The 281227-nt window shown below is 48.5% G+C and overlaps 13 protein-coding genes and 4 long non-coding RNA genes across 43 annotated transcripts in view; 7 read left to right on the forward strand and 10 right to left on the reverse strand.

The window, feature by feature from the left end:
- Nucleotides 1–1429, reverse strand: part of LOC130534232 (uncharacterized) — a 6399-nt gene extending 4970 nt beyond the window's left edge. For both annotated transcript variants that reach the window (XR_008952841.1, XR_008952840.1), the window contains exons 1-2: nucleotides 717–1429; nucleotides 368–535 (exon numbers count right to left, since the gene is read on the reverse strand). This is a non-coding gene — a long non-coding RNA (uncharacterized LOC130534232). The remainder of the gene's footprint in view (nucleotides 1–367; nucleotides 536–716) is intronic.
- A 7055-nt stretch (nucleotides 1430–8484) lies between these two features.
- Nucleotides 8485–19676, reverse strand: LOC130534167 (uncharacterized). Of its 2 annotated transcripts, XR_008952823.1 has the most exons (4): nucleotides 18152–19676; nucleotides 14853–14956; nucleotides 8891–14760; nucleotides 8485–8798 (listed from the first exon to the last, which is right to left on the reverse strand). It is a non-coding gene; the product is annotated as an uncharacterized LOC130534167 (long non-coding RNA). The 2 variants fall into 2 exon arrangements; XR_008952822.1 differs by lacking the exon at nucleotides 18152–19676 and having other exon boundaries at nucleotides 14853–16927.
- Nucleotides 19677–33454: 13778 nt separating this feature from the next.
- On the reverse strand, nucleotides 33455–45073 carry eif2ak2 (eukaryotic translation initiation factor 2-alpha kinase 2). Its single transcript, XM_057048314.1, is given in 31 exon segments — nucleotides 33455–34173; nucleotides 34462–34524; nucleotides 34616–34714; nucleotides 34809–34937; nucleotides 35095–35235; nucleotides 35361–35565; nucleotides 35640–35768; nucleotides 35830–35956; nucleotides 35959–36046; nucleotides 36762–36798; nucleotides 37012–37034; nucleotides 37320–37437; nucleotides 37521–37675; nucleotides 37737–37869; nucleotides 38237–38399; nucleotides 41055–41085; nucleotides 41178–41282; nucleotides 41430–41492; nucleotides 41587–41685; nucleotides 41788–41928; nucleotides 42005–42203; nucleotides 42584–42694; nucleotides 42841–42960; nucleotides 43049–43101; nucleotides 43187–43229; nucleotides 43312–43368; nucleotides 43457–43518; nucleotides 43738–43855; nucleotides 43939–44093; nucleotides 44155–44287; nucleotides 44919–45073. Coding segments are annotated over 31 exon segments (3324 nt in total). The 5' UTR covers nucleotides 45020–45073; the 3' UTR covers nucleotides 33455–34050.
- A 39-nt stretch (nucleotides 45074–45112) lies between these two features.
- Nucleotides 45113–47239, reverse strand: gpatch11 (G patch domain containing 11). The gene is made up of 8 exons (XM_057048159.1): nucleotides 47065–47239; nucleotides 46641–46867; nucleotides 46511–46552; nucleotides 46292–46412; nucleotides 46116–46206; nucleotides 45861–45971; nucleotides 45646–45727; nucleotides 45113–45567 (listed from the first exon to the last, which is right to left on the reverse strand). Exons 1-8 carry the CDS (start codon nucleotides 47112–47114, stop codon nucleotides 45512–45514), a joined length of 780 nt encoding a protein of 259 aa, XP_056904139.1. The 5' UTR covers nucleotides 47115–47239; the 3' UTR covers nucleotides 45113–45511.
- A 238-nt stretch (nucleotides 47240–47477) lies between these two features.
- On the forward strand, nucleotides 47478–61121 carry heatr5b (HEAT repeat containing 5B). The gene is given in 36 exon segments (XM_057048139.1): nucleotides 47478–48000; nucleotides 48084–48295; nucleotides 48775–48883; nucleotides 48989–49138; nucleotides 49527–49698; nucleotides 49780–49937; nucleotides 50009–50258; nucleotides 51244–51399; nucleotides 51545–51795; nucleotides 51916–52027; nucleotides 52101–52253; nucleotides 52389–52488; nucleotides 52619–52728; nucleotides 52814–52977; nucleotides 53099–53274; nucleotides 53356–53461; nucleotides 53563–53753; nucleotides 54244–54403; nucleotides 54536–54725; nucleotides 54898–55067; nucleotides 55158–55302; nucleotides 55395–55574; nucleotides 55735–55986; nucleotides 56512–56693; nucleotides 56810–56878; nucleotides 57077–57256; nucleotides 57327–57567; nucleotides 57655–57759; nucleotides 57762–57869; nucleotides 58029–58156; nucleotides 58387–58531; nucleotides 58633–58887; nucleotides 59016–59240; nucleotides 59324–59475; nucleotides 59553–59766; nucleotides 60162–61121. Coding segments are annotated over 36 exon segments (6105 nt in total). The 5' UTR covers nucleotides 47478–47874; the 3' UTR covers nucleotides 60470–61121.
- A 154-nt stretch (nucleotides 61122–61275) lies between these two features.
- LOC130534171 (striatin-like) lies at nucleotides 61276–75137 on the forward strand. Of its 2 annotated transcripts, XM_057048156.1 has the most exons (17): nucleotides 61276–61617; nucleotides 66331–66434; nucleotides 67316–67389; nucleotides 68829–68907; nucleotides 69259–69429; nucleotides 69549–69684; nucleotides 69752–69914; nucleotides 70708–70818; nucleotides 71654–71797; nucleotides 71870–72006; nucleotides 72253–72428; nucleotides 72494–72541; nucleotides 72610–72731; nucleotides 72812–72979; nucleotides 73060–73200; nucleotides 73416–73604; nucleotides 73688–75137. In XM_057048156.1, the coding sequence occupies exons 1-17, from the start codon at nucleotides 61405–61407 to the stop codon at nucleotides 73855–73857; spliced, it is 2346 nt and encodes a 781-aa protein (XP_056904136.1). In that variant the 5' UTR covers nucleotides 61276–61404; the 3' UTR covers nucleotides 73858–75137. The 2 variants fall into 2 exon arrangements, with proteins under 2 accessions (XP_056904136.1, XP_056904137.1); XM_057048157.1 differs by lacking the exon at nucleotides 70708–70818.
- Nucleotides 75138–75423: 286 nt separating this feature from the next.
- Nucleotides 75424–88938, reverse strand: vit (vitrin). 15 transcript variants are annotated; one of them, XM_057048140.1, is made up of 22 exons: nucleotides 88639–88938; nucleotides 85125–85202; nucleotides 84983–85048; nucleotides 84621–84777; nucleotides 84412–84545; nucleotides 84258–84335; nucleotides 83951–84160; nucleotides 83363–83407; nucleotides 83192–83230; nucleotides 83069–83119; nucleotides 82744–82806; nucleotides 80230–80304; nucleotides 79807–79872; nucleotides 79381–79443; nucleotides 78748–78810; nucleotides 78623–78670; nucleotides 78332–78397; nucleotides 78033–78180; nucleotides 77858–77961; nucleotides 77136–77362; nucleotides 76424–76937; nucleotides 75424–76024 (listed from the first exon to the last, which is right to left on the reverse strand). In XM_057048140.1, exons 2-22 carry the CDS (start codon nucleotides 85156–85158, stop codon nucleotides 75846–75848), a joined length of 2430 nt encoding a protein of 809 aa, XP_056904120.1. In that variant the 5' UTR covers nucleotides 85159–85202; nucleotides 88639–88938; the 3' UTR covers nucleotides 75424–75845. The 15 variants fall into 15 exon arrangements, with proteins under 15 accessions (XP_056904120.1, XP_056904121.1, XP_056904123.1 ...); XM_057048141.1 differs by lacking the exon at nucleotides 83069–83119 and having other exon boundaries at nucleotides 88639–88936; XM_057048143.1 differs by lacking the exon at nucleotides 80230–80304 and having other exon boundaries at nucleotides 88639–88936.
- Nucleotides 85123–90138, forward strand: LOC130534174 (uncharacterized). Of its 2 annotated transcripts, none has more exons than XR_008952827.1 (5): nucleotides 85123–85269; nucleotides 85599–85824; nucleotides 86364–86471; nucleotides 89061–89228; nucleotides 90002–90138. It is a non-coding gene; the product is annotated as an uncharacterized LOC130534174 (long non-coding RNA). The 2 variants fall into 2 exon arrangements; XR_008952826.1 differs by having other exon boundaries at nucleotides 85142–85410.
- LOC130534172 (opsin-5-like) lies at nucleotides 89496–94022 on the reverse strand. Its single transcript, XM_057048158.1, has 6 exons — nucleotides 93564–94022; nucleotides 93186–93391; nucleotides 91541–91640; nucleotides 90697–90801; nucleotides 90406–90623; nucleotides 89496–90300 (listed from the first exon to the last, which is right to left on the reverse strand). The coding sequence occupies exons 1-6, from the start codon at nucleotides 93700–93702 to the stop codon at nucleotides 89842–89844; spliced, it is 1227 nt and encodes a 408-aa protein (XP_056904138.1). The 5' UTR covers nucleotides 93703–94022; the 3' UTR covers nucleotides 89496–89841.
- A 7270-nt stretch (nucleotides 94023–101292) lies between these two features.
- On the reverse strand, nucleotides 101293–105202 carry spast (spastin). Of its 3 annotated transcripts, none has more exons than XM_057046666.1 (17): nucleotides 104807–105202; nucleotides 104518–104679; nucleotides 104365–104448; nucleotides 104206–104289; nucleotides 103968–104131; nucleotides 103752–103882; nucleotides 103563–103656; nucleotides 103410–103484; nucleotides 103259–103330; nucleotides 103102–103177; nucleotides 102924–103015; nucleotides 102606–102685; nucleotides 102485–102527; nucleotides 102318–102397; nucleotides 102159–102229; nucleotides 102035–102075; nucleotides 101293–101950 (listed from the first exon to the last, which is right to left on the reverse strand). In XM_057046666.1, exons 2-17 carry the CDS (start codon nucleotides 104621–104623, stop codon nucleotides 101825–101827), a joined length of 1419 nt encoding a protein of 472 aa, XP_056902646.1. In that variant the 5' UTR covers nucleotides 104624–104679; nucleotides 104807–105202; the 3' UTR covers nucleotides 101293–101824. The 3 variants fall into 3 exon arrangements, with proteins under 3 accessions (XP_056902646.1, XP_056902647.1, XP_056902648.1); XM_057046667.1 differs by having other exon boundaries at nucleotides 104518–104716; XM_057046668.1 differs by having other exon boundaries at nucleotides 103752–103870; nucleotides 104518–105202.
- Nucleotides 105203–105414: 212 nt separating this feature from the next.
- On the forward strand, nucleotides 105415–111485 carry memo1 (mediator of cell motility 1). The gene is made up of 9 exons (XM_057046675.1): nucleotides 105415–105817; nucleotides 106815–106896; nucleotides 106966–107034; nucleotides 107131–107243; nucleotides 107368–107479; nucleotides 108613–108755; nucleotides 108832–108908; nucleotides 108999–109103; nucleotides 109518–111485. The coding sequence occupies exons 1-9, from the start codon at nucleotides 105757–105759 to the stop codon at nucleotides 109647–109649; spliced, it is 894 nt and encodes a 297-aa protein (XP_056902655.1). The 5' UTR covers nucleotides 105415–105756; the 3' UTR covers nucleotides 109650–111485.
- On the reverse strand, nucleotides 111184–114643 carry mkks (MKKS centrosomal shuttling protein). The gene is made up of 4 exons (XM_057046665.1): nucleotides 113524–114643; nucleotides 113081–113262; nucleotides 112894–113004; nucleotides 111184–112819 (listed from the first exon to the last, which is right to left on the reverse strand). The coding sequence occupies exons 1-4, from the start codon at nucleotides 114503–114505 to the stop codon at nucleotides 112391–112393; spliced, it is 1704 nt and encodes a 567-aa protein (XP_056902645.1). The 5' UTR covers nucleotides 114506–114643; the 3' UTR covers nucleotides 111184–112390.
- On the forward strand, nucleotides 114197–141034 carry slx4ip (SLX4 interacting protein). 5 transcript variants are annotated; one of them, XM_057046673.1, is made up of 9 exons: nucleotides 115688–115938; nucleotides 116381–116432; nucleotides 122535–122624; nucleotides 122844–122970; nucleotides 131705–131782; nucleotides 132868–132956; nucleotides 138923–139029; nucleotides 139119–139287; nucleotides 139330–141034. In XM_057046673.1, the coding sequence occupies exons 2-9, from the start codon at nucleotides 116406–116408 to the stop codon at nucleotides 139801–139803; spliced, it is 1161 nt and encodes a 386-aa protein (XP_056902653.1). In that variant the 5' UTR covers nucleotides 115688–115938; nucleotides 116381–116405; the 3' UTR covers nucleotides 139804–141034. The 5 variants fall into 5 exon arrangements, with proteins under 5 accessions (XP_056902651.1, XP_056902653.1, XP_056902650.1 ...); XM_057046671.1 differs by lacking the exon at nucleotides 115688–115938 and adding an exon at nucleotides 114197–114335 and having other exon boundaries at nucleotides 139119–141034; XM_057046670.1 differs by having other exon boundaries at nucleotides 115690–115996; nucleotides 139119–141034.
- A 123-nt stretch (nucleotides 141035–141157) lies between these two features.
- On the reverse strand, nucleotides 141158–164805 carry jag1b (jagged canonical Notch ligand 1b). The gene is made up of 26 exons (XM_057046664.1): nucleotides 164453–164805; nucleotides 163934–164239; nucleotides 158351–158402; nucleotides 156313–156570; nucleotides 155755–155815; nucleotides 153722–153852; nucleotides 153511–153630; nucleotides 151829–151942; nucleotides 151642–151755; nucleotides 151450–151563; nucleotides 150974–151020; nucleotides 150411–150584; nucleotides 149882–150032; nucleotides 149023–149187; nucleotides 148833–148946; nucleotides 148621–148734; nucleotides 148109–148222; nucleotides 147325–147441; nucleotides 146257–146284; nucleotides 145818–145903; nucleotides 145128–145241; nucleotides 144937–145046; nucleotides 144181–144414; nucleotides 143669–143800; nucleotides 143457–143598; nucleotides 141158–142747 (listed from the first exon to the last, which is right to left on the reverse strand). The coding sequence occupies exons 1-26, from the start codon at nucleotides 164507–164509 to the stop codon at nucleotides 142272–142274; spliced, it is 3645 nt and encodes a 1214-aa protein (XP_056902644.1). The 5' UTR covers nucleotides 164510–164805; the 3' UTR covers nucleotides 141158–142271.
- A 3255-nt stretch (nucleotides 164806–168060) lies between these two features.
- LOC130533368 (uncharacterized) lies at nucleotides 168061–172741 on the reverse strand. The gene is made up of 4 exons (XR_008952558.1): nucleotides 172409–172741; nucleotides 171973–172067; nucleotides 168651–168813; nucleotides 168061–168582 (listed from the first exon to the last, which is right to left on the reverse strand). It is a non-coding gene; the product is annotated as an uncharacterized LOC130533368 (long non-coding RNA).
- A 41275-nt stretch (nucleotides 172742–214016) lies between these two features.
- LOC130534073 (uncharacterized) lies at nucleotides 214017–236808 on the forward strand. 3 transcript variants are annotated; one of them, XM_057047946.1, is made up of 15 exons: nucleotides 214017–214365; nucleotides 228204–228304; nucleotides 229110–229236; nucleotides 229330–229379; nucleotides 230182–230287; nucleotides 230547–230705; nucleotides 230783–230900; nucleotides 230977–231038; nucleotides 231472–231597; nucleotides 231670–231758; nucleotides 231842–231979; nucleotides 232066–232253; nucleotides 232581–232710; nucleotides 235781–235974; nucleotides 236555–236808. In XM_057047946.1, exons 2-15 carry the CDS (start codon nucleotides 228281–228283, stop codon nucleotides 236760–236762), a joined length of 1719 nt encoding a protein of 572 aa, XP_056903926.1. In that variant the 5' UTR covers nucleotides 214017–214365; nucleotides 228204–228280; the 3' UTR covers nucleotides 236763–236808. The 3 variants fall into 3 exon arrangements, with proteins under 3 accessions (XP_056903926.1, XP_056903925.1, XP_056903927.1); XM_057047945.1 differs by lacking the exon at nucleotides 214017–214365 and adding an exon at nucleotides 225099–226088; XM_057047947.1 differs by lacking the exon at nucleotides 214017–214365 and adding an exon at nucleotides 227091–227239.
- Nucleotides 236809–257657: 20849 nt separating this feature from the next.
- On the forward strand, nucleotides 257658–263525 carry btbd3b (BTB (POZ) domain containing 3b). Its single transcript, XM_057047948.1, has 4 exons — nucleotides 257658–258591; nucleotides 259335–259425; nucleotides 260879–260997; nucleotides 261381–263525. The coding sequence occupies exons 1-4, from the start codon at nucleotides 258281–258283 to the stop codon at nucleotides 262411–262413; spliced, it is 1554 nt and encodes a 517-aa protein (XP_056903928.1). The 5' UTR covers nucleotides 257658–258280; the 3' UTR covers nucleotides 262414–263525.
- The last annotated feature ends 17702 nt before the right edge of the window (nucleotides 263526–281227 follow it).

Genomic DNA, 281227 nt, shown 5'->3' on the forward strand with positions numbered 1-281227 from the left:
GAGCCGTTCCGCCCTGTTCCGTCATGAAAGGAGACGCGGTTGCATCATGTTGCTGCTCATCGCTCCGGCCCACAGACACACCCAGAGAGCTGCTGAACAGGCTTTAACCCGTCGCTGGCCCTTCAAAGAGCCTTTGTTATCTGCTGGGATGCTTCTGCGGCGTCGCTAACAGGAATGGCCACATTTTCTGTGCTAATCAGAATAGTCGTCCCGCCTCCAACACACAGAAACACACACACCAGCACAAAAGGCATGTCAGGGCTCTGAACACACACGGAACACAACATCACTTCCTGTTCTGAGACGGACATTGAAGCACGTGTGGGAGGAGAGGGGAGAGCGAGGATTCGCTTTTAAAGTTTCTCACCTCCGAGGGGCTGAAGGAACGAGTTGTTTTGGTTTCGTGACGACGCGTTAACGGCGGCGTGTTTGGCCTCTCTTCACTCGGAGTCTGCTGTTATCTCGCGGTTGGTTGGTGATGTCATTGTGGGTTATTAATGAGGGACGTCATCACTGATCAAACACTGGTGCTGACCTAATGAGAAGGTTGTTGGGTTAGCAAGATGCTAACAGCACAAATCCTCCCTGAAGGGCTAAAGTGATATTTAAAGCGACACGTTCAGTAGAATCGCACTCCTCAAAGTGGGACTGAAGGGATAAATTAAAGACATTTACCAACATGTTCGAGAAAGAAAATAACCGAAATCAGACTTTACCTCAACCACGTCTTAACCCAAATGCCCCGTCCTCTTAAAAATGGCCTCATCTTGCTAGTGGGCTTATGGGTAGTTGTTGTTTTGTATTTTGGGTGCCCATTGTGAGGCACACACACACACACACACACCACACACACACACACACACACACACACACACACACATCCATTTCGCCTGGCTGCCTGCCTGCTTCCTGCTGTCTACGCCTGTGTTGCGCCACACTACTTCTTTTGAAATAATAAATTACGGAACACAATTTCACCATCCGACTGCCTCCAGGCTACGAGAATGAGGTTTGGAGAGCGAGACCAATTTCAAAAAGCAAACAAAAGAGAAAAAAAAAAACCACACAGCAACTGCTGCTCGCTAACGAGGCCTCCACAATCAACGCGTCCAGCAGCAGGAGACGGTGTGTGTGACCAGTGTGACCAGTGTGCAGAGGAATCTGGGAATGGGATGAGTGCTGGTGTTGTTATGGTGCCTCCAACACTTACATCATGAAGTCGGTGGGTGTGACGGAGAAAAGACGCGCTGTACCAGAAACGGGAACGCTGCCTGTTCGCAGCTGAAAGTGGGACAGTCTCAGTAACGCGTCCAGTATCACTCAGTGTCTGTGTCACATCCAGGAAGTTCAGCAGTTTTGGTTCCCGTTCGCTGGGCTGCACAGAAGCCTGCGATGTCATTTTCTCAGCGGAGGCGCAGGCTTGAATTTCTGAGAGTGTTTTTTGTGTTGGTTTAAAGGAAAATCCATTCTGGAGCATGCTCCGCCGGCCAAGTGTCCAATTAGCGGTATAAAAAAACCCTCATGGAGGCAGATTTGGAATTACATTCTGTGAATTCTGGAGCTGTCCTTGCCAAGGTCTGACACGGGGGAATCGATGACTTCACTAAAATATCAAACTGTGTCATAAATTATAGTGTTTTTCTGGCTACAACCTCGGTCCAGGGGAGTTCTGTGGCGGAGACGAGCTGCAGCTCCTGCGGATATTCAAATGATCGCCCTCGTTTCCAGTGGTGAGAGAGACTGAATTTGAATAATGTATTGCATTATGGGGGGGGGGGGGGGCACAAGGCCTCTGAGGTCATATGTTCTGCTGCTGCTCCATCAGCCCGGCCCACGGGAACGGGGCACACGGGGTTGTTTATAAAATGTCCTTGGAAAAAGGAGCCTAATCCGCAGCCAAAACCGTAAGCCAGCGGGAGCGCATTAGATAACCCACAGAGTAATGAGAGTAACGAGGGCGACGCAGACGCAGGCCGGGACAGAGCGGGGGCCGCGTGCTGTAATGGCCCCGGCCCTTGGAGACTAACTGGAGCCGCACGCCCAGCCACGGTCCAGTTCATCCCACCGGGTCGGCGGGTCGGCGGCGGGTCGGCGGCGGCGGCCTCGCGGACGCTACCTGCTAGCAGACAAACGTCTGCAGACAAAAGTACCATAAAGACGAGATCTCAGATGTCGCCAGTACAGTTTAAACAGGCATCAGTCGTTATGGAGGTTAGCTTAGCAACGGTGTGGAGTGGAAAGTAAGTTTATAATGGAGCAGCTCAGCATTAGAAACACACACAGCAAATTTACAGACTAAATGGAGCAGAAACATCTGTGAACTGTGGCTCCTCGTCATCCTGCCACACCCTTTTAAACGAGCACCTTCAAGGGAGGAATTCTGCTGCCATAAATCCTCCGACCGATGAGTCAAAGTGGGTCAAGCCAGACGGCAACAAACGGGAGCATCAGCGAAGCTTTCAGACCCAACAGAAGGTCTGGGTCTGAGCTTCTGGGTCGACCTTCTGGGTCTGAAAGCTTCTGGGTCGGAGCTTCTGGGTCGGAGCTTCTGGGTCGGAGCTTCTAGGTTTGGGTTTCTGAAATGGAAAGGAGCAGTTTTCTGGATGTGCAGCCATGGAGTCCAGGAAGGACAGGAAAGCCAACAAAGGATCTTATTCACACCCACACGTGCACGGCCGGCTGGGTTGGAAGATCTGGGTGTGCAGAGCCAGGCCAGATTTCCCAACTCTCCTCAGTAGCCACTGAAGGCGACTACCGCATAAGAAAAAGGGTGTGTGTGTGTGTGTGTGTGTGTGTGTGTGTGTGTGTGTGTGTGTGTGTGTGTGCGGTTTTTGCAGGGTGTTTGTTCTACAGGGTCTGTCTACAGTGAGCAGATGAGGTGTGGGGGTGGTTGTCTGTGGAGCTGTTTCCTCCAGGAGGATTACTGTAAATGAGGGCTGCCCCCCCCCCCCCCCAGCCTGCTTCTGGCAGCCCATCCCATAATGCCTGGGTGACGGAGCAGGTAATAAAAGCACTGAAAGCCATGACTCAGCACTTTAGCCTCCATTTAATTTCATCTAAATGCAGCGCTTACCGCCCCCTCCCCCCCCCTCCCTGCCCCCACTCCTGCTCCTCCTGTCTCCTCATACCACCACTCCCCCCCCCTCTGCAGCAGACTTAACCCCTTCCTTCCTTCCATTTTTCCTCTCCGCACCATCACCACTCAGAAAACACCAGTAAATCACCCCCATGTGCTCGGGATGCTTCCGGCCTTTGTTGTCTTTGATGCGTGGCCTCTTCAGTGAGTGTTGGGGGGGGGGGGGGTGTAGGCCACACATTCCTCTGAGCACAAACACGGCTGCACAATCAGACCAGGATTTCCGTTATTCCACAGCGGGGCCGGGACTCGGCCGGTCCCCTCTCACATCCTGGGCTCAGCTCCCAGTCGTGCCCCCAGAACCAAAACCATGATTTTAGCTTCGGCCTCTTTATTCACGCTTCATGTTCCATTTGTGTGTTCTCCATCCTCGAGTCGTCACCCCCAACACCCCCGGGGACACTCCTTCCTCCATTTTGACTGGGTTTTGCCACCCGATGCCTAATTATGCCCCCCCCCCCCCCAGTTCCACTGGGCTCTCTCATTTTTCCTGATTGTTAGTGCTGTTTCCTGAGAACGAGGGATGACATTGTCCAGACCTCTTTCAGACGGCCTCCTTTTTTGTCCTCCTCCTCTCCTGCTCTCTGGCTTTGTGTCTCATGCAGCTGCAGTACAATAACAGTATTTGAGTGCAACAGTCCAGACAGGACTTTGGTTTAAATAAGCCCCCCTGGGGCCACGTAACAGCCCAGCACCCCCCTATCCATGTCTCCCAGTCAGTCCCTTAGAGCTGGGGCCAGCTCCACAACACATTCCTCCTGTGTGCTCCCTGCCAGCTGCTCAGCCAGCCAAACCACCATCGGAAAAATACAGAGCAGGGAGCTGTGATTCAGCCCTGATTTAGAAGACCTCCCCCTCCTCCTCCTCCCCCTCCTCCTCCTCCTCCTCCTCCTCCTCCTCCTCCTCCTCCTCCCCTCTCCCCAGCCCAACAGCTGGTTTCCTGGAAGCAGACTTGTGTGCGGGGAGGGAAGGCGGTGGAACCGGGGAGGTTAAGGCTCCTTCAAAGGGCCCCTCTGTTCACATCTGCAGCTCCCCACCGGAATGTTGCGACATCTCTGCTCGGCCTCGTGTGAGGGTCGAAACGCGCAGAAAAACAGCGTTTGACGTAATGCCAGATAAGTGCTTCTGACATCAGCTAAGGTCTCGCTTTTCCCATACTCAGAGTCCTTCCATGTCTGGAGGTGAGGAGGTGAAGCGGAGGTGGGAGGGGTCCTGTCAGAGACAGATGATGTCCCTCAGAGAGACGCACGCTCCGGGCCCCTGGCGATCCCGGAATCGTGAGCACGTTGTTATATAATAAATGTTCAGCTGTCAGATGGATCGTAAGCTTCTGCTGCTCTGGTGAATGTTTACATTCGTCTGGATGCCCCAATTTATCCGACTTCCTGGGGTTGATTTGGGATGTTGAAATGCGACACGGATTGGATGGAAGAACGTGAACTGCTCGCTATTTCCAGCCTCGCGTCCGCTCCAAACGTGCACCTCTCCAAAGGATTGTGGGAGCTCTTTGTTGGAGAACCGCAGGACTATTTCCTGCCTCTGGAGTTTGGATGGCAACAGTGTTCCTTTAGGGCAGATTTGGGATCAGGCTGGAGGGTCGAACACTGATCTGATAATTGGCATAAAGCAGATTTAAAAGTGTTGAGTTCACACTGTTTTCTTACAATTTGAGGAACAGAGACTTGGGCAGGAAAATCCCCTCAGTCTTGCGCAACTTTAATAGATGTGCAGGTCTGTCTATTGTTACAGTCTGGGGCGCTAGAGTCAACAACATTTCACCCAGAGGGAGGTGGGTGTGTTTATGGGATGCTGATGATAGGCTCTGACGAGGAACTGACCTCCGTCCTTATTTTAGATTCTTCTACAGCCAGAGAGAACCTAAAGAAACACTTGAGCTCCGCTTGCTCTCCAAACCTTCTGTGGGTTTGATCCTAGCACGCTGATGAATGTGGAACCCTCATTTTTAACTTCAGCTTATTTTAAATGTCCTTTGTCATCATAAAATGAGAGGGCGAGCCATCGAGAGCTGCTTGGTCTCTACTCTGCTGCTTCTGAGTGCAAATAACACAACCCGTTTCCCACTTTTCCTGTAAATATGGGAAGTCCACAAGTCCCATGTCTGTTTCTGTGGCACTTTTATTTTACAAATGCAAGTAGAACACCCTTAACCTACTTTCCAGAGCATGCCAAGTCATAAGTCTGTGCAGCCTCTCCTGCCACACAATGACCTTGGAGTAGAGGAGAAGAATAGGAGCAGGGCTCACTTCCCTCCTGTGCACCAGCGGCCTAATTTAGGAAAGCGTGTCAGCATGAACCTTTGTCACACTGCCGGGCTCAGAATACCCATTGTTCCCATGATAGAGCCGTTCCACTCCAGGAGAGCAGCGAATATCCTGCATCCTGTGACCCAGACACATCTGCATCTACATGTGCCACGGCGGAGGCACACATGCACGTATAGGGACGATATAGCTATAGGGAAGTAGGCTAGCAAGAGCCCAGACATTCTCTGGTTCATCATCAATACAGGCGGCCTGGACAGCATCACATGTGTACGGATGCTGCCAGGACAGCGCGAGGCTTATTATGGGGTGGTTCTTCTATATGTTGTGGATGTTAGAAATGATGATCGCCAAAGATTCGGAACAGAATAGAAGCCAACGCCGAGTTAGCTCGTTACATTTGACACTGCGACTGAATAGATTTTCAAGGTCACCCCAAAATTCCAAAATATAGGAAATAAAGTTGATATCTTTGGGAAGCAGATCCAAACATCAGAAGAATCTTTGTGCTGTGTGTGTTGGTGTGTGCTGGTGTGTTGGTGTGTGCCCCTGCAGCACGACCTGTCTGCATGTGCATGAATATGCACAGACACAAAGCCCCTGTGCTTATTTGCAGTTGCCAGCAGTCGCCTCGCCTCCGTGTCTCTGGCTCTGAAGGTCTCGGGGATTAACTTTCCACTTCTCTGATCCACTTTTCCACAGAGCCAATGGCAGCACAGCTCTGGAAAAGTGTTGTGGAAAAAAGGGCCAACTCCAAAATAATTCATTTCTCCTGCTGCAAGGTTACACTTCTTCTCTCCATCCTGTTCACGTGGGTGACATCACCGCCGTTGTGAATCAGGGTGTAAACAAGGACAGCCAGAGGACGGCGGCGCTACGACGGCGCGATGCTAACAGGCATGTTGGCATTTTTCACCATTAGGGCGCATCCTCTTCATTACATCAGCTTTTCCCCCATAGAGCTGAAAAGAGCTAATAACTGCTTCCTCCTTTCGCCGTTTTGAGTCTGGGGACACGAATGACTGCGGATTTGATGGCTGATCCAAAATTAGCATGTGTAAAAACAGGGCGGCACAACGGAAGCCCGGTCCTGCAGCTCTTAACGCAGCCTCGTTTATTGGTGCAGCGCGTCTCTGATGTCAGGGAGCGCCGTCAGAGATCGCAGCGTCCCTCAAACCGCAGGGCAGTGATATAAAACCAGCGGGTCCTTTAGGAGACGGGAATGAAAGACTCCATCAAGGCAGCCGGGAGAGGGCGGAGGGAGCAGAGGTATTCCTTTGAAGTGTGTGGCTCAGATATTAAATAATTGAGTTGCAGGAGATTAAAGTTTGAGAAGCTAATTTGGCCCCCTCCGCGGCGTGTCACTCTGGAGCTCCCAGTCTGCAACCTGCAGATGACTGGTGGAGATGTGTGACTCACTTCCTGCTTGTGGCTGGGCTGGAGAAACCTTATATCTGAAACAGGAAGTTCATCCAGGTCATGCAGTGCGGCTCTGACTCAGAGCGAGAGTGACGCCATCTTTGCTGTCTGAGTTTCAGGAATCTAACAGTTAAGCAAGCTAAAGGCGGGGGGGGGGGAGAGAACGCTGAGCTTTTACTTCCCCTCAGATTTTCCCCTCTTAAGAATATTCCTCCTGGTTGCCCACAGCCAAACTCTTATGTGGAAAGATTTTTGTTTGCTGATGCAAGAGGAACTGGAGCTTGTGTAAGCCTGGATTCTGCTGTTATTTAGACGCGAGGTTTCGCTTTAGCCGCGCGGGCCGTCGGTGCTGAACGCCCCCCAGGTGAACGCCCATTATTTTAGTCTGGAATGTGCCTCTCAGCTGACATTGAAAGCTAATTTCCAAGCACCTTGAGGATGACGCTGCCCAAGTCGTAAAGTAATTGATATGTATGAGGGCGCACAACACAAACACATTGTCTTTGAGGACAAACAACAGCTGAAGGAGACGTAAGGACGCTCCGGCGCCACGTTCGCTGCTCCCTCGGTGTGACGGACACGCCAGCGCGGCACAAGATGAAGGTTTGAAGATTTTTAACCTTGAAAAAGACTGAGAAGATGTGTCAGCTGACACGTGAAGGCAGCCGCCTTTCTGGGCCTGCTGGATATTCTGTGTGCTGCCTCCTCTTTGGAGCTCAGTGGGCAGCATTTAAGGCTGCAGAACGCTGCTCCAGCAGCTCGACCATCAGGACCGTGGCTGCTGCTCCAGCACCATCAGGACCGTGGCAGCTGCTCCAGCACCATCAGGACCGTGGCTGCTGCTCCAGCACCATCAGGACCGTGGCTGCTGCTCCAGCACCATCAGGACCGTGGCTGCAGAACGCTGCTCCAGCACCATCAGGACCGTGGCTGCAGAACGATGCTCCAGCACCATCAGGACCGTGGCTGCTGCTCCAGCACCATCAGGACCGTGGCTCTGGAGCTCGTGTTAGTCAGTGGGAAGCTTCTGCCACCTGAGCCAATAATGTGTTTTGACTGTCAAGGGTCAGAGTTAGCTCAGGGCGCTGTTGCTATGCTGCGGTGGAAAACAAGTCTCCTGTTGTCATGCAGGCCAGAGGGTTGCTGGGACGAGGAGCCAACAGCCCTGCGGTTAGATCAGTTTATGGAGGAGGACCACGTCTAAGAACCGGCCCCTCTGGGCTGTTTACTCCGTGCTGAGACAGCATTACTCAATTAGCTGGAGGAAAAACAAATAAAGCTGAAACTGAAACTGAAAAAACACCTCTGTCCTACTACATTATTGTTGCCCCACACACACACCACACCACACACCACACACACACCACACCACACACACCACACACACCACACACACCACACACACACCACACACACCACACACCACACACACTCTCAAGTGTGAGCTGCCTTGGCTGCTTTAGGTTTGTTTAAGGTCCATATTGGCAACGTGACTATTTTCACGACTATTATTTTGACATTTATATATTTTATTGTAATTGTTTTGCTTTCTTCCTCCTCCTTCTAATTAGCATCTAATTAATAATTAATCATTAATATCCTTAATATCATAATTAATATCATATCACACAAATGGAAGCACAAGAGTGGAAATATTGAAGCCATTTACTTTCATCTTTGCTCAAGGGTTTACAGCAGGAATCCCAAGACGATCACCAAAAGAACATCATCATCATCTCCAGATAAAGACAGAGAATTACAAATAAAATGCCGACCCCCACCACGAGCACGGGGGTGGCCTTCAGCCGAGGGCCGCCGCCTTTCACCTGGATCCGCCGTCTGCTCATGCTAGCCCAGCCTGAGACCCGGAGAAGGAACCGCCGATGCGCTTTGCTTTGTTTCCTTCTGCGGCTTTACCTCTCCACGGAGATGATGCCTCCACTGCCTCCAGGGATACGAGCCTGCAGGTGAAAGATGGCAGTGTGGCGACAGGTGAGAACCAAGAGAAGAGCAAACAGGAGCTGGCAGAGAAGCTGCTCAACAAAAGGGCCACCGTGCAGGTGTAGATCCTCCCTCCTTTGGTGTGGCGTGGAGGCATGTTAGAGCCGCGTGTCCCCCTGTGATCCTGCCCAGAGCAGCTCCAACCCAGCTACCATCTGGAGACGGGAGGGATGCAGCAGGGTGTGTCCAGGGAGGCAGGTAGGCAGCGTGGAGGGGGGTGAAATCGCCCAGAGACGACCTTTGTCTTAGCTCTAAAAGCCGCAGAGCTCCAGTAGAAGCAGATGAGCTGCCACATTCTCCTTCACTTTCACCTCTATTTTCAGTTACTACTATCACAATTATGCAGCGTTAATTCTGCCGCCTCCACGTTGGCAGGACTGATCCCACGACCAAGGCTGCCGGTGGTGGACGGCAGAAACCAGACAACTGGTCCACCCTGGTTCCCAGCCCGAGGGTTGTGGGTCCAGCCAGACAACTGGTCCACCCTGGTTCCCAGCCTGAGGGTTGTCGGTCCAGCCAACAGAGGGGCGTCTCATAGCTTTGATCATTTCATATATTCACGCCCGTGTTTTTCAGGAAGAGTTCATTCTGAAGGAACTGAGAATCTAATTATTGTTCCATTTGTCCCAGATATCAGATGTTTAATGTAGGCCAGCTGTACAGCAGAGGAGCTGAGGGGAAACCAGGACGCCTTCCAAACTGGCCCGTGTCACTCTTCACTGCAGCTCCTCAACCATCATGCGTTTAGGTGATAAAGGAAATGGAGATTTTAGCTCCAGACAAAGGCCTGTCACCAAGGTTCTCACTCCCTGATGCGAAGCAGCTTCATTTCTAGATGTTCCAAGTATTTATTTACATTCTTCTGCGTTTGCCAGGCTGACAAAAATGAAGACGAGTTCAGGCTAAACAAAGCCGTCACAAGCCATCAAATCGTAATAAGGCATAACCCGGTCCTGGGTGGGCGAGGGAAGCCACTGTGTTTCTGCCATTTCCATTTATAGACCTCACCAGGAGCCCCCCGGGAGGCTGCTCGCCATGACTCATGTCTCCAGCGCTGCAGGCCCAGACTGCATGCTGCTCCTTCATCACCCCTATGGCTCCGCAGCCTATCGCTGCCCTCGCTGCTCCCTGCCTTCATCCCACCTTCCTTATTTTCATCAGGCTTCCCATTCATGCCCGATAAACCCTCAGCACAGAGCGTGACTACAGCCAAGAGAGGCCGAGATAGGAGGGCTGGGGGGAGGGGGGAGCATGAGGGTCAGGACAGCCAGTACGGCTGATGATGGAAGCCATAATTGGCTGAAGCAGGTTCGTGTAAATAGCCGCCACGGTGCAGATGGCGGCCATTTCCCAGAACTGTTGTGGTGAGACGGCAGCGTCAATATGGGGGGACGTCTCTGTCTGCCTTTCCCAGCACCGCAGCCTGCAGGCTTTTCACTGTCACGTGGTCCTGAGCCGGTCCACCGCACACCCTCCCTCATTGGTGATATTCCAGTCACGGCACCCTTCTCTTCCTCCACCCCCGCCAGCCCCGCCCCTCGCCGCTCTGTCAGGTCACCCGTCTTGTTTGTTCAGATGGAACAGAAGAGGAAATGAAAGCCAGAGTCCAGTGTTAACCCATTCCTGGGACTTTGCTCCCATTGTGCACACTCCTGTTGTGCTCATGCTTTTGATGCAGCTCTCTGCACCAGAGGGGGGAGGGGGGGGGCACGTTTTCACCACGGAGGGACAGAAAGAGAGTCAAAGATAAAAACAACCTAGCGAACAACCCACACTCAGCCCAGAGTGCAGCCGTATCTCGGCCGCTCCAGGAAAAGCCGACGTGGATAATCGCTGTGGTCTCGTTAATGTGCAGCTTCACGAGAGTCTGGCTGGAAAATGTCAAACAAAACCCAAATTCATGGTATATGAGAAGATATGCGCTTGGGCAGACGTGCCCTTCCTGCTAATCATGTGAGTCCATGCGCAGTTCTGCCAAAATTAGCCTCCAATCTGCCACGTTCATGCTTCTGGTTACTATGCAACCGGGTCAGAATAACATGGACGCCGCAGTAGCTCCAATGGCCATTTTGGGTAAAAGCTCTCTGCAATAATAAACAGCTTCTGGCACAGAGAAGTTGTTTTCCAGCTGGAGATCCGTGCCAGAATACAGAATTAACTGCAATACCATTTACTGCTTTGGAAAAACATTAGCCGTCCAAGCCGACATTCCTCCAGAGGCTTTGAGCAGCGTGTAATCCCTCAGCAGCAAGATGGCTCCCAGGAACACGGCAGGCTCGTCCGCCGCCAACATCTAGAAGTTTGCCGTTAAAGTGCTCCAGCAGAAATGAAATAGTCTGAGAGGATGAGGACAGACAAGAGTTCCATCGTGCTGAAGGTCTCTCCAGCTTGTCTCTGCTGTGTGGTGACATGGGGAAGATCAGGCTTGGAAACACCAAACAGCTGCCTGGGATTGTTACGGTGTCGGCGCACGAATTCTTCCTGCTTATTTTGACGTGCCGCCAAAGATATTTCGAGCGATTTTTGAGGAGAGATCAGCCGAACTTTACCCTCTCTCAGAGGAGGAGAAGGACACTGGAGCCTGCCAGAATCCAGCAGGGCTGATTTAGAGCCAGACAAAACCAGGTTAGCGTGGCGAGCGTTAGCATCCTGAGGGCAACGCTTTAGCCTCTGGAATCATTGGAAGCACGTGTGAGTACAGCTTGTGCAGCCTGTCAAGGCTACAAAGAGCCTTGCTGCGATAGCCGACGTCATCTTCACGGCCTTCGTGACCACGCGTTGCGTTTCCTGGAACTGCTGGGAACACGATTATTCCCCTGGCAGCCGGCCACCTCAAACACTGCGTGTTTTGTAATTGAATCAAATAAACAGGATCAGCTGGTGGCGGGCCGAGCGTTGCAGCTCAGCCAGCTCAGGTGTTCTGCAGCCTTCTCTGAGAGGCTGCCACCATGCTGCTGCTGCACACATGCACGACTGTGCACGTGCATCCGGTGTATTCAGGCAAACGGCAGAAATATTTAACTAAACTGGAGTTAGCTGGACTGAGAGTTATTGTAGCCATAAACGCTGTGTCTCGTCCAACCTCTGTCCTCTGTAATTAGGAAGCTTTTATTATCAGGTATTAAGGTATTAAGGTAACTGTCTGTGAGGACTGGAGCTTTATTATCCAGTTACCATCATAGTGGATTTTTTGTCCTCCGTCTAAGAACTCTGTGACCTTAGCGGGCAGAACGGGGGAGGTCAGAGGTCACGATCTCGCCTGAGGACACAGAGAAGGCCACTTTTGTGATTTGTGGATAAATACATGATGCCATTGTGCCCAGGGCTGTATCCAGGCGGAACTTGAGTCTGCAGCTGCCCCCCCCCCCCCCCCCCCCCTGTGATCAGTGGCTGGAGCTGTTGTGACTGGGCCAGTCTGACAGATAGACCATGATGAGAGTGGAGGCTGAAAGCCAGCCTCTGTGACTGCAGGGCCGGGCCAGGTCCGAGATGACGCAGGCTCGGGGAAAACAGAGAGCACTGTGGACAGCCCTGGCCTCACCCCCACCCCCACCCCCACCCCCACCCCACCCTGAGCCTCCCAGCACTTCCTGCCTCTGTCATTCTACCAGCAAATCCGATCCCTGATCAAAGGCCAAGGAGAAAAAAAGGGAAGAGGGGGCAGAGGAGTGAAAAGGGTGAGCGAGATTGACGCGTATGTGGCAGCGAGGGTGGAGAGAGAGAGCAACAAGCCGTCCTTTATGTGTCGGGGGAGGCAGCTGCTCGGGCTGGGGCACCTGTGTGCCTGCCGCCTCTCAGGGCGCCGCCAAGCTCCGCCTCAGTGACTGCTAGTGCCAGACCCATGAAAGGTTGCCATGGCAACACCCCTCGGCCAAGGTCTGAAATAAACAACCTTTCAGCCTCATCCGAGCAGGGTAACCTTTAGATGATCTGCAGGGCCGGGCTGGAGCCGAGCTCACATCAGATCTGGCGTGCGTGTAAATAACCACCGGTGGAAACCGAGAAGGAGAAACGGAGAGGGCCGTCCTGTTCCTTTAAAGGCCAGCGAGGGTTCGGGTTCGTCCTGCAGGACCGAGGCAGCATCGTTGTTCCCCAGCGATCACTGTCACGGGGCAGATCCCCCCCCCCTCAGTGCTGGCCTTTATCTCAACAGGCAACTCAGGACTGGTGAAATACACCTCTGAAGATTGGACACGTCCTCTCTGCTTAGAGCCCCCCCGACACACACACACGGCCCTTTGGTGGGGAGGGCGAGCCTTGTGGCTCTAAGCACAAGTGACATCCCATTCATTTAAGCTGGTCAGGGTCTGATGTCCCCATCTTATCTTACAAGGCTTAGCGCAGTGAAATGACATTGGAGCGTCTCCAGCAGGCCAGTGTGGTGGCTAGCCACGCTAAACCCACCCTCCTCCACACACACACACACACACACACACAAGCAAACACACACAAACACACACACACACGCCCACGAGCAGCACTCGGCGGTCTGACGGTAGCTTAATACGGCGATATGGTTAAATGCCACCATTCAGGATCATTTCACAGCTGTTAGCCTTCTGAAGCGGTCAGGCTAAAAATACCAACGTTGAGAGCTTGGAAATCGCTGTCAAGTGTGATGTGGAACCGGCCGATTGTTGCACAGAGGAAACCGTTCTTTAGACGCTAACTTCTGGAACTCTGCGGCATAAATACCAACACAGGAGCGTTTCTGTGTGTGCGTTTGCTGTCCCGAGTGACCAGGAGAAGGAGCGAGGAGGATGCTAGCTTTGCTGCTGACCTCCCGTGCACGGCCGTGCGCATGAACAACTGTCTTATCTGTAACGTATTTAGCGGTGTTCCTCCTGTTGGCCGCGGTGACGGGGCAGGACGAGCGCCGGTTGCTCTCCAGCGCCACCCGTCCTCCCCAGACGTGCGCCCCCGTCAGCGGCGTGTTTGCTCTCCGCCTCGGCGGCGTCGTTCGTCCAGCTTGTCCCTGTCTGCTCTTTTGAAGGTTTCACTCTCTCATCCCTGCTCGTTTCATCTCGCTCATGACAGCACGGCTTCTGTCCCCACGTTTCCATGCAGCGTCGCTTCCCAGGGACCAATGGGGAGTGAGTGGGAGGGTGATTGATGCCGGCGCCGCCGCCGGCTCTGGTACAGAGCGGCGCGGGAGGAACGCGGTGCCGCGAGACAATGGAGGTGGCGTAAGCTAACGGAATAGGTGATGAAATGAGGCCCTCTGAAGGGCAGCTATTTTTGTTCCTGCCTCATTATGGAGTTTCATCTTTTTAACTGCGGCTAATCAGACATTCAAATGCCAGAATTCCTGATTTATTCCTTCTCAAAAGACGAAGCTAAAAACACAGCTTGTATTCCTTCACAGTCAGTGTTGCTGGGCCACTTCCTCTGTGTGCTGCTGCTCTGCCCTGCGTAGCCCATTAATATTCCAATCATCTGTGGTATCAGATAAAAGAGGAGAGACAGACTCCTCTTCATCTCTCAAAAACACCAGCTGTGCTTCCATCCACGCACCAGCGCAGAGCGGCAGAGTGCTGCAGATGCACCAGGACAACTTATATAATGGAGGCTTCTGCAGGCAGGGCCATCCATTTTGCATGAATTCATCCTGCATGATTCACGACGTTCCCTCAGAAGCACTGGAGAGCAGAGACATTGTTAGGAGAAGGCGTGGGCAGGACCTGAGTGGACGGATCACCTGCTGCTCAGGTGGCTGTTGGGAAGCTGCTGGCTCTCCCCACGGAAGAACTGCCCGACTGCCCCGTCTGAAGGGCGGGGGGCCGCCAGCTCCCTGTGGGGGGTTTCAGCAGCAGGCCGTGGCATTTCCACCGCTCGTTCTGGCTCCCTCGGCCGGCCCAACGCCAACGCTCGCGTGTTACGGCTGCGATGATTCAGCCAGCAGTTCTCGGCGCGCTCGTGTCGCTGCACATAAAGCATCAGATTAGGTTCACGGCCGAGGCTTCGCACTTGCTGAACTGCGTCACGATGAGTATCCGTGGCGAGGCGGCACCCACCCAGAGGAGCACACAGGGGAGCTGATGCAGCTGCAGGTGACACAGGTGACATGGCTCCTGTCTGAAGATCGGCTTCTCCTTTCATCGTTTCCCCCCATTACTGCCTAAAACAGGATGAAACCATTTCCTTTGGGGAGGTTTGAATATGTTGACTCTTCAGAATTTCCACTTTCTCCACTGCGTTGCATCATTTAGCCACATTAACGAACAGCCAAACGAGTCTCAAGCACATCTGCAGCAGGGCTCATGTTAGCGCACAGGCTACGTTGGTCAGGTTGCTGAGTAATATAGTGGGCTAGCTTGTTTCCCTGGAAACAACCAAATCCAATTAAAGGAGCCCATGAACCGTAGCAACATGTGGTAAACACAGCACGGCTCTGCCACCAGGTTCTTACTCAATCACCAGAAGTAAAACAAACAATTACTGCAGAATGACCTTAATGCATTAACAAATGGGAATTTATGCACGAGGAGGCGTGGGACGGGAAGGGATCCATCCCTCGTACGCGTCGGCAAGAGGCTGCTTGAGCTTCTTCACACGAATAATGATGAGACAAGCGTTAAGGGGACTTTATTATTTGATTGCATAAATGTCTTTCATGTTCAGGACAAAGCCTTTCCAGTGGTTTGCATTTCAAAGAGAACGGCAGCGCTGTTGTTACAACTGATGGAGATACGTTAGCAAAAGCTAATTAACTGATGCTAATTGTGCGGCTGAATAAATTAGAATGAGAGCGGCGGCTTCAGAGAGCTGATTCATTTTTCATTCTGCCTCGTCTCCTTCTGCTCACCTCTGTTTTGGCTGCTAAATGCTGGACGCTTGCTAACAACTGGGGTCCAAGCCCCGCCCACGCGAGGATGGACGGTGGCCCCGCCCACGCGAGGATGGACGGTGGCCCCGCCCACGCGAGGACGGACGTGGCCCCGCCCACGCGTGGACGGACGGTGGCCCCGCCCACGCGTGGACGGACGGTGGCCCCGCCCACGCGTGGACGGACGGTGGCCCCGCCGTGACGGCTGGAAAACAAACGCCTGGATAATTATCTGATAACAATTCTGGCACCCCTGCCTCCAATATTCCAGCCCCGGTATAGATGGCGTGTGCGGACGGATGCGTATTCTTGTCACACTCCGGCGGCGCCCAGAAAGCCCCGTGAATACGATTCATTGTAATTTTATGGGCAAACCTCATTTGAAAGCTGGCTCCCTGGCTCAGTTGCCATGGCAACAGTCTAACAGAGCCGAGGCGAGATGAATGGATGGGTGGATGTAGGGGAACATTGATCTGTGCTGCAGAGGCTGTTCCACTTTATCTAATCTAGCTTATTCCAGCTGTGCAAGGAGACACATTGGGGAGTCACTCATGTCTGAGGCATCGATTATTGATTAGTGATTGATTAGGTAGTGATTATTTATCTGGCATATTTATCAGCTCATCTTATTGTGGCGCTGGCATTCATCCTTGAATACGTCGTTTATGCTCCGTTCAATGTTATTACGCAGTTGTAATAACGGCACCACGTAAAGCGGCCCTGAGCAGCACGGCGACGTGCGTCCACCTCTCACTGAATATCTGCCGCCACGGTCGTTCCTGGCGATAGCGGAAGCGGCTGCTCGCAACCTTTGAGCGTCCGCCAGATATTTTCTGCGTCGCTTTTAGCAAAACGGCCGTGAGCTGATTAAATCTGGTGTTGCAGAGAAAGAGGCTGCCTGAGCTGCGTGATTGAGTCGTCCTTGGAATAGAAACACCCCTCCCACCCACCTCGCCTTCAGACTGGTTGCAGCCAGTAACCATGGAAACAGCTCATCTTGTTACCTGCTAGACGAGGAAGGGGGGGGTGGGGCCGGTGACTTCGTAGCTCGGGTTACTGAGAGGAGGTCGAATAGAGGGAAGCGGGGGCTGTGCACAAAGGCCGACTGTTTTCTGCACATTCACTCGCTGCTGCAGCATCAACGTGAACCAGATCAATGACGAAGCCCCGACGGGGAACTCGATATTTCCACACATGCTTTTTAAGAATGAGCTGGACCTGCTCCCATCTATGTCCGTGAGTTCTGGGAATTAGCAGGACGTATATTTATCTTCATCCTTCTCCAGAGGTGCGTCAGATTTGACGGCGCCCTCGCCGACATCCCAGATTTCTGCTCTTTCATGGCGGCAGCGAGACACTGAAACTGTATATTTGGTTAAAGCCCAGCAGCTGCACAAACGGCCCCAGTTTTCCCCGCAGAAGCAGGCCAGCGAATTCCAGAGACACATGAATGGGGTTTGTTGTTATGATGGAGCGAGGCTGCCAGTGGCCAGATTTGGAAACACTGTTGCCATGGAGACCACTGGAGGGGATGAAGGCAGCTATAGGCAGTCAGCTGACGGCCTCTGGGTAAATCCTTTCAAACACGAGTTGCCTTTGTCTTTTTTTAAAAATTATTATTTATTTCTCTCTCAGCAGAGAGCCCCCACCAGCCCGTGGAGTTACACCGCTTTATATTCAGCATCGACTAACAGGCTTTAAATAAGATATTAGGAGCAAAAAGTGCCTGTTTCAACAATCTGTAGACAGTGACGCACATGAAAATAACCCTTTTCACTGTTATTTTCTCTGAACCCATTAGCGACGGTGGAGTTCTGGGAACCAGAACCCTCCCTCCCCGTTCCCTCCCGTTCCCTCCCCGTTCCCTCCACGCTAATGTATTCAGCATGACTTCATGTGAGTCACATGCTACCCGTGCGAGCATCGCCGGGCCGGTCTGAACAGATAGTGTGGCCCCGGCCTGTCAAAGAGGACAACGTGATCTTTCCTGGTCCGGAAGAGCGTGTGTGTAACACAATCTGCAGCCTAAATGGAGCGAGACGTAGAGTCAGGGGACGGTCACGTATCGGCGCCGCCACTGTTCTGCCGGAGACAACAGTGGGTGTGCGTCGCCGCTCCGTTTCCACTCGCTGCTTTGTGCAAGTCATGTACGATATGTGATCCTGTGATCACGGGGTTGGAAGGGTTGGTGTCAGAAAAGGGACTGTCTGGGCTGGACTTGAGTAATCCTCATTTGCTCACAGCTGCTTGAACACAGATCACACACACACACACACACACACACACACACACACACACACACACCTGGGCCACCGTGGCTGTTTACCGTGCAAACAGCCGGCGGCCCAGGTGTGTCTGAGTGCAACCAGTTTAAAGTTCACTTCTGTCTCTCAATATAAAGAAAACCGCAGGAAGCAGTGTTGATCTGGCGGCAGGAGCTTTGTGATGGTGGCGTTTGTTGTGCTCAGCTCACCTGGCTCGTCTTACCTCACTCTCCTGGGAAAGAATGCTGCTCCCCTCGTCTTTGTGCCAGAGGTGTGGCGCCGTCATTATGCGGAGCCTCTTCTCATGGCGCGTCATGCCTCCTGGGTGTCACCTTTCATGATGATTGTGTTGATACTGTAATGGGGAAGGACTCCGAGCAAACCGGTGCAGGAGTGACCTCATTCCCTGGAGGAGGCTCGCAGCATTCCACCACGGCTGCCTTCAGCGTTCATCAGCGTGCTCTGAAAAGATGAGTCAAGAGCTGGGCCAGCTTCCCTCCAGAGCTGAACTATTACCAAAAACCCTGCCACAAATTGGATCCATTTGTTTACTGTGTTGCCATTCCATTGAGCTCGTTGAGGCTCATTAAAGGTCACAGTTCCAATTTCCTTCCCCCCCAGCGTATTATGGCGAAGGTGCTTGAGGAGCCATCTTGTTGGGACCAGCCTGCCCCTGATAGGCTCCCCCTAAGACAGATTAGTTTAAGACAGACGTGTTCCAGTGTGGTCAGCACCAGCATCTCAGTGGGAACACGATCAGAAAGTAGATCCCAGGTCAGACGAAGGGAAAGGGGTTCTTAGGCGAGTCCCTTGTTGCTAAGCCCTCACCCACAGTGTCCAAATAGGCTTAACGGGCCTAAAACAGAGCCTCAGTAAGCCTGGGCCCGTGGATCAGGTGGGAGGAAGCCTGTGAAGCAGATGAAGATGAAACAAAAGCTCCAGGACATGTAAAAATAGTTTTGTGTGGCGTTAGTGAACAGTACATATATGATTTACAGTCTCCTGACTCCTGATCTGTACGGCATTTCATTTCCTGCCTAAAGTGTTTTTGCTTTAATATTTGCATTCCTGAGACCTGGGAGAGCACGTGAAGGCCCCGAACAAAGCCTGGTTCTGGTTCCTCCTTTACAGCCTGGCCGTGTTGCTAGTTCGACCGCGCTGTATAAAATCCCTGATTTCAGTCCAGTTGGGATCATGTCAACACTCCTCTGTTACGTTTCTAAACATGCCAGCAGACGATGAATTGGGCACATTTAAAATGTTCCACATCAGCGCCAAAGCAGCCCGAGAGCTGCACGCGGGGCCAAGCCTTCTTGGGCTGCACCACATTTGCTCCTATTTAAAGCGATATTTTCCAGCTGTCAGCAGCTGCTCTCCAGCTAGTGGCGTTTTGCTCGTCTACTTCCCCTCCCGCCCTCCTCCTCCTCCTCCGCCGGCTTTTTATTCTTCACATCAACCTTGGCAGGCAAGTTTACATTCTGGGTTTCAAAGCCGCCCTGTTCTCCATCAAATGTTGCGTGGCAACATCAAACGGTCTGCCGGACAGAGCCTTCCTGGGATTCCAGCGTGCTTGGGCGGATAATTGGAGGCAGGCCTCAGCGGATCTGGCAGATGTGTGATGAGTTTTTCCTGAATGTTGTTTTTTTCCTCCTTTCTCTGAGTTGTGTGTGTGTGTGTGTGTGTGTGTGTGTTTGGGTGTATTAGAGGGGAAAACACAAGCGCTTCCTTTGTTGTGCGCCACTGCCCCCCCCCCTAAAGCCGGCCACAGGGGCGATTGGTTGGCCCAGCGTCCGGGTCGGGCCGGACTGTGGCAGTAAACATTACATCCAGACACGGTATCTAAAGCCAGCATGTGGAATTTGATGTCTTAGGTCCGACTCAAAGCTTTTGAGCCTCCAAACATGTTTTTCTCCCCTTTTTTGGTGCTTTTTGTGGAAAGCGTTTGTTCCCCTGCGTCTCTCGCTATAGAACCCCCCCCGGGAAACCACCGGGCACCCAGGGCTGACCGCAGGTTTGGATCAAGGTCACAGCATTTTCTGTCAAACATATAGTGATTACAAGGAGGCTGAGGAATTCCTCCTCCACCCTCTCACCCCACTGTAAGAGGAGGAATGCTCGACTGGGATTCTTAGTTTTCCTGCCCATCCATCACTGAGAGTAAAACGGAGATGCCGGGGAGCTCCACCCCTCCGAGGCCAGGGTGGGCGTCCACCCAAGGTGCAAGAGGCCAGGACGTGTTGGAGGGAAGGGATGGGGCAGTTGTTGGGCTTGGGAAATTGTTAGCCAGAAAGGGAAATGGGGAGGGGAAAAAGCCCTGCAGACAGAGTTCTAAAAACAAAAGAATGAAAGGCAGCCCTCCCGTGTTTGTGCTGGGTCTCTGGGGCGGACGCAGACAGTATTGAGGCTTTTTCTCTGTGCACAGGAAGGCAGTGCAGATGTTTCTGAGAGCAGGCCTGCGGTTCCCCTGTTTTCCTCCCGCTCGGCTGTTCCTGCTTCTCCTGCGTTGCCAAGGTGCTCCCTCACACGGCGCTGGCGTTTTTGTTTTTCCTGAGAGTGGGGCTCCAGCAGGAGGGTCATCGCTAGGCCAGCTCCAAATGAGAAATAGTTGGCCGGCTGCCCTGGCGGCCGCTCAAATCCGCCCTTTTGAAAAGATTACTGTGCTGCTGCCGCCGCCGCCGCCGCCTCCTGTGGGGCATGCCAGATCTGCTGAGGGGAGAAGAATGTGAAGGAGGGCTGGAGGAGACGGGGGGGAGGGGACACCAGGGGGCCACATTTCATTCCACCTCTTTCAGAAAGTTTTTCTCATTACTTTTCTTCTCCCTCTCCTGCTCAGATGTTTCAATTTGGAGCTGCACGGAACAGGACACGCACTGTACCCAAATAAAGCCTGACAGGGTTTTTCCACCCCCCGACAGCTGTGGGACGCGGCCCAGCGCAGCCCCCTCCCTCCCCTGCACGTCCTTTTGGCTGCCTGTGTTTATTTCTTGGGGACGGGCGATGAATGATCGATAGCGCTGCGGCCTGCCGTGGGACTGCCGCAGGCTATCTGTGCTAAGCTGCTTTGCTTGATCGCCATCTGCGGAGACTCCGAAGGTGAAGCCGTAAAAGTTGATTTGCAGGGGCATCGTGAGAAGCCCCAGACACTTAGCAGAGGTGTGCATGTCTCCTCCAGCCCGTCACAATCAATACCGCCCCCCCACAACCACTGGGCCTCTCTGTCTCCAACGTGTTTACTCTTAAATAATGCATCACATTCTTCCCCGGATGCCTTCCCTTCACATATCCCCTTCAGGGACAGAGCCCATTTGCTGTTTCAGTGTGGTCCAACAGAACACGGCAGCGGCACCCGCCAGACGGAGCAGCGTCCTTGTGTGTGTCTGAGAAACATCACAATACTTCTCAACAACCTCATCGTCCAACTCCAATTTGTAATTACTGTCAACATTGAATATAAAAATGGGACTCTGTTCCCAAAAAAGCTCTTTCAGAACAACGTGCATCTTGTCCAAGGACACTTTCACATGTGGCTAAGGATGCTAACACTTAGCGTCAGTCCCTAATGTCTCCTGCAGCTGCAAATGGGAGTATGTAGCCATCAAAAAAGGCTTTATGGTGCTCAGATCTGCTTCACGTCCCAAAAGAACCTCCCCGAGGTTGTTTGTGACGGGCCGAGATCACCTCTGCAACAGGGACTCGGTCCATTTATGTCTCACACGCAAGTGTGTGACAGACTGGTGTGAACCCAGATGACTGAAGCTGGTGCGGCTGCGCTCTTGTTGTCTGTTTGTTGTTGCGATGATGTTGCTCAGGGCTTTGACGAATGCTGAGTAATTACATCCTTCTAGCACCATATGACGGCTGGTCCTCCCGAGGATCATTAACGACTGACAGATTTGGAGCGATGAGGCCTCGTGGGTGGTCTTTATCTGAGCATCGGGAAACGGGTCCAGACACATAAACACACTGCTCGCCACAGAGGAAGCCCCCATGTAGGAGACCACACCCCAAGCTGCTGTAAACCGCAATGTGCCCGTAATATAGGAAAACTCGAGGTCTTTCCCAATCCGTGATTTTCCCAGCATGTATGGGAGGACAAGCATCAGCCCAGCTTGGGTTAATTTGAACCCGCGGCCTGTTCCAGTAAGTGTGAGTGCCTGCTATCACCATCGCTATCAGCGCGTCTGCAGCGCTGACGCTGAGGAATAGCTGTGACCACGTCTGTGTACGTTCCCCAGTCACATCATCTGCTTAGCAACAGGAACGTTGGGGAGAGCGGGACTGAGCCATGTGATTGGGGGAGACCAGGACCCTCAGGACACGGAGCGCTAATTGCAAAGCTGTTTTTCTCCTCCATTTTTAACAGATGCAACCACAGAAACGTGGTTGCATAACAGGATATTACAGCCAAAGCCCCGCCCCCTCTTCCTCTGTGGCTCTCCCTCCATTTTGATCCTTTAAAGCACCCCCACATCACTCCATCTTTCCATCCTCCCATCCTCTCATAACCACTGGAACAAGGCCAAGTATTTTCACTCTAAAGATAGAGAGCTGGAGGAAAGAGTAATGTTTATGGGAAGTATATAAAAACACAGGCAGTTTGTGTGTGTTTGAGGTGGGAAAACTGGATTTAATTGAAGGCAGTGCTGCTGACCTGGCAGGGCTCTCTGGCAGTTGTGACAAAGAGCTTATTGTGGTCATCCTTTGTGCTGCAGAGCTGGAAGAGCCGCTTCCATATTGGGACAATATGTGCTTCAACCTCTGACCCGCTTTGAGGCGGCGGCTGCTCGGGAACGCACACATGTAGAAGGTGTACACATGCACACCAACTGTTACTTTTTCACTTGTCAAATCCTCAACGCCAAGAATTACACATGCATGTGTGTGGCGGGGGCAGGGCAGGCTCGGCTGGCGGGGGAGAGTATGTGCAACACGTACGCACAAAGGCTGATGAGCTCACTGTGTGAGGGAAGGAGAACGTGAAGTGTTTGTTGCCACAGGGCTAAAAGGGTGGGCGTGTGTGTGTGTGTGTGTGTGCAGATTGTTGTGCCTCGTGGGGGTTAGGAGTGGGAATTAGACGTAGCCGCTTTATGACTTTGTGTTTAGTTTCCAGTGAAAACAAAGAGGAATTACGTAATGTAAATGTTATTCAACTCCGAGTACAAGCTTTCACCAGGAAGAGTCTGGTAGTGTGCACAAGGCTGTGTGTGTGTGTGTGTGTGCGTGCGCACTAAGAATATGTATTAATGCAGCACAACACACAAATCTATTTAATTGATTTGTTGCTGTCTAAGATAGTGACTCTGCTGTTTTGTTTGTCCACTTTGCACATGCACGATGATGCACGGTGATGCGCGATGATGCGCGATGCATGAAAGCACATCAGAAGAACACACTCGTGCACTCTGTGCATGGTCGGCTGAATACATCAGCCATTCACAATAATGCTTGGAGAGATGTCCAATGTGCTGAATGTTTTCTGTGCGTGTGTGCGTGTGCGTGTGCATGTGAGGGTGAGGGGAGGATAGTCCAGAAATAGAAATCTTTCATGAAAACATCAGACTGCAGAACCCTTTCTGTAGCGCCGCTCTCGTAACCGCCCCAGAGCAACGGAGGCTTGTCGGCTCCGTTTGAGCTCCTCTTTTTTGCCCTAATTTGCTTCTGCAACTGGGTTGTATTTAACCCAACGTCAGCTCCGACTAGCCGGGCTTCTTATCTCAGCCTTTACTCCTGTCAGGTCATGTTTGTTGGAAGGGCTTGAGGTGTGTGTGTGCGCGTGTGCGTGTGTTATATTACAGCAGGTGAGGCAGGAGTAATCCCACAGAATTCTGCTCAGGAGACGGGAGCGTGATTAAATAAGGTGCGGCTCCATTGAGACGGCTTTCACAGGAAATGTCGTTCCCTCACCAAACATTCTTTCAGCCAGTCTGTTTTCCCAGGATTCTCCCAGCAGCCTTGTCTACTCCACCTTCTGCTGAAACCATTAACCCTCTAGCATAGCATCAAGTAGCTATTGCACTTTTCCTCCGAGCATTAGCAGGCTGTGCTAAACATAGCTGGCCTCAATGAGCTAAAGACTAATGCGAGGTGTCCTATCAATAAACACAATTACAGCACTGAGAGCTAGCTTTGCAAACGTCACACAGTCAGTCAGAGACGGTCTGCAGCCCAATCTAATCTGGTCTCTCTGAACCAAGCGTGTTAGCATTTAGGATTTTAGCTCTTCTTTAATTTATTGAGCACTGTAAAACAGATGGAAGAATAGTCACATACAGTCAGTACTGTAACATATTTTGTCTTGATAGGTTCTCTGTGTGCTGAGTCATCCTGTAAATGGACTACGGAAAATGCTGTTCAAATATATGAATATAATACCAACACTGTGTCTTCACCTCCCAAGCCTGCTAATAATGTAGATAAGCTAATCCTGCCTCTGGTCTGTCTCATACAATAGCCAATTTAAAGGCAAAGGAAGGTTTGGATTGTCATCTCGGACCAGACGTCCCTCAGCATTTATTCATAAGTCCTGCTAACCAAGACCGGCTGCAGCCTGAACACTGGATCAATGCGTGTTCTGATCAATAGGCTTGTTGGAGCTGCAGTTGAGTGTTGGATAGAGCAGATTAGCTGAGTCCTCCACCACTACAGCCGCTCAGGTTGAGGAGGTCGTCAGTCACAAGGTCACAGAACCGCTGGATGAGAACACTTGAGATTAATGGAACCGGACTCTTGAAAACATTGGTCAGCGCCATGTGCCTTGCTTTGGCCCCCCCCAGGAAGAATCTCCTCGCTCAAAGGAAACACCTCACACAACAGCTTTGTGGGTTCAGCACCAACGACCTGCTGTTGATGTGTTCAAAGATCAGCGAGGGAAGGAAGTCCACAGGTCGGTCATAGAAGGTGATGTTCTCGGGCCAAAGAACGAGGCCAGAGTGCACGCAGACGACGCTCGAGACCTTGTAGCTCTGCCCCCCCCCAGGGAATGAAAGGCAGATACGGCTATCTCCAGGGTGGCTTAATGATCAGCAGAACCGGGCTTCCTGGGGACCTACAGGCGGTTTGGAAACACACTTTATCTCGTGTTCTGTTAGATAGGAAACAGATGTGAGGAAAAGCTAAAAAAGCTGCGCATGTCCTGAGAAGACGTCCTCATCGTGGACCCAGGAAGGTCTGTGAAGGTGCCGGGTGGTGGTCTGAAGGTTGTCACTGAGACTTTCCTCTGACCCTCATAGTGGGGGGGGGCCACTGGCTTCCTGCTGCCCTGATGTCCCCTCCCCCACTCTAAAGTAATGATCTGGAGGTGGGGGCAGACTGAGGCCAGGGCAACGGCTGATGATAAGAGGCTGCAGCGTGAGTGATGAATGGATGCGCATCATCGCGGGCCGGCCTTCGCCCCACATGATGGCGGCGGCGCCTCCACGCCACACTCACGTCACGGAGCGTGCAGCAGCCAGACGTGCACTGTAGCGTATGGCTCGGCGCCCTCCGTGGAGGAGAACTGTCGTGTCTGGGTAGTTTTCCAAGCCCACGAGGATCCGCCTGCACTCTGTGGAGATGGATCCAGGACCTGGTGTTTTGGGTGCTGGTTCCGGGTCTATTTGCGGCTGCTCTTACTGGAAGAGGATCCGTTGAGCGATCTGGATTCGGCTGATCCAATTAAACGCTGTGAATAATTGATCTGACGGTGAAACCGAGCCCGGTCACATGGGAGCGGTGACATCATCGTTTGCCGGCTGAAACCGTACTCCTGTGCAGCTGGACCGCCCCGGGTCGTTTGTTCCACAATCAGCCGCTGTATCTGATTACGGCCTGTGAAGGACACAAAGCAGCCCGTGAGGGCGGGGGCGGAGCTTCCACTGGCGTTATCACGCTCAGCGAGTGTAGAAAGACAACAGACTCATTGATCGCTGGGATCTGGAGAAGCCTGTGACTGTCACATGGTGTACTTTAACCTGAATCAAAGGAAAACATCAAAGTTCCAGTTTCAGTGCTTTACAAATGAAATGGAGGAGATTAAGCTGGCCTCTTTTCTCACAGTCCTCCTCCACGGCCGCCCTGCGTGGCGTGCCACACCGGCCGCGTCGACCTCCACGTGAACCAGATGACTCCTCCTGCGTCAATTATCTTCCTGGCCATGAAATAAGGTGTAAATAGGAGCCATCTTTGACCCTGGACTCGCAGGAGTCGGAGCTGGCGGTATCTGATGAAACCTACCTCTCATCACCTTTTCATCTGCGTTTGCTCCACAAATGAAAGGGGGGAGGGCGGCGAACATCCGACATCTTTACTGAATTAGAGCCCAGACAAGGGGGGGTCTGTTCCCCTCGCAGCCCTTCAGCTCCTCGCGGCCGTGGGCCCCCGCGTGGTGCCGACTGTTTGGTCGGGTGAGCAACCCGGATCTGGTGAAATCATCCGCCCCGTGGTCACTTACTCATCACGCTGTAATGTGCAGGCTCGTAAAGTGGGATTATGTCTGGAGACGATCAGATTCAGACTCGTTGTCATGGCTGCACCTTTAGTTACTGTTGGATCGGCGTTAACGGTCCGTACCATCATCAACCTGTGGAGAAGGAAACGTTTAAATGGCAGGTTTTTGTGCAGCAGGAAACCAGCCAGTCTGGTCGCACGCAGCCACACAGGGGCCACGCACGCTCCACGTTGGGAATTCTTCTGGTTTAATGCGTGTACATAAAGCTAGCGGAGGCAGCTTGTCCTGTAGGAATGCATTCAGCATGCGTCCAGGCAGCGTGAGCTCCGTTCCGCTCTGCCTCACTGCTACAGGGACGGAGCTGTAAAAACATCAGGCTGCCTGGTGCTAACGCCAAGGAAGCTTATTTGGTTTATTACCCTGTATACATTATTCATTTCACCCTTATTTGCAACCATGTCCACACGTTCCGTGGATCCCTTCAGATGGAGTCGTTGGACCTTTGTGCGGGTACTGAGGGGAGCCTGTCAGTTAATTAAAGGGTGGCGACAGCTCCATCCATCACCTCACATTTCCTTTCTCTCTGAAACGGGTCCAGTTGGAACGTTTCCCTCATCTGTCAAACTGGAGGAACATTTCCAACTGCAGAGACCACCGGTGGGTGCGGAGCTGGTATGAAATCTCCCGAACAACACGCTGACATGAGCTCAACCTTCCCGGAAAGGTCATGTGGTGTTACCACGGCAACAGAGAACACCACCAGTATGTTAAAAAGGTAGCTGGGGGAGGCGGCGGTATCCAGACTGAATCCTGGGCTGTGGAATTTCACTGTGAAGGTGTTGATGCACGTTGAATATTAAAATATGCTCCGCGCTCCTGTTCATTACAGCACAGCCATTAATATGTGCTCAGGTCCAGACCCATCACAACACACCCCGCTCTCTGGACAGGGTGGTATTTTTAGACACGTGCTCATTAGTGCAGAGAGATCATTTGTAATGAAGGGTGGGGGGGCAATATCGCAGTGAAAGATGGGATCCATATTCAAACACCCGCAGAGCGGCTTTCACTGATGGCGAAAAGAGTCGGAGCGAGATGTGAGGTGCCGTCCAATCACAGAGCCCAGAGCAGGATAATCTGGACAAGGTCAAGGAAATTATACAGCAGATTGGGCATTATCTGATACTGACTTCTGAAAAGCCTCGTAACCTCTAAGTAATTGCACACGCTGATACACTGGAACTGGGAGCAGATCTATTGTTCTCACAGGATCTAAAATTCCTGCAGTAAATCGCTGAGAATTTCCAGGTATCCTGTTCTGATGCCCCCTCAAGCGGGGCTCTTCTGTTCCACGATGGTGAAATATTGTACGTCCCAGTGTCAACATGTGCCATATTTCCTGTTTTGGTCACACAATGGTGGCGTTGATTCACGGGGCGGTACCTGCGCTGCTATCATGGGAATCAGCTTTAATTTGCTGCAGGTGGATAAGTGCCAGCCGATCCGTCTCTGTTGCCAGGTGGGGGATAGATTGGATAAGAATATGGTGCTATTGTCCTAAAAAGTGATAACATAAAGTGCATAAGGTGGCGAGAGCGTGATGGCGCTCTCCTTCCTCCTTCACGGTTACCAGATGTAGCCTGATCCAACAGTGCCCCCTAGAGGACAGATAGGCAACGCAGCGCCTGGAGCGTTGCTGGGGGCAACTGATGGCACGTCAGATGATTTGACTATCAAAAATGATCAGTTTAATATATGACAGTGTTGTAATAACAACGATACAATTGATTTGATAGTTCTACTATTATTAGAGGTTGATATTTGTATTGAATACATTAAAAATATATTAAAACAGGCCCTGATGATGCTCTCCTGGCACTGAAACACAGTGAAGAAATGGAAGGACTCACACAATTAGCAGCGGAGCAGTGGGAGCTCAAACAGCCCAGGACCACTCTGCAGGGGAGGCAGCTCGGTCCGAGGCTCGAAAGGGAACCTGCCAATTTGGCTGCTGACGTTGCGGCGAGCGAGCAGGAGCAGCCATTGTCCTCCCAGACAGCCGGCAGATGGGAGTGAAGCGCCGCCAGGTGCTGGGGGGGGGGGGCAATGGCTGATGTAGTGATAATATATCAATATCAGAGTGCATGTTTATTCATGTTCATCGGATGAAACCCGCCTCTAATGCTGGGTCCTCACAGCTGCTTTAGCAACTTTAGCATCTCGGCTGAGGTCTTCAGATCAACTCAGGGTGTATTTTATAAGTTTGTAATTCATGAAACAAATGGCTGAAGTATAAAGGCTTGTGTTTTTACAACACAACTGTGGAAAGATAACCGTGTTGCCTCTGGACAGAGAGCAGCCTGTAAATGGTGCCGTGAAATAAACGTGAGACTCCTGAAGAGTTCCAGCCTATTTAACGAACATCTGTATAAAGGATGGCTCCAGAAACGTTCCTCAGCATTGCGCAATAGCTGCAAGTCTTGTGTATCAGAATGTTTTCTGCATGATGCACGTATGGGGGGGGGGGGGGGGGGGGGCTAACCTGTCGGGTCCACCAGCCCTGGATGAACCACAGAAAGAAAGGACGCTAACGACATGATGGCGAGGGCGACTCGGACCGCAGGGTGTTGATTTGTGGGAAAGTGCCTCTGGAGGTATGAAGACAGATGGCCGCACGGTGCCCCGACCCCCCCGTGAGGCTTCGCTCACAACAAGAGACCATCGAGGAGACGGCGCTCTGCACACGTGGGTGTGGTGAAGATCACATGAGCCGCAGCAGCCAGGAGGCTGAAGGGGTTCAGCTCCACAACAGCCACTTCTAAAAACAAGGCGGCTTAAATTAAGAAGAGCTGTGACAGTATCATCAACAATTATATATCATACATCCATGTTTAACACCGAACCGGAGCTGAGGGTTAATGCAGCATCAGCAAATAACAAAGCTCTTAAATGAATGGAAAGTCAACCCCATTATCCCCATTATCACACAACAATCCCAGTTTCAATCACCTTTTCATGGTAAGGAAACATTTTTAGACTTTATCCATATGAAACGTTGGAACGTTTCCTGACCTCAGGAACCTTCCGCTGAAGCACAAAGCGCCTGTAAGGAGCTGAAGGAGCTGAAGGAGCTGGAGGAGCTGGAGGAGCTGAAGGAGCTGGAGGAGCTGAAGGAGCTGAAGGAGCTGAAGGAGCTGGAGGAGCTGAAGGAGCTGGAGGAGCTGGAGGAGCTGAGGAGCTGGAGGAGCTGGAGGAGCTGAAGGAGCTGGAGGAGCTGAAGGAGCTGAAGGAGCTGGAGGAGCTGGAGGAGCTGGAGGAGCTGAAGGAGCTGGAGGAGCTGGAGGAGCTGAAGGAGCTGGAGGAGCTGAAGGAGCTCCAACATCCCCTCGCTCTGGGCAGGTGTTGGACAGGTGGGCTGATTGCACCACGGAGGCACGGCGGCTGGGACGGCTGGGGGGGCGGGCAGATGAAACACATCCTAAAGGGCTCCTGGCAGCTGGATCAACTGGGCCAGGAGGCTGTCTGTCACGGCCGGGCTGGGAGCGTTGGCCTGGTTCTGTTCTGCTCGTGCCTTTGGTGTCCCGGTTTCATCATCGGCGCTTTCATCTCCCTCCCCGACGCTCTCGGGGGGGCCGGTGTAAATACTACGGACAGGAAGAGGAAGAGGCAGCCGTGAACACACAGCAGTCAGTCAGTGTTCCGCTCACCTACCTGGTGGTCTGAGTCCACACGAGCTGAACACCTCCACCTGCCCAGTGACCCCCCCCTCCTCACTGTGGGGTTGTGACCCTGTGACCACCGAGGGAGCTTCCACACGCCGCTGTTGTTTAAATCTCACCACGAGTGATGCAGAGTGTGTGCCTACGAGGAGGCCTACGAGGAGGCCTACGAGGAGGCCTACGAGGAGGCCTACGAGGAGGCCAACGAGGAGGCCAAAGAGGAGGCCTACGAGGAGGCCTACGAGGAGGCCAACGAGGAGGCCAACGAAGAGGCCTACGAGGAGGCCAACGAGGAGGCTACGAGGAGGCCAACGAGGAGGCCAACGAAGAGGCCTACGAGGAGGCCTACGAGGAGGCCTACGAGGAGGCCTACGAGGAGGCTACGAGGAGGCCTACGAGGAGGCCAATGAAGAGGCCTACGAGGAGGCCAACGAAGAGGCCTACGAGGAGGCCTACAAGGAGGTCTACGAGGAGGCCTACGAGGAGGCTACGAGGAGGCCAATGAAGAGGCCTACGAGGAGGCCTACGAGGAGGCCTACGAGGAGGCCAATGAAGAGGCCACGAGGAGGCCTACGAGGAGGCCTACGAGGAGGCCAATGAAGAGGCCTACGAGGAGGCTACGAGGAGGCCAAAGAGAGGTCTACGAGGAGGCCAAGGAAGAGGCCTACGAGGAGGCCTATGAGGAGGCCTACGAGGAGGCCAACGAGGAGGCCTACGAGGAGGCCAACGAGGAGGCCTACGAGGAGGCCTACGAGGAGGCCAACGAGGAGGCCTACGAGGAGGCCAACGAGGAGGCCTACGGGGAGGCCAACGAGGAGGCCTACGAGGAGGCCAACGAGGAGGCCTACGAGGAGGCCTACGAGGGTACAGTGCTGCTGGTGCTGGGACAGGCAGACCACAACCTTTAAATACAGGGATCAGCTGGTGCTGTTGGGCTCAGACGTGACCTCAGGGAGGTGAAAGAACACTCCAGGAGAAAGCTGGAGCAGAAGCTGCCAGCACCAGCATGAAGGAGCAGCAGGATGGGGGGAGCAGCATGTTTCCTTTTGGGAGGCAATGTTGATATATTTGGATGACTTATCTACTTTATGACTAAAATCGTTGCTTTTATCGTGCAAGTTAGTCGAGAGTACGAGAGGCAGATTCTCTTTCCTGTTCAGATTCTGAAATTTCACTTTTCAAGTTGAATTATTGATCATCTGATCTGATGGCTACCACTCCTGCTGCTACATCCCTGAAGGACGGACGCTCCCCTGCGGGAGGATCCTCCACCTGTGAACGTGGCGCCCAAACCACACGGTCACCTGCTTCCTTTCTTCTGTCCTTCCTCTGAGGAGCGAGATGGCATCACATGACATCACCTCACACACATGTCTCCTGTGGTCCTGAGAGCATCACCACAGCCGGGCCATGAAGGCCTGGCAGCAGAGGCTGCCCCGACACCAGCTCGGATCCTCAGAGGCGTGCAGATGTGAGCGTGCAGATGTGAGCGTGCAGATGTGAGCGTGCAGATGTGAGCGCCGTGCTGTGAAGGCCAGCCACACATCTGGACCAGGCCTGACTGGGAGAACTTCCTGGAGTCAGTTTGAACACCTTTACCTCCAGCGAGCATGTAGCTCCTGGCCTGGCTGGCGGGGCTCCCTCCCTCATCAGGCCGCCCCCACTTCAGCGCTCATCAATAGCAGCATGAGAACCTGCTGCTCCTCTCGTTCTTCATCCCTGGCGCCGACTCTTTGAATCTTTGATGAGTCCAGTTATAGAAGCAGGAACTTAGTTCTGCTGTCAAGAGCAACCGATGCCTCTAAAATGAAGATCGGATTGTTTTCCTGCATTTTTCTGTAATTTTCTAATGTACAAAGAAGCTTTGTTCTATATGCCACCATGAGGCCGTCCACTCCATCTGCTCCTGGATCTCATGAATCCTCCTCAAACACCATGTGACCAACACACAGTGTGTGTTTCTCTGCGTGCGCTGCAGCTCATGACCTCAGCTCAACCCAGGATGAGCTGTCCCGTGGTTCCAGACCTCAGGGTTGTGTGTCCCAGTCAGGGCCGCCGACGGACGGGGGTCCTGATGCTGCAGCATCTACAGCGGAACCATCGCTGGTCCATGAAACCCAACGAGTGTTCAGACTCTGGAAGCAGAACCAGAAAGATCCATCCAGCAAAACGCTGCTCAGCAGCTGCTGAGAAGTTTCCATGAGAAATTCCTGGGAAGTTGCCATGATTTAAAAACAGAAACTTAGTAAAGCCTAAATGTAGGTGATGCTAGCGGAGACGCCACCGTGGATCCTCACTCCTTCTGGACAAGAATTTCATATATTGTTAGAATACAATCGCTGCTCCAGAACCCCCGGGACGTTAGGGAGACGCTCCGGCACCGTGATCCCGGCTGGTGGGTCTATTTCAGAGACACGGTCCAGGCTCTCAGAGGAAGTGACCTCAATACATCCAATAAACCTGCTCGCACAAGCGCGACGGTGCTGGTGGATTGGACACTCGCTGCCTTTGTTATCTGGAACAGACCCGCCACTAGAGCGGCTGTTGTGGCGGAGGAAATGTCAGGGGGGCAGCGTCTTCACACGCAGGTCACATCCCAGCCAAACGCACGATGAGAAAACACAGGTGGGAACTTTCCAGAGTCCAGGAGGAAACCGATGAAGGAGAAACAACAGCCGTCACTGGGAATTGGAGCATTCCTGCTTTTTCCAGTAGCTGTTGTTGCTGCTCACTGGATCAAAGACTAGCGAAGCAGCTTTGATGCAGTAAAGCTGCTGCTCAGAAACACTCGTTACTCGCTGTCACTCAGCTTTGCTCAGATTTGTTCGCTAAGTTTGGTGAGTCTGCCCGTGCCGGGGGTTCTGCTCCACAGAATCAACCCGTTCAGGCCGGCTGGCGATTATCAGCACGCTCAGCTGTAGCAGATGATTGGTGCTGATTACCAGGAGGCCCTCTCAGGGCGTGCACCACGGCCAGGTGATCGGGGACCCTGGCTGGGCTCGTGGTGGTGTTGTTCTCCACAGAGATGCTAATCATCAAGCATGTGCCGCAGGCATGATTAAATGTCACACAGCTCCCTCACTTTTGGCTCTGACTGTGAACAAACCTTCCCAACCCACCAGCTGAGCAACTGTAACCAAAGCATAGGCTGAACTACATGGGGCCACAGCGACCCCTACAGGAAAGGCGAGGAAAGGACACAATCGGGTCTGGATGCAGAGACCAAAGATTCCCTTAGTTGACTCTTCATTTGTGTTATTATAATAAAGAGTAGCAACATCTTAAAAATTTAAAAAAAAAATCAGACATCACATCATTTAAAAAAGAATTTGTTGTGTGAAACACGACGATATTTCTCCAATAAAGCGCCCAAAGACCCAGATTCAACAGTACCAAGGAACTTTATTCAAGATACACAATTCATGAGTTCTGAGCAGATACGATAAAATAAGCAGAAAAATGAAGTGTAAAGAGAAAAATTCAGCTTTGCTCGACAAACAGAACCATGAAATCTGTTGCACAGCTTTGAGTTCCTGCTAATTTGTTGAATTTAAACGGCGTTCCAGAGCTTTGAACCAGCGACCTGCAGGTCAACGGAGCGTTGAGCTGTAACCTGGTGCATCACATGAGCTTCACAGTTTCAAGGTTTCAAAGCTCTGTCGGGTTAAAATACGTCCCATGATGCAAACAACAATTCAGGAATTTCAGTTACAAATAAATAATACAAATTTGTGCACGTGGGCGTGTTGTTAATGTTCATGATTGCATCAAAACAACAGTGGTAATAATCATGATAGTAATAACAGTCAACAGTAATAACACCATCCTGCCTCCGCGTGAAATGGAAGGAATAAAGTGCTCAAGAAGAAAGAAAAGAAAAATCGGGACACAAAACAATAGAATGAATGACCGGGAATGACCAGGAATGACCGGGAATGACCGGGAATGACCGGGAATGACCAGGACTTCCACGTCCCCCTACACAGAGTGAGTCTGGGGCCCCTGCTGCCCTCTGATCATGTGGGTCAACCGGTCTTCCACTTGTGCTGCTTCCGGGCGGAGCGCTGGTGTTTTACACAACATGATCCGGATCAGCCGCATCTGCGAAAGAGGCAGAGAACAAAGAAATAATCTCATTTTCATCCAGTCAGACGTCTGTTTCCGGGTGGTTCTGTGGTGGGTGACCCGGTCCGTTTGATCAGGTGCTGCTGCGACCTCTCTGAAAGTTTAGCAATTCCAGCTAAACCTGGTGCAACCATCTCCTGACGTCCTGCGAATGATTCCGGTGCTCGCGCACCGTCCCGCGATCCATCAGGGACATCAAAGGAAAGTTCAATGACACGTTTTCTTCCCTAAAGGTTTCACCTTTTTTGGCAAATAGAACTTTACCTCTTCAAAGAAACGTTGTTGAAACTCCTTGGGGAACCTCTGACTTTTGGCCTCCTCGAAAAGCTGTCATCCAGGAGGAAAACCCGGAAAGAAGGAAAAACAAAGGTTAAATGCTCATGAAAGCAGGCTGCAGGTCCTCATCTCCACAGCTGACCTTTGCCCTCTCGCTGCCAGTAGAGACTCTCCACCAGAGCTCCAGGAAGATCAGCCCCAGGGAAAATATGTCCACCTTTCCGTCATAATCGTCCATTTTCTACGATGACAAGAGCTTCATCTCAAATCCCGTCTCACACATTTGTCATTTTATTTGTGGTAATTCTGTAGTTTGGATTCTCGCGGGGCCTCACTTGTTCAGGAGCCATGTAAGACCTGGTCCCGACGTCCACGGTTCTGTTGTCATCAGCATTTTCTGTGGTGACCAGACCAAAGTCCCCAATCTTCACTTGTCCATCCAGGCCGAAAAGGATGTTGTCAGGCTTGAGATAGAAAAATAAGGAATAAACAGTAAAACCAGAACCAAACTACTGACATTCCCATTGGAGTGGAGCCATGTTCAGATCTGGGTTTTGGTTCTGGGAGGTCTTTTCTTAATAAAGGGGAAGTTTGACGCTTCTCAGGGAGCCTCGAGCATCAACTGAAGGTCCAGACTGAAGGTCTCGTGGTACTGGTCCAGGAGGGGGAGCGGCAGCACTCTCTCACTCCAAGTTCATGAACCCTAGACCCAAACATGGCTCCATCATCTGAAAGCCTGGCTCCTGGCCTCACCCATCTGAGCTGGAGGGCAGAAAAGCCACTGTTGGATATCGGCCCCCTGCTGGGCCACATTCAGGGTTCCTGTCTGGGTTCTCTGACCTTTCGGATTATTCCTGCATGAACTATTGCTGAAGAGCCTGTCTCACCTTCAGGTCTCTGTGGATGAAGCCCCTGGAGTGAATGTACGCCAGTCCACGTGTTATTTGGAGCGCGATCTCGGCACTCTCCTGTCTCCTCTTGGAAGATTTTGGGGATTCGGAATTCTTATCACAAATCCACTTAGTCAGTGTTTTATTGGCACACAGCTCCATTTGAATATACAGGTAGCAGGATGCTGAACTTTCTGCCGACCTGGTTCAAAAGAGTAACAAGAGGAAGAGCGGTGAGAGGTCTGGAAGCGGAACGTTGAGAAGCTGAGGACTTACAGGGAGGAGCTGAGAGAAGAGCCTGTTGAGCTGTTCTCAAATCCTGTTTCTTCCTCCCAACAGGAGTAATAACGGATGATATTAGGGTGTAACAACTCAGCCAGGACCTCCACCTCTCGGAGAGACTTCCTAAACAGAACGAAGATCAGTCACTTCCCAATCACATCCCAAACGACGGTAACACCCTCACCTTCTACGCTGGACGATCTTTACAGCGTAAACCTTCTGGAGGACTTTATCTCTCGCTTTGAGAACGTCACCAAACCCACCGCGACCCAGAAACCCCATGAACTCAAACTCCTCGGTGAACCTGGAGAAATGGAGCAGTTAGAGGGAGCGGCGTGGAGGAGGAAGCAGCTGACGCACCTGGAATATCTGGTCCCTGTGTCCCTGTCTGGGTCAGAATCCTGAAACATTCCAAAGACACAACTGTCACATTCTGCTCCGGTCTCCCAGCTCCTGACCTGCCTGTCTCACCTTCTTTCCTGTCTCACCTTCTTTCCTGTCTCACCTTCTTCCTGTCTCACCATGTTTCCTGTCTCACCTTCTTTCCTGTCTCACCTTCTTTCCTGTCTCACCTTCTTTCCTGTCTCACCATGTTTCCTGTCTCACCTTCTTTCCTGTCTCACCATGTTTCCTGTCTCACCTTCTTGCCTGTCTCACCTTCTTCCTGTCTCACCATGCTTCCTGTCTCACCTTCTTGCCTGTCTCACCTTCTTTCCTGTCTCACCATGCTTCCTGTCTCACCTTCTTTCCTGTCTCACCATGTTTCCTGTCTCACCTTCTTTCCTGTCTCACCATGTTTCCTGTCTCACCATGTTGCCTGTCTCACCTTCTTTCTTGTCTCACCTTCTTGCCTGTCTCACCTTCTTGCCTGTCTCACCATGTTTCCTGTCTCACCTTCTTGCCTGTCTCACCATGTTTCCTGTCTCACCTTCTTTCCTGTCTCACCTTGCCCCCCCCCCGCCCCGGATGTCCCATCTGAAGACGTCCCAGAGGGTTCGCCTTGTGTTCATTCCCTCTATTCCAACGTAGACCTGCTCTTCTTTATAAATAGCACATTACAAACTCTGTGTCTCCCCAGTCACCAGCTGTTGTTTATCATAAGAGGTTTTTACAGACCTGGTTGGAAGCTGATGTTTCGCTGTCAACGCCGGAGCTTTATGACAATGAGAGAAGGGAAAACAGACAAGTGGTTGATAGGTGCGCTGGGTGCGAGTCTTTACACGTAGATCTATATTTCATCATATTTATGGCTGTTTCCTTGCTGCTGTTTTTGTCTTTCATTCATTTAATGTGCAGATCTATAAAAATGTCTCCTCGCTGCACACGTGACTTTAAGCTCTTTACAATCTGGAAATCTTTTTCCTACCTGGTTTCTTGAGTCGAGGAAGTCTGCAACAACAAAGAATAACACAATTTTTACATCTTCCAATGAATTGCAAAATCATGCACATGTTCTTTCATGCCGGCCCCCCTCCTGCCCCCGGGGGGGGGGCGGGGCATTGGTTTTCCTTCCATCTTGCTGATAATCTATTGTAATAAACTCTACTTAAATGAACATCTGACTCCATCACTAATGTGGAAGAAGCCGATAGACATTTTCTAAAAGAAATGGTAGCTGTGATTGATAAAAATGTATCTTTGATAGCTTGGAAGCAGCCGCTAAAGCCAACCTACCTCCTCAGCGCCACAGATCTCATTATATACCAGTCTAGCAGCTTCCTCCTTGGCTTCTCTCTTGGTTTTCCCCACAGCATCGGGATACTCTTGATCACCAACCACAAACCTACAGCACCTAACGACGCACAAACGATGCAACAGCATTTAGAGCGTCGGTGACGGAGCCAGAAGGACTGAAGATGCAGTGCAGATGCTTACAGCTCAGCTCCGTGAAGCCCCGGTCTTGTTGACTGCACTAATTTTACGCTCACTCGGTTTTTCTGACCATACTCATTAAGCCAGGCCACATAGTTAGTCCGAGTGATCGGGGCCTGACTGGGCGTCGATGGACGTTGTCCTGCATTTTCGGTCTGCTGAAATATGTTGAAGTGCATCAATATTCACACAGGCTGTCTGAAGTCTCACTGTTCTTACTGTTTCAGAGTCACGGCGCTCCTGCATCAAGGCTCTCCAGGCGATTTCAGCTGCTTTCTTTCTGGCTTCTTTCTTGTTTTTGCCAAGGCCTTCAGGATAGGCCTGACCATTTATGACTGCTCTTACACTAAACCTGAAGAGAGTTTATAAAAGGCTAGCATCATACATTAACATCCCAAAAATGATGCACGTGCATGCAGAATCATCTCACGGGGAATATGATGGCATAATTATGGAACTGGTATTGGTTGAGTTAAAGATGTAAATAGCTCTTCTTATTCAGTGAAAGCAGATACAGTCACCACACACATGCACAGGAATCCTGCAATCTATAATAATAAAGGTCTAAATCGGAGAATCACTTCGGCTCTTTATTTTAAAAACAAAAAACAATCCAGAATAGACACCAATTAGAGCCCGATTCCACTGAAACATTTCATGTCATACAGGTTCTAACAGCTCCTCTCAGGTCTGCTCACACGTCACCTGCTAAAACTCACACTTTGTTGTGATCCGGACCGTCACATCCAACATCTTCAAACTGCAGCTTCCACCGCATTTTCTGCGTGTGCTCGTTTAAGATAATCAGGTAGTTTTCCATGGTGAAGTGAGGAGAGCTGAAGTGCTTCGTATCTTTCGGGCTTCTGTCCTGAGTTTCGTTTCCTTGTCCGATGACGTCACCGTTTCCAGATATCGACGCGTTAACAAAATAATTTGACAAGAAATGAAACAAAAACATTATTTTATTTATTATATTATTTTAAAACATTATTTGTGATTAATCAACATTCTTCTTCTTCTTGTTAACACCCATTAAGAGTTTTACTGTAGTGCTGTAAAAGCTGAAGCTAAAGTCTCGACCGCACGTGTTGGCTACATTTGCGGGAACTCTGCCACCTCTTGACACTTTTAGAACTCTGCACATTGGTTTTATCACTGGTTAATCATTAAAACCAGACGCTATTTTCTAAAACGAACAAACAAAACCCCTAACCCTTCGGAAATGGTCATTACCAACGGCTGTGGGAATTTGAGGACTGTGGTAGGGTTAGGGTAACCCTAACCCAGGGTTACCCTAACCTGAACTGCTGTATTCCACACCAAGGTGTGAAGGGACAAATGCTGATGAGTCCGACACCCTCGCCAGAACAGGGGGTGCGGGCGGACATTTATTGGGGAGAACTTGAGCCTGAGACCTCACCTGGTGTCGGGGTTTTGGCATTGTTTCAGAGCTGGAGGCCCTGGTTGTGGATGCTGGGTCCCTTTGCCCCTCCAGTTGATCCCTATCATGTCACCCTATTTTACGACCGTAAGAATAATGAGGTGTATCAGAGAAAAGTTATAGGGAAGTTTCTGGATGATTACATCACCGTGTTTGTGTGTTGGGCCTGAAGGTGTGGCTGCGCAGGTCGACTTTGCTGAACAGAATGAGTGGTATGAGAGACTGTAAAGGAAATGTTGTCGTTTCTGGGTCTTGCGGGCTATAGTAGACATTTTATTCCTGCATATTCAGAAAAGACTACGCCCCTACGTACAATGGTGAATGAACAGGGAATGCGTGATTTGACAGCCCGGCTAACATGGACAACTGAGGGAGAGAAAGCGTTCATTGCTCTTAAACAGGCACTCACGACATCTGCATGTTTTGGCAGTTCCGGAATATAAAGATACTGTACTTTCTTTTTGGATGTTTCTGAAGGAGAACATACAGTAAATGGTGTTCTCTTTCAGAAAAAAGGGGGTAACAGGAAAGTATTAATGTATGCAAGTATAATGCTGGACCCCATTGAAAACAGGCAGCCACCGTGTGTAAGGCAGGTAGCAGGGGTAGCAAAACTTTTACAAGAAACAGCACATTTAGTGATGGGTCATGCTCTGACAGTTCTTACAACACATAGTGTGGTATCACTGGTCAGCTCAGCAGCATTCACCATGACCTCACTTAGACAGACCAGGATGGACAAGATTTTAACTGCACCACATATAACATACACACATGAAGGGATAAATATGGCAGATGGCATGGGAGAGGGTGAACCACACAGATGTGAGGAGAAAGTGAAGAAAGGTGAAAGAATCAGAGTAGATCTTAAGACGGAGCCGTTGAAGGATCCAGATGAAATACTAATCATAGATGGCTGTTGTTTCAGAAACCCATAGGAGGGGCTGAAAGCTGCCTATGCTATAGTTAGACAGTCAGAAGAGGACTTTCAGGAAGTGGAAACAGGAAAGATTCTAGGTAAAGAACCAGCACAACTTGCATAATTGAAGGCCGTTATTACAGCATTAGAAATATCAAAGGGAAAGAGAGTGACCATCTATACAGATTCAGCATATGTAGTGGGAGCTATCCAGGTAGAACGTTGTCAATGGTTGTGGGCAGGTTTTAACACAGCATCAGGATCTCCTATAAAACATGAAGCAGAGATGAGGCAACTGGCACAGGCACTCATGGAACCAGCGGAGGTCACAGTCGTAAAGTGCAAAGGTCACAGCAAGGAGAACTCTTTAGAGGGAAAAGGTAATGAGGCGGCAGATCAGGCAGCAACGAAGGCAGCAGGTTATAAACTAAGTTACAATTTGTTGTTGGCAGAGAAAACAGTTCATGAAATTCTTCCAAGATACGACAGGGAAAGACTTAGTTGTGATCAAGAAGAAGCTTCTCCACATGAAAAAACAGTTTGGAAGGAAAAGGGGGGCAGTGAAAGTTGAAGGAATTTGGCGGGGCCCAGACGGCAGACCTGTTCTCCCGCCTGGTCTGGTAGATGCCGCTCTGGAAGAGGCCCACGGCCTGACACACTGCGGGAAACCACGAATGATGCAGAGAATGTTCAATATGCACACGATTTAATGTAAAATCAACAATTCAACCACACGAGGGCAAGTTTCCAGTTGCCCCCATGACAGAGCAAGAAAATTATAGATTTCACCGACATGATAGACCGAGTCAATGGGTTCCGATACCTCTTGGTGGCAGTGGATGCATACCAGCCCAGAGGCGGTTCCCGTAAAAGCGGAAGATGCAAAAAGTGTTATTAAATTTTTGATTAATCCGACACATGATTTCCCCAAACAAATTAGGTCTGATAATAGAACTCATTTCAAGAATAAAGATTTACAAGAAGTAGAGAAGGCGTTAGGCGAAGGTAGAAAGAATGAATCAAACACTGAAGAGCAAAATTGGCAACATATGTGCTCACAGTGGAATGAAATGGACACAGGCGCTTCCAATAGCCTGGATGTCAGTAAGAAGCTCTGTTGGCTCCCAAACACGGTTCACCCCCTTTGAGCTCGAGAGGGGTGTTCCCTTTCCAGGACCAGGAGCAGAAAATCCATAGGCCACCCAGCACTAAAATGAAATATAAATCTTATTTTGTTCAACTAAAAACGACTCTCTCAGTTTTCTCCCAACAGGCAACAGGCATCTATCCATCATCAGACAGTGGTTCTCTCGCAGGAGGGATTGTGCTCGAGTTCCCTCTTCACGGCCTCGGCTTCAGGTCGATCTTCTGGCTTCATGCTCAGCATCCTCTTTATCAGCTGGTCCTGCGAGGACAAACACCAAAGACTGTTGTGACCTCAGTTGACCAACCTGCATTTCTTCCTTTCACACAAGCACATTTCACCAGTTTGGGGGGTTTTATGCCATTATTGTGGAAAGAGGTGACGAGCAAACGTAAAATGCGGCTGTACCTCAAAGGGATAACTCCCTGAAAACGCTGCAGGAGTTTTCTGGGTCTTGATGTTCTTCCAAACCTGCAGGGAGGAAGCAGCTTTGTTAGCGCTGCTTTAGAGAAGCAGGTGTAAGCGAACTAAGAAGTGCTCAGTGAGGGAACAGCGATTAAATCACCTCTCTCCTTTCTTCATGGGAGAAGTTCCAAAGGAGCTCAAAATAAATCAAGCCCAAAGCAAATATGTCCACTTTTCGGTCGTACGTTTCCTTTTCCTTCTGACATTAACCGAGAACACAATACAGACAGAAAAGACTGTTACGGCCTCGCTCTGAGAAAAGACAGTTTTTTAATGTGGGCACCGGTTACAGAGGGCTCACTTGTTCGGGCGCCATGTACCGGGGGGTTCCTTTGTAGACCGTTCTTTTCACAGCGTCCGCAGCATCATCAGCCTCAGCAGTAACCAGGCCAAAGTCTCCGATCTTCACCTCTTTATTCGAGCTGAACATGATGTTTTCCGGCTGCAGGGGCAGAAATGAAGCAGCATCAGCCTCCAGCCTGGAGCCACCTCACAGGGTTTGGTGGTGTCCACCTCACCTTCAGATCCCTGTGGATGAACTTACGGGAGTGGACGTACTCAACTCCACTGACTATTTGTGTGAAAACCGAGAGACTTTCCTCTTTCCGCCACTGGTTTTGATTTTGATTCTTTTTATTTATCCATTTCCTGAGGGTTTCAGTGGAACACAGCTCCATCTGGATGTAAAGGTACTTGAGCGTTGAATCCTGGGCTGATCTGGACAGTGAAGAGAAGCAGACAATCAGACTTCGGCTGAATGTAGGAAGCGAGCAGAGTTTCCAGGTGAGCGTTCAGCGCCCTCACAAGTACGACCCGTAGTTTCCCAATACACTATAATTCAAGTTCAAAATCCTGAGGAGTGAAATCAGATGACGTCGAATCACAACCAAGAAAAATAAAATTCCAAAACCTGGAAAAAAGAATTCCAATGTGACGCCATAATAGTCCCAGAAACACGTCCGAGAGGGCGGGAATAATCTAGAATAATTATAACGCAGCGCTTCTGTCAAATATGGATGATCACAGCGTTCAGACTTCAGGGCCCACGCTTCTCTCCGGTTGGCGGGCAGACCATAATATCCAGCGGGAGGACTTACCGTGCTCGGCCCTCGTATCTTGCATCCTCCAACCAACACGTGTAGTAGCGAACGATATTGGGGTGATTGAGTTCCGATAAGGCCTGGACCTCTCGAAGAGCTTTCCTGAAGCTGGAGAGCAAAAACAGCCTTTGACTGTGGCCGGCTGCGACGCTGGTTGCAGACTAACTCACTAACTAACTCACTCACTAACTAACTCACTAACTCACTCACTAACTAACTCACTAACTCACTCACTAACTAACTCACTAACTCACTCGTCGCAGCGCACGATCTTCACAGCCATCTCCTTTCCCAGCAGTTTGCTTCTGGCCTTGTAAACATCACCAAAGCTTCCTCGTGCCAGAAGATCGATGGAGTCGAATTCTGATGTAAACCTTTGGAGATAAAACATTGTTTAGACCAAAATAACAGGTGAAGTCTGTTATTTACTATCTAACTGCAGTTCAGCCTTTGGTTTCTTACCTGGACGGTGTTTCCTCGTTCACTCTCATGTCACTGAAGTTGGGCATGTTTTCCTAAATAAAGAGATTTATTATATAGGATTAAAATGTTACAAATCAACTCAATTTCAAAATGAAGGTGGTTCATTTGTTGCTTGACCTCTTTAATGTTCCTACGGACGTTCGGGAAATTTGCTGCAAGTCTGACATAAAAACACAATAAAAGATGAGGTGAAATATAGATGTACTATTAAAATATGGAAGTACAGGAGAAGATGGAATCACCTTATTCTGCGCTTGACATCAGAGCTCTGTTTGGTATCGAGCATCTCACGGGCTTCACTTGGAGAACCAAGTATATATATATATATATACACATATTAGTAAAATACCAGCTATATCAATTGATCTAATCCCATAAGTGCCTCACATGGTGCTTTTGGGCGTGGACGCCCCGGCCGGCACGTCCCCAGCCACGTCGCAGCAGGTCGGCTGAAAGCACAAGATGAGTTGCAAAGTCGTGAGTTTTATCTGTTTGTTCATTTTTTCTTGTGTTCACCAGGTTTCTGACACATTCAGCTTTGGGAGCTGCCAGAGTTGATTCGCTGGAATGGTTTCACCAATCCACTCTTGCAAATAACATTTTTGGTAGCTGTGATTGATAAAAATGTATCTTTGATAGCTTGGAAGCAGCCGCTAAAGCCAACCTACCTCCTCATCGCCACAGATCTCATTATATACCAGTCTAGCAGCTTCCTCCTTGGCTTCTCTCTTGGTTTTCCCCACAGCATCGGGATACTCTTGATCACCAACCACAAACCTACAGCACCTAACGACGCACAAACGATGCAACAGCATTTAGAGCGTCGGTGACGGAGCCAGAAGGACTGAAGATGCAGTGCAGATGCTTACAGCTCAGCTCCGTGAAGCCCCGGTCTTGTTGACTGCACTAATTTTACGCTCACTCGGTTTTTCTGACCATACTCATTAAGCCAGGCCACATAGTTAGTCCGAGTGATCGGGGCCTGACTGGGCGTCGATGGACTTTGTCCTGCATTTTCGGTCTGCTGAAATATGTTGAAGTGCATCAATATTCACACAGGCTGTCTGAAGTCTCACTGTTCTTACTGTTTCAGAGTCGCGGAGCTCCTGCATCAAGGCTCTCCAGGCATTTTCAGCTGCTTTCTTTTTGGCTTCTTTCTTGTTTTTGCCAAGGCCTTCAGGATAGGCCTGACCATTTATGACTGCTCTTACACTAAACCTGAAGAGAGTTTAGAAAAGGCTAGCATCATACATTAACATCCCAAAAATGATGCACATGCATGCAGAATCACCTCACAGGTAGGCGAGCAATGAACTGTAGTATTTACACAACATTCTCCTAAAATAATGGGGATCTCTCAGGAGAACGGCCAGGTCGGTTTGAGCAAGAAGGTCTGCACAGGTGGAGCAGCAAAGACACTGCACCTTCACACGTGCAGCTTCATTGCTGGCCAATTCTTGGATGGGATCAGCATCAGCTCACGCTGCCATGAGCTTTAAGGTCTGAACATTTATACAGCTCCTCTGGACGAAAGGAGGAGTTCATCGGGATATGGAGGCGCAAAAATGGAGTTTGACGTCCATCGTGTGACGTAATGAGCAACACTACGGTAAGTGTACAATGTTTATTACATTGTTATAACTGACTATGCTTGTGAGTGCTGTGTAGATGGAGCAATTATTTGGTCAGTTAAAAGCTTAAATAGTTTGTCTTATTCAGTACCATTCTAAGTACAGATGAAGTTATCCAACACTCATTTTCACTGGCACAAATTAGATCAACGTTCCTTCTAAAGCAGCTCGCACTTGAATGGAAACCAGTAACTCTCAACTCGATAAATAAACCTCACGTTTTAAGGTGATCAGGACCGTCACATCCAACATCTTGATACTGTAAACTGAGCCGGTTTTCCTGCGCGTATTCGTTTAATCTGGCCACATAGTTCTCCATTATTAAATAAGAAGTTTCGGTCGTCGGTGCTACTTTCGTTTTCTCGATTTCCGCGAAACGTCACCGTTTGTAACGTGATGTAGCAAAGGCTGATGGGAAATAGAGTTTTTTTTAATATCCACACATTTACAACAAATTAAATGAGCTGGGGAAAAAAATCCACATGAAAGAAAATGAATAATTCCATCAGGAAACATGCACAACCCTTGATGCTCCATGAGATTCATGTAAATGTATATATTGTTTAAATTATAAAAACTACATCTACCATCTTTACAGTGTGCATATTTATGTACATATACATTGTACAAAGATATCTTAAACATATCCACAAGCTGATCATCCATGTGTAGTAGCATCAGTGACGTCCAGTTCTGATCACGTCATTGCGTGAACTGCTTGTTACAACCAGGAGTCATCACAGGGTCACGATGTGCACGCTCTACGATGTGCACGCTCTACGATGTGCACGCTCTACGATGTGCACGCTCTTCACTCATGGTCTCCTGCTGTATCTCCTGGACAGTTTGAACCCAAGTCATCCTCATCTGTGCAGTGTAAACAGAGCTGTATCAGCAAAGACAGTTGCAACCACAACATGGCCACTATGTTTCTGCCTCGCTCACCATTATAAGTGGTGCCACACCATATGCAATAGAAGTGGACTCCTCTTAAATAAGATGTCAGAATTTGCAGCTTGTCAGAGGACTGTAAAAGAAATCCAAACACCAAAACTATAAGGTTCAACCCTAAAAAGTGAAATTATTCTGGAATTATTACTGAAAATTTATTTTGGCTATCTTTTAGAAATACACATTAAAACTACAAAAGTAATACTAACTGTCAAGTCCACGTCGTCCTCGACCTCTTGCTCTTCTTCATCCTGAACATCTTCCTCATCATTAGATTCTGTTTTAGGCCAGTACCAATCTTCCCTTGGGACAGCAATGCTCTGAAAAGATAACTGGAGGGTCAACTGTCAAAATAAACTGAGTTTTTTCTGCAATGAATAAAACGTGTTCCACAGTGCAGATTTACTTCCATTACATATTTACATTTTAAAAACTGTGACCCCATTATATAGAAATTCTCTAACTTTCTGACTGTCAAGCTGCTCACAAGCTCGCTGACTTCTTCTCAGGTCTCCTTCAACTTTTCTCTCCTCTCTCTCTGTCCTTACTCTGGTCCTGTAAGGAAACATAACATTATATCCAAACCCAGAAAGTAATAGCTGAAGACATAATGTATCTCATTGACAGCTGTAATTATCACCTAAAATTTTCCAGAGATCTTGTCTCAAAGTGCTGCTTGGCTCTTATTTTCTGTCGATAATGTTCTAGCTCTTCTTCAGCTTTTCTTTTCTTCATCTCTTCCATTCCAAGACCACCTCTGTCTGATTCAAGTGATAAAAGAAAGCACATAAAACTCTCAGAAATCTGATTATATACATTACAGTACTGAAGTACACCTTGGAAAAGGTGTATTGCCAACCTGTTTTTATATTTAAGGGAATTGGATCAACTCTCCCTGCTCCTGAAAAGAGAAAAGGGAAACATTTAAAAATGCTACAATTAAAAAAAACAAGCATTAAAAGTAAGTGTTGGGTGAGGAAGACATTTACCCTGCTTCCCGAGGCCCTGGCCACTTTTATAACCCATTTTCTGTAGTAATGCAAAGCCCTTGTTTTCAGTGCTGATTGAGTTTTGTAAAGCTGCTTCTCTACTTTCTTTCTCTTGCTCCTTTAAGGTCTTTTGACGGCTCTTCGTGTTTGCTTCCTTATGCTTTATCTCTTTCTTTATGCTTTCCTTTACTCGCCTCACCATGCTCACACCCGGTTTCACGTCTTGGCTAAAATACAGAAAACACGTTTAGCATGTACAAGAAATGGGTTTTGCATTAGTGCACTAGTATTATTATTTTTTCACAACTCACGCTTCAAAGCATAAGAATATTGTATATTAGTAGGACAAACGGCCGTGATATTCTATATGATATATAGACACAAAGTACTGTTAAAATGTACAGTAAACACAAACAATGCTTACATTTTACTGAGAAATGCATCAGACATATAATCATCTTCCTCATCAGACATTATGGGCCTAAAAGGAAAGGTAATACAGAAAAAAATGGATTTAAGCTGCAGCGTAGCTTCTGTCGTTTGTATTTGCGACGCGGATGTTTGGAACGCTCCCGTAAACCTTCCGAGTAGCTACAAGGTACAGGTTCACCGTGTTGGCGATGGTTCCGATACACTCGAGTAATAACTGTAAAACTAGTTTTCGCGTTACTGTAAGTTAGTATAGACATCACAGCAAATATATAAATAAATAGATTTCTGTTATAACGGTTTTTTTTGTGTGATTATTATATTCATGGTTGCACACCGGACAGATTTTATTGCGACACCATCAATGGTTGTCGTCATTCATACTGGGTTCACGAAACACAGGTACGGCGAACAATTTGAAGAACTATTTACCGTGTTTCAGGTATTAATTAATACTATGGCATTATTAAATATTTTCACGGCCTAAAACAAGATATTACATAGCATAGCGTTGAACCCAGCGCTTAGAGTTTGGGCGTGTGGATGCAGTCGAAACGTAGCTAGCTTTACAAACGGAGGCACAAGCTAGCCTCGATTGCTAACCAGTTCACCTCCAGTAGCTGTCAGTACGAAACAACCACGCTTTGCCATTTTAGTTTGCTGTATTTTAAACGATATGGTTTTTTTTAGAACTGGTGACAGAGTGGGCATTGTACACAGTGTAATGTCGATGTGTTGTGCCATTTGAAGAGACTGTTATCTGTAAATCCAGAGATCTGGTGCAGCACTGAGCTAAGTCTTCATCATGGAGCTGGCTCACAGTCTGCTGCTGAATGAAGATGCTTTGGCTCAGATCACTGAAGCAAAGAGACCTGTTTTCATCTTCGAATGGTTACGTTTCTTGGATAAAGTGCTTGTGGCAGCCAATAGGGTGAGTATTCACACTATCGTATCATTTTACACAAGGTTGGGTGTCGTTAAAGAGTTTTGGTGATTATTATGTTTGACTGGCAGGTGGATGTGAAGGAAAAACAGAAGAAACTGGTGGAACAACTGACAGGACTCATAAGCAGTGCTCCTGGACCACCGACAAGAAAACTTTTGGCCAAAAACATTGCAACCCTTTACAGCATTGGTGACACCTTTACGGTTTTCCAGACTCTGGATAAGTGCAATGAGATCATCAAAAGCAAGGATGACACACCTGCATACCTGCCAACAAAGCTGTGAGGCTCTGTTTGATCACAGCACTGCATTTTTAGTGGCAGCTGGTAGTCAACATGTTAATGTCTGTTAGATATAAGCTGTTCTCCCTATTTTCAGCCCACACACCTACGCTGTAGGCTTACCTTCAAGGGCATTAGCAGTTAAACTAAATCTATAGAATAATCTTTAGAATGACATTTCATGTTTAAAAGCGAGATTATGCAAATATTCTGTTATTTTTTGCCTACTTAACAACACAATTTATATAATGGAATGTGTACTCAACAGCAAAGAGCATGAAAATGAACTGTGCTACTCCAGCATTGTTATGTTGTAAATGATCGCTCACTTATAATGCAGTTAATTGTGTTGTAATTACCAGACAGTTGGCATTTCAAAAGTTTTTTGAAGAGAAATGTTCCTTTGCACGGGTTACCATTGATTCAACATGGTGATCGCTACAGTCCTGGTGATTTTGTCATTTATTTGTTTTTTGTAGTGCTGCAGTGGCGTGTGTTGGTGCTTTTTATGAGAAGATGGGTCGGATGCTGGGGAGCTCATTTCCAGACACCATAAATAATCTTTTGAAAGCTTTAAAGAGTGCAGAAGTATGTGTACACTTGTGACTCCCATTTTTAATAGTGCACTGGACAAATGTAAAGACTGTATTAATAGTTAAAGCTGACATTTATCTTGCTGCTCTGTTGGTTTAGTCCCAAGGCAGGGGGGAAATCCTTCTCAGTCTGCAGAAGGTGCTCAGTGGACTTGGTGGAGCCGCGGCCTCGTGTCACAGAGATATCTACAAGAATGCCCGTTCTCTGCTCACAGACAGGTCCATGGCCGTGCGCTGTGCCGTAGCAAAGGTTGGTGTGCTGTTAAATGGCTGCCAGTAGTGGTGGAAAAGCCAACCACTGCTGTGAACAGAAACCACATTTATGAATGTTCAGCACATCTTTGCTTATTCCCTCATTTAGACTGAATGTACAAAGCTAAAGGCTGTTAAATGGGTTCCCTTACATGAGGTTTATTTTATCCATTAGTGCGAAATATACAGTCAAACCGTATCATCAGCAGATAACGGAATCCTTAATGTCATTGATGCTCCTCCACCATCCAACCTTTCATCCTAGAATATATGTTAAATACGTTAAAGTTTTGAAGCATGTAGAATAATTCACATTTGTTATCTTGATCATATTCATGATGATATGATTCCTGTAAGCATTCCGTCTGGCTTCCTTGTCTCTCTAGTGCCTGCTGGAGTTACAGAATGAGGCAGTGTTCATGTGGACCACAGAACTAGAGAACGTGGCCACGTTGTGTTTCAAAGCCCTGGAAGGGTCCAACTATGGTGTCAGAGTGTCTGTGGCTAAACTGCTTGGCACTGTCATGGCCACTGCCCTGATGCCCAAGCAAGCAGCAGGTGGGTTCAAAGAACGCTTGGCTTTAATAGCTCAGCTCATTCTTTTCCCTGTCTGCAATCTTTGTGTGATTCTTGTTTTAGTCATGCGCCAGAACGTGAAACGGGCCACGCTGGAAGAGGTACTGGAACTACTGGCGACAGGCTTTCTGCGTGGTGGTTCTGGCTTCCTCAAAAGCGGTGGCGAGATGCTGAAAGGGGGCGTCTCTGTCAGCAGGGAAGTGCGGGTGGGCGTCACACAGGTGAGGTGATTTCTCCAATGCGGTCACAGCCCCCTGATTCAACCACCCTAACCCTACTCTCCCTTTCCCAGGCTTATGTGGTGTTTGTGAGTACACTCGGTGGTCAGTGGCTGGAGCGCAACTTTGCCACTTTCCTGTCCCACGTGCTGGACCTAGTGTCCCACCCACGAGCCACGCAGACACATGTTGAGGCTGTGTACTCACGCCGGTGTGTGTCCTTCATGCTACGTGCCACCCTCGGGGGCTTACTTGGAGAGAAAGCGCAAATTGCTGCTGGCAAAGAAATCTGCCAAGCCATTGGCAAGCAAATGAGGGCTGTGGGTAAGGAGGATGGGGGGGAAATATCACGATTCAAAGCGTTGCAGAGTAAGTACTCATCCATTGTCATTGCTTTCACTCGGCCTTCATTCTTGCATGGGTTGAGCTTGTGTTGTGTCTGATGAGGTGTTTTGTTGAGTGTTGAGGTGGGTTTCCCAATTTCTGCTTTCCTCCTCGCTATTTTCCACTTGCTCAGTTTGGATCGCACTTTTTTCTTTGCATGCTCCTAAATTATAGAAGCATCATATTATGTAACATGACCGGACAATCAGGAAGATTTGTATAACCACCGTGCATGTTCCCATACGGGGCATCGTAAACCTTCACGCACATGGAAATAGCAGCTCTTTGGAGTTAAAGGCTGAACCTGGTCCAGAAACTGCATGCACTACTAAATCCCTGATCCATTCCCTCCCAGCATCACGGCATAATACATTTATGTTTGCCCATTTATATATATTCATGCTTATTGTTTACTCGTTTACATCAGGATGATGCTTACTCTGATTTGCTTTGTAACTTGAAAACAAATGTCAAACACACAGGTTTAAAAAAGAAAATCTAAGTATTGGTAACAAAATATGATGTTGAATGGCTTCTCTTAAGGTTGGGTCTTGGGCTCTTTGCTATTTTTGCTGCTTGTAGCTTCCAGAACAAGCTGGTTCTTTTAAGACTTTTGGAAACTTTTGTGAGCAATAGTTAAAGTAAATGTTCTTTTTGTATGATTTTACTTTGGGCTGTTCTATTAGAGCCCTGAGGATTTTAGATGTTTAAGGATGCTTCTCCTAAACCCTGCAAATGTCAGATGGTTCATTTTGTGACACATTTATTCTTCAACACATACTTATACTTGCATATAGTTTTTATAGACAACCAAATCCTCAGTTCTCTCTTTTTGGGACATTTGTCAGGATGCCTCATTATTTTTAAGGATTTCTGTCGCTGTGCACATGGCTAGAATGTGTTTTATGTGTGTTATTTTCCCCAGAGGCAGTTGTGAGCGACATCAGTGGCGAGAACAGGACCGGGGCAGCCGATGTCTCTGCCAGTCAGCATGTTATGGTGTGTGCGCTCAAAGAGTTGGGCAGTTTATTTCAGAGTCTGAGTGCCACAGCTTCACCTCTGATTCAGGAGCCTTCTGTAGGTGAGACATCCAAAATGCTACACCGCAGTTATTTATTTATATGCTCTCCACCTTATTTTCTGGTTGAATCAACAATAATTGGTGCAGAAATAGATGGAATTGTCCTACTCAAATGGCAATAGCAACCTTCATGTGTCCTCCTCAGGTCTCCTTGAAACTGTGACGTCCGTGCTGCTCCACCCCAGTATGGCAGCTCGTTTGGCAGCTGCGTGGTGTTTGCGCTGCGTTGCCGTAGCGTTACCGTATCAGCTGACCCCACTGCTGGACCGGTGCGCGGAGAGAATCAACAACCTGAAGAGTTCACCTGAGGCCGTGAGCGGCTACAGCTTTGCAATGGCGGCTCTTCTTGGTGGAGTACACCAATGTCCACTGGGTCTGCCCCACTCCAAGGGAAAGGTAGCTTCAGAGTGTAACTGGCCACCATTTACATGACTGCCATTTAGGCCTTGGCCTCCTGCACCAGTCCTACTGGTAATCTAGTGAGCAGACACTGAAGTATGTGCACTCTGTGTGTAGTTGGTGGTGAGTATTGCTGAGGACCTCCTCCGCACAGCTGCTCAGAATAGTCGACTGTCCCTGCAGCGTACCCAGGCGGGCTGGCTGCTGCTGGGTGCCCTCATGACTCTGGGTACATCTCCCTATTATCTCTCAGCTCTGAGTGTTCTTACCACAACACTAACACACTTTCATTATTTCCCCAGGCCCGTCCCTTGTGCGCTATCACCTACCAAAGATGCTTCTGCTCTGGAGGAACGTGTTTCCTCGCTCCCCGAAGGAGTTGGAGGCAGAGAAGGCCAGGGGGGATGCGTTCACCTGGCAGGTCACACTGGAGGGTCGGGCTGGAGCATTGTGTGGTAAAGAAACCAAAGCCTAGATACTGACCATGCCATTGATTTCTGATTGCACAGACGCCCTTTGATCAGCAGTTTAAGGCGTTAAAGATAAAGTGACGCCTACAACATTTGTTGTCATCATTGTTTCCTACACAGCCATGCGCAGCTTTGTGGCCCATTGTCCTGAGCTGCTTACTGAGGATGTGATCCGTAGATTGATGACGCCCATTGAATGTGCTATGACCATGATGTCTCAGTGAGTCTGGTGTTTTTAGAGGTCTCTCTTGACCACATTCTGTAATCTATATCTCATTATGGATTGTACACACATAATAGTTGCTTGTGCTGTTGTTACCTAACAAGTTTGGTATTTTCTCATTCTTCAGTATCCCTGCCATCACCAAAGTCCACGGTGCTCACCTGAAGGCAAGCGCAGCCATGGTGAGGCTCAGGTTGTACGATATTCTTGCTCTGCTTCCACCCAAAACCTATGAAGGTAATGCAAACACTTCTGAATATGTTTCCAGCCAGAGGAAGAACATTTCGGAATGAGTTTTAACAGCCGTAATGTTGTTGTGCAGGTAACTTCAATGCTCTCCTGAGGGAACTAGTGGCAGAATTCACCTTGACGGACAACTCTGCCAACACGACCACCTCTTTACTGCGCTCCCTCTGTCACTACGATGACAGTGTGCTCATGGGCTCCTGGCTACAGGAAACTGACCACAAATCCATTGAGGATCAAGTGAGTAAAAGTGGATATGATACACAGCCGACGTTTAATATTGAAATAAATAAAGGCCCTTGAAATGGGGTGTTACTCTGATACCATACGAAGTGCCCACTGGCTACTGGTTTCTGAACAGCTACAGCCCAACAGTGCATCAGGCAGCGGAGCCCTGGAGCACGATCCCTCCTCCATCTACCTGCGTGTACCTGTAGGCGAGGCCATCCCAGGACCCCTGCCGCTTGGCGTGTCAGTCATCGATGCGTCAGTGGCTCTGTTTGGGGTGGTTTTTCCACATGTCTCCTTCAAGCACAGGTCAGAATTGGAGGGCATTTGGGGTTATTTGGGCAGGTTTGGCAAAATGATGAACACAAAGTGCCGTTCTGTGTGGTGCAGACTGCAGATGCTCGATCACTTTGCCGAGTGTATAAAGCAAGCAAAAGGAGTTCGACAGCAGGCGGTCCAGCTTAACATCTTTACCGCTGTACTTAGTGCCCTCAAGGTTAGGAAAACAAGCTTTACTTTGCTCCCAAGACCTGGGAGAGTGATTCACTAAGTACTAGATTAAATTAGATGTAATGTATCAAATGTCTTTGACTGAAGGGGCTGGCTGAAAATAAGAGTACTCTGGGTCCAGAGGAGGTGCGGAAGTCAGCCCTGGCCCTGGTAATGGGAGCCTTGGACAATCCCAATCCTATCCTGCGCTGTGCTGCTGGAGAGGCCCTGGGCAGGATGGCTCAGGTGGTTGGAGAGGCTACTTTCATTGCCAGAATGGCACAAACCAGCTTTGACAAGTAAGCTTTTAAATATCTATTGTCTTTTATCAGTATTCAGTATCAGTCTTGTGTCAGCTGCATATTGTTCTGAACAGGGTGCATGTTCTCAGTCTTCCGTTGTCCTTTTAAGGTCAGTTCTATTCCATCCCTGTTGGGCGTCAGAGGTGGGGAGTATTCAGCACCCCCTCTGGTTGTCATTCGGGATTCCTAGAACCGTAGTTACATTCCTTTCATTTCATCTTCTTATCCGCTTCATCCCTTTTGGGATCACGGGGAGGGTCCCCGGTTCATCGCAGGGTCCAGTATGAGCATTGGTGGGTTCTGTGCCTTGCCCGAGGGTACATCAGCAGTGCTCTGAAGGTGTTCTGGCCCCTTCCCCTACTACCAGAACACCTTCCATTCCACCTTCCACCTTCCTTGGACTGGGGCTGGAGCCGAGAAGCCTCTGCTTCCAACAGACGAGCTCCCACCGGCCGTTACATTCACATTTTCTTGTCTCTGCTCCCAGACTGAAGTCCGCTCGTGATGTCGTCTCAAGAACAGGACATTCTCTGGCGCTGGGCTGTCTGCATCGATACGTTGGAGGAATTGGCTCAGGCCAGCACTTAAAGACCAGCGTCAGCATTCTGCTGGCTCTGGCACAAGATGGAACCTCTCATGAAGTCCAGGTAGCAAGAATTCATCTGGAAGAAGCTATTTTTAGAATCCATTTATGCTAGCAAATCACTTCTCTTTTTACTTGGGTTATATTGTAAATGAAAAAATGGTAGCTCTTATTTTGTTTTTGCTTTTTTCATCAGACATGGGCTCTGCACTCTCTGGCTCTGATTGTGGATTCGAGCGGTCCGATGTACAGAGGTTATGTGGAACCGACCCTTTCCCTGGTTCTGACTTTGCTCCTTACTGTGCCTCCATCTCACACTGAGGTGCACCAGTGCTTGGGCCGCTGCCTGGGTGCCCTCATCACCACTGTTGGGCCAGAACTGCAGGGTAACTATGGCAGAAACAAACTCACTGGCCTTCATTTTTATTGTGCTGGTCCCTGTCGGGGTCTTTTTCGGCTTTAAAAGTTCTATACACGTATCTGGCCAGCAGGTGGCAGGATAAACAGGGATTGTCATTTCTAAGGATTGACACAAACTAATTTGCATATTGTTTTAAGGAAATGGAGCCACCATCTCCACCATACGCTCGTCTTGCCTGGTGGGTTGTGCCATAATGCAGGACCACTCGGACTCTCTGGTGCAAGCAGCGGCCATCTCGTGCTTGCAGCAGTTGCATATGTTCGCTCCACGCCACGTTAACCTGTCCAGCCTGGTTCCGTGTCTCTGTGTAAGGCAACGCCAAGTTGAGGATAAACAGCAGCAGTTCCACTTTGTCTTGATGTTGAAACCAGTTTCCCTGCTTGGCTGTGGAACGCAGGTTCACCTGTCCAGTTCTCACCTGCTGCTGCGCCGTGCTGCTGTGGCCTGCTTGAGACAGCTTGCCCAGAGAGAAGCTGCAGAGGTCTGCGAGTACGCCATGAGCCTGGCCAAGAGGGCAGGAGACAGCAAGGACGCAGCCATAAGTCAGGACAATGAGGGGGACAGTCACATTCTCCCTGAGCCCCGAGTCAAGAAAAGCTCTGTTTCACTGTTTTTACTCTGTTCTCTCGTCAAGATCTCAACATCACAGAAACCGGGTTGGAGGGTGTTCTGTTTGGAATGCTGGACCGGGAGACGGACAGGAAGCTGTGTTCAGACATCCACGACACTCTGGGACACATGCTGTCGTCTCTTGCTGTGGAGAAGCTTTCTCACTGGTTACACCTCTGCAAGGATGTCCTGGCAGCTACGACCGGTAACGGGAAAAAGTCAAATCTGCCTTCAAATCGTATGTTCATGGCTGAGTGATGTCACTTTTTTGAACATTGAAATTATTCCGCTTCATTTAATTGTTGGACAGTTGAAACCTGCGTTTTGTAGAAGGGAAGATAATTCCTGAATGTGTTGTCTCCTAGATGTTGGAGGAGCTGTTGTGTTTGAGGTAGAGAAGGACGAAGAGGACTCTGAGAAAAAAGATGAGATGGACGATGACACCATGTTCACTGGGCTGGGAGAGGACGACAAGTCCAAGCCGTCCGTGGCCCCACGATGGGTCACCCGAGTCTTTGCCGCAGACTGCTTGTGCCGCATCATCCTGCTGTGTGAGAATGACAAAGCTCATTTTGACTTGGCAGCTGCCCGCTCCGCACAAGCCAAGAACAGCAAAGGTAGCATCAGCAGACTGTTGCTCCAGGACTTGTGATTCATTAGCTTTTATAAACTGTCTCTCCCCAAACCTCAACAGGCACGCGACATTTGCTTTTAAACTCCGGGCTATTTAAGTGTCGGCTGCCAGGGGGGAAATAAACTTAATTTGTGTGTTTTTAGTTTAGCAAAGCTAGAAATTAGTTCACAATTTAGGGGGGACTTTGGTTTATGTCACACAGAGGCGTCTGTATTTATGCAGCTGTTCCTAAATCAGGAATCATTCCACAAACCAGCCAAATATGTGACTCCAAATAGAACATAGATCAACTGTTCAACGTATGAATATTTAGGCTGTTGAGGTTTTAAACTTTGGTTTTGACAAAATGAAGCAGTTTTAGGTTGTTACGTGGGCTTTTTGATTTAGAGGCTAGTCATTACTAAAACAGTTAGCCAATGTGTTGCACAGATGGTGGTTTGGCGTGTGTGTTATCAGGATACACGGGTTGCTGTGGTGTTTTATGGTGTTTTCCATTGTCTGTGTTCAGGGGAACTGCTGGTGCTGCACTTGTCTGACCTCATTCGCATGGCTTTCATGGCAGCCACAGACCACAGTAACCAGCTGAGGATGGCCGGCCTGCAGGCTCTGGAAGACATTATTAAAAAGTTTGCACATGTGCCAGAGCCCGAGTTCCCAGGACATGTTATTTTGGAACAATATCAGGCCAATGTGAGTGGAAAACGCATCACCTGTCCTGGTGCAGCAACAGTTTCAAATGAATCCTGCTCCTGGAAACCTGAAATTCATGTAGGTGGTCTTTATTCTCTCATCATATCTCGCTTCAGGTTGGAGCGGCTCTCAGGCCTGCCTTTTCCCCGGATACACCCTCTGACATAACGGCCAAGGCGTGCCAGGTGAGAGCATGTAAAATAAGATGGTTGCTCTCTTCACAACCTTTGGCTCTGCCTAAATTGTAATCTGGAGCCGAACTGTTGGGATTTTTCTTAATGACTGAGCCCGACGCTGCTTCATCAGTGTCTCCATACGTGATGCAGGACTCGGTGAGTTCTAAATGTCCGTCTGTACTTATAGAATGTTCCTTGGCCCTACAGGTGTGTAGTACGTGGATTGGGAGCGGCGTGGTCAGTGATCTCAATGACCTCCGTCGAGTCCACAACCTCCTGGTGTCATCGCTAGACAAGGTGCAGGCTGGGAAGGGCTCGTGCAGCCAGTTGTACAGTGAGAGCGCCACCACGATGGAGAAACTGGCTGTGTTAAAGGCCTGGGCAGAGGTGAGGCTGCAGACACCTGCTCGCTGTCCTCACTGGACACGATGCTCATCAGAAAACTCTGTTTCCTCAGGTTTATGTGGTCTCCATGAAGGTCAAGAAAGAGGCCGAGGCCCAGCCTGCCAAGCCGGTCCGAAGTGCAGATGATGAGGAGGACGAGGAGGATCCGGGTGCTGGAGTGCTGCCTCCGGACAGCCTCATCACGTTGGTGCAGCCAGAGCTGCCGGCCCTGAGCCGCCTGTGGCTGGCCGTGCTGCGAGACTACGCTCTGCTCACTCTGCCCGCCGAGTTTTCCAGCCAGCTGCCGCCCGAAGGTTCGTTTTCTCGCTCGTGGTCAGAAAGAAAGAAAACGCTTGAAGTCCTTAAAAACAAAAGAAAACCTCACGTGTGTCTTATCTCAGGTGGAGCATTTTACACCCCAGAGACCATCGACACAGCGAGGCTGCACTACCGCGGCTCCTGGGCACCGGTCCTGCACGCTGTGGCCCTGTGGCTGAGCAGCACCGGTTTGGGGCCGCCGAAGAGACAGAAGAGAGCTCTTCCTCCATCACTCAAACTGCAGCCAACTCAAAGTCCCCCGAGGAATCGGTAGAAGATCGGATGCATCTGATGCTGGGTAAGGACCCCATCTTTTCATTTCTAATTAGCTCCACACGTTACGTCACTGCAGAAGTTAAAAAGCTGAAATGTTGCCATGGAAACCAGCTCACCGTGCGCAGAAAGGGAAGAAGCTAAAATAAATGAGCAATCTCTGTGTTTCGAATCTGTTTCTCAGGCGTCAGTATAGAGTTCCTTTGTTTCCCCCGACCTGAGGAGCCCATCGAACACGTGATGTCGTGTCTCCAGGCGCTCACCACTCTGCTCGAATCTCCGTGTGCTAAGATTCACATTGCAAGTGACCAGGTAACGACTCAAACCGGGGCAGAAGGGTTAGGGCTACACAAGCAGAAGTGTGGGAAATGCTGCAGGTTCTTTGGCAGCCAGAGTGGATCCTGCCCCACAAACGTGGTCTTCCAGGTCCCGTTTCAGCTACTACACTGTTATTACAGCTAAATTTGTGTGTGACGGGATGAGTGTGTATAATTATGCTGCCGGACTCACAGTAACGTGACTGAAATGTTGCTCTGTTTCAGTTGTTGGCAGTAGAACTCCTCAATGTTCTGCACAGGCTGCTGCTGACTCGGGATCCTCCTGCCGTGCAGCTCCAGGTCACCGCTGTTGTGCAGGAAACTGTCAGAGCTGCGCTGGAACATCTGCAGCGATGGAGATCCCACCAGGGTCAGGAGCTCACATGCTACATCTTCCTCTGTCAAAGCCAAAAACTCCTCACTGCATTTGTGGAGTACGAGGTTAATTAAGACCACTCTTATTTTGTTTAGGCAAAGAAGAAGAAGGAGAACAAGAGGAAGGAGGAGATACAGGGGAGCTGGTTCCTGGCAGGTCTCTGGTGTTTGCAGCCATGGAGCTGCTGGTTTTCATTCTCGTCCGCCACATACCGCAGCTAAACACCCGTGTGAAAGAGTCTCCCAGCCACGTGCCGCTCCGGCCTCAGCGGCTACCTGAGGAAAGTGCACGGCTTGTGGCAAACACGGTCTCCATCCTGGCAGAGCTGCCTTCGCTCTGTTCTGCTGCTGGTGAGGCCCGAGGCACCGCATGCACAGCCGGTGTTGCTTTATTCTCCTCTCGTTGTGCTCTAGTGTCTGCACTGACTCGTTCGTGGTCGTCATGAGAGAACTCTCCCCGGTTCTGCTCTGCCCTGCAGGGAGCATGACCATCCTGCCGACGGTGCTCTTTCTGATCACGGGGGTGCTGAGGGAGACTGCGGTGAAGGCTGCGGACGGCTCGGTGCCTGTGCCCGTCTCAGCTGCCCTGCAGGCCATCAAGACCATCCTCACGTCCCCGCTGGCGCAGGAGGAGAGCGTGCAGACGCAGTGGACCGGCCTTGTGCGGAGCAGCCTGGCGTCCGTGCTGGAGTACTCGCAGCCCGGTGAGGAAACGCTCCGGCAGAAGTCTCAGCTCAGAGGAAAGGTCGTGTGTTTCTGAGTGTTTCTCTGCGGCGTTCTTTATCAGACGAGTCCAGGCCGGACATGGACGAGGTCAGCATGCTGACAGCGATCACGCTCTTCCTGCTGTCCGCTAGCACCGAACTGGTGGGAGTTAATGTCCTGCAGAAGGGCTGCCTGGACCGCTTCCGAAGTGCCCTCAACTCCAGCGACCCCTGGGTAGAGAACCTAAAATCTAAACGCGTTGAGGTCCGGAGGTTCACGTTGTGCGTCTACGTTTTGTGCTCCTGCCGCAGGTTCGGGCGCGGTGCTACCAGCTGCTGCTGTCCGTGTTCCAGCACTGCACGCGTGCCCTGTCCACGCCATACATCCACGCTCTCGCACCCTTGATGGTGGAGAAGCTGAAGGCCGTGGAGCACCAGCGACCAGGGACTCCTGCCGAGCTGCAGGCGGTGCAGGAGGGCATCCGTGTCCTGGAGGCTCTGGTTGCTATGGGTGAAGAGCAGAACCGTAAGAGAGACAACCTGAGTAGTTTAGTGAAACTAGTAGTTGTGATTTTCTGTCTGCTGTTCAGAACACAGATGTTTGAGCAGTAAATGCTAACGCTAGTGTCGTTCTACTCCCTTTGGCTCGTCGTAGTCGTTAGCATAATACTGAATATTTTCTATTCGCTGTATATTTGGGATCATCTTCTCACATTTTTTAGTATTTATTTACCTCAAAATAGCCATTTAATATTAGCGTAGATCAGGTGAGTAATTACTCGTTTGGGCTTTAACGGAGATCCGTCCTTTATTATTGGTCGCATTTATATTGGATGGAAATTTTATTTTTCAATCCTTCATTTGAGGAATTCTCTTGTAAATGCCTGTTGTTCCTGAGCGTCTCCCTATTTTCCTGTGCAGGGGTGCAGCTGCTGGCTCTGCTGGTCCCGACTCTCATCTCCTACCTTCTGGATGAAAACGCCATTTCCGCTGCCCCTCAAGTCTCCAGAGCTCTACACGACTTTGCCCTGCAGAACTTGATGCGCATTGGTCCTCTCTACCCGTCCGCCTTTAAGACCGTGATTGGAGCGGCACTGGAGCTGAAAACACGTCTGGAATCTGCCGTCCGGGCCAACCAGGCCAGCAGCAGAGCCAAAGCTGCAGCCCGGCAGGCTCAGCCCGCCGTGCAGGCAGCCCCCACCATCAAGCTCAAGACCAGTTTCTTCTGAAGTGAATGCAGTCGTGGTCTCAGATGTATTTATTTCATCTTTGTTTTAATGTGTTAGAGCTCTTCTCCATGTCAAGAAGAATCAAAATAAGAATGAAGGTCTTATAATGGTCACTTTAAAACCTGTAGGGAATTGAGAATGTATCAATTCTACACATTTCTAAAGTATTTACAGTAACGGTTTCAGTAGAATCCTTTTTTTTTTTTTTACTGGTCATCATCCCTTACCTTACCATGAAGAAACCTCAAAGTTTTTTTTATTCCTTTAAATTCCAAACATCCTTGATTTTGTCCTTTTTTAATGCCACTGTTTATTTTTGTTTTTAAATTTCATTTTTAAGTTGTACAGACACCCTTCCTGCGTCACGAGAGGGCCCGTGTGTAGTCTATTATATTTTACCAAACGTTTTTGAATATTGAAGATAAAATATCCTCGGGGATGGTTAATTACTCTGTGTATAAATTAGTAATAAGATAATAATATGATGTACGTCAGTGCATGCATTGATTTGTCATCATGGAACCTTTCCTGTGGGTGGAGACAGGTGAGCGTCAGCTGCCGTCACAGAGTGGCAGGTTTTGCAGTTTTAAATGGCTTCTGTAATGTTTTAACGCACTCATATTGTCATCTGAATAAAACGATTGTAGCTTCAGTTTGCACTTTCGTTTTATAGAAATTTACAGTCATTCTGAAAAAATAAACACCAATAACGAGGCCGCGGCCGTTCCCCCGGAGTGTCAAGGTACGCTAATCGAGCGCCGCGGCCAACGTGCAGTGGGCGTGGTCGCGCGGCGACGTCACTCAATGACAGCTAGCTGTCAGAGGGTGAGTTCGGTCCCGAGCAGCGGAGCGCAGCAGTCCGCCTCGGCTTTCCGCTGCTATCGAGCACCTCCAATCGGCGAGACATCGGGCAAACCGTTCCCCCGAGCCCGGCCATGGACGAACAGGCGGGCCCCGGCGTGTTCTTCAACAACAACAACAACTCTGTTTTACCAGGCGGCGGGAAAGGACCGCTCGCCGACGGCGACGCGGGGGAAGCGGCGAGGGCGCATTACAGTATCCCGGGGATCTTGCACTTCCTGCAGCACGAATGGGCCCGATTCGAAGTAGAGCGAGCACAATGGGAGGTGGAGCGAGCCGAACTACAGGTAGAAACCTCACATTTGCGCGCACACACCGCATATTGGTGACATAACGAGCGCATAGTACTGCTTCTTTCAAGTATGGCGCCGCGTTTCAATGTTTGATCATTGGCGTTCCTGGGCTAACCTGTTAGCCTGCTAGCTTGTTAGCCTGAGCAGCAGCGCCCCGGACCCGACTGCTCGGTGGCTGCTTTACTACCTCTGAACTCTACGAAACCACCAAACTTTCTTGCTACCACGAGAAGCTGTTTGTTCTTCCTGTGATTAGAAATGTGCTGAGTCAACGAGAGCTGCATTTACAAGCTAAGGTGTTAATGTGTAACGCTAATGTTACCGTGTAGAAACACAGAGCGGCTATCAGCCTGCTTAGCTAACTATTGGAATTGTATAGAAACCTTGTTGATGCCCTTTTCTGAACGTTTTATTTGAGCTAAATATAAAGCGTCAGAAAGGCATCAACCCTTTGAGCTTTGATTAAAGCTGACACACAGGAATGAGACAAAGCACGTCTTGTTTTTGAGTCTTCTCACAAGCTAGCTGCTATGTCACTGCCACTCCTTGGGGAGAATAAAAACGGCTTTGGACTTTCTTTTTAAAGAGTTTTAAGTTGGTCATACTGATAATTGTCCCGACCCAAATCCTAAAAGTAACAAGAACGGTAATAACAACATTAATTGTAATCCGCCTCCTCACGGTGATGTATTGTACCTCTGGTAAACTACAGTTTAGCTTGAGAAACCATTAAAAGTTCACCTTCAGAGCTTTTGTCGCTTTACCGTGATTGATTTCACTGTTTTACAGCGTTGAACCCTCGTTAATGATTGATTGTTCCACACAGGCATTTTATTGCTACTGAACTGGTTCTCTGCAGCATAATTACTCACCAGTTAGCTGTACATTTCTGGGTTTAGCATTATGGCTAACATATGATTTATGCTACACTAAGTTCAGCCATCAGAGTTTGGACGGACGCTGTTTTCAGGTTGGAGACCTTCGCGTCCCTGTCCTGGACCCACCTGGCCCGAGGAGGCGCTTCCTGTCTTCTCTAGTGTCAGCTGATTGGTCAAGGTGCAGGGGTCCGGAGGTGGTTTCTCCTGTGGCTCTGGAGGTGGTTTCTCCTGTGATGGGAGCACCTCCTCAGGGCTCTGGAGGTGGTTTCTCCTGTGGTGGGAGCACCTCCTCAGGGCTCTGGAGGTGGTTTCTCCTGTGATGGGAGCACCTCCTCAGGGCTCTGGAGGTGGTTTTCCTGTGGCTCTGGAGGTGGTTCTCCTGTGGCTCTGGAGGTGGTTTCTCCTGTGGCTCTGGAGGTGGTTTCTCCTGTGATGGGAGCACCTCCTCAGGGCTCTGTAGGTGGTTTCTCCTGTGGTGGGAGCGCCTCCTCAGGGCTCTGGAGGTGGTTTCTCCTGTGGCTCTGGAGGTGGTTTCTCCTGTGATGGGAGCACCTCCTCAGGGCTCTGGAGGTGGTTTCTCCTGTGATGGGAGCACCTCCTCAGGGCTCTGGAGGTGGTTTCTCCTGTGGTGGGAGCGCCTCCTCAGGGCTCTGGAGGTGGTTTCTCCTGTGGCTCTGGAGGTGGTTTCTCCTGTGGCTCTGGAGGTGGTTTCTCCTGTGGTGGGAGCACCTCCTCAGGGCTCTGGAGGTGGTTTCTCCTGTGATCATATTTACGTTGTACTCTTGTACAATAACTGCGGCTGAATGCATTTTTCTGTGGTTGTTGTCCTAACGTGTAATAACACGTGTAATACACAGTGGTATTTCACTCCTCTGAACAGCGCTATGGTAACTATGGGCTGTTGAAGGGTGGAGCCATTATGGCCTGTTAAAAGCCTGCTGCTGCTGTCTTGCTAACGCCATGCTAACGTGTTATGAACATCACCTTTGGAGCCCTCGGCCCCCACGTGATGGACACCGTTGTGTCCTCGTGCGCTAGCATGCGCTCGCTGTGGGTCTGGACGTGCTAATCTTACTCCGGCGTATCCAAGGTGAAATCCTGGAAGGTCCCAGACTTCGCTGCTCTTCCTCCAGGACGGCGCCGCTCTCGTTCCATCCTTGAATGGAAGCTTAAAGCTGTGTCTCCGGAGAAGGAAAAGCTCCCAGGAATGTCGTCCAGCCAGCCTGTTGGTTCATGCTCAGGGCCACTCCTCTGGCGAGACTTAGCTTAGCTTAGCTTAGCTTAGCTTAGCCTGCAGCGTGGCGCCCGGGCCGCTGTCATTCAGGGCCGAGTGCTGGAGGATGATCAACATATCGCGTCTGTCCTGCTAATTTGCTGCTTAGTAGCAGGTTAGCGCTGTCAGGGTGCTAATGCTAATGCTAGTGCTAGTGCTCCTGAGAGTGGCTTTAAGGCCGTTGTGAGTGAAGGTCCGTAAAGTAAGGGGGGCGCTCAGGAAGCAGGTTTTGGAGCGTTGTTCCGGGTTGAGGTCCAGTCCCAGTGTGATGGCTGTGGACTCGGATCCCAACCTCTGGTGGTCCACCCGTGTTCTGACTGGAGCACTCGTCCAAAGATCGCGCTCAGCTGATCGGCGCCGTGCGCTGTGGCCTCATACTTGCAAAGCCCGAGGACGGTTCTGGTTAGCAACGAGCTCAGTCGCACAATAAAACGGACCAGGAGCAGAGATACGGGTCTGCTGTCAGCTGACCTGATCCGTCACCGCCCCCCAACAGACCAGAGATCCCAGGAGGGTCCGATAAAGGGTTCTGCTTTATCTGAAGGACCACAGGTTCCTCAACGTGGTTCCTCTGGACCCTGATGCTCCAACATCTGGGAGATTCTGGAGTTGTGATGGTAGCGTTGAGCTAAAGGCGGCTCGTTCTTTAGCTCCAGGCTAACGGCGCCGCCCACAAGCCTCCTTCAAACAGTGCAGGCTCCTCCTCCTCCGCAGGCTCCTCCCCCCCGGTGCCTCCCTCCGCAGGCTCCTCCCCCCAGGTGCTTCCCCCCCGGTCCCTCCTCCTCAGGTGCCCCCCCAGTCCCAGCACCTCCTCTAGCCGGGCTGCTTTGATGCACAGGCATGTGTGGAATGTTCTGGGGTCACTGTGGGAGTGGATCCAGCACGGACCGGACCGGACCGGAGCGTCCACGTTGTCCATGAGGCGTTCCAGCCGCTCCGCTGGGACCCTGGCGCCCGCTGTGGACCTCCGGAACCACTCTCCAGATGGAATGAGCTCACATCTGTGGTGATGGAAACCCGTTCAGCACCAGGCTCAGCACCAGGCCCAGGACTAGGCCCAGCACCAGGACCAGGACCAGGCTCAGGCCCTGCACCAGGCCCAGCGCCAGGCCCAGGACCAGGCTCAGGCCCTGCACCAGGCCCAGCGCCAGGCCCAGCACCTGGCCCAGCGCCGTGGTTAAGGTCCAGCCAGTTATTGGGCCGTCCCCTCTGCCCCCCCTGGATGGCGGCCCGTGCCGCCCGGCGCAGCACTGAGGGCTCCTTATCCAGCAGCCCAATAATGCGGCCTCTGTGATCCGGGTGGGAATGAAATGTCCCTGTGTCTCTTCATGGCCCAGTTGACTCTGCATTCCTCCCAAGGTGAATGTTTGATGCCGGAGCGCCGAGCCAGAGACCCACAGAGTCTCTCCTCTGTGTGGCGCCGCAGCGCTAACGCGCTAACGCGCTAACGCGCTAGCAGCATACAGAACTCAGGCGCTCACACCTCTCACGACTTCAGTTGCATCACCTCCTAATCTCCAACCCTTCTCCAGAGCTCCGTAGCTGAGCTCTTCAAAAATGTCCCTTCTCTATTTTTGGCCCTGCTTCATCTCCAGGCCTTTAATTCTCAAGGATTCCTAAATCCAGACATTCTTGCCATTGTTAGCATCACTGAGGGGTGTTAGCATCTCTGAGGGGTGTTAGCATCACTGAGGGGTGTTAGCATCACTGAGGGGTGTTAGCATCACTGAGGAGTGTTAGCATCACTGAGGGGTGTTAGCATCACTGAGGGGTGTTAGCATCACTGAGGAGTGTTAGCATCACTGAGGGGTGTTAGCATCACTGAGGGGTGTTAGCATCACTGAGGGGTGTTAGCATAGCGCCTGCTGCTCTACGAGCTGCTCGTCAGCTCTGGTGAGCTGCGCTGGTCCGGAGAACCGTGGGAGCAGCGGCGCCGCTGTTATCGACTGAGGCGCCGTCGTGACTCACGGCTGCAGCAGCGTTTGTGCGAATCCCTCCGAACCCGCTGGAGCTCAAACGTTCCCCTGAAGAGGCGGCTTCAGCTCTGCGTGAACGTTGGGACATCGTTGCCCCTCCCTGGTGGTGCGATGGGAGCTGTGTGAGAGGAAGATGTAATCCCCAAGAGTGTCAAGTGTGTGTGTGTGTGTGTGTGTGTGTGTGTGTGTGTGTGTGTGTGTGTGTGTGTGTGTGTGTGTGTGCGCGTGTGCTGGTGTGTGTACGACCCTGCAAAGTAAAGTAATGTAATGCTGACTCAGACTGACCATCCACAGCTGCTGCCTGCTACTAAAGAGAGGAGTGTGTGTGGGTGTGTGGGTGTGTGTGTGTGTGTGTGGGTTAGATTAAAATAGAAGAGCTCTGATGCCTCTCTTTGCCTCCCACCACACACACGGATTTGACAGCTTCTTGTTGTTTCCGTCCTGACGCATCTCCTGGTCTTTGTTGCTCGTTGGTTCGCGTCTCGTCCGCGGGGACGTTGATCTATTAATAATCGCAGCTCCTGTAAAGCCGCTCCCACGTTGGGAATCGGACCTGACAGTCCTATTTTTGTGCTTTCAGGCCCAAATCGCCTTCCTGCAGGGGGAGAGGAAAGGCCAGGAGAACCTGAAGAAGGACCTGGTGAGGAGGATCAAGATGTTGGAGTACGCCCTGAAGCAGGAGAGGTGGGTGTCTGGCCGCCCCCCGCTGGGCCCCCCAGGGTGGCACCGGTACCTGCTGATGGCACCTTCAGATAACAGATGAGAACGAGGATGCTGTGACCCGACCCACGAGCTAACGGCGGCGTTAGCCCGGGGCCTCTGCTGGTTCCGCCAGCTCTCTGTGAGGGGGTGCTGCTCTCTGCTCGCCACCGACCACAGAGGAAGCAGCTTCCTGTGACGTGCAGACGACAGAGCTGCGTTGCTCGGCAACGGTCCGCTCACGTCGGGGCTCTATCACCTCTACGAGGCTAAAGTGGAGCAGCAGTCTGGGATGGGTCTGTTATAAGTAGCTAATATCAGAACATTCCCAGATCCGTCTGCGTCCTCGTCGGGCTCATTTGATCGGGAATCATCGCCTCTGTTTATCCGGTGCTCCACTGAGGACGTGGAGGCCCAGGAAGAGCGCTCACTCTGGGATTACTACTGTTGCTAAGTAACGGGTCACGTCTCCGAGGCCTTTTGAAAGCATCAGAAATGGGTTTGAACGTGTAGGATGTTCCCAATTTGGAATGAATTTGATTTGGAAGTGAGGCTGTGTTCTCGGGGGGGGGGATTCTGGGGGGGTGAGCACGTCTGTCCTCCAACAAGGATGGACTTGTCCCTCTGCCGGTGCTGTTGAGAAGGTTATTGTGAACATTTGGGTCACGTGAAACTTCACACGTGATTTTCCAAATTCTGGTGAAGGAATTTCTGAGCATCCGCTCGTGCAAGCTCACGTGCATCATATTTCTGCAGAGCCGACGAGCTGAACTTGAGCGTAGACGAGTTAAAGCGCATCGGGAAGGTTCTGGTGGTTCTGGTGGTTCTGGTGGTCACCTGTCTCTCCCTGCTCCTCTTCCCTGCAGAGCAAAGTTCCACAAGCTGAAATACGGGACGGAGTTGAATCAGGGGGACGTGAAGCCGCCAAGCTACGACTCCGGTAAGTGTCCCAGCCGTGCTCCTCTCTGCTCCGATCGACCGTTCCATGTGAGGAAAGTGCACGTGTGATCGTGCACGTTGCCTTCACGTGATGGACGCGTGACCGACGCCCGGACACGTGATGGACGCCCGGACACGTGTCCGGGCGTCCGTCACGTGTCCGGGCTTCGAACACGTGTCCGGGCGTCCGTCACGTGTCCGGGCTTCGAACACGTGTCCGGGCGTCCATCACGTGTCCGGGCGTCCATCACGTGTCCGGGCTTCGAACACGTGTCCGGGCGTCCGTCACGTGTCCGGGCGTCCGTTCGTGTCCGGGCGTCCGTTCACGTGTCCGGGCGTCCGTCACGTGTCCGGGCGTCCGTTCGTGTCCGGGCGTCCGTTCACGTGTCCGGGCGTCCGTTCACGTGTCCGGGCGTCCGTTCACGTGTCCGGGCATCCATCACGTGTCCGGGCTTCGATCACGTGTCCGGGCGTCCATCACGTGTCCGGGCTTCGAACACGTGTCCGGGCGTCCGTTCACGTGTCCGGCGTCCGTTCACGTGTCCGGGCGTCCATCACGTGTCCGGCGTCCGTCACGTGTCCGGGCGTCGTTCACGTGTCCGGGCGTCCATCACGTGTCCGGGTGTCCATCACGTGTCCATCACGTGTCCGGGCTTCGATCACGTGTCCGGGTGTCCATCACGTGTCCGGGCTTCGAACACGTGTCCGGGCGTCCGTTCACGTGTCCGGGCGTCCGTCACGTGTCCGGGCGTCCGTCCCGTGTCCGGGCGTCGGTCACGTGTCCGGGCGTCGGTCACGTGTCCGGGCGTCGGTCACGTGTCCGGGCTTCCGTCACGTGTCCGGGCGTCCGTCACGTGTCCGGGCGTATTGTTTGTCTCCGTCTCGGCCGTCAACCCTCACGTCTGGAAAAGGAAGCACCTCTGCTGTGATTCTCCGCCTCTTCTCGGAGCGCCCGAGCCCTGAAGTGTTGGTGAGTGGGGGGTGGAGGGAACGGTGTGAGGCAGGGTGGGAGGTGTTGTTTGGGGGTGGGGCCACACCTGCCCACTCCGCACCTCTCTGCGGCCCGTCTGCTCACCAGACACCAGTGGCGAAGATCGTTGTTACTCTTCTCCGGGCAAAAAGTCTCAGCTGACTCGTGAACAATACGTCAAAAAATCATACAGTTTTGGTTTGGGCATCGAAACCATGACTGATGGTTTTGAAAAACGTTCCCTTACTACTGCAGCCAAGGCAGAACCGACCCGCTGGTACTGAGCTGATGTGTGCTGACAGGCAGTGGTGGTTTTCCCAGGATCCTCCGCCCTGTTCACCAGTAAATGTGTGCACGTGTTCAGCCGAGTGGTGAAAAGGCGTCGCTGCCAGGATGCTGGAACATTCTCACCGAGCTTCAAACAGAACCCACGCCAGAGCGCTGATTTGTGTCCACCTCTCCTCCTGCAGATGAGGCCAACGAGAACGAGTCCTCGGGATCGCTCAACAATCAGCTTTCCTGGAAACAAGGTCGCCAGCTGCTCAGGCAGTGAGTGAGAATTCCTTTGGAATTCCTCAATTAAATTGAGTGCTCTCACGTAATGTATTCATTTCCTATAGTTCTTTTTTTTTTGTCATATCCAGAGTTTTTATTAAACATTTTAATGTACCAGAAAAACTGCCTTCCAAATGTAGCTGTGGGTCCAGCGCCCTCTCATGGCTCTCGGTGGGAACTACACGCTCGTGCACGCTGTTTTAGGTTCTAGTCCCATCTGCTGTTCTGTGAATATCACAGGCAACACGTCGAACGTGTTGGTCAATGAGGCTGTAGTTGAACTTTCTTTTTTCACAGACATTCTTTTATCTGTAGCCGCACTAATGGTTAGAAATGTGGCTCCAGGTATCTGCAGGAGGTGGGCTACACAGACACCATCCTGGATGTAAAGTCCCAGAGGGTCCGAGCTCTGCTAGGACTCACCGGAGAGGGTGGCGGGAAGACCGGGGAACGCACCAGTACTGAACCTCTGGTGAATGGAACAGACTTGTCAACGAAGGGCAATGGCACCAGAGGGTAATTATGGAACGGCAACATTAGCAACTATAGCCTACATGCTAAGTTGTCAAGCTAGCTTGTTCTCAAATCAGTGCTACCCGCGAGGATTTGAAACGGTGTGTAATGTTGCTCCGCAGGAAACCCGAGGTCTCTGAGACCAGCGCAGTGCTGGAGGTCTTCAAATTCATTGAAAATGCAGCGGCTGAGTTCAGTGATGAGGACGAGGACGAGGATAATGAGGGGCGGGACAGGACAAATGTGGAATCCAGGACGGTGAGAGACAGACTGACACCTGTCAACAGAACAGATGCTGTATACACATGCTGTTTCCTGCACCCAGATCCTCAGAAAGAAGCCTTCGTCCTCACTGTCACCTGCCAGCATGGACACCAGCGAGGACCCGGACACAGAGGAGGCGCTGAAGGGCTTTGACTTCCTGTCCAGCACTGATGAGATGGACACCTCCCCAGAATCCAGAGGCAACGGGGACGGCACCGACTGGGGTGAGTCTCGGGTCTCTCAGGAAGGCCTCGGTGTTTGATATCCAGAGTGTGTGTGAGAGATTGACGACCCGACGTGAGTTCTGCCCCGAATTTTGCTATAAATCTTATAATAAAGTTTCAGGAACCGTCGATTTTGTCATGTTTCAGAGAATGTTCATCGTTCATGTGTCATGGTGTAGTCATAAGTCATCTTTGGAGTGTCTCTGTATAACCCATGGTTTGTGTTCCTGTCCACTGTGTTACCATAGCAACCCTCGACCACGTCTCCTCCACTCCCGTCTTTTAGCCTCACCGGTCCTCAGAGTTCCATCGTGGGTGACGCGCCGATTGGGCTTCTTCGACTTTGAATATCACGTTTTCATCAACATTTTATCGAGAATATTCTTTGATCATTTTATCTGTGAGTTCAAATCAAAGAAGTCCTCAGGCAGCGCGTCCTTCCCAGCAGTCTCATGCCCCAGTTAAGGTGTGAGCGTGTGGCGTTACCCTGCCAGACACTCCCCCGTGGCTCAGAGCGTCGCCACATAAGAGGCGTCCTGCCTCTCACCCCCAGTAGTGTTTGAACATCTAAACGTAACGAGTCGGTAGTCGCACGTTGCCTCTGCATGGTAGGGCATCTCCATTTCTGCCCCCTGCTGCCAGTATTCCGTGCCAACATGATCGCAGGTGCATGAGCGTCGCTCAGTCAGCCTCAGCTCGCTCATCGGCCGGTCAAAGATGGTTGCTGGTTCAGGGTCTCAACCACAGCAGTTGCTCAACAGCCTCTCGGTCTGGTTCTGTTCCCCCTGTGTAGAGAAGGACGAGCAAGGTCCCATTTCTGAGGCTTGGGATGTGGACCCGGGCTTGATAACCAAACTCAAGGAGCAGTACAAAAAGGAGCGCAAGGGCAAAAAGGGGGTGAAGAGTAAGTCCCGCGAGGCGCCGCTGCCTCCTCCTCCTCCTCTCTCCATAGAGCCTGACACTTTTCTGAGTTCTACCAAAGAAGCTTCAACTCTAAACTTCAGTGACCTCCTTGTTTTCTTCTCCTTTCGTCTCCTTCATTTGCTCCTGGTCCTCGTTTCTACCTGGCATCGTTGTGTCCTGTTGTCCGTCCCTTCATATCCGGCCTGCTGCCACATCCGCCGTCTTCATCTTCGGTGTGATTGTTCCTGCTTGGTTTTTCTGATTTGTTGAAGGTTTTGACTTGTGTCCCCATCAGTGTCCTCCTTCAGTGTGTCCATCCTCACCCGTCCCCGTCTGGATGTTGTAGTGAGAAGCAACGCTTCTGCTGCTGTGAGCTGACAGTAATCGGACAGTTGTCCTCCAGCCCAGCTGAGCAGCACCATCCCAGTAATCACCCACCTCAGCTGCACCTTCATTCAATCAGAGCTCTTAGAGTTCACATTTACAAGGACAAAGCTTCAACAAGTCGGCTTGGTTCTGGTTGTGTTTGATGAGCTCCACACTTTGCTTGTTCCTCTCATCCTCCGGGCTGTCCTGGCTGTGAGCCGGCGTCGGGAGATCTGGATGGGATTTCATTCTTGCAAACTTAATTTCCTGTGGCAGCTGCTCCGCCTCGCTTTGTCTTTATTTACTTTCACTTCTCTTCCTTTGCACACTTCTTTTTCTGAGCTTCTCGGTCACTGTTGCTTCCATATTCCTACTTTTGTTCTCCTCCTTTCAACACGTTCTGTGAAGACTTGCACCTTTCTGTCTGCTTTGCCTCCATGTTTAACGTTTGGAACCTGCCTCCTCAACAGGGCCGAACCGGTCGAAGCTGCAGGACATGTTGGCCAACCTCCGAGACGCGGAGGATCCGTCTCACATGCAGCCTCCCTCGGCTCCTCAGCCCCGGCCCAGCGCGGTCCGATTCAATGAGCACGAAGGGAACCGGACCGATGAAGGTGCTCGGCTCAAGTCCCCGCCTGTCTTTGTCCACGCGGAGCTTTAACTCTGCTCGTTTGCTTGTTTCCTAGTGGAGGCGCTGACGTTCCCGCCGACCTCTGGGAAGTCTTTTATTATGGGCGGCGACGAGGCCATGGAGAGCGAGCTGGGCCTGGGGGAGCTGGCTGGACTCACCGTGGCCAACGAGGCCGACAGCCTGGCGTACGATGTCAGTAAATCCACACCGTTTCTCTTCAGGGGGGTTGGCATGGAAACGGATAGGTGGCAACAACATCTTTGATACCAGACTAACTTGGGACCATGTGTGATAGAACAAATTCACTTTCTTGTTTATTAAAGTTGAAACGGAGCGATTCTTCACACATCAGTTCCAGTTTTCACAGTTTTTGAGCCTCGTTAACTTTTGTTATTGATAATAAAGCGTTAAAAGGCCATTTTTAAACTCCTTCTCCAGATTGGAAACAATAAGGATGCGATGAGGAAAACGTGGAACCCTAAGTTCACGCTGCGGAGCCATTTCGACGGCATCCGCGCGCTGACCTTTCACCCGGTGGAACCGGTCCTCGTCACCGCCTCAGAGGACCACACGCTGAAGATGTGGAACCTGCAGAAGACGGCTCCGGCCAAGAAGTGAGTGTGTCAGCAGCCGCGCTCCTCCCGTTGTCTAACCGTACTCAACACGCCTTTGTCCCCAGGAGCGCCTCCTTAGACGTGGAACCCATCTACACCTTCAGGGCTCACAGGTAAGAAGCTGCTGTTCCCAGATCAGCCGAGGCTTTAGGAAGCGGCTCTAACGGGTGTTTCTGGGCAGGGGGGCCGTGCTGAGCGTGGTGATGAGCAGCAGCGGGGAGCAGTGTTTCAGCGGCGGGGTGGACGGGACCATCCAGTGCTGGAACACCCCCAATCCCAACATCGACCCCTACGACTCCTACGGTAACGGCGGGCGTGCTGAGGGCAGCGTGGCGCCGCTCCGCCTCCACACGTTGCTCATTGGTCTCTGCGTTTGTGTGCAGAGCCCTCGGTGCTGCGGGGAGCCTTGTGCGGACACGCCGACTCCGTCTGGGGGTTGGTCTACAGCAGCGCGCACCAGCGCCTCCTGTCCTGCTCTGCGGACGGGACGGTGCGGCTGTGGGACGCCAACACCACCTCCCCCGCCCTCGCCGTGTTCAACGAAGACAAAAGTAGACGGAAACGTCAACGGCTGCATTTCTTTCCTGTCACCTTTGCTCCGCTAACGAATGTCTCTGTTGGCCTTCGCCAGAGCTGGGGGTGCCCTCCTCTGTGGACCTGGTCTGCAGTGATCCAGCTCACCTGGTCACGTCCTTCACCAACGGGCAGATCGGACTCTTCAACATGGAGACGCGTCAGCTGGTCCTCACTCTGGAGTCCACCGTGGAGCCCAGTAAGCACTGACGTCACAACTGTCCTTTCAGTACCGCGAATTAAGGGGATTTCATGGGACCACTTAGATATTCTGATCAAACCTTCTGGTTCATGGTCCTGGGACACAGGTTCTGTGCTTTTGATGCTTAGGTTCTGCAGGTCAGGGAGCCTTGTGTTCTGCTCTGGATGGCTGGAGCTCGCTGTTGTTTAACGGTGCTGGTGTGTCTGTAACAGGCACTTCCTGTCAGATCAACAAAATCCTGAGTCACCCAACTCTTCCAATCACCATCACGGCGCAGGAGGACAGACACATCAAGTTCTACGACAACACCAGTGGGAAGCTGATCCACTCCATGGTGGCTCATCTGGACGCTGTCACCAGTTTAGCTGTGGATCCTAACGGGCTGTATCTCATGTCCGGCAGTAAGTAGCAGGACTTCCTGTCGGCCCCTCCCACGCACCTCCGTTCCCCCTCTGTGTCGTGACTCTGCTGTCGTCCTCCGCAGGTCACGACTCTTCCATCCGCCTGTGGAACCTGGAGAGTAAAACGTGCATCCAGGAGTTCACGGCTCACAGGAAGAAGTTCGAGGAGGCCATCCACGACGTGGCGTTCCACCCGTCTAAGTGCTACATCGCCAGCGCCGGGGCAGACGCTCTCGCCAAAGTGTTTGTATGACGCGGAGCTGCATCCTCCTCCGCAGCCCCGCCCTCTGACTCTGCCACCAATGATCGGGGACCCGCAGAGACCCTGCTGGGAGGGGGGGACTCTGGTGCACGGGTCCAGTCCTGCCTCTCACAGCCCTGACTGACTGACCATGTAGCCTCAATCCTCCATCAGGAGCAGAACCGCTCCCTGGTCCCCCAGACACCATCCAGGCAGGCCTGGGTGTGACGGGCCGCGGCGCCCCCCTACCCAGACCCACTCGGACTCAACCTCACGGTTCGGAGGCTCAGGACAAGTGTTGGGAGACGTGAGGCGGTCTTCTGCTTCAGTGACTTCAGGAGCCCCCCGAGGCCCCTGGCCCTCCACCTTTCCCCTCAGACAGAGCGCTCTGGGCCCTCAGCCCCAGTCAGGTTTTGTGTTGTGCTGTTCCAGAAACGTTGCCGGAGCAACCGCGGAAGCCTGCCGCCATCTGCCCGTCTGCTCCCGGGACCCGGGACCCGGGACGCTGCTCGCAGGCCTGCCTATACTTTCCTTTTTAGAACACGTGTTGACAAATGTGCCTTTGCTTTATAAAGGTCTTGAAAAATGTTATTTTAACAAGCTTGTTTTGGGGGGAAGGGGGGGAGGGACGGCAGAGAAACGGAGCAGGTCGATCACCATGTTGTTGATTTTAATATTGGATGTAAAATTACAAATGCTTATAATAAACAAAATATATATTCAGTCTTAAGATTTAATGTGCAGAGTGAGTTTGAGTGCTCCTTTTTGATATGTGTGGTTGGGGAATCAATCTTGTGCATTTCAGGGTAACGCTGGGGGGGGACGCACACCTTTCCGTAGAGCGCCTGTCCATTAGATGCACACGGCAGGTAAGAAGCCACCAAAGGAAACTTCCTGGTTGCAGATTCCAGCTCCGACTCGGTTCTAGAGCTCCGTTTTTGGATGAACTCGTTTGATTTTGGCCAGTTTGCTCTTTGGATTAATGGCTTGTATTGTATGTAGTTTCCCCCGTTGTGTGGACTTGCTCGACAACCGTGTGATGTATCACGTCCAGATAATTCCAGTAGTCCGGTGTTTAGCGGGAACCTAGTGCAGTTCTGTAGGACTCTGAAATAACCTTTGACACACAGATTTGTCCTGCATTTTTCCAGTTTATTGTGAGATGTATTCCTGGATAAACTTAACACGATGGAGATGTTGTACATGTAGAGTACAGCGTCGGTTGAGCCATTTTCTCAGTCACTGGTTTGTATATGAAAGTATGTTCCAAATAAAACCTGCTGTAAAATCGACCCGCTCTGTTTTCCTGTGCGCTGACACGTGCACGTCTGGGATTTTGCTGGGTTTGGAATTTTTCACCAAATGTGTGTTTTCCCACATTTTCCACATCCAAAATCCTCCTGGAATTTTGGCCGAGAGAAAATTTGTGTAATTTTGCAGCTGCAGCTCGACCTTAATGTAATTATTCACCGTCGATGAAGTAAATTAAAGCTGCTAATTAATATCAGAAAAAAATTGGCCACATTTTTTTTTTTTTTACATTTTATTAAAAATTGCAAAAAAATAGATATTGATCCATTAGTTAAACAATAAGCAAAATGCTTTTAATATGCATCCGTATGTACATGAAGGGCGAAAATCATAAATAGGCTTTGAACAAGTCGGAGTGGCACCGACGCGCCTCCTCGCCTGCGGCGTCGCCCCGTCTCCGTCGGCCTCGTCTCGCCCTCGGCACCAGCGTGATCCAGAAGATCCAGATGCAGCAGAACCGCTGTTATTAAGGTTAGGAAGCGCCCGGCGAGCTGGAGCTGTACGTTTTTCCTTCCCACCCGTGGAGCCGCCACCATCAGTGAGTATTTACGCTTCTTCATGCTGTTGTTGACGGACTCTCGCGCTGTTGACGTGGCCGTAAACTCTCAGTCTGGCTGATTTCATCATTCTTTTACATTTCCACTATCTGGGCGACGGCCGAGACGTCGAGTCGGAGCGGCGCCGGCGCCTCAGTTCCTGGGCTGCGAGTTGAACTCTTGGCAGATGTTGTCGACGATCTTGGGGACGAACTTGTAAAGGTTGTCGAACTCGTCCACGAAGAAGGCGTGCTCCTTGTCGGGGTCGGTGGCGATGTACTCCAGCTCGTCCTGGGACGCCCAGGCGATGCCCACGGCGTAGGCGATGACGTCTGGAGGGGAGGAGAGCACGTTCAGCAGGTAGGCGCCACCTCGCCCTCAACCAAAGCTGCTTCCCCCACACAAACTTTCCCTTTCGTTTTTACATTTCTCTACGTTCTGACTGAAGTCAAAGCGGATTCAGTTGGAGTAAATGTCCCCAAAAAATGAGACAACTTTCCGTATTTATCACCCATAAAAATGTGATTCTCTGATTTAGATGATTGACTGTTTTAAGGGCCAGAATAATTAGTTGATTATCGATTAAAAGTAACATTCTAAGATGAAGAGTTGCCAGCTGTAATCTCCCTCCATGAGGAAGTGATTAGTAACTAAATGGAATCTAAACCTTATACAATAAAGGCTTAAAGACTGGGTTCAAACAGCGGCGTGGACTAGGGTTGACCTCTGACCTTGACGGTGGACAGCCAGGGCCGGCTGCCTGACGTCGTCGTAGGAGCGTCCGTCCGTAATCACGATCATGATCTTGCGTTTGTTGGGTTTGGACTTGCTGAAAAGCTGCTCAGCGGCGTAGGAGATGGCGGCGCCGGTGCTGGTCCCGCCGCTCCAGTAGTTGATGCGCTTGATGGCGTTGAGCAGCTCGGCCTTGTTGCCGTGCTGGGTGAAGGAGAACTCCAGGCGCTGCTCGTAGGTGTACTGGACCGCGCCCACCCGCGTGTCCGTGTCCGAGATCTCGAACTCCCGCGTGATGTTGGCCACGAACTGCAGCACGGTGCGGAAGTTGCCGGTGCCCACGCTGCTGGAGCCGTCGATGACGAAGGCGATGTCGTTGGCGTTCAGGCACGTCTTGCTGCACACCAGCCGGTCGGCGTCGCACACCCGCTTCACCAGCGGCTGCACCAGCTTCCTCAGAGCGAACCAGCTGCTCACGGGCAGAGAGAAGAAGCCGTTGGTCCGGCACACCGCCTGGGGACGGGAGCAAAGCTTAGCGCTGCGCAGCAGGTGTGCATGGACCTGCTGGAGGAGCGGTCACCCAGCAGGTGTGCATGGAACTGCTGGAGGTGCGTTAAATCTGTTTTAACTTTTAACTTAAAAAAGTGCCAACTGCTAACGAGCTACACGAACAGTTATTCCACACACCAAAACTCGGCAACAACACTCCACCTTGTCCACAAAGTCGTTTTCAATCAGGTTCTTCTTCTCAACGTCGTCGGCTCCTTCGATGGTCACAAAGAAAATGTTGATGCCGGACTCCCGGGCGAGCCGGGACGCCTCCTCCACCTTGTCCGTGGGCCAGCCGTCCACCAGCACCACCGCCACGTTGGGGGCCCCCCCTCTGTTGCCATTGGCGTCAGAGAAGAACTGTTTGTTGATGTAACCGAGGGCCTTTCCTGTCCGTCCGCCAGGGGGCAGCAGAGCAACAGTTAGGTTCGTCTCTCGTGACGTCATTTCTCATTGAAACGCAGATACAACAGAAAACACACGAGGAGTGTTTTCAAATGTTTAAACATGGAGGTTTGCTTTGGCCACATCTGAAATTCTAAATGAGCAGGTGTGTTCTCTCTTCACAAACCCTTTGGGTGTGTGCTGCAGGTAAGCAAACTACTACACACGCGTGTTTAGTCTCACATTCTAGTGGTCAAAAACAGGCAGACCAGAAGAATCTGTATTTTTGTCCTTTGGAAATGACCCCCGCTGGTTAGATCAGATCCTCTCTGGTCAGAGCAGAGGAAGAATAGAAATCAGGGCTGTAATTTAGCAGCAGATTTAGATTTAATTCCATCCTTGCGTGTAGAAATGGGCTCCTCGTGTGTGTGTGTGTGTGGTGTGTGTGTGTGTGTGTGGGGGGGGGGGTGCATATCGCCGAAGGGCCGGGGCCCACTCACCCACGTGGGAAGGGCCTCCTTTCTGCGTGATCTTTTCGATGGCTGATCTCAGCTCTCTGGAGCTGGAGGCCGACTTCAGGCTGACCTCTGTCACCGGCTCGTCGCTGAAGGCAGGAAACGGATCACGTTCCGCTTTTGCTCAACGGTAAAACAAGCCAGACGACGCTCAAGTTACCCATATTGGACGACGCCCATCACAGGTCCGGTCACGCCCACATTGATGGTCTGGGCCACCTCAGACAGGAAGTCCTTCTGGATCTTAAAGCGCCTCTTCCCGATGCTCCAGCTCCCATCCATCAGGAAGACCAGGTCCACTTTACACTCTGCAGGAAGAGAAGAGACTCTGTCTAACTTAATTACTGCCCTTCGTTTGCATTCAAAAGACAAACGCCGCTTTCCTGCTGCTGCAGCATCTAAACTCAACCTTATTTCTACCATCAGCCTGCGACAGAAGCATGAACGGTGGGTTTTTACCAGGAGCTCCCTGTGGCGCAGGCTCAGGCACTCGGGCAGCAGGTTCCTCTTCTCTCACATTATAGCCTAAAATTCAGGAAAAGCCGATTTTAACAGGAGTTTGATGGTTGCAGCTGTGCATCGGCGACTCTTAAAAACAGCATCTGTTCCAGCAGAAAGCAGCTACAGCCCCAAAATTACAGGCTGGACAGTTTCACAAGCTTTTCTGAGGACTGGATGTTTGCTTGGATCAGATTTCCCAGCAAAGGGACCTGATTGGGACCAGAAAGGGACTCGGCCAGAGGATCTCACCTGATTCGTAGATGCTGGCGTCCGGCCTCCAGGAGTCCACCGGCTCCACTGCAGTCATGTCACAAACGCTTGTCAGAACCATGGACCACATCTTTAACCATAACCTCCCGGGCAACAGCGCTTACCTCTGGTGTAGGTGGTGTCCAGGGGGACTTTCCGGCCGCCATCCGAGTCGGGAGCGCGAGGAACTGGAAACACGCACAAACCAGTGAGGAGACGCTCGAAACACAGGATTATGGACCAAACACAGCTTTTATTCTATTATATCTGTTCATTTAATATTAAAATAATGGAAAGGATTAAAAAAAACTCATTTCTATTTCTTTAACGTGTGTAAAACTTCCAGGTTTTAGCAACATCCATGTTTTAGAAAAGTTGGAATCCTCAGTTGTTTCATGTAATTATACCAAACATCGTTTCAATACAGTCTCGTTTTAGCTCATTTGAGAGAAGCATGTTTACTTTTTATTTTCCGTAACTATCTGCACGTGCTCGTGCACATTGCTGCTTTTTTTCCCTTGAGCAGCCAAAACCCAAATGAAAGGCAGATCTTCAGAGGTCATTTTGCTAAATCCACCCCAGAATCTCCCTCCACTTACCTCCGCAGCACAAAAACATAATGATGAGAATCACGTTTCAGCTTCGCCTACAATAATTAGCAGGAAATAAAGGCCATCGCACATCTCTCATGAAAGGTCACAGCAGGACTCCCGAAACCATTTATTAGCCCCCAATAAATGGAATATAAAGACACTTACGGTTGGATCCAAAGCGATACAACCAGCGCTCATATTCTGAGATATCAGGCCTGTGATCCCAAGCTGCGGAGGATGTAAAACCCGTTAGTTTTCCCATCACACACGTCAGAGGGAAGCGTTTCCATGGTTGCCATTGGTCATAAATCCCTGCTGACCAATCCCAGACCAGTGAAAACAGCGGCGTGGTGCAGAATCATCCCTCCCACATGCACAATCAGAACAATCTGTTGCCCCCCCCCCAACACACGGGATGGTCTGGCCCACAGATGGCGTGGCAACATCCCAGAGACACACTGGAGGTGAACCGCATCACTCGCACCAGCATGCTGCGCCATGCAACACTCGTCCCGGAGGTGTACTACCCCGCCCCTACAGAGGGGGGCAGTACACTCCCAGAAGCCCGCTTGTTGTGGGAATGTGACGTACCTGTGATTCCAGGTGTGTCCGTCTCGGTCCAAGTGTATCCCGAGTCTGGAGCAGCGTAACTAACATCTGAACGTACAGCAGAGAAGGTGGAAGCATCAGCTGCTACAGGTGTTACACATGAATGAACAGCTGACTCGTCAAGAGCCCTCGCAGCTTCTGTCGTCTTAATTGATCTTTTAAATATTTTCCAGCTTTATTGAAGAGCCCAATCACTGTCCGTCCTCATCCTCGGGTCTTCCTTCGCTGCAGGTGCTTTAGCCGCAGGCGGCTAGCGCCCTAGCATCCTACCTATCTGTCATGTTTGCTCATGCTAGCTTTAGCTCTCTTCCTTTTGGGTTATTTCAAGTCAAAGTGCGCTGATGAAACAGAAACAGGCTGCGTAAACGATGTTGTGTGTCGGGAAGCAAGGGTTCGTTGAAATACCTGCTGGATGGCGAGTTCCAGGGAACCAGTCGGGGCGAGGAAAAGAAGCAGGCGGCCAATCCCTTCTGGGAAAAGCTGTGTAGGAACAGGTCGTAAAGCCGATTTCAGCACACGCATCAAGGCGGAGCATACTTGTGACCCCCACGCGTCATGAGTGGGGTGTGCACAAGATGTTGAGCCTGCAGACCAGACAGCCGTGGCTCTGACAGCCTGAATGACTGCTTGTTAGGACAGACCTTTTCTCTTTAGTCATTTTACCTGGGGGGCCAAGGTAGGCAACAAAGGAGGTCCACGTCTCTCTCTTCCTTCTAGCTGCTGCACACGGCTGTTTTACTACGTCCTGATACAAATGTCCTTTAATACTTTTATGGAAGGTTTACTGACAGATACGAGGTCATTTGGGTTTGTTCCACACTTCAGTGGGACATTTGATCCGATCGGCAGCCTGGTTAAAACGCTCGAATGTCGGTCAGCAGCCGTACTCATAACTCGTACCCTCAGCCAGCCATGGCAACACACTTCGCCTCACCCCCCTGTGGTGGTTGTGCAGCTTACACAAACATGCAGCCTGGGATCTGATGTTCCCATCCAGTGGTGGCTTGTGAGTAGGGTCTTTGTTGAGCAGGGCGGACTGGGGACCCCTGCCAGTGGCCCAGTGAAGCGTGGGAGTATTATTTTAAAGTGGAGTCAAACCCGGGACAGTGTAGATAGTAGCATTCAGAGATTAGCCTAATTTGCCCCTGCTCAAAAGCCCAGTGATGAACAGCAGACATTATTTCATGGCTACTTCAGTCTGCACTGGGGTCAAAAGGTCAAAGCTGGATCTGGACCGGCAAAATCCTGTCTGGCGTACCACAAGGCCCAGTACTTGGGCCACTACTGTTCAATGATCCTCTGTCCTTAACCCCTCTCCCTGAGACGGACAGACGTCTTATTACCCCACCCAGGTCAGATGTAGTTGGAGGCACGCTTGTTCCGTGTCCATGTTTGTTCCCTGTCCCCGTCCATGTCCACCGTCTCCTGCCCATGAAATCCAACACTGACCGTTCCCACTGTACTAACACGAACACATGGACCCACAACCAGAACTTGAACTTAACTTCTTTTCCTCTTCCTTCAACTGGACGCACATAAAAGCAAAATGAAGTTGGACGCTGTCCTTTCTAAAAGGACGGACCAGTAAAATCAGGCATCTGTTGGAGCTGACGGAGTGGGACAGCTCTTCCCCTCATAAAGCAGAGTTCAGCACGCATCCATCCAGCCCGGAGTATCCTTGGGAAAACCACTGAATCCCCAACGGCTGATGTGTGGCTGACCCTGACCCCTGACCCCTGACCTCTCACCTCAACCACCAAAGAATTTCTCTAAGGGCATCAATAAAATATCGCTTCATCCACGAGATGCCAAAAAGCTTTTCAGAACTCGCATCATAAAATCATTTTCACGACTGCGGCGTGTTTTTTTTAGGAGTCCTGATTTGGGATTCCACAGGAGCACAAACAGGAGCACATTCCTCCGGGAGCCTCAGTCTGCCTGATAAGTGCTTTCTAGTTCTGAGCGGCTCCGTGGGCCCAGATCCTGGAACTCTCTGGACCGGGTCTGTCTGGGAGATGGAAGCATTTACACAGGAGACAAAGAGGCTGGAGCAGATGGTATCTGCCATGACGGAGCGCTTTTCTCATGGCAGCCTCACCCAAACGGGGCCCTGCTCCCCAAACGGGGCCCTGCTCCCCAAACGGGGCCCTGCTCCCCAAACGGGACCCTGCTCCCCAAACGGGACCCTGCTCTCCAAACGGGGCCCTGCTCCCCAACCGGGGCCCTGCTCCCCAACCGGGGCCCTGCTCCCCAAACGGGGCCCTGCTCCCCAAACGGGCCCCTGCTCCTCAAACGGGCCACAGTGGTGCTGCAGCATCAGCCACGTCCATAATCCAGGTTTGAACTCGCAGCTTCCCGCAGAGGCAAACGTGAGCGCTGCCTTATATAACATGCTTTTCCTGCCCTATCGTTATGGTCCCGGTTAACCAGACCTAGTTACCACACGCTGAGTGACTTTTGGAGGTCTGGAGACGGTTACCAGGGCGAGACCGGCTCATGGTCGGAGTCAGCCGGCGCCGGGCCAGCTGAGCCTTGTTAAAGGGTGTTTGTAGCAGATAGAATAACAGAGGAGAAGGAAGATGAGGGCTGCCTGGTGTGTGTGTGTGTGTGTGTGTGTGTGTGTGTGTGTGTGTGTGTGTGTGTGTCCAGATGCTTTGAAGCTTTGAATTTGACGTCATTTTCCTCACAGCGAATAAACTGTGGGTGAATTTACAGGCCTTAAAATGGCTCCGTTTTACTTTATTTATTGGAAGCAGAGACGAGACGAGTGGTTCTGGACAAAGGAATGACAGCCGGGAGCAGGATCAGCCACGACCCTGGGGTGTGTGTGTGTGTGTGTGTGTGTGTGTGTGTGTGTGTGTGTGTGTGTGTGTGTGTGTGGTGTGTGTGTGAGAGTGTGTGTGTGTCACGGAGGCTGACCTGGTCCGGCTGGAGAAGACGGTTGTCTCCTGATAGTGGCGCCTGGCTCCGGCCTCCGCTGACCTGGGACCAAAATTTGGAGAAAAACATTTGACGTCAATCTTCTGTTTGGCTGTCAATGATAAGAGCAAAGTTATTTTAGGAAAGTTAGAAAGGCGCTGAGTAATAATGAAATGAACCACAAAGGAAGCTGCGGCCCAATGTGAGCAGCCCATCAGGAAGCATCACATGCAGTGATGTCATGCAGCGTTTATGCATCAGCACCAAAGAAGAAGAAGAACAGAGCAAACGAGCCCTTTAAAATGGAGGATTACAGCTCGTTTACCTGCGCTGGTCCGTTGAGCAAATCTATTCAGATAGGTAGCTCCTCTAAAGACTTTGAAAAAATGTCTCGATTTAGTTTTCCTTCAACGTCCAGGAGCTGCTCAATGGTTCAGAGGTGACCTACCTGGACCAGAACCTCCTGGGCCGTTGTGTGGCTGCTGCCCTACACCAGAAAATGTGACGTGAACTTTTTAGAAGCTTTTACACTTTTGCAGTTGGTTGTTTTCACTTCATTAAGAACCAGGTTCAACAGCTTCTGCAGCCCTAAGAGAACATCTCTGCTCGCCTCACTTACTTGAACTGGCAGATGGCTCAGAGGCGAGATACGGGTGACCGTTACCTGGACAGAAGAAAGACAAATGGAGGTTCCGATACAGAGAGAGGGAGCGAGAATGTTGCTGAAGACGGGCGGAGGAGGTGGCGGTCTGGCACACGGCCCAGCTCATGGGCCACCTGAAGGGTCCCGAACAAGGAGCTGCCTGAGGGTGATCATCATCCAGCAGGTTTAATGAGACTGAGCAACGGTCTGCTGATCAGGGGGCCTCCCCAGGGGAGGCCCCCTGGGGAGGCCCCCTGGGGAGGCCCCCTGGGGAGGCCCCCCTGAGGAGGCCCCCTGGGGAGGCCCCCTGGGGAGGCCCAGAGGGTGGACGTCCTGTCACACCTGTGGCCTAATGAATCAATCATCTGAGCGCATCACGCAGGGAAGCGTGCGAGCAGCTACTGCTGTTAGTCAGGCGAGGTGGTGACCTGCAGCAGCCCTCCGGGGGGGGGGGCCGGCATTGCCCCCACCCACACGGATACGCAGGCCTCCACCGACATACATGAACATTCTCTGCATGTATGTTTGGAAACAGGCGTTCGGCTGTGAGGTTGTTTCAGTCACCTGCGTCTCGGACTTTGTGGACCGCCGCTCGGGCCTTCGTGGTGGCGGGTGGGGGCGTGCTGGGTGGGGGCGTGGTGGGTGGGGGCGTGCTGGGAGCCAGCGTGGTGCTGCTGGTGCTGCTGGGTTGAGGAGTGGTGGTCGTGGTGGGTTCGGGCGCCGCCGCTGTCGGCAGCTCCGTGGTGACGGGGGGGCTTTTGGCTTCCTTCTGACCTGGAAGGAGATGAAGGAGAAATTGGCCTCCATTGATGGGCTGATCCTCTGAGGTCAGAGGTCAACATCCCGGTAACCGTCTGCCAGCTCCTCTCACTTGTTTTCACGTAGGTAGGTCTGGAGGGGACGTAGTCCAGGGTCGCCGGGTAGATCACGCCCTTCTTGGGCTTCCCCACTGTAACACAAGCGCACGGCCGCGGCTCAGAAACCTGGAAAACTGCAACTACCACGTTTCGCTTCCCCGTCCTGACCTGTGACCACGAACGACTCCCTCCACTTGGGCAGGGACAGGGAGCGCACGCCATTGGAGCTGCTGCCTTTGTAGATGTTCTGCCCGGCCATCTTCTTCACGATGACCTTCCCGCCTGCGTTGGTGATGACGCCGCTGGGAGCGAATGAAAGACTTTTATTGGACAACGGTGCCACCGGTACCGAGGCTGTGGGTGAGCCCGGCCCAGACCTGTGAATGGCTGCGTTGCAGATGCTGGAGATGGAGGCGAAGACGCCGCTGCCGTAGACCTGCTGCTTCGTCTCCTTGCAGTGTGCCGGACATTTGGCGATGAACTCCGGGAGATTGATCTTCCCGGCTCTGACATCACACTCGATGGCCGGAATGACTGCAGACGAAAGCAGATGGGCCCGGATCAGCTTCCACTCCTTCCTTTTTGCTCGTGTAACAATATTTATTGGTGTGTAACTATTTCTGTTTGCATAGAATGACGACGACGATGATGAGATGTCACATTTGCTCCTCCAGTGTCGCGAATTCCTGCAGTTGGAAGTGTGAGCAGTAACGTTTGTGGACCGAGTTATGACGGCTACCTTGCTTTGGCTTCTTGCCTTTGGGCCCGTTGGGTTTGGCCCAGCAGGTGCAGGACAGGAGCAGTCCTGCAGTTGGACAGGAGACGCCACAAAGTCACAGACGAGCACAGACGCAGTGAGAAGGTGCAGACAGACAACTGACCGAGACAGACGGCAGCGAGCGGCGCACTCTTCATGGCGGAGCGGCGCTGCTTCAGCAGATCCCACTGGGTCACTGAACCTGCAGAGGGAAACGAGGAGCAGAAGTCAACAGTGGTTTCCTGTTTTCCCTTCACCCATCAACATTGGTGAGCTTCCTGTTTCCTGGGAAAACCGCAGATGATTTTCCAGAGAGGTTTCTGTGAAGAGCAGAGAGGCTGAAGCCTGTTGTCAGCCTGACCAGAGGAACACTTATGTTCGGGATAATCACACTCCTTTGTCCAGTGAAGGTCAGTGTTGCCGGTTCTAACGCTAAAGTGGCAATTAAACGCACCACCGCAAACATCTGGCCTGTGTCAGGAGACATGTCTGCTCGTCATGGTCCTGCATCTGCTCCATCAGAGAAGGAGCAGATGGAAGGCGACTGCGTTCACTCAAACTGGAGGTTTGGCTGACGCACACCGATCTTTGTTTACAGGCGGACGGAGCTTTGCTTTCCTGCTCGGTCATTCCGAAGAATCCACAAATATGAGGACAGACCTAAAATCACACAGAGCCGGTTCCCATTCCTGACGCTGCAGACCTGCTGTGATAATGACGGTGCTGCAGAGTCCAGGGAAAGACCCCCAGTCTCAGCTGTGGGATGGAGCCCACTGGGAGGAGACCTCAGTGGAATGCTGCTCCTCCCATCCCGCCTGTCGCAGGTTGAGTCTTCTCACACCGATTTATCTCAGACTGAAACTAGAGTTTGGAGCCCAGGGACAGTTCCACCTGAAGATGAGACATTGGGATAGGCCTATAAATGTGCACGGTGTCGCAGTGTCAACTGAATATTTCGTTTGCGTGCTGCGGAACAAAGCGGTTTCAGTGGTCTCTCCATGTTGGTGGTGGAGAAGGTCACAGAAAAGAAAATCTGACCCAGAAACCCAAATTCAGTTTCAAACCACAACATCCAGCCAGCGTGACCCTCGTTGGTTTGCCTGTCACACTGGTATGGAGCACATAAAGGATCCCTGCCGACTGTTAAACATGAATCTACAGCTGCATGAGTTGGCTCTTGTTTACTGAGGGGTGCAATTACTCGTTTAGTTTTACTGGGAATACATAGGGAAGCCCAGTATATGCACGGCACATTCCACAATTCCGTCCTACGTCTTTATTTGGCATTCATGAGCATGGACGGGATTCTACAGTGATGAAAATGTTGTGCTGATACTTTGGGACTTCCTTTCTGTTCTTTTAGGGAAATAAACAAGACAGGAAACAACTTGGAACAGGCAATAAGATTAGCTGCACGTTCCACAACCCAGAGAATGGATTCTTGCAACAGCGCCCCTGCTGGAGACAGGAGGTAGAGCACATCTACGTCCTACCTCACTGTGGTTGACGACACACTGTCTGTCTGTCTGTCTGTCTGTCTGTCTGTCTGTCTGTCTGTCTGTGTCTGTCTGTCTGTCTGTCTGTCTGTCTGTCTGTCTGCCTGCCTGCCTGCCCGCCCGCCGGCCTGTCTGTCTGTCTGTCTGTCTGTCTGCTGTCTGTCTGTCTGTCTGTCTGTCTGTCTGCCTGCCTGCCTGCCTGCTGGTCTGTCTGTCTGTTGATCAGTCTGTCTGTCTGCAGCTGGAAACCTGCTTTCCATCAATAGTGGCAGGTCTGCTACTCTGCTGGTCACTCATGACCTAATTAAGGTGCACAGATCATGACCTAATTAAGGTGCACAGATCATCTAAAACATGAACTCATCAACAGCTCCAAACACCAGATTGGTGTATCTGGCCACTAGATGGCGCTTGATTTTACAAAGGTCATAATAAGGTGCTGGAGAAAACTACTTTTGGGAGTTAATCTACAGGTAGATCACCAGAACATTGGTCACGCAGCTCTGAGCTAATCCTATTGACTTCAATTTAAAGTAATAATTTATCTGTCAGACGTAGATGCAGATGTGTCACAAAAGGGAACAAATGCACGACGCAGGAGCGACACTTGCAGCAGAGAAAAACAATCATTTGGAACATACAAATTTGCGGTCGGGACTGTAAACGTGTCCTCCAAAGTAGTGAAATGTTGGGAAAATGATACGCTTTGACACTGCGGGGAGTTTCCTGGGCAGCAGATAATGGCGACTTACAGAGACGCCGCTTGGTGAACGATCCAAAATAAACAAAATGAGAACACGTGAAGGCGTGCGACTGTGAGCACGACAAGTCTGAGCATTTAGGACCCCTATAAACCTCACACAGGCAGTGTGTATATCACATATCCACCCATGTTAAACCTTAAATGAGGCGTGGGTCAGACTCAGGCCTCTTATTGGTGTTGGTGGCCTCGAGTCTTCCTCTCCTGGGTGGGACAGCAGACGTCAACATGAGAAACTCCAGTTTTAACCAGCACCTTAAACCTTCTGTGCATGTGCAGGGTTCTGCTGCACGACCCAGCAGCTTAGAGGGGTCACATAGTTTGTGGAATTACAGCTCAATTCAATTCAAGGTAATAAACTCAGCCTAATGCGGATCAACCACCTCAGGGTTGCGTGCGGATGAAAAGTCATGTGTGAAGAACAGAACGGGCACACTCAGATTTTCCACTGAGCACGCAGGCGTCTGATAATGGGGAATCACACCTGGCACAGGTGTGACTGGTCTGTAATAATGCGGGTCGGATGTGCCGGAGCAGGAGTTTTATACACAATGGAGCAAGCTGAGACCACACACCCATGGATGCAGAAAGCTCCCAAAGGAGGGTGCTGATAAGCATTCGCTGGGCGTCATTTTGTCTCCTGAGGCTCCTCCATCAGCGATGGTGTCACAGTAAAGGCAGCAGCCACATTCTTGGCACTGGGTGGCCGCTGTAAACGCAGCAGGGTTCATCACTGACGCTCTCTGGCACTTGTCTGACTGTCCTGGCTGGGCTGGAACTCCCTGTGGACACACACAACCTCGTGCCAGAGTGTGTGTGAACATTTAATACGTGCACTCGGGGGATTCTGGCTATTTCTGGAAACACTGTAGCATCAAGCGGAATCACTTCTGAGACCGCTCAGACACTAATGACAGCCAACAAGGTCACTTCCATACAACTGGGAAAACTGGGAGAATTGCTTTTAATTCCTGGCACAGCTTTGCGTGCGTGCCCGAACGTGCGTGCTGCTGCTGGACAGTGTGATCATCCAACCTGGCTTAATCTCCCCCAATAAATCCATATGAGGAGGGTAAAGAAACGAGAGCTGATCGTTCTGCTTTATTCCCAACTGTCCTGGAATCTCTTCCAAATAAAGGTTGGAGCGTGTTCCGGAGTTCAGCACGAATAATCATTAAAAACACCATTTAACACTTTTAAATAAAATACGAAGCAGTTGTTGAAAAGGTCAGATTAAACCAGCTCTTCGGCAGAAGGAATAAATGCTGCCTCTGATCTGATCGCTGTGTGCGTCGTTTTAAAAGTGCGCTGCATTCGTGCCACGCAGCCGCGGCGCTTCCTCGGGCTCATCCTGCTCCTCGCAGCGGTGAAGGTGAACCTACCTGAAATGGAAACGTTCTCCCGGGCGTTGAGGGGAAGGCAGATCCCTGCAGAGGCGCGTGCTCCACTGGCGGCTCGGCTGTGTGGCTGCGCTGAACTCTCCCACCTGGACTTTTACTCTCGTATGATCGGAGCGCTCATTAAAGTGGAGACGGGGCCAGACTTTTCCTTTTTTTGCCCGTCCCACTTCAGTCTCTCACCCAGCTCTGCACCCAGGGAGACCAGTAGCCCGGGGCCAGCGCGGCGGCGCGCAAAATCCTGAGAGCGCACCGACGCACCGCCGCATCCTCTTACTGTCTTTCCAGCCCGCGTATACATCTGATACCAAGTTTAAATTACACTGTAGTCTTCTAGCTGCACTATAGTACAGGACATTATCCTATAATATTGACGCCATTAACCCAAAAGTGGACTGTCCCAACAGGTCCAGCTCTCCACCCGACACCCTAACTCACAGTTGGGCCGCATCCAGCGGGTGTTGGGGGGCCACAGCCTCACACCTGGTCCCTAAGGTTGGATCCAAGAGCTCATCTCGGTGGAAATGAAGAGACAACCTCAGGAATCTTTGTGATTAAATCTCGACGATTCGCAGGTAATTAGGGGGGGCAAAAGATCAGGTGCAGTTTCAGCTTCATGTCTCTGTCAAACTTTGACATTGGTTTGAAAGCTTGTCAACAGATTAAAGTGCACCGCACCCATGAAAGCGCGGTGGATTCCTCATTTTTGTGAAACGAGAGCAGGAAGGACGCCTTATTTAATTAAAATATTTGTTTCAACCTGATTTTGTTGGTGTGGAAATGAGCCGATAAGAAACATGAATTCCTCCCTCTTGAAAAATACTCCCCATCCATCATCAGACTTCAGTTCAACTTATCATCATGTCAACATTTATTAGATATTGATTTATACGAAGACACAAAGCACAAGGAAGCCGTGGTGAGATCAGCTAAAGCCAAACCCAGGTAGTCCTGGCTTAAATGGGCTTTAAATGCATCATCTGGAGCTGTGCAGCAGCACCTTTCTGCCACTTTGTGCTTCCAGTGGAGCGTTTAGCATCTGCAGGTGTCTCCTGCGTCTCTTATGGACAGAAGCATCCTGAAGTCCACTCGACTCAGAAAATGATTTATTCACGAGTCACACAGAAGGTTCATTAACACGTAAAACCAAAAATACAAAAAGATTCTCCAGTGTGGGGGGGGGGCTCCTCACAGTCTGTCGATCCAGTACTCTGAGGTTTCTACATGCGAGGGCAGCTCATCGTGGAGGACCTCAGACGGGGGAGTTTCAGGGGGGCTGTTGACCCCAGAATCGCTTTCATGGGCCAACTTGGGCTCTTCAATGACATATTTCTCTTTCTGTCTGTAGACAGGAAGTGATGGAGGCGGGGGAGGAGCCTCAGCCTTGGCTTTGATGTTTTTAAAGTGTTGAAGGCGCACCACCTCTCTGCGCTTCTTCACGCACGGCAGGAGCACAGACACATCCTGACGGAACTTGGAGCTCATGCCGAAGTAGATGAGCGGGTTGTAGAAGCTGGCCGACTTGGCGAAGAGACGGGTGACGATGCTGGTCGTGCTCGGCACGTGGAAGCCCCAGGCGGACCACATGGAAACCACCGCGTATGGGGACCAGGCCATGATGAAAGCCGTGCAGATCACAATGGAAATCTGGAGGAACATGAGGGAGCAATTGTCAGGTCGGGACTGATGAAAGGAGCTTTACAGGTTTTCCTTTTCCAGCCAACGGTTCCAATCAGAACCTTAAGAACCCACCCTCGTCACGTCTCTCTCCACCTTCCTCTGTCGGTCGCTGAGGAAGCCGCCAGCCGACATTGTGCTTTTCACAGTTCTGATGATGGAGACGTAAGAAGAGAGCATGATCATAACAGGGATGAAGAAGCAGAAGATGAGGATGGAGATGATGTAGGATTTGTGGATGGTGGAGTAGTTGGCTTTGGCCCAGTCCACCTCACACGTGCCGTAACCTCGATCTAAGAGAAGGCAAAACCCTCAGTTGAGAACAAGAGCTCGGATTTGCAGCGACGTTCCCGGGTCGGAACAGACCTGTATAGCTGCCCCAGCCCAGCAGCGGAGCGCTGGACCAGAACATTGCCCCGGTCCAGATGCAGAGGAGGGACACACAGATGGTGTTCATGCTGAGGCAGTGGGCTGCAGGGACACATGGAGAACAGTGTCGGGACTTTGGAAAGGTTAAACGCTGACAGTGGACGACGCGGAATTCTTTCCCTGTGATGAACGTCCACACTGACATTTGATGAACAACAGACTCTTCCCACATCAACCGTAGCCAAAAGGAAAGTTTGTTATCCAAGTTTTGCACTCGACATAAAGAACATCAATGATTGCATCATTCCAACCTGGTATTGGCTGTTATTCGTGTGTGTGTGTGTGTGTGTGTGTGTGTGTGTGTGTGTGTGTGTATGCTAATTAATGTGCAACCATCATCTGCTGCTGCAACCTAAAGATTATTGTTTGCATTTGAGGTTCGACCTGACGTGGAGCTCAGAGATTCACCGCTTGTTCGGTCCCGTGAAGCCCAGTCGGACCCAGTCGGACCCAGTCGGACCCGCGTGCGGTTCACACGCTGCCTCAAACAACCACAAATATGGACGCTCAGCCCTGTGCGCACGACAGAGGCTAATTTCTGCGTAATTAAGACATTCTTTGGCATCAGTTACACCCCAAAATAGGGAAAGTCACCTCCAATGAACTTAATGACATGTTGGTGAAATGTAAATGGGACTGGTGGAGACCTGTGCTGGTATTTTCACAGCTGAAATGAGTAATAGGGCCTCATTAGCACTGAACAACACTCTTTTCCTGACAGATAAGAACTGCTGGAATGTGAGCACGCAGAGTGGCTTACGCCCGAGACGTTGGCTCTGACCTTTGCTGGGGTGGCAGCCTTTTATGTATCTGGTGACGCTGATGACCGTCAGGGTGTTGATGCTGGCCAGGCCGAAGAGGAGGGTGAAGAACCCGTCCACCTGGGGAGCACAGAGCAGAGCCGCTGAGTCCTGCGTCCACACGGGGGCGAGTCAGCCCCCCTCGGCCTTTTCTGCTCGTCCTCATTTCTTTACTAACGTGCTCCAGACGCAGGATATTTCCTCCGATGGCTCCTGCGGGATCCGGAAATTAAAACGGAAACGTTCATTATGGCTGTTATTCATTTCCAACAGCTTGATGGAGTTCCGTGTTTGGGGAGATTATCTTTTAATCATGGCTCTTGTTAAAGGGAATTACCCCACTGGCCTTGGCTCTCGGGCCAAGAGCGCGACACCAAGCACCCTGCTGTGCCAGTTCCAGGTGACATGGATCAGTTAAGGTCCTCTTAGTGATTACTTAGTTGATCTTCCTTAGTCCTTATCCCATTAGCCCCAGTCATCATGTTTCTTGACAGCCTTACATTTGGCAGATGGATGAAGAGTTGGTGTCTAGACATCATGTTTGAAACCTGCAGGCCAATATTACTCATTTATTAATGGACCGTAATTACAGCAGACACACGACATGACCTTTCCGTTTCAAGAAAAATGCTTGGATCTCTATTCCTCTTTTTCTTTTCCAACATCAAAGATGTAATCGTAATTGAATATGCTCCTGCCCTGTAGGGTGCGAACCAGAGCGAACTGGGAGATCTGCCCTGCTGGTTCATGTCCCATCATGCTCCCTGCAGTAATCTGCTAATGCTTCTCTCATGCCTGTCTCATTCACCTTCCCTCTGCCTCTGTCACCTCTTGCCTTCCTCTTATTTACTCCTGACACTCCCTCCCTCCACCCACGGGGGAAGGTGAAACGAGCGGGGCGTAGCGCTGTCATAATATTTCTGCTTCACCTGAAAACCTGAGATTGGATGTCTGAAGGATGAGGTCATGAATCTGAGTCCTATTTAAGTCCTCTGCTACAACGTCTCCCATGTTGTGGTTAGCTCTCTGCGGACTCAGAACGTTCCGTTTACACAAGCTTGCTTTCATTAGCTCGCTGTAACGCAGACGCCGCCGCTATACTGTAGCTAGCCTTGAGCAAGAAAAATGGCCTGGCTGGGTTCCAAACCCAAGTATGAAAACTATTCAGTTTCAATAGATGCTGCTGGGGAGAGACGGAATGAGCACGTCGGAGAAGACGGCAGCAGGCGGCGTTTGATGGAATTTCATTTGCACCGATCAGAAACACAAAAAACACAAAAAGCACAAAAGGTTCAAGACGCCAAGACTTTCTGCCATTCAAAGGCCTCTGAGGCGCCAGTCTTATTATAGATTTAACCTCCCGCACACATGGCTACTAGCATAATCCCTCACACACACACACACACACACACGCACACGCACACACGCACCTAATGCAGACACACACACACACACACACACACCTAATGCAGACACACACACAAGCAAATTCCTGTATAGTGCTTCATTAACTGGGATGGGCTTAGGAAGCGTCATAAACGTTCGTATTCAGCACAAAACTATTTAATATCCAGAATGGTAAAAACTTAAAAAAGAGCCTCTGTCTCAGGTCTGCCTGGCTGTTACCTGGCAGGTCCAGATCCAGGTGATCAAATAGCCGTCATCTTTGAAGATGTTAAATATTTCCAGGATCCCTCTGGAATATCCGAACACGGAGATGCTGGCGTCGGAGATGGCCAGATTCAAAGTGAGCAGATCTGGAGGCTGGAGCGAGGCCCGCTGCCTGTGCAGGACAAAGATCACCAAGGTGTTGCCGAACCAGGACAGCCACCCTGCCGACACAACACACCCCATAAACCTGCATCACCTCTTTTTATGATGGGCTTTTTATGTAAAAGGATCATTAAAATGAACGCTGCATCATGGGGTCGCTCTCTGAGGATCCCTCCTCTGTCTGAAACACACTGATATTTTCAAGAAGGGCCGTGACGATGGCTGACCTACCCAAAGCCAGCAGGTAGATTCCGATGAAGGTCTCTCCTTGTTCAGACAGCGGAGGATCCACATGCAGCGTGCTGAGGTTGTTATTCCTCCAGGGAATATTCACAACCTTCACAGGGATGCGCTTCAACATTTGTTCCATGGCCTGAGCGTGGATGCCGCGGCATGAATCCCCTCCGGTCCCTCTGCAGCAGCCACTGGGCCGGCGCACCAGTACGCTCCACTGGTAAACTCATTTTAAATCCAGCTTAGATGCGCTCGCTAATACCTGACCGCTCACCGTCCCAACCACCGCTAATCCTGTCTATTTCCTAACAACTAAGCAGATCGAGATTTTGGGTGGGAATCTAAGCCAACGGCAAAATGTTTACGGATGCAACCGTGATCCCAGAGGATCTGTTCAGGTTCACTGTCTTAAAGTTTGAATCTTCAAATCACAACCGTTTGTTTAAAACGTGGTTTTATTGCTCTTGTTAAACCTGTCCGAGGACACAAGCTGCTCCCTGATGTCTGTTGCAGGCTGGAGCTTCGTACATTTGTGAGCGGAAGCAGAACCCCGGATGAAAAGGAGCTCCGAGCTGGCAGGTAAAGCTGCACCTGGGTGGGGCGACACCCGCTCCCCAGGGACGCGCTCTATTTCCCTCTAATCACTTCCATTTTAAAATGCTGGACTGTAGGGCTCCAGGACATGAAGGGTATTAAATCTAATTAGCTTGGTGTGAGCTCAGGTGAGCAGATGTGAACAGACAACTGTACTGTCATGTGACACCCTGTGGCGGTGCAGCCTTCCCATGTCATTTATTACTTTATTCTTAAAAACAAGATGTTTGTTACTGGAGACTAACCTGTATTATTCATTTAACGTCCCTTCTTGTGCGTGCACTCATTATTGCCCCACGGCGTCCTTCCTCCACCCTCCTCCTCTTCACAGTGAGCTTCTCTGTAGCAAAAACCTACCACAGGGGCAACCTGAGCCCCCCCCAGTCTGTGTTTTTCCATCACAGTGCACACCTTGTTGCCTGTCCTCGGCATGTGGAGGGACGGGCTGCCAGATGCTGTGGTGCTTCCCAGTCTTCCTCACCAAACTCTTCCTCCGAGTCCTTGGAAGCCGCTCCAGAGAGAGCGACGGAGCTGAAGGAACAGTGAACCTCTGACCCCCCCTGACTGTCACCCGTCCAGCGCTGAACACTGAAGCCAGTCAGGGAGAGCCCCCGCCTTGGCCCCGGGACACACGACACAGCTTCAGCCGGCAGAGCTTTCTTTGTGCGCCGTCCTGAGGAGGACTGAAGCGCATTGAAATCTCATTTTAGCTTTAGCATGTTGCTGAACTAGCGTCCCCTGTGCGGTGCAGCACAAGTGAGTGCATCACGTACAACAGCAGCTGCTCACGTCAATTTAAAAGCCAAATTCGTTGTGTTTACTCTCATTCTGTGTTGCTTTATCACAGACCTCTGCAGCGATGACATCACAGCAGCTGCCGCAGCTAACGGGTCAAAGGTCACCAACGATCCTGCTGTTATCAGAGGTTTGCAAAAAAGATCAGCACCTATCCACGTGTGTGTGTGTGTGTGTGTGTGTGTGTGTGTTAGGTGCAGCGCAGGAGCACGCGTGCTGTACCGATGCTAAGGAGTTTGCATGTTATCCGACAGCATCGTGATTGGCTTAAGTCCTGCTCGGCATGTGCCCGTGAGATTTGGCGTGCACGTTACGGTCACAGTAAGCACACACTTATTCTGTCGTGGGGGCGCGTCGAAGACGCGTGGAAGCAACAAAGCCTCTTTCACAGAGGACACACACCAGGTCACACAAGGACACTAACAAGGACACACAGGGAGGGTTTGGAGGGTTAAAAGGCCGCTCACTTATTTCGGGGTCGTGTGTGTAACATCTTCACAACAGGTCATTCTCATCCTTCCCTTAGAAATCCATCCTGTCTGTATCTTCTGACCAGGCAACGACAACCAAAGTCGGGACCAGGACTCTGGTTTAAAGCAAAGTCCAGCTGGCCTGCAGGTGGAAATGGCACCGGTCCAACAACAAAACCTTAGAAACCACGGCTGCCTGCTGACAGCATGTTCACACCTCCGCCTCAGAGGGCTCGAAGCGCTTCACAGTAACATCAGCTGACAGGTTCTGGCCCATTTGTGCTGCTTTTCCTGCCAGTCGACACCTTCAGCTTATTATACTGTTCATCCTATTGCACAACTCTTGGTGGTGCATTAAAAAAAAAGGTTTTTGCTCTTTTTCTTATGGAAAAGCTCATTTTTAAAAGGTTTCCACAGGTTGCGCAGCAATGTGAGATCGGTGTAGTCGGAGCTCCTCCGGGTACGTGGAGGATGAGGATATTACGCCTGGACAGAGTGACACCCTGTCGCTGAGATTTGTGAAAGGCTCCACATAAGTCAAACATTTCTGACCCTCCTCCGTTGGTGCAGTGACTTTGGTACAAAGGCCGGAGTGTTTCTCCGTATCCCCCCTGCACCTCAACAGCTTTCTGTCCTGGCAGCAGCAGAATCTGCCCCTTGGAAAAGAATCTAAAGGACGCTGAACGCATGATTAGCACAGTTGCCTTTCCTTTATTCCCAGGCGGAACAAAGTGGCTGGACCCTCTTCTGGAACCCCTCCTGCATCCTCCCCAGAACAGGCTGAACACGGGCGGTGCCTGGAGGCCGCTGAGCGAGGAAGATCGGTTTTGTGGCTCCGGATCTTTGGAGAACCGCATGCAAACATTTATTTGGGCAGCAGACCCACTTCAGGGTTCTGTTTGTTGTCTCAGGTAACTGGTGTTCAGTCAGTCGGCCCTCTGTGGGCTGGAAATGAACACACCTCTGCAGGTCCGGTTGGCTGGGAGAGGACACCGACATCCTGTTTGGGTGGAGGAACAACAACAGATGATTGGAACCTCTCCGACACCAGCTCAGAGGTGGCTGTGGACAGTGTCTCGGGTGGTTTGCCCTCATCCTGACAGTAGTTTTAATTGCACCAGTTTTATTTGCAGGGTTCATGTTTCAGCTTCTTCTTCTATAAATGAAAGGCTCGTTCATTCAGAAGGTTCTGGCAACTTTGCCTGGCAACCATTCTGACCTCTGGAGCTTGGAGGAGCTGGCAGGACTGGACTGCCGCTTGGCCCGTGTGGCCTGGCTGACACTACCCATCCAATGAGACCCTGCCTTCCCTCCACAGGCCCTCTAGGGATCGTGGAGATTAGTGTCCTAGTTGCTCTCTGGGCTACAGCTGCAGGAGCCTGATAACCTGATGAGCTACCACGTCAAAGGTCTCCATAGAACTCTTCAGAGAAGCGCCACTGTCCCCCCAAGTCTCGTGCACTTTGACACACCCGCACCAGGACCTGTCATCAAGGATCAAAGTCACATCACCCTAACATCTCAAGTCTCCTTAAGAAGCCCAGCCAACAACCACAAGCTCCGTCAGGGTGGATGTGTTGACCCGTGCCTGACAGGAGGTCACCGGACTGCACTAAGAACTCCAGAGGCCGTGCCAGGGTCCCCACCTGGTCGACATACCGGCTACGACAGATTGTACAGACTCGCTCATCTGCTGAACACCTGGCACCATCTGCAATTACGCCTAAAATACCATCCACATGATACTTTGTTTACCAGCCCTGCTCTGATGGGGCAGATGTCGGCAGCTCTCTGGAAGCGTTCTCAACAGAGTCACATCGTTACATTCCTGGATCCTTCGTGCTAACCGTCTCTGCAACCTTTGATTGTTGTCTTTCCTGTTCTTAATTACACCAGTAGGCCCACTAGGGGGGATTAATTGGGCTAGTAGATTTCTTCAGTCTCCAACAAGCTTCTTCCTGTTCCTCATGGACTCAAGCGCCAACATACATTAATCATGTGATCGTCTCATGCGTAAAGCTGATTTCCATGTCAGTTTTCAAAGCTGTGATGAGATGAGATACGTATGATCCCATACCAGTGTTCCATTCCATCATCCTGGTGAACAGCCCGTGGTCACGAGAAGAAGACCTTGGAAGACCAGACGGAGTTTCCAGGTTACGCCTTCAGCCCGGTCAGGAGTCAGGAGTCCGGCTGGTTCTTCCCACCGCTGACGGTCAGAAACCACTCTGCTTCCTTCAGGTGTCCCGATGGACAACTGAACAGGATAGAGGTGATGTGGTGATGCTGTGGGACACGGTGCGGCGCTCCAGGCCTCTTCCTGGGCTCGCTGCCAAGACGCTCTGCTTTGAAATCTCATCATGAAGCTAAACCTCTGCGTAACCTTTCCAGCGTGGTGGAAGTTAATGTCATGCAAGAATGAACCCTGGATAAGAAGAGAAAATCAAAATTCTGTGAGAGTTTTCCACATAATTGCCGAAGGATGCACAACATCACGCTCCAGTCTGCGATCCATTTACTCCGGATGGGGCTTTATATTTGATTTCCACGGCCAGGAAAGGAATGTGGAATTTCCTTGACTTCCAAAATACCTGTCAAGGCAAATCATGTCCAGAAGACTTTGATTTCTAAAGTCCTCGTATATACCATGGATGGATGGATGGATGGATGGATGGATGGATGGATGATGGATGGATGGATGGATGGATGGATGGATGGACAGAAGGGTGGATGGATGGATGGATGGATGATGGATGGATGGATGGACAGAAGGGTGGATGGATGATGGATGGATGGATGGATGGATGATGGATGGACGGATGGATGGATGGATGGACAGAAGGGTGGATGGATGGATGGATGGATGGATGGATGGATGATGGATGGATGGATGGATGGATGGACAGAAGGGTGGATGGATGATGAATGGATGGATGGATGATGATGGATGGATGGTGATGGATGATGGATGGATGGATGGATGGATGATGGACGGATGATGGATGGATGGATGATGGATGGACGGATGATGGATGGATGGATGGATGGATGATGGACGGATGATGGATGGATGGATGATGGATGGATGGATGATGGATGGATGGATGGATGATGGATGGATGGATGGATGGATGGATGGATGGATGATGGATGGATGATGGATGATGGATGATGGATGGATGGATGATGGATGGATGATGGATGGATGATGGATGGATGGATGGATGATGGATGGATGATGGATGATGGATGGATGATGGATGATGGATGATGGATGATGGATGGATGGATGATGGATGGATGGTGGATGGATGATGGATGGATGATGGATGATGGGTGGATGGATGGATGGATGATGGCTGGATGGATGATGGATGGATGATGGATGGATGATGGATGGAGGATGATGGATGGATGGATGATGGATGATGGATGGATGATGGATGGATGGATGATGGATGGATGGATGGATGATGGATGGATGGATGGATGATGGATGATGGATGGATGATGGATGGATGGATGATGGATGGATGGATGATGGCTGGCTGCTGCTGCTGCTGCTGCTGCTGATCGTGTCTTTGTTGCTGCCCTGCCGGGGGTCAGAGGTCACCCTCACATGAACGACCCCGGGCCAACAGAGGGGGGATAAAGGCCGAGGGGACAAAGGATCGTTCTTGTGTAAATGCGGAATGACGCAGCCTTTCCATTGAGCAGGAATGCAGCGGAGGCGGCCTGCGGCGCCCCGAACACGGTCCCCACGTCTCGACACGTCCACCTCGCTTGGACGTCCTCATGTTTGCACAACCAAGAGGACGTTTGTCAGCAGCTTCCTGTGAGGAGCCCCCCCCACGTCCCTGGTTGGTCCACCAGGACACGACGACTCTGCTGCTGCTGCTAGCGCTAAGCTAATAATGGGAAGGTTCGGCTCAGAAAGAGTCTTGGCTTTTCCGGTCGTGTGCAGGCACGACGGAGCGTCGGCTGCTTTGTGCTGTCGGCTGGTGCAGGAGACGTCGGGAAGCACCAGGAACCCTCTGAGGGTCTGTGGCCTGAAAGAATCCCTCCCTGCTGGTTATGCACATGCACGCTAAACATTTTAAAAACACCGCTGCTTCACTTTTACAGCCCACGAAATGGAGCTCGCCTCCCAAATTAGATGCGGTTGTCACGGTAGCGATGCAGGTGGCGACCGTTCGATGGAGGAAAACCCCTCAGCTGGCTTCATTTTAGTTCTTATTGGAGAAAGTGGAGAGCAATAATGTAATAATATATAGATGGTGAACAATATTAACAAGTACTAACCTTGGTCACCAGGGTTGATCTGTGTTTTTCTGGCTTTTTATATATAAAAAAACATTGTAATATTTTGAATTCATTTGGGTAGAAAGATTTTCACACACACACACACACACACACACACACACACACGCACACACACACACACACACCACACACACACACACACACCACACACACACACACACACACACACAGTGTGACTTGCTGAGGGTTACCTTCAACCTGTAATTGCTAAAGATGGATTGAGGAATCTAACAGAGTAAACTCATAGAACCCAAAGACCCCCCTTCAGGATTCAGAGAGAACTCTCTCCCCTCAGCAGGGAAACACCAAACTCTTCCTAAACCCAACGCACCACTGCTGGGTGGTTTCTCCGACCACCAGGTTCTTGATTAATCTGGCAAACGTGAATAAGAAGAATCCAGCTGAACCCAGCCTCCGTCCTGGTGTTTTAATAAAGACCTGCTGGACCAAACACACGGTGGGCCTGAGGTCCTCACTGCTGATCTTTCTTCTCCTCTGCCCAGGGTGGGATACAGCACCGAGGTATCAAATGGTGGCCCGATCCGTCTCCCTGGAGGGGATGTGGCATCAATGAAGCACTGTGGAGGCCCAGAGCCCTGACACGCACCCAAGCTGGGGACCTGTCAATCACCTGCAGGGTTGGAACCACCTCAGTCATGCTTGGTCTTCCATCACCTTCAGCTTCTCCTGCACATCACAGTGAGTTGGTTCTGTAACGATCCATCACAGCGGACATGTTAATTATGCTGAGCGGGAGGAAAAACTGGCCAAGCCTTCGTGACAGCAGACGCTCTTCAGTCAGTTCAGACAAGCTGGGAAACACACACCTCAAACATCTGTCTCCGAACGGCGCACCAACCAGAGGTTGGTCGCCGCCGCCGCCGCCGCTTTGCATGCTGGGATAGTTTTTATAGAATTCTGTGATAACATCTAGAAATGCGGAAATCAGATTCAGGGGAAAAGTCTGAATGCAGATGCAGGACCAGATGAGGCCAGCTGCTGGCAGATGGGAACCCACAGGCCCAATCACCATCTGACCAGAGGCAGGAGGGGCGGAGGGCAGTTGGCGTGGGAGCCTGACGTTCCCAGTGGAAGAACTTCAAGTGTACCGAAATAAAAGTTGGCCAGAAGCATTTAGGAAGCTACCGCAGCTGCTGGAACGGGTTTCTGGTTATTCTGAAGCAGAACCTAGAATAATAATGAATGGATCTTCTTGAGCTTGTCTGAACTGACTGAAGAGTGGAGCCTTTTCAGGCTACATTTACCTCAATCTTTTCACAAGAGGCCAGAACAGGTAAAAAGCTGCGGAGCAGCGCCCTCTACCGACCAGAATGGAGCAGTAACAGAGGTCCAGGCCGCTCGAGCCAGAGCTTCTCCCCCGGATGAAGCCACATTCAGGTTTAGCCTCCATAAGTTATTGGGGTTTTTGAGCTGGTTACCAAATTGGTTACTAATTCAAGTCACAATATGGTTCAAACTGTAGGATCAAATAAGTTTAAAAGTGAGGTTGATCGTGCAAATTTACAAAAAAAACCACCCACAACTTTAATCAACATTTTTATTTAGACGTCAGAACAGCGCTGTGTCCACTACAGCCATATATTTTCCATAAGCTTCACCTTTAAGATCCAATTAAATTATTTCTATCTACAAAATGATCAGGAAAGCATCAAGGGAAAAGATGAATATTCAAATAATGCAAAAGCACCAAATCTCCCAGCTGTTATCAGTCTTTCATGTGTACAGTTGATGGTTCAGTAACATCAAACAATACATCTGGTAATAGAAGTGCAATTAAAGATTTGGAGGAAAACACTCCTCCTTCGGACCAGAGGACAATCGTCATGTTCTAGGACATTCTAAAGAATAATTTATGTAGTTTCAAGTAGTGAGACGGTTTTATTTTGGAGTGTAAAATACAGTGAAGGTAAATCTTACCAGCAATAAAAACATAACCTACTTTATGTTGAAACGCTGGAAGATTTGTACATTATTGAAGTTAAGTCCAAAGTCTAATGCAGGTTTTGACATTTTTGTGCTATTTACATCTTGAATCTGTAGAGTCAAATATACAATTTAAAATGCTGTTGTGTCACCAAAATCCTTGTTCCATCTGGCGTACAACGTGAGGGTCGCTGGGCTCACACTGGGCCTGATGCGCTTCAGAGAATGCTCAAAATCTTTCATCTGGATGTTGCGCATCTGTCAGATTAATGAGAAATAAAGTGGTGAATGCAGGTGTCAGCAGCGGCCCATGAACACAAATAGGAGTGACGTCGACACTACCTCGCTAGCAGACATGTTTCGCACTTGTTCTGGTCCCATCTCTGAAAAAGTGGAATTTCAAATGATAAGAAATAAGCTTGAGGTGAAGGTTGATGTGTGCGGTGACGGGAGGAACATAACCCACCTCTGATTGGACCGAGTGCAGCATCTTTAGCTAACGATGTGAGGTCACTTCCTGAATATCCTGAGGTGTTTCTGTAGAGTTACAAAACAGAGAAATGAGACTAAAAAAGCACCACATAGGCAGACACAGCACATCAAATATGTGTGAATGTCCACTCACTTTGCAAGGGAGGACAGCTCAGCTTGACTCAGTGGATTCCGGTGTTTTCCCAGGAGATTTTTCAACAGTGTGAACCTGGTCTGGAAGCACAAGAGTTATATCCTGTAGCAGCTTATTGACTGTTGTTTACAATCTAAGGCTAACAAAGGCTAACTGTGGTAAAATACCTCTGTATCTGGCATCGCCACATAAATCCTTTTTGGGAAACGCCTGGAGGGTTTAAACGAGAGGTAAAAATCTAGGCAGGGAGGAAAATCACAATGTGTCCAAACGAGTTGAATCAAGTACCTCAGGACAGCTTCATCCAACTCCTGCGGCCTGTTGGTTGCTCCCATTACAAGAACCCTATCGTCCCCTCGAGACTGCACCTGAGACAAAGACGCACGTGTGAAATCAGCACCAGAAGATGAGCAGAGAAGATGCAGAGAAACTGAGACCCGCTGCCGCTGTAGCTGCTGCTGTAGCTGCTGCTGTAGCTGCCACAGCCGCTGTAGCTGCCACAGCCGCTGTAGCTGCCACAGCCGGTGTAGCTGCCACAGCTGCTGTAGCTGCTGCTGATGCAGCTGTAGCTGCCACCGCTGCTGTAGCTGCCACCACTGTCCTTACCCCGTCGAACTCGATGAGGAACTCGGTTTTTAATCTGCGAGAAGCGTCGTGCTCTCCTTCGCGCCGCTCACACAGCAAGCTGTCGACTTCATCTGAATGGAAAACAAGGAGTCTGAGGAGACTTGTGGGGTGACATTTCTGAAGCATGTAGTTGACGCTGTAGTTCAGCAACACAAACCGATGAAGATGATGGACGGCTGTAACTCTCTGGCCACGGCAAAAAGCGCTCGCACAAGTTTTTCACCTTCTCCCACCTGTGAAGGTGCAGACAGGAAAGGTTAGCGCAGTGCCACGAAGCCCTGGTCCTCAACATAGACGCATGAATGTGCTCTTACATATTTGGAGGTCAAACTGGCAGCACTGATGTTGAAGAACGTTGCATTTGACTCTGCTGCGACGGCTTTGGCCTTATAAAAGAAACTGCCATTATTATTTAAAACAAAGCACAGTCTGATGTGGTTAAATGTGATGGTTAGAAGAACAGACCAGCATTGTTTTCCCATTCCCTGGAGGCCCAAATAATAGCAAGCCACGTGCTGGAGCTCTGAGACCAGTAAACAGCTGGAGGTAGGAATAGGAAACATCAATTAACCAAACGATTTAAAAAATAAAGCAGACCAAGTGTCAGATTGAGATCACCTCTGGCCTTAAGGCAGGAAGGATGACGATTTCCTGGAGGGCCTGTTTGGCAAGTTCCTGCCCAGCAATGTCTTCAAATGATACAGATGCTCCACTATAAAGCATTTCACACAGGAAAAGTTAACACCATTTTCCTTCGAATACAACATCCCGTAAAATGTACAGATGCCAATGTGGTAAAAAAAATACCTTTCAACAATTTCATTCAGAATCAAACTGGCCAATTTGCTGTCCACGTTCTTAAAGTTTTTCATGTCCCTCCTTGGCGCTTTTACGGCTAAATTTTTCCCATTTTGATCTTTTCCTGCCTGCGGGGAGACCTTAGCGAGCAATATTAGCAAAGGTTTAGAATTATAGGCAAATATGAAACTTCAATACAACTAAAGACCCCAAAGTTAAGTTCACCTTGAAGTCAGTGAATTTGGAGGCAGGCCGGACCGAGGTGAGAGACCGGTTGGTGCCGGCACCCCTGGGTGCAGGCTGACCTTTCGGTACCCCTTTTGCTTGTGGAACAGCATGGTTCGGGGTTCGTCGAGGAACGCTACTCTTTTTAGATTCCAGTGTTGACTCTGAAAAACAAACACATGGGTTCAAGCACACGGAGGGCAGGGAAAACCTGTGCAGCATCAAACAGGAGACGGACCTAAGAGGGCGAGCCTATCCTTTGCCATACTGAGATTGGTGATCATTTTATCTTGAAGTCTCCTCGCTCGTTCATACTGATCTCCTGCAAACAAGCCATGCTGCTTAGAGAGGCCATACGTACATCAGCTGCATATTTAGGTTAGGGTTGGGTCATTACCTCCTCGGGTGAGCTCCACTGCAATGCCTCTTTCAAGCTCAGCGATCCCCTTCTTGTACCACTGCACCGCCTGTTCCTTCTCTCCTGCCACCAGAGGGAGGCTTGTTTGTCAACACCAAATCAATAACACCACCAGGCAAAAAATCCCCAAACCTGTATCGTCTTCGTCGATCCTCAGTGCTCTTGAAATATATTCAAACGCCTGCTGGTGGTAGTTTTTAATAACTTCCCCGCTGTCCTTGTTTTTACTTGCGTTCATTTTGGCTGGAACTACACCGTCGTTGCCGTCGCTTTGTTCTCGCTTGTCACGCAGAACTAGTCAGTTTTTTCGAATGACACGTCAAAATGTTGCCTTTAAATGACATTTACGATCAAATGGCACCAAGGTATTTGCTGTAGTATTTGAAGCGACTTCTCGTTGCAAATATTGCAACAGACTCACCATAACACCAACTCCGTTACAGCTTCCGGTTGCTCCTGTGTCCCCTACAATTCCGTCCCCCACACCAGTTCCGCCGGAATTGTCAAATAAACGGGACAGAATTTACGGTTACAAATTTTGGCTTTAATTATGAGTCCAGTCAGGAAAATTATAATAATGTTTCTATTTAGGTGGATCCCCGACAAACACGATACAACCACACGTTTCTCGTACCTGCAAACGGCTAGTAGAGAAGGTCTTTAAGTCTGATAATCAAATGCATTTGATGGCACACGATTTTGGAGCTAAAATAGCAGTTTTATTGGAAAAAACATAAATAAGATAAATATATGGGATTAGACATGATGACATTTCAAACTTATGGAATTCGTTCGAATAAATCCCAATATTCTCGGGTACATGATAAAATAGTCATTTACGTAACGGTGTACATTTCAGATTCCAGATTAAAAAACCGTAAATTTCGTGACCCGGTAATCTCTGTAAAAACGCCCCCGCCTCCGTCCACGAATCACTTTTCACCGGCTAATCGAATAACCAATCAAAATACTTGACGTCATTAAAAAAAAAAATCCCGATACTGACGTTCCGCATCTGATTTCCATCCCCGGACAAACCAGCATATCTCACTTTTTCGACTGTGACACAATCTCAGGCTGGTTCACACAATTCTTAAATAAACGTTTGGTTGCGCTGGGGATTAAATCTGTGATCGTCCCGCTGACGGTAGCAAACTTCTCACCGACAGCGACGCGACGACCGACGGACGGAAGAGCTAACATTAGCCCAGCTGGCTCTCTCCACCGGGGCTGCTCTTTGTCTGGACAACTTAACGCTAGCTAGCAGTCGTCTCCTCTTCTCCAGGTTTACCCTCATTGGCAGTGGCCACTTCACTTCGCCTTCGCCCGACAGAAGCTAAGCAGACCAAGATAGGTGGTTTGGGAACCAAGATGTCCAAACCCGGGCTATACAGAGAAGCGAGTCACTCCGGCAGCTGGTACTCTGCCTCGGGTAATTGCCATTGCGGCTCGTTAGCATGCGTTATGCTAGCTGCGGGAATTGTGTTTGTTTCTAGTTTGTTTTGTGGTCGTCATGGTGTCGTTTTGACGTCTTCGTGTTCCCAGACAGCAGCCTAGCAGGACCGCTATTTTCGGGAGAGATGTCAGCAGGGCTTTAACACTCGATAATCGATCCGAGGAGTCTGCTGTCTTGGCTCACATTTAGCCGCTGCTGACAGCCTCATCCCGTCATCCCATTTGGCTCAAGATGAAGTCAGGCTTACTCAGCAGATCCCCCCGTGTAAATGATTGAAAATTATTGTCCTTTGACGGTCAATAATGTGGTCTGTATGTGCTAACTTGGCTAACGTTGCCCAACTTCCTGGCCTATCTGCTTTGTTGCTAGGGACGACCCTTTTCCTCGGAATGACAGCTCTTGACATGTAGTTTTATTGGTAGTTTTCCTCCCCCGAATGCTGACTGGCACGAATGAAGTGCAAAAATAACTCGCTGTCATGGACCATGTGTCCGGCTGCTGTGGCCCTCAGCCAGCCGGCCCCTGCACCTCCTTTACCGGCGTTGCACCGGGTTAGGGTTCGACACCATCGCATCTCCAAGTTGCGTTTAAAGAACTGACTTTCCCCTCCAGATCTCCACGCCTTCACTTTTATTCCATGTTCCCTCAGTTTTGGTGCTGAACATCTGGACTAGCCTTGTGTTGACCCCCTATGCAACGCGTCAGTCTTCTTGAGGAGACCCTGTTTGGATGAATGTGTCTAAAAGGGTTAACAACCGTAACAACTGTTGTGGGTCATAGACTCGGACCCTAACAAGCTTTTCTCCACCGTTTTTACCATTGACAGCTTTACTAATAACCTCCAAATGAATCAGGTTGATTCAGATCAGAGAGATCTGGACCGTCAAGACAAGCAGATTGTTGGTTGGCTGAGATCAGGTTGGAGTTCAAATCCCTTCATTGATTAAAGTCAGTGTATCTGCTCTGTCTTTAGGATCCCAGCTGAATGCACAATTGGAAGACTGGCTTTCCAAAGCAAACTCCAAAAGAAGACCCGCTCGAGCGATCATAGCACCGTGAGCATGAATAAAGCCCGTTGGAACATCTCAGGACCTCCGTGTTAGTTGACATGTCTCTGTTTGTAGGCACGCTGGCTACTCTTACTGCGGCGCTTGTGCGGCTCACGCCTACAAGCAGGTTGATCCCACTGTCACGTAAGTCCTCCACTCTTCTCTCTGACCAGATGTTAGCGGAGATAAAAGCCGCTCGAGTCCGCCTTCAGAACGTGATGCTGACGTGTCGCCCTTCAGCCGCAGGGTGTTTATCCTGGGACCTTCACACCACGTGCACCTGACCTGCTGCGCGCTCTCGTCTGCAGAGATCTATAGAACGCCTCTCTATGACATGAGAATTGACCAGAAAGGTCAGACGCACACACACACACACACACACACACACACACACCACACACACACACACACACACACACACACACACACGATCTGATCATGCAGTCGAAGGCTGTAAATGTGGCGTCTGTCTTTCAGTTTATGCTGAACTCTGGAAAACCGGTTTGTTCGATCGGATGAATATAAAGACGGACGAAGACGAGCACAGTATTGAGATGCACTTGCCTTACACTGCTAAAGCCATGGAGAGGTAAAACCTGCGTGGCGTCCCTCTAACCCAGTGCTTCTCAATTATTTTCTGTTACGCCCCCCCAGGAAGAAGAAAACATTTTGCGCCCCCCCCCCCGCCGTGACTATAATTAGTATCATTTGTCTATGAAATTGTTATAAGTACACCTCTGCATAACATTGTATCCTTATTAATATTAAAGAAAACAAAAAAAGAAAGAAATATAGACCAAAGCGGGATGATTGTTGCCAATATTCGGCACGTTTTTGCCGAAAAAACTCAAGCGGCTGATCAGCGTGACTGGGGTGTAATGTCTTTAAGTGAGGGTTAGGGTTAACCAGGGCTAGGGTTAACCAGGGTTAGGGTTAACCAGGGTTAGGGTTAACCAGGGTTAGGGTTAACCAGGGTTAGGGTTATCAGCGTGACTGGGGTGTAATGTCTTTAACTGAGGGTTAGGGTTAACCAGGGCTAGGGTTAACCAGGGTTAGGGTTAACCAGGGTTAGGGTTAACCAGGGTTAGGGTTATCAGCGTGACTGGGGTGTAATGTCTTTAAGTGAGGGTTAGGGTTAACCAGGGTTAGGGTTAACCAGGGTTAGGGTTAACCAGGGTTAGGGTTAACAGCGTGACTGGGGTGTAATGTCTTTAAGTGACGCCTTCATTTATTTGGCTTCATGCTGTCCTGCCAACATTTTTAGACACAGGAAACACACCGGTCTTTCCTCGTCTCCCACCGTAGTCGCAGTGAAGCCAAGCGCTATAAATGCTTCGTCATATTTCCTCGTCTTAGCTTTCGGGAGACTTTCGTATGTCTCATTATCTCCGTCTCTCTCCGCCTTTCTTTTCATCACTGTTAAGTATGTTTTCATGCTGTCTCTTGGTGGTTTGTTCACTGCTCTTCCTATCTCTTGCTCTGTGGTGTGTGCGCGCGGGATGTGCAATTACACTTTATTCTAGTACGGCAAAAAAAAACCAAAACATGTTCTCCGGGGTCACACGCGCCCCCCCTGGCATCGCACCGCGCCCCCCCAGGGGGACGCGCCCCACTATTTGAGAAGCGCTGCTCTAAACTCAGACCTTAGATCCCAATGTGTTGGTCCTGTCACGACCTCGAGAGTTCTGCAGCGTGCTGACGCCAACTGCTCTGACTTTGCAGCCGTAAAGACGACTTTAGTATCGTCCCCATCCTGGTGGGCGCTCTGAGTGAGAACAAGGAGCACGAATACGGGAAGCTGCTCAGCAAATACCTGGCAGACCCTTCCAACTTATTCGTCATCTCTTCCGACTTCTGTCACTGGGGTACGTAAGCGTCTGGTTTGGGAGCGGCGGGCGACAGTCCGGCTGCGGTGTTCTGATGCCCGTCTGTTCTGTCAAGGTAATCGATTCCACTACACGTACTACGATGAATCTCAAGGGGAGATCTACAGGTCTATTGAGCATCTGGATAAAATGGTAACCTGACACAGCAGATGACACGATGACGTTCCCACCAGGAAGTAGATGTTTGAGGTGCTAAAAGTGGTCATTTCTGTGCCTGTGAAGGGGATGGGAATCATAGAGCAGCTGGACCCTCCGTCCTTCAGCAACTACATCAAAAAGTACCGGAACACCATCTGTGGACGCCATCCGATCGGAGTGCTGCTAAACGTAAGTGCACCAGAACTTCAGTGGGTGAGCGCAGTTGAAAACGAGAAATTAGCTCCTTTTTATGACTCTGCGTTTGCTCCTGAACGTTTCCACAATAGTGGCGATCATAAAAAAAGGATTCAATATCACAGAATTCATTACTGAACCGTCGAGTTCAAAGGTCATCGATGAACGGGGCGTAAATATTTCCCCGCTGGGCTGAAGAGAACATGTCTGAAGGTCAAGAGGTCAAGCGAGGATCAGATTTGGGTGACCTTCACTAATCTGTAGCCAAGTTAAAGTTCAGCCAGAAGCTTGTGGATGTTTGGGGGAGGTTCAAATCCCAAAGAGGCTTCAGACGGCAGACGAGCGGCTTTATGTTCGATGCTTTAAGAAGCTACATCCAACCACCTTTGTGCTGTTGCTGTCTCGCAGGCTGTGGCGGAGCTGAGGAAGTCGGGCTTAGACATGAACTTCTCTTTCCTCAACTACGCCCAGTCGGGACAGTGCAGGAACTGGGAACAGAGCTCCGTGAGCTACGCTGCCGGGGCGCTCTACGTTCATTGAGGTCGACTCATGCAGGTGCCCTTAATATATCGCCATGAGCTGATCCAGCCCCCCGCTGACCACGCACACACACACACACACACACACACACACACACACACACACACACACACACACACACACACACAACACACACACACACAGCGCCTGACTCTTGCCCACTCTGCAGGAAGGACCTAGACACGTAAAGCCAATCCCGTCTTCTCTCCCTCTCAGCTCTTCTCTTTTGAAAACTTGAGCTTTGAGTTGATGTTCGAATGCAGTTGTGAAGAAATAAAGGAGCAAATGGTTGGAAGAGATATTTGGGGAGCGTGCATATTAGTTCAGATGGTTTTACATTGAGTTACTGTCATTGTGCCCTGATCATCAGACTTGAAACGGAACCCTTTTTTAAAACCCCTCAGAAACCCCATATTTATGGAATTTGCCTCAGAAAAGAGAAACAGTAGAAAGTCCAAATTGTAATGGAAGCCCTGCAGCATTGGACGTGAGCTCCTGGACTCTGAAACTCCACTGAACGTTTAAACGTTCTGATGCTCGTGTTGCAGGTGGGATCAAAGGGCTGCACCCCAAAAACGAACCCGCTGGGTTCAGAACCAAAACGTCATCAAATATATCTATGATTGCTTTTATCTCTTTGCTTTATGAAGTGAGGTTCGTAGGTGTGATGATATTTGCTCATGTACTGTAGAAATGAACAAAGCAGTGAACAAAGCGTGCCACACCGGGTGCACCAGGTGTCCCTGGTGCACCCGGTGTGGCACGCAGCGTCGCTCCATCTCCCAGTTATAATCTGGTAGCTTTAAAAGTACAGAGAACAAGGCCGATGCTTCTGTCCCAGAAATAGAGTTCATACCCGACGTTATCAGTTGTTCCAGACGCTTGTTTGGGTTTTTTATCGTTGGTTTTTTTAATTATTTTATTCGATTCTGATTCTCACGAGTTCCCCAGATCCAGTTAACACTCGTTTCCCAGTGTCGTCGGACTCTGACATTAACGTTGGTGATTGCTGGGACATTTTCCAGCATCTGCCCAATGTCATCAGAGATCATCATAATAGTGTCCTAACCTTTATCTGCATTATCCTAAACATTTATCTGCATTTTCCTAAACATTTATCTGCATTTTCCTAAACATTTATCTGCATTTTCCTAAACATTTATCTGCATTTTCCTAAACATTTATCTGCATTTTCCTAAACATTTATCTGCATTTTCCTTATTTCTGGTGGTAAATTGCAGCTGGAGTTTTCCCTTTAAATGCAGTTGTCTAACACCTTGACAATGAGTTCAAAATCCAACCTTTTTGATCCAGATGGGCACAGACGGATCTTAATTTACAGGAAACACACTGTGCCTTTTATCACTGTTGCACATCTAAGAGTCATTCTTACTTTTGGTCTTATGAGAACAATGTGTTGGATTTTTTTGGTGTTGAATCTCTCCCTACTGGTACTTCCCCCCGTTCTAACGTCCGGTTCTGTCTCAGAAGTTCACAACGGCACCAACTGTTACCTGCTCTTCTTTTTAACCTCATTCTTGTAGCGAGACAAAGGCTGAACCTTAACACTGTTCATGTTTCTTTAGAACTTGATTTGGCTTCATTATTATTAGAGAACCAGAACGTCCACATCCCAAAATGACTTATTTTGATCTCAGGTTCCTCTGATAAAGCATCCCAAAAGGCTCTTCTGATGAGGCCATGGTTTCATGTTACAATACAAGTAAAATGTACTGAAGATGTGTCTGCTTTGGTGTTCTTTTTTAAAAAACCACAACAACTAACTGCATTTCATTTCTTTGTGTTTAAAAAGAATAAAATTTGAAATTAAAGCCATCTAACCTCATTTTTAAACCACCCCAGATTTCTGACCAATCCGAGTCCTGTGGTCCGGTTCCGCTAACGTTTAATGGCTCCAACACCAGTACCGGCCAGAGAAACAGCCGTCCAGGCCCAGTCAGGTTCTGTCTTAGTTAAGGAATGTGGGTGGAGAAGCTTAAAATAAGCCCAGAATAAGAGGGCACGTGAGGAAATGAAGCCACCTTTATGATGACATGGGAGAGCCACAATGTCACAATGTGATATAAATTAATAACAGTAAAATGCCTGAAAATAAACTGCAAATTTCTTAGCTTCGACATTAAATATGCATCTGATATAAAATGTCAATTGTACTCAAAATATAAGGATTTCATATGTAAAAAATTGAGATTTGTTTGGGGGAAACAGGTTTCAACGGTTAATTAGCAGTTAATTATCCTTTCATGTTTGAATGTTTATTTTTGAGTGAGACTTAACCTTTGGAAGTGGCTTAACTATGTGACTATAGCACACTAAAGCTTTTCCTCATCTTAGTTCGACACAAATTCTGTCTCGCGTAACAGGAGGAAAAAACTGGTCAGAATTCCTTCGTCTAGGCTAATTTTCATCGCTCCAACGTGCGTGCGTGTCGTGACCTGCAGGAGGCCTGTTCAGACACGCTCCTGATGCCGACCTCTTAGGGCAGATCATGGAGTGGCTCTGCTACCCCGCAGCCCCCTGGTTCCATGAAATAACAGATCAACCTATTTCCAACCACACGCTAACAAACATCTAGCAACCAAAATGACCTGAGAAAAGACAAAGAGCGCTCGGTGCCTTCTGGAGGCCTCAGAACACCTCTGGAGGCCTCAGAACACCTCTGAAGGGTGAAATCCTTCCGTTTCCTGGGTTTACTGACCAGAGCTGACACTCGCGTCCTGCTAGTTCATGTCTTGGATTACGAATCGTACATCCAGCGCGAGGTTAGCGGTTTCTACGGCAACTTGCAGAGCATTGATCTTTGCTGTGAAGGAGTCGAGGACACGCGGCTGCGCCGTGGCGTCTGCACACGGTGGCCCAGGTGAGAACGCTGGGGTTTGGGTGCTCAGATAGGTTTTGGGTTTATTGGGGCCACCTTCCACCAGGCCACAGCTGCAGGGACCCAGGGTGTCCTCGACCTCTTCTCTCATGACATCAGCAGGAAGAATCCAGTGGTGAGCATGCGTCAAGTCCATCGCGGAACTCCCACCGTCGTGCTCCAGTGCCATGGCAACAGATTGCAGGGAGCGGCAGAATCCCTCCAGGCCCAGAAGACACTCTTCCTGAGAGCAGCCAAGTGCAGCCGCGGTCTCTGTGAGCTGACCCGAGACCTAAGAGCAGGATTTTACCGTAAAAGGTGGGAACAATAATACTTGACTGGTCAGGTATGAAGTCCAGACCTCACCTTGTGTCTGACATACGTGGCTAAGTGGGTCTCCGTACAGCCACCCCCCAGCAGGATGTAGGGGTCTCTGAGGGTGAGCCTCAACACATGTTCTGTATTCTGGCACACCACCTTTAAAGAAAAGGCACCGATTAAAGTCTAAATGGTTAAAAAAGTGCTGTTTAGTGCAGATGCTCCGCAGCGGCACCTTCAGCTCACTCAACACGGTGGCGTTCCTGTGGCACAGCATCATGGTGCAGATGGACGACTCCCCAGCTGGAAGCAAATGCAGCATTTTCTTGGATCCAAACTGTCTGATACCGAGGTCGTGCACGGTTCCGTAGGCCTCGGCGGGGACGGGCGTGTGTAACGTGGCCACAGGATTAGCGCCTGTTTATCAAAGCAGACAGGAAGTGAACAGGGAAGACGTCAAACTAACATATTAGCAGTTTATTGAGGAGTAAAAGATTAAAGTAAATTTGGAGGGGAAAAGTTAAAAACACAAAAACAGACAGAATCTTCAGCTTAATTTATAATTTCTACCAATGGCATTTTCTATAGCAAGTCATAAATCAATATAAAGCAGAAAATAAGCGAGATGAGATGAACGAGTCTCCTGTAATTCTGTACTTTGCGCCTCCATTGCGTCACCTGTCAGCTGCAGGAGCGGCTCCATCAGCGCGACCCCCAGCCTCTCCACCACCAGCACATCCTGACTCCTCAGGTACTGCTGCAGGACCGGGTGCACCACCTTCTGGCACACAAAAAGCTTCACCTCATCTTCAACGACTTGTTTGCCGAGCTCCAGGAGTCGATCCAGGATTTGTGAGTCCGTGTCTTCACCTTCATGCACCTCGATGACACCATCTCCAGTGTCGGAGAGATCCCCAGCAAGAGATGCGCTGAACACCACAGCACGGAGGGGGCGCAGATGAGGCCTCTTGGCGTTATCTAAGGAGAGCAGGTCAGGCATGTCCACTAGCAGGCCTGGGAACACTGCGGAGTGCTTCACAGGTGGCCCCTCAACAGGGACCGTCACCGTCTCCCCCAGTTTAACGCCTGTGCTGCTGCAGGGAACAGTCAGCAGAAATGCTTGTACCGACAGCTTGCTCATGTGAAGAACCTCCGACTGCGTCAGTACACACGCAGGTTTACTGGAGATGATACTGGAGGCTAGTGTGGTGAGATTATGGCTACTGTTAAAGCCCAGCTCCATTTTGCATCCGCAGTCTTCCTGTCGGAGGTAAACGGTGCACAGGTCCAGCAGGTGCTTATTGAGCTGCGCAGCTGCGCGTCCCCTCAGCCCAGACTGTCTGCTTTGCTCAATCAGGGTCAAACAGAAGATCGCAGCAAATAAACCACAATCACCGAAGCGACCGACGTGGTTGAGGATGGAGGTTTTTATCAGATTGATGAGAGGCAGCGAGGAGGAGATGGCTGAGAGAAGAACCGAGGAAGTTGAGGTGGTAACGACGTGTCCTCCGATGCTGTTGTGGAGCAGTTTTAGTCTACCTTTCGGACCGAAACACGATTTCAAGAGCTGCAAAAGCACTCGAAGTTTCTTCCAACTGTCTGTGGTGTCCAGTGGTAGATCCGTGCAAACAGACGGCGATTTTTTAACGAGTCGAGACATCCCAGATTCAAATTAGGACACAACGATTGAATCCAATTATAGATGTTTTTAGCTTCCGAAGTGTAGTTACTACCGCCAGGTTGTGTTAGTGTGAGCACATGGAGGCGCTGCATCGACGCTTCTGTCGCCACTTCAGCCGTTACGGAAACGCGCATGCGCAAAGCCATATCTCCGTCCCTGTTTGGTATTAACCCGTTTTAGGGTTTTATTAAAGCTCGTTATAAAAACTGACAACAGCGGGGACACTTCCCTAATCTGCAGCTGTGGATATATTCTTTATAATTAATAATAAACTATAATTATCTTAATAATTAGGGTATTCTACACCATTTCTTGTTTAGAGTTTTGATTATGAATCCAAATTAAACTCGGGCGGTTTAAAAATTCTTTCTAAAATATTTTAGTATAAGTGCAATTAAATGTGTTTAAAGTCTCAAAGTCCGAATCACAAAAGCCAGATATATATATTTTTTAAAATGTATTTTTATGTCAAAAGAGTCATTACAATGATAGATATCATTCAAGGTTTCATTCAACTGTTTCTTTAGCTTTTTGTGATATTGGTAGAGTAAAATAATTGGTTCTGATCCCAACTATATTTTCTTTAGGATAGATTTTTCATTTTTAATGTACGCGGATATGTAAGAACTTCAGTTTTGGAAGTCAAAATGCATCCAAAGTGGACATATCTCTTTCTATGCAGGTGTTGAGTATACATTTAATTTTCTTTATGACATACAGATCCCATCTTTTAGATGTTCGTAGAGAGAGACTGAACTGTATTAATTACTTTAGTAAAGAACAAACACTCTAAGGATTTTATTGTAAACAGATGCTGAACAGCCTTAAAAAAACCAAACCCAAATATTAAACGAAGCCTTTATTTTCAGTCGAATAGGTAATATTTCAAATCACGTCGCAAATGTGAGCGACCGCCAATTTTGCACATGCGCAGTACAATCGTGTTTCCGATATTGACCGCTGCTAGGCGATGATAATTGTCGGCGAGACGCGCCTGATAAAAATTCTATAATATTTTTCAGCATTGATTAAAAACACATTATTTTGATCCTGCATATAGTACTTCCGAATATTAAAATTATTGACACACATACACGGAGGCAACTTTGGGGCTTTCTGATGAGCCCCTCGTTCCATTACTGTGGTCCTGTCAGTCACACCTTTGGGTCCTAGTTGGGTCCGAGTCGTAAAGTTCTGACGTCACGTTGTGCAAATTCTCTCTGTTGGACAAACAGAACACTTTATACGTTCGTTTTTACTCCTAAGAAACCTTATTTATTTAACGTGTAAGTATAAACGTAAGTTACTATTACCCAAGACTCCCGGCAAGTTTTTACTCTTGTTGGACTACAACTTAGCCTGACGTCATCTTCTACGGCCTCACGTATCGCCCGATATTCAAAAAACCGGCGGTATGAAAGTTTACTGTTTTCTTTACTAAGAATCATAGGGCAGAATTATTTGTCTTCGGTCAGTATATGAAGTTATTATTCATTTGCGGCCATAATGCCAGAAATTAGTTTAATCTTGCAGATTTTTTGGACAGAATCTCTACCCACCACAACGATACCGTAAACAGTTTAACTCCCCCAAAGATACAATTTAAGTGTGTGACAGCCTATTATTAATAACACATTTCTATTTCGGATCACAAGTATAATTCGTGACAAGTCATTTTATCTATCTATCTATCTATCTATCTATCTATCTATCTATCTATCTATCTATCTATCTATATCTATCTATCTATCTATCTATCTATCTATCTATCTATCTATCTATCTATCTATCTATCTATCTATCTATCACATGTTCTAAGCGGGTGTTAATTTTAAACATGTGTTTCTATTTTAGGCAAAATTGTGCTGAGGTGACCATAATGGCTCCTAAGAAATTCGTCATTAAAGTGAGTGCAACAGCTTTTACATTCACATAGATAAATGGTTCTTTTAATGATCCATACTGTTTCTGCTTGCAGTATATTGAATTGGCAGTGGGCGTTAGCAAAATAATTTGGGTTTCCATACGTGGTGTGTCTTATTTTTAATTTTTATTTAGAATATGTTGTGAAGCATGTTAGTTAGGGAATGTATTTTATTTTCAAATGACCTTAATAGTTTCATTACTACCAAGAAAAGCGTCCACTCATCACAAAACATGGCAAAAGTAAAGTTTTGAAGTTTTAAATATTAGGTCATTTTGATTAACGATTATTAGTCTTTTATTTGTAGACTGAGATGTGTTTTAGCACTTTAAGTGACTAAAAATGCTCTTCAATGTTAGGGTTAAGGTTAGGGTTACCAACAGATTCCCCATAAATCAAACAAAAAATCGTGAGTCTGCATTAAATATGTACTTTGAAACTATGTATACATTTTTGCATATTTTTCATGACAAGACAATTCATTTCTTCTTTATACTAGGCATTTCTTCTAGGAAATGACTAGTTATTATGGTCTGTGCCAAACCACTAAATAGCTGTTCTATAGAAAGTAATTTGCAATGCAAGAATATACTACAAAAATGTTGCTTCATGTGTCAACGGAAGGCTTATCTTGTAAAAGTATAAGTATAAAATGCTGCATGGATAAATGACAGTTAATCCGTATCAAATCTTGAATTGTGGCTTTAATATACCAAGATTCTGCTAAAGGTTCTATTCTATTTTTTGCTTTTCCTGCGCTAGCGTGTCTGTCCGCTAGGGGGCAGTGCAGACACACGTCTGAACAGGCTTCCGTCCAAATTTAGATTTCATGTTAAAGCTCTCCGAACACATTATTCACTCTGGCCATTTCCCTCCCAAATCTCGACTATCTGCCTCCTGGTCTTTTCCTTCCTGTTAACCAGCGGAGCCACACAGAGCAAAGGAAGCACATTCTATTAAAAACGAAGCTGTTCATCCACAGTCTGATGCCCTGTCGGGAATAATACACATCAGATGTTTCTGTTAAGTGCAGGGAAAGCTGCTGCCTTGTCTTTTGTTGACGTTTCATTTAGTGAGAGTTTTGGATGAAGGCTGCAGACGTTTGTGCTGATCTCTCACATCCTCCATAATGCCTTGTGTGCCTGGTTGACCAGATATTGCTTTAACTCCCTTATTTGTTTCATATGCATAATATGTCCCCAGCACTCATTCTGCCCCACATCCACTACCACCCACCACATTCGGTCGGTTGTGTGAGGGTAAAACCATGGAGGTTCACGCTAAGTTCTTCCCCAATGGTCATGCAACAACGTTACTGTCACCATCCCAGAGAAACAAGCTACTTTAACCACCATTATACTGTACATGGTAACAAGGAGTCCACGGCACTTGCTTGTTTTTCACAACTCCATCTGTGATATTTTTATCAGAAACAAATTAAAACTTATAGCAAAGGACTTAAACGAATATTAGCATAGCAATCCGGCTGTTTGAACATCATCCTGTGCACATCATGGGGATTGTTACATCAAATATGAGCTTTAATCCTGGATTCAGTCCTTGAGTAATCGGCTGTTCAGCACTGTGTTTTCTGCTAATTGTGCCTGCTTTGTTTTCCAACCAGCTCCCTCCCCAGTCTGTGGGAGTGCACGAGGCACCGGTGCTTAAATATAGTGAACTGGCACTTCTCAGGTCTCATCAAAAGGGCCTGCCGGCTCACGCACTGATGAGATGAAGCGCTTGCTGTCTGCCAGGACATTATCGGTGCAATCTGCCTTTTATTAGCATGATGCACTGCTCCCTTTCTAACCATCTAATCTGGGGCGCGACAGAAGTCTTTAACGAATAAAACATTGAGGAATTGCAGAGCAGTTTAATGTCAGAGGTTTACATGCTGGTTAGTGTTGCTGTCACTCTATAGATGAGCTCAGGATCAGACCACACATCACGGCTGTGCAACAACATCGCAGTCTCAGAAACATTTCGGACCTTTTCCAACTTGGGAAGTCCGTTGGAGACTTTAGAAAGGGCCATTTCATCCCTTCAAAGGGCCACATTGCATTTCCTAACCAGGTCAACCCCTTCTCTTCCTGTATTCCAATATCTTACGGATGTCCCTGGTGGAGTTTTGTTTGCCGAGTGTTACCTGGAGATATTCCTGTCTGTTCTTGCTGCTGGAATTCCACTCTTGGGCTGTCTCTTTGTTTTTAAATCATCAAATGACTACGACTCAGGTGTGCTAACATTCTCCTGAATCAAGGGCGCTTCCTGCACTAAACACCTCTGGGAATGTTCTGCAAATAGTGTTTGGCTGCTTAATAATGAGGGTCAGCCTTGACCACCCGGTATCTGTCAGTCTTGAGGAAAAGGGATTATTTTGATTTCTTTTAGGGAAAAGCATTTTTAAGGGGAAACCCAGGTGACTCAGAAGGAGCTGGAAAATGAGACAAAGCCTGAGCGAGAAGCTTGTTACACCCACAGATCTAAAGAGCTCCCCCGGGTTTTTTTTCTTTCCCTTTTTGCAGACTTGCAGAAAGGGAAAAAAAGTTGGAAAAAGAGGGAGACAAAGGGAGAGTGGGAGAGATGCAAGTTTTATTGAGTGAGACTGCATCTGCTGCTCCTTCTCTCCCAGCATAAACATCTGCGGCTGGTTAGTGTTAGCCTCTGAGCTAAGTGCAGTCCGAGAGGGTCTGGTTCTTATACAGCGCGATAGCAATGGCAAAGGGCAGCGAGGAGGGGCGGCGGGCGATGCCGCGTGAAGAGTTTGGGCCCTGTGCCCAACCTGGAGCAGCACAGTCGGGAGGATAGAGAACCGGGTCTGGGGGAGAGATAAGGGAAGGTAGAGAGTGTTTTTAGAACTGAGCGTGATAGAGACCAGAGCCCGGCGACTAGAAAGGGAAAGCAGCTGCCGCTGGTTTAGACTGCAGATCTGTTTATTTACAGGCAGAATGGATGGAGCACTCCTCTCCTGTTGTGCTGTTTTCTTCTGCTCGTTGGCTTAACTCTTTCTCTCCCCCAGGAGCGGGGACATCAGGGTGACGGTGGGGAGAATTCGGATGGAAAACTTGAGCTTAGCCTGCAGGAAGACTCGCTTCTTTTCATCCACAGTGTGACGGCGCACAAAGGGCAGCACAATAAAGGAGTTAGTATTAAGTAGCGCTCTTTGGCTGCTTCGCTGTCACCGCCAGCCTTGTTCATAACTCCAAATGCCCGAGCAAGGCAGCAAACAAAGCAGTGCCGGCCCATGTTAGAGCCTCTGAAAAGAGCCACTTCCTCTAAAACTCGGCCTTTTATCTCTCGAACAGCAGTGACACTTGCTCAGAGGATTGCTCTAAATGTGTCGCGGCTCATGAATTTAATTTGGTGGTGCCGCTGCGCTGCTGCTGCCTGGGACGGTGGGAACATGCTGCAGCGGAGCGGGGGCCTGTTGGGGTTAACGCTGGTACTTTCTGAGGCTTGTTTTCTCTCTTTTAGGGGGCTTAGCAGGTATTTGGCTACTTTCAGATCACTTTGCTCAAGTGTCGTCTTAGTTGCTGCGTCTACATGTTGAGTTCCTACTGAAGAGGCGCCGTGGCTGGGCGATACAGAGGTCGTAGGTCAGGTCACTCTTTGTCCTGGGGGGGGACAAATTTAGAGCGCATGATGTGATTGTAGTCGGAGTCTTTGTGTAAAATTAGATTTGCTTGCCTCTTTGTCTTATCTGACACACTCAACACAAACGGCCTTGTAATGGTTCTGGGAGTCGTGCTTAAACACGTGAAGCTTAAAGATCAACATTTTCAGCTCCAGCCCCCCCCCGAGCCTCTAGTTTCGCTGACCAAATGAATTGTTATTAGTCTGATTGCATTAGTTTGCATTCCGAACAAAATTCCCATATCCTGGGAAAACCAGTTAATCACATGCTGTTTTTGTTGAAGAGGTAGGCCAGTGTTTATCATTAATGTCCAGTTAGCATTTGAGTCTAGTCTGTGACCCTAATGTGATAAAAAGAAGTTAGTCTAAAGCCCGCAGCATGTCTGGCTCTCAGCCCAACATCCAGACTCAATCACAGGCTTTTTAGGGAATTACCCTGCTGTCTCTTTTGGGCCTTACTGTTCCAGGACATTGGATAAATAAGTGTGTGTCTGTGTGCGTGTGTGTGTGTGTGGGGGTGTGTGTGTGTGTGTGTGTGGGTGTGTGTGTGTGTGGGGGGGGCAGTGTGAGAGCCACCTTAGAGACATCAGGGTACCCACATCCTTTCAGCCTGTGTCAAGTCCAACCCCATGAAACCACCCTGGGGTTTATCTGCTTGTGGCTCCGCGTGTTTTGATTGACGGGGTCTTGGCCTCTGTTGCCAGGCTTTCCCACACATCAGTAATTGTTGGAGGCTGTCAGCTGAGGCCACCAGTCGTCCGTGGACCGCTGCGAAACAAAGAACAGAATGGGGCAGAGTATGGATCTGTAGGGATGAGTCCACGCTGACAGGACGGGCGCTCATTTCATGCACCGGGGGCGTTCACATGGAACGAGCGGCTGGGGTGGGGGACCTGCTCTGGTATCTGCGTCACTTGTCTTTACAACTTTTCCTACGCTTGCAAACTTGCACGGAGAGATCTATATTTGCATGGCTTCAATCTCCGAGTCCAGGCAGCAGAACAAGCTTGTTCATACGTCTGGAATGTGTCCGTCGAGCACGGTCCAGAAAGTAGTCGAGAAAGAGCTGCTACACGTCCGTGGTGTCCACAGCTGTCGTGTTGGGAGTCTGTTCAGGCCCCGAGGAAAAAGCCTCCTCTCAATTATTAGTTGCAGAGAGACGATGAGAAGGGAAAATGCTCTCACAGAGAAAAAAAGGCAGCTTTTCATATGATCAAAGCTAGCATTTAACCATTTAATGTCACTCGACAAAAGCCTCCAGGCACGACTACAGTTTTATAACCACGGATGAAACTGTTCCCTTTGATCTCAGGGCTAACCTTCTTTCTTCAGATAAAGAAGCGATCAGGGTTATGAAGTTTAGGCCTGTGTGCTGAATTAAAGCAAACTGTAACACGGGCCTCCCTCCCCTGCTGCACCCCCCCCCATTTTCAATCTCTTGCATCATTGCAGGAGCCAAAAGAGCATCTCTCAAGTTGGGACGGCAGCGTTTAGTCATCTGTGTGCAATCGTTGAGCACAGAGGGACGAGTCTGCCTGAAGACAAAGCTCTTTGTCTGAAGGTATTCCCCCTGACTAAATGAATGTGTGTCTCTTCCAGCTCTGCCCCATGAGCTGGACGTCTGTGCCCGCCTTTGCTGCCATGTTCACTCTCTTGGTTTTGCTGCAGCTTCATTGTTGGGTTCTGGGCCATGGCTTGGTGCTCCTCAGTGTCATGTGGGTGGTCTGAATCCAGCCATTACGCCCTGTCCAGGGAGAGGCCAGGTTCACACGAGCCCTGCGTCCTTTTGTTCTCTGCTGCAGGCCGCCTTTGCGCTCATGTCTTAGCCATAATCAGGCTAGCCTGAGAAAGATGTAACAGCCAGTTAAGCAGCCGCGGCATTTTTGGCCTCCTCGTCCGTTGTAGCTTAGTGTCACTGACACCATGACATAGTTCTCCAGGAATCTGCTCTGTAGTCCCCCAGTCAGCGTTCCACAGCCTTATGTTAAAAAGCTGTCGCGGAGCAAAATGATGTACGTGCTCTGTGTTTAGAGATGATCGGAGGTTTTGTAGCCATTCTGATATGATGTCATCTGTCTTGTTCTGATCCTCACATGTGTGATTGTGCAGTTTTAGACAATTTGCTTCCATCCGCTTGATGTGAGGCAACAAGATGCATTTCCCAGCCCAGAGAACAAAAACGCCGGTTTTACACTGAGATGAGGGGAAATTGAGGTGACGGGTAAAGCTTGATTTTTATTTATTTTTTGGTAAAAAGACTGGTAAAGAGGTGGCAGGACAGAAAAGCAGGAGGGATGAGACAACACTGAGGTGCCTGGGGTGATGTTTGAGGATGCAGGGGGTCGTTGTGGTTTGTCTGGCTGTCAATCACCCACACTCTGATTTCCTTTGTTGTCTGTTAACTCAATGCCCCTCAGCAACCTGCGGCTCTGCCTCTCCTTTGTGTTACAGTGTGGGAACTTTGCCGTGCTGGTGGATCTCCACGTTCTGCCCCTGGGCGGCCTAGAGGACACCAGCTGGTTTACTGAGGACCACATTGAGGTACAGACACAGAGAAGAGGGTGAGGGTGTGAATGAATATATGGCTTCTGTTCTGCTGGGGGTCTTTAAACGACTGTGACACGGAAATTGCAAAGACTTGGAGCCCAAAACCGTTCTCACCTCTCCACCTACACGGTGGCGATGTGGCTTGTGTACATGGATTTTGTCAGCACTGACCACCAAAACATGTCTCCTGAAATGTCTGGACACCATTTGCAGGAGGTTACAGATGTGGTGCGAGACGCCCTGAGCCAGAGAGTTAAACAGTGCGAAGAGTCCCTCTACAGCAGAAGACAACCCAAACACAAGAATGTGCTGGCACCTGCTTCGCCTTTATTTGTGAAAGGTAATCACAGTGTAACTCAAGTCATATGGTCACCTACAAGATACTGTTCTAGCCACAAACACTTCTAAACAATGAAACTGATTCTGCACCAGTTCGACAGGTTGTTGTTGTTTCTGAGCCCTTGTGTGTGTTACTTGTGTTTGTTTTATGTTGGAATTGCCGTTCCTACACGATTACCTGGTACAAATGTGATACTTGATGCAGTAATTCATGACATGTCCCCATTAATCTTTCAGCTCCGACATCTTTCATTTGTGACCAAAACAAAGAAACATTCTAAGTATGAGAGCAGAGACTAAACAGGTCGGCATCATTTCATGCGTCATGATTACATCCCTGAAGGTTTGACCAACCAGTCATGCTGGAAGTTCAAATTGTTCTTTGGAAATCATCATAAATTAATCAAACTGTTCTTGGCTTCCAGTGTTGTTCTTTCCTCTTGATTGTAGTCAACTTTGTCCTCCCTGTCTTTGTGTTAGCTGCAACTGCTATCAGCTCCTCGGCAGATAGAAAGGTTTGCTTTGGCTGTGAGCTCACTCCCATTATTTATGCACTTTCTCAGCAGTGATAGTGCAGCATTTGTTTGTTGGTGCACTGCCGAGCGCTGTGCAGGAACGGTTCAGTTATAAAACATCATCCAGGAGAAAATTAATGGCTGCCTTATTTGGGAGTGTGGGAGTCGAGGCAGCAGAACCAGTTGGAACACAGCAGCTCTTTACACCCAAGGTGGGACCTAATGGGAGGTTTTACATTGTGTTGCAGTGTTTAACTTGGCATAAAGTCCAAGCAGGTAATTTCGAAGGCTGCAGTTTGTTTTTGCTCTCATTTGTGCTGTAATATGTGTACAGAAAAATCAGGCAGCTGTGGCAAAACCAGACAATTCTATAGCTCCCTTTCCATTAAGTGTCCGCACATTCCCGGAGCCACCCACACACATGCCTTTGAAGCAGAGCGAAATGGGTTTCAGAGGAGGCCCCCAGCTGCCTGTTGTTCGACAGACAGGTTTGTCACAGGTAGCAGTTAAGGGCCGTTAAAGTGGGCCTGCTCAGCAGGGCAGGCATGACTGTGAGAGTGGGATTACAGGGCAGGCGGCCCCATAAAGTTTCTCCCGTGGCTGCAAATCTGTCTCTCACACTACTTAGCTTCCACTTTAGTCTTTTTATCCACCGAAACCCGCGCACACACGCACATGTTCCACCTTTGTCTCATTTTTAATAAACACACGGCATTAACAAGCAGGCACGCTGGATCCAGTGTGGTTGTGCTTCTGTTAAACGTGGCGGCGCCGGTGAGGGGGCCGGGCTGCGACAGTGCGCTGGAGCGACATATCCTCCCCTGGGCTAGGTGTGAACAGGCTGACAGTGTAAAGTTACTGGAAAGCCTGTCTCATATTGCCCGTGACAGACTGAGGAGAGACAGACACCTCTAATGATGGAGATCACAGATTGAGGCTCACACATGCACGTGCACTGGTGCACGCCCTGCTCCCCCGACCTACCGCGTGAACAGGAGACTATCAGCGTTTCACTGGTGAAATATGCATGTAAAAATGATGAGCTCCTTTAGCGCTGCCAGAAGAATGGAACCGTTGGAACATGACTCCATATCATATCGTGTAATTTGTTCTCAGAACATGAAAAGATACGGTGCCTTAAGCAGGCCCGCACAGTTCGTGAGCTGGGGTCCCATTAAAGGTCTTAAGTGAGCGTAATGACATTCCTGATCTTTTTGTTGTCCCCTGTGAGGGAGGAGGCAGAGCAGTAAAGGTGGAGACTGACTGGGAAAAGCAGGCGAGCAAGTGGGAGCTCTTAAAAAAGGAGGACAAGCTTCAGGCTCCAGGGAAACCCAGTAAAGCTCAGGGTGGGTATTAAGCATGGGGTCATCAATTCTGCAATCAGGTCAAACGTTAACCCGCTAATCTTTGCTGGACTTTCAGAGTGCCAGAAGCCTGCCGCTGTTTTTCCCAGTGGGAATGGAATGTGATAGAGTACATTTAGTCAAGTTTGGGTAATTTTGGTGCTATGGTTATTTTCTATTACTGTAAACCACCAGACTTTGATTTTAACCAAAATATCTTTTCAACATTACGTATTAGCGTATTTTCATGTTGAACCCGAGTTTCTGGTACTTTATCCTGCACAGATTTTGGCTGCATTGCGTCTCATTAAGCTTCAGGAGTTGTGTGTGTACGGCCATGCGTCTGTGTGTATGGGGTGTATGGGGTGTATGGGGTGTTATGGGGTGTTATGGGATGTTACGGGAGGAGGGGGTGTTTCTGTGCTCCTATGAGGTGGTGTTTGAGCTGGTGCCAGTGTGAAATCACAAGGGCTTCTGCCGATGGACAGCAGTATACACAGCACAACCAATCTCAGCTGTTGGCATTTCAAATGAGCCATCAACAGTTTTTAACATTCCAGGGTCCAAGTATGCGGCTCTGAGTCATCTCCATGGGTCAGTGTATTCAGATATGCACTGTGTGCCTTATTGGATGCATATGTGTGTGCATATAGCACCCAATGAATATGTCAGAGGGGGATTTATCTTTCGTCTTCTGCCAGTGGAATTGTAAGTCATTCCTTCCGAACTGGGCCATGGAGGCCAGTGTCCAACTGTCAACCCTCGGCCCCCCTCTTCTGTACCCAGGCTGCTTGAGACTTCATGATTAGCTCATAGCCATGTGATTTATTTATGTTTTCAAAGACATGAACAGAAGGAACTTTTCCCACCAAATATCTTGGCTCTAGACAGGCAAAATGGACATGCTTGACTTTAGAGCTTGGGAGAGGCTTCTCCCTGGTAGATCGTGACGAACACGTCCACATTTCTCAGCCTAAGTACATGCTTGAAATGATAATTGGTGCTTTGAGGAACATGTGAGATGATATTTCAGAAACCGTGGCAGCAGGAGTCAAGACGCTTCAGGCGTGGAGGAAACCAGCCTGCAAAGGTGAAATGACATCCCAGTTTTACCCGAGACTTGAATTGGTGATAGTTTGCAATGTAACTATACTCCTGGTGTGCCTTTGCTTTACCTCCAGGGGATACTGATGCTGCTTCCATCCTGTCTGTATTTGTGTGTGTATATACAGTGTAGTGTAAACTGAGAAGGCCGATTTTACACGGGTTTAGCTAACATGCCATCCGCCTGCCAAAGCACATTAACAGATGCCTCATTGCTTTTAACGGTATTGATCTCTCCTGGTGATGCAGACCTCATCGTGATGTGAGTCCTGGGATTGGGAAGCTCACCAAAATTCACAGGACCTCCCTGCACAAAGTGGTACCTTGAGATCATTTTTTCAAGCCATGGCAGAGTCAGCTCCTTCTTCCTCTCCCCGCACAGGTGCCAGGGCTTATGGGGAGGGAACACCTGCCAGCCTCTTTCCCCATGGCCACGGCAGGCTGGAGAGGCATTTTCCCAGGCTTCCCAGATGAATGGTCACTAATAGCCGTGGGAGAGGGCTTTGCGATCCCTGCACAGTGTACCACTGACTCCTCTTGGCAGCCCTGTGAAGGGGGCTTAAGGCAGCCTGGCCACAGCTAGGGCAGGAAAAGCACAAATGTTGCTGGATTGCTTTACTGTTGGAGAATGTGTTTGCAAATTGTCATCTCCCTCCGATTTGTGGATGATGTGTGAAGAGTGACACGGGTGGGTAGTGGAACCACCTGCCGACATCTTTGTACTCTTAAAATATACTGTTAGCGTGCGTGTGTGAGAAAGAGGCTACACGGAGGTTCATGTGCAGGAAATGTACAAGCATAAACAGAGCAAGAGTTTATAGCGAATGATTATGTGTCAAGCTTCCAGCAGTTTACAGACGTCACAGCAGCACCACTATGACTATTTGTGCCCGCGGTTGCTATGGGGGGCTGCTCTGTAAATAGAGAGGCATGCCTGTGGCAGAGTTACCTGCACAGCTCTGTGTTACTGGGTGTGAGGCCTGCTGGGATTAAGGAAAGGCGGGAGGGGGACGGAGACCTGTTGCAGGAACAAAGGAATTCCAAAGCCCGGGCTGGAAATGGATCCTGATCTGTGTATCCACTCCAGTCTGCCATCCCCTCTTTCTTCTCCACTGTTGCCCCCCCTCCGCCGGCCCCTGCAGTGCAACCCCGTTCCCCCGCACTTTGTGGCGTTGCTGTGGTCCATTAAATCTTTCCTGAAAGCCCCTGGCTTGAGTCATCAACAACACATAGGACAATCTGACTCACTACCATTGTGCAGACAGTTTAACTCTTCTATGCTGCTCAGTGTTGCCCATGTTTGCTGTGTTCCTGAGGTCCTCAGTGTTTCTCAGGATCTGCTGCGCTCTCTTCCTTGCTCACAGCTGTAATCTGCACCATAGCTGTCACACAGCACTGCTCTTCCCCTATTATAAGGTTCTGGTTCATTCATGTGACTGTTCTCTTTACCACAGTCTGGTTTGGGAGATGGCACACGCTCTCCTGGAGTCATGCTCAGTCTGAGCAGAACGCCTCGCTTTAGGAATCACTGAAATGTTTCACAGGCCGTCCTTGTTTTTGCCCGTCTTTGCTCCTTTTTAAAGCGGACAGCCGGTGTCATGTGCCCCCGTCAGCCCCTGGGCAGCTTTAACAGAGGCTTAATTCTGTGAATATTTGAACATTTAAGCTTTGTAGATTACACCATCTACACTGTAGAATCAGTTTTAACGCAGAATGTTTCTTCTCTTTTTGTCAAAAAAGATTAACGGGTTCACCATGTCACAAATATCACGAGCTGTGTGAGCCACATGAGCAGGTTTAATGATGGTTGGAATGGTTCCTTTCTATTGACATATAAAATGCCACAACTCCCAAAAGGTAACAGTGAAGAGTCAGACATTGACCAATAATCTTTGAGTCCTTTGTACAATACCAGTGTTACTCTAATCAAGCAGGATTCTCCTTAAACCCGAACCTGTGCTGGTTCTGTGCTGCAGATCATCTGTTTGGGTCTGTTAGCCCACATCAGCAGACCTTGTGAAGACCCAGCAAGACCTTTATCCAAGTTTTGAAAGGCCACCAGAGTGCATAACTCAGATCCACATGTGCCCAACATGAATCATCTTCATAATCACTTGGCATCGTCCTCTTCCTCTACGCCCTTTAATGTAAACACTGTCTGGCTTCAGCACAGCTCTGACCTTTGGGATTCTTTAACTTAGAATGATTCTTAAATCGGATATTTTCTACTGTGGCTTTATTTCTCTCATCGTCTTATGTTATTGAGAATTATTAGATTATTTTAGCTTGTGCTCTGCCCCCAAAAGCTCCCCGCCACGTTAGTCACACGCTGCATTATGGGCTGGCCTGAGCTACCATGCTGCGGCGTATTTTGTAACTGATGAAGGGGTCACCCAAATGTTAAATTGAACACTCATGTGCAAATATTGTTTCAGGTGGACATTGTGCAGGATGATAAGACACATTTCTCCACTGAGGCTGTAGTTACACACACACACACACACACACACACACACACACACACACACACCACACACACACACAGACACAGCGATGTCCTTCCAGGAAAACCCCCACTTACACGTGGGCAACTTCCTCGTTCGCTTTCATACCCATCTCCCTCTTTCTCTCCTCCTCTCTCCCTCCCTCCTTCTCTTTCTCTCTTTGTCTCGCTGAGCTCGACCCTCCACCCACACTCGAGGACAGAGGGAGGGGGTCCACATCAAAGCAGAGACTTCCAAAGCGCAGGATTCTCAGGCACTGATGTCTGACTGTCCTGCTGATTCAACTCTTGTTCATGAAGGAGTTTGCGTGGGAAATGCAGCTCTCCTGACCTACAGTTTCTACACTCCTATTAAATTATGGCACATTGATACTATTACGCATAAAATGTGGTATATACAGCTGGAAATTGTCTTTATTTTTACTAATCGATGCCAAACCTGCAGAGCCACATGTACACTGGGGCTGACAACCTTTATGTGTAACAGGTTTTAATTAGTTTTTTTTGGAGATCTTTTTCCCATTCTGAGAACTTATATGATGCATATCTAGAAAATGTGAGGAAATTTGTTGGTCTTCCTGCAGGAGTCACAATAGTGCAGACTGTCAGGGATACAGATGGTGGGGAGACGCCGGTCACGTGTTGTGGAGCTGTTCTGATGATCTTATGATCTGACTGAAGTTAATGAAGGCTGTACTGCAGGGTTACCTCTGACCCTGGACCAATGCCTCTCACCCAGTTCTGTTCCATTTTAAAGTCTTCGTCACTCTGGATGCTGCTCAGCTTGTTGACTTTTCTTTCTCCTCACTGTTTTCACAGGAAGTGGTGAAAGCTATAGGGAAGCTAGGTGCAGTTGCACGTGTATCTTGAAAATCCACTACTTTATCCTCGGCACCAGCTCCGTGGAAACGATGCCTTTTTGCAGTCGTCTAACAACATTTAACGAGCAGCACGAGTCGTTGTGATGTTTCCCTCCCTCCATAAAAACACGGAATGCTGGATCGCTGATGGATGTCGCGTGTCATAATATCACTGACTTTCAAAACAATTAGCAACATTATCTTCCTCAGACGGAGCCACAAATAAAGCCGGCTGTGCTCTGTGGATCTGGTATGGCACCACCGTGGGCTGCAGTTGCCACAAACGGGGCCACTCGTTCCCAGAGGAGGCTCTAGCAAACTGTTTGTGAGAGTGAAACATGGATGGAAGCTTTAGCACAAGAGAGCCTGGGCAGGGGGCCAAGAGCAACTCTGTGCTGAGCAGGACGCTGCAAAGACGGAGCAGCAGCTGATGTCTCCGACCGTGGTGTTGCAATGGTTCCCAACTCTGGGTCCAGACGTCCATGTCCAACTTGTCTTGAGAATTGGCAAGCTCATCCCACCAGGGAAAACAATGCGCATAGTTGTGGAGCTAGACACGAGGCGAAGGAGTCTAACGAGCTAAATCGGTGCTTCTAAAAACATCGAAAGGCCCGAATGTGTCATGAAAAATGCTTTCTTCGCCTAGAGCCTAGAATGGGCAGAAAAAACAGCTGCAGATCAGAATTCCTCCTTCAACAGACATCCAGAAGGAACCACACATGATTTCTGCTTTTATATTTTGAGATTGGTTTTCTAATATAGGACTTGTGGATGTCCTTTATCTTTCTTATACCATAAACCTTTACCTAATACACTATGTAACCTCTAATATTCTGTCCGTATTCCTTGTTTTGACCCTGATGACATAATCATAAATCAGTCTAGTATGTAGTTCACCCATAAACGGCAGATAGTTGAAGACAGCAACATCACATCAACACAATAAAACCAGCTGCAACACAGTTTGATTATTTAGCCAATTGTGTAATGGAAAGTAATTAAAAAATGATGCAACACTACAAATCAAATTTAAATGTTTTTAGTACAGTTAAACAAAACGCTGGTGTTTGCAAGTTTAATATGTAAGCCAGGAAGAAATGATGCCTTCCCCACAAAATAACACAATCTCTCCATTGATGAAGCAAGATGTAAATAATAATAATGATAACCTCTACTACTAATCAAATTACTGACGTCGTTATTATACAGCAGTATGTAAATTCTAGTTTTGTCTTTTTCTAGATTTAAAGTGTTTTTACAAATCCCCGCTAAAATAACACTGTAAATTTGCATATACTTAAATTGCTGCACAAACACTCACAAGGAGGCAGATTCTCACACTCTAGGTGTTGCAGACCCGCTTTTGTCTCGTCACCTAGGTAACGGTTTATCATGTTTGCGAACACCATTAATGGTAATTTAGTGGAGCCTTAGAGGATTTGTTTTACCTTTCTTTTACATTCTGTAAAGGTTTATACGAGATTGCTGACCCTGGTTTCGGAGGCGGGGGGGAAATGAAAGCCGAGGTGGTGCCATTAATCACTGAACAGTGGACTTAAGTGTTCACCTGCGGCAGTTTGGTGTCAATATGATGGCATGTCATTACCCAGAGACCCACAAGACTGCCTTTTTGTGAGGATGATAATGAAATGACATCCGCTAACATCAGCTAGGGGACTTCATAAGGACTCGCCTCCCACCTGTGGGGGCCAGAGCCTTTTAGCATGCAGCCTGCACTGTGCAAACACAGGGTAAAGCAGGTCGACTTGCAAGAGACTTCCTGATGTTATTGAGCACCTGTCAGTGTTGTTGCAGGGTAAAGAACATCCCCTCATCCTGTCAACTCGGCATGCTTGACATCGTCCAGGGACTTTTGAGAACAAAAGGTCGGGATCTCCTCAAACGGTGTTAGATGTGTAATCCTCACATTAGGACACAGATCGTGAATTCCCCAAAGTCAACAGTGATATGATAACATCTGTGAGGGAATCACGGAAAGTCGGTTAAGTCAAGCAGGGTTTGACCTTAGAGTGAGCTCATCAAAAGCTGGTTCAGGTTGGTACCAAGGGGAGAGCGTGTTTCCACCAGGCTCCCAGCGAGAACAACCACATGGCGGGTTAGCTTGGCCTTTGCTAGAACTGAACAAATTCCATTTCTGGACGGTGCAGCTGGCGTGGAGCAGCCACCCGGACCACGGTGTCTTTGCCCATGTGCCAAACTGGGAGGCTGCTTCAACAAACGCAGATTTAGCGTGATGAATTCACCAAGGGACTTTGGGGTTTTGTTGACACCTGCCCTGACCACTTTGAGGTTAATTGGACGTTTTAATGTGTGTGTAAGCGTGTAAATTTAAATAAAAGACGACAATAATGTGCACAAAAGTTGGAAATAAAATGATCTTTTTTTTTAGGGAACAGCTTCACTCTTGTAGCCAATTTCATGAAGCGGCACAGCAACCTCAGATGCATCGCCAGGCAGCGCCATGGGGGTATGTAAGCTCCATTTCTTCCAATAAATCCTCAGTAATCCTTAAAATGAATCAAAATAGATTGAGTCATAAGCAGCCAGGCTTCCCACACTATGAGCACATCATCTGTGGTCTCTCTGTTGGTTTTTCTCCCCCTCACTTATTTTTATGTCCTGTCCCTACCTGCTCAGGGTGTTGCTGAGAACAGGCCACCATTAAGTGGTTCCCTTGAGAGGCTACTGAAAGCAGGAGAAAGATTGGAGGGTGGGGAGAATCTATCTCTATGGCCCATCAAGTGCCCGTGACCCTCGGCCACCTTTTCATGGGATTGACATGGCTCTCTTCCTGTCAGTAAAGTTAATGTGGGATCCCCAGGGCCTGGGTGTAAAGGCCCCTTCAGGCTTCTCTCAGTGGGTCCATTACAGATGTTAGACCCACTCTCCAGTTATAGCCTGGTTTGGTTGTCTAATTTAGCTGTGTGAAAATCTCAGTTAGCAGTGAAACAAGTGCTTAAAAATGTTTCCAGGCAAGTTTGCAAAAGGCCCAAAGCTTTATTCGTTAATAGGAAACTGTAATTTCCGATTGCTTTTTCAAAATCTGGACTTTTCTTTGCAACAAAGCCAAAGATTATGGTGACATTTGAATCTATGATCACAACAAGCAGACGCAGATAGATAATTAGGCTGCTGAGCTGAACGAAAGAGTTTATCATCTCCAAAATGTTTTTAATTTAATCCAAAGCTTTGGAAAGTGCTTCATAGTAAATATATATTTTTTAACTACAGTTGGCAATAAAAGAGACAGCACCAATTTGGTGTTTAGGTCAGTTGGATTTATTCTCACAATGTAATTACCATGTAATAAATGTTGGTTTGGTAAATGGCATCGGCCTTTGAAGTTGATGAAAGAGTTTATTTTACTCCCATGGCTAACTTAAAATGCTCTAATATTTCATTTTCCTTCCGTGGCTCCTAAATCTCTGCAATTATCTGTAAACTGCCCTTTTCTCCGTTTACCCTGAAACTGCGACGTGTTCAAACCTTTGCACTCATAATTAGAGGTGTGCCCACATATTAACTTGCACGGCCTGCGTTGTTTCCCCGCAGATTTGCGTGTGTTTCCTGAGCGCTACGTTGTGTGTGTGAGCTGTCCTGAGGATGCCTCAGCACACCATGGAAACCCGAGCCTGGCCACAGTGAGTGCTGTTTATACTCCTCGATTTCCTCTTCCAGTCCCTTGGCAAATGTCCTGTTCGGCTCTGTGTGTTATTACTGGGATGCGTTGCCAAATTGTCCTCTCGCTTTATTTATGCTGATCCTCTTTACGTGAGGGTTGGCGGGGGTCTCTACGAAGTCACTCCAACCAATATTCTTCCAGTTCACCCCAAACCTAAACATGGCAGGGCTGAAACCCCCCCCAGCGATGCTTCACCAGAGTATAGCCACCACTAAAGTCGCCATACTAGAAGAATTTTCACACAGACGCAAAAATATGTGTTTTGGAAAAAATGGGGAAGAGCAAAGAGCAGCGTGGCTTTAATCCAGGATTTTTGTGGCACCGCACTCAGTGCTGACATTGGCAGGACGCGGCAATCATCAGTCTAGCGTGAAATAAAAGTTGTCACGCTCTTGTTGTCTCCCTGTTTGGCTCACCTGTGTGGTGTTCTAGAACGGTGAGTCAGAGATAAGGGTTTGGACCCCTGCCGAGGTCTAATACTAATTACATAGTTATTACAGATATCTCTGCCCGCTGGGCTCCAACCCCAGTCTCCCCAGTGCATTCTGGGAAACGGTAATGTAAGCCTCTCACCTTGGCAGTCCCATAAAGGACAGCCGCGTCCCTCGCCACGCCCCAGGATCGTCAGCAGCCCGCTGTGAAACCTCCGCGCACCCTCTGCACTGTTGTTTCTAACGACTGTAACATTTTAGTGGCGCAGCAGCATCGTCAGTGAAAAGTTCACATTGTGTAACCATTTTTCCAGTTGGAGGAGGCGACGCCGTCCATCGCGTTCCTCTCCTCAGGATGTGGTTCAGGACAAGCAGAGGGAATGTGAGGGTGGGTGTCTTTGTGGTGGAGCGCCCACAAACCGAGCTTCATACGTGGTTTTCAGGGGAAAGAGACCAGACAGAGAGGCTGAAGCCTTTCACATGACAAAAACTATTGTTTGTTTACATCCCACAGTCTCTCCTACGGCACCATAATGGGACTCTTTTCAAAATGAAGAAGGTTTCGGCCGCGAGTGGCGGCTCCAGTGTAAAATACGCTAATAATGTTGCTTTGGAATGTTACTTTGCTGACCGTTTAAAAAAGCCTCCTTCTCTTCTCCCAAGGCCATGAGAGCCGTCCTTCTGCTCATGCTATGTTGTCCTTTATTTATGGCTTTATGGTTTGGTTGTTTTGATTACGTTGGGGTGAGTTAGAGAACAAAAATCCTGAACCACAGTGGAAATGTAGACTCATCAAGTGAGTTCTCACACGGTCAGGAGGTTATGTTTTGAGGCAGCTAAGGTGACATCATGTTTGGACTTTTTGTCTCATGAAGGACATTCTTTCCCTCCCACACTCAAATGTGCTGAATGTCGCCTGTTGCTACATTTAAGTTCCGAACCTTATTTGAACGCCAACCCTTCATTAAATATTGTGATGCCTGAACATCATCTAAGGGAACATTACTGAGAACTGAATAAGCTTGTTAATAGCAGTTAATAGCAGTTAATAACAGTCCCAATGAGCTCCACCTTAAAGCAGGTCCAAGCAGACACATTAAATGAGTAACTGGACCATTTTTAAAAGTGTAATTTTTCCTAGAAGTCATTGGTAATTATGGTATAAAAGTTAAAGCCATAAACAGTTAAAACTGTGTTAAGACTGATTTATAGCCGCACAGCACCAAAACATTTTATACGACTCTGACCCGACTGAAAGTTCAGCTCAGCTCTTCATACAGTAATTGGAATGCAATAGAATGCTCCACCATTAAATAGAGCCTATCTTGTTTCTGTAGTGAAACCACTGCAGCGCACGTGCACGTTGGTCCCTGAGCTTCTCCAGCCTCCGTGCACTCAGTGACTCTGACCGAGGTTTCCATGAGTCCTGTGGCCGGCACACACACACACACACACACACACACACACACACACACGGACTTCATAGGGTTGGATGTGTGTGACAGCAGGAAATATGAGTTCTCACACGTGTCATCATTATCTGATGCACGCACGCACACACACACACACAAAGCTACAGTGTAAATCCATTACACAACTAAATTAATCTTATAACACAATTATCTTTTCTTTACACAAAACTCTCATGATCTGCTTTGTCCACTGGATAATGATGGATGATGTTGTTGACTTCACTGCATAAGAAGTAGGATTTCCTCCCCCCTCTCTTCTTATATTTTATTTCTATTTGCAGAGGAGCAAAGTTGTTCCCGTTGTGAGTCAGCACCGCCACGGAGGAGGGCGGCATGGGAAGGAAGAGCTCATTTTTAGGCTCGTGGCCATTGTTTTGTAGTCAGGCAGAGAGTGGGCAGCTGAGGTGAGTGGCGTGCTGGGCTGCAGAAGGTTGGATCAAAGGCAGCGCAGATGTGTTTCCAGTCCCCCTCCTCTCCTCAGCCCTGGACAGGCCTGTGTGTTTGCTCATGACCTCAGCGCACCTCTGTTCCTCACAGCTCACAACAGCTAGCAGCAGTACTTTCCCAGGCAGCCAGTGTCTGCCCGTCTCCCCACAGCCAAGGCCAAAAAAACAGGGCTACGTTCAGGCCCTGTTTAAACCATTTGATTTGTCGGAAGTGCAGTTAAAGCTCGCCTTAATCCCTGAACATGGGTGGATCCGAGAGTCGTGGCCATTGTTGGAGATAAAATCTGTCTGTGTGTGTATGTGCCCGTGCATGTTTGTTGACTGCTGCCTAGAATTTGTGGTGAGCCGAGACAAACAGGCCGTGGTTCCTCTGGGAGCTGAGTAGGTGGAGCGCAGGTGGAATTTGTAAACTAGCCTCACCTCCACAGGAGGCGCTTGTGTCACTAACGGGTTCAGAGATAGCTGTTCTTTTATGAAGACACGTTAGTGCTGTAGCATCACCTGATCACCCGAAGGCTCGGCCCATATTTTAGGCAGCGTTTAGCTGGTTTTGGGCTGGTCTGTGTCATCTTGGGCTTCTTTCCTGGGAATTTTTCTGTTTTAGCTTCAGCTCCAATTTGCAATGCTGCTGTGCTGAGTGGAGAAGCATCTCTGACCTCTGCAGCCTCAAACCCACTGGATCTGCTCGCCTTTCTCCCGTCCCCCCGCTCCTTTCCCCTCGTCCCGCTCACCCACATTCTCCGTCTTCATGCTGCTGCTCTGGTTGAGTCGTGTTGCCGCGACGGAGCTGCCGCTGTGTTTTTACGTGTTGCATCACAAGTGTTTTGCAGGCCTGTGTGGGCGCACAGACTGGCTGGCGGCGGGCAGAGGTTCTTCTTTACCACCGTCCCTCCCTCCTGTTTCAAGAGGCTCGCTCTTTTTCTCCGCCATTGTTTGCATCACTCCTTGATTGGGCCACCTCTGCACAAACACAATGCACACAGTTTTATCCACGACCAATGTTGTTCATGCACAATCTCTTTCTCTTTCATTCCTTGTTTCTTCAGCAATTTTAATCTCTAGTTACTAAATAGAGAATATCTGATCCCACTGGATCGGCACAATCTCTCTCTGTCTGCCCTTCTGTTTTTCCCGTTCCTGCTCTGTGTATCCAACCCCTTCCCCTTATCCTGCTTCTTCTCTGCCATTCCTCGACTCTTTCCCTCTCTCCTTCTCCTGCTCCTTTGAAGCCGTGCCGACAGGAACAAAAAGGCACCTCACTCTCCCAGCGAGCCTCCCATTGGCTTCTTGTTGATCTTTCTTTCAAGTTCACTATCAAACAGCATTTATTCATATTAAACAGTGGAGAACACACATCAAGGCATAACCATGCAAATGGCGGCATGTGAGCGCTGGTGAACGTGTGTCGTGGCCCAGTGTCCATCGCTTTGGATGTGAAAGGTCATGAGGCTGGTAGCCCCCCCTTCACACACACACACACACACACACACACACACACACACACACACACACACACACACACACACACACACACACACACTACAGCAAGGCTCCATCTGCACACAAAGAGCAGCCTGTGGAGAACTTCCTGTGTGAGGATTCTTGTGTTTGTGTGCTTGATGGGGAGACAGTTCAGGTCCAGCAGTGTTACTCCCGGTGGGGGGGCGGCTGGGGGCTGTCTCCTGCTTTTGTTGTTACCCTCCTAAATGCCCCTCTTCTCTTGTCCCTGGTTTCTTGTCATCACCACCTTCTCTCCTGTTGCCCAGCCTCACCTTCCAGCAGATCTCTGGGCTCCCAGTGTGGAACCACGGTGGCCCAGCTTGACCTTGCATTTAGGGACAATTACCTATTTTCCTTTTGTGTCAGATTGTGCGTTGATGGTATTATAGCATGTGGTAAAACACTAATGACTCTATTGTCTTTATGGCGAGTAGGTAGAGGTCAGGGCTGACCACACTGCTGCTCTCTGTAGGAGGAGGCACCCTGATCATTTTACCAAAACATTCAGCTGTAACGTACGAAAACAGTGAATATTAAATAAACCCAGTGACCGCATTTTCCAGGATTGAACTTCCTTCTGTCTGCATTTTCCCACTGTAACAGTCCGTGTGTGTGAACTGCAGTGCTGGACTGTCTTTGGTGGTTTACACTGAACCATTTTATTGGCTATTAAACTGATTTCCATTAATGTTAAGCAGATACTTTAGGTTGGTCAAAGGAACGTTTGTCGAGAGGTTTGGGGAAGACCTGATTATTCACGCAGCCTGACCCCCTCGTCTCATCATTCCCATCACAAGAGCCTCAACATCCACAGGCTGAGATATCTCAGAAGGGATTAGATTAATTACTGTGAAATATAGTGCTGACATTTGTGGTTTCTGGAATATGGATCTCCCTGACTTTTATGATCCTGTGACTTTTTCTCTGGTCTCGAGCTCAGTTTGTTGGGATTAAGAGTGAAAAGGAAGGACGGTTATGTGAGGAGGTCCTCTGCTGCTAGGAAACATTGCATCCTTTAGGTCTAATCACAGTTTACAGAGACGTTAAGAATTCAATCGATATCTCAAGCAGTTGACCAGGTGGATATGTTGTAAAATAGATGTGAGTCTCAGCTGGTTCTCGACCCAGGAAGAGCCGTTCGAATGGTTAATGTGCTGAAATGATGGAGCAGTGTTGAGCTTATCCTCCCATAATTATGGGAAAATACTCTTTAGATTCACTAAATCTGAAAAATTAACAAGCAGCCAACCGTCATGTTCTGCCTAATTTACCCGCAGAGGCTGGTTCTTTCATGAGTTGTGCCCGTTTAAGGTCACTCAAGGAAAAGCTTTGTGATCAACCTTTATTAGTGGCCTCCTGAGGGCACGCTGATGAGATTCCATCTTCAGCCCGCTCCTTGTTCTGCTTCAGAGGGTCGTCTTTGTGTATATTGAGCTCCAGTTAGCCACCCATGAAACTGCCTCTCACAGCTGCCGGGAGGGAAAACGACAAAAAGGTCCGTCACAAGTAATAATGGCTGCGTTAACACCGGCTCAACGCTGCTCGTTTTCATCCGAGAACAAGCAGACGTGAATGCAGGCAAATATTTCTCTTTGGTTTTCTGAGAAGCTTCTGATGTCCATGAATACTTTTACTCCACCTCGTTTTTCAAAGCCCTGCTTGATGTTTTCCTGCCTCTGTTAATGGTGCTGCTGTTTCAACACTGCATCACTGTCCAGCCCTGGGCTGCAGCATCTCTGCCAGCCTCAGGAGGAGGCCATGAAACACACCTCACACTTGGGCTGGCAATCTTCTAAAGCCTTTGAGGTGGTTGCTTTGGGTCGCATTAAGGGGGGGGGCTCTTCTTTTAGCGTTGTTAGATTACCATTAGAGAAAACAAAGATGAAACCTTATTTATCTAAACTTGATGAAGTAGATAATCGGTCATTCCAGAACGGCTTTGCAGTAATGTTATGGTTGTTTTCTCCTTTCTGATAACGGCAGATGATGAGAAAAGGCTGCGGTGGAGACAGAATGTTCCGAGAGTTGCCAAAAATAATGTTTTGTGTTTATACCAATTCTGTTTGTCCTCTCTAGACCGAGCAGAGCGAACAAAGCAGGTCCGAATATTTTTCCAGAGCGGGAGAAACCCAAGATCCTTTAACCAGCGCCGCAAAAACAAAGAAGATTGCGCTTCAAAAGATGTGAGTATGATCTAATGTAGAACTTTCCAGCCCCTCCAGTCAGAAAGGATGCTCAAGTATCTGGTCTCTTATCCTTTTACCAATTGCAGAGCCAAACTAGCAAGTGTCCAACTGGAAGAGATCGGCCAGAGAGCAGCTCTCACAAACCAAACAGAGGAGCAGAGAGCTGCAGAATCGAGTCCAAACAAGACTGCGTCCAGCTCTGAACAGAAGGTGACCTCTGCTGTTTCAGCTGAAGCCAGGGCTCACACGGACTCTGTTGGAAACAAGGGGCAAACGCCCGAGGAGCAGGCGGAGGAGAAGGGGCCATCCCACTCCTCTGAGTATGAAGGCGATCCTGGGACCAACGAGAGGTGGAACGTGGGGGAAGACCTGAACCTGCAGGGGGCCAAGAGGAGGTGCCTTGGACGACCTCCAGTCCTGCCTGAAGGTTCTGCTCCAGACTGCTCCACACAAACCTCCAAGCCCGGTTTTCTGACGCCCCTTCCTCCAGTGGAAGACGAGACGGGGTCCAAGGCTTTCCCAGAGCCGGAGTGGAAGAAAACCACACTGGAAGTGGAGCTGCTTACTCTAGGGAAACAGGCCCAGAGACTCCCCCTCGCAAGCAATAACACGGCACAGACAAACCAAAACAGGCTGCCCACAAGTCTGAGGGGCCAATCTGTCAAGCCTGCATCCTCGGGCTCCTCTATTGCTTCCAGATCCACACTTGGAGAGAACGGGAGTGAAAATGCGCCCAGAACTTCGAGATTACGGAGAATGAAGAGGTCCTGAGTGGGGGAGGGGGAGGCAGGTTACAGTGATGATGCCCGACCCCAAAGATGCTCTCAGGCTGTTTCCATCTGGTCACATTCTGAGAGAATCAATCGATCAGCGTCAGCCCCAACGCTAACCTTGAGCCGCGCCGCCGCCGCCCCGACACCGCCGCGGTCAAGAGGAGCCTGCACACGAAAGTAGTTCAGCCTTTACTCGGGGCTCCGATATCTTTTTGTGTCACAGATTGAGGATTTCAGACAGGCAGGAGCCGCGCAGTACGTCATTCCTTTCAGCCTGAAATCCTGGCTCCCAAGTGTCTGAAACGCTCCAGTTTCCCCGCCGACGCTCCGCCGTGATTGATGGCCGTTTCCAGATTTACTTCATCTCCCCACGTTCACCGCAGCGAAATTTCATTCATGTACGGCGCTAAAGTGTGAAGCGGCGCTTTAAACACGGCAGCGTTTCGCCGCCTTCATGTTGCACTTGGAGCGGGTTTGTGCTCGTGAGCCATGTTGAAACACAAGTGGTGGTTTCATTTGGGAATGGCAGGATGTTGGAGCGCGGCTGCCGCCGTGGCTCCGTCCGTCTGCAGGCGGCCGAGGGCCCATTATCACTCGCACTGGCTCATCCACAAGCCTCAACTCCTCAACTTACTGGAAAACTGTTTTACTAAATAAATGTCTTTTAACAGGAAAAACAGCCTCCTGCGTAAAACTCTCCGAACCAGCCAATGTTTAGGAATCTGCCACCGTAGAATAAACTGCAGAGGTCTTCGCCTCGTCCGACGCTCCCGACGCTGGAAGTCTGTCCAAAAATCGTGACGTTAATAAACCAGCGCGTTCCTGCTTTCGCTCAGCGTGCGCTGGCGGGCGGAGCTGCGCTGACAGGACGACGCCAGGGCAGCTGGAGTCAGACTGGATTTGGGGGTTGTAATCTCCTCCTCTCGCTTTAATCCCATTCATCAGAAATCATTTTCAACGTCTCATGGCTGCTTCCACCGCGGCTCCAGCGGAAAACAACCAGCGTTGCGAGGATCATGTGGACAAAAGGTATTTTTGTCTCAGAGCGGCTCGAAGGACGACGCAACTAGCTGTAAACACATGTAGCGCTGCAGCGGCGTTCGTCCCCACGCCAGCGGCGCGTTCTTCCCCACGCGTCACAGACAGACTCTTCACTCGCTCTCCGGAACAAAGACAACTTTAATTCTCTTTTCATACAAAATATTTAATAAATATGACTTTCAAAAATATATTGCCAGATCAACACTTAATTCTCAAGTTCGTAACACAAAGTAAAAAAAAAAAAAAGAAAGTGTTGCCAAGACCTCAAAGGGTTAACAAGTGAGATAAAAACACATTTGTCTGTAAGAGCCTTTTTATTTTTTTTCCTGTTTGAAGTGTGCACAGAAACGGCCGGTTGTTGCCGAGCCAGGCAGACTTTTCCATCCTTTTCCACAGTGTTCCCATTACTCTTCAAGTATTCGTGCTCCAGCGTGGGAATTTTGCTGACTAAGCAGATCGTGATGCGTCAAATTTCCTTTTTTAATGTGTTAAAACTGAAACTGCTGGAGGGCGTTTGTTCCCTTAATTTTAATCCATTAGTAGCGAGCAATATGTTGCCACCACGCGCGTCCCTGCCAGCAGCCGGTCGCTGCTCACCTCACTCGTCTGCTCGAGGTCCTGGCAACACATGAAATGTTAAATGGGGATTCGGGCCAAACGCGCCCGTCCTTTGTCTTAAATTTAGCTTCTAGAGAACGGTTCGGGGGAGAAAACGGAAAGCAATGGTAGGCTGCCACAGCTATCAAAACCTTCAAACTAGACAGAACATATAAATAAAAAGGAATGATATCTTAAGGCTCTTGATTATTAAGTTAATAAATCAAATATATACAATGATTAATAAAAAATGTACATATCTACATGTTCTAAATTGACAAATTCTTCATATTGGCAGCAAATGCTGACATTGAACCCCTCCCTCCCCTCCCCAAAATAAAAATAAATAATAAAGTTGATCTTTTTTCTTTTTTTTTTTCCTCATTTGACAGTTGCTCGAGTCTAAAGCTGAAAAGGCACTTTCTCAAAACAGAACTAGAAAGAATTCAAACATGCTACGGAAGTTAGCTCTAGTGTCGAACACGTCGGGTAGTTTCCTCTCTCGTCTTTAGTCGTCCGGCCGTCGCACCAGGAGCCGCTTCCACGTGTCCGCTAACGTTAAAGAGAAAAATGAAATGCAGACAAGGACACTTGCAACTACAGTGAAATGTATAGCGGTGCCTCGCGTCTCCAGCCAACCAAAGCAACTGTCACTGCCAGTGTAAGCCAGCTTGTCAAAACTTAAATTAACACGGGGAATATCTGAAAAGACTGCGGGGTCACGACTGACACAACAGTTTACCGACTACGCGTGCCAAAGCTCCCCGGCTCGCCCACCGCCGGGGTGTGAAGGCATAAGGCTTGGTTGCACAGCAACGCAGCTGTCTGCTATACAATGTAGTCCATCCTGTTTAGACTGTTTGCTGTCTCCAAGTCTCTGTTGTCCTGTTTATTAGTCCAATTAGGGCTTTTGGACGTGGAGTTGGGGTTGGAGACGGGCGTCTTCTCGTCCCTCTCCACCAGTGTGTATGCTGGCTGTTTGGCAAAGCGGCCCTTCTGCAAGTGCCTCTCCTTGTTGTCTTCATCCCCCTCGGGATGATTTGTCCTTATTTTGGCAATGATGGAGTTCTTGTTTTCATAGTCTTTGATGGCCACCGTGAGGCTCACGCGCTTCTCTATAGGGTTCTTGATCTGGTTGAGCTGCTCCCGCACGTTGTTGGTCGTGTTGTCCTCGGAGCCCGTGGCCGCGGCCCCGTTGTGGCTGCTCTGTTTCCGCCGGCGGCGCATGCACCACAGCAGGAAGAACACCAGCATGAGGACCCAAATGCCGATAAAGATGGAGCTGAGGAGCGGCACAAGGTAGTCTGGGGGCAGAGAAGAGGGCGAAAGGTCACAAGCAGCCGCAGGTGGGACGCATTCATTCACCGCCAAACAACACGGGAGGTTTTATTACAGAACCGCAGGGAGGCTCCTTCTGCGGTGCAACCTAACCTGCCAGCAGAAGCCGTGACGGCCGTCGGCTGTCGCCGCGCTGATGAATGGTGGACACATGCGGGGGCCCGAACCAGCCGTTCAGGAGTCTCACACTTGCTACTCTACTGCGTTTGCATTAAAAATAGAAAATGTACGAACACTACACATTTTACTCTTCTCACCACTGACAAATGAACCACGTTCTCTCTATTTCCAGGTATTTTCATCCCTCTGTATCAACCGCTGGTGTATTTAACAGATTATTATATAGGTGCTGTAAAACCACCTTCCTGTAAAGCAAAAATGTGGCTAGCCTCGACAAGAACCCGTAAAGATGCCATGTGATGGGAGCTGTAGACGGTCCAGCCCATAATAGGTGGGAGGGAGGGAGGGAGGGAGGGTGGGAGGGAGGGAGAATTCTTCACATGTACATGTTTTCCACCGAGCTTTTCATAGCTCCATCTCATCGCAACTTCCAAAAAAAGCAAAACAAAAATGAAGACAAACGAGGAGAAGGGACACACACCCATTTGTACACATGCAGGTTTGAACACGCCGCACATTCACAGGCAACGAGCAGAGTTTGGAGGCGACTCATACCGGTTTTGCTGGGGCTTGGCACGCGCACCTCCGCGATGGCGGTGAGAATCGTGTTGTTCACGTTGCGCTTGCTAACCAGGTCAATTATCCTGTCTGTGAGCTCTTTGATGGGGCTCCTGTCCAACTGGTGGTCCTCAGTAGACTACAAAGGAGGAGAAACCAACGTAACGTCTGCCAAGAACATGTGCTGCAGAAGATCAGAAGATACGTACGATGCAGACGTGGATTTCATTGCTGGCGGAGAACGAGGGGTCGCAGGTTATGGACACGGAATGCTCCAAGGAGAAATTCTTCACTACGTACAGACGCCTCAGCTGCTTGCACACGTCTTCAACGGTGGAGCCCTGGACGCATCAGAGGAAATGAGCATTAAACAGCCGTGGAGGGAAGGAAATAACGGGCGCTTTGGCAGGACGGGCGGCACGCTCGGGACGGGCGCCTCCCAACTCGGATGAGCGACCACACGCTGATTGTCACTCGCTGCCGTCACGCTCGTTAGGGAGCTGGCGAGTGTTGATGTCATGTGGTGACAGCGTTGCCAGCGGTCCCGTTCCCCACTAATCCATCTGATCCTGAAACTGATCCCGCCGAGGGGAAGCGGGGATGGCGTCGTGGAAGGAACCAAAGTTTGGTTCCGGTCCGTAAACACCAGAGCCGATACCGTCTAGCTCGGACCATGCTGGAGGGGCGGGGACATGACCACAAAACCCGCTGATCCACTCACTTGAGGCATGGTCTCCTTGTTAAAGGTGAAGGTGATGTTGGCGCAGCTGTTGTCCTGGTAACAGGAGCCGGGGCGGCATTTGCTGGGAGGCGGGGCGAAATTCGAGCATTGGCCAAAGCCCGAACATGGCTTCACAAAGCAGTGGCTCTCCAGGAGGGGGACGCAGGACTGTCCAGAAGGACACCCGTCCCGACCTTTGACACCTGCGTGACATGACGTAGGCCCACACCACATCTGGAGAGGAAACAGGACGGTGAGATGCAGGCGACATTCTGGTGATTTTAGGTCGGACTGGCGTCCACAGTACAACTTATCCTATCATTTTGCACACTGAAGCAGAAACTAATAAGAATTAAACCCATAAGACTTCAAATGTTTGGAAGCTCCCTGGGACCGCGTCTTCGTTGGGTCTGTCGGGCACTTGACCCAGTTAACGCGCTTCCTGTACCAACGCGCTCCCTTTACCTGGCGAGGCGTTGCCCTGAGTGGAGCCGCAGGACGGTGACGACGCCACCGCGGCCTCACCCCCACGGTGAGTGTGGGAGCTTCTGATGGTGCTGTTATGTGTTTAAACAAAACCATCCCACGCTCCTACACCAGCCCCACCCTGTGTGTTGTGGCTCCACAGGCCCGACCCGACAGCTCTCCCACACCAGCAAAATAACTATTTACTGACTTCTAACATTAGCAACAGGTGACGTCAGGCTTTCCAGCTGTAAAAGCAGCATAAATACTTGACTGAGAACGTTTACATACCTCTGTGCACACAACTTTCCCATTAGAACAGTGGCAAGTGTTGCAGTCTTCATCCCATTTCACTCCATCGAGGGTGACGTGTCCGTTAACAGAGCAAGGTTTTCTCATCACTGCGGTAGAAATGCACCCCTCATCTCAGAAATATGCTTCCATTTGATCATATGTGGACTATAATCATTTAGGACTCCTACCTTCATGACAGTGGGGGCCGGTCCTGTCTGGCGGACACAGGCAGCGGTAGCCATTAATCTCATCCACACAGGTTGAACCGAAGGCACATGGAGAAGACTGACACTCGTTAATATCTGTCACAGCAGGGGGGGAGAGCGAGAGGTAAAAAAAGAGCTCCCTTTTGGAAGGACGAGCACAGCCAAATATCGAGTTAAGCAGCGAGCATAGAAATCTCATTCCTACAAAGGTCACGTGTCATTTAAATCGTACGTACACACAGACAGCAGTTAATAAACACACGAGCGAACATGCTTGAAGTCAGCCCAGGAGGTTTCTCCTCATGCAGTTTTATTAAAAACAGCATCATTAGCAGGTATGCAGGAGCTACAGGCAGGACTTAGCAGAACAAAGGCTTTGCAATGGGAAAGAATGTGGCCATCTGAAAGCCGTTAAGAGGGAAAACAATCTGTAATCAGTGTCAGAGAGCACGGCTGATTAGCTGTTGGCCAGCTAAGCTGGTTCTCCCTTGGGGACATTAGCGAGGCCTGCTGGAGTGACACCGAAATGGCTCGGCCTGGCCCGCAGCCCAACGCAGAGATAATTGGCTGGCGAGACCTTCCATTTGGAGAGACCGCCACAGCGCGGGACCAACTCCGATTTAAGATTTAAACGCGGATCAGGGGCGAGGTGGAGGCGAGGTTAATACTCACTGATCCGACAGTCTGGACCTGCAAAGCCTGGGGCGCACTCGCAGCGGTACCAGTTCTCCCCATCCACACAGGTTCCACTGTTATAGCTGTGGGGGGGGGGAATCCATCATTTATGATGTGCATGTTTTATACATGCACAGATCATGCCAGCATGGCTGGAGTTTCCTCACAAGTCAAAACACAAATGTCATTCTTATTGCTCTCTAAAATAAGGTGCTAAGCGGTTTTGAGCACGCTCCAGCGGAATGTGGTTAAATAAGAGTCGCACCAACGATCTCACGAGAGAGTTCACTGACTGCATCCCAGGAATGACAGGGATGGGCGCACGCCCGCGTCCCGGCAGACACGCCGTGAGAGCGGGAGCGCGCCCGCAGGTGAGAAACTCCAGCGCTTGTTTCCATCTGTGCAAATCTACAGGAAATGTTTGGCTTCCACTTACCAAGGGTGGGGACTGCAGTCGTTGGTGTCTGGGAAAAAAGAGAGAGGAGAAATAAACAAAAGCAGGGAAGGAGAAAAGCATGTTGGTGTCTGGATGTTTCGTGCACGTGACAGCTAAGAAGCACGTCTCAGCTTGTGTTGTCAGAGGCGTGTTGGACGGTTGAAGCTGGACTCCACCTAATTATGGAGGCTCCTCACTGACAGCAAACCTGTGTTATGAGGGACATTTCAGCCCAAACTGGGCATTTTTGACTTGTTTTAACAGTATTTCCTGTCAAAACCTTCTCAAATACTGAAAACTATGGACTCAAATTATGGTTCATTTGCTGTGTGTAGAAAATACTGTAAATGTGTTTTAAAATTAACCCGTTTACTTTAAAAAAGAGGAACTTTGAAAAGTTTTTGTTAGAATGAAAGCAGTCGCTGTTGGCTGCAGCAGCAAACAGCTGAGCTCCCCCCCCCCAGTTCCAACCACCCTCACCTTGTCCCTCAGATTTAATCCCTGATCCGTTCCTGAAAATGTTGGGGAATTTCTTTTTTTGCCGGACGTATAAAGGGGAAAAGAATATGGGGGAGAGCTGCGGAACATGCTGAGATGTCAGTGCTTGGCCAGGAATGCAACGATGAGGGGAGACGGGTGTGTTGGACAAGAGAGAGGGGAGAAACATCTGTGTCCACTTTCCTGAGCCCACTTCTGCCTCCTCCTCCTCCTCGGCTCATGGCCGACAACAGCCAGCGGAAAAAATAGATTTAAGATTGCCGGGGAAATTCTGCTGGAATCAGACGCAGGACGTCACCTTTAGACGAGGTAGCTGGACATTTGTCCTCATGTAAAGGTCATAAACGTCCTTTGGCTGAGCCGCCCGGCCCAGGTGAGCAGCGAGGCAGCTTAACTTTGTACCATACTAGTTCTATCAACCAAGTTATTATCAGCTTTTGTTAAAACAGATCTGCAGCATTTAATCACAGAGTAAAACCCCAGCCGCTGACCTTTGACCCAGGTTTCAAAATGACATTTTTATTGTACACAGGTATGTTTTTTACTACACTACCTGTAGGGAGCACTTACTCTGGGTGCAGGTGGGGCCTTCCCAGCCTTCTTTACAGACGCAGGTGAACGACTCCCCCGCCACCACACAGGTCCCCCCGTTCTCACACGGGTTTGGAAGACAACTGGAGTTTTTGGCTGAGAAAGGTAAGAGATGGGGGGGGGGGGGTCAGTATTTTTTTGGGCAACAGCTACAGAAGCTTATTGATTAAATCAGCTGTCGCAGACATTAAAGAGTCACAGGAGGCTTCAGCTGATGTGGCTTTGATTTATTTTAGCAGGTTTTCATCTTTGTCCCGTGGAATCTACATTCCTGCACTCAGAGGAGTCAGTGCAATCAGGGACTTTAGGCAGACATCTGTCAGCACTCCCAGGAGGGGGGGGGGGTGAGGAGGAGGAGGGAGGTGAGGAGGGGAGGGAAGGTGGGAGGGAGGTGGGAGGGAAAGGAAGGGAGGGAGGGCAAGAAGGAGGAGGTGGGGAAGGAAGGAGGGAGGTGGGGAAGGAAGGTGAGGAGAGGGGGGTAAGGAGGGAGTGGAGGTGGAGAAGGGGGAGGTGGAAGGAAGGAGGGAGGAGGTGGGGAAGGAAGGAGGGAGGTGGAGAAGGGGGAGGTGGGGAAGGAAGGAGGGAGGTGGAGAAGGGGGAGGTGGAGGAGGAGGGAGGGAGGGCGAGGCAGAGCGCTGACAGCACGAGGGGATGAAAACACTTTGTGGCGCAGACGTCTAATCATTCCCGGAGGCTCCGCCCACAAACGCTCCAGGTGTGTCGGTGTAAAACATTAAGCGCGACCGCAGCGCCGGTGACTCACCGATGTTACAGGTCGCCCCCTCCCACCCCGGGGAGCACTTGCACTGGAATGTGTCGCCCTCGTCGTAGCAGGTGCCTCCGTTGTTGCACGTGGCCTCATCGCACTGGCTTTCCCCTGGAAGAGCAGCGGACAGGTTAGGCGGGGCCCAGGTAGGAGCCCAGGTAGGAGCCCAGGTAGGAGCCCCGGTAGGAGCCCAGGTAGGAGCCCCGGTAGGAGCCCAGGTAGGAGCCCAGGTAGGAGCCCCGGTAGGAGCCCCGGTAGGAGCCCCGGTAGGAGCCCCGGTAGGAGCCCCGGTAGGAGCCCCGGTAGGAGCCCAGGTAGGAGCCCCGGTAGGAGCCCCGGTAGGAGCCCCGGTAGGAGCCCAGGTAGGAGCCCCGGTAGGAGCCCCGGTAGGAGCCCAGGTAGGAGCCCCGGTAGGAGCCCAGGTAGGGTGCAGAAGGCCGCACAGCCATCAGCACCATACATGAGCCTGCACAGACACTGGTGGGTGTGGAGAAACGAGAGGCGCTTACGGGAGTGGCACGTCTTCCCCTTCCAGCCATTCTTGCACTCGCAGAAGAAATCCGTCACCAGGTCTCGACATGTCCCTCCGTTGTGGCAGGGGTTGGTGCTGCAGTCGTCGATGTCTGCCAAAGACGTTGAGAGCGGGATTTGTTACCGACCCGTTTAGGAAACACGGACCAGCCGCCCCGGCGGCGTCGTTAGCGGCGGCGTCGTTACTCACTCATCTGGCAGTGGTCGCCCTCCCAGCCGTCCGCGCAGATGCACTGGTACACGCTGACCTTGTCGATGCAGGTGCCGCCGTTGTGGCACGGGTTGCTCTCGCAGTCGTTGATGTCTGAAAGGGAGGAGGGAGCGTGTGACGTGGGCGGGGACGCGCCGCCGTTAGCGGTGCGCGGCGAACGGGGGCTTACTCTCGTGACAGTAGGTTCCTCTGAAGCCCTCCTGGCACTCGCAGGTGAACTGCCCCCCCGCCTGGCTCCGGCAGCGGCCGTGAGGTCCACACACGTTGGATGAAATGTAGCGCTCGCCTCCCGGAGTGCTGTTGGACGCCACGGCAACGGTGCAGCTGTCAATCACTGCAAAGACAAGCGGCGGAGAGTCAGCGGGGCGCGTTGGAACAGGCGCACCTTCGTAGCAGGTTTACTGACCCGGGTTTGACTTCATCCAGAAAAATAATTCAGAACCACAAGGTGATAAAAACTCTATTCACGCTTGTGCAAAAAAAGAACAACCTCTCTAACCAATCAGAAACAGAGATACATGGCGTGAAGCGGCGCTGCTTTCATAAGCAAAGCCGAGTGATCCGCTTCCCTGTCTGATCAGGTTGGGGGGGGCAAGAGCACAAAGAATCTCACCCTCTGGTATCTGACTCCGTGGTTGGTCCACTCACTCAATTACACACACACACACACACACACACACACACACACAGAAAGTGCATATTCATTGAGGGGGAAGAGAGAAGGTAGCCCACCAAGTCATTACTAAGAACACACACAGTGCTATCATGCCTCTGCCAGATTTTCAAAGAACTCAGGAGGGAAGAATCACTGGAAAAGCTTTACTGAGTAGATGTGTGTGTGTGTGTGTGTGCGTGTGTGTGTGTGTGTGTGGGGGGGGGGGGGGGGGGGGTGATGTGTACACCCTGGCCAGGAAACCTCAGTGTACTAAATTAAACATGGCCACTGGCCCTCAGATCGATTTACAACAAAGTTTCTACAGACAAAAAGGTTTAAGGCCCGTTTTTACTGGGGGGGGGGGGGGTCATACCTTTGCATGTGGTGGTGCGACAGTGGTCTTTGAGGTGAGAGCAGTTTTTACCCTCGTAGTCGTCCGGGCAAGCGCAGTAGTAGTCCGTGGCCAGGTTGAAGCAGGGCGCTCCGTTCTGACAGGGGTTGGGGGAGCAATAGTCGATGTCCAGCTGAGGAAGACGACAGGTAGAAGAGGAGAGGAGATGCTTGACTTCCTGTCTGCTGCGTTAAATAGAGCAAAACCCCGCAGCTCCCTCCCTGCCGGCTGTGCCAGGAAACAGCACACGCACTCGGTGAAAGGGGGGGGGGCAAGGCTGCGTCCTCATGTCTGGGATTCTGCATGGAGGAATGTACTGTATACCGCTGTAGCCAGGAGCAGCTTCAACAAAGCACTCCCTTTTGAAAAAATGGGACGACTGTGGAACAACAGTCATTTAAAAAGGGTGGAGCAGGAAAGTTCTACAATGAAGCCAACGACACAGCAGCCCCGGCAGAGGGGGGGCCGGGCCCCGGACACACGGGTCTCCTGTGACCGTGTCGCGTCTCACCTGGCACAGATTTCCTGAGAAGCCGGCCAGACAGAGGCACTGGAAGCTGTTGACTTCGTCCTGACAGCGGCCGCCGTTCAGGCACGGCGAGCTGGAGCATTCGTCGATGTCCTTCTCACAGTGCTCCCCGGAGAAGCCGGGTGGGCAGATGCAGCGGTAGCCATTGACCAGATCCTGAAAGAGAGGAGCCGTCATCGCCTGTGACATGAGAGGGAGGGGTCCCAACGCTCACCGTCACCCAAAGAACTAAGAGGGTGGGGGGGGGGGGGAGCAAGGTTAAAAGAACATTATCGTAGCTCTGCAATTATTTCAACACATTTTCCTGGCGTGCGCTCCAAACAATTATGTTTATTGTAATTTAATCCAGTGCGGTCGGGGCACTTTGTGTCCCTCCCTGAGAAACCCCTGAACCCACTCCCCTCAGATTTGGTTTCGCAAAGGAATTCTGCAACAATTCTGTCGGTTTGGGTCGGAGCAGCTATTTATACACAACTGCTGCAAAGGTCTCACTGGGAGACGGCGCAACAAACCCAGCGGCGGTACCGGACAGGACCGTCACGTACCTTACACGTTCCCCCGTTCTGGCACTGGTCCTTGCAGTCGTTTATGTCTGCACGCACACAGAAGAGAAAAAACAAGCGTAAAGATTCATTCTGAACCGCTTGACTAAACAGCGTGTCTTCAAAAACAAGCCCGTGCTTTATGGTTCCCATGCTAGGGGCCTTCAAAAACACGGAGCGCTCTGCAAAAGTTGGATAACGTGGCTGCAGAATTGGTGCTGCACAAGGGAATTGAGCAATCCCCTCCGCTGCCAAGCGAAACTAGTACTGGGATTGTATTGAGCCACTTCTAAATCACCACAGCTGTGGCCACACACAGGACTAATAATGATACTGCAGATTCATTTACGCTGCAGGAAAATGCTGCACTCATCCAAATCTTTGATTCAGGCCTTTATGTCAGACCCCAAACTCAATTAACAGAGGAGGAGGCCTTAAAAGGAGGGGAGGAGCTCCACAGCTGACGGTTTCCCACTGACCGATGTCACAGTTCTGACCAGTCCAACCAGGCACACACTCGCAGAAGTATCCTCCAATCAGGTTACGGCAGGAATTGGCGTTGACACAAGGCTTGCTGTCGCATTCGTTGGCGTCTGGAAGAGAGGGAGAGAAGATTTGTGGCATCTGCGAGTGCGGCTGACAGGCGCAACGTGCTGGAGAGAGAGTCTGACCTATCAGGCAGGTCTTCCCCATCCACTGGGAAGGACAGTGACACTTGTACCCGTTGACCAGGTCCTGGCAGGTGCCTCCGTGGTTGCAGGGGTTCGGAGCGCAGTCGTCAATATCTGGGCAGAAGGAATGCGGTTATTCCTAAAGGACTTTGGGTGCTTAATACCTGCAGCTGGAGGGTGTTCGTACTGATGGTGCAGGAGGGGCCGCTCCAGCCTGGCGCACACTGACACTCGTAGCCTTGGCTGGTTTCCGAACAGCTGCCTCCATTAGAACAGGGACTGGACAGGCAGGCGTGTTCCGCTGCGAGGAGGAAAGGACGGAGACTTCAATCCCAACAAGAACATATACTGTTCATCATTTATTAGGACGCTGTGACACTACACAACTGATGGGTGTACACAGGGGGGCCCTCGCGCCCATCAGCTCACACCCCTCCTCCTCCTGGGAAAAACCTCCCGCTCAAAATCCCCCTCCATCTCGCTCATTATCCAGCCAGCAGACCACACCGCCAGGAAATCATCTTTCATGCTAAGTTGACCCGACCGCTGCAGCGTGACTTCCCTCTGACGCCCCGCCATTCTTCTGCCAAGGGGCAGCACAAGAGGAGAGGCTGGCGGGAGGGCGGGGGGGGGCAGGAAGGGGAAGGCGTCCACCCCTCCTTCATGGAGCAATCAGGGATGAGTGAAGCACCAAGAATTAATGAGCCACTCTTGTGATAACTGGGTGGCTGCAGGTGATCTGTGGTATGCAGAGGGAGGACAGAGGGACAGCGGGGTGGACGCCTGTCCTCCGCGCACCAATCACCTACGTCTCCCCGGGTCTGAGGGACTTCCTGTTACTAAGGGCACGAGTTCTCTGACATCTCTGCAGTTAAGCTGTCAACACGCTGCGAGGCTCAGATTTAATGAGGAAAAACAGCATCTCCACGGTGTTTGCAGCAGCTGAGGCCTCACGTCCACCATCTGTCCGAGAGCCCGAGGAGAAAAGGGACGCCACGGCGTGGGGGGGGGGGTGGAGTGGAAGCAGATCACTGCCGTGTTCCCACCTTCTTCACACTCAAGCCACCTTTGACCCTTTTTCTGTAAACTCAGCAAGTCCAAAACGTTTTAACCCACGAGACAACAAATGAAATCATTTTGGTTCATCAAGGATTTGTGAAGCGGAAGGCGACCTGCAGCCAGGTGGAAGCCTCTGCCACCTCCCCCCAAACCTCACCCCGAGGCACCAGGGCTGACCCCTCTGGTGCTGTTGGACTTGGCAATGCCACCGGTTCTGTTCATAATTTTATGGATAACAGTTGTAGGCACAGGGACAGACAGAGGGATCGCCAATATGGCGCCAACATCACCATCGTCATGGATACAAGATGGCTGCCGATGCACCTGCGTGTGTCTAACCCCGTTTCAGATGGACCCCCTCCCCACCGGAAAGAGGACCCGAGGAAGACCGAGAACAAAGGAGCGCCTCGGAATACTGCCAAGAGAGCAGGTACAGAGGCCCCGGAAAAGCGGAAGGAGACGGGACAGGACGGGACGTCCGGTTCCGTCCAGTGTGGAACCGGACGCGTTCATCGGCACCGTAACTGCAGGACAGCGCTGGCGAGGCCACGGACCCACAGATCTCAATCACACAACCTCACTGGTAGTTGGGAGAAAGTGGATTTTTCATGTTTCCATCCAGAACCAGCGCGTATTAAATCCATGGAAATAAGAGTTAAATTAAATGAACTTTAAATGATCTTGGACAACATTAAGGAAGGAAAAGCTGCAGGGAACAAAAGTCCACAGCTTATTTCCCAATTTAGCTTTTTGATCAATAGATTAAAGGGAGGACGGTTCGTTATCGGGCTGAGGATCTCTGGCACTCACCTCTCTCACAGTTGGCGCCTGAGTAGCCCTCAGCACAGGTACACTGGTACTTGTCAGGTCCTGTGTTGATGCACGTCCCTCCATTTAGACATGGCTGGTGCGTGCCACAGTAGTTCAGATCTGGGAAAGTTTCACACAGCTTTAGTTTGTTTGCACACAACACGGGCGGCTCCTACAGCAACTGCAAGTGAAATCAGAGAAGGGGATTAACCTTTATCGCAGAGGTGGCCGCCCCAGTTGGTGTCGCACAGGCACTGCCAGGGCTCCACACAGGTGCCGTGCACGCAGCCAGGGTGGGGGATGCACTTGTCACAGTACTGGCCCTGCCAGCCATACAAACAACTGTAAGACACACAGAGAGCCACGCACAAAATGATCATCGGCCCAGGGACACACTTCACAACAACATGTGCAGAAGATTCAAGCTAAATCATTGGAGAAAAACAGTGAAAACAATCTGAGGATCGATCTGAGAACGCTGATAACTTAATCTGATGATTAATCCAAATTCCTTCACTGGAAACGCAGCAATAATCGGATCCCAACGAACAACTTTCATCACGGAGCTGCGCTGTGAAAACAAAAGAGGCACTTTTCTCCCACTTTCAACTGGGCTGGGTTTTAGAGGACCACAAATGAATCTTAAATACTCACATGTTTATGTAACAGGGTTCAAAGAATAGGAGAAACAGAGGACGCATATCTGGCTATTGAGCAAACAAAAGAAATACCGAACGACAACGGCCCTGGGACCTGGAGCACGGCTAACATTAGCATGCGGCCAGACACTCCCATTGACACTGTGCCTGTGGTTTGGCAGTGGCAGAAGGTTTGGCGCTCCTCTCACATGTTTCGGAGCAGCTCATCCTGGTTCCCATGAGTCTGAAGGAGCAAGGCGTGAGCCCCGAGGCTGAGAAAGGGACGGAACTTACTGACCACTGAAATAGCCAGGCCCATAATTACGCTGATAACACTGACCTTTTTATTTCCCGAGTCCCATAATTAAGATTACCATCTAGCCTGGCTGATAAATCCACCTCTTAAAAGTGACGAGGTTCCACTACAGCTGCTGTAATAGAGCCGAGCGACAGGAAACACAGCGGCCCTCTGGGGGAACGGCGTCCTGATTAGCTTGGAGAAACGTACTGCAGCAATTAACGCGGCAGTTAAGTAAATGCCAGTCTGTGATTCAGAGGCTATTCTTAAAATTGTGCTAATTCTCTCCCTAAATGGCAGAACCTCCTGTCCAAAGCAGGATAGCAAATCATTTAGAGTTATTACACAGATAAATTAGTGGGGAATGCGACATTACATCATGCAACACTGACAGATTTGAACAGTTAACAGGCTGCTTGTTCTGGCCATTTTTAACATTGTGTCTGTTTCACTGTGATTTCTCCCAGAGTAACTTATTAATTCCACAGCGCAACACTGAGCCTTCTTCATCCCACTAAAAATCAGTGGCTGTTGACCAGAAAAAGAAGCAAGTCACAGAAGAATTGCTCGTTAGGAGAGTTTTCTCTGCTAAAGCGCCAAACCCAGATCGAGAAATGCAGCCACACCTTTAAAGACTAAAGCAATTCAATCTTTTGTTCCACCAGTGGCCACACAAGCGCTTACAAGTAACCTGATGATGTCAAAACCTTGGGAAAAATAACAAAGCCGCAGCACAGAATGAACAAACCCGATCGTCCCTGCGCTTGATTTATAGCCAAATCAGACAACTAAGAAAGCAACCAAAGCTGGAGCTGTGGGAAGAGCCGGGCCGTGCAGGGCCTGCTCCAGGGAGGGGAGCGCGATGGAAGGGGGTTAGTGCACACAGCCCTCTCTTCTGACATCCTTCTGCGCCCAGATTTCCTCAGGCGATGTGGATGAAGAGCATTAGGAAGCCATTAGCTGTACAAACAGCGTGAGCGGAGGCTCCTGCAGCCGTCACGGCCCGGCTCGGGAATACCTGCCACGCTAGAGGGACACACACGGGTCCCAGCGTGGACTCGGACCGGGGGCCGCGGCCCTCAATCAAGGACGCCAGAGACTCGAAGCTGAGCTTCCTGGCGCAGACCCGGGGCATGCACAGGGAGGGGGCGCACCACGACATTATCTGTCTGAGCCACACCACACGCGTCTGGCAAGAGCGTCCGTCATAAATTCAGGCGGATGAACGAACCATGTTTGACGTCTGACACAGGAAAAGTGCAGCGACAGCAGACGGATAAATCACACAGGGCAGCTTTGGTGACTTACTTGCATCCTCCTGGCTCCTTACAGGATCCGTGTTCAGTGCTGCAGCCTTGTCGACATATAGCTACAAGAGGAGGGAGAAAATAACGGCCTGGTGACTGCGTTCAAACTTAGCTCCATTTTTATTTTAGCACATTTTAATTAAAGCAGTAAATCTAATATAATTACTGTCCTCCATAACATTTCATTATGCGAGAACAAACACGGCTGTCTGCAACAATCAATCTTGCTCTGCGTTGAACAGTGGAATATCTGAGAATGTGAGAGGCGCTCGGGCCGATTTCCTGCAGGGAGGGGGGGGTTAAAGTTTATTCCTAATCATACAGAGACTGAAAAGCTTGATTTGAATGGAGACGGAAGAGGAAAATGATGCGAGGGTGCAGGAACAAAGGCCTCCTTTCACTGGGATCACACAGCAGACAGTGTATCAGCATGAATCACACATTACAGTGGTGCTCACTTCAGAGGACTCATTCATAGTCACAAATACTAATACGGCCGTCTGGAGCTGCCGTCTCCATCGCTGCTGATATCATCCGCCCCGACCCGCTGACCGCTCACCTGTGTTGCAGTCAGGTCCGGACCAGCCTTCCAGACACGTTTTGTTTCCATTGTAGTCGCAGGTGTAATGCCCGAAGAATTCGTCCCTGGGCCGGCAAAACTTGTTGCAACCAAAGCCGTAGTAGTGCTCATCACAGATGACCCGGATCTGGTACTCGAACTGGGCCACGGGTCCGTTATGGGTTAGCTTCTGCCACTGTGGGCTTGGGTTGATCATGCCAGAGTGGGGGGCTTTCTCTATTAACCTCCCATCTGCACCTAAAATGGGGGAAAACAGGCTCCATCAACACAGAAAAGCCAAAAAAAAGCAGCTGTAAAACTGCAGGTTATTCGAGATTAAAGCAAACACGAACAGGGAGCACCGTCCGTTCTGCCCCCCCCACGACGCTCCACGCTTGGGTTCTGACTCTCAGGTTTACAGCTTGATATTACTGGTTTCAGATGCTGCCCTTTGCATCTGCTCAAGTGCGGACAGAACCGCAGCCACCATAAATTACAGCCCAGGAACCTCGATGCCACAGGCAGCGCTGGGACGCCTGCCAGTGTGCCATCAGCGCATTTTCCCAAACGTGCATTCTTGCGCTACCAGAGGTTGAAATATGTCCACAACAGACTCCTACAGACTGCTAACTATAGCATCTATGTGGCGGGGGGGGCCGTCCTGCGTTGTGATTGTGCAAAAGTTAAACACACACAGACCTAGACCCCGAAACAGGCGTATTTTCAAGTCAAACAGGAAGCGGCCATGACGCTGTCAAAGGGACAAGGCCAGACGAGAGAGCCAAGGCTGCGACGACACACAGCAAACACAAACAACGAGTGCTCGGCCCCATCGCACGCCGACCACCAACTCCGAGACTCTCTCTCGCTCTTCCACCTAGAGGAGCAGGAAACTGGCCGCGGCGGCCGTTCGGCGCCCGCGGGAGCAGAGGTGAGCGACCGCTGGGTGAATCGCTCTTCTGTGTGCTGTGATGCAATGCCCCCTGTCATTTATTTACCACAGTGGGTGTGTGTGTATATTGGGGCTGGCGTTGGTGGGGTGGTGGAGGGGGGGGGGGGGGGGGTTGCACATCACAGTGCCCGGTCACATTTCGCAGCGCTCTGGAATCCAGAGCTCAACCGTGTGGCATTTCTCTAGCGTCTGCTGACCTACGCTGTCAGGAGTAGCATGTCCGTGCTACCTGCTGCCTGGCTCAGTGCTCAGCATAAATCACACACGCTTTAGAAAGCTCAAAGAAAGGTACCACTCTGGTCCCAAAGACCCCCGCTACACAGAAAGCCCTTTGAACCAACCACTAGAGGAGTTTCCACATATACACATGAATCTTTTTTGAAAACGCTGCATTAAAAAAAAAAAGCTAAAAGTGAATCCACGTTCCCATTTGGATAGTGGACGGATTAACATGGTTTAAAAGCGGATGGTTTAATATCTGGACAATCACAACAGATGAGGCAATCGGAGCTGGGAGCCGGCCTGGAGCGGCTCAAGAGGGGCTTAGCCAGCATTGACTGTGTTCATTCAGGGGGCTTTTCACACCAGTGTCCTAATAGTTCTCTGGGGAGCGGCAAATACAGCAGAAAAGACAGAAACCCCATTGACCTCCATCAGACCTGCATAAACAAGGCCGTCCCATCATGGCAACTATGGTTCAGGTACAGAGCCGCCTCTGCTCCTGGCGGAGGGACCAGCATCCAGCTCCGGATGTTTCCAACAGTACAGCAGACTGGGTGAACTGGCTTTGATGGGATGCTGGTCGCAGATTCACCATCAGGCCAATCAAAACACTGTGCACCACTCCCCTAGATTTCCTTCCCTCACCACTCCTCGTCATCCTCCTCCTTCCTCCCGCCTGCTTCCCCATCTTACAGGCACCTGTCAACACACTCTCTCAGGACAGGACACACACGCACACCCAAAGGACCAGAGCAGGGAGTTCAGAGAGAATAAACTTCCCTTTGTGACCTTCAACGACACAACTTCTCCCAGACCGGGGTTGGGGGGGGGGGGGGGGGTTGCCAGACGTGCACAAATACTCACCGCTGGTTTCATTGTTGGAGTCGAAGGCTTCCACTATCAGAGTGTAGGATCGCTGTAGAAGAGAAGACAGAGATCAAAGGGAAGGTTAGCAGGTGCCACATCATAAAAGACATCTATAAACCTTAATATTCAACAATACAGCGTTTTAGAAGCAGAGAAGGCTGATTCTCATTTGGGACTGTTCAGGCTCGCCTCGAACACAGCCCCAGATGTTTCTGCTTTAACGAATGTCACAGTGAGCATATTTTCCTCTCCAAACATTTGTTTTTAGGCGTTAAACAAAAAAAGATTTCCCATGACCTCACTGGCCCTGCCAATGTTTTATGTGCCTCTCATCAAGTTAGCCCGAAGCTCCGGCCAGTACGCATGCTTCTACCTGTTAACATGCTTGTGTGGCCTCGGAGGGCTCTGTGGTGGCAGCGGTTTCCATGGTCACCCTCCAACAGTGAAACCAGACAGCTTTGAATAATGAGTCGGGCAGGTTTGAAAGTAAACCAAAAAAAAGAAAATGGGGCACAGAAGCGACACTGACGATAGGGCGCTTGAAATATATCTTCCTCTCAAACACCCACTGCTCTCTGCAGAAAGAGTTTTTCCACATGGTTAAACAGTGTGGCGAGAAGTCAGCAGACGTTTTCCAGTGTTCTAAGAGAGCACAAAGTCGGTTCTGTTGTGCAGCGTACGTAGGATTTCATATTAAATTTATAAACCCCTGGTGCCACCAGGAATGCTGTGAGAAACCCAAAATGAAGTGCTTACAGAGACGACCCTCAGCCCAAGTCATCGCACGCAGAAAAATGAAGTGACAGCAAAAGACGTGTATGTGACGGATGGCGAGGTGGGCTGCAAGACAGGAACGAGAGAGACTTCTACATTTCACTACCCCCCCCAAAAAATGCTTTGTCCAATTCAGGCTCCGTTGTGCTCACACCAATATCAGCTTACACGCTCACACAGTCATGAGGGAGCGAACAATGTAGCTGCGAGCGAGCGAGCGAGCGAGCGCCGCAGACTCACGGGGAAAGTATTCAACTGTGAGAAAGTGTAACGCACTCGCCGCGCTGCAGCGTCCATTAAAACACCTCCTCGACACACGCACACGCACACACACACTCACGCACGCGCACACACACACGCACGCGCAGCGGTAAGTTGGTGGTAAACAAGCGTGCGGAGGAAAGCCCCGTGTTCACTCTCCAAACAGAGAAAACTGACTCGGGGGTTTCAAGGCTTCACCTTTTCTATGAGTTCCTGTTGCCAGGAGACGCGTTTGTCATCCTTGGCCAGTTATTTCAGCAGCTATTATTTTAAACAGAGCTCATCAGCTGCCCAGGACTCGGTGTGTTTTGACTCACAAGTGGCCGCGGTCACCTGACGCAGAACTCGAGTAAATGAGTCAGCAGTAATGTGATCCCCGATCCTCGACGTCAACCTGCAGCCACTTATATCAACACTATAAGAACAACAATCCTTTTGGGGACTTTACGCATCAGCCCAATGCAGCTACGCATTTATTTATTTATTTGTGTGTGTGTGTGTGTGTGTGTGTGTGTGTGGTGTGTGTGTGTGTGTGGGGGGGGGGGGGGGGTGTGATTGTCAGGCACAACACCCCCCCGAGCATGACACAGCTCATTCATTTGAGGAACTCAAACGTAACGTCACCCATCAGACGTCAGCTGCGTGGGCCATCATCTACAGACATTTCACATTATTGCAACATTGCGTTTGTGCGGTTTTGACTAATATAAACCACAAAAATGAAAAAAAAATGAAAAAGTCTTGCATTAGAACATCTGCAACGAAGTCAACTTTGATTGACCTTCCAATCTATGCGAGCATGTTTTGAAGTTATGGTTTTACTGGCGATGGCTGGAACGGCGAGCGCCTGCCAAGTGTAACAACTCGGTTCACCTGCAACCCTCCGAAATTACAAACTGTGTCCGGAGCTGACAGGGTTGCTGAAAGGGAAGAATCTAATGGGTTTCTGGTCGATTCCCATGACAAAAATCAACAGGAACGCGGCGAAAACACCCTTATCTCAGATGGGTTTGGTCACGCATCAGCATGGAAGCTGTGGCAGCCATGTGATGATCAGCCCCAGGTCACGAAAGCAGCAGGTGAACCCGCTCAAGGTCAAACATAAAGAAGAGCGTAATACGCCCGTTTATGGCTCACCTGCCAAAACACCCAAACTTCTACTGTCCCCCTCGCGACGCCACTCCGGCTCCATCGGAGCAGCAGCCCTGCTCTTACTGGCTGCTCGGCTCCAGACTGAATAACTGCTTCCAGAGAGGGAGAGATACCGCCTGGCTCCTCGTTTACCAGCACTCCATAACTCCCAGGCTGTTATCAGCTCTGAACCGTCTGCCACTGCCAGGTTCACTTTTCCCAGGCTCACAGCTGACTTGCAGCTTCTTTTTGAAGTATACACACACACTCACACGCACACACACACTTCCCAGGGTTATAAGTGTGGCCATATGTCCTTATCTTTCCTGGCCAAGCAGACAATGTCCAAAAGACAAGCAACACAAGCAGGGAAGATCGTTCCAGTTTGAATCGACTTGCCAAGGAACACTGCTGAATCCTTTAGTAGGGGAATTTTCCCCCATACACACATACCGTACACACACACACACACACACACACACACACACACAGACGCACAGTTCAGGCTGAAAATGGACCCACTGCTGTATCATTACAAGGTAATCTAACTAAAGACAAAGAAATGTCTCCTGGAATAACAGAACAAAGCAGCCAAAGGTCCAGAGGAAATGTCAACAATCCCGTCAGAGGGATGTTGACCTTCTGTATCGGTTTTCCTGAGTCAATCACTTTAACAGTATCAAGCTGAGATCCAACCAGTCGTTGGGTCGACCCTGTTCTGCCGTAAAGGCCGGTGACAGAACAACTGTCAGGGTCGCCTGAAGAGTCAACGGCCACGCCGATGAAGCAGGGACCAGCTGCACCGTTTCCCCCGAGAGGGCTTCATCCAAATAAAAACAGGAGGGAGGGTCGGTTATTAAATAACCAACAGGTTATTAAATTATACTGTGAAAGCTAAAGCATCTTCTGAGGAACAAGACATTTGTCTGCCAGATAAAACATGATGTGGCAGATTGCGTCTCCCTCGCAGAGCAAACAAACCGAATCAGTAAAAGGAATTAAAATCAAGCGTGGAAGTAAACACGAAGCCCGCCTTCCTCTCGCTAAGGTCATTTACCATAAAAGGGAAACAAAACAAGTAGAAAAATAAATGTAATTTCTACGCGTGTCACGCTACCAAACCGTCTGGAACGACGCTGAGAAGCACTTGAACTATTACGCAACGCCGCACTTGCACAAGAACACCGAGAAAGTTCTAAAGTAGAAGACCGGGTGAGTCAAAGTAAATGGGAAGAAAAAGGACAGCTTTCCTTCCGCCTTTCACTGGAGTAACTTGCACTTAAATGCCACATCAGAGCAGACTAAATAAAACAAACATGTCATTACTGCCACAGCTGGCGGCAGAACTGGGCCTCGAGGCTGAAGCGACTATTGTTTCCCAGCTCACCTGATCTCCGCTCTCAGACAGCCATGGATGGTCAACAAGTGAGTCACGGCGGAGCTAGCATGTAGCTAGCCTGGGAGCACGCTCCGGGCTTGAGACGGAGGGAGGAGACGTTATCCAATATGAGCAGAATTAAATCCGATATCGGAATCAGGATGCCTGATCAGCGAGATTTGAAACGAGGCCGCGGCGCCTCTCAGGTCCAATGTAAACTCGACGTGTCCGATCCCAAAACACAAAAGCTCTCCCTTTCCTTCTGGTACAACACTGGGAAAATATGCTGAGATGGCCACGGGGGCAAGGTCACCGTTTGCCTGCGAGCCAACTTCATCACTGCTGAGTCTACTACAACTGCTTCCTGTTGCTTGGCCTGCGCTGGCATTACAGCTGCACGGCCTCCATTATGCTCTGTAATCCTCGCCGCAGTCACAGAGGGCACGCCATTGTCCTTGCTTGATACACTGTGAAGGCCCTCACTCCTGCGTGGAATTAAAAAAAGCATGAAGCAGACACTATTGAACCGGCCGGGGCTCCAAAGAGGTCCGCCAGACGGTATTGAGCTGGACACTTGGCTCCGACCCTACCTGATCCGTGCACATGTGTGCAGCCTCATTAAGTGCAGCGGTTACTGTGGGTGGCAAGGTTAAAGCGATGAAATGCCTGGGGTCCAACCGAGCATGACTTAAACAAAGCCCTTGGCCCGGACAGGAGGCCAAATTCATGCGGCCCGCAACCGAGGCCGAGGGGGGGGGCGCGCATGAACTCGACGTACCCGAGATCTCACCCGCACCTCACTGCTGTCTGTCCACAGCAGCCAATCAACTGATGACAAGAGCAGAGTGGTATCGCATCCTGAGCCGGTGACAGTTGGTGGGCTCAACGCCCTACAGCGATTCCCAGAAATCCCTCGCATTTTCAGCCGATACGCCACAGAACTCGCAGATCTCGCCGTGCGCCGCCGCCAGCACAACCGTGTAATTTCTCCACCAACATGCACATGCAGCCAATCAGCAAATCACCAAAGGAGGATGAAACTAATCCGCCCTGGAGTGTTCATGCCAACGGCGTGCTGCCATAGCGTGAAAATAAACAGAAACCTTTGTCTTTATTTAAAAAAATAAATAAATAAAGGGTGTGAGGCACCACAGAAGAGTGAAGGAAGAACTAGAGAGCAGATCCAATTGCATGTTACCCTGCTGAGGACATTGTTTTACATGCTATCATTGCAAATCTCCACGGTAACACGCCAGAAATCACAGCACACAATGCCTGGAGCCACAACACCGACTTCCATCGGGATTGAGGTAAAAATAGCCTTGATGTAATTGGACACACACATACCAGGGGCACTGTGCCTTTCACCCATCAGCCACGGCGCTGGAGACTCAGGGGCCGAGCTGGGGCCCCACAGGCTCCGCGAGCTTTGATTCTCACCAGGCTGAGCTGCTCCAACACGGCAGAGTCAAACAAATATCTGGACTACGATGCTCAGGACCCGTTTACCCTGCCGAGGTGAGGCGACGCGGAGGAAACCCGAGAGTGGCTTCCTAACTGTGTAGCTGTAGCGTGGTGCAACATGAGGAGCTGCTGGGGAGGGCCAGACAGGAGGGGGGGGGCTGTGAGAATGTGGTTCACCAAACTTTCATATCTGTTGAATCAAGCAGGATGGAACCTTCTGAGAATACGGTGTAGAGGCACGGAAGTGAAACGCACTGAAATTTGTGGTTTTAGCTCCTGATCTTTTCATAGTGAAGAACTCGGTTCTGGGGCCTGATGGAGCAAAAACACATGCACCTGGTAAATTGGTGCAGATAATGAGGAGGTCCTTCGTCAAAAGGGGAATTCACAGACTCCAACCAAAAAGAAACCATGTTTGTTTGCTTTCTATCCGGTTCTCGGGGAGGGAGAATGACTGACAGACAGTAATTGCACAGAATTGCCCTTCAAACACTTTTTTTTTTTTTTTTTTTTGAAAATGTAGCGCGTCTGGGCGCAATTTATTTTGTGTGTATTTAAAGTGTCCAACTCACCGGCCAGGCAAAACTGAAGGGCAAAGTTATCCTGGATTTGTCATTCCTGACAGAGCTCTTCAAAGAAAACGTATTCCCTCCTAGGACAGGCGTAGATCCCATTCCGAAGCTGCAGGGCCCCCCAGCCGAAACTCTTGACTGGTATTCCTTCAGGCAAACTTTAAAAAAGGTATCGCACTCGTCCCGTGTGCACTTGCGGTCCGCCGTGTTCCGTGCGCCGTCGCAGCACATGCCGCTCAGCAGCTCCCCGTTCACATTGTGCATCGACAAGATTTGCAGCTCGAATTGTCCGGATCCCTCTGACACCTGTGGGAGACACGACAGCCGATTCAAAGCCGCGAAACCGTCAGAAACCCGCACAAACGCGTCCCGACTTTATCCGCGCTTGTTAAGAATTGCTGCTGGACTCTCTTTATTTTAGGGTATCATGGCCGCGCACATTTAAGGCGACGCGGCACGCAATCAAAGTGCTTCCAGGCAGCTGAACCGAGTGACCCTCGGACGACGGAACGCACGTACCTGCGCCAGAAAGCAGAGGAGGAAGGCAGCAAGCACGGAGCCCAGTCTCGACACCATGCCTCCGGACTGCTGTTGCCACTCGTTTGCACTATTCGTTTGGCCGACACACGGCACCAGAGCTCTCCTCTGCTCTGAACATGCACAACTGGAGGCCAACTAATACTTTAAATCAGCGGAGCACAAGTTCCAGGTTCATAGACGAGCTCTTCCCCCGCTGCGTCCTTCAAGCCTCCCCGAGCGCGTCGTCGTTTTTCTGGCACTTTCCACTTTGTTATGTGGAGAAAAATGTAACTTTTCCTTACACAGTGGCCATGCGGCAGCCGAGCACACTGCTGACTGACTGAGAGTTGGCCAGAGCTGGATACACAAGTTCACCAGAGGTGGGAGTGTCTGCGGCGCTCCGCGGCTCCATATTCATGAGGAGGCCCCGGTGGGCCCGCCCTCCATCATGGGGACGGAGCTGCTCGCTCAGGCCTCTGTGGCCGCGATTCTGGTGGAAACTGAGGCTGCACATGATCTGTGACCTGGAGTCCCATTGATCACCAGAACTCATCACGATTCCCATCCAAAATATGAGCAGCCATAATTGATAAGATGAGCTTTTACCTCCTGCTGATTTATGACCAACTGGATGATGGGCCGGCTGAGTTGATGCTTCCCATCTGCATTAGCAGCTCCAAATCAGCTAGAATGCAGAATGAGAGTGTGAGACATTTTGGTTTCATCCGAGGACATCCTTGATTTTACTGACAGTTATTATCTACTGACAGAAATTTCAAAATTCAACAAGTTGTTCCTACATCAGATTGTGTATGACCTTATATAATGTTTTTTTTAATTTAATTGTACTCTTTCTCCATCTGTCACACATGATTATTTATTTATGTAACAATTCTTTATTTGATTTTGGAAGGTTTAGCATCCCTAAATAGGTTTTTCTACCCTAACGCACCCCAGAGTACTTGTGGACTCTCTTTAGCCAGTTTTAAAACACACTCTTGGTTTTTAGGATCACTGATGTCTGGCCTGGTTGCTCCCGTGTTCAGTGTCGAACTCCTGAAGACGCTTTGTGTCATCCTTTAAAACTTGAGATCGGCCATGTTGCTGTGCACGGTGACATCTGGGGGTCTATTAAATCAATTTTTCTTACACTCTGGTGTCAAATGGTTAAACATTTACAGCATAGTGATTGTAGGTTTCATGATTTGAAACAGTTGCTTATTTATATGTAAACTTAAAGCCATCCTCTAACCTGTTTTATCACTGTATAAACCTGGAATGTTGCATAAGTCTAGTATGATTTACAGACTTTTTCATTTCTTCATTATTATAGGAGCGTATATGTTAATGCCTGAGTGTGTGTTTACAGTGTTTGACGGTGCCTGATGTCATCAGCCGTGCACACTCAGGCGGCCCGGACCTGCGCCGCTGCAGGTGTTATGCCTGCTCGAGGAATGTGACATGTTTCAGACCAGAAAGCAGTTGTTGAGCCCAGAGCTCCAGCGAGGCTGAAAATCTCAACCTCATGTCGAAACCTTCTGAAAAGTTGGTGTGATGTTTTAAATCTGTCACCCTGACGGCACAAGTGCAGGAGTTGCCTTCGCTGTCGCCAAATTTCTGCCGGCTTTTCGGCTGCTTTCTCTTTGTACTCTTAAAATCTTAAAGTAAAAGAAGACTTCAAATACGTCCATCGTCCTGCCGTGGATCGTTGTTCCAGGGTCACAGTTGGGACCGAGGAGCAGGACGATGACAGCCTGCGGGATGATACCAGCTCTCCACCGTCCTTCTGGTGTCAAAGGGCGACCGGCAAGGAGATAATCTGCAAACTAGATCAGTGATTAGATGCACACACACACACACACACACACACACACACACACACACACACACACACACACACACACACACGTGGGAACCCCCTCCGGTCCCTGTGGTTAGTGATTTGTGTGGACCAATTACAGAGGTCAGTCAAAGGGTCACAATCAAGGAAACACAGTTGGAAACGGCGTTTTTACATGGAGAGGAGCACATCAATCAGTAACTCATGTCAGGTTTCACCACTTTGCTTTATAGGCCTTCACAGTCATCTCCAGCATCTTTGTATGTGTTTGAAACTGATAAGAAGACAGATCTGGCATTTACTAACTTTTTTCCATAGAATGCACAAAGTCTAGTTCATTGCCGTCACTTCAGCAGTGAAGCAAAGAACTTATCTTATCTTTATGTTTCAGAGACACAAAGATGTGAACGGTAGCACCTGCGGGGTTCAGCCTCACATGTCCTCATCTTTTGCCTTGAAATACCGTAAACACTTAAACATTTGCGAGGCAGAGGCAGGAAATCCCCCTAAAATGAGTGTATAGCACGGCCTGAAGTGATGATTGCTTTTATAAAACGGCTAGCAACAATTTTAATATTATATAATCAAAAACTATCTCAAGGTTTTTATTTGAAATAAAAAAAAAAGCACTGTGAGGTTGCAAGAAAACAAAAAGGGGAAACAAAAAATGAGGGTCCACGTGGTTGTTGCAAGAACTTTGGCTAATCAGAAATTTCTATTTTTCTGACATTAATTTTGGCTCCTGTGGATTCTGCTTCAACCAAATACCGACGGTGTTGCTGAAGGAGGCACCAGGAATTGCTGGAGAGGCCAATGAAGCACAGAGACGAGGAAGACGTTAGGTCAATATAGTTCTCCACTACCTTCCTGACAGGACCCTATCTAGGAAGGTCGTAGAAATGCTGTTTGGACATCATCTTAACGTCCCTCGACACATCCTCAAACCTCCACTGAGCGCTTGGGTTCCATTTTCTCTCTTGTTCTAAAGGCTAGGAGGTAAGTTAGCAATACTTCATCTAGGAGTTTGTTGTTGTTGAGCAGATGATATCAGGCATTATAGCACGGCTAAGAAGCATCAGATTCCTTGAATTCATCTTTCATCATCGGTATTTCTGCATCCATGCTGCGAGGGTGAAGCACGGGTGCATCGGTGTAACGCCTTCACAAGCTCTCCCCAGCATTTTAATCACAGCTGTCAAAATCACCATGCTGCAGTTCCTGCGGGTGAACTTCAAGCTGAAGGTACGACCCCAGCACCCCCCTTCCCTGCCTCAACAGATAGACATCTCAGGTTACATGCCTCATTGAAATGCTCTTTCAGGGTAATTAGGGTTAATTTGAGAGGTTTTTAACCCCAGAGAGAATTCTTCTGTGATGGAGTCTAGAAACTAGCTTCACATGCATGGTTAGGTCTGCTAGGATGTACAAAAATGTGCATTTGATGGGGATAAGAGGGCTATCCCAGCGTCGATGGCATCCATCTCCCACCTGAGGTAGACCAGCAGCACTCTCCCAGTTCCCTGTAAGCGCGGCCTACAGTCGCAGAAGGGGTCGCTCCTCTGAGGCTCTGGTGTTAATCTCCTGCAGCCTTAATGTGATTATGGTAATGATCACACAATGACCCCTGGGCTTTGGGGGGATCTGTGGTTCACACATCCACACACCGCAGCAGCACAGGCGCCGTGACTCTGTCTACCAGAGCACCGGCCTGAGCCAGTCCCGGTGGCCTGCCCCCACTCTCTCGTCCTCGGAAGAGCGGGAGCGAATAACCAAATAAATTCCAGCCAGCCACAAAAGAGCTGAAAGGCCATGAGAGAGATGGATATCTTTTGTTGTCTGACGCTCAATGCCGTATTCCAATCCAATTACCTCAGCCTTTTGCTCCCCTCCTGGTGCACGGCATTGACGCCAGCCTGAATTCAGACTCGGACCCCTGACAAGAATGCGGTGGATTAGGTGCCCAGTGACTGTTTTTCCTCCCCCACCCTTACAAAAATGTGTGTTGCACTCTCCGCTAAAAAGGTTTAGAACAACCACCCTACTATTTCCAACTTGATCCTGTTTATTTTAATTTCATTACTGTCTGGACAGGATCAGCCAAATTGGATATTTGTAAGACACGTTTTAAAGCCCGTCCAGTCAAAACTGCACGAGGATGTTTGTGCAGAATGATGCTTGTTTATGTAGGCAAGGATGGTCCTCAATCCAGGAGAGTGCTAGCATATTGCTGCTTCCTGCTTCCACCTGTGTGACTGCAGATTCTCCATGGAATGCTGATAGCCCTTTTTTCCTAAAAGGAGAGGATTTATCTTTGAAAACAGCAGTTACAGAGGTGCTTGAATAATGATGACCTCTGACCTTAACAAGGCTTTGTGTGCAGTTGTGAGGTAGTATCTTGAGGTGGGACTGTGTGTTGTCTTTTCTTTGCTACTGTGCAAACTTTGGCCTCAGCTGGCATCAGCGGACCACGATGGCTCAACCTTCAGTATCTGCTGCAGGTCAGGTTCAGAACTGTAAATCCCTGGTTGAAGGTAGAAAGAATAGATCAGGCTAAATACAGAAATACTGAGAGGAGAAGTCAAGTTGGCACAAGGCAACATCTTCCTGTGAGAAAGTCTGAGTTTTTCCATAAAGTCCTTGTTTTTGAGCGGAGGTCAAGAATGTCTGATGATATCCGAAGAGAACGCAGTGTAAGGTGAGGAGGTGCGAGTCTGCGGTTCAATGTTTGAGTCATTTAAAAGCTTCAGAGTTTACACACCATGTTTACAGGAACTGCCTTTACAAAAAGTGTTACAGGTGGTATCAGCCGTCGGCACTTAGATAAATATTATTTTCCACTGTAAAAGGTGGCGGCTTTGTTATCCCCACCATCTGTTTGAGAGCCTATTCTGGTAGGTGATGGTGTTTTTATGTCTTGCTGTGGGTACCTCACTCTGGTTCAGGGATATTAGAGTCCAGCTGCTGTGTGGAGTCTAACTAAAAATTACATTAAAGTGATTTAAGAGCTTAGGTTTTGGTTTTCATTGGTTCGAATTGTACCTAATTGCTCTGGTGGTTCTGTGGGTGATGCATTTACAGTATGTCTTGTTTATTCTGATTGTCCTTTTTCCTTTCCAAAGATTTGCCGCCCAGCCGTGCATATAGAGACATTCATGCTGAGCCACTTGAGTCATGAACGTCTGTGTCAAGTGGAGGACCCTCGAATGGACCTAAGCATCTGGATCTACGTGTCCTGTCACAACCAAAGAGGTGTCTGAAGCACTCAGGCAGGGCCCGAAGGGCTGCAGTCAGAGAAATAAACGGGATTATCTCTGCTTCAGCTAGTAACCGACTCCTCACCAGCCACACGCTTCCACCTGGCTAACAACAGCTGCGTTGACCACTTCTGAGCAGAGATAGATCGGAGATGTTGTGGCAGTCCTTCACAGCAGAGTCAACCTGGTGTTTGTTTAAATCTCGGACTGTTAGTGGCTGGAGACTAAGATAAAAAAGGAATGTTTATAGCTTCAATCATTGACAATGTCTCAGGTGGGAGGATGTGCACTGTTCAGGCTGGAAGAGTAGGTCCTTCACCCATCACGCGTTCCAAGGTGGTCCCCTGAGTTAGGAGTGCCTGTGTGTGTTACCCTCAGGATCAGTGACTCAGAACAGAGCCCTCTTCAATCAGGATATTGGCCCTCGCTGGTGAGTGCAGCTAATTATCTGTACTTCCTCATCACTGATAAAGCTCATTCCTTCTTTTGTGTCTGTTTGTCTATCGCACCTTGGAGCATGTCAGAGTGTCGGAGGTGAAAGAGCACCTGTGGGTTTGTTTGGAAGAACTTCAAGACCTTAAGCCATCCCAGTCCGACTGACATCAATCCAGAAAGAAAATACTGATGCTGGCCAAGTCCTCAAGACTGGCCAAGGGACCTCAAGTCCCTTCCACCATGACATAGTGGCTTTTCCATGACGCATCAGATGATTGCTTCCAAATGGGCCTCTCAGCTTCAACACATGCCCCCCCCACCTTTAACTTTTAAATAAAATCCACACCCACATGTACAGAACGTGATCGTGTGCTGGGGCAGATCTGGAGGTCTGACGGATGATAAATGAATGTTACCACAAAAGATTTAGGTTAGCATCTTTTACTTATACAGCATTAAGTGAGAAAACATTTACAGGAATGTGTTGGACAGCAGGAGATTTGGATCACAAAGAATATATTGGAACTTTTCACAAAGCACATGGTAGAAATTGGACTGGTCCAGCTCACTGGAGCATGTCAACTTCCTGTTAATGATAAACTAATGAGCCCACTTTCATTCTCATTGTGAGTGCCTGGAAAGGTCTGACACAAATGTACATCACTCTCACTGCACAGTAGTGTAGCTCAGCAAGTGCCTGGACTAGTTACAAGTATTTCACCATTTACGTGCCTATGGTATCATACAAATATGGTTGTTTTAAGGTGTTGTTTGGAGCCATCTCTCCCCAATCATTTCTGTCCACTTGTCCAAACATAAGGTCAAAATATCCAAATGATGGTGTGTTCAGGAGCCACCACTATCCAGTTCCCAACCAGCCATACAGCCACAGCACTAAACCAAGGGCAGCACTCAGCTGTGTAAATATAACATCAGAAAAATGACCAGGAAACCCAACCTGACATCAGCCATCTTTAGGGCAAAATATTTCAGGTCAAGATTTGCTCACGTCCAATCTGAGCGTCATGCAGAATTTATGAGCTGTACTGCAGCCTAACACCAGAGGGCGACTGCTTAGCATCCTTTAGCTCGGAGCTATTGCATGTAGTTTTTATTATGTAGTGATTAAAAGAATATCCTTCTAATCATTTCATGTAAAGTTGAGGTGGATGATGTGAACACACAAGATTGCTGCTGCTGTTTTCATCTCATGGATGATGCTTCATTATTACTTCAGACCTTTTCTGTAAGTAACTCTAAACAAAGTTGCAATCATTTGTTTTTTCTCTCTTTTGTTAAAATTTGAGCTGACAGACAGAAACGTTAAACGTCATCACAATAGTCAGACACTGTGAAAACAAAGAAATTGTGACGTTTCGACAAAAGGAACTCTGAACCAGCACCGATGCTAAACCTCGCTGGTTAAATTTCACTGAGGCTTAATAGGCAACAGCAGGCTTTTATTGCCATCTCTTTTTTTCATGGCCATAACTTGCAAAATGCTGTGTGAAGAAGTCATAAAGCTGTCAGTAGGGGCAATATTTTCCACACAGCACGATGACAAACAACATGTAGGAAATGCATGTGTGGGTGTCGTGTTAGACGTGCAAGACTCGTAGCTGTCATTGGAGCATATCTCACATCAGTCCAGACTATTGGATGGAGATTACCCAACAGGAAACCCTCATCTGTTTCCACCTGATACATTCAACAAGGAAGAGTGAGAAACGATAAGCAACTAAAGGTTGCATCAACTTTACTTGGAGATTGGAGATCAGGTGATGAGGGTTGGAATGAAACAGAAAAAGGACATAAAACTTGGATTTGGCAACTACTGACCCTTATCCTGTCGTGTTTTTATTAAAATCACAACATTGCACTTTGCACAATCTCCCATTTCAAAATATGTTGCTGTTTCTTAATGTGCGGCGCTCTGAAGCAAAAGTGTGAGAATGGCTCTTTTGAACTCAGGAAACTCAGAAAGTTGATACCTGCACACGGTCGGTAGCCTCGGAGCCTTTGAAGAGGTGTCGGCTTGCAGGGAGCTGGCATCACTTTGGCTCCGTCCTCTCCAGCATATTCCACACTAAATGGTCCAAGACAGCAAAGTTTTCAACACGAAGCGCTGATTTATTATTAAAGTGTCCACAAACACATGTTTACATTGCTAAGTCAGACATCTCACCACCCTTCAGGTGGCCATCTACACCAGCCCCACCCCCAAATAACTGAAATGTATATAATGTATGTAATGTATATATTACATGTATCACTTTATATAATGTATATATATATACATGGAGTTAAATGGCTGTTACATTTAAGAATGCGGGGAGAAATAGGGATGCATTTAAGTGTCATGACGACATGAATTATTTTTGGAAGTTTGTTGGACCCGTTTGTGGACCACATCAAAAGAATGCTCACCTTGAACCAACTGTTCCAGACAGTTCCACAAGGACGTCCTGACCAGAGCGAAGCAGGAAAAGCTGAGGAAGTCTGACCGGACTCCCAACTTCCAGTGGTCACAGGTCAGGTTTACCTGCTTCTACAAGAGAAAGTTGAAGGGTTTAACCGCAGCTTTATTGTGAGCGAAGCATCTATAACTGGCTGAGATGATTCAGGCTAAAAGACACCAAGCTGCTGGAAAGGCCATCAAAATCAGTCGGAAGAGCAGAAGGGACGTGCTAGACTCTCCTGAGCACCTCCAGCTTAACTTCTATAGTAACATATATTCATGAAAGTGGGAGAGAGCAGCTGTAGCCTGAGACTTTAAACAGTAGAAGCTGATAAAATGAACAGCTGCCACAATATTACAATGAGATATTACAAGAGGAAAACCTCTGCTGCTATTGTTCTGCCTCCAGGGGTGTTCTTCTATCAGAGATCATCATCTGATTTAATCAAATCTGTCTGGATCGTTCATGCAGACGCACAACAGAAGAGTTTCCTGCGCTACAGTTTTCCAGAGGTGCTGATGTGACGAGTTGTGATTGTCAGGCGTAATGGAGATAGAAGATTAACGTCAACCATCTGAGTGCACAGCTGGAGATGTCCTGGTCCTGGAGATGAGTCGGCTGCTGAACCATCACAGCGTCAAAACAAAGTCTTGTTAAATGCTTTTTTTAAATGCTTCAGACTCATAATAAAGGAAAGGAGTTTATAGCTTTTAATTTAAAAAACTGCATGTCATCCACACCGTAAAGGTCTTTTAAGTTCACGTTTCTTCCGTCTGCAGGTCAGATTTAAATGCTGCCTGACGTGTTAACAGCAAACGCACAGCTGCCAGGATCCAAACCCCGTTTTAATTATTTGGCTTTGCTCGTTGCTTTTGGGCTGAAATGTTGAAATGATTTTGTGCGACTGCTCCGATGCCTCGTGCTTCGTGCTTTATGTAAATCGAGGAGGAAAAAGGGGAAATCTTTTGTGTCGGGCTGTCTGACATTCCTTTGTGCCACGTTAAAGGCTTGTCTTGTGAAATCAAGCTTCACTGCTGCTGTTGACGTGCGGTTTGTGCTCGTTCATTATGAGGAGCTTGTGTGACATTAAGTTAGCGCTAAGCGTCAAAAGTGAGAGGCTGTGCTCATTAACTGGCCATGAATGGGTCTGGGACCAGCGTGTCAGGTCTGGAGCTATCAGGCACCGTAATAATGTCTGTTAAAACAAACCAAAAAAAGCAAGCTGAGCATTTAATGGTGGTTCCTGGACGTTACTGATGAGTTTCCATGTCAACTTAGAGGGAAAAAGACAAAAAAACTCATATTAATTCTGGCTCAATTAATATGGAGTGCATTCATGTTAACCAGCAATCATTATGCTTCAGTGATCTAAAGGCCATTGTCACACAGGCACTTGAAGAAGTCTTTTGTGTAACAGAAGAATGGCAGCGTGACCCCCGGCAGTGCAGAGCAAGGCCAGGAGACGTTTCCTTCAGCCCCGCCGCCCGCTCCTTCCCGGCAGCTCGGAGTAAAATTTCAGGGTCCAAGTGGCCATGAGTGTTGCTGAGTGATCGGCGGAGAGAGGAGATCCTAAACCCAATAGCTTTGATGACTGAAACAAAACACAGAGCCGTTGTCCCTCCCCCAAACTGAATCCAGGAGGTCTGTGACTAAGCACTTGCTCATGTTTGGGCGTCTGCAGTTCCTGAAGCTGACCTGTGTAGCAACTCTCTCCGCACGCTATAAGAGCAGATAAGAGCAGATAAGCCCGTTCTGAAGCAGCCCGCCGCTGATCAGTCACTGCTGCACTGAAGATGGCAGAAGACCCGGCGACAGTGGCAATGAGTCTGAGCTGGGGTCAAAGGTCAGCCTCTCGGGTCTCAATTCTTGACCTTTTGTGAAATCAAAATCCTTCTTGTGTGTGTGTGTGTGTGTGTGTGTGTGTGTGTGTGTGTGTGGGGGGGTGTTTGGGTGTGTGTGCATGTGCGTGCGTGCTCAACCGGTCACAATCCAACGCGATCCCCTCCATTTTAATTATATAGCACATTTTTAAAAACACAATACTCGTCAATATAAATGACTATTTGTGTAAAATGTTTGATTTTAGTAATTTTCTTGAACTAAAATAAATTCCAAACCATTACCTAGTTAAACTATATTCATATCTTACCTGTATTTATTCATACATTACTGTGTAGCTGCAGCTAATCAGTATTAATCTTCAACAATGTTTGCTTTTAATTATCAATTTTATATCAATATCCAATTTTCCGTTTATACGTTTAAAACTACAAATTATGGCTAAATCAGCCTATGAAACAAATGTAGTTAAGAAACAAATTTAATCATATAAAGCCCAATAAAATGATGACATAGTATCTCTGATCTAGAATTTATAAAAACCTTTATGTTTTACCTACAGTATAAACTTAGTATCATTCCAAGTTCAAATGTATTTTTTGTTGTTTTATAGACACAACTGTTCAACATTTATACTATATTTAGTGTTAAAAACTGTACTTTAGCAGAGAATGTGGTACCTTGATTGTCCTTAAGATCATTTTTTTGCTATTAAAAAAGGTGACAAGAATATTTTCAAATGACACGGATGTATTAAGATGAACGTTGGAATTTGGGGTTCATTTAAAATGTAGTTAAACGCCAAAAGTGTCCTTGTCTTTATCTCTGATCAGGAACGAAGCTTCTCAACCCTCTGGCTGCTCCGCGTCTTCGGGAGTTGTGAGAAAAACCCTCTCTGGCACGACGTTCCAGGTTTATGGAATGCGCTTAAATCTGCTGTTGCTCAATCAAAGAGCCGATAGTGGCTCCGCTCTCATTTTATTGCCCCTCAGAAACCTACTGGGAGGATTATGCTATCAAACTGCCAGCTGAACAAAGGCAGCAAAAACAGCTGTGCCAGTGCAAACACGGCAGTTAGATTACAGTATTTGTGAGGCTTAGCTAAGAGCACACTGCCACTTTGAAACGCTGATGTGTTAGTTTGTACATTTTTATATGCTTAATGTTGCCTGAACAGGTTTGGCGGTTTATAGATGTATTAGGTGGCTGGTTGGTTGGGTATCCGGCTCAGCTGAATGACAATGGCTTTACCTCATGTCTGCACAAAAGCACTCGAAGGAGGCTCCTGGCTGCAGCAGAAGGAGCCGTGTTGATACAGCTGATCTCTGTTATTCCAAGAGAAATATATGGCCCTGTTTGTTTTCAGAGATAGACCCAACACTTTGCTTCGAGTTCATAAGGAAATATGTCAGCGGACACCCAGTATGTTCTTGTTAAACACCGACTCCTCTGAAGTGTCTGTGATTTAGGGCTTCCCTTTATACCAGTAACTGAAATCTCAATGAAATTACTTTTTAATGCAATTCTTTCCTTTCAAATTGTGTTACACACACCACTGACGTCGTCTCTTCTTCATATTTTTGCAGCACTCAACAAAAACAGCATTAAAACTAACGCAGAAATATATGGTGGCTACTAGAAACCAGGATGTCAGATTTGGTTCACGCTGTTTTCTAATTCTCTTTTTCTAATGTGCCACTTAACTCAAAAATAGCCTAAAAGAACCGCACCAACGTACACTTTGTCCCTGTGAAGGGCTGGGGATGGAAGGGTGGTGGATTTATTGGCCGTGTCCTTACAGAGTTCCCCACAGTGTTGTGAGCCTTTGAGAAACGACACATTGTGGCGCCCTGGAGGCTTTGAAAGGGAGCCAGCAAACGTGCATAACGTAACATTTTAAAGTTGCGTGCAAGAGACAATCACTTCTGGAGCTACTGCATGCCCACGTGACAAATTTCCCCTCCAGAAATGCTTGATTGGTTTCTATTAGAGGACAAAAAAGTCAAAAAGAGTGTTGTCCAGTATTGTTGGCAGGAGTCACGGTAATGGAGAACTCTCTGTGGACCAAAGAAAACATTGTCAAACGGAGCTCTGAAATTCACTGTGATGCAATAATAACTCACATTTGATGGCGTGATTGAAATTTATTGGGACAAATGATCATTCAGGACTGTCACCCACCAATGTTTGGACACTTAAAGCAACATTCAGGTTTAACCTTGGAGCTTTCGGCTGAAGTAATGATATGACCTCAGCGGCGCATGAGCCAATACAGTATTCCTCTACGTCTTTGGAGGGAAGGGGAAGTCCCCACGTCTGTGCGCTGTTTGACTGGAGCACTTGTGTAATGCAGCCTTGGGATTAGGTGGAGCAGCCGCATAGCAGCAACCCTCCCTCACAAAGATCATACTGGACCCACACAGGCGAGCGGCTGGATCAGAACCACAGCTGGCCAGCAACCTTCCACCGTGTCCAGCTATTCACGAGTCTGAGATCTACGATCGACTGTGTCTAAATTTATGAAAGGATTTGGTTTAAAAAACCAGCAATTCTTTTCATTTATCACCATGTTGGACATTTATCTTTAACTGTTACTCAAAGATGCAAATTAATCGATTCCAACCAAAGAAAGTTGGAAACCAGGACGGATATAAATGCGATTGGTTTGTATGACAGCAGCTATAAAACCAAGAGGTTCCACCTGTTTATAGAGCATTTCAGATGAGTCACAAGAAATTCTAGTTAAACAGAGGATAAAAGGTGCATTTGCAAGTGTGAAGAAATGCACAGACACACCCAGAATGTGTTCTGAGGCTGAGTGGTTCAGCCATCACACGTCATCACAAGCGACTTACAGCGAGAGCCCCGATCAAAGACTACCTTACAATCCTAAAATATGGAGTACAAGTGCAACTGCCATCATGGCAGACCCATGGAGAGGGAGTGAACGGGGATACCGGTGTAAGATCTGTGTCTTCAAAAGCTCTGACAGAGGAGAGCGCTGCCACAGGTCTGGCAGAGCTCGGGTGGTCGCTCCAGCATTGGTATGAGAGTTCAGTTCCCTTGTCTATACAGGTAGCTGTGCCAGATGAGGACAAGGGGTAGTCCAGGCTCCAACAAGATTGCTCAAGTAAGAAAGAGCAGATCCGCTGAGTATAAGTGAATTGGTCTGAATGTGGGCGGCCACAGGCAGCCAGTAGAACTCGATCAGCACTGGGGTGATGTGGGCCCACTTGGATTGGTGGAAGACCAGAAGCGACGCACAGTATGAACCATCTGAAGCCACACGTCACAAGAATCAGTTTCATGTTAGAATAGAAGGGGGCATTGCCAGAGTCAATGTGGTAGATCACAGTAGCTTCTACCAGCAGGTTGGTGGCACGTTCGCTTAGAAACGGGCCCAGCAGCAATCCCCAGTGGAGAGCTGGTAATGAGCGCACACCTGACCGTGCCACAACACACTCAATGAACACCCAGATAGGCCAGATTCAAACCAGGACAGCGGCCTGCCAGTGAGGCCCGTGCCAGACGGAGATCGTGTATAGATTTAGAGTCCTGACAGGTCTGAATTCCTGGGTGAAAAGGGAGGAAAGGAGCAGACCCATCACACAGCCTTGTGGTACACCGGTGTTAAGGGCGAGGGTGGATGAGCGGTGGTGGTCTAGCTGAACATGTTGGGGTCTGTTGGTCAAAAAGTCCAATAACTAGTTGCACACTGGAGCACTGATGTCCCGGTCATTGGGCTTGATGATTAACTTTGTGGAAATGACGGTGTTGAATGCTGAACCGCACAAGAGTTGTTATTTCCCAGGTGTGGGAGGACAAATGACTCGGGTTGATACAGGGTTTGTTGAGCAGCGGAGTCACCTAAGGCACATTTGTCTTTTGTGGATGTTAAGGGTTGTAGGCACATTTTTGGAACACATATAATAAAATCACACAACAAAAAAAAGCAGCACAAAGAGAGAAAGGTTAAGGTGCTCTTAATACCATGCGTCATTTTAATCTTAAGCTTCACAGCTCATCGTGAGACGTGCGTGTTTGGGAATGACAGGATTAATCATAAAGATAAAGATCTTTGACATTTCGAGGGCTTACAGTTGCTTCCCTACATACAGAATCCCTTTGAAAACAGAGTGTGTGATTCTTTACATTAATTATTGTAGCAGTTTCACATAAAAAGAGCTTTTCCTGCAGCTTTTACTGGTTGACAGGCCATAAACATCCTGCTATCTTCCTCAGAGTTGTTCCACATTTGTGCCCAGGCCTCAAACCCAATCTACTGTGATGCACATCACTAATTTGGTTCCAATGAATCACAATGCTTCCGAGTATCAACGCATCGGTGGTGGGAAAACATCTCGCCATTAAATCACTTGACAGACATTGAATCTGGAAGTGAATCGGCCCAGATTAAGCATGATTAACGGTGATACGTGACAGGATGGAAATTAATAAGCCTTCTAATTATATCAGTGGTTAAAGGCCAGTGATGGAAAACAGCCTCTACTCACTCTCCCGAGTCGTTCCCGTTGTTAACGCTGATGAATCCCATCTCAGCGTGCAAAGAATAAAGGTTTAACTGTTTTCTAAAAAGCCATTAGAAATAACACGACCAGCACCTTAATGGCGTTTTGAGCATTCGCTCGTTCCAGTGTGATGACGACGATCTGCTGCCACTCCGCTCTCATGTAGCAGGCTGGGAAATCGACTATATTATCGAAACATCACAATCACCATGGTGTTGTCATGTCATTCATGCTGTATCTTGTGGAGACCCGGGTTAAACAGGCCAATTTAAGCTATGTGACTGAGCCGAAGAGGCCCCAACAGGATAAAGAGGAACATTCATCACTGCCTGCAATCGATCATGAATGACACCAGTTAGTCATAAATGAAGCGGCATCTACATGGGGACTGTGGAATTAGGTTGCATTTTGGGCTTTTGGGGTTGGGAAATCACATTTTCTTTAGGATTTGTCTGGCATGAGTGTGGGCTGATGGTTTGGATGTTTGTGGCGGACAGCTGGCCTGTGTGTCCTCTGATGTGGCAGTTGTGGCCTCAGAGGGACGACCGCAGTCAGGTTCAGACTTTAGTCCCAGCAGGCACCAGCGCTGATTGACAGATTGAAGTGTTGAAAGAAGTCTTTAACCATTGTTACGACTCTAATTAGCCATCGTGCTTCCTAGCGAGTAGCTGGGTTTGGTTCAGGGTGAAAATGGACATTTTATGTTGGGTCCTCAGGTCCTAGACATGCTACCAATGTCACATGACTGCAGAATCTGCATGTGACCGTAAAAGTCATTACTACTAAACACACCAAACAGATGTATGCAGATGACCTTTGACCTATGAACTAACTTAACATCTTAACATCAAACCAATTTCCTTTACTAGTTAACTGTGGTGTACTATAGTGTGCTTATTTACCCGTATTTCGCTTCTCTTCAAAAAAGAAAGAAAAAAAGAAAAAACTGTGGCTTTGGTGTTATTAGGAAAATGTAATGGAATAATTTGTTCTGATCCACAGAAGACAGTGGGAAAGCACTTGAAAAGGGTTTTCCATCCACCACACCAGCCAGAAGAGGCAGCACCAAACTGTTGCTAAACAACAAAACAGTCCTATGCACAAGGTCTCCCAATAGCTGACCCTGAAAAAATGAGAGGAGCCGCTAATGAAGCGCTAACACCAAAGAAAGCTAACACAAACTGGATGAAGGACAGGAAAACAAGGCTAGCTAGGCCGGCAAAAACCTAAAAAGTGATAGATTGGGCTACAAGCAGAAGTAATTAGCACAGACCTGGCAGCCCAACTGGTAGCTAACACTGCACAGCATCAAGAGAGCAAAGTAAGAACTTAAATATTGACATTGTGAACATCTATAGAAGGAAAGTGAAGACACAGCAATCAGGACCTGCTCCCCTGTGTCGTGCAGCTTTATGAGCTAGCAGTTTCTTCTTAAACCTGGCGATTTGCTGTTATTTATGTATTTGTTGCAAATGCAATGCTATTTTTGTTATCTCTGGGGGCATTCATACAAAACTGGGCTCAAATCATTAGGTACACCACGACCTTTGAAGAAGACCTTGTGCTTCAGGTCTCTGGTTTCTCCTTTGTTTTTAGAGTGAGCTATAATAATAGAACCACGTCCCAACACTTGAGTAAATGATGTTGTACTCATTAATACTGCATCTATTCCAACCGACTCCGCCTCAAAGCCAGGTCAAGGCCTCAGCGTGACACGTTCCACAATCTCCACAAAGCCTGTGTACGGACACATTAGGAAGGAAATGCCGTGGTGTTCAGGGATAATTACCCTTTTCTCTACAGATTTTCCAGACTCTTAAAGGCTCCCAAGTTGCCAATCAGCACCTGATTAACACCACAAACAACCCCATCCCCTGTTTCCTTTCATCTCGATAGCGATCTTCCCTCTCGGTGAAATGGAGATCGTGGATTTGTCAAACCCGAGTCAGTGCACGGTCTGTGTCTTGTTATTAGCACCTCAACAGGTTTGACTGAAGCCAAGAAGGGATAAAACTTGGACACACCGAGTCTGTGCTTTCCCCCATATTTTCCTCGATCACTGCGCTCCACCACGACCCCTCTTTTGAGCTATGTTTTTACCAGCTCCTAAATTTTGCTATTTTCTCAAAGCTGTCGAACTTCTTGACATGATTGCTTTGAACTTAGCTGTCAGGAGAGGGAGAAATTCGATCTGACCCAATGCTTTTCACCGACAACTGAAGAAACTCCTCCGAGGTTAACGACGGGTCAGTGCTGAATGGGAATCCACGCATTCGCCGCATCCCAGGAGAGGGGTTATCTGATCACCCATCTGGTTAGCAAGTATATTAGCACTGGGTCACAGGTGAGCTGCAGATGGTAGTTGTATGGGTATCAGTACTTCTTAATGGTCTCGGTGATTCATAAACCTCTGGTGGGAGGCAAGTCTATTTCAACAAAAGTAATCTCTCTACCTCCTGTTTGTCTGATACCTGTTGTTCTTTTCTATTTTATTCCCTTTGACAGAGAATAATGTATTTTATATTCTTTATACTCTCTCTAGCTCCATTAAAAGGGAGGATTAACTCATTCTCCTCAGAGGTGGAGGAGAGTAATGTCTCTTTGCTAATTGGTTCATTTCACATCAAAAATAACTAAAAATCATCTTTTACATCGTTTATTGTGCTCTTTATACTGCCTACATTGTCGTATTTCCAAAGGTTTTTACGCTCCATTAAAGCCTTCTCAAAGTCCATTTAAGGATGTAGGAACATGTGAACGTTGATAACGGGCACTTTAAACGCCTCCCATATTTATTCTATTACGAGTGTGTTCTCATTCAGCCCCACAGCATCTCCATGGGACCTTTGGGTGAGGGGGATCTGAAATGTCCTTTCAGGAGAACAAAACCACTAATTAAAGTCTAGACGCAACATAAAACCATCAGAAAGTCAGAAGTAAGCCCTCACAGACCCTCATGGATGGAACCATTAGTGTCTCCTCTCTGGATTCATGTAGTTATCAGTGATTTATTTTGGAAATGATGACATATAGGACTGATTACATTCGTTTTATTACACTTCTCAAAAATGTTTCAAAAGCTTGACTTAATGTGTAATATTTACAGCTCTGCCTTTAAAAAAAGAAAAAAAAGGATGATGTTTTCCTTCAAAGCAGAGCCAGGACATTCCACAATATCCTGACATGTCCCACCTGCAGAAAGATAACACAAGTAGATTTACGAGCTCTGAAGCTACATTCATGACAAAGTCTGAGTCCAGAAGAAAATAAGATCCCAGGGCAATGCTCAGGGGAGAAAGACATCATTCTGAAGGGCTTCCAGCCCCCCACAGCTCTCAGCTAAATACTCAAAGAGCTGTATCCTGTAAACAAGGGATCCTCTCATTGATTAACTCAAGGGTTTAAGTGGATCACCTTAACATCATTAGTCTAGTTAGCGGGAACGTATTTTGGAGTTTTAGCAGGAGAATGCCGCAGTTAATTTGGGAGCTATAAACACAACAAAAATACTTGAGATGGAAGTAAATGGCAAACTCATGATGGAGCCCACCTCGAGTCCAAGACTCCTGTCCGCTTTCACTTCTGAAATCTGGGACCTGGCAGGAATGACCATGAAAAGAGGACCCGGAGCAGCGTTTAACTCGGCCTAGCTCTGTATCTTGACATTCAAAGGAGAAATCACGAGCACTTCTGGAATGAAAGCATTTCTCTAATCTTTTAGCGAGACATTGAGATAGAGAACATAGCAAGGTGAAAGGACGGGGGCCTGTGTCTGTGCACAAGAACAGGTCTCAGGAGTCCGGAGGTCTGGCCCGCTCTATGGCACAGTGTTTGTTGGGGAATGTGCAATTATGGAGGCCAGGCCTTTGATCCAGGTTTTCCATCAGGGCTAAATTGTCCTCACATTGAGTGCTGCAGTGTATCCTTGGGCACTCCTTTATATTCTGCTGCTCTTTCATGTGCACCCCTCTGGAACTCAAAGCATCCCCTCTTGAAAAGTGAGCTTTGGCCTGTCCATGCTCCAGTGCAGGACGGATGGAGAAAAGAGGAGAACAAGCCCTGTGTGTGTGTGTGTGTGTGTGTGTGTGTGTGTGTGTGTGTGTGTGTGTGCTTGCTCTACAATACAGAGATACTAATAATCCCCCAGGAAGAGCTCCACGGTTGTTTGTGCAAGCGTGTTTGCAGTAATACTAAGATATGGACGTCTGGGTGAATATGGAGTTGTTTGCATATTGTAATTGTTGGTGTCTGTGAGAGGAAGTTTGTGTTTCTGTGCTTGCGTGTGTCGTGATTCTTTCCACATGTTCCCATGTGTTATCTGTCCTCTTCATAATAACTGCCACCTCCATCAGTTCAACTGGAGAGACTTCTACTCTTTTATTTAAAACAATATTCCGCTGTACTCATCAACCAGGATATTTGGAGCAAATCCAACATGTTCCAAACTAGATGTTTTCAGCATTAGTGGAATTCTTTGCATCGTATTTAAGCCTGTGCTATGTGGGCAATAATGTGTGATGCATCTCATCGCTGTCTTGTCCTTCAGTGAGTTATGTTTGAAATCTAAAAATAAAAATCTTTGTCTGGATGATTTTATAGAAGACAAATGATAAATTCCCTTTGAGCTGTAGCAGTTCTTCACTTTAGTTAATGTGAGGTAAAGAGATCAGAAAAGTTCCAGTGCTGCTCTGATACAGGACCAAGACTGAAGAACCAGAAGAGGAGGTGCAGCGGAGGAATCGCTTCCTCTGTGGACCGGGAAATAGATACATACTACAGAGTTACCATGGTAACTCATACAAAGATGCTATAAATAAGCTGCATTAGTAACAGGCCCAAAATGAGCTACATTGTTCAAAAAACTGCAGTGATGCTTGAACCTGCAGCCAAATGTGCTGAACAATATAGAGATATTATTCCACCTCATCCCTCTGCTCCTCTTCTAACTAATTGGGTCAGATGTTAACAAGCAAAAGAGATCCTACAACCACCATCCAGTGGGTTACCAGCGGTTGTTCATCCTGTAGCATACTAGGGGGAACTTTGGTAGCAGAAAGATTTCTGCTTCACTGTGTTGTCAAAGTTTTTGCCAACCAGGGGTCAGCAAACGTTTTGACACAGTTTGAGTTCCAGTTAGGGAATAATGTGGTGGGCTAAACCCAAAAATAAAAGCTTACACCTGTCATTGTGATGCCTGGTCCTCTGTCGAATTGTCCCACATCTCTCATCACCATATATGCATCTTGTATCCCAGCTGTCTACTGTGCTTTGACCTTTTCTCCCAGTCTAGGAGAGGTCAGGACTTTATTCATGACGTCTGGGCAAAAGGAAAAAGGTTCCGTTTCGTATTTCCCCCCGACTGTGTGCATTAGCTTCAACTGCTTCAGTTCTAGCTGTGGCTGGATGATTGATGCTTCTGACTTGTTCCCATGACCTGGTCTGTGTTGACTAAACTGTGTCTTATTTACAGGAACCTTTTGTCTCAATATCATCAAGGATGATGCATTTAATGTGTGTCTACCGGGACTATTTCATAGAAGGAAAAGCCCCAACTGTCTGTCCCAGACTGGAAGATGCCAGCAGTGGGAGGGGTTGGCAGTGGGGCGGCCCGGGGTGCCTGTCCTCCCTGGAGCAGGGCTGACTCCACTTAGGGTCCAACCAAGGGGGAAATACCATCTTGGTTGGTGTGCCCACAACCCTTGGTGAGGTGTGGGGTCTGTGCTCTGGAGTGCCCCCACAAACTTTCCATTTAAGTCCATATTGGCCCAGTGTGTGGGTGTAGGTATATGTGGAGGTAGGGGGAGGTGTGTGTGTGTGTGTGTGTGTGTGTGTGTGTGTGTAATCACATTTTCCATATGAACACAAGTGTCTATCGATGTTTTGAACAGTCATACGCTCCTCCATATGGACTCGATGGACTATTGTCCCAATACCTTAATTAGCTTCACAGGAAGCTCAGCGTGAACACTTGGCCCGGGCGGTTGGTGGGTATCTCCTGTCATCTGCTTCCTGTGGTTAAGGTAATAGGTTAACCCCACACAGCATCAGCCTTAACCGTTCCAGCCTCCAGAGCTCACAGGGTCTCAGCCGCTGAGCTCCGTCGAGCCGCCGCGTTGAATAGCTGCAGGAATGCGTCTCAAGTTGCGGTTGTGTTTGGGGGGGGGGGGGGGGGCAAGGCCAGGCTCCGACCCCCCCAACCCTTCCCCAAGGATGGCGGGGAGCCAAGCTCAGCTCGGTGGGTCCTCTGTGAAGGTGATGGTGCGAGAGGTTGTAAGTGCAGGCGGGCCTTCGTTAGTGGCTTCCACCGCGGCGGGAGGAGCTCTGACGTGATGTCTCCCGTCTCCGAGGCTGCAGAGACTTTGGGCTCGTGTTCACTGTCACTCAACTCCAAAACAAACATGTATCTTCCACACACCCCGAGACCGCAAGCAACCTGCACCAGATTTCCACTGATTTATCCGCCGCCAGCCGCTCATTACGGTCTCCGAGCCTCACGTGGAGGAATCGAGACCAACGTATTACTTTATCTCCCGGGGGGAGGAAGCCACAGCGGGCATTCAATTACAATAAATAAACGTTACATGCTTTTGTCATACAAACGCCAGAAGACAGAGGCGGCAGCTTTCAGCAGCAGAATGGATTTGCTGATGCAGCCACAAAGACCAGAAGAAACCCAAAATTTTCCATGAAGTCTCATTGTAGGAGATGTTTCAATCACAGGCGATGTCTCCATCGCTGATAAAGTTTCCATCTCTGACAACACGACCACATGGAAGCATAGAGCATAAAGCTTTAATCTAGCATATGGCTCTGTTTATTACTGTGTAGTAGATGTTACCATTACATTAGAGCGTCACATTTGCATATTCAGATTAATAATTAATGAACTTATATAGATGCACTCCTTACATGTTTGTCATGCACTGAGCATGGCCGGCAGCCACGCATGAGGATTTTTAATCATCTGTCAGCTCATAATCACAAGTCATATCAATCATAAGCTCATGAGTTTAGCCATAATCTGAACGTAAGCACGTGAGTCATAACATGTTGACAGCATGTGCTGGATATAAAGCTGGAGCGAAGGAGATGCAAGAAAGATGGATCATGTGGCTTCTGTGGAGTCGTCGCAGCATCAGCGGCTGTAGCAGCCGTGACCAAGCAGAGCCAACCATCGGCGCCGCCATGCGCCGCCGGCGGAGGGACGGAAACATCGCCCGTCCCAGCGCGCGCCTGTCTGGAGACGGCTTTTCAGTCTGGTTACCTTGTGAAATCCAGACACTGTGAGGGCCAGAATGAGGAGTGAGAACGGCCTCGCTTCCTCTCAAGCGTCCTCATAGTGCCACATTCATTAGAGTCGTGCTGTCATGAAAGGAGAACAGGCATGTGCAGTGAGAGTAAAATAACATTAGCAAATTGCTGGGTATTAAAGTAACAACTATTGGTGCAATTGTGAGAAAATTTAAGAAGTATAACATGACCATCAATAGACCTCGGTCTGGTGCTCCACAGAAGATTTCACCTCGTGGGGTGGCAATGATCATGAGAAATCGGCCTGCAACCACACAGCAGGAGTTAGTGAATGACCTCCAGGCAGCTGGGACCAAAGTCACCAGGAAAACAATTGGCAACACTTTGCGCCGCAATGGATTAAAATCCTGCAGTGCCCGAAAGGTACCCCTGCTTAAGAAGGCACATGTGGAGGCTCGCCTAAAGTATGCCAATGATCACCTCAAAGATGCACAAAGTGATTGGGAGAAGGTTCTGGAGACCAAAGTTGAACTATTTGGCCTAAACTCTACTCGTCATGTGTGGAGGAAGAAAAATGCTGCCTATGATCCCAGGAACACTGTGCCCACCGTCAAGCATGGAGGTGGAAACATTATGTTTTGGGGGTGTTTCTCTGCCAAGGGCACAGGGCTACTTCACCGCATCCCTGGGAAGATGGACGGAGCCATGTACCGTCCGGGACAACCTCCTCCCCTCTGCTAGGAAGCTGAAAATGGGCCGTGGCTGGGTCTTCCAACATGACAACGACCCAAAGCATACAGCAAAGGCAACAAAGGAGTGGCTCAAGAAGAACCATATTAAGGTCATGGAGTGGCCCAGCCAGTCTCCGGACCTCAATCCAATTGAAAATCTATGGAGAGAGCTGAAGGTCCGAGTTGCCAAGCGACAGCCCACCAACCTTAATGATTTAGAGAGGATCTGCAAAGAAGAGTGGGCCAAAATTCCCCCTGATATGTGTGCTAACCTTGTGGTTAACTACAACAACGTGTGACCGCTGTGCTTGCAAACAATGGCTTTGCCACCAAATATTAAGTGCTTTTGGATAGAGGGATCAAATACTTATTACCCTCAATGAAAAACAAATAAATTAAAATAAATTCTTTAAAGTTATTTTCTGGATTTTCTTTTTGATATTCTGTCTCTCCATGTTAGAATACATCTACCATTAAAAGTATAGAATGATCATGTCTTTATTAGTGGACAAACCAACAAAATCAGCAAGGGATCAAATACTTTTTACTCTCACTGTATGCATGTCTGTGTGTTTGGGGGGGGTCTCTTACTGCACAGGATATGTCTATCTGTGCTGAGTCGCCAGCATCTTCTGTGAATGATAGGTTCCTCCGTGAGGTCAGTACCTCCCCCCACCGTTCCAGGCGTCCCTGTGTTTTCCCTTGACCCCCTTAAAGAGGTCGTCTTGCCTTGTTGCATCTGTCCCACTCTGGAGACGCTCAAGGAGAGCGAGCAAGGCTAGCGCTTCTCCACCGCGCCGTATGCCTTTCATGCCTGCAGGACTCCATCCTTGAGGAGCTGCATGAGAGTTTTCTGTGTGGTCCAGACTTTCTCTGATGGCACGTCTGTCAGTGCGCTACTTCCTCTTGGACCCTTCAAGTGCATCGAGAGCCTCCAGGCAAAATTTTGAAGCGCTTTCAAACCAAGGAGGCCGTAAGCATGTGTTCCTCATTTCCATTCACTGATAGTCGGCACTTGTAGAAGTCTTCAACGACTTCTTCTGGGGTCTTGGAAACATTCCTACTCCTTTATGCAGTGGCAGTTGAGAAAGAACTGCAGCAGGACACATGCGTGGTAACAATTTAATCATTTTTTTTTGTTATAAACCTAATGTAGAGAAAGGACCTTTAAACCGGTTACTGTGAGCTCTGTTTTTCTGTGTTTTGAGGATTTTTTGTACAGGTATGTATGAGATTACTACCTTCGCTGGCTCAGCCAGTCTTCAGAATCATGACTGATCGAAGGTAGAGGACTATAAGTGACTGTGGTGCTCAGCTTCCCAGCGCAGACTTATTTACCCCTTATTTAACAAATTGAATCACAGCCTCTCCAAACTCATACATCTTGGCTGATACGCTCATTATCCGAGTGTTCTGCCACTAAACAGCAATACATAATGCTCCAGCCTTCTGCAGCGACATGATGAATGTGGATGACACACAATAGCTCGGCTCTAGGAAACTTCTGTGCAACTTGGAGCAGAAACTTGAGTCCTCGCTTGTGAGCCGAGGGGCTGGACTCTGCAGAGGAGCCCCCTGCTTGGAAGCAATCACAAGGCGATGCACTCTAAATCATCTGCCTGTTAGAAAAGACAAATGGCCTCTGGATAAGCAGTGACAGTCCTGTAATGTAGTAACTCTGGTTTCTGCAGAAAATTCAGTGACCTCATTTTTTAAGCTAATAATAGCAGATTGTGTCTGTGTCAGATTACAGAGTTGTGAATATAAATTTGATGTCCGCAGAATCCCAAACACTAATCCCATCAACGATAATAACCCTTGAGGATTCGAACCCTTGAGCAGCCCCCCAACAAACAAACAAACAAACAAAGAAAAATACCCCCCAAAATCCCCAGTTTACTCAAGAAACCACAAAGATGGCGGTTACATGTGGCTCCTTTGGTTTGAGTGCAGGTTGTATGGCTGGGTTGTCATTGGCGTGCATGTGACCTGCACATCCTGTTGACGTCACAACACATCAGTTCATAAATATTGAAAAAGAAATTGCGTCATTTAATGGATTCTGCCCTGTCAGAGCTGCATCTCAGAGTCTGAACAGTTCGTGTGCTGTGGTGGGAAACTTTACCGCTGATCACAGGCTGTCAGGAATCTGCATATGAGTGAATAATGAAAGCAACGCAGCCTGCTGTTGATACAAAAACGACATATTCTGATGGGGATTGAGAGAATGGGGGCACGGCAAGGAAATAAGAGAGAGCAGGGGAGAGTTCAACAGTGAGGGAGGCGGTGGGGAGGGCGAGCAGGACGGAGGGAGGGAGGGAGGGAGGGATAAAAGCAGGAGGCCCAAGACAGGCTAGAACAAGAAAGCAAAGAAAAATATCTAATTGGAATCAAGTGTCCTGACAGAGTGCGTGGGTGACTGGATTCCTCAAAGCGTGCTGCTTTTCCGCTCACAAAAAAGGTGTATGAGCGTAAGAGGGAAGAGGGGGAATAGTAATAATAATTGAAATCCCCTCTGCATCGGGGTAATTTCATTTCTGGGTGTGCTTGGCTATGGGATATTGTGGAGGGGCGTGGAGGTCAGTCACAACAGAGTTTCCGTTTCAAACTCACTTTTGCTAACAGGCATTAGCGGAGTCTGTGTGGCTGGCTTTCAGACAGAGGAAATGCAAGCCGATGACACACTGAGAACACTTATTACATTTCCAATTTCCAATGAATCCAAATTGCTAATGAGGGAGAGCAGTGTTGGTGCCAATGGGGACGGATATGCGGGGTCAAAGGGCACTGCTGCCTCTGAGGGAGGGTCAGTTTCAGACTGCTTTCGGTGATTTTCGACTCGTGTTTCCTGGATTTCACACCAAGCACACATTTTGGACCAATCATTGCCCCTAACGGCGAATTAGAAGCATCGAAAAGATGATCTCCTAATGATACTGAAAAAAGAGCCATTTAATGCATTAAACTCTTTATATTATTGGTTTAAAAGCTTACGTGTACTATGTGTCGAATGTGTACTAAATGTGGCTGTAGGCTTCCTGCTACACCACGGACATTAATATCATGAACTATATCATGAAATGTTTTTTCTGCCTCCCAGTCCTCTGTTGTCTTGCCCACAGTAAAGGCTGCAGTTTGCTGCCAAACCCTGCAGGACCCGGGCCCCTGCAGACCCTCTGTTTGACCACCAGGCAGAACCGCAGGATACGGCTTCACACATGACACGTGACAAATGAAGCCAGTCCGATTTAAGTATAATACACACAAAACCAGAAAGAGCTCCTGGGCCTCTGTTGTATCTGATAAGAGCCGGGTACCAGAGTCTCTCGATGGAACAGTGTTCTAGTGCAACATAACTCATGTCGGACATGTGGAGTGGGAGATATTTTTACCCTGAGGACGGTGAAATGAACTGACAAACTGCTTATTAACTTTGTCAACATTCCAAATGAAATGTTTGTGCTTTTAACCTTCGTTTCCATGATCATGAGTCTCACACTCGAGTGCCTTTTTGTCACCTGTGTGTTAATTGCTCTCATTTCTGATGGGTTGTGTAATTAGTGGTTAAGAGCAGAGCCTTTGTTAGTTCAGAGCAATGCTGATGCGGTGAAAACTGTAACCATTAGACGTTCCAAACAAATCCGATCCAGAGGCACTTTTCCCCAGGAATCTCTTAAGCGGAACACCAGGTTTTCGCCCCTCCACAGGCATCCCACCACCTGTGACAGGGGCACACGTTCGGGGACCACTTTTAGAGTGTAATTGAAAACCTGAGGCTTTTTTTGTGGGGGGACACGCTATTTGAGGCTAACAGGGCACAGAGGGAAACCTGAATCCAGTTATTGTTCACTGCACAACCATAATCAGGAGAACACCCTTTCTTGTAATAAAGTTAAAAATATGGTACCAAGTGCGAGTCCTCTGATAATAAAACGCATTACATGGAATATTAAGGTTCCTGGTGGAGTGTGTAGTTAGTGTGGAGAGAAAGCAGAATGGAAATGAGTTGGGGCAGCTCTGTGGGGCCACTCCTGCAGACAGGAGGACATTTCTCATCAGAAACCTGGTGACCGCCACATTGTTCTGCACTTGACATTCAGCTCTGGCCATGAGGCACCTCCCTGTTCTCTCAAAGAATCTCGTCCCAACACGCTCATCCTGACACACCCCCTAAAGTATAAACATGACAAGATTCCAGCCTGATAGCTAGACGCTCCTCTCTGAAGGCCAGCCTTCGCAGGTCACTCATCCTGTTGAGTCACAGGTCAAATGAGTGTTTGGAGGCCGCGGTCGGAAACCTGCATCTGCGAGACAGAAAAGGGCTAAAAACCCCTTTAAACACACTCATCAGCAGCATCATCATCATCATCATCATCATTATCATCATCATCATCAGCATCATCATCATCATCATTATCATCATCATCAGCATCATCATCAGATTACTGTCTTATCTCATTTTAAATATATTTCAGCGCAGAATAGACGACCAAAAGCATCCAGTCAGGTGTTTTTGCTGCATACGGGATTCAACACCCAGATTTTTAAACAGGATTTATTACCAAGTTATAGTTCGTATAAAATGTATTAGCGGACCTCTTGCTGAGCCCGAGTCCAGTGTTGATAATCAACCCAGTAATACGACTTTGTGGAAACTCCATATATTTTTTTATGAACAGAAAACAGTTTTCGGGGCGTTTTGAACCAGGCCGTCAACATTTAACACATCTTTGTCCAGGCATATTAAAGAGTCACGCGTCGCCTGTGACACATGTTAACTGGGCTGTAATCACGGTACCGTGGCACATACACACACATGCGTCTGTTCTGTCCTCATAGGACAGACGTTGCCTGATCCCAGCTAATGAACTTGCTCTGGTTGCCCCTAAGCCTGTCCAGATGGGATGCCAGAACATCAGTTTGGAAAATGTAAAAATAGTCCACGAGTAACACCTCATCTATCACTTTCAGCCTTGTGGCAACCAGCTGAAAGAGAACAAACACCCCTCTCTCTCAGAAACACGCGAGACGCTGCAAGAGCGCTGACATCTAGAGAGATTTGGCTTTTTTTGAGAGACAAAGGGAAGAAATTCCTCATATTTCAGGCTCCTGTTCTTTCAGAGTGTCAGTCATGCATGCAGAGACACGCAAACGTCTCACTCCCGGCGCAGCAAAAGCACCATTTTCTCCACCATTAAAAGTAACAACATGAAGTAAGAGCTTGAAGGGACGTGACGGACGGGTGAGATGATTTTCAAACATGGTGTACTCAGCGGTTTGTTCTGCTCAGGATGATGCCTCAGGCACTCTGGTGTGGTATTTTCAAGGGTGTGCATGTTGTGACATATTTTTAATGCTTAGCTGCCTACCTGTGTTGCTCTTGCAGGTGCGTGTGCCTTCATTCACGTGTCGTGGGTTCTTGGCATGGACTTAGCCCGCACGGGGGAAAGGGGACAAAAAAATAGAATGAGGAAAGTTTGAACAATATCCAGCCCGACGTGTTTCACCACAGATGGTTACTGTTTAGAATTCCAGGGTCGTGATCTCATGCTGCGCGCCCCCTCTATCTCCTGTAGGCTATGAATTAATCAGACGAAACATGAGCCTTTATATCGTAAGGACCCCCCTATCAGATTACAGGCAACAGTGAACGGCGACTGAAGTTGCATTGCTTGGGTGACGGGCAGAGATCTTGTGATCATGGCTGTAGCTGGCAGCACTTTGGAGACGGATCTTTGATACGCGGCGGGACGTCGGCTAGCATCTCAGTTCAAGTGTGTGCGACAGAGGTAGATTTCCTCCTCTCTCTGTCTACTCTGTTTACTTTGCTGCGGACCAGAGGGGATATCCTGTCTGTGTATGCTCCCTTTCTTCTGCCTCCATCGTCCCAGCCAATCAGCGTCAGAGGTCCAGCGAGGATGCCAGCAGGAGAAGCTTCTGCTCGATAACGCTTTTAAAAGCCTCTTTGTTTGCCTACGGTGACCAGGAAAGTCTTTGATGGGATGAAGTGTTCCCTTCTGTCACCCACCGTCTTGCTTCCCATTATCTGTGCCCCCCCCACCCCGACCCCCACCCCCACCCTGTGTGTGATGTGCGTGAAAGTGCGACTGAAGCATTTAGCTGCTGTCAGTCAGCGGGAACGGGCCCGTGAAAGTGGGGGTACGGGTAGGGGCCGAACGCTGACAAACGAGTCAGCGAGACCTCATTACTTTTCCAACTTGTCAGGAAGGAGTTAACCTTGTTTTTTTTTTTTTTTGGGGGGGGGGTTGCAAACATTAGGCTCAATGGTAACTGAGTGTGTAATTAATGCCGTAGTGTGTCCAGTCCCCAGGACCTATCAACCTCGGGACCCTTTCTCAGACTCCAGCAGAGAGGGAGAGGTCAGCAGAGGGAGAGGGGGGCATCCGGACCCCCCCGTAGGCCACTGCATCTGTCCAGAGAGGGGATCTAGTCTCGACTGGGGCCTCAGGCGAATGACCCATGTCAGCCATGAAGTTATGGGAGACAACAAATTAGTCTCCAATGACAGATGTGTGTGTGTGTGGGGGGGGTGACAGTGCTGTCATTTACATTAGATTTCTCTTAAAAATGGTAATGCTGCTTATAGAGGAGACATAATTACCTGAATCCATGTGGCAGATTTTATTAGTTCATTTTTCCTGGTTTTGGGTGAAATTAATCTTGAAATCTGCTGCATCATTTAGAGAAAGTTCACCTATAGATCATTACATATGGAAACACGTATGGACACAAGTGTCAAATGTCACTGCAGCTTTTAAACACATTTTAGGAGGCCAGCTCTGACACGCCTCGTTGTTCTGCATAAACATGACAGAAGTGTTCCATGTGATGGATCTGCGTGTAATCACATCAAATCGACCAAGTCATTCTTCTATATACATCAGACCTATAGTGTTGACAGAGACCCTAAGCAGAACCCTGACACAGCCAGACACGTGATGCACGTTGCAACAATGCTGCGGCAGTGAGAACTTTCCACAACTAGGGAGTGGATGGAAAGACTTGTTCTATGTCCATAAGCTGTGATCTGAGCCTTGGTGTAAGTGGACGAAATGATAAGATGGTGGTTATTCTTATATCAACGGCAAAATGCAAGAAAAACAAAGGAAAGGAGCATTACTGCAGCTCCTACTGATGGAATTATGTGCAGACTCTGCACTTCACATGTGACAGCTAACCTTATCAGGCTTCATATTTTGTTTGGCGCTTGGCACAGATTCCCGACCTTCTTATTTGTTCACGTTGTTTTCGGCCAAACCCGACATTCAGCCCTTAGAGACAATTTTCCTGGAGTGAATGCTGGCTCCGCGGCATCGCTGAGAGCATTTTTCAGTTGTACAAATAAATATAGAAAGACATTCACGGACGTTCTTGAACCAGGAAATATTGCTGACTGCCATGTCATTTTGTGTTTGTTTCAGATGCTGGTAAATAGTGATTAAATGCATTTTTGGCCCTGACTGAGATCAGTAAACAATGGTGAGACTGGCTGCTTTGTCAGGGGGTGCAGTGAAGAAATAACATGTTTTAGTAAGAATCCCGAGGCAGAAAGGAAACTGGCAATCACGTCCTCCAAACTCATCGTCAAACGGCCTCCTATGAAGCTCTTGCCACCAGGAATCACGATGCCCAAAATCCGTCTAAGTTTCTTGTCAATGGCGGTGAGAGCGGCCCCACCACATGTGAGCATTTCTGGGGCACCACGGCCTCACCACAGGCTCATATTTGTCGTGTGTGGTTGAAACACCACAGAGGAACCCACAGCCAGCACATAGCTCATGGAACACACACACACACACACACACACACACACACACACACACACACACACACACACACCACACACACACACACACACGCCTGCGTTCAGTACGACTGTCCAGATAATCTCCTCTGTAACAAGGCTAAAAAACAAGCTTTTTGTCAATGTCAGCCATCTTGTAGGAAAAAAATAACATCTGGCAGCCATGAACTCACAACACGAGCAGCCTCCCATCAAATCAGTACACTGTAATTTGCTTAAAAGGTGACCTACCTGGCCGGCACAAGGTAATTACTGCTCTTCTAAGTCTTTTGTATTCTAATTAAGCCAGAGTTAATGGAGTTTAATCGCCAACACCCAACACACAGAGTGTGTGTTATAGAAGATATAACGATAGGCTGTCTCTTACACACACAGGCCATTAGCAGCCGGTAAGAAGGGCAGGGAGTCCTTCCTCTCGGCCCTTTGATTGTAGACTGTCTTAGTAGTTTTAGTGGCGCTCGCCTATTATCATCCTTTAGGTAACGTGCGATGGTGCTTTTATGTCTTCCCTGAACTTTAGACTCAGCTGGATGTGTTTAGAACTGCTGTAACGTAACAGAGGTTCAAAAGATTTCACTACCTTCCATTTAGCTCCCCTGCAGACACTGTTGGGCCACTTTAATATGCTTCCACACAGAGTCTGGATCTCATCAAGGCCATATGAGTGAAGGGGGGAGGTGGGTGGTTTTGACAGGGGGGCTGGCTTTACAGGGAGAATCAATGTGATAAAGTACGGATCCATTAGCTGCGGCGGCGCTGAAGCCTGGCAGATACAAATGCCTTGTGGGCTGATTAGCACAACTCAAGAGGGTGATGGTCTCTGTGTGTTGAGCTAATTGCTATCAAATGTGGAGCAATAATAATTTTTTCTGTTGATGCACAACATTGTAATCTTCAAATATTATCTGAAAAATAACACCAAAATCCATCTTTTCTTCCAACAGCAGTATGAGTATTTTGTTAGCGTATGGCGTCACTTTCCCCTGGCTTTTAAGGGAGAATGTGGTTGGACACTGTAAAACTTTACCGAAGGGAGTAGTGCAACATGGTCCATCTCAGCTTCATTAAAGTCCATGCTTGGGTTGCCATGGCATTTAACCACGCGGGAATAAATGGAAAACAGTGAGATGTGCTTAGCAAATGTAGCAGCTCCGTACCCATAGCAGCTCCCAAATTATGCCCAAGCTATAGCCTCTTTAGTCACACTTCACCTTTGCCAAGCCTCTGTGAAGAAAGAGGCCACCAAAAGAGTCATCATTGCAGGGAGTTTTTCTTGTTCTTGTTTTACAGGCCAGCACCTTTTAAGTCACCAACATCTTGGGGCCCATGCTGCAATTAAGGGGAGGTCAGTGCAGGTCCAGGGGTTTCAATAAATGTTATTAAATCCAGTAAATTACTAAACCACATAGTCTTTCTGGAGTGGGTAAGGGTTGCTTACATTATGGAAGTTTCACTCAGGTGTGACATTAATAGCCTCTATTTAACCTCCATTTAACTCAGTGTGGTTGGTATTTGAGCATGTTGCTGGCAAGGAAATAGTGTAAGGTGAGTGTGCGAGAGATTTGTCTGTATTGGCACGTTTGAAGGGAGTGGGGGGGGGGGGGGGACTGGCAGAGACAGCTAACAACACCAGACGGAGGTCCTGAATGTTGGTGCCATGTCAATTTCGGGCTACACTGGATGGATCAGTGTACACGGCAGGACTGGTGGTCTCTTGCATCATGTCGCGACATTCGGCTTAAACACAATTGGTTCCATGTGAGTCAAAAAGGCCTGGAAGTTTGTAAAATGATGGCAAAGCAAGAGCAGCTGAAATGAGTTTCTAATTTCATGGATTCTGGGTTTGGTGATTGTCTGTCCTTTTCATCATTTATGCATCATGTCACCTGATGTCACCTGACGTGAATGATCTATCTGGATATTTGGCCTCCCAAAAATACATGTTTTGCAATTGGCATCTTTAAAGAGAGACTACTGAACAAGCGTCTCAATCTGGCTTCAATTTGGGCTCAATATGGCTTCAGCATGGAACCAATGTGGCTCCAATCTGGTGGTTTTGTCAGGCAGCAGCCAAATTTGTCATTGAACAGAAGATGTGGCTGAAAAAATTGCCCGTCTGATCCAGACTTGAATGTTGAGCTGTTTGATGTGGCCTCTCCTGGTGTTTAGATACATCGACGGTGCTGGTGAGGTGACATGGACCTTATGGTCGGAGCTGAGCCTCGTGATCCCGGCGGTGAACGGCATGAAGAAAAACCGAGGCCTCTGCCAGAACCAATGATCTTCATCAGTTACTGAGAGAGCAGACAGGACAAGAGCTACAGCGAGTGTGTTTACCCAGGTGTGTGTTGCAGCCTGCCAGCTGCTGTAGAACAATATTGAAAGCAGATTGAAAGCTAAGCTGTATGTACAAACCTGAGAAGGAGAGAGTGTCCTTTACAAAAATGGCTCTGTTTATTATTTTCTGAAAGCAATTCAAGGCTGGGCTCTCCCTAAGAAACAAGCCTCCCTTATAGTTCCAGCTCTGCATTCCCACACTCCCACCTTTCCTTATCTCGCCACGAGACAGTTTCCACAATCGAGATGATTCAGATAGGAGGGGAAATACAGCAAACTGGGTGTAAGTGCATAAAGAACACAGGCTGCTTTCAAGCCTAACCAGAAGGTGTTTTTTGGTTTGGTATTCTGTGTTCCAACTTCTGCATAATTCAACTTCTCCAGATCTTCCAAGCGGGTCTTTAGATTAATGAGTATCAGGAATTTAGAAGCTCTTTAGCAGAAGATCCTGGCGCTGCTCCCTGAATTGTGCATTCAAACATTTTCAACTTCCAGTTTTGACTCCGCCGGAGATGTATGGCAACAACTACTGGCAATGGTCTGACTATATGCTCTTTTGTTCCTTGCACTGCATAAAAGCATTAATCCAGCAACCCTGCCAGGAAAAGTAAATCCTCCAGAGCTGTAAGTGCATGCAGATCTATTGTGTCAAACGTGTGTGTGCAGACAAAATCAATCTCATCAATTCGGCGGGGTATTTCCAGCGAACCCACTGCTTCTAATTACATTAGACCTTGGAGTCATTGTCTATTTTCTGTTTCTTTCGCTTGTCTGCCATCAGCGTCATATGGTTGTAGTTTGCATTAATTCAGACGTGGCCTGCGTTTGTGTTTGTAACCTCAGTGGTTTCATCTCGGTCCAATCACAACAGTAAGGTATGTTCTGGATGCTTCCAAGAGCCATCCCATCCCTGCCCTCTCCATAACACACACACACACACACACATACACACACACACACACGTACACAAAGAGTGAAAAATGATAAACAACTACACGACTGGTTACTGTGGATGATGTGTGTGTTTGTGATGGACTTAAGAGCATGTATTTGAGGATGATTGGGTCAGTGGATAGGTGGATGGATGAGTGGGAGGGATGGATGGATGGAAGGAGAATGGATGGATGGATGGATGGATGGATGGGGATGAGGGAGTGGATGGATGAGAGAGACGGATGAGGATGGAGGAAGGGAGGGGGATGGAGGGATGTGATGGAGAGATGGACGGATGGATGGATGGGTGGATGGATGCGGAGGATGGGAGGGTATGGATGGAGGGGGGAGTGATGTAGTGGAGGGATGGGGATGGATGGATGGATGGAGGATGGATGGATGGATGATGGATGGAGGTTGGTGATGGATGATGGATGAGAGATGGATGGATGGATGCTTGGATGAGGACTGGATGGATTCTTCTTGGCTGGAGGGTAGGGATGGAGGGCTGGATGGATAGAAGCATGGATGGCTGGATGGATGGAGGGATGAGATGATGATGGATGGATGGATGGATGGAGGAGTGGATGGTAGGAGGGATGGATGGAGGGATGGAGGGACGCGGACTGAGAGGATGGGAGAGATGGCGTGGGTGGGTCGGGTCTTAGGTGGGTGGGGGGGATGGATGGAATGGATGGATGGACTGGATTGAATGGGAGTGATGAGGGGATGGCGGCTGATGGATAATGGATGGATGGATGGAGGGAATGGATGGATGGATGTGATGGATGGATGAGGGGGGGGTTGATGGGGGAGGAGTGGATGGAGGGAGGGTGGGTGGATGGATGGGTGGATTTGGAGGGGTGTGATGGAGGATGGCAGGGATGGATGGATGGATGGATGATGGAGAGGATGGAGGGAGGGTGGGTGGATGGATGATGGATGGAGGGATGGATGAGTGGAGGATGGAGGGAGGGAGCGATGGAGGGTGGATGGATGGGGGATGGATGGATGGAGGGGGGAGGCGGGGATGGATGGATGGGGGGATGGATGGATGGATGGAGGGATGGGTGGATGGATGATGGATGGAGGGAGGATGGATGGAGGGATGGGTGGAGGTTATTGGACCTCCACCATCACTATACATGCACATTAATGCATGTCAGCAGTGCTTCTGGTAAATCTGCACAGACGGTCTAATTTCTGCTCTTTATTCTGCTCAACTGTATATAAATGACAACTAATGAAATAGTTTCCCTACTTGTGCCGGCAATAATGTGTAATGATAAAGCGTCTCTGTACAGTTATTTCTCTTGGCTCTTGTATTCACAGCACTCATTTGCACCACAGGCCAGAAATGAAATTAATCTTCTGGCTCAAATTAAATTTGACAATAGGAGCAATAACAAAGTATCTGCCCAATTACCTGGATTCTATGGATTCTGTGACTGTTCTGTGAGGGTGAAGGATGGATCAGGCTGACGCTGGCGTGCTGCCACGCGCTGAAAACGTGACAGATTGGCTGCTGTTGTCACGTCTCTGCCCTGATGATCCGATCTGACGTTTCAGAGGGTATTCCTCTGTTGGCCGGGCTGTGGAAGATAATGAGTGCCGTATCACATCAACAGAGGGCCACGCCAGTTTCTGCAGGACTGACACATCCCATAATGCACAGCTTTAATGCCCTTCCCATCAGGGTTGTCATACGCTTCTCAATGTCACATGATCACAGGAGCCGTTGCCTCGGTATGGATCAAATTTATCCGTCTGACCTGGTGAGACGACATCTCATCCCAAGCTCAGCATATTAGTTAATCAATAGACTCTGAATAACGTGGTAAGTAGTTCACGAGGGGTTGTTGTTAAACAGCTGCCCTAAAAATATTCCAAGATTCACGTTTCAGCCAGCGCCACGGCAGGTGTGGGTGGGCTCGGGTGTTTGTTTTCCCATTAGCTTCCAGCCACATGCTCACATGTTGCCAGTCTCTCAGTCACAGCCAGCCAAGGTGGTCTAGATTACCAGAAATCAAAGAGGATTGTTGTAAATCGTGATCATCGCTTCTTTTTTGTATCCAAGAACAGCATTTTGGAGGTGGTAGGGGATTATTATACCAGATGCTAGTGTAGTGCAGTATGCTTGGCCCTACCTTTCCATCTGGAACACGTTACACCAGTGGAGGTGCACAGCACCGCGGCAACGTGGTCTCAGGAGCAGAACATCAAGCTTGTGCTCAAAGAGAGCAGCTGATGTCGCCCGGAGGGTCGAACAGAGACGTGAGGTACGTTTAAGACCAGTGAAGGGATGAACACTGCGAGGCTGCACCCTCGACACAGGGACGGGCCCACGGGGAGCCCGCCCGGCTCACCGGTGAGCTCATTTCCCCTCATCTTCACTCCCCAGCCATGACTCAGCCCCTGGAGAGCGAGAGGCAGCGAGAACAGGAAGTCATTTTACCTGCATCGAGCCCCATCTCCAGTCTCATCGCCTGCCAACTCCGAGTGTGATTACAGGCGAAACTGATTAAAACAAAACAGCTTGGTCTGGTACCCCCCCTCCCCGCACCACCTCCACACATGTACAGTTCAGAGAGTGTCACACATGTGGGCACACACACAAACACACACACAGAAACAGGATGCAGCAGGATCCTGGATGTGTGTTCAGATGGAACACGGGTGTCTCCTGGAGTTCCATCGAGGCTGCGTGAGAAGACCGTGCGTTTAATCATTTAATGATTATTGTGCTCACAGGTGACTCCCAGGGCACTCGTGCTTGATCACACGTCGCGTGGTTCACAGACAAAGTTGAAGAGACCAAAGTGATGGTAGAGCAGCTCTCCGCGGCTGCCACGTAAACACGCCTCCGCCTTTTAAAGGATTTTTCCTGAGACATCGGATGCAGGTGCTCTGCAGATCAAAGGAGCCGAGTAAAACCTTTAAGAACACCACGAGAGCTGATTTATTCAGCCGATCCCACTGAAATGAAACAGCCTGGAGTTTCTACGGTAACGATGATGGGCTATTTAAACATGATGATGCTTCTTCTTTTACTGCAGCGGAAAAAGACACACAAAGACACTCGCCTGCATTTGATTTTTATTTATAAAAATACTTATTTATATCATTAGTTTATTTTATATATTATTCCATAAATGTGCACACACACACACATACTATATATATGTGCGTGTGTGTGGAATTGGCTGTGATTTGTGATCTGATATCTTGTTATATTATATACTTTATCCTCTTAAACCTGGCACACATGGCTTTAATTACAGTCTGCACTGCAATCAGTACATTAATATACTGCTGTAATTTCCATTGGAAATTGGAGGATTTTTTTCAAAGTAAATTTTAAGCATCCAAAAAAACCCTTGATGCTATCTCATTTTAAAATTTTGCTCCCTGGTCGCACATTTACATCAAGTCAGAATTGGCTGCCATGCTGGCTGCACGGTGATGTTATTATATGACATTTTAAGAGACTTGGCTCACAAATGGACCATTTCCAACACAGATCCAACACGCTGCACATGCAAGTGCATCCTGAGACACGGAATCAGCGAGGAAACTGTCCAGCAAACAAACAAGACTTTCACAGCAGATCCGAGCCATCGCCATGGGGAACGGGCTACATCATAAAATACACACAGAGAACGATGGCCTGGAGCAACAAGACAAAAGACCCAAACAAAAGTTAATTTTAGCCATGCACAGGAGAAGAAAATGCACGTTTGTAGATGTTTTTTCAGTCTGATCCGTTTTCTTCCTACTTGCTGGAGCACTTGCAGAGTGAGGCCTCACTCATTGGCTCTCTGACTCGTGATGGTGGGAAAGACATGACGGTGACATTCTCCAACCCAAAGTCTGTGTTGCACTGAAACGCGACGTTATTTTATGTGAATTCCATATTCGGTACATCTCTTCTGGAAGCCTCAGGATGATCTGATTGGGAGATTATGGTTTGGGCATTGCTGCTTGTAATCTGGTAGAATTGTGCAGGTCTAAAAGCTCTTCTGTGTGTTTAAAGTTAAAGTTTTTGGGTTTTTGATAAAGTCAGAAGCTTGTGAACATCATGCATGCTAACAACATGGAAGAGAAAAATGTGATGAGGCACCAGAGGATGCAGACTAACTTTGAGCTTGGCCTTCTTCCATATGAACATGGAGTCTCAAAGAATTTGTTCCATTTAATTTAACAAACGCTACTAAAACCTGCTCGGGTCAGATAACTTCCATATTGTACTGAACAGAAAAACTATGCTGCAACAATATAATATTGATCGACATCAGAATCAGGAAAAGAGCGACGGTGCAACTGAAGATTTTACAGTGAAGCTTTACAGCTGCACCATAAAAGAGTTCCTCTCAGAATGAGTTTGCTTCAACTTTATGTCTACTTTAAAGAATGCTGGGAGCAAAGGATCCTTATGTAAGTTAATAATTCACATAAATCTAGTTAAGCTACCTTCTAATAATGGATCAGTATAAAAGCAACCTACATTCCTTTTATACTGTTTTTTTTTAATGATCTTGATCTGACTTGAAAGGATTAGACAGGATAAGACCTTAAAGTAGATAAGTGGTATAATGACAGAACAAGTAGCAGATTTTAGAAATGCTGCACCTGTTGATTTATTAATTTTATGAGTTTTAAAGGCAAACACAACACACCTTAACCTTTAGTACTTCATTCTTAATAAATATGTCACACACACAGAAACAGAAACAATTTCATCCAAGTGTTCTTAAATATAATATACATCTGTCCAGTCTGCCTGTTTTTACATACATGTGCATGTTTCCTTTGTTTAAACGTGCATGCAGCCATTTGTAGGAGCAGCCGCCGGTCCACTGGAAAACATTCCAGCTACTGTTGCAAGAATGATGTCAAGACCATAATCCAAAGAAGCCAAACGGGAATTTCTCTCAGTACTGAATCCATCACACATTCATCTCTCATTATTCTCGTCCTCCAGGTGATCACAAAGTACCAGGAAAGGATGATGGAATGGGAACATTACAAAGTGGCTCCTGGTGACAGTTCATGGGAATTTATGAGCTTTATGAGCCGACTGTTGCCATTTCTAGTGTGTTTATTTGCCCTCTATATCGCACGTACGTTTATTATAATGTGTGTGAAGTTGTCTCATATGTGCCTAAATACTCATAAATATAAATTTATGGCTGAAATATTCATTTTTTTCTTCTAGAGGCTCCAGGTATTGTTGGAAGGAAACATGATTAAAACACTTGTGTGCATGCAGGATGCAGGCTCACCTTTACACACACACACACGCGCACACACACACACACACACACACACACACACACACTGCACTCAGTGTGCTCACCAATGGAGATACACCCTTCTTTAGACATGTGTATTATCGTTCAAATGGAGCTGGACGGCGTCCAGACTCTCCTCCAACAATGCTTGATATTGTGCTCAACACTACCGAACAGTGGTGGGCGAGATCATGGGGATCAGAGAGTAAAAGCCTGCAAACATGAATGAGATCAGTCCCGATGGATGACATCCACACAGTCAGGATGGAGATTAAGGATCACAGCTTTGGCTTTGTCTGCCTGTCAGGCCGTTTTACAGTGCAAATCCTGGAGACCTCGAGCTCTGTCTTCCACCCCTCGAACCCCACCCAGCTGCGTATCATGCCACAACAGCACATCTAATGGTCACCGCAGGCATGAGTGGATTTTCTGCCTGGTTTGTCCCCAATGCGGCCTCCTGTAACCACTCGTATCCCTGATGAGTGAATGTTTCACAGACATCTTAGGGGTGAACTGACTCAAAACGACACCAGGTTCACGCTGAAATCCAGCCCTTTTACGGCTGAGGGGGGCCAACCAGGGGTGAAGTGCCTTTGAGAAAAACGAGTCAATACGGGACAAAAGCAACAACGAGCTATGCAAACATGGTGGTGAGCTGAAGAGGAGGCTCGTGGGATCACTACCTGCTAGGATGGAAGGTCTTGTTTTGACATGTAGAACACATACCCCAGGATGGAACATGATGCCGTGATTGAGCATCGCTCTACTTTGTACCATCACCTGAGTCCACAGAGGACGCAGGACTCCTCTATGTACCACACATCCATGTTGTTTGTCCTTTTTATGCTGTAGCCACATGGAAGGACTGTGTGAGAATACAAGCAGTAAATCCAGATGAACCTTTTATCAAAGCCTCACGTGCGGTACATGAGGAGCAGCTTCAGTTGTTAGAAGGTGGACTGGAGAGAGTCACTGGAGCCGTCTGCAGTGCCTTTACCTCCCTGATCGGCTCAGTGATCCTGGAGGCAACATGATTCATGTCCATGTCTGATATCCAGGATTGAAATTCTTCAGGATTATGTCATTAGAAGGTTGGTGGGAGTCAGACGTCTCTGATAACAGAGAATCCCATGAAGGACAGCTGAGGTGGAGGACTATTTTTCACTGTATCTGACTCCTTTTCCAGCTGTGATAAGGAGAGATCGGATGGTGTGATGCGGACTGTGATGCGCTCATTTATTCCACAATTTACCCACGTCTCTTCTGGGAATTCCAGAGCAGACGGCCTTTACATGCCTTGAACATTTGTTGCTTCATGTTTTCTGTCTTCGCCTAGTTTTGTTCTCTCTCCCGGCCTCTCTCTGCTTTGGTTTTGCACTCTGTTGGCACGTGCGCTCACTTGCCACCAATCATGTCCTCACTGTAAAATGATCTGATGTCTTCGCTATCATCGCCGCATTGTTCCACCACAGTCATCATCCTCTCAGCTGGTCTGCGTCCTCCGCAGGGTGTTTACCCTCGTGCTTCTACAAACCATGTGTCAGGATGACTTCATGTTTCTGCCATGCTGAAACAGGACCTGCTGTTTCTCCAGTCCTGAATCAAAACCTTGAATCTTGTCGATGCATGAGATAAACTATTGTTTCTGTTAATCAATTCTGTTGCAGAGGAGGGGGGGGAGGGGAGAGGAGAGGAGGAGAGGAGAGGAGGGGAGGGGAGAGGAGAGGAGAGGAGAGGGGAGGAAAGGAGGGGAGGGGGAGGGGAGGGGAGGGGAGGGGAGAGGAGAGGAGAGGAGAGGAGAGGAGAGGAGAGGAGAGGAGAGGAGGGGAGGGGAGGGGAGGGGAGGGGGAGGGGAGAGGAGAGGGAGGGGAGGGGAGGGGAGGGGAGGGGAGGGGAGGGGAGGGGAGGGGGGGGAGGGGAGAGGAGAGAGAGGAGGGGAGGGGAGGGGAGAGGAGAGGAGGGGGGGGAGGGGAGGGGAGGGGAGAGGAGAGGAGAGGAGAGGAGAGGAGAGGAGAGGAGAGGAGAGGAGAGGAAGAGGAGAGGAGAGGAGAGGAGGGGAGGGGAGGGGAGGAGAGGAGAGAGGAGAGGAGAGGAGAGGAGAGGGAGAGGAGAGGAGGAGAGGGAGGGGAGGGGAGAGGAGAGGAGAGGAAGAGGAGAGGAGAGGAGAGGAGGGGAGGGGAGGGGAGAGGAGAGGAGAGGAGAGGAGAGGAGAGGAGAGGAGAGGAGATTACCACTAAAAACACTAAAAATATAATGCACTACATGTATCTTCAGTTGGCAACAAATAGAACTTCACAGCATTTTCTTTCCACAAAATTCAACCAATTAGATTTTAACCCATGAGGATAAATTTTTAACATTTTATATACAAGCTAAAGAATGTTTTACGGATTTAAGAATGGATTACGACGTCTGTGAATGGGATTAAATTTGATCCATCGTTAAGAAGAACAGCTATTACGTCAGTTTTTTGCAGCCACATTAGAAGCTTTATTATTTATTACAAATCTAAGTTCCCCTAATATCTTTAATACTATAGAGGGAACCATGCCATAGCAACAGGGGTCAAAGGTGAACAGAGGTGAGCTGAGCAACAATGTAGCAGAATATTGGTATTGGCCTGTATTTCCAAAGGAAGCTTCGAGGCCAGACTACTTTTTGTTTGCAAATGAAAGTGATTCTTGGATGCACTTATCATATGTTCTAACTAATTTACTGAAATCTGGTTACCGTGACTTCCGAATTCCAGTGAGAGTGAAGGGGACTTGATGTCCCGGCCTGTGCCATGTGGTGTCAGTGACCAAGCTGGTTTTTGGCACGTTGGGAGACACAGACCCGGAGGACTGAGCGTCCAATGGCCAAATAAACTGGGCTTGGCTGCAGCTGCTAATCTGTAGTATAGAGGTCATTACTGGGAGACAGCAGCCAGCTGCGCTCCTTATCAGGAGGTAATGAGAGGTAACATGGCTGTAATGTGGTTTCATGTGCACATATTTGTATTCCCATCCAGAACGTCTCCCGATTCTGCCCCTCTCTCTCGCCTTTCTCCCTCTGTCAAATAAATCCTCTGTGGCTGTTTTGAACTATGGTTTCACCTTTTTCCCCCTGCCAGGCATTCTTTCTCCCTTTCTTTCTGCTAGCGCTCATTAAACCAACGAAACAGAAAGCATGCGAGTTCATGGGGCCCCCCGGCTCAGTTGTGGCAGGGGAACTGTAACGTCTAATGGAGGGAGGTCTCGCCCATGGAGAGAAGACACCCGGGTTCAACGCACACAAACACACACAGATCAGAAAGCAGCAGTGTTTTCGAGCAACGCCGAGTGTGCTGCAGGAACAGAGCATGTGTGGGGGGGGGGCAGCGGGACTCCCGGAGAGACTCGGGTGATGGAGGGGGAGAAGGAGAGAGGAATAGCCCAAGGAGGTCTAATGCTTGTCTGGCCTGTTTCCCGGCCTCCCGTGTTGGAGCATGAAAAGGAGCAGGTCGTTTACACCCCGGTGAAAAAAAGCCTCCATATCCACAGCAGCACCTGGATGTTATTTAGGCTAATGGACTCAGGGTTACTCACTAGTAATCAACTTGGGGGGGCTTGTCGCTGTTTCATATGCCACCTTTCTCCCACCCTCACACACTTTTCTCCCCCTCTCCACCACCTCCTACCTGCTCCCACTGTTTGCCTTCATTTCCTTATCTCCCCCCCCCCCCCAGCCCATGTGTTTATTTGATTTTGCAGAGAGCTGTGTTATGACAAAGCCTTCACTCCCCGGATGTATGCGCTCAGCGCCTGTGTCGTGCCCTTGTGAGGCATGGGGGCCCTCACCAGCTCACAGCAGCACTGGCCTCTACTTCCCAGGAAGGGAGGAGGGACCATGGGGGGGGGGGGGGGGGGGGGGGGGGTGATTGCTGCCCACACCCTGTCCTGCCTGCTGATGAGGGATCTTCCCACACGCAGGGAGACGACCCAAACCCATAAGAAACAAAATGAATGTTTTATTGTTTGTTTGTTTTTAGCTTTTTCCCTTATTATTTTTAAATTGACCTTGTTGTGTCGTATTTATTATTATGTGCATATGACACAGATAAGACGAGTGAAGGACAGTGGGTGCAGACCTGCCCCACATATTGTGATATTGTGAATACAGCACACGTGCACGGGCAGTAGTAAAGGTTACGTATCATAATAGGCTGCTTTGTGATCAAAGTCCCCGGAGCCTGATATTGGAAGATCAAAGGTAAAAGTCCCTGTGGAATCCAGAACACCTCCAAAATGGAATCATCTGTTCCACTATCAACATTTCCTGAAAATGTTTAAAAATCTGCATATATCTTTTAGATTTAGTTGCTTACAGACAGACAGACAGGCAGACAGGCAGACAGACAGACAGACAGACAGACAGACAGACAGACAGACAGACAGACAGACAGACAGACAGGCAGGCAGGCAGGCAGGCAGGCAGGCAGGCAGGCAGACAGACAGACAGACAGACAGACAGACAGACAGACAGACAGACAGGCAGACAGGCAGACAGGCAGGCAGGCAGGCAGGCAGGCAGGCAGGCAGGCAGACAGACAGACAGACAGACAGACAGGCAGGCAGACAGGCAGGCAGGCAGGCAGGCAGGCAGGCAGGCAGAGGTAGTATTATATTGGGTACTGGATCAGTTAGGAGGGAAAGGACGTCTGACAGGTCTGAAAGGACCTGAAACAATTAATGTGTCCATCCATCCATCCAGCCAGCCAGCCATCCAGCCAGCCAGCCATCCACCCAGCCAGCCACCCAGCCAGCCAGCCATCAGCCAGCCAGCCAGCCACCCAGCCACCCAGCCAGCCAGCCAGCCAGCAGCAGCCAGCCAGCCAGCCAGCAGCCAGCCAGCCAGCCAGCCAGCCAACCAGCCAGCCAGCCAGCCAGCCAGCCAGCCAGCCACCCAGCCACCAGCCAGCCACCAGCCAGCCAGCCAGCCAGCCAGCCAGCCACCCAGCCACCCAGCCAGCCAGCCAGCCAGCCAGCACCCACCCACCCACCCAGCCAGCCAGCCACCCACCCAGCACCCACCACCCAGCCAGCCAGAGCCAGCCAGCCAGCCAGCCAGCCAGCCAGCCAGCCAGCCACCCAGCCCGCCAGCCAGCAGCCAGCCAGCCAGCCAGCCAGCCACCACCCACCCAGCCAGCAGCCAGCCAGCCAGCCAACCAGCCAGCCAGCCAGCCAGCCAGCCAGCCAGCCAGCCAGCCAGCCAGCAGCCAGCCAGCCAGCCAGCCAGCCAGCCAGCAGCCAGCAGCCAGCCAGCCATCCAGCCATCCACCCAGCCACCCAGCCAGCCAGCAGCCAGCCACCCAGCCACCCAGCCACCCAGCCACCCATCCAGCCACCATCCATCCAGCCATCCACCCATCACCCACCCATCCACCCATCCATCCATCCACCCACCATCCATCCATCCATCCATCCATCCATCCATCCATCCATCCACCATCCATCCATCCTCCATCCATCCACCCATCCATCCATCCATCCACCCTGGCCATGAGTCCATCAGGGGAAACAGACCCGTCACACACACCAACACCTACAGGCGATTTGAAGGGTTAATGCTCTTATTTTGGCGATCACATGACACTGCAGCAGCTGGACAGAAGCTATGAATGGAACTGGGAGAATTGGAACCACAGTCAGTGGCCTCTTACTGAAACCAGTCGTTTCCTTGACAACCCACAGATGCTGTGCTTTACAGGTGTTCAGGGTTTTACAAAGATCTAGAATAGATCTCCACACTTCAGTAAATATTGTCTGCATGTGACTATCAGACACATCATTTTCAGACGTAGACGTAGTTGATTATTGTGGATGATTATCCTTAAACCTGTTGGAGAGCTGAACAGTGTTTTGCTCAATTCTTCTGGTTGTATTGAAATGAAATGGAACTCATGTTACTTTATTTATCTAGTTTAGTCAGTATCGCGTTTTACTCAATGAGCAAGAATATTATATATACTGAAAATGCTGACGAGAGACTTCCTGACAAAGTCCATTTTCCTGCCTCGCGAGCATGACCGCATACGCGCCTCAGAACGCTTGAGGATTGTTTACCATTCATCACGGTCCTTTCTGAAGAGCTGAAGAAGAAAGAAAAAAGGAACGTTAGATGAAGTCATGTGAGGCTGGCTGGCTGCACAGCACATTTCGGGATGGAGACCCATTTGTTGGCTGCCTGTGTGAGGATCCGTCCACAGTGAGAACACGTGGCCTGCACCGCCGAGTGGTTCCCATTACAGGGTTTCACTCTCCACGTCTCTCTTTCATCCTCTTTGACAAAAATGACAAACACATTTCTTTGTTCACGATGCGTTTCTCTTCATTTGTCAAGTCGTGGAAGAAAGTCTGACTGCATGACAAAGCACAGACTCGGGGGGTTTTTGTCTTCAAAACAGCAACTTATGAATGGATTCGAATGGAAAGTTGTGGTGAAGGCATAATGTATTAAATCCCTCCAAAATTGTGCTGTAAAAATATTTTCTTTCTCACGTCTTCCTCACTTTGTTGGCGAGACAGCTGGTCCGTCTTAAATCCAAGATGCCACCCAAGATATATTATCAGGGACCCCGAGGAAAGAAACGGGACTGCGCTCGAAAAATAAACTCCAGCACGATAAAAGCTGTCAAATGTTTTTCCATTTGTCTCATCTTCGCTTAAATGCTGCGAAAAGAAAAAAGGGGGGGAAAAAAAGCTTGAAGCAAAATGTTACATTTCACAATTTTTCCATGCTTTAATTTTCACCACAAAGCCTGACATGTTTTAAGAGGTGCAACCTAATATTGCCTGAACTCCAGGACCTACCACAAAGATCTCTGGGTAAATGGGAGGGAAGGAAGTGCACAGACAGGAGGACGGGCGTGGATGGAAAAGTGCACAAGCAACTTGGCTGCATCACACCCTTAAGTAACAACACATGGCAGTGGAGGAATTCCACCATCCCGGACACTCCACACCAGCAAGGATGGGAATGGCTGTCCGGTTGTTTTTGCTCAGCGTCCAAGCAGTTCCGAACAGGAGGCTGATAAGGCTCTTACCTAATTCCTTTCCATGTTCTCAGCCTCGGTGGGCATCACAATGGGTATGATTCATGGGGGTAATTCCACCAGCTACTGGTTTGTCTCCTGCCTGCATTTGGGAAATATGTGACCTCACAATATGGCTCTTTCAGGCCCATCCCTGTCTGACTGGACCCACCTCTCTTTAAAACACTCCAGGACACAGCAGGAGGCTGAAGAAGAAAGGCAAAGAAGAAGAAGGGAAAAACCTCTCCAGCTCCTTCTCCTCATCTTTTCTCTTCTTCACACTCTAGTAAATAAATGATGGGATGTAAGGAGGGGATTTTTTTCCCACAATGAGCACCGGCGACCGTGGGGACGAGCCCTGATTACACGTGAGAAGGTGGAGGTCCACGGCCTGCTTCCTGTTTCAGCCGGAGGGACTTCCACACTCCTGCTCCTAACGCACGCATGATACAAAAGAGCGTCTCGTAAAACGAGGGCTCCAAATCTCTCTTTATCTAATGCTTAAGCAAACTGCAATCATCACGGGTCATTATTTAGCTGCATTAGAGCATTTGAGGCTCGGTTAATTCCTGGTTACATTCCATCTGTCACAGACACAAAGGCCCTTGTCTTTATCTGCAGTCAGCGCTGAAATATAAATTACAGCGGCGAGCAGCCTGGGCAAAATAAGCTTTCAATGGATGGAACAAAAACGTGTATAATCGCTGCCAACAGCCAGTTATGAAAATATATGAGCTACAAAAAGTTAGGTCTAATAATAAGAATCATTTTTAAGTATGGCTTAGACCTGCTAATCCGTCAATGTTAAAGGTTATTTGAACAGCTGTACAGATGAACAATGTAAATCCAGCATAGGTTTTTTTAATCACATCAAAGCTTCAAGTCCAACTGTGAGCCAATCACATGAGAGCGGAATCCATGTTGAAATGAGAAGGAACACGGTTTTAAATAGGCCTGAGGGGCATATCTATCACGTAATGTAGAATATATGTCATTTATAAGCTCGTCAGGCCTGCGCCAAGTGGTCAGTGATGACTTTCTCAGAAATAAGAGTTGCTTTACCTTTTTGAGACAGAAATTTGAATAATGCCTCAGTGGTCCCATAAAAGTCTGCTCTGTTCATGTAAGTCACCCCTGCCCTGTTTAACATGGCGACAGAGGAAAGACGTGCTCCATCATCAAACCCCCGACCCGTGACACACAAGGAACGGCACCCACGCTGGCACCCGCATGCAGGGCGTCGACATGTTTGCAAGCGGAGGTGTTTTCCTTCTTTTTATGTCACTCTCTTCAACATCCTGCAGCAGTCGGCCTCATATGAGGAGAAAATACGGTGTGATGTCACCTCTGGCACGGCCGCGATGTCTGAAAACATATTTATGCGCCGCCCAGAAGAGGCAGACGTTAGTCAGAATACAATTGGCCACTATCTGTCCTCCTGTGGAAGCTGGCCTTTGTTAGCGTGAGCCGCGGCCAGAGCTAAGCCACCGTCTGTTGACTGAACATCAACGCCATGCAGATCAGATGGTTCAGACGCATCCCAAGGCAGCGCCGTTTAGTGAGCTTTGGCGGTCACACTGCTCCACCAACATCGCTGGCACCCTCAGAAGGCCCAAAGCCTCATCTGGCCATCAGTTTTACATGTCCTCCTCCTGTTAGCGGCTCTGACTGGGCCTTATGTTTGACTAGAAAGGTCTTGGCATCTCTCTGTCTAAACTCGGTTCCACTGAAACGTATGGAAAATGTTCTGATTCCACCTTTCTGTTTGTCAGTGAGCAGCAGCAGCGAATGGGGAATTCCTGAGTTGTGACTCACCGGGAACGTCTGAATGAGCTGTATCGGGATTTCATACTTCCCCCATGCAAAAGTGTGAGCGCTGTTTAGTAGCACAAACGCTGCGTCGACAGACGATAACAGGGTTGATTTGAAGGCCAATTTGAATCAGATACTTTTTGAAAGCTCTGCTTATGCTTCGCGTCAGTACGTCAGTTCTACGTGTTCGCCCCCCCCCCCCCCCCCCCCCACAGTGGTAGCTGTTCTCCGTCACCCTCCTCTGTTGTCGTGTCAGCATTATTCTGAACCTAAAAGATTTCATGGGTAAATCTGCAAATTCTGGACCAGCTTGAAAACATCAAGATGAAACTCCAAGCGTATAATATTCTAATTTTTTTCTCCCCCATAACTGGGCTGCAAATGAGACTCTCTGCAGTCATAAAATGTTTATGTCATTGTCTTTTGTGGCTTTTTCCTCCCCTAATCGTTTTCAGCTCCGTGAGAAACAATGGAGACAAATGAAAGGCTTTATGGGGGACCCGACCCCCTTTTTTCCATTCTTTGTGCCATTTTTATCTGTAAACAAAGTGTCAACACACGCCCAAAGATGAGGTCATTTTACAGTAATGAACACTTGGCGCTGCTGCATTAAAGGTGTCTCTTGACTATAAAATGCAGCGGTTTCATTTACAGGATTTTATACTTAGAGTGAAGCTATAAATGATCGACTTTTTAAGTGTTCACATTCTAATAATATAACAACTCATTTTCCCAGCGCTGATTTTTTCCTCCATTTCCATTTTCTGATTTCTCAGTGATGACGAAATGGTGCAGATTCTTGTGAATCACACGGGTAACTACGCTGAGCGCATCGCTTCCCTTTTGGGGCTTCCTGCGCTTCCTGCAGCTGCTGAGTAAACCTCAGATGTCAGCATCCTCTCATCTTCTAGTGTGCACTTCCCCATATACCATATTCATAAAGCAGCAGCATTCAGGCCTGATAGGAACCGGGAAGAAAGAAGTGTGGGCTGAAAATTCCAGCACTCAAAAACCACAGAAATCTAAAACAAGCACATGAATGTTGCATATTACACATTCACTGTGTGAGAAACTCTTCCAATAGTACTGGCACATTATTTCCATCCACAACGGCTTTATGTATGTTTGCATGATGTCTAGGAAACATGCAGCAGCACCCTGGTGCAGTGAAAACTCATAAAGGCTCCACTTCCTTAAAAAAAAACAGCAAAATTAAGCCAAGAATCAGCAGGAAGAAATGACCTCCATTAGCCTTGACGAGTGACATGATAGTCTATTCAAGCTGCATTTTTACACATGATTGAGGCTCAATTGGATATAATGAAACGATCTTTCCGAATATTGCACTTGAGTGACTGTGTGACCACCAGCACAATAGCTGCTATTATAGTTTTGGTGCCTCGGCCCATTTTTCATTGTGCCGGGTGCGCCGTGCTATTACAACAGAACTCGCAGTGAACCCGCGGCTTCGGTTTCTTTCTGTTACGGAGGTGACTGCTCTGTCCGGGGGGAGCAATTCGCTCAGTGTTAATTGACCACCGCGATCACTCAGCAGATTTATAGAAGGTCTGAGAGGTCACAGGAGACTTCCAGGGCAGGCCGTCCAGGGAGCGTCGCCAGCGCCAGGGAGGATGATGGGGATTTCTGGCCTTTGGAGCCACGCTGCAGGTTTGTAAACGTTACCCCCGTGCAATGACCTCACAGGAAATGGCGATTATGTAGAAAAATGATATTTCAATTGGCAATAAAGGAAAACATGACAGTCTCCACTGATTTACTTTAATGACAGTCTGATGATTTCAGACAAATAATGACAAAATCTCAGCCATTACGGTAAAATGCGGGCATGACCCAGATGTCTGTGCAGAAAAGTAGGGCTGATGACACAGACGGGGCGTGGGCACCAGGGTCCATCTGGCTGGCTTTCTTAATCAGCTTTAGACAACAGGCCGTAGTCCCAAACAGTGCAGTGATACGGAGAGCGCGAGTGGAAAAACAACATCCCACCATCAGACTTATCGCTAATGTGCAAATCTGATGCTGTAGAAAGATAAATGCTGGTTGTGCCAGAGGAGGAAGATGGCTGCGAGGCTCACTCATCCTCCCCTGCGGGGTATGTCAGCACAGTCAAGCATCGGTCTGAACAAATGTTCACCTTCCCCCGCATCTGGACGCTCTTAATACGACTTAATCCCTCGCTGTCAGTCAGCCGGCTGGTCCTCGTGCCAGCTCATTGTTTACGGCGTGTTTCATCAAGTGATCATTTCTTCAGTGTAACCGTCCGGAGTCCAGGAATGATGATGATCCCAGCCCTTTTTCTATCAAGGTAAGAGAGTGTTGTTTTTGCTTTGAGGCAGTTCTGAGGACGGTAATAGGTGCAGTGACACAAGGAGCCGGGCCGGGCCGCCTGCTTGACGCGCTGCTGAGAGAATGATGAAGAATGACTCGATTCAACATGAAGCAGGCGACTTAAGAGAAGCGAGGCTGCTTTGATGTGCCTGCCCTGGTTTGATTTATTCCTCTGTTTTGCTGCACAGGGGCCTCCGTGCTGCATGGAGCGTAAATGCCACGCTTGTTTTACATAGAAAACGCGGCACTAATGGGGTTGTGTTACTACACAAAGTCAACTGGAGCTGCGAAGCGGCTCCCAGCAAACCCTTCTGATCCATTAACCACCAGGCACGGTTTTGCCAGGGCGGCCGAGCCAGCTGGCAGGAGCTGCTGTCAGGCTTGTATCATGAGCAAGCCTCAGCCAGCGATAGCTTTCCTGCGGTCTGCAGAATTCCCCCCATTCTCTCAAGCTGATTACATCCATGTTGTTTTCTCATTAGCCGAGGCTCCTCGCGGTCCTCTCTTGTGGAAATGGTTTGTGGAACCAAGGTAAATGCAGTGTGTACAATATATTAAAGTTGATGTCTGCAGACAGCTCGGGAAGAGAGACAAGACTGCTGAGTGGTTTCAGTTTGGGTGGAGACAGCAGCTTTTACTGTATGACTGCAGACAAATATGCGTGGACCCACCCTGGGCCAGTGATCAACTCCTCTGTCATCGGTGTCTTTATCACGCAGACAGAGATTGATACCCGGGGATCAGATTTCTCGGGATTCCTCTCGCAAAAGAGAGAAAGTCCCATTTTTCAAACGTTTGGAAAGCTGGAGGATCTCTGAAAGGCTATTTGACTGTTTTATTGTGTTATTCATGAAAGCTGGCGGCGCTGTGCCATATCCACACACAAAGAAGCTCCTGCTTTTCCAAGTTTCCCCTTCGACAGTTGTTGGAGCTCAGCTTTTTCTGTAAAATGCACAATGAAAGTTTTATAGATTGTTTTTTGGGTAAACATGCTGTTGTGAGCCTGTTAAATATTGGAATCATAGCGAGCCTTTCTTCTGCATCTCAGAGCTTTTTGCGGATGAGTAATGTCTCGTGTTTAATGGCTGCATAAAGCAGAAGAAAAAACGATAATTGAGCCCAAATAAAAAAGAATCCGTGCAAAGAATTGGAAGTGAAGGTCTTCATACAGAGAGTCCTGACAGTGATCCAGTCAGACCCTCCATGGGTGGGATTCAGATCAAAACTAGACCTACTGCTGACTCCTTCTTGCTGTTTTTAGGTCTTTTTGCCCCAGAGGAGTGACTCCACCTTCTCTACACGGGCATGTTCACACCTCGGGAACTATGAGAGGTTTCCCTCATCTCGCCATTAGGCAGACGAACGTGGACTTTCATTGTATGAACAGCAACAATAAAGACCAGCAGTGACATCACGTTTGTTGGCTGGCTGAGGGCCAGTTTTGCAGAGGTTCTGAAAACCCAGTTTTATATTCACTCATCGTCATGGTGACAAATGGATCGACACAAAGTCCAGGCGATTAGAAACAAATGTGCTCCAGCGGGCCGAGCACCAGAGCCGCCGCCTCTCTCCTCACTCAGCCTGCGGATTCAGCTGTCAAGCTTCTGAAAATGGCAACATGTAGCTATGGATTTCTTTAAAGCTTCTTAAATTTTCAACTGTCAACATTATATGATTACGATGCACTCTAATTATCTGTGATCTAGTCAGTCCCAGTCATTCCCATTTGGGGCATTTACATCAATCACATCATTAAGATTCACTCTCTGAACCTACAACAAACTCTATAAAAAATATCCTGCCAAGATAATTAGCAATAAAGATATATATCTCGGTTTCATGTAGGTTAATAAATGCTTGGTGTTCCAAGCTTAAAAAAAGCATAATGTAAAAACATATTTGTAATTCTTTATTGATTTAATCATGCCCACACAAAGGAAAATAATTAAAGAAATATAGCTAGAAATGCGTCAAACAACAGATATTAAATCAACATATTAGTTATTTTAGCTTTAACAGCTTTTTATCATCAATATTCTAAAGTTGACCAAATTTCCGTGTGTTGGGTAAAAGCTGATATGTGTAAAGAATTCCTGAACTTTGGTCCAGGTTCCGACCTGTGAGCCACCCTGACCTGCTACCGAGGGCTGGCGAGATAGCAACATCAGAAATGTTCCCGTTTCCTTCACAATCAGCCACTTTCTCTCGGACAGATAGAGCTGGAGTTATCAAATGGGTGGGGGGGGGGGGGGGGGGGGGGGGGGGGGTAATGGAGGGAGGGAGCTGGAACAATACTTCAAAGCTTCTTGGCCTGCATTTGATCCATTGTTCTTGCAGGTCTGCTGAGACCACCAGCAACAAGGCATCGTTTTACTCGGGCTGACGGGAGTTTGTATAGCTGAGATGCTCCCAGATTAGGTTCAGGTCAGTCTGGGGGTTACAGGAGAGTGGGAACCGAGTTCACTTTTAATGACGGGTCATCGGGAAACGAATCAGAGCTGAATTATTCTCACAACGATAAAACAAAGTATCGCGTACAAGCCGTCCTGTGAGAGCGATAGTTGTTTTCTCCATCTGACAGGGATTATAAATCCTCCATAGAGGATTATTATAACAAAGCCCGTCATGATTCTCCGCCCTTCCAGAGTCGAGCAGGTGACATGGTTGAGGTCATTACCTGTGACCAGGACAAACTGCAGTAATTTGGGATTCGCAGGTCATCCGTAAAGTTTGCTTGAAAATGTTCTTTTCAGATAGAGATCCAAAGAACAGCTCAACAAAGATCAGTTTAAAGGGGCCACACAGTTAAAGTTGTGCGACATTTCTGGCCTGCGTTGCTGAGCCTCAGGTTGAACAGACGCCGCACCAACATATGGGGAAGCTTTGGAGCTCAGGCTTTTGGCAGGGTCGTGAATCCACAGGGCAGAGATGTTATCTGGACCCAGGGAGGATGTTTGGGGAGTGGGAGTGGGGGGGCCTTCAGTGTGCTAATGTAGCTAACAGCCAGGAAGGCAGAGTGTTGACTCTGCAGATTTAAACCAACTACCGACGGCCACGGGGCTCAATACTGACCCCACAGACTAATAAAGAAAATCACCTCAGGCACGAGCCGCGGGGGTCAGAGGTAACGGCATGGCTGGGAAAAACACAGGCCCCGGCTTTCCATCACGACGCTGCCTAATTGGAATGACAGTTGAAGACCGGTGGGGGTAACAGTGTTTATTTACGTCTTTGTTACAAAGTGAGCAAGCACAAAGATATGCCTGGCCCGGCCAGGGATGACATCGCTCCTGTATTCTGTCTGGCTCCGGGATCTCTGCACTAGTACAATAAGGACTTCCTGTCTGCCGTCAGATTCCCCCCACATTCCACCGAGGCCTGGGATGTGGCGAGAGGTCTGCTAGGGATGGGGTTTTGTTAAAGGGCGTAAATCCTGATCAGAGCGACAACACGGACCTGTTGCCTCGGGATGACCCCCGGGCTGATCTGCACTCCGTCAATCTGAACACATACTGTTGTGATTTTGGAGAGATTAGACGGCACGTTGCTGGAGATGAGACGGTGGTGAATCTAATAAAGGGAAACACAGCAGGGAGGATGAGAACGTTCTCCAACAGGACACAAACTCGCCGACCACAGACGCGTTTATCGCCATCTTTTATTTGTTTATCAGTGTTCATAAATATGGAGGAATCTGAAAAAAAAAGATCATTTCAAAAACTGTTTCAAGTCAAACAAGGCACATTTAAGGTTGAGGGGAAGGTTGATTCTACTTCTGTGTCTAATCAGGGTCACAGTTGCTGGGTAGGTCACCGGGTCAGGGCAAACCTAGAGTCTTCAGCCACCCTCACATGATCAGACTGTTGGAGGAAACTGGAACACCGGGACAGAACCCACACAAGCTGGGCAGAATGTGCCATGGCCTCATGACCAGAGTAGAACCCAGACCCAGAATAAAGGTCAAGGCAACACAGCAACCTGCAGCAGCCTGAGCACTAAAGCAGCCTGCTGCTGGTTAGCGTGCCTGGATGTGCACCACTAATGTCCCCCTGAGGGGGACGTCGGCGGGAGGAAACACAGAATCTCAACGACACACAGAACAGACAGGATCCTTCGTCTGTGACAGCAGAACAGAGCAACCTGATTTACAGCTTTGCAAACTAAAATTACAAAGAGACTTTCTGGATAAGTCATCAGAGGCAAAAAAAGCTGCGTTTCCAGCATCACACTGTTAGCGATGCCCCGTGCTCAGGCTTTATCAGCACTCGGTACACAGTAAGTCACACATCCGGAGAGCTGCTGCTGGAACGTTGTAATAAGCTTATGGAATTTTTCAACTCAATAAAGCACCAAAGAAGACTTTTTTTTTTTTACAATTGTCTGTACAATTGTGTGACAAGCGAGTATGAATGAGCCAAAAGCCTCTTCGGGGCAGTAAATGACCCTTTACTGTGTGCTTGGGCCTTTATTCTGAGAATGTCTAGCATTACCCACCTGTTCCTAATAATGGTGATTCATTTGAACGGTGGGAGCCATCACAGGTGACGCATGTGCACACTGTCTTTGTTCCCATTCTACTGCACTGCCTTTCTAGAGGGCTGAGCGATGTCATACACGTTATTGTGCACTACAAAGTCAGCCCGTCATGCCATAATCCATTTAGGAAAGAAGAAATAAAGGGCAAAGAAACGCACCCCTGTAATAATGTATACAGCCTTTACCGTTGTGGTCCATCTTTAACAGGCATTCCATCAGCCTGAGTTATGCAAACACACGTGCACACGTTAGAAATGCACAACACGAACCTGGCTCAGCTCATTACACTGGTGATGTGTGCAGTGTGGCTCAGCTAACCAGGACCTGGGTCAGGGCTGTGCCTCTAAACGCTGGATGGCACCGCAGCAGCACGGAGGCATCTGATCCTGTTGTTTTAGTCTGCGTGTCCGTTTACCTCTGGCGGCTGGCATTTGTACTAATGGATTAGACTAAAGATAAACCTGAGGCTTATGTTTGTGTTTTGAACATTGAACCCCCAGTTTCCATTTAAATTCCAGTTTCCATTACTTTCCTACAGAGGCGGCATCCAAAATGTGGCTGAACAAAGAGAAACATGCAGCGACCAAAATGCAGAATAAGTGCTCATTTCATTTTCTGATAAAAAGCCGATGTGGTAAACAACCAAGGGGGATGTTAGCAGCATTTCCTTCAAGGTGTCATTCTAAAGTTGGATTTATCTACCACTACGTTTCCTCTGACAGGAAGTCATGACGGTGATCTGGTCTACTTCCTGTCTAACGCGCTGCCCCCTTCTGGAAAGTCACTGTTTGGCCTCCACATACAGGGACAAAATATTAGAGACAAAGAGAGCTTTATTATCATTATGTTAAAGGCAAACAGTCATTTTACAAATGGTATCTATTCTGAAGCCTTATATGTCAGAAATTTCAGTTTATGTTTAAGACCTGTCATCCCACTCAAAAAGGAAAGGAATTCTTCTCTTGTTTAAGCAGACTTTAACCCAAAATGTGGTGGTTCTCTTGCCAGTGCCTTGATTTATTGAATGTGCCATTTTAGAGACATTTGTTTATTTTCCTTCATTTCAAAATGATCCTTTCTCCTCCCTTTCGGGCGACATGGTCATGCTTTTCTTCTTTGTCCTCATACTTGAAGAACACAAATAAAGTCCAAATGTCTCATGTCAGAGACATTCAGTTGCCCTTTAAAGTGCCAGGCCCAAGTTTACCCTCTGTGAGATCATGATTCATAAGCAGCCGGGATCATTTCCTCGGAGTGACCTACTTACTGACACGGGCGAACGTAGGTGGAACGAGTCATTGCTAAACGTCACAGCAGAAGATGAAGAACCCGACGCCTTTTCTGTCCACAAAAACATCAGTGTTGATCAGATAAAGAGGCACTGGGAGATACTAGAGTCAGAGGGAATTTACTGAAACACTCGTTGGACGTCTGTCCTGTCTCTACTGCCACTGACCTGTTGGCAAACTTCCCCTTTTCTATGAAAACCTCATGAAGCCACGGTGAATTTGTCCTGGAGAAAAGGCGTCCGCGGAGCCGCTGACGGCCGTGAGGCCTGTGGCCATTGTTGCCATCTGCTCACTATTTCCTCCTTCAAAGAAGATAATTGAATTTGAAATCACTTTTCTCTCTTGGTTTAAGAGTGAGGGTCGTGTCTGCCCCCCCCCCCCCCACCTCCACACACACACACACGCTCCTTACAACATCTGCCCCATCCCTCCCGATCAATATGGACCATCTAGTCACCCGCCAGACTTAATTAGAATCCAATCACTGCCTTCAAAGGACGCCGTACCTCGTCATGGGGGAGGGGTCTGGATGATTCCAGTGGTGTGCTTTGCATGGAATTTGCACAATAGATGTTAAGAAACCTTTGAGCTGGTTTGGTGAATATAGGTCAGTGTTGGCAGCTGTGGGTAACGTGTTCCAGGCCCGGCCTGTGTCGACCGCGCCGCTCGGCGTATTAACACCCTTTGTGCCATCCTATCGGCACTAATCTGGCTTTTCACCAAGTGCTGAATTTAATTTGCGGTGATTTCTATGAGGCATCGTTAGGAGACCTCAAAGGGGCTGCAACACGGACAAGTTGCAAATAGCGTGCCTTTGTCTTTAGTTTCCCCTTTTTCTAAACACACATGACAGCAGCTTTGAAATTCCTGCTTGATGAGGCTCAGATGCTCCCGCCTGCAGACATCACAGTGACCGGACTTAAAAAAAAGAAAGTTAGGACAAAAACAAAACCCAGAGTGGTAAAAAGTACCGCGGATCCCAAAACTACCGATGCGGGATCTCAGGTTGCACTTCATGTGTCATATTCCCTGCTGGCCCTTTAACTGGAGCTGAAATGGACTTTGTTTTCTTCTTCACAGGTTTTTTTTTCTTATTATTCCCACAGTTGAAGACACCTCAGCACGCACAACAGCAGCGATAGCCACGCCAGTGTCTGCAATGATGAAACGTGTTCCCATGGGAAAAATGTAGACGCAACTGTTTGGCTGAGCTTTCCGGTGGTTCAGAATGTCTTTAATTGTGTGCACTGGAGGACAAGCTGGCCTCAGAAAGCGCTGCTGCAGCCTGCTGTTGTGAAGCAGGTTTGAGTCTCGCTCAAGCCTTTTTCTCTTTTCCTCGTTTATCTTTTTTGAACGAATCCTTTCCCTCTCTGTTTATCTCCCCCGCCCTCTCACCCAGCCCGCTTCGTAAACTGTGCCCGACTATAAAACAAGAGTTGGGGGATCGATGTTGAAGACTTGCCTGACACGTGCACGAGTGCAGGCCAGGGTTTCAGACGCAAGCTACACTCTCACTCTGTAAAAGACGGACCCATAAAACAAAGGAAGAGAGCTGGAAGATTCCGAGATGGAAAGGAAAAGAGAACAAAAGAAAAGAGGAGGGGGCAGCTCGGTGTAAGAGTTCCTCCTGTCCAATTAAACTTCGCTCAACGTCACAGATGCATCCAGATTCCAGGGAGCCGATCAGCCAGTCAAAGACCACTGATTTTGTGGAGCATTAATGCCACACTGGGCGTGGGAACACGACAGATTCTCATAAAAAACGAGCCTGTAAATGATTTCCTTCCCTGCTTCAAAGTCCCGAATGACATGAAAAAAGGTTTGTGTTTATGTGTGGTCTTCTGCTGCTGTCTCGAGCCCGTCGCTCGTGGCTCGTGCGTATGTGAGCGCCATCAGTGTTTGGATCTGCAGCTGTCCGCTCACATGCAACAGATCTGGCGCACAAATTACCAAAGGATGCCATCTTTCAGTCCTGCACGGAAATAAAACTGGGGGTCACTTCAAGCAGGGAGGGTCCTGTAGCATACTGCTGTTCTTAAGGCGACATTTTGATCAAAGTCATTTCTAGGACCCCCCCAGGGCTCCCACATCCCTCAGTGAAAACCCCCAAACCGCGTCCGCCCCGCTGCTGCTAATCACTGGTGGTCTCCTGACTGCCAACGGTAATTGATTAGGGAGCAGAGGGCTGGTGGGTGAGGAGGGGGGAGCTGAGATGGGGAGAAAGTTCAGCCCAGAAGTTCTCAAGGTCACTGCCCTCTCCGGGCCCCCCCCCTAAAATGCCTTTTCTCATGCTATTAAGTATCAGACGCAGGGGAAGCTGCACATATTTTGGCACGCTCGGACCAGCCTCCAGAGCGGCCGGTGGTGGTGAACACAAACAGGAAGATCGCACTAAACAAAACAGCCTCGTGTGTGTAAGTGACACTTTGTGGTAAAGTTTGTTATGTTGGACTGGAAACTCAACATCCTCGGTTTGATATGTTTGTTTTTGTAGACCCCCAAACACACACTCTCTCACACACACTCTCTCACACACACGGACACACACACACGCACACACATGCCACTACATTGGTACGCGTCTCTGAGGGCATAAAGAGAGGTGGATGGAGGCTTCCACGGCTGACCTGAGGCCAGACCGACCACGTGTGCCAACGTGGCCCCTCGGATTCAGGCTCAGCTCATTTGCTGTTGCAATCGTAAAAGGAAAAAAATGCGTTTTGACATGTATGAACTGAAAAAACCTTGAGACAGACGGTTTTAAGTTGCAGTTGAAATGCTCTCTATCCAACTTTGGTCACTTACCCGGCAATATTTAATTTCTACTGAATTACCTTTTATTTTATATTCAACATTTTTAAAAAAAGGCTTTAACCACTTTTAAATGTGCTAGAAAAGAAAATTCCCCTTTGTTGCGCTGGTGAAAGTTGAAATTCATTGGCTCTGAGAGGAGTCTCATGTTGCATCTGGCCTGTTTAAAGTCCAATTTCTGGGTTGTTATAGAAACTCGCCTTTTCTGCAGGGGGAGGGCGGGAAAAGGTTCTATTTCTAGCGCCTGTGAGTTCCCCGTATGGCCAATCAGGGTCATGTTCACCGCAGATGTCATTGAGGCCTCAACCATATGGGCCTGGAGTCTTGATGCAGATGGAAACATGACAGGAAATGTTCGACATGTCTGAGCAAGAGGTGAGGGTATTTTAGAGAGGAGCCCACTGAGAGCAGAGGTCCCACTGTTGATGTTGGCCTCGCAGCCGTGAAGCACGATGTGAGTCCTCACCGATGGCGGAGCACGGCGTCCGTGTAGCATCATGATTGCCTGGCTAAAGGTGAGCAGGCTGCGTAGAATAGAAATAACTGGAATAGTTTGACATTTGCATCGTCACTCGGACCAAAAGGTTCGGCCCCAGGCTGCAGCAGCTGGGAGACATTCATCTCTGTCTCTTCTCCCACTTTGCTGTCTGTCAACATTTATCACAAGAAAAGCCACCTTTAAAAAAGTTTTTTTTTTTTTTTTGCTTTACTGCCTAATAACGGGAATTCGTTCATCGTGCACAGGAAAACGGATTATGGCTAAACTTGATATTCCATGAAAACCAAGATGAAAACATCAGCCGAGCTGAACTATCAGGCTGTGAGTAAAAAGCTTGTGTGGTTTAAACTGATCCAAACTTGACAATACCAAATAAAGTCTTTCAAAATGGTGGTGGGCTGTGCTTGATGTCACTGTGGCGTTGGGCTTCATCTACTGCCCCCAGCTGTTGATGTCACAGTACTGACCACCATCATGCCACAGACCCTTGCTCTCACATTCCCCCTCTTCTAACTGTACTTTTCTCTTTAAATCTCAACTCTTAAAATGGTTTGCAGCTGTGATTCAGGCTCTTTTTTGTGTGTCCTCCTCACTTCTCCACCCTGGCTCTCAGCTCCACTTTTGCACATCAGAATTAAAATTGCTTCTCATCTGCTGCTAATTTTGAGGCCTCGCTGTTCCTTTTAGGGGAGATTTTCTCCCTGTACAAACCACCCTGTGGGTTCTTGACTGACATGGACATATAAGCAGTTCTCACCCCGCTGCGTAGCGCCTCACTGTATCTGTCTTAATCAAAGCGCTGCAATTTTCTGCCTATAGCATGAACCTCCCTGGAGATTTACTGCATGGAAATCGCGTGGAAGTATAGATAAATAGACTTAACCAGTTACACTTCTATCTCCTGCCAGTGCACAGAAATCACATTACTGCCAAAGAGTTTTGAAACCCAAGTTATTGTGTCTGAGGTCAGGTTTTATTTGGGGTAATAGCCAGCGTTGTTATAATCTAAATGAAGGCAACCTTTGCGGCAGATTTAAACATCAACATGAGGGTTTTTCCTCGACTCCTATATGACGCCTCTTAATGGCTGTGCATAAATCACTCACACACAGGAATGTCTTAGTTTCTGAGGGTAAAATTAGAAGAACCCCAAAAAGTAAAAGTTAAACAAACGCAGGTGAGGTGCAGGTGAGGCGTATGCTGGTGGGGGGAGGCAGTCGCTGCCATCCTTCCACTGTAAATGCATGAGCGTGAGAGCTAACGATCAATATCAACTTCACAGACAAGCCCTCGATGTGGGTGGTGTGTCAAATGGTTTTTAGCCGCAGTTGGATGAGCTATAATGCATTGGGCAGGACCGGGCCTGTGCACGGAGGAAATGTCACCTGATCCTATAGGGGTTGAGAGAACTAAGCATCCGCCAGCCCATATTCTCACCTGAAATGTTTGTAAGACCACCTACAGATGACCCCGAGGGAACTGAAGACCCAAAACAATCACATGTGAGATCGTGCTGGCTAATTCTCCCGTTTCGACAGCATATTTTTTTAGTAACAACCTTAGAGGTGATTTATGTAAATGTTTGTAGAAACCGTGGTTGCCACGGTTGTGGTTACAATGAGGCCGTTTAGCATATCAAAGGACTACTTTCATGTTAAGTGCTCACCTGACGTGGCGAGCGGGGTTTGGTCCAGGTTTTTCCGCCCCCTCCTCAGCGAATCTACGAATTAGTCAGAAATATCTGATTTTTAGCAACATAGCTGATGTAGCTTTGAGCCACTGCTGTGATGGTGCGAGCAAAGAAGCAGCTGCCTCTCAGGCATTTGCGGAGAAAGAGCATCCAACGGTGTTTACGCAGGTTCTGCTGCTCCTGTTTGCCAAGTGACGGGATGGATTCCTTACAGGAGAATGACGGTCAGCGAGGTAATGGATCTGGAGAGGCTATACAGATTAGCGTAGAGGATCTGGGGACAGTTAACTGCAGCTTCAGCCTGCTGGAGGAAGACCACGTGACCCTGTGGAGCAGCGGAGCTCGCTCTGCCACCTCCATGACTGTCAGCCCAAGACCTCTGAGGAAGAAACAACTGCAGCCTCTGCCTTCCCTTACAGTCCTACCCCATGCTAACGTGGACATCACCACTGCTGCAGGTGAGACTGATGAAGAAGAGCGAGAGGAGATGAGTATTGACAACCCAGAAGCTCCTGGAAGTCTCCTGGAACAACCTGTCATTAATCTGATCCCACCCACTCCTGCTGCTGTAGCTGACAGAGCTCGGTTCTTTGACGGGAATTTGGAGGGAAGCGTGGACCCTGAGCCGGAGCGTTCCAAGAGTCCCGGTGGAATGACCCACAATGTGGCGGTACGAGTGTCAAAGGAGGAAAGCAAAGAGGCTGAGCCTCAGGCCAGCGTTGATGCCGTGGCCAAGTCGGGCGAGAGGCCAAAAGTTCCGTTTGATGGAGAAAGGGACACTCTGACAAACAAAGAGGAAGATAAGGATGAAGCAGAGTCTGGCCTCTTACGTAGCGCCTGCCATGTGGTTTCTCTCCATCAACACCCGCTGAAAAGTGAGCCTCCTTCGCTGTTTTCACCAAAGCAAAACTTTCATTTTAGCTACAGGCGACAGTGAGATAAGCTGTTGCAAAGTACGAGTTATCTAAAAAAAAAAAGGCTCGATGCTAAACATTTGGTTTAGTAGAGACTGTGGGGCAGATGTGAATCGCTTACAGCCAGAATCCACTTCAGCCTTTAACCATGCTGACATCAACTCTTAAAAATTCAGTGGCATCAAAGTTAGATTCAAAGATTTCATGCAAATTATTTAAACTGTCAGACGACCAGCAGACAGATTGAGTTTCAAAGTCCTGTCTCTGTCTCAGTTTCCATTAAAATGGTCTCGTTTTCGTGGCCCTTTTTTTTATTTCAGCAGAATTGGTTAAAAATCAACCTTTTCCCTCTAATAGGCAGCATCAACACTGGCAACAAACTCCAAATGCAACTTGGATGAGTTTTCCGGTTTAAGTCAGACTGCGGAGTGCTTGTTTCCATTCAGACCAGATGATGGTTCCTGCTGCTGACCTCACGCGTTACCTGTCTGTTTTGATCTCAGCTCCCAAATGGGATGAAATTGCAGTCATGACGTGACGTGGCTACAGTATCTCGAACGCCTCCTTTGGGAGCTGCAGAAGTTCTCCTTTGTTGGGATCCCTTTTGGCCATTGTACATGTTCCCAGTATTCCCAGTGCACGTCGGAGCAGGGGGTTCCCAGGTTTTGGGTTCCCATGACTCAGCATGCTCTCCTTCACTCATCTCTCAAAGACTCCATTTGTTTTCTGCCAAAGGTGGACAATAATACTGTAAACGATAAGCATCACATTTGCCTGTTCACAACATAATTATGCTGAAAAGTTCTGAGTCAGCTTTTGGCATAACTACCCCCCCCCCCCCCCCCCCCCTTCCCCGCATGGGTGCGTCTCACACAACAAAACTGTTCCAGCTTGCAAACATGCAAAGTGCCTGTATGTTCTCAGGAACCACCAGTGCTCGTGCTTTGACTTGTCTGAAGCGCATTAGCCTGGGAGCGAAGTCCGTCTCTGCTTTATTGGCAATTTCAGCCTCCGGGGCAGCATCAGCATCGTGTCGGGCCAAAAACACTTTCATGTCCTGCTTTGTTTGGATTGGTCTTTTCCTGGCTGGGTGAATGCACAACATGGCTGTGGTAGGGTGGATTTCCTGCTCCCCTTCATTAGCATTCCCAGACAGCTCTCTATCTTGCGTCTTTTCTCTGATGTGTTCGTAAAAGAAGTCGTACAGCGAGACAGGAAGTGATCTCCCTCACATGTGTCTGAGGTCAGGCTGAGACGAGTGCGACCATCATGTTTTCTTAAATCACTTAGCAGGAAACCAGACTTTCTAATCATCTTCACCGTGCTTCAACCAGGTGAGAGCGTGCCAGCTAAGTGTCACCCCACCCCCACCGCCAGCCTTTGTACTATACTGCAGAACTCAGACAAGATTCCACTGCTGACACACTTAAACCAATTACATCGTCTTATCTGATTCTGACTCCATAAAGACTCAGCCCATCTTTTCAGAAGCAGGCCCCTGAAATGAAAAACATGTGTTCTAAAGTTGAGGCAGCACTTCGCTGCAGGGTTAACAATTCCAAATGATATTCTTGCGTGTTTGTCTTGATGCTTCAAAACTTTGGAAGCGCAAAAAAAAGAGGAAATGGTTGTTTTCACGTCCGTTTCTATCACAGCGGTGTTCCGGTGCCTTGAGAACCTCTCCTCTGAGGCACGGTTCTCAGCCTCATTCATCTTGCTTGTTATCATAAAAAAGATATTTGCTTGATGACCAAGTGGACTTTTGGAAAATGTAAGAATTTAGACTCTCTGTGGGAAAAAATGTAGCGTTTCAGGGAACTATGTGATAGACCAGAGGGGACATTAGTGTGTCTAATGGGTTGCCAAGTAACCCCATCGCGCTGCGTCCAGAATCAGCATTAGCTAATGTGCTTCAAATAGACACGGTGACCTGTACAAGCCCGAAAAGGCCAAAATCCCAAAGCACCGAGTGATGAGAACAAGACTTTAATTAGTTTGGCCATCAGACAGAGACCAAATAAAACACAAGCCACCAAATTTTTCATTTATTACCTCACTGTTTGTATTTCTACACAGACCGGCCGAGTGACGGAGATGTGAGGGTCGCCGACGTGCCGAGAGCTGATCTTTGTCTGTTCCCACGCACCGCCGACATGGATCCATCTCATCACCAGCAGGTTAAATGGTTTGTTCATTGAATGATTCAATGAACAATTCTTTTTCACCCTAAAAAGCCTTCCCATGATCTCCGTGCATCACATGCTCTATCCCTGGACAACAAGGCCTGCAATGTGTTAAAGGGATTCACCGAGATTCGCCACACATTCCTGAAATAAAGGTGCTTTATTCGATTTAAACTGTGCAGCTCCTGAAGCCAATCATGCAGACCGACTGTAAATCGCTCAGACCGGGCTGGAAATCCAACAGTTTCTGACGATGGTCCCAGTTTTGACCTCGTTAACCTGTCACTCGGTCTTTGTTTTAACGTTACATCAGAAGACTCGGCGCCCAAATAGCCAATAAAAATCATGGTTGAGGATTCTGGAGCCCCCCAAAACCTGCTGCTCCTCTAGGCGAGGGTGACAATGATGAGCAGAGATGTTCAGAATTCAGAATTTTGCGTGCACTCATTCCTTCCATTTGAACTCATTCGTCAGAATTCCAGCTCCCACTCATACAGTCATCATAAGGTCTTCACACGACCGTGTCATCTGTTGTCATGGCTGGTGTTGGCTAACAAGGCCAATGACGGCAACAGCTGAACAACGGCTTCTCTGGAACTGCCAATCCTCCGCTCTGTCATCTGTCATCACTGTAATCCAGGCAAATTTAACGAGGCACCACACCAACATTTGACCTCCATGGTAACCAGAAACGAATAAGTAAAATGTGCTCTTCAGGTGATTTGTTTGGTAAATGTGTCAGTTGATGCCTAAAATAGTTCAGTAACTGGAGGAGTCGAACTGAACCTTTGCCTTCCAGAGGCTGATATCTCGCTCGCTCAGTGAAGGAGAGGTGTTGACCAGCAGCACAGCTTCTCTTCCTTTAAACTGGAGCCCCGACCGTCGAGAAGAAAGGGATACACAGCAGAAGCGTCGCTCCACCCTTGGTGAGTCATTTCTGCAGCTCTCTTAGGCGGAATTCAAATAACTGTCATTTAAAAAAATAGTCAATCATCTCGTCTTTGTTGCCTTCTGTGCAGCTTCATATGTGCCTCCGTCAGAGGATCAGAATGGAAGCCTCTCCGAGAAGGTAGAGTGAACCCTCACAGTGGCCTTCAGGGTCGCCCCATCACAGCCCAGAGCCGCTGCAATTACAGAATATGCTCTGGTTAAATTCCCCTTGCTCTGCCAAAGCAACGACTCTGCAAATAAACTCAGGATTTTAGTCTTTGTGTCCAGGATTTGCCAAGCAAGATTGCTCATATCCTCAGTCCACGTGTTTGCTGAAACACTAAATGGAGAGAGTGCTTCTCCTGCTTTGATTGTTCCCTCTATTCATTTAGCAATATTTACTTTACAATATTTACTTCTCTCGCATGCCTCAATTACAAGCAGATTATTTTTTTTTGAATGTAATAATCAGGCTTTGGTATAACCGGAACTGACACTTTGGCATCATGACCTCTGACCTCTTTTTGGAGTAGCATGCATTGCGTTTCGCTCCGTCAATAGGCTCAAATTAGAGGGGATGTTCAAACCAAGCCTCACCCTTGTGTAACCTCAAGATCACCTGTGATGATCTTAATAGAAGACAAAGCTCTTTCCACATCACTGTTGTGGTTTTGTCCTGCTGCCGCAGTTGACAGAAATCTGCCACATTTGCATACAACCTCTCCCGATGTGGACATTTATTTACAGTTAAACACGCGCTTGTCGTAACATGAATAACTGACAGCAGCAAAGCCGGATGAATCCCTCCGATAATTAGGTTTTTGATGGATTGCAGGGGGATACAGGACATAGAGCACGGTTACATAATGATGAGGAGGATTGTGCTTCAGCTGGGCAGGTTGTGGTTGAACAGCAGGTATGTAACCGCTCCTTCTCCTCAGGACATGGGCCGGCAGCGGGCCAAATCTCTGGGGAAGCTGAACACAGATGAAGTCTGCCGGTGGTTTACTGGAATCGGGCTGCAGAAATGTCTCCCTTTCATCAGAGGTACAGAATGCCGCCCTCCTCCTGATGACTCTTTTCCCAGACCTGATGTTGCACCATAAGTGATTCATACTGACATCAGCAGCAACTATCTGTCAGCTAATTTGTTCTTCACTTGAGTGAGGCGCAGGTGGAAACGACTGAGTCACGATTAAAATGTGCAAACTTGCAGACTAAAATTCTTTTCTTCATTTGATTCCCCACCCATGTACCTTCTTACACATGCCTGATTACTAGTTCTCTTGTGGTGATTTGCCTCCAGAGGCCAAACTCTGTGGAGCTGACATCGCCTCAGCCAGCCTGGACCTTCTTCACACCCTCCGCATCAGCACGGTGGAGGACAGGGAGCAACTGCTGTCGGCCATTTACACCGAGCTGCACCCTCCCACCCAGCTCACCCAGAGGCTCGACGCTCTGCTCGGTACGGTTTCACCTACCTGAACACACACGGACGGCCAGGAAGGCGTTGAACGTGACGTCTTGCCGATGTTTCCGCAGAATCCCCGAATCCCTGCGATCTTCAGACTTTCGCAGCGGCTCTGGCGTCGATGAATAAGTCGAAATCGTCTCCTCACGTGAGCTGCTTGAACATGCGTCAGCGTTCTCTCAAACTCAGGTGCACATTTTCACAAGTGTCCGAGCTCTATTATGATTTACAGGGTCTGTCGTGTTTAAAAAGACGCTTCTTTCAGGAACAAAAGCCCAAACTACACGATACCCAGGAGTTCTCATCTAATAGAGATCACTATTAATGGTGAGTGAGGTCGAAGGTCAGTGTAGATGGCTTTGCAGGGGTGGGCATCGAGGGCCGTATCCAAGCCAGACCTTCTGTCCTACAGGTAAACACCTTCACCTGGGGCTCCATTTCCCTTGGTGAAAGCATTTCCTGCCTGGTAGGATGCAAATCCCGGCTTGAATTCAACCCTCGAGGAATGGATTTGACCCCCTCTGATGGGCAAGTCCAATCCATGAAGGCTGGAATCCAGCCAGGTTTTGCATCCTACCAGGGAGAAATCGCTTCCACCAAGGTAAATGGAGCCCCAGGTGAAGGTGTTTAGCTGTAGGACAGAAGGTCTGGCTTGGATCCGGCCCTCGAGGACTGGATTTGCCCACCCCTGGCTTAGTGGGTCAATAACTGTAATTAGCCAATGAATTTGATGCTTCATGTGAACGTGTTTGTGTGACAGTGGCAGAGCAGATCGTTCATCTCAGAACGCCAAAGGAAACCACGGTGGGAAAAGTGATGGATTCTTGCATCAGGATGTTGGGAGTGACAGAAGACAGGAGCCTCTTCATGATGACGGAAACCCAAGGTGCCACTCGGCTCTGAGCCAAACACAAAAATCCACCTGTAATCTACATTTTCCACGTACGTGTGCTTGCAGGAGCTTCAGAGAAACTGCCGTCGGATCAGCTGATCGGCAGCCTGCTGAAATCAGACAACAAACAACTGGAGCTGCACTTGTGCAAAATCGTGAGATCATTTGCATTTGTGTTGAATCTGTCTGGAGTCACATGACATAACGGGCCAAACATGGTGCCTTTTTCTTTGTGTAGGAGAAGCCAACAAACACGGTTTCCCACACTGACCCAGAGGCAAAGTGTTCTGGACAGACCAGCATCAACACAGCTAAAGAGGAGAGGATCCGGGAGCTGAACCAGCAGGTGGACGCGCTGCAGAACGCCATCCGTCAGGTCAGGATCTCTAGAGATCACTCGGGGCCAGTTCATCTCCTTACCTGACAATATACACAAATTTCATTTTTGGTTTTAACCCAAAGATCCAGCAGCTCCATCACGACTTGGTGGCATTCTGTTCTGAGCTGAAGAGCGCAGACGGTGACGTGAGCGCAGACGGACTCGACTCCGCTGAGCTGAGGCAGAAACTGGAGCTGGTGAAGGGCCGCCTGAGCGATAAGAAGCAGAAGGTGCACACGCTGAGAGATCACGTCAACGTTGCTCACGAGAAGTAAGAGAACCCACTGGTATGAATTAAGGAGCTGGTTTAACAATGAGGAACTTCCCAGACAGGAAATCCGATTTTTTTCTCAACATTATATTTCATTTGATTGCACTTGTAAATGTTGAATGCTGGTGTTTAAGGATGTTCAGCAGGAGCTGAGCTGCAGAAAAAATCCAACAAAATAACGGCTCCCCGGGGGCACAGCAGCAAAAATCCAACAGCACAGCTTCCCCGAGGAAACATATATCTGTGCTGGGCTCATTCAAGTCACAGAGAAGTTCACATAAAAGTTGAATGTTTCATAAATCTTACACGGACTCCGAATTCCTTCAGGCAGCTGGATGTCCATCTGCTGGAGAAGATGAAGCTGAACTGTCAGGTGTTTAAGGAGGAGATCTGTGTGGTGCATCTCAACCGGCAGGTGGCTCACCTCCAGAACGCTCTGCACGCAGCTGATGCGAAGGTATTACTCTCAAGTTCACAGGACCGACGCCAGTTAGTTCTTCACATGTCTGCAGGATGGAAGCAGAGGGTTGATGTGAAACACAGCCGCGCTGGGATGTGGGAAAGCTGCTCCGACTGAGTCAGACAGTGTTTTGACTTCTAAAAATAAATAACAGCAAACAGAGATTGGAACCAAAATAACACTGGTTATTAAGAGAAGCATGCGTGGTATGAAATAATAAATTCAAGTTTGGACAAAGAAGAAGGCCTTTTTGGCTGCAACTCATGGGCCCTCTAAACGTCTTCCGTACGATTTATAGGCAGAAATGTAACACGTGACCGTTCAAAGCAACAAATCATTGACCAAACGATGCAGCTAAAACTGCACATTTACTGCGTTTAGAGCTTTTTATCTCAGAACTGGCAGCTGAGGGTGTGTTTCCTATGTGGGTGTGTTAATATTCACCTTTGCATGCACCTGGGAAGCTCTCAGAGCGCTGCAGCGACCTGCAGGTGTGCAATGAGTGCTCTTGTAAATACACACACCGGCCCTCGGGGATGAGAATTGACCCCAGCCACTTTAAGGTGACCAGTGTTAAAAGGAGCCCTGAAAAACTCACTTGGAGACAGCACTTATTAGAAGGACGGGCTCCAACAGTCGTTCTTTCCCTCCTCCTCACACCAAAGAACAGTTTTTCTACCTCTGTTGGTTTTAGCCAGACGTATCGTCCTATTTGCAATGACGCACTAAAAAAAAAAAAAGAACTGCATTTATTAGTAAAGTAAGATACCAGCAAAGGCTCTTCTGGGCCCCAGAACCTTGTTCAACATCCCAGTCAAGTCAGAACAATGATAAACCTGACCCTGATATGTAATTAGAAGAGTTAGTGAACATTTTTCCCACCATTAACGGCCACATGACACAGAGGAATAAACACAATAATGCTCATTAGTCATCTGACTGAACTGACTGAAGGAAAAGTTCCAACACGCCTCCTAAGACGACGGCTTTGGGCCTGACACTATTATGGCCATCATCTTTGATCCTCTGTTTCCTCGTGGCCAGCAGCACAAAGGCCCCTTCAGTCTCCTCTGTTTCATTAAGCTGTGGAGTTAGTCCCATCGTGGGAGTGGATACCAGCCTGTTGGGATGAACACGCACTTTATCCACGAAAATGATGTTTTGTGCTGACATCCGAGAGCCTGTGACCATGCCAACAATGGAATGCGTGTGACAAAAGCCACTGGGAGAGCACAACGCAGAAATGGGCCAGCATGTGTAAAACTATCTCCGTCTATTCCCGGAGGAGCCCACTTCTTTTTCTTTCTTTTTTTTTTTAATGCGAGTCTTTTATCCCGTTGGAGAAGCCCTAACGAGGTGCCATGAAAGGACACACGCGGCTTCTGCTTTGAAAGATGCCCTGTGTCACATTGCTGCCCCGGGGCCGCGCTTTTTTAGGTGCTGAGTTTGTGGGAAAAGTAGCAGCGCTAATGTTTATCATATGACCCAATCAGAGTTAACACACAGGTCAGAGTCGAGGAGCAGCCTGGGAAACTGATGGGAGCGCTGCTCTAATAAGGAGCAGACCGCCCCGCGTTTGGTCTCGTAGGTTTCAGACGGCAAGGAAATATTTCATCATCGGCAGCCTAATCTCCGGGATCCTTTGGAGCTCAATAAAGCATCCGAGAAGGAAGGCGAAGGGGAAAAAACGGAGAGAGAGAGGGGGGGGGGGAATGAAAGGAGGGACAACAAATGGTGGAAATGATTTTAAATAAGCTACAAAAAGAGACACTCAAAGGAGGGGAAATTAGAATGATTACACCAGCGCCCAGAAAACTCTTAGATATTTGCTCAGTTTAAATCGACATGTGGGGGGGGGGGGAGGGAGGGAGGGGGGGGAATTACAGAATCACAGCAGGGACACGGAGCGTCATGTTTTCAGGGAAGAACACTGTTACTCAGTGTGAACAGTTTTTTAAGGCCATTTTTTTCTTTTATTCCAAAGTCACAGATCAAGAAACACTATCCCACCTCCTTTCCCCTCCACAAAGAAATTTCCTGAATTATAACTCCAGCAGTTTTCCCAGTGGAATGATTCTCTCCTGTTTAAATTAGCCCCCCATTAATTGTGTGTTGCGTGTGAGTTCTTCTCCTTCTTGCACGGACAGTAGTGGATTTCACCAGCTCTTGTGGATAAACAACAAGAATATGAAGAGAAAATTCCTCAGACTCTTGGTGAGTTTCCAGACTACGAGGAAAAGGAGGGAATTCGAGGGTGTTTTTCGAGGGGGGTTCTGCAGTGTTTCCGTGAAAATATCCTGTCTGGCCCTCTTGTCTGAGGAGACACAAGTCTTAGCTCTGACCCCTGACCCGTGCAAGGCGGCATGTATCGCTGCGAGGTGTTCACATGCCATCGGGGGAAGGGAGGGGGAGCATGCCAATAGGCCAGATTAGCATTGGAATTCTGTGGTGAGACTTTTTGGTTTTGTTGTGTTTTTTCCTCCCTCTGAGCTGCAAATTGTGTTTCTTTGGATTCATCTTTGCAGCTCAGTGGTGTCCTCGTTTTAAAGTGGTCTTCTTATCATTTGGGGACTTTAGCATATTATTATCCCTCAATGCAGTAAAGCTGCCATTTTGAAACAACTACAAGTTTTGTGTTTTCAAGGTCAAACAGCAACAAGAAAGATACATTCATTACCCATTTCTTTACCCATTTGGAGTTGGAGTTAAATTAAATCTGATGCCAATGTTATTTTTCCATTAAACATAAGCAGAGGATGCTTAACTTAGCTTAGCATTATGAGCAGAGACAGGAAATTTGGAAGGCTGGCCTGCCCAAAGAGAAAAACGAAGGGATTGTGCCATTACACTGTGGTTGGCAGCTCAGACTGTCTCTGGACCTGGACCATTTAACCACGATCATCATTAAACCAGCACTTTTCATTCATTTCCCTTTGGTATTTGTACTGACTCTACAACTTAGATAAAACATGCTTGGGGCACATTTGAGTAGTTGCTACGCTAAAATAAGCTCATAATAATCCCAACTACAGACGCCGTTCTTCTTCTCTGTTGGTTTTACCCTCAGGAGAAAGTTCAGAGGAAGAATTCCACCATCGGAAGTCTGACCCAGCTGGTGTCCCTGGAGTCTCCAGCCATGCTGCTGGCTGTCCACGAGAGCCACGGCCCCGGTGGCCATTATGGGTTCACGTGTGGCTGCGCAGAAGGCCGCGGACTAGTGGTGGTGGAGGCGGCGAACTCTCACCTTTGTGTGGGTGACAGGTAACAAAAAACACCCCCCCCCACCCAAACACACACACACACGCGCACAATAAACCCAATTCAACCCAAGCAGTTAAACTGTGGTTAATGGTAACTATGTGGTTCCGGTTAACTAAGGGCCACCTCACCATCACACACATTCATGTTCTGCGTCTGCTGGGGAAAATTGCATTTTTGCCCCAGAGGAAAGAAAATGTCGGAACATTCTTGGATGCTAAAGATTAAAATTGATCAGATTAAAGAGCTAAATGCAATTAAGCAATTTCTGCATTATAACAACTTCTGTCTCACACACACCAAACCTTCACACACACGCCCAGACTGAGATGGTCCGTTGCTCTTCCGAAGAAGTCTACATGACATCACTGCCCTCATCCTGACTGAAAACAGGGATCGACCTGCACATGTTCCTCCGTGCTTCTTTAGCAGGTCCTGCCCGTGCCTGCAGAGAAATTCCTGCCAAATTACCCTTTTCTCCCTTTTGATGACGATTTCTCTGTCTTGAGCACTAAAATGTTGTTTTCCTACAACCACCTTTTCCCTGCTGTGTTTTTGCACGCCTTGGTGTGCGCGACTGTAGGCTGGTGGAGGTGAACGGCGTCCCGGTGGTCGGCGCCACTCTCAAAGAACTGGAGGACATTCTTCTCCAGGGAGCCAGTGCCCAGCTTGTTGTCCTTCGCCAGCCACCGCCATCGCTCCTGTCCCAGCAGCAGCCTCTGCTCCTGGGCTCAGACGGAGAAGCGGTCTCCATAGAAACCACGCCGCCGCAGAAGGCGATAGCCATCTGATTACACTGTTTATGTGAAGTGATTAAACTTTAATAAGTGAGGATAATTGCTGCAATAGATGCCTGTTTTTTTCCTCAAACTGTGCTTTTGAATTTTGCTTTTCTTTTTTTAAGCCGCCCGTCCACGTGTACTTTAGGACCCATATTGTTGTGGTGGGTGGACAGGCTATAAAAGACACATTTCTGGTCGACTGGAAACCAAGGACAACATTTATGTCCATGTGGATCTCTCCGTGTTGCAAATCACATCTGTCGGGAAAATAAGCACACAGACGGACAGAAACAGACGACAGTACATGATAAGGAATTCTGTTTTTAACATTGAGCACAGCGATTCCAGAGCAAACAATGGCGTCCTGATGAGACACAGCTGAGGACAGAGTCAGAAAAGACGTCATAAAGGACGGATACATGTCTGGGAGCCTGCACCTTCAAGTCTGTTTCTAAAAGCTTAGACGCTGAGATTGCAGAGATTAGTAATCAATGTGTAAGATTTTGGTTAGGAAAAAAGAAACTGGGTGTGTCGTCTGTAATGCAATCCACAGTGGTGTAGAAATCCCCCCCCCCCATCCCCCCATCCCCCCCGGGCCCGGAAATGCCTCCTTTCTCAGCTTTTTTTCCCCTCCTTGGTTAAGTGGCAGTGGATCATGCAAGTTTGACTGAGAGACAGAGCAAACACTACTAAAGCCTGACCCAGACCCCAGAGGTCCAGAGAGCATGAGAGGAGAAGTGATGATGCTCTCCGTTTGATGAGAACGAGCAAAGAGGTCGGTCATCTGAGGCGGTCACTGAAGGCTTTGGCAGAGGAAAATAATGACAGGGACCTGCCTATAATCCTGTTGAGAGATGGTATTTTCTGGTTGCCAAACAAACAGGGAGGGAGGAGTGTGATAAAGGCAGGATGGAGATTTGAGAGCCTTTGTCACACACGTGGGAAATCGAAGTCGGCCTCGCCACAATCTGTTCATTTACTCCCTGACTCAGATGATCTGTAACGGAGGAGCTCAGGAAGCACAACAATGTGGTGAGAGGAGAGAATGTGTCATGACCGCCTTTATGGAAATTAATTACTGCTGGAGAAAATGAGACAAAATCCTATAAACGCCGCCGCTGGCAGGAGCAGAAAGAATGGGCAGGAACCGGAGTGACCCAAAGGCAGCGCGGCGTTTCCAGGCCGGTGCTGCAGCAACAGCGGCTGCTCTAAAAGTCAGGGCGATGAAGAGCAGGAGCCGCGGCTCATCCGCACTGAGCCTGAGCTGTACAGTGGCCTCCCTCCTGGACCACCACCTCACGCTGACCCGGGCCGTACCAGACACACAGTGGCACAGAGCTGCATCTGCTTTGCCTTAGCGGCCTCAGCGGCGCTCCATCCAGCCTATGCTGATAAGCTCCGCTGTGGCTGGAGGTCTCTGTTTGGCTTCTCACTCCTCAACTACCCCCCCTCTACTCTCTAACCACCCTGTGACATTTAAGGGTGCCTGGCATCCGTTTGAAGTGGGAGAGGGGGCATTAGCTCTGGTTTCCTGCCCAAATCCCACACAGGCCAATAAAATGCATGCAGGTCTGGAACAAACCAAAGAAATTCTTGTCCACTGAATATTAAACAAACAAAGTTGGTATTTAGTTTTAAACTGCCCGGCACCACAGCTTGACGTAGAAAATGGTTTTCCTGTTTGTAGAACGCACATTTAATGAGGTATTTTGGAATTTTAATTAAAATCTAATAATTAAAGTCTATTGTCTCACACCCAAATGCACTCAGTGGTGTCTCACACCGTGAAGCCTCTTATATTTCAGCAATCACTCAGCGGTAGTGAAAGCTCGGAAGGTCAGAGTCAGATCCCCTGAGGCTTCTGATTTCATTTTGCCGAGGTGGAAATGGGACTTCTGCCCTCTCCTCTGGCAAATCTCACGCTAAGTAGCTGCTTAGGGTATCTGAGAAAGTCTCTGGAGATATTTAGGAGTTGACCCCTCTGCTGGACAACAGCACTGTGTCTTGAATTACGTCGCCGCTTTAATCAGGCAACCTGGAAACACACTGCCATCTACTGGCCACCCTGAGGATTTCACACCACCGAATCTGTGCAGACAAATTACATCGTGTGGGTGTGCGCGCGCGCTTGTATATGTGTGTGTACATATCCTAACCCACACACACACACACACGCATATGAGGAAGTGGCTGATATCGAGAAAACCTACCAGTGGCTGGAAAAGGCCAGACTGAAAGACAGCACAGAGGCTCTACTCATGGCTGCACAACAACAGGCCCTGAACACCAGAGCAATAGAGGCCAGGGTCCACCGGACCAGACCAGACCAGACCAGACCAGACCAGACCAGACCAGACCACAGGTGGAGGCTGTGTGGAGACGCCCCTGACAGTCCAGCACATCACAGCAGGGTGCGAGATGTTGGCAGGCAGGGCACACATGGAGCGGCATAACCAGGTGGCTGGCATAGTGGACAGGAACATCTGCACTGAGTATGGGCTGGAGGTCCCAGGGTCCAGGTGGGAGACACCCCCGAAAGTGCTGGAGAACAAGCAGGCCAGGTTCCTGTGGGACTTCCAGATCCAGACTGACACGATGGTGGTGGCCAACCAGCCTGACATAGTGGTGGTGGATAAACACCAGAAGACAGTGGTGGCGATAGATGTAGCAATCCCAAGTGATAGCAACATCAGGAAGAAGGAACAGGAGAAGCTGGAGAAACGATGCGTGCTGGCAGCCAAAGATCAGGCTAATAAAACAGGCATTCAGTTCTCTTTTTATTGTAGTCTACAGTGTTGTCATAGTCCACAATTAAACTAGTTTTCCTGTATTACAAGTATTTAAATCCCCCCTACACACACACACACACACACACACACACACACACACACACACACCACACACACACACACACACACACACACACACACAGCAGTTATAATGTGTGAGACTCTTTTTCACTCAGCAGGTTATTTATTATGTCAGAGTCACATTAACCAGCAGAAGCTGTTGTGATTGATGGTTCCTCCTGGAGGTTAACGTGGATTTAACTACCTTAAATGAGTGTGTATGGGCTGGGACTGACATCAGACTACTTTTCAGAGCCACTCCGAGGCACTTCGGCACTCTACACAACTCAATTGAAAGGCTAATGAAAAGACCGTTAAGATTAAGTCGGAGGTGTGCCATGGATGAGATAAATATGCTGGTGAAATTACTCTGCAAAGCTTTGCCAGCAGGCAGCGAGTGGGAAAGGTCATCACAAGGTATGAGCCATTTTCCAATCCATTCTTTCTGAAATATAGAGAATATAATGGCCCGTGCCTCCACTTGATGAAAGGTTTAATTAAAGCAAGACGAAAATGGTGATTAGAAAAGATCAGAGGAGCACAATTGGGCAGGACTGAAGGGGATGGTTGAGTTGGAGAGAAGAAGCCCGAACCGCCACCAGAGCTTGGTTTAGGATTTATGCTAGTGCCAATTCTACCTTTTGACTTCTCAGAATCCAGATTGATCCACATGCCAAATAATCATGTTGATAAGTTAGTGGAAATGCCTCACTATATCTATATATATTTTAAATGGGCTAAACTTAGTCAACCGCTCCACCAAACAGCTCCAAACGCCCTGTGAGCTGCCTGCTACTGACCTCTAGATGGCAGTAGAGGTCTCAATGTTGCTCCAGTCAAAGAGACCCCGAGGTTGCTTCTGAGGTTGCCTTTGAGTGCTTTGCTCATGCCTGGGAAGCATCTGCAGCACCAATCTTCAGCCTGGGCTCATTCTTCATCTCCTCCCTAAGGAGAGATGGTTGTGTTCGGGGAACACAGGGTAACAATCCACTAATTCTGAGATTTAAGATTTCCCAAATCAGCACACATCAACTGAGATCCCATCAGTCAGCGTGCCATTTAAACAGCAGGAATAATGGAATAAGTTTCCCTTCAGACGTGAGGATAATCTTGTCACGAGCCAGACATTCTGTGCGTGACGCCTCATCTCAAGACAGTTCTGTGTTGAGCCAAAGGATGAACATGCATGACGCAAACGCAAATAAAAGCCTTTTATGGGGAGTGGTAACAGGCCAGAGGAGATGGAGGACGCACACAGGCGGGGGGATGATGAGAGGAAATGATGCGCGTGATGAGCACTGAACGGTCGGCCAGTGGGACAAACCCTGTCAAGACTGTCTGCTAAAGGAAGGGGGAGACAGAGGGAGAGGAAGATGACTGAGCAGAGGGCGAGGAAGAGGCAGAGCATGAAGGCACAGAAGGAAAAAGCTGATGATCAGTGTCAAAATACTATTATCCACTGACAGCCGGGGCTGGGTGCTGCACAGGTGTCTGGCTGCTGCAGCTAACCTGGGAGTGATTAGCAGCCCGGCCAGCAGCATCTTTTATTCACAGCTTATTACGTAAAGCTTGGATTCAGTGTTTCCTGTAGCCCAGAAACGTCCCGGTGTTGCATTGAGTGTCACTTGCTCCCCTTGTCTTGAAGCTTTTCATCTGGAGAGCGGGCCCCTCACACGCAAACAATGATGACCCAGTTCTGAGTTTGTCTGTCTCACAGCCAGCTCTCTTCCCTCCTAATCACAGTCGCCCGACTCGGAGAGCTGCCGACAAGGGTGGGAGAGAGGGGAGGAAGATGAGGAGAGATAAAAAAAAGGAGAGGAGGCAGAAGGAGAGGCTGCACGAGAGAGAGGGAGGGAGGGAATGGAGCTAATCTCTGAGGAGGAAGGGGAGAAAGGAGAGCAGAATATACAGGGACGGAGGGGTGGATTTGGAGAAAGAGGCTGTAAAAGACAGAGAAGGTTAAACCGCAGCACCAATTCGGATTCGCTCCCCATGGAGAGCACATCTAAAGCCGGGATTGATGCCGTGACAGGTTGCGGGAGAAGGAAAATGGAGGCTTGACGTTGCGCATTCCTTCCTCTGCACAGAATCATCTCTGGGGAGACACAGAATCAGGTCATTTTGTTCATCGTCAGGTGTGACTCTACGTCTCCAAGCAGGGCTGAGGAGCCCTGTGGTGCTTATGTAACACCCGACGGAAGAGCCTGTATTTTACGTTTAAAGCTCAAACGTTGATGAGCACAGTGGTGAGAAGAAGGATATGGTTGTTGGAATGTTTCTTCAGTGCCAATATTTGTCTTATCTGAGAGCTAGTCAGGTGATGCTAGCGTAGTTTAACGTACATATTGTTAGCCAGGTCCCTGTCGCTGCCTCCAGGGTTGTGAAGGTTCTCACAGATAACAATTTCAGTTTTCTTTCTTCTGTCTTGCTTGTTTCCAGGAAGTCACTGCACTCCTACTGAGTGCGACAATCCATCACACAACCCCCCCTGTGAAAGACAAAAACTTGTCATTGTACTTTCACACAATCTGGTGACGTTCTCGCAGCCTTGCTAGCCGGTTGCTACTTCTCCCCCTGAATAATTAAAAATGAGAAAAGCTCACCGAGGTCACAGCTTCCAGTTAAATCATCAGGAATACCGTCAGACAAACTGTGTGCACACGTCCGCGCACGTACACCACAAACAAAGGCCATCAGTGGCTTCATGTTGGTGTCACTCAGGTCAGCCATCCTTGATGCAGATGGACAGCGGCGTAAACACTGGACAAATTGCGCATCCAGCTTGAAAACGTCTCCGTCTCCCAGACACACGTCAGGGCGCTCGCGTGCCAGCTGGGGACCGTGGGGATGCCTCTGACCTTGCCGTACTCCAAGGAATCTGGCAAGTTATCACACAGATGGGGCAATATTAGGAAAGGTGCTTTAGTGAGGAAAAACCCGAGCCAGGCCCCCGCTAGCTCACCGTATCCTGTGGGGGAGGGGAGGTGTGACTTAGATAGAATCAACAGTCTGGGGTGCCAAAGCTGGAGTGGCACCGGGTTGGCGTTGTGCTGGCAGCGAGCTCCTCTGGGGGATGGGCTGTGTTTGCCTATCGGGGAGGAGGGAACCACATCTCAAGCAGTCCCTAAGCCCTCCAAATTATGCTAAGACATGTACCCTTGAGGGAGCGTGGCTTGAAGTTGAAAGTCAGTCAAGGCCACAGATTTAGCAGGACTGAGAAGAAAATACCAGTCCTGGACAGGCAACACCGCACATGCAGACGAGCACACGCAGGACTTATTCAGACCTCCATACATCTGCTCTGGAGGGTTCAGAGCCAAGATTGTAGAATTTACATTAAACAAAAGTGCGCACACTGCGGTAAAAATAACAAAACACAACTTTTAACCAGCTTATTGCACCCGTGTGTGCAATGATTGCATGATGGGGAATTAAAGTGGATCACATCTTCCGCATGATGTGCGCCTCTGACATGAGAAGCCGGCTTCCTTCATAGGCTGGCTTCCTCCTGCCTGCCAACCTTTGCACAAGGTGACCTTGCGTGCGGTGTAATCTACAGCTGAATGACATGTTAGCGTTCTGCGGCGCTGCCAGCCGGCGTTAACACCGCTGCCACTGCTGTGACACATTGTTTGGCCGCTCTGTAGCATTAAATGCTACAATCCAGCGCGAGGCGGGAATCCCGTTTGCTTCCGTATGCCTCCCATCTGCTTCGCTCGCATTGATCTTTTCATTCTTGGCACAAACGACGGCGGCACGTACGTGCGGATAAACAAAGCACAGATGTCAATTCACAGCGATCAGCAGCCTCTAACTCCGCCTCTGGTTCGCTTTGTGTGGAACTACTTCAGACTAGAACGCTCCCTGATGCTTCCTGGCTTTTAATTACCCTAGCAACGCATAGTTCAAGGGTAAGATACAGAAGCTAGACCCCAACCGGACCTCTCCCACTCCTCTCGGGACCTGAATAATCAATGTCTCTATTGGCTGCACCTCATCCTCTTGTCCCCGCGCTCCACCAACTGGTGGCTGAAGATGTGAAATATTGATTTGCATGTCCACCCATATCACCACGCCTTGGCTTCGCTGTCAAGTTCATTTAGCCGCAGCCATTAAATGGCCCTCTGACGCAAGGCTTTTGGCAGCAGGCGGAGCGGACGTGTCACCGAAATGGGGGAAAAGTCTCCCAGGATTGAAAACACCAATACAGAAGCATTAAAAAGTTCAAAACCTGCAGTTGTTCACGCAAAGCGGCACTTGCCAATTGCTCATTTCAGCATGGCTACACTCGGATTCCCAAACTCGATGGGGAGAAACAACCACATGGAATAGAAAAGCATGTGGATGGATCCGGAGGGCAGAGGGAGCCAACGTGGCCTTTCCAGAAAACACCAGTTAAAAAGGTTACTCGCTCATGACGGAGCAAGGGTCGGTGTCCTTCAGTGGTATGGACACATTTAAGGCGGCCAAAGAATGCAACAGATAATGACGTGAACTTTTCATGTGCCGACCCTGACGACAAATCGATGCGACCGCCTCAACTTGCACCTTCATTTACTTTCGCCCGCCCCGACACTACGGGTTCGCCCCCCCCAGGCTAGCTAAATGCACCTCGAGCTAATTAGTTGCCCTTGATAGATAATGGGTTTGTTTTTAGAGGCCATTTCAGTCAGACAGGAAAAGGTCGCTCCGTGAATCAGGCGAAACCGGCTTTTATGGTCGGTGACAGAGGCAGCGCTCGGATCTCCTCGGACAACAAAGGAGGAGAAGTGCAGCATCTCAGGACAGGAGGAAGGCCACCTCACACCAGTGAGACAAAGACTAAAGAAGCGGGTGAACTAGCATCGACACTCCAACTGGGAGAGGCTCATCCGTCCTCGGAGCAGATTTGAGGCAGAAGGAAAATGTGTCTGTGGAGGGAAAAAGGGTGGGATTGGAAAAATCCAAATTCTTCATTAGCTTCTGTTGGGTCCCACTTCTGGAGATTTGCATTATCCTCCCTAAACCCCCGTTTATTTATTTATTTGCATTCAAAATATGGGTCATGCATTCATACAGACCATGCATTTTTAATGGATATGCAGCTTTAATTCAAATGTCTGCAAGCTGCTCCCCGTGAGCCTCCCGGAGACGCAGAGCAGGAATCCAGCACAGACGCCGCAAACAAAACAGAGGCGTGCGCGGCGTCCTTTCAAGAGCCGGGGGCGTTTAATAATATCCCCCCTAACACCCCCGAGCATTATTGAGATATCCTCCTCAAGGTGAGGAGACGATTGAGGCTGAGGGTTCTGATACACATGGGTGGACTCAGGAGTCACAGCATCAAGCAGCAGTGCCAGCGTACAAACCAGCTAACCTGGTCAGGAACTAACCCTAACCCTGTGGACCCTTATAATAACCTATACTCAGCTACTAAACAGGACTTTTAACCAGTACTGTGACAAGATCCAAATCCCAACCAGTGAGATGAACAATACTGTTGCAGAATGACAGAAAACCACCCCGGCAGAGGACGATGGCGCGCACGCAGCACTCCCGCGTTAGCACTCCCGCGTTAGCAGGTGCGCTGCCTGAGATTCACAACGCTGGTGCATCCACCTTAAGAAGGACCTAAAGACACACAACGCTGGTGCATCCACCTTAAGAAGGACCTAAAGACACACAACGCTGGTGCATCCACCTTAAGAAGGACCTAAAGACACACAACAGCGAAGGGGTCTAACACAAGTGATGCTGTTCAGATGGAGTCGCAGTAGCAGCACGGTCGTCCTTGAAGAGATGTTGCTGCTATTGAAGCCAACCCGCCCTCTTAGCTTCTACTCATCTGGCTCCAGGTCGGGAGGGCAACAGGTTTAGCTGGGAGCTGCCTCATCCCCCCCCCAGCTCCTCCAGGAGAACATCCAGGCGTTCCAGGGCTGGATGGGAGTGTAATCCCTCCAGCATAACTTGGGTCCGCCTCGGGGTCTCCTCCCGACTGGGCACGCCTGGGGCGCCTCCCCAGGGAGACGTCTGGAAGACGCTCAAATCAAATGCCCGAAGCCGCCGGTATGAATCTTTTATTTTATCCTTTTTCAAAGAACATCAAGAGCTCCTAAATGGTCCTCGCTTACTCTGGATTTGCTGTTTATGTGATTTATGCAGAATTTTGAGAGGTCAGAAAAACATGAGCTCCTTCTGCGGTGGCGGAGCAGCAATTTCCTGTCGACAGCCATCTGGACAGCGTGGTGAAACGGCCGCAAATAAAATATTACCTGTTAGTCATGCTCGATGTGAGGCGGGACCCTCGGCTGAGCGCTCTATTATAGTTTCAACGCAACACAGGAGTCAGCAGCACCAGCCTATCAGAGCGGAAAAGCACATTAATTTATTTCACGGTCAGTCTATGGATGAAATTACTATGAGAACAGAATTTGAACATGGTTAAGACGTTAGATATGGTCGTTTTCACCGCGCGGCCTTGGAGCCGACCCGTCGTCGGTCTGATTACAGACCAGGTGTTTGGATCACGGCACGATGCGACGGCGAGAAACAGTCGGGAAACGGTGAGCAGAAAGTGCAAATAATTGCCTCTCCGGCAATTCGGCCAAAATTGCACCGTGTAATTTTCCACAATCTGACGAATTATCACAATTATCAACGATCCACCAATCACAGCAGGCTAATATTTCACTCCAAGACTCCAACAACAAGTTCACCCAACCAGACTCCTGAAGTCTTAATTCAAACAGAACGCTAAAATCCCACAGAAATAAAAAAAAGGGGTGAATGAAGGGCAGATGTAGGGTTTTCATACAAACACGAGGGATCTGAAGAGGCTCAGGGTGTGAGGCTGTAGTGGTGATACCAGGCTCAGGCTGGACCCAGAACGGTGCAACAGGCAGGATCCTCAGAGATTCTGAAGACTGGAGCAGTCAATCATGAGACTGTGCAGAGAATTTATAGCTTCAGTGTCTACAGACGCCATCGGACGCCATCGGAAAACGAGAGTCACCGAGGTGAAGGAGGGGGGGGGTGCAGTGGGTAACAGGAGGCCGAGATTAATGGTTCGGATGTGGAATTATTAAAGATGGCAGCAAACGGCACCATTTACCATGAAATGACACATCGCATGAATGTTAAAAAAAAAGAAGTTTTCATCTCAAAGTTCAACCTCAACATTCCAGGAGGAGAACGAAGACACGGACTGAGGAGACGTGACCACCGGTGCGCTAATCCAGGCGCTAACAACGCCAACTACTGGAAGATTCTGCTGCTTCTGACGCGTTAATCCGGCAGCGTGGGGGAGCAGAGGTGCGTCCCAGCTGCTGAGAAACCAGAATCAGGTTTGAGCCATTTGGCTTCACGCTCACACTCAAATGTCATCATATCAGACGGCAGCGGGAGCAGCTGGAGAGAAGACACGAGGAAAAGGTTAGCTGGAGACCGCTGCACTGCAGCAGAGCTGAACGTGTTGGATGTGCTGTTAAAGCACTAATTCCACACGCTCTCGGCTGACCTACCTGTTCAGACCATCAGCATTTGTTACTCTGACATTTCGGATTTATTTTCTATTGTATTGCACATATAGAACATTCATCTTTATTTATTCTGTGTCAAAATACACAATGGGGAGAGACAATGATGCGTTTCTGCTTCAACGTGTGGGAGAGCGCACACATGCCTGCGTGTGTGTGTACGTGTATATGTGTGTGTGTGTGGGCCCGGGTGTGTTTGTTTTCGTCTCGCTGAGCGCTGCAGTAAAGCAGCAGAGCTGACAAGCGCACCATCAGCCCTTGGTGGCACATCAGGGACAGCTGGATATTGTCAGGCAGCCATAACGCTGATGGAAACGGGCTGACGGCAGCCACGGGCCCCTCCCTCTTATAAATCAGCGCCACGGCTCTCAGAAGTGGAAAACAGCATCGATGTGGCTGCAGCGCACACGGAGGGTACGTGCAGATGTTTTACTCCTGCAGATGGATGTGTTACTGTGCAGAAAACTGTTGTGCTCAATAGAAACAGCTTTTCTGATAATTGTTTCTGGCCTAAGATTAATGAACCATTTCCCCCCCTAAATATCCCAAATAGCTAAAACCCACAGCTCAATTAAACACTGATCCTCTGTAATTCCATCCACTTCTGGATATTTGTACAATGCATTACAGATTAAATTACACTTGTGTAAATCCGCTAATGCTGGAAAAATGATTTCTAAAGCCTCCTGAAGGATTTAATGTTCTGAATGTCATGTAAAATACACATTCCGAAGGTGTCCTCTCCTCTGAGCGTGCCACGAGCTGCAAGGCATTTCCGCCGCCCACGGAGGCGTCGCCAGTGTCAAACACATCTGAAATGAGACAGCGAAAATGTCTCGTGTAGCTCTAAAAGCAGCAACATGCTAATTAGCCAGCCATGTCTGCGCCGAAGTGGCAGGTAGGAACAGATGTTTGGGTCCAGAGTGGCGGAGAATTTTGATCGACACGACACTGCTGAGAATATGAAGGTTTAACTGCAGGGTAATTATATTCTTCTCCCTTGTAGTTTAATTTATTTTGCATCCAGAAGCAGAAACTGCTGATTGTTTTGTGCCAAAATAAAGGGTAAGAAAGAGGTGACTGCTTTCCATCTGTGGTCTCATTTTGGAAGTTACACAAAGTGTAATTAGAAAACAGCCAAATCCATCATTTGGGTTTTTAATCTTTACTGTAGCAAGAAATCACTGAAAAGGAATAAAGAACAAACGCGTTCCACAGAAAGGAGATAAAATACAGAATTTCTGGGTTGGCATCCTAATTGGCATTGTTCATTTGGTTGATTTACATGCATGGAGCAGTCTCAGCTGGTCTTCGGGGAGAGCGTTTCCTCTCTTAGTGCAGGAAAATAAATCTTTACTGGGTTCAGGGAAACAGAGACTCAGCTCACCGTGAAATGGCAGTGGACTGTCTGAAAGAGCATCTTTATGGTGAGAACCTCCATCTTTATTCTGAATATACCCACCCATAACTGAGACTTTTATTACAGTGCCCCTTATGGTAGTGAAAATACGGTAATCCCTTTAAAAATGTGTTGAACAAACGTGCGCATAAATAGTGACAGATGCACAATATCCCGCTGACATGGCCCACAGATTTATGGCTGCGAAAACAGACCCGAACGGATCAATTAAGGAGGGAAATAGTTGAGATTGATGACTAATAATTGTCCAGGCAATCTCTATTTTAGCGTGTGACAGTTCTGCGTTAATTAAAATGCCTAATTAGGCAGCTTTATCTGCTGTTGCCAGTCCAAATCTACCACCTCTGGTAGCCTTTGTTGAATGATTTCGAAATCACTTGATTGTAATCACTGATAACGAAGCCTGATTTACTGAATTCATCTGCTTGTTGCACACACTGTGTCACATTGCACAAATGCACATAAACAGACAGCATTTGTGAGTTTCTTCTAATCTCATTTATGTGCTATTTTCCCAGAACTGTCGCTGGAGAGGGGCATCTTGCAAAGATTTACCCATAATTATGTGACCCTGTGGGAACTTTGAGGATCAAAAACACAGTAATCGATACTGTAGCAGCCATCTCCTCTCAGTGGGGATATTTCTGCAAATGTTCATTTGGGTTATTTTGACAATTGCAAATGACCCATTTTGGCAATTATTGTGCTGGAAGAAGTTCTCCATCTGGGCCGTCGGCCCTCAGGACGGGTGAGTGTTTCTAATCCTCCTCGTAGGCTTACAGTCGCTCACATTTTCCCTCTCTGCCTCACACTAATGATTAAAACTGTGAATAGGCTCTCATCAGAATAACAGAAGCATCCTGGTCATAACTGGTTTGATTCGTGCAGCAGCGGAATTCTTGATACATTGATTGAAATCTGTGTCCATTAAAGATCATTAACGTTCTCAAACGGTCCTTTTCCATTAGAGCCGCCTTCAAATGAAAATGTGAGGAATGTTTCTCTGAAGGTGTCTCATTAGCCTCATCCAGTTTGTGTTGCTAATAACTAAAGGAGAAAAGGGCAGATGCTGTCACCACCACTCTGGGCGTGGCTGCAGAAAATCAGGAGAAATTAGCAGTGAGAAGGTTAAGCCTTCCGCTCTGATCCCGGCGGAAGGTCATCACCACGAGGGACGGAACGGCGGTGGTCGTGACGCACGCCGGATTCAAATAGCTGTGAAATTCTTAAATGTTAATGCAGCGACAGAGATTAAACCGAGGGACGAAGAAGCTGGCAGGAAGTCTGGGCTGGAAGGGGATTATGGCAGAGCTTTGAAGGGCTTTTCCCCAGCGCGACGCAGAACCGTATCTGCACTCTGCCGCCGCTCCGATAGGAACCAGAAGACCTAATCTCCTCCCTGACCTCTGGATTCTGTTGATTAATACACCCAAATTGTCACGTTTTATGCAACTTTAAGCTCCAGTAGCTACCTCCGTGCTGCAAAATCTGACCCGAATCCTTCTGCATGTTAACAGCGGCCACGTGATTGAGGAGCTGAAGATGCTGAAAGATGCAGTTCAGCAGCGTTACTGCCCTGCTTTTATTATCGTGCCCTGATAAATGGACACTCGTTACCACTCTCCTTCTCTCCGCTCCTCAGGGGCTCTTTTGGAGCTGCTCTAATACAACATTAGGGGATGTTTAGATGGACACGTACATATTCATCTCAATCCTGGACTAAAGAGGCAGGATCCTAACATGTAGTTTCCATTGCTCTAAGCTGAAGATGCAGTTCTGGACTCGATTCTTTTTATAAGGGGCTCTGCTGCACCGTCGTTTACTAAATCACAGGAGGAGCTACGTGGTCGGCCTCCTCTGTGCCACCGGGACTCCTTCCAGCACCGAAGAGCAGCCCTGCTGTGAATGTGTGGTGCACTGTATGCTGGACCCATCTGCATAGTCAATAAAAAATGCATAATCCAAGAAAACCCTGCTGGCTGGACAGGCGGCGGCGAGCAGCGACATGCTAAACACCACCACCTCGAACAATGTGTCACAATATAATCAGGCACCCGCGTGAGCAGTTGTGTTATTTGTAAGGACTATTGATATTCATGAGGAGCAAAGAGCAGAACTGATACTGTGAAATGCCATTCCTGGTGTTTGCATGGGTGGGCTGTAGATGGGATTTGGTTCTGCTTGTACACAGCGACCGACTGCAAAGCCCTATTTATTCTGAAATGAAACCGTTTTTGAGAAGCTGAGCGATGGCTGACCGCGAATACTCGCTCTACTAGCAAAGTGAGGACAAGTGGGGCCACGTTGACCCACTTACAACGGCCCTGATATGTAATCAGCCATTGAGAAATCATGTTGATTTCAACTACATACAAGCAGAATCTCCTCCCTTCAAAAGTGAGTCTGGAATCATGTTGATGTTTACTTGTTTGGGTCTGTTGTTCTGCCCTCCCCAGTCATGTGGTCAGTCGTCTAACCCCAACCCTAACCCTAACCCCAACCCTCCCCAGTCATGTACTCCTTAAATTGTTTTTTTTTAACCTTGACCAACGACATCATGACATAAAAGATGTAACTAGAGGGAAAGTAAAAGAAGAAGAGGGACATTAACACGGTCCCTGTCCACGGCTCCATCGAAGAGAAACTCTCAATCTTGGCGGCTCCAAAAATAATTCTTGATTATTCCGTCTGAACTTTTTTCATTTTTAAAATCATCCCTATTTTAATTTACTTCTTACTTTTATTCAAGTATAAACTTTGAATCAGTACTGATACTTTTATCAGAGTAGATTTTTAAAGGAAATATCTGTACTTATGCTAAGGTACACAAAGGGACGATTAAAAGGGTCTTCTTGTAGCATTAGCATACGAATATGCAGGTCGGTCATTAAACTGACCAGGTCATAAACTGAGAATGTATTAGCCATGCATATCAGAGCCTTTGTGTCCGGCATGATGCTGGGATGTTGTGGAAAAGGTTCGTACATTAGCATTAGCCAAGATGTTGCTGCTCGATCTGGACCCTAACAGGCAACCTCTGCTGTGAGGGGCTGTGGCACCGTGCTCGGTATTCCCGTTACTCAGTATTGGGATTGTGAGTCCAGTACCAAACGTGTGTCCCGCACCTTTAATACACCGTTTTAAGGTTGCAGTTAGAATTGGGTTGAGGATAAGGAGGTGGGTAATGTACAGTGTCTAATGTATGGTTTTATGTACTGTACCGGTATATGTATTATGACCCTTCAAAAATAGAAATATGTGCATTTGTGTGTGTGTGTGTGTGGGTGCGCGTGTGTGTGTGTGTGTGTGTGTGTGTGTGTGTGTGTGTGTGTGTGTGGTGTGTGTGTGTGTGTGTGTGAGAGAGAGATGGAAATAGAAATACCCACTTCTAGATCTGCCTCATCCAGTCACAATTTATCAAATTTTCACAAAATCTTTTCCAAAAATGTTAAATTCCACCTGTTGCCACGTCACCGACTTGCTCGTCCACCTCTGTTGTCTCCGCCCTCCACAAACCCCCCACCTGATTTTTGAGCCTGAGCGGTTTGATGAGAATGTTTATCTCCTGTGGATGGTTCTGAGAACGCGCAGCCGTCTGGAGGCTTCTGTGGGCAGTGGATTCCACTTTGGACGCCATCACCATGAGAAAGCTCGGCCGCATCAATAATCTACTGAAAACCTCATTAATTGTTTTCAGCCTAACAAAAAGGTTGTGCGTTTTTTCTTTGTTGTTCCTGATCGATCGTCAATACGAAGTCTTTCAGTTGGGAGTGTGAGTGAGACATTTGTCCTCTGTTACGTCTGTTACAATGACACCCGACCCAACAACAGCAGCAAGAAAAGCTGCCTTCTAACAGGGAGAAACCTCGAGCAGGAGAGAGGAGAGAGAGGGGGGGAGAGAGAGGGGAGAGAGGGGGGGAGAGAGAGGAGGGAGGGAGGAGAGGAGAGAGGGGAGGTAGGGAGAGGGAGAAGAGAGAGAGAGAGGGGAAGGAGAGGGGGGGAGGGACGAGAGGGGAGAACGGGAGAGGAGAGAGGGAGGGAGAGGGAGAGAGAGGGAGAGAGAGGGGAGAGAGGGGGGGAGGGAAGAGGGAGAGAGGGAGAGGGAGAGAGAGAGAGAGGAGAGGGGGGAGAGAGGGGGGAGGAGAGGAGAGAGGGGGAGAGAGGGAGAGAGGGGAGGAGAGGGGAGAGGGGAGAGGGAGAGAGAGGGGGAGAGAGAGAGGGAGAGAGAGGGGAGAGAGCGAGAGAGGGAGAGAGAGGAGAGAGAAAATGGTCTTGAATTATGTGAGAAGATCCAAGGAGGCTCCAGGGGAAACAGGGAGAAAACAGGCGGCACAGTGAATAATTTAGTTTTAGGCTCTTTAGTGAAAGTGTGAGTAAATGAATGATCACAAGGACTAAACTTTAAAAATAATCCCGTGCATCTCCCGTCCTCATCTGGGGGCGAGAGGAGCAACCTCAGAACACCTAAGATCAGACGAGTCTAAGACAAAGACGCCGTCTGGTGAAAACCCTCCGTACACGTGGCGCCACCTTCGAAGAGCTGAATATTTTAGAGCGTTTCTCACGCTGGGTGTAAAAAGGCGTCTGTGTCTGCTCCGTCCACACCTCAGTGATGGTTCCTGAGGAATAAAGGGGCTGCAGGAGCCCCCAGGTGACAGTAATCTATGCGTGTTACACCTGCGGAGCTCTGAGGTGACCTCAGCGCAGAGATGAGCCGAATGAATCATTACAGCAGGCCTGATATTTAATACCCGTCAATGACTTTAACGAAGGAGATGCACCAGTAATGGTTCTTTATTGCCCTCATAAATTAACAAAGACACACACTTCCAGAGAGAGACTGCAGCAATAAACGGGTAAAATTTATGAATCTCATATCGATATAAATGGCAGTGAAATATAAAAAATGGACAAGAGGTGAAGTAATAACTTTATGTTCATATATAATAATCAAAAATATTGATTACCACATGGCAGAGCTCTACAGAGACCATCAAAGGTCAACAATCAGAACGTTATCCAGGCACTCATACAGAATATGGCACCTGCCCACGTTAACAGTGCAAAGATGTCCCCAGAAGAATGTTAAAGCACTGACCTGGAGAGTGGAGGGAAATGTTCTATGGTCTCTATTCAAGAACATGTTTAAACAACATGAGCACAACATGCTGCTAACCTGCTAGCATTCTGCTGTCACAGGTCAGACACATTCAGGTTAAAAAGATAGAAATGAAAGAGTCATGGACGAGGATAAATGAGTCCCTGTCCCCTTCGTGGACGCTTGGACGAGGATAACAGACCGTGGAGGAACAACCATCCCAACAGGGATTCTAATCAGCCCTTTATAAAAACCGGGACTGTTGTTTTGTTCCATTCAAAAGAAAACCACCAACCAATCAGCATGTGAGCCTGCAAAGGGCAGCACGATGTTTAATCACGCTAACGACTGTAGCTTTTAGCTTCCATATGAGGGCGACGAGTGAGCAGCAGCAGAAAGTGTGTGTGGGTGTCAGCGTGTGAGCGTAGTGGGCCGGGGTTCAAAGGTCGTTGCTGCACCGTCATTACAGTGTCCACCACACACACACACACACACACACCACACACACACACACACACTGCTGCAAAACAATAGGTTTGACGGATTGGTCAGTCTTTGTGTGGGAGAAGCACAATAACTGTAAAATGGTTTCCCTTGTGTGTGCGATGCAGAGGAGATTTTTAATCTCGCACCACTCTGGCTGTTTCAACTCTGTAGGCAAATAAGAATTAGCCCCCTACATCATGTCACAGTGGTCGTGTGCCAGTAGAGAGGCTATCGCCTCATCTGTGGCATGACTGTCTGCCGGCCAGGAGAACCGTGTGTGTGTGTGTGTGTGTGTGTGTGTGTGTGTGTGTGTGTGTGTGTGTGAAACTCTCTGCTGGACAAGTTGCTGTTTAAAAGTCCATTTGTAATTCATCCTGTCATTTTTTGAAATTGCTGCTTAAGCTGTGATGTGCAGGCAACGTGCCGGGGCAGAGAGAAAGCTCCGGTGAAACACAAGTTTCAGCTCCGAACCCTTTTATCACAATTTATGTGGCCATTTAATTTCACGCTGTCACACGGACAAACGCGCACGCACACACGCACGGGCGCACACATACGAGCTCCCACACTGTTCCTGTGTATGACTGTTGGCTCTGTCCCATCCCCCCTCTGAGTCGTCCTTTTCAGGAGATCTAAGCGCGCTCTCTGGGCAGGCGCCATCTCTTCCGCCTCTTCCACCTGTCAGATGCCCTCGCCTGCTTTAATGGCGGACGAGACCCTGGATCTGGTCCCTGCCTCTGCGCCGCCCGGCCCGCTCTCCCCTCCGCTACGCTCGGCCAAGCCTCTCAAGCACAAGGCCACGTCTCTGCATCCAAACACAGCATCCAGTCATGTCAACAGTGAAACAAATGCTCTCAGTATTTAGAAAGCTGACGGATTCGAGACCGCTCCAGTTGCCTCAGCACGCCTGGACTAACCCAGGAACCTTGAACATTTACATTGTTGGGCAAAACGATGGACTAATGACGACAATTATGCCAGCTTCCCTCTTTTTTTACTCATAATATTCACAACTTTATGATTTTCTGGGGACACGTCAGCAGCTTGGCTCTAACAGAAGAATACTAAAAGCTGGAAGAATGGATGAAGAAAATGGAACTTACATTTCCAACTTTTTTTAGTTATGTATAAATTCTAAAGAATGTTGCCAGCTGAACAGTGATTGCCTGTGAAAGGGGTCCCCTGCCACCACCAGGGAAACGCAGTGATTCTCCTGTGGACCCTCCACCTGTACAGGGTTAGGGTTATCCAGGCGGCTCCGGTGCTGTGTGGGTTGTGTATTGAGCCAGAACAGGAGTGGCAGCTGCATAGATGAATGCCTTTATCTTATTCTCACATGTTTATTCCCCAGCAAATTCTCCAAAGATGGAGGTTTCTTTGTGTCCGCACTTTGAAGATCAAGGTGTTGCACTGAGTATTCTCATCAGGACGCAATCACCCAAGACACAGTTGGACCCCACCTCTTCTTAAACTTCGCAGCTTGAAGTTAAGTACCGAGGAAATGAAGCAATTCAGGCACACAACCTACGAAACCAGGAGTGGACTGAGCTGGTGCATCACGGATTCCCGTGTTACTACCGTCACACTCGAGCGTTTCTTTCCTGTATGAATGCGTGATGAAGTGATGAGACAGTGCGAGACAAAGTTGGCACCGCGGCTTCCACCTCCTCACACCAAGCTCCCAAAGTGTGAATAACACATTCCTGTTTTCTGTTGATGAATGGAGAGGAAACCCAATTAAAGAATAAGGCTGAGAGGTGCGATATTTAAAGCAGCGCAGGCTGCCGCAGCCAACAGTGCCAGACGGATCACGCAGCTGTCGTTAAACATCCAAACGGCCATTAAAATTTAAATTGGCAGAAGGAATTTCAATCTGAAGTTTCTCTCTTAGTCCATAGAGGCACTTTCCCTTTAGCATCCTTCTTGTTTTTAGGTCTGTGGTTTTTAAAAAAAACAAAAAACAATTGTCCTGCTGTTCCTAGTGGATGTGGTTACCAAGGTAACATCTCTAGCGGCCTGCAATTTGAGGATATAGTGCCCTGTATTACTGGCTCCATTTCTCAGTTCCGTGGAACACACTGTACGGTGGAGCTTAGGGGGGCTTATTCTCCTCAGCAAAGCAAACACAAGATGGTTAATTAGGGTTTATGGAAAAATCAATATTGCTCCAGTGAATCTCAAGAAAAGGTTCTCAATTATATTTATCTCATCATGATTGTTTTGTCACTGGCTTCCAGATTTAATATTGTAGAACATGCAAATATGCACTATTAATTGTGGTTCTTACGCTACTTAGGATAGCTAGCTATGCGGTTGCAGGATTTTAACTAGTTTACCTAAAGACAGCTAGACTAGAGGAGCAGAAAAGGGCAATTAATACAATAGTCTAGCTAAATCTCCAGAAATCTCATAGAGATTAAGGAAATCTCAAGGATGCACATGCATATTCTAATACTAATATTAATATTATAAAGTTATAACACAACAGCCAATGATGGGATGTGGTTAAAGCAACACGCCCTGTAAGGTGTTGAGCACAGCGACTAGAATATTCAGGGTTTCTTGCATTTTATGAATAAAGAAGCACCACAGCAACGCTGCCAGGCATCGGTGCCGTTGCAGGTCCGGGTTCCATTATGCACCAACAAAGATCCACAAACGATGTTACGTAACCTCGCGTCACTACTTGCCATATTTTTTCCGACCAACATGACACGTAGTGATCCAAGGTTACGTAACATAGTAGGTTGCTTTATGATCAAAGCCATTTATCATCAAAGCCCACTTTGATCATTGATATTTGGATTCTGGAATCTGGAACTTCACTATTTAATCACATGTTCCTTGGGTATTTAGCAACTTTTTCTGAAAATGTCATTAAAATTCATTCCTGTCTGACACAAATATGCTACCTGGATGAGGGAATGACATTTTTATTTAGGGAAATCATTTTTGAAGGGCTTCATAAATGCAGGATATGATATACTCTTTATCAAACCCTAGGAACAACCAAGCTAGCTCATTAGTGGGATGTTTTTCTTTCTTTTCATGCCGGTCTTGTGTTTGGAAAAGTGATAAGGGGCAGAAATCTAATCAAAGAAACAAAGACCCTCAAAATGCAAATTCATCTTTTTGTATGAATCTCATTAAAATGAATTACTGCTGTTAATGAACCCATGAATTAAACAAAGGTTGCCCTTAAAAATAAGATATGCATTTCCATTAACCTTTACAAGACAAACATTCCTTCTGTATGCCTACCGGATGTATGCTGAGCCCCTAGTCAAAACACAAACAGCAGAAAAATGGAGGTGCCCTAATAATGACAGTAACGATGACAATAATGATTAGAATAATAACGAATGGTTGTCACTTTAATTGAGACATTGACTCTTGCATATTCAAGCATGTGCTTCACTAGGCTGCATTAGCCAATCATGAATGTGGGGCACTGCCATTGGTGGAGCAATAGAGCTGTAAGGAGTGGGGGGTGGATCTCTCCCTCTCCCTCTCCCCCCTCTCTCTCCCCCTCTCTCTCTCTCGCTCTCCCTCCTCTGGCTTCTCCCATTCAATCTCCGTAGTCAGCAGAAGGAGTGGATGGAGAGAGGAGCACCACAGCATCCACGCCGACATCCTGCAGATGCCTCTCCTCCCGGGGAGCGAGCCAAAGAAGTGCTGGAGAGGAGCGCGGGCCGGCAGCCAAAGGGAGACGGAGGCACAGGAGTAAACTAAAAACCAAAAGGACTGAAATGAAAGCCGCCGCCTGTGTGGGGTCCGCCGCAGCCACACTAAATCTGGAGCTGTCGGACCAGCCCCCAGCCTAGCAGCGAGTGAGAGCGCTGAGGAAGAGAAGTGATTTGAAGAGCTGATCCCATCACCCTGGACAACCAGCGATGGGATTCCCACGAGCCCCTCCGTCAGCTGACCAAACTTCTCACAGGAAAAGTGCCTTTGGATTCCCAGTCTGAGTCCCCATTTACAGAGGAGTGAAGCAACTGAGACAGAGCAGAGATCATCGTTCCGTAGGTGCCCCCGCGCGAGGACTGCCCTGGCGAGTGCAGTCGATACCCCAGTCACCCCCAGTCCTCCATCGCACCTGCCTGCTCCTCTTGAATGACTTCTCTGCGTGCGCTCCCACTGCTCAGCAGTTGAACACACTCATGGTCGATGCCAAGGGGAGGAACATGAAATGTCTGACTTTCTTCTTGATGCTTCCAGAGTCGGTCAAAAGCAAGTCGAGTAAGAGCTCCAAGAAAGCGAATGCCAGCGGCAGCTCCAAGCTGCCCCCAGTCTGTTATGAGATCATCACCCTGAGGAGCAAGAAGAAGAAGAAGATGGCAGCGGACATTTTTCCCACCAAAAAGCCTGTGGCCAGCGCCACGGTGCAACACTACCAGCAGCAGAACCTGAACAACAACAACACCATACAGAACTGCAACTGGCAGGGACTTTACTCCACTATCAGAGAGAGGTGGGTGCAGCCAGAGAGAAACAGCCTGAATAACCTGAATAAAAGCCGTTAAAACAGCGCGCGGCACTTCCGCCTAATGCTTATTAAACTTGCATGACATGTGCAACAGTAAAGTATTATCAACAGTATGGTCTCCTCAGGGTGCGTGTGTGCGTGTGTGTGTGTGTGTGTGTGTGTGGTGTGTGTGTGTGTGTGTGTGTGTGTGTGTGTGTGTGTGTGTGCGGTGGGTGTTCCCACCGCTCTGTCCTCTGCTGGGGGGGTATCTCTGTTTACACCCCCCCCCGCTCCGGCGGACTCTGCCGCGCTGACACAACACAGGGCGGACGAGCGCCGGCTCGCTTTCCTGTACTGAAAGCACAATATTTACCTTGGCCTGTCAGTAAAGGACACCAGCTGTCCACAGCTAAAAGTCCGCTTTCTGTCCCGGCTTTGTTGTCCCTCCAGAACCCGATGGGTGGTATTTACCCGCCCCGCTGACATGTTCCACTACTCAATAATATATGAACACAGCTTTAATGTCAGAGGCATTTTTTTCACACTAGGGATTTTCCAGTCAGTCCATTGTCCCGTTTCCCAGTTTGACTTGGTTCATGTCAGGAAATCGGTCGGCTGTTGCCGTGTCATACTAAAAAACTCTCCGTCTCAATCATTTAAATTGATTTTTTCCTTCTGTATCAGAGATTTTGCTTATTTTCCGCGGCTAAACTACACCTCTTTCTCCTTCTGCTTGTTTCCCTTCATAGAAACTCAGTCATGTTCAACAACGAGCTGATGGCAGATGTCCACTTTGTGGTGGGACAAAATGGAAGGACGGAGCGGCTGCCGGGACACAGAGTAAGACTCCCATCAGCCAGTAACGTCACGGCAGCGGGGAGGAAATTAACAAATGAGCTATCTGCCCCGGTCTCCTTCGTATCAGATGAGCGCTAAAAACAATGGTGATCTTTGCCAGCTGTAATGGCACCACGGAGTCCTTTGTGCTCCCCTCTCATTTCTGCAGCCATGTGTCTTCTGGAGACAGTCCTCAATTATTTATGCAAATCAGGCGGAAGGACAGAGGCACAGCCAGGCAAGGAGGGATATCCTCTTCAGCAGTCAAAACGGCGGAGAGGTGCTGGCGGCGGCGGCGGCGGCGGCCTTTGTCTCAGCTGTAACGCAGCTTTTCACAGCCAACGCTGCAATTACTCAACTTTTAATCAAGCGCAGCCAGTCAGAGACAATTACAGTGATAAGGCAATGATGCATTCTGCTCCCCATTGCACACATTAGCGATACGTTTTCAGTCATTAACTAACAGCAACACAAATCTGAACACATCTGAACAAGTTCTTAGTTGCCTTAAATCCCACCTTTAGGCTGGCTCTGCTAGGATCTGAATATAGTATTTACACTAAATCGGCCAATGCTGCAGCTATGAGTTCGACTTGACCGTCCATCTCGCGTACCTATTTCTGTTCTTCCTGCCTTATCAGTGATTAGCAGGTGAAGTGCACGGTACTATAGAGAGCAGGGCAGAGAGGACACTAGAGTTAATGCTGAGGACAGGTGCTGGTGGGAGGTGGTGGCATTTTCAGGCTGCAATCTTTATTGTGTCCATTTGGCAGGATGTCAGATACCCATTATGATTTAATTTACAACACTATGTCCTCCTAAGATGGAGGACATGGCTTGCAGCTGAACGCAGTAAGGCACAGGAGCATCTATGAATGCAAAGGGCCAAGTGGGGGCAGCAATTTTTCTTTAATATGCTGCTTTTATTTGGCTCTGAATCTGGATAGGGACTGTTTATCGACTGCCTGGAAATGGAAGAGATGTTCCCACCAGTACAAACACACAACTGAGCGCCGTCGTGGTGTAATTAGAGCAACGATGTCGCTAAAATCATAATGGGTTGTGTCTGATTTCATCATAAGTTCAGAGAAGTCATCAATTACAGCAAATTGAACTCTTGCTTTGCCCGCTGCACTTGTGCTATTTGGCCTTTTTTTTTTTTTACATGGACAATCTTGGTTATCAACTTTGTCCTCAGGGGAAATAAGGGTTTGATATTTTCTCATTATGTGAGAAAAGCAACAAGTTAAAGACCTCCAGTCATCACAATTTGTGCAGACTGGGCTATCCTTAAAGGAAAATAGATTTCTTAATGGGGGAAACAAGTGCTACAATTGAACTAATTTCTTCCCAACATTCTTCCCAACATTCCCTCTATAAACCCAGTGGCGGCTGAGTTTTTCTGAGATTCTTTTCGCTCACGTCGGCACCTTGTTTTCTCTCTTCCTCCCGACAGTATGTTTTGGCTGTGGGCAGCTCAGTGTTCCATGCGATGTTTTATGGCGAATTAGCCGAGAACAAGGATGAAATCCATATTCCGGACGTGGAACCGGCAGCATTTTTGGCGATGCTGAAGTAAGTGTTGTCTTCTGCAGCCCTTTTTTCAGCTGATCCTCTCACCGGCTCTTTTACTCTCATTACTGTATGTGCTGGAGAGCTTCATCAGTTTGATGGAAGTTCTTTACCACCTTTAAAAAAAGAACATTTTCTGTTTTTATTTTGATTCCCTTGTCTGTGTTTCATGCTGAATCACTTTATATTAACTCGGACATCCTGTTAGCCCCCCACCTCCTTCTATCAGTCTATATTTTAGATCTTCTGCCACATGAGGGACAAAATTGTCCTCTCCTGTGAGATTGATTTGAGCTGGGATTTCTATTTCCAGGAAGGCTACAACTCTTAACACTTTCAACCCCTTTTCTGTAAAGCTGAGAGAAGCTTTTTCTTTGCATCGACAGGTACATTTACTGTGATGAGATTGACCTGAGTGCAGACACGGTCTTGGCTACTCTTTACGCAGCCAAGAAGTACATTGTCCCTCACCTGGCGCGTGCCTGCGTCACCTTCCTGGAGACCAGCCTGAGTGCCAAGAACGCTTGTGTCTTACTCTCCCAGAGCTGTCTGTTCGAGGAGCCAGAGCTGACGCAGCGTTGCTGGGAGGTGATTGATGCCCAGGCTGAGCTGGCGCTACGCTCGGAGGGCTTCTGCGACATCGACGCCCAGACCCTGGAGAGCATCCTACAGCGAGAAACACTCAACACTAAAGAGATAGTCGTATTCGAGGCAGCGCTCAGCTGGGCTGATGCTGAGTGCCAAAGGCAGGAGATCACATCGTCCACCGATAACAAACGCAAGGTTCTGGGCAAAGCCATATACCTGATACGTATCCCTACTATGGCTCTGGATGATTTTGCTAATGGAGCAGCCCAGTCTGGCGTGTTGACACTGTCAGAAACCAATGACATCTTCCTGTGGTACACGGCAGTCAAGAAGCCTGAGCTGGAGTTTATGAGTCAGCCCAGGAAAGGCCTGAGCCCCCAGCGATGCCACAGATTCCAGTCCTGTGCCTACCGGAGCAACCAGTGGCGTTACCGGGGCCGCTGTGACAGTATACAGTTCGCCGTGGATAAAAGAGTCTTTATCGCCGGGTTCGGACTGTACGGATCGAGTTGCGGCTCGGCAGAGTACAGTGCCAAGATCGAGCTGAAGCGTCAGGGAGTGCTGCTGGGACAGAACCTCAGCAAGTACTTCTCCGACGGCTCCAGCAACACTTTCCCCGTGTGGTTCGAGTACCCGGTCCAGATCGAGCCCGACACCTTCTACACAGCCAGCGTGGTCTTGGACGGAAATGAGCTGAGCTACTTCGGACAGGAGGGGATGACAGAGGTGCAGTGTGGGAAAGTGACTTTTCAGTTCCAGTGCTCCTCTGATAGCACCAACGGGACGGGGGTGCAAGGAGGGCAGATTCCCGAGCTCATCTTCTATGCCTGACGGCCCTGGTGTGAACATTTAGACTAACTCCGTGCACTTAGAGAGAGAAGAAAATGACCACTTACTGCTTCGTGTAAATCCGTGTTATTTATTTTGTCACTATGTTAAAAAAAAAAAAAAGCTCAGACCTGTGAAATGGTCTTGTGTGGTTTTTATTTCAGTGAATGATCCACTTAAGTAGGATCACACCCCTGTCTTAAATGTTAGAACGTCCAAATGTGTGGGTGAGCAAAAAAAAACAACAATATGTTGCACTGAACGTGCATGTAAATATGAATATATGTAAATTCAGAAATGTATATGATGCCACACATGTGGCCAATGCTGTCCACTAAGAGGTTTATAATGAATAGGCTTCAATATGCTTATTATGTCTATGCTTGCATAGAATGCACATGTTTTTGCAGCAATATCTCACCTCATGTTATTCATGTCATGACTGAATTGGGCCACTGGCATCATAAAGGCTCCATCTCACCCACTGTCCATCTAAGGTTTAATCGATCATTTGGTCATTTAGGACGCACCAGCTCAAATGAGACATCAGAAACTGCACCAGTAGCATATTGTCCTGCACCTGCACCCGCATCCATCATTCCACCTTTAATTTCTACTAGTCTCATTAATGTTTGCAGGAAATCTTCATTCATCGCGGTGAATTCTTGTGTTGCCTGTATTTGGACAGAGCTGCTCCCTTCCATCGACTGTGTAATGCTAACTGTTGTGGCACCCTGGTCTCTGTTTACAGCAGGATGGTGGGAGATTGCTTCAGTGTCAGACTTCTACTTCTCTTGAACTCCCATCCCCAGTGTGATCTTCTCCCATCCGTATTTGCGGTAGATGCTACAGAATTGCACTGATGTTTACCACTGAAGTTCTTAAGATCATGTTTCACTATTTTGTTTTAATTTATGAGGCGCACCTTCTGTGGTTTGATTTTCTCTGCGACGTGGTGGATTTTTCTGCTGCGGGATGAACTCTCTCAGTCCTGTCTGCTGATGACGATGAATGGACAACGCTGAAGTTGCTGTCCTGTGTTTACGTGCTACAGTGCTGGGAGACCGACGAATGTGTACAAGTATTGATGCAAATAAACGAAACAATTGGTGCAAGTCGTTTGTACGTCTGTGGATTAATACAGGTGTCACCAGCGAGATATGTTAAATCAATATTTACAGGCAAAATCTTTTTCCTGCTCAGACATCTGCAAAGTCAGCGATGCCGGAAATGCTGCCGGGCAGGTTGCATCACGCAGATAATGGCTCCACAACATCGCAATCACACACTGCCAAGTAGGAAAAGATAGAAGGGGAATGAGATTAGCACGTGAAATATCGAAAACACGACGCACATCAGGTGTTCCAGTCAAGCTCCTTTTCCTCTTGTCTAGCTGCTGATGGGGGGAAAGACAGCAATTCCCTTTCTAAAGGAAATGTGCTGGTTCTAATTTAAAAGACAGCACGCTGAGAAAATGAATTGATTTAGAAATCTTCCACTTTCTCATTTCTGCATTTACTTTTATTCATTGAAGATTTAGGGGGGGGAGCTAGTTCCAAATTGCATTCTGAATGTCATGTGGTGACATTGTTCCTGAAACTGCAGATTCTTCTCCGCCTGCACACGTTGTCTTAAATAACACATCTCTAAATGATCACGATAAAACCATCGCTGCATCTCAAGGAGAACTGCGTCCCTCTGTGAAGGTTCGCTCAAATAGATGATAACGTCATGGAGCTTGCGGTGGGTATTTGATTAGCAAGGCACTCAATAATGCAGAGATCTGGTTTGACTCTGCCAATGAGCATGAGAGCTTTGATGAATTAAAGCCAGTCTGTTGGACGACTGGTGCTTCAGCCAGATTTTTCATGATTAAGGCACTAATGTTGCAAGCACGATTATTAGTCACGCTGGAAGTGACAGGGGAATATGCCAAGAGTCAGAAGTAGGCCTGCTTTCAAGGCTCCATCAAGCACACAGTGGAACATTTCAATATTTGGTCAATGGAACCTCCCTTTAAAGTCCTTTGATCATTTTCTGCACGGGCTGAATGCAGTAAAACCTTTGTCATTTCAAATTCTGCCAGATGATTTGTCAGAAAGATAACGGAGAAAACTATATTTTCTCTGTTTTTAAAACTCTAATGAGCATAGACCTCCACCTGGCCTCTCCAGCTGACCCCAAAACCTTCTGAAAGGTCATAATTTGAAATGTAAATTGAAGGAGTTTAAATCAAAAGAAGCAGGAGGCAGCATCTGTTATTATGAGCATTTAACTGACTAGGTTGGTTCTCGCTCTCAGCTCATGAAACACAGCTTGGAAAGATCTCGTGTGCTGTGTTGAAAAAGGGGATCTGACCCTCCCTGGTGGCCTCTCACAATAGTTCGGTGAGTATTTCCTGTCTTTTACACCAAAGGAGATGTATCATTTCACCATTTGATTCTTCAATTTTTAATGGCATGTATCCATGTGTCATTTCCCTCCAAAATCTGCTAATAACATCAAACGGTTTTCAGGATTTCTCACACTGAATTTCCTCTTAGCACAAAGATCTCAATAAATAATTTAAAGTGTTTTCAGATTTGCATCTGTTGACCAGAGTATGTGATGACATGTGTACCTTAGCCCTAATCCCAAGTTAGAGCAGGTGAGGGGAATCTGGGAGACATTGGTCGTCTTTCCCATGAATGTCTCACTGAGGTCTTAATTACTGTTCAATAGGAATTAAGGATAAAAAGATCCAGTCTGTCATTAGGGAGGGCTGTGGATTACAACTGATCAACATTCTTAATACGACGCATCGTTCCAAGCACAGATAAGAGTGTGAGAAGCAGCTCGGGGCCGGAGTGGGATGCTGGAGTCAGACAATGTTCCACCATCGGTGCCTGGAGACGAGGCTGAAGATGGTTTACTCGTAGCAGCCCGAAGCAGCCTGAACCTGCCCGGACTGTACCTGTGTGTGTTTTGGATTCCGTGGCAGATTTTTGCATCTGATAATCTTAGAATTTCATGATAAAATGCTTTAGGCGACCGGTGTTTGGCTAAATTCAGCAGTGGACAGTGTAGCCAGCGATGGGTGACGTGTGAGAACTTTAAACTTCAGACCCACTATGCAGATGGAGGAAAACAATGCCTCCATGACTACTTCTGTCGCCTCCGTTTCACCTTCTAGGCCTCTAAAGAACTGCCCAACAAAATCAATGTCAATGATCCATCTCGGAGTTATTGCTTATGGTCGGGCCCTTTTTTGGATGCATGGCAGGGTTTTTCTTGCCACTGTGCTTCCCACTTATCTAGTGTATTTATCTATTCATTGGTAGCATCAGAGCTAAATCGCTCCAAAAGGCTGACGGACCAGCTTTTATGTGGGATTAGCCTGTTAATCGTGGTGTCACTCAGCGTCAAAAGGATCAATATGGCTGAGATTTCTGGGGGTAGTCGGGTATCGGGTGAAACATGATTGCCTTAAAAGAGTAGCCGCATCATTTCCTTTTTTTCGTTGGACAATGGGAGCTGCAGAGCTTATCCAGAGATCCAGTGATGGCGATTCTGGGAACAACCTCAAAGTGATGTGTACTACCAAAAATATGGGTAAATCGTCTAAATGTATATTTATCCTGTGAAAAAGTATTCCAGAAGGTACACTTTGGCAAAAGTAGTTCTCACACGTGCACGTTGAAAGCCGGTTTTGATGCTGATGTGTTATGCAAATTGAGCTATTTATTCACACAACCGTGGAGTCGTACATACCTGTCACCCACAAACCCTTACGGTGAGGCTTGATCAAAACCTCCAATGTTGGCAGCTTCCCACAGAGCAGGGTGATGAGGGCTGAGCAGGCTACTTTTCTATGTACTCTGGAGCCTCTTTTCATACTGAAGCATGTCCTCCAAGGCAGCACCGTGGCTTTGATTGTATGGAGTAAAGGGCCCTCCTTTCCCCAGGGTCTGATATAATGAGGGTGAGCGTACTACACATGATCTGCAGCTCTCTCAAACAAGATACTTGAAACAGCCCGGGCCTGAAACGGAACAACAGCACTGGTTTGTCCCTACACACGGTCCAGCTCCATCTGGGCCGGCAGACGTGCTGAGGGTGATGTGTTTTACAGCACGTTAGATAGTTCCAGAGAGCGTCCATTCACGACCTGAACGCTGCCTTTCCAGCCTAATTATTTCCTCGATGTACAAAAGAAGCAGACTTTGAATGAGCACATTCGTGGTTTGCATTGTATCTGTTTTTCCATATTCAGACACTATCTGCTGGAGAATCTTATCACTTAGCAGCAGGGAGTCTGGCAATCAAGACAGACGCTATACAGGCATAAATAAAAGTGTTTGTCCCACAAATCCGCAGTCAGCACAATTTCGCTGTACAGGATGCGTCCCGCTTCCCAGAAGAGCCAATTAATTTTATTTTATGAATGCCTGTTTCCTCTCCTTTTGACCTTCAACAGACGGAACAGTTCTCAGCAGGCAAATTCAGTCTCAATCACTGGAAGTAATAACAGTCAAGATGCTACGAAGGGATCTGAAACCCAACTGGGTGGGCAAACCTGTTAAAGCTTTATCTCTTGTTTCTGACCTTTTCTACGTCTCGTTTAGCAAAAACCGTTTAGCCCTCCGTATCTCAGTGTCGACACAATTAGTATCGCTCGCGATAGCCAACCGCCAGGGTGCATTCTGCTCTAATACATAATGACAACACTCGTATTCCGCGTAAATATGCTAATTCCTTTGTTAATCATAGAATAAGCAGCGTGAATTCACAGCGGCGCGGCATCTCTGCGATCTGTCTACGTAAACATCCCCACAGCTGCGAGATCCTGGCATAATTGTCAAGCTGGTGATGATTCTGATGTTGGTGAAGCAAACAATCTTTTCCTCATCTTACCATTAACGGAGATAATTAGCACCAGCTGCCTCGGCTGTCAGGGATGGAAAGACAATTTCAGAGGAGCTTTAAAGCATCAGACGGGACCTTTTGTCACGTTTTAGAAGAAGGAAAACGTCAGCGTGGGCTTAAATGCAGGGTGACAGAAAATGGCTGCACTTTGGCAGCAAACAACACTGATAGTTTCATTTAATTGGCAGGTGAGGTTGAGAGGAGGAGAAGTCAATGTTCTGCCCAGTGGTGTGAAAAAGTGTCCGGTCCATTCCGGATTTTTTGCACGTTTTTTTGCACTTAAAGGTTTCAGAGCATCAGGCCAATTGAAATGTTTGTCAAGGATATCACAAAAAACAAGTTTAAGTTATGTCCTTTGCAGAATTGTTGTAATTCAGCCACACTGGAGGGTTTTCAAGCACCTTTTGAAGGTCCTGCCACATCATCTCAACCACATTCAGGTCCTGACGTTGACCAGGCCACTCCAAAGTCTTCATTTTGTTTTTCTTGGGCCGTCCAGAGGTGGACTTGGATCATCGTCCTGCTGTGGAACCCAAGTGAGCTTCAGCTGAAGGTCACGAAGGCTGACGTTATTCCTTTTTTTTTTTTTTTTGGTAGACATCAAAATTCATGGTTCCACTTAACACAACAATTCTTCCAGATCTTGAAGCAGCTTAATCTCATCAATCCACAGAGTATTTTCCCAAATGTCAAGATGTTTTCTGACAAAACTGTTTGCCCAGCAGAGGTTTTTTGTTGGAACTCTGCCACGCAGGCTATGTGTGCCCAATCTGGTGGAATTATGAAGTCTGACCTTCACTGAGGCACCTGAGACCTGCAGTTCTTTGGATGTTGTTGTAGGGTCCTTTGTGATTTCTTGATGAGTTGTAATTTTGGTTGTACCTCCTGGAAAAGGTTCCATGTCTTTGTGGATAAGGGCTCTCATTGTGGTAGCTGGAGTCCCAAGCTTTAGAATCCCAATCCCAAACTGGAGTCCCAAGCTTTGGAGTTAGTTTTAGAACCTTTTCTAGACTGATAAGACTGAAGGACTGAGTTTCTCATTTGTTCCATCATTTCTTTTGGCTCTTGAACATCTTCTGGTCTGATTCCCTTTGTCAGGCAGGTCCTATTTAAGTTGCACCTTCGTTAAAAAACAGCTTTTTTTAAAATTTTTGTTATCTTTGTAGAAAATGTAAATTTGTTTCGTGATCTCAAAGATTTTGACGAGCCTGCAAAAATAAAGAAATCAGGAAGGAGCAAACCCTTTTCACACCACCGTCTGTTGTGTCAGACTGTAAGACGTGAACACATTTTAAACATTTTTCTACCTTTCAGATCCATACTCTTCCATCATCTCCATCAGTAATTGGAGCTTTTATCTCCACCTCTCATTCAGAGAGACGCATTTGCATCACTCTGAGCTGCTGGAAATGATAACAGGTCACCAGAAACAAAAGTTTCATTTTTAAAAACAGAACGATCGGGCCCACTCCATGCGCCCCAGAGTATGTGAGCAATTATTTTATTTATAATTAATATGAAATGCAGACAACATTTGATGGAAGTGGAATATTGTGAGCTGGTGACGCTGCACGTGTGCGTGGGTGGAATTCACAGCGATGTGTAAGGACCTTCTGAACTCAATATTTATCTTGCTGGGAGTGTGAGGAATAAAGGCTGGACAACCCGTCTCATACCTGCAGAGATCACTTCAAGGTTTAGAAGAATACTAAAGTACGGGCGGTGCTGGGACATTTTCAGAGAACTATTGACGTGCCCTTGAGCAAGTTACTGCACCCCTAAATGCTCAGACAACTTACCAACCCTGACCCACCTTCGTTAATGACGGCACATACATGTGTTCATTATGTCTTCACGTGTCCTGTGTGTAATAAACAGTGTAAAAAAGCAATTCCCTCTGTTGTATTAATAACATCTTTCTTCTCTACAGGGGGGGCGTGCCACCCTGCAGCTGGTTAGTTGGTCAAGGTCAGTTTTTATACCAAAACCATGACAGAGTGAGAAAGAGAAGACAGGACACAGTGAGAGGAAGTGATGTCCTCTTTTAAGGATACTGTCAGTATGCAGGACCCAGGAAGTGCATCAGTGTCATCGTCCTCCCTGATGCTGTGTGTGACATCACACACTCCCACCTACTCACTGAACAGGGAGCAGGCTGGAGTGGCCGACGTGCTGCACTCACTGATAAGCTCAACATTCACTTTTGGACCTAAGCCAGTGCATTTAGACACCATCATATTCTCACTTAATAAATATGTTCCAGATCCACATCAGCGCTGGTCGAGTTCTCCTGATAAATAAATATACAACACCCTGAGTGTTTGTTGATGTAATATTATGACATAAATATGATGGGATATATCGCTTGGTTAGGGAGTATTGGCTGTATACTACTTTTCACAATGCATTATGGGATACATGGAGTGCACTAAATAGGATACAATCATCCTCACTTAGCATTCACCCCCCTACAGAATGCCTCCCTAGTTAGTGCACTATATAAGAATTTGGGGGTAATTTTGGACACAGCTAAAGTGTACAGGTGATCCACACTGTGTCACAGTGCGAAGAGGTCAAGTCCCTACCTCATAAAGCGATCCTCATCCAGCCCACAGCCTGGGCCAGATGAAAACCCGGTATTTCCAGCCACGTGTACTGCATTTCTTCCTTCGGGTTTTTGTTCAATTTCGGCACAAAAGAGATATAAAGAGAAATAAAAAAAGGAACAAATGAGAGACGGAACAAAACCACATTTTAACACTGCCATTGCCACTTCCTGTGAACAGCAAGATTAACACTGTAGATCCACCACCTTGTGTTGAGGTAGATTTGGAACACCGCAGGGCAAAAGGCTAATTACATTTTTTATGTCTTCACCAAAGAAAGAACAGAAACGAAGGCACGCAGCTTTAATATTATCTCGCTGCACTTGCAAAGTAAGCAAATGTGTTGTAAAAGTGCACGGCTGGGGGATGAGCAGTGAGACTGTAAGCAAGACACTATGTGAATAATTAATATTTTTCATCAGTGTCTTCCTGTCCATCCTTCTATTGCTAAAAGAGGTACATAAAATATAAAAAGGCCAAGTAAGCCGTTTTTGCAAGATTGGAGTGGAGGGGATTTTCCCCAAGTGTGCACTGCTGCACCTCTCATCAGCACTTATAACCGCCGGGAGGGGGAGGGGCGGCCGGATTTCCATTTCTCAATGATGAAATTCTTTTCATCATTCCTCTTTTGCATAACAAAGGTGCATAAAATGCATTATATATGGAAAAGCACAAGTGTGAGCCACCATAAAGACGCACGCCTGATGCTGGTTTCTATTTCCAGGAATAAACTCTGTCTAGTAATACGAAATTCCCCGTCATGGCAAACGTGCACAATCACTCGTCATTTGACGGGAATGTGCATGAGTATTTTGTCCAGTGAACACAACATGTGGGGTTGACGTGAATACAACGTTGGTGCACCTGTATCACCATTGTGTCGGCCTCTCACACTTTAGTGAGGCGCACAGACGGAGCTGTAGGTTTGGAATATTTCACCAGGACTCTATTATGCTAGGAAAAGGAATTGGTGTGTGTGTGTGTGTGTGGTGTGTGTGTGTGTGTGTGTGTGTGTGTGTGTGTGTGTGGATGGGGGAGGGGGGGGGGTGAAGATCCATCCCCAAAGACAAAGAGGCATCCTGGGGGAGCCTCTCAATAACAGGCCTGACAGCAGATGACAAGTGGTAGTCACCTGTGATTGAAATGGCAGATTGGGGGTGTAAGGCCACACACACACACACACACACACACACTCACACACACACACACACACACACACACACACACACACACACACACACACACACACACGTGCGCACGACTCTGCAGACGACAGAGCTGGAAGTACTAACAGAACTCAAATGCAGCAAAACAAGCAAGTAATTAGAATAGTTACATTAAAATACAACGTGTGCGTTTGTTATTCCCTTTGAAACCAGTGCAGGCAGCCTGGCTGCTTCTAAAAAAAGAGCGGAGGCAGTTTGTTTCCATGAGAAATATTAAGGGTGTGGGAGGCAGAGCATATGTGCTGGCTCCACGCAGCCCCTGATAAAAGCATCTTTTTCTCAGCGCCATTGTGGGTTCGTCTCCAGCTGAATTAACCGTGATTAACGGCTTCAGATGTTTCTCCATCTGAATGTGTATCATTAGTATTTAGATCAAGCTGATGTCTGATTAGGGCTGAGAGGATGGGGAACACCCTGCGTGCTACAGGCTCCTCTGCAGGCAGCAGGTGAAGCGCTTTTTGTCACTTGCTGAAAGGAACGCTTTAAAGATGGAGAATTATTGTTCAGGTGTATTTTAATGAGGAGATCAGCTGCCTGGGTGGGACGTCATGGCTGCGCGACCAATTATGTGGCTTCTACCAGCCACAAAAATGAACAAGACGTTCCAGAGGTAATACTGTGCAGTCTAAAACGGCGCAGATGGGTAATTGTGGCTTCCTGCCCCTGACTATGTATCATAGCAACATTAACAAAATCTTGTGTGCTGAATTAATGCGCAACAGATTTTTGAGGTCTGGGAGATCAGTAACTAAAAAGTAGCGCAGGCAGATGAACAGGCTACCTGTGGTTTTACTGGTTCCAGTTCAGGGTTGTCTCCGGTTCATCTCGCCAAACACCAAGAGTTTGGTTCCGAACGATGGCCGTGAACGCGGGTGGGCCGATGCATTAGATAAATTATGCTTAAGCACTACTTTTCGAGTCATTCGGATATTCAATACAGCACGTCAGGACTTCAAGAAGATTTGCAGGATTAGGGGTTGTAAGCCGGGCTGGATCGATATATGGATCCACGCTGCACCAAGAGCTGCATTCAATTTCCCAACTCTTAGATGCACCTGAAGGTTAATATGGTGCTTTGTTAATCTCTTATCTTCTGTTGTCTAAAACTCTCTGCCTCTCTCTCTTTGGAACCTTTCTGACTACTTTATTCCTCCCACATATGCTGGCAGCACTCGGACAACTCTCTTGATTAAAAGGGCTGCATTTCTGGCTGGGAACCATCAATACTGGAGATCATTTTCTAATTAATAACGCTGTGACACTAATGAATTCAAGGAGAGGCCGCCGCTCATTGCTAGTCAAGTAGATCATTTCTAGGCAACAGTGCCATCCTTCGTAAATTAGGTTGGTCTCCACGATGACCTTGTAACCACCGAAACCCCGCCCACGACCGCGGCATGTTTTAGTAGGTCTTCTTATTATACCCACTGGCAGTGTGGCTCCCATCTCTCTGTGATCACTGCTTTCATATTCTGGGGATGTTGCAGGACTTATGGCTGTGTGGAAATGAAATTTCTCTCCTGGGATATCTGGGATACTCCTCTGGTGTGGCACACACCGGGCTGCCAGTGGAAAGGACAGCAGCATTACGTGGCTGTAATGAAACCCCATAATAACATATGTTTTTATTCATATCAATCTACAATGTTTCCTATTGCTTATCGTGGTTCATGCAGAGCAACGGAGGGGATTTGGTTGCCATTCTCAACTATAAATGAGAGAATTATGTGGTCACCAGCAACATGAAGTGTTACCATGTTTGTGGCGCAATCACGACCTGCCTGACTGTGTTTATAGAAACGCAGCTCCAGCCGTTGAATTCATACATCCTAATCTTTGCTGAAATTGAACAGCAGGGCCAGAAAGCAGCTGATACAGTTAGGAGGAAGAAGATTAGCTGCAGAGGGGTATTTTTTTTTGCTGCTGTAAGCTATTTTACTGTAGGTGGAAAACTAATGGCGAGGGAAACAATGACTCCAGATGTGGAACAGCTTCGGCGAACACGGGGACAAAAGTGTCATTCGCTGAAATACCTTACCAGGTGAAAATGTAAGATAATACTTGTCGCTCCAGACATAAATGCTCCTTTCTCATTCTAACACGTCTTATTCGGCATGTATTATTAGCAGCGCACTACCTGACTCTTCCGGGAAAAAGTCCATTTCTATTAAAGTTGACATTTCTAGCAGTTTAAAAGTCATTTTTAAGCTTTTCTTCCCCCTCATAATACAGTGAAAAGAGCACCAACCAAATGTTCCTACCCATGCTGCATTAACAAAGAAAAGAGTTGAAAAGGCTCAGTTTGGTTGTATTATGGTACGGCTATTTCTGCCCTTGTTACCTCCCAGAGGACGCCTCATTGGTCAAGGATTGTGGGGCGAATCTGGTTTCAGCTCCATTTAGAACACTTTGGGATGATGTGCTTTCATCCTGATTGCTCCTCCACTGTAGCCTGCGTAGGACCACTGGCAAAAGCTGCAACGTGATACAGGTGCCCACCAATTCAATATCAAAGAAAAAGAAGGTGCAGAGACTTTTTTTAAAGACGAACAAATGTTATTTCACCCAAACCAATATTATACTGCTCTAATGGTACATTTAGTTCGACCCTTCCCAGCATCCTGCTCAGTTGAACTGTAGCTTAAGTAGAGCTAATATTCCTAGAAACCACCAGCACACACATGCACACACAAAATCCCATTAACCTCCATATCACTCAGTCTAAAAAGGTGACAAAATTCCGAAGTGCTAGTCTCCTCTCCATGTCCAATTTCAGTCCTTTTCACCTTGGCTGTCCCCTCTGCAGCACCAGCATATTCTCACCTCTGCTACCGCTGATTCTGCAAAATTGGAGAAAGGGACGAATCGTGAGGGTGGGTGTGTGCTGCATGTGTGGAGGTGTTTCTGTAGTCATAAAGAGCAGCACGTGCGTCTCGGTGGGGGTTTGAGACGCACACGTCTCTATCGGTCAATATCTCATGTTACCACTTTGCTCTGTGCTGTCTGATGAGGGACATTCCAGGAAGCAGGTTTACAGGCAGAATAAGGCCTCAGAGCATGTGTTTGGTCTCATCTGCTCTGGCATAAAGGTCTTTATATATCAGAGTAAGAACCTAGCTGAGAGTGTATTCAGCAGGACCTTCAGCCCTGATATCCCTCATCCCTAACTAAAAACATTAATTCAGACTCGCACTGTTCTCACAGTCCTCACATTTCCTCATCTCCTTTCCTCACCCCCTTCCTCCCGGTGGCAGATGAAGAAGCTCCTGGGGTTGGTGCCTAAGTAATTGAAGAACGCTTCAGAAACATGCAGATGAAGCGGGGTGAGATGGAGAGCAGTGAAAGTGGAAGAGGAAAACGGACTAATTATCCACCGCCACCCTGTTTTTTCTTCCGATTCATTCTGCTTGGCTCTGACATGGCCTGAGCTGCACAGCGTCTGCTTCTCCTCTGGTCATAATTAGGTGCAGTAGATAGAGCTGAACAGGGATTGATGATCACATAAAGGCCCGCATGAGGACAGGGTTCAGAGCAAATCCTGGGCTTTGATGGAGGGGGGTTAAGAGCACTTTTCAGCACATTTCTCACACATATTACATGAAAACGCCCCGTGAGCTACCTGACAGGATACTCGTACGCTTAAATGCAAAGGAAACATGTGTGATAACTTAGAGATGTGAAAGACAATCTTCAAATGCTGCATAATTTTTTTTTTTTTGCATTTCTTTATACAGCAGGTGATCAAAGGCCAGGGTGGGTTGACCCAAATAGTGCAGAAATATCAGAGATATTATTACAATGCAATGAGAGAGAAGCAATTTCAAGAAGGTGACATTCATTTCCTTTCAGGTGGGGGGGGGGAGGATGAGATAGGCCATCTGGATTTTAATATATCTAAGACTGTCAGAGCCCATCAGCACCCAGCAGATGCTGGAATGTTTGGAAATATAGTGTAGCTGACGGCATCACTTACTTCACTTATTGGTTTGGGGTTCAATCCGGTTAATTTGTGCAATTATATTTCTCGTGTTCCGTCGTTAGCTGGTGGTGAGATCAGCCTTCCACCTGGGTGTCATTCCCAGGATTGCCCTGATGTTCTCCACCTGCTCCCCTGTTGGTTCTGTCCCTCCCTCGAGTGTTATGAGCCATGTTGTTTATGGTCTTCAGCTCTGTTCAGACTACAGTTTTAGAATCTCCCAGGTTTCTGACATCGGGTCACAGCGCACCCATAAAGTGTATGTTTACTGAACAGCTCGGCGCATTTACAGGGCTTTTTGGGATTATTGTCCTCTTGTTGACAACAGCAGAACTGAGGAATACCTGCAGGTTTTGCTGCAGCCGCTCTAACGATGTGATCTCAAGATTTGATTGTTTGTTTCAAAGTGAGGCGGCCCAGACGAGAGCGGATCGAAGAGGTAAAGATGTTGCAAAGACTCACGCCATCTGATGGAATCTGAACCACAGACGAAGACCCAATGACGCCTTGCAGCCGTTGCTCACCTGTGACCCCTGGAGGCTGTTGATTGTCCTCACGCCTCACTTACTCAGGTTAGTTACTCAATAACAGAACATAATTATTCTAAAACTGATCGTGACGGCTGACTTTCTGCCAAGTTGCTGCACATCTTTGTGCTCCATCAGCAGAACAAAGATGGCATCCAGTTGTGCTTCATGATTTCCTGTATCCCCTCATAAAAAAGTCAACCCTGGCCTGCAGTCCTGACTCTGTGGAATGCTGCTCTAAATCACAGTTCCACACATCTGCCCTTTCAGCTGCGTCGGTCTGTGGCATCAATCAGATAATAACCTAACTGAGCCCTGGTTTCCACCAGTCTGTCCTCAATTTTGTGTTGCTTTTTACCGTCGCTATTATTTCTAGTATTAAGAATCATGCAGCAGGTCTCTGCTCCACAAATATGTGTATAATTTCTGCTAAAGGAAATATTATCTTTCACAAACATTCACACCTCCTAAACCCTAAAATAGTGACAGGGAAAGCTTTGTTGAACTTTCTTCCCATGGTTTAGTCGCCCAGTGCAGCTAAGGAAAATTCAGTGCCACCCTTCTTGAAAGGGGCCAGACCGCTCTTATCGCCCCAGCACAAGACCGTAGAGGGGTAATAGGATTGCTTCTCGGGGCCTGTGCAGACTCCCAAATTCATGAAAGCAGAGAGGAGCAGGTAGGGAGGATGTGTTCTCCTCACTCCATAAATAACCCTACAAAATTGCAAGCTTTGGAGGGTCAGTGGGACCTAAGTCCAGCAGTGTGTATCTGGATACAGCCTCTAATCCTGCAGCCCAGAAAACCCAACAGCACAGCAGTTATAGCAAAATGTCATCTCTGCAGAATGGAAGCCTGTGCCTGCGTTTACGAGCTCTCAGAGAGAGAGAGGATGAAAAGAGGAGAGAATCAACGCGGGTGTGTGGGGTGGGGTCATTTTATAGATTGTACTCAGCGCCTCAGTGGTGGACACCCTCATTTTCCTCAGTCCCAGCAGCAGCACATCCACTTTGTGCTCAGAGAAAAGAAGATGAAAGCAGCACTGGGCCAAACTGAGGTGTGTGTGTGTGTGTGTGTGTGTGTGTGTGTGTGTGTGTGTGTGTGTGTAGGTGGGGGGGCAACACACAGAGGGGTTTTAGACCTGCAGCTGGATTTTCATTGTTGGTCAGCAGCTGCATTTGACTGCTGCAGTTGGAGTAAGAGCTGGAAGAATAAATCCAGGGTAACAGTGACTCCCTGTGATTTGGAATTGTAAACCGGTGGAACTCAGGTGAAACATTACTTTTCCCTTCAGCCCAGGGCAGCTTTTAGTGCTGCTGGGAAACAATTCCACCTGTCGGCTCTAAGCTGTGTACGTTAGCGAGACTGAAATAGCCACGTTTGTTCTTTTGATAGAAAATACAGGAGGTAGCCTGAGGCAGTCGGGAGAGGGCGCGAGGGCCTGGGCGAAGATTTAAGGTCAATATTGAGGCAGACACAGTGTTCTTATTCTACACTGACATCAGTTCACTTAACCTTGCTTACATAACAGTTTAATTTTTTTAACTATGCGTGCAAAAATGGCCCAGCCATAAGTTTAAGGCCTCTGAACAGTTTGGTGCTCACACTTTTATCCTGCTTGGAAACCACCACGAAGAAGAAAGAAAACTCTGTTTTGAAATTATCATTAAATAGTTCAAACTGTAACGTAAGGAACCACCAATTCTGGACATGACCCACTGCAATGTGAACAAATCAGAAGCAGAAAGGCATCACCCTGACCTTGATATTTATTTTTATTTCCAAGGACGCATAGCGTGGCGTGGAGCTGCCAATCTCCACCCGCTGGACGTAAACATGAGATTTAGTTTACTTGCCACTATCAGTGATTTTACCACAGTAAAAGGTTAACGCATGTAGCAAGATAGTGTTGAAGGCCACTTGTTATATTAAAAAAAGAGAATGGTGAATGATCAACAAGTTCACTCTTGAAATCCTGTTTTCAAACCTCTCTGCATTTTAAGTAAAGACCTGCTGCTTTTTAAATAAAGATCTCAGCATCAGAGATTTATTATGTATATAATGTGGTTCCAATCAGCGCGATGTAATTTCATTTTCCATCATTTTGAATAGCAACTGTATTTTCTCATCAAACCAGAGCTGTGCATCAAGCTGGAATCAATCTTGAAATGCACACGCATGAAATTATAGAAGCATTCATGGCTTAATGAGATTGCCAAATAACGGACAGCTCTGAGTCACAACGGACGCGGCTCGGCTTTTCCCCTCATTCGCTGCATTCGAATTTATTTCATGACAGGCCTGATGTGATAAAGTGACACGTGGCAGGAGATGGCTGTCAGGAGGAGACCGAGGCTTTCATCAGGCTGCATTTCGGAGGCTATCGGGCCTTTTGATCTGCTCGCTGCACGCCTATCACACTGTGAGGGTCAAAAGCCCAAACGCTGCACCAGCAGCCATTTTATCATGTGACTGACAGTGATTCACCATACACAGTTGGCATCAATACCATAAATGTCTTGATAAAACATCTTCTCTGGGGAAAAAATCTTTCAGAAAATGCATTAAAGACAGAAAAACTGCTCCATGTAATCAGGGAGATAATATAAAGGACGTTCTCTCACGGCTCAAATGCATCCTGGAAGCTTCTATCTAATAATCATGTGACAGGTTTTGTACTAAATATGATACCTATATATTTGTTGATGAACCTAATTTTTACAGGTATGTTATAAATCTGCTAATGAGGAGTTCACTTGGGAGCTGCTCTCTGATGTTTAAATGTGCCAAACACTTTGTACACATAAAAAAAATATGGATTTTTAAGTATAAGATTTTTAATTATGGTTATTTTTAAGTTCTGGTTCTGGCAGGTTTTGGTGGCCCCATGACAACCTGAGGGGTTTTTATAGTCATCAAAAGACTCCACTTCACTGGCTCATAGACCCTCTCTGTTGCTCCGTATGGATCAACTCCGTTTTCATTTACATTTTGTCTCAGCTTGTCACATGAAAGTTCTCTCTGTTGTCGTCTTCTGACACTTCCAGTGTCAGGTTTGACTTTTGTTATCCTTTGTACAATTGCTTATTTCCAATTGTGAGGTTTCTCTTGATAAACTGTATCCAATTTTTATGACTCCTCTTCCTTCCTTCCTTTTTTAGCTTGTCCTGTTGCTACTTTCTTCTCGCTAGTGTGCAAGAAACAGACATGCTGTACGTTGGGCGAGCTTATGCTTGAAGACACACAATCCTATTAGGAATTGGCTCAGCGATGCTGGTTTGTTGCCAATCAAAATATTACAGTCTGTTCACCAATATAATGAGCAAGAGCCACAAATAAAACAAAGAGACTTATTTACATGGCTACACTGGAACAAAGACACCCAGGTGACACCTGAAGCTGTTTACATTATCAGCGCGCGTGTGTGCGGGCGTGTGTGTTCTTGTAGCCACTCTGCAACAGAGACCGCTCTCGTGGTTAAGTGATGGCTTGGCTAATGTAAGCTAACAATCTGATCAGGATTCAGCAGGAGCTCCGTGTGGAGCCTGACGTCTGCTGGGGACCATCTATCAGAGCTAAATGGCAGATGGTCTTCTCTGTAGCCGGGCAGGAAGTGCACTAACACAATCGTTGGAGGAACACGGGGAGCCATCTACCTGCTGATAATCCACTTATAAACATACAAAGCTGCTTTAATCTGCCTGCACACCCTGACGCTGGAAGACAAGGCCGGGCTCCAGGCTGCAGGCTCACCATTGATCTACTGATCTACTGCACACATGTTGGCTGGGACAGAATGGTAAAAAGATCCCGTCACTCCCAATATGTCAGGGCACGTTGGGCATAGCTCACGTTCAAAAAATAACCAATTAATCATTTCTGAAGTTTCTACCTGTCTTAATAAATGCAAGTTCATTATATGCAGGTAGTGATTTCATAAAATAAGGAGAATAAGTGCAAAATAGATGTAGAATGGAAAAATCTGACATCATTAGCTGTCTATAACAACTAATATGATGTAAATCTGTGACAATAACAGTTGTATATCAATACAATTAAAAGGATAAAATGTAAACAATAGAAATTCACAAAGCTAACGGAGCCTTTCTTTTTTAGGATAAGTAGAACTTAAAGAAGAATGTCTGAGTGGCTCTTCAGCCAGTTCTTCCTGCTGCTGGGGAGCCATTAATCAACAGTCACAGATATTGTGGCGCTCTGGTTTGAGTGAGGTGTCTGTTTCTGTCATTAAGCCCAGATCAAAATGCATGAACTGTTACTGAGAGCTCATCTGTCTTCTCATGTCAGTGCAGCAGCTCTGGAAGGAGGAGGTGTCAGATAGGAATGAGAAGCAGAGGAGGAATAAACAATTAACGTGGAGACGGCGTGGAACTCGGGGGGGGGGGGGGGGGTCCACAAAATGAAGGCAGGTGCAGCATCACATCCTTCCTGTCAGATGGCTTAAAAGACGGGCGGAGGAAGAGTGTTTAGCTCCGGGGAACGCGTGAGGAATGCTGACCACAGGTCGGAAGAATCGACTATTCAGGGTGCATCCCTTCCAGGCGCCTGCTTGGGTAAGAGAGGTTTCTGCCAAGTAGAAGGGGTTGCCAGCGTCTTCTGAGGCGCTTGGAATACCGACAAGGAAAATCAGGTCTGGCGGGTGACAGCTGACCTTGATCACGACGACGGAGAGGCTCTGCGGAGAGCGCGAGGAACACCGTTTGGAATTATTTTGGCACTTAGCGAATAAAAAAAAGGGAGAAAAACCCATCAGTGAGGACATTTTTCAATATTTTAGCCTCATCACACAGCTGTCGTTCCCTGCCAAAGTTGTTTTTTTGCCCAGTGATTTGTGCTACGTTTCATTAAAATCAATAACAATGAGGACAGGTTCATCTGCAGCCATAAAGGCTTCATCTGCTGATTGAGAAACCACAAGAGCTCCGATATTTTACTTCATGTCTCTGCTTTGATTTGCTTCCCAAACATTACGGCCCAGAACATTCACCTGTGCAGCTACACTTTCCTATTTGCAGCTCAGGTCTCCATATGTAGAGTTTTCAGGTTCTCCCCACACCCAAATCATGCTTGATGGGAGACTGAACTGCTCCCTGTGGGTGTGTGAGGAAATAGTGTTGTCCTCACCTGGAAAGAGGCTTCAACCTTTGGAAGCACATGTGGTTGTGGGTCTGAGAAGCACTGAATTTTCCAGTTGTCTGTACCCTGTGTTGCAGAGCTCATTTCAGAGAGCAGCCCCTCAACCCCGATGTCTCCTCGACCCTCATGGCTACAGGGAAGCCGCGATGGCTAGAAGCTTCTCCACAAAGGCTTGGATTAGGTCACAGTGGGGCTGTGGAGGCTCCTCATGTTGCCTTTTGTTGCGGCGATGCAAATTTTCAGGCTCCACTTTCTTCTGCCCCAGTACAGAAAAACTGATGGCACATTTAGTCTGAAAATGGACCTCTGTGGACCTGCTGTGGTTCCCATGAAAAATGCGGCTCAAAGTACAATCCGCAGCAATTGTAGAAGTTTCGTTGTTATTGTGCACAAACTGCAGCAGCAAGTTTGTTCTCCACAACTTCA

This window comes from Takifugu flavidus, chromosome 11, assembly GCF_003711565.1.
Source record: "Takifugu flavidus isolate HTHZ2018 chromosome 11, ASM371156v2, whole genome shotgun sequence".
NCBI lineage: Eukaryota > Metazoa > Chordata > Actinopteri > Tetraodontiformes > Tetraodontidae > Takifugu > Takifugu flavidus.

Bases quoted from the DNA above. Each gene is read 5' to 3' on its own strand.
- btbd3b (XM_057047948.1), top strand. From the start codon at position 258,281: ATGGTCGATGCCAAGGGGAGGAACATGAAATGTCTGACTTTCTTCTTG. The intron at 258,592-259,334 runs GTGGGTGCAGCC...TTCCCTTCATAG, and splicing joins TACTCCACTATCAGAGAGAG to AAACTCAGTCATGTTCAACA. The intron at 259,426-260,878 runs GTAAGACTCCCA...TCCTCCCGACAG, and splicing joins AGCGGCTGCCGGGACACAGA to TATGTTTTGGCTGTGGGCAG.
- LOC130534172 (XM_057048158.1), bottom strand. From the start codon at position 93,702: ATGGAACAAATGTTGAAGCGCATCCCTGTGAAGGTTGTGAATATTCCC. The intron at 91,641-93,185 runs GTAACAGCCAGG...TGTGCTCCCCAG, and splicing joins CCTGGATCTGGACCTGCCAG to GTGGACGGGTTCTTCACCCT. The intron at 90,301-90,405 runs GTGGGTTCTTAA...ATGTTCCTCCAG, and splicing joins TGGAGAGAGACGTGACGAGG to ATTTCCATTGTGATCTGCAC.
- memo1 (XM_057046675.1), top strand. From the start codon at position 105,757: ATGTCCAAACCCGGGCTATACAGAGAAGCGAGTCACTCCGGCAGCTGG. The intron at 107,244-107,367 runs GTCAGACGCACA...TCTGTCTTTCAG, and splicing joins CATGAGAATTGACCAGAAAG to TTTATGCTGAACTCTGGAAA. The intron at 108,909-108,998 runs GTAACCTGACAC...GTGCCTGTGAAG, and splicing joins TTGAGCATCTGGATAAAATG to GGGATGGGAATCATAGAGCA.
- LOC130534073 (XM_057047945.1), top strand. From the start codon at position 225,311: ATGGTGCGAGCAAAGAAGCAGCTGCCTCTCAGGCATTTGCGGAGAAAG. The intron at 229,380-230,181 runs GTAGAGTGAACC...CCTTCTCCTCAG, and splicing joins ATGGAAGCCTCTCCGAGAAG to GACATGGGCCGGCAGCGGGC. The intron at 231,980-232,065 runs GTCAGGATCTCT...TTTAACCCAAAG, and splicing joins TGCAGAACGCCATCCGTCAG to ATCCAGCAGCTCCATCACGA.
- vit (XM_057048140.1), bottom strand. From the start codon at position 85,158: ATGAAGAGTGCGCCGCTCGCTGCCGTCTGTCTCG. The intron at 83,231-83,362 runs GTAAGTGAGGCG...TTTCTGGTGTAG, and splicing joins TGAGCCATCTGCCAGTTCAA to GGCAGCAGCCACACAACGGC. The intron at 76,025-76,423 runs GTCAGAGGTCAA...CCTCCCCTCCAG, and splicing joins CCTGGCTGTCCACCGTCAAG to ACGTCATCGCCTACGCCGTG.
- gpatch11 (XM_057048159.1), bottom strand. From the start codon at position 47,114: ATGTCTGATGAGGAAGATGATTATATGTCTGATGCATTTCTCAGTAAA. The intron at 46,868-47,064 runs GTAAGCATTGTT...TCTGTATTTTAG, and splicing joins GATGCATTTCTCAGTAAAAT to CCAAGACGTGAAACCGGGTG. The intron at 45,972-46,115 runs GTTAGAGAATTT...TTATCTTTTCAG, and splicing joins AGCAGCTTGACAGTCAGAAA to AGCATTGCTGTCCCAAGGGA.
- jag1b (XM_057046664.1), bottom strand. From the start codon at position 164,509: ATGGTGTCGAGACTGGGCTCCGTGCTTGCTGCCTTCCTCCTCTGCTTT. The intron at 151,021-151,449 runs GTCAGTGGGAAA...GTGTGCGTGCAG, and splicing joins TGGTCAGAACTGTGACATCG to ACATAAACGACTGCAAGGAC. The intron at 148,223-148,620 runs GTAAGCGCCTCT...CTGCTCTTCCAG, and splicing joins GGGGAAGACGTGCCACTCCC to GGGAAAGCCAGTGCGATGAG.
- LOC130534171 (XM_057048156.1), top strand. From the start codon at position 61,405: ATGGACGAACAGGCGGGCCCCGGCGTGTTCTTCAACAACAACAACAAC. The intron at 71,798-71,869 runs GTGCTCGGCTCA...CTTGTTTCCTAG, and splicing joins AGGGAACCGGACCGATGAAG to TGGAGGCGCTGACGTTCCCG. The intron at 72,980-73,059 runs GTAGACGGAAAC...GGCCTTCGCCAG, and splicing joins CGTGTTCAACGAAGACAAAA to AGCTGGGGGTGCCCTCCTCT.
- spast (XM_057046666.1), bottom strand. From the start codon at position 104,623: ATGAACGCAAGTAAAAACAAGGACAGCGGGGAAGTTATTAAAAACTAC. The intron at 103,178-103,258 runs GTAAGAGCACAT...GCACCTTCACAG, and splicing joins CCAGTTTGACCTCCAAATAT to GTGGGAGAAGGTGAAAAACT. The intron at 101,951-102,034 runs GTAGTGTCGACG...TTAATCTGACAG, and splicing joins GAAACATGTCTGCTAGCGAG to ATGCGCAACATCCAGATGAA.
- slx4ip (XM_057046671.1), top strand. From the start codon at position 116,406: ATGGCTCCTAAGAAATTCGTCATTAAA. The intron at 116,433-122,534 runs GTGAGTGCAACA...TTTGTGTTACAG, and splicing joins CTAAGAAATTCGTCATTAAA to TGTGGGAACTTTGCCGTGCT. The intron at 132,957-138,922 runs GTGAGTGCTGTT...TGTCCTCTCTAG, and splicing joins GAAACCCGAGCCTGGCCACA to ACCGAGCAGAGCGAACAAAG.
- mkks (XM_057046665.1), bottom strand. From the start codon at position 114,505: ATGTCTCGACTCGTTAAAAAATCGCCGTCTGTTTGCACGGATCTACCA. The intron at 113,263-113,523 runs GTGACGCAATGG...TTTGATAAACAG, and splicing joins GCCGCTCCTGCAGCTGACAG to GCGCTAATCCTGTGGCCACG. The intron at 112,820-112,893 runs GTGAGGTCTGGA...TCCTGCTCTTAG, and splicing joins CCACGTATGTCAGACACAAG to GTCTCGGGTCAGCTCACAGA.